This window comes from Eriocheir sinensis, chromosome 44 (genome assembly GCF_024679095.1).
Source record: "Eriocheir sinensis breed Jianghai 21 chromosome 44, ASM2467909v1, whole genome shotgun sequence".
Classification (NCBI taxonomy): domain Eukaryota; kingdom Metazoa; phylum Arthropoda; class Malacostraca; order Decapoda; family Varunidae; genus Eriocheir; species Eriocheir sinensis.
The window spans coordinates 7,334,365-7,621,985 of record NC_066552.1 but is presented as its reverse complement, the minus strand read 5'-3'; the positions used below and the strand labels follow the sequence as shown (position 1 = coordinate 7,621,985).

General features: G+C 41.3%; 10 protein-coding genes and 1 long non-coding RNA gene across 25 annotated transcripts in view; 7 read left to right on the top strand and 4 right to left on the bottom strand.

Annotated features, from left to right (window-relative positions):
- Nucleotides 1-11,981: 11,981 nt before the first annotated feature.
- Nucleotides 11,982-39,669, bottom strand: LOC126980386 (cationic amino acid transporter 2-like). 4 transcript variants are annotated; one of them, XM_050830260.1, is made up of 15 exons: nucleotides 39,371-39,669; nucleotides 26,862-27,120; nucleotides 26,245-26,373; nucleotides 25,649-25,822; nucleotides 25,032-25,136; nucleotides 24,425-24,613; nucleotides 24,144-24,268; nucleotides 23,487-23,590; nucleotides 22,841-22,980; nucleotides 22,289-22,391; nucleotides 21,271-21,327; nucleotides 20,764-20,936; nucleotides 19,928-20,094; nucleotides 19,379-19,487; nucleotides 11,982-14,644 (listed from the first exon to the last, which is right to left on the bottom strand). In XM_050830260.1, exons 2-15 carry the CDS (start codon nucleotides 27,079-27,081, stop codon nucleotides 14,481-14,483), a joined length of 1,959 nt encoding a protein of 652 aa, XP_050686217.1. In that variant the 5' UTR covers nucleotides 27,082-27,120; nucleotides 39,371-39,669; the 3' UTR covers nucleotides 11,982-14,480. The 4 variants fall into 4 exon arrangements, with proteins under 4 accessions (XP_050686217.1, XP_050686214.1, XP_050686215.1 ...); XM_050830257.1 differs by lacking the exon at nucleotides 11,982-14,644 and adding an exon at nucleotides 15,389-18,320; XM_050830258.1 differs by lacking the exons at nucleotides 11,982-14,644; nucleotides 39,371-39,669 and adding exons at nucleotides 15,389-18,320; nucleotides 29,449-29,520.
- Nucleotides 39,670-42,156: 2,487 nt separating this feature from the next.
- On the bottom strand, nucleotides 42,157-49,175 carry LOC126980385 (mitochondrial transcription rescue factor 1-like). Of its 4 annotated transcripts, none has more exons than XM_050830255.1 (5): nucleotides 49,006-49,175; nucleotides 44,548-44,969; nucleotides 44,157-44,299; nucleotides 43,837-43,909; nucleotides 42,157-42,600 (listed from the first exon to the last, which is right to left on the bottom strand). In XM_050830255.1, the coding sequence occupies exons 3-5, from the start codon at nucleotides 44,255-44,257 to the stop codon at nucleotides 42,403-42,405; spliced, it is 372 nt and encodes a 123-aa protein (XP_050686212.1). In that variant the 5' UTR covers nucleotides 44,258-44,299; nucleotides 44,548-44,969; nucleotides 49,006-49,175; the 3' UTR covers nucleotides 42,157-42,402. The 4 variants fall into 4 exon arrangements, with proteins under 4 accessions (XP_050686212.1, XP_050686209.1, XP_050686210.1 ...); XM_050830252.1 differs by having other exon boundaries at nucleotides 44,581-44,969; nucleotides 49,006-49,173; XM_050830253.1 differs by lacking the exon at nucleotides 49,006-49,175 and adding an exon at nucleotides 48,800-48,995 and having other exon boundaries at nucleotides 44,581-44,969.
- Nucleotides 49,176-54,525: 5,350 nt separating this feature from the next.
- On the bottom strand, nucleotides 54,526-89,663 carry LOC126980382 (lactosylceramide 4-alpha-galactosyltransferase-like). Of its 2 annotated transcripts, none has more exons than XM_050830245.1 (8): nucleotides 89,546-89,663; nucleotides 60,772-60,950; nucleotides 60,548-60,635; nucleotides 60,344-60,436; nucleotides 59,696-59,889; nucleotides 58,958-59,181; nucleotides 57,881-58,087; nucleotides 54,526-56,324 (listed from the first exon to the last, which is right to left on the bottom strand). In XM_050830245.1, the coding sequence occupies exons 2-8, from the start codon at nucleotides 60,929-60,931 to the stop codon at nucleotides 56,172-56,174; spliced, it is 1,119 nt and encodes a 372-aa protein (XP_050686202.1). In that variant the 5' UTR covers nucleotides 60,932-60,950; nucleotides 89,546-89,663; the 3' UTR covers nucleotides 54,526-56,171. The 2 variants fall into 2 exon arrangements, with proteins under 2 accessions (XP_050686202.1, XP_050686201.1); XM_050830244.1 differs by lacking the exon at nucleotides 89,546-89,663 and adding an exon at nucleotides 79,899-80,025.
- LOC126980383 (uncharacterized) lies at nucleotides 71,415-94,382 on the top strand. 2 transcript variants are annotated; one of them, XM_050830247.1, is made up of 9 exons: nucleotides 71,415-71,534; nucleotides 71,679-72,049; nucleotides 81,572-81,903; nucleotides 85,488-85,665; nucleotides 89,594-89,723; nucleotides 90,560-90,732; nucleotides 90,999-91,022; nucleotides 93,577-93,689; nucleotides 94,274-94,382. In XM_050830247.1, exons 2-8 carry the CDS (start codon nucleotides 71,977-71,979, stop codon nucleotides 93,660-93,662), a joined length of 996 nt encoding a protein of 331 aa, XP_050686204.1. In that variant the 5' UTR covers nucleotides 71,415-71,534; nucleotides 71,679-71,976; the 3' UTR covers nucleotides 93,663-93,689; nucleotides 94,274-94,382. The 2 variants fall into 2 exon arrangements, with proteins under 2 accessions (XP_050686204.1, XP_050686205.1); XM_050830248.1 differs by having other exon boundaries at nucleotides 71,418-71,555.
- Nucleotides 90,628-101,691, bottom strand: LOC126980384 (N-acylneuraminate cytidylyltransferase A-like). 3 transcript variants are annotated; one of them, XM_050830251.1, is made up of 8 exons: nucleotides 101,592-101,691; nucleotides 100,401-100,518; nucleotides 99,947-100,072; nucleotides 99,120-99,272; nucleotides 98,528-98,668; nucleotides 97,795-97,933; nucleotides 96,739-96,863; nucleotides 90,628-90,772 (listed from the first exon to the last, which is right to left on the bottom strand). In XM_050830251.1, the coding sequence occupies exons 2-7, from the start codon at nucleotides 100,429-100,431 to the stop codon at nucleotides 96,755-96,757; spliced, it is 699 nt and encodes a 232-aa protein (XP_050686208.1). In that variant the 5' UTR covers nucleotides 100,432-100,518; nucleotides 101,592-101,691; the 3' UTR covers nucleotides 90,628-90,772; nucleotides 96,739-96,754. The 3 variants fall into 3 exon arrangements, with proteins under 3 accessions (XP_050686208.1, XP_050686207.1, XP_050686206.1); XM_050830250.1 differs by lacking the exon at nucleotides 90,628-90,772 and adding an exon at nucleotides 96,356-96,546; XM_050830249.1 differs by lacking the exon at nucleotides 90,628-90,772 and having other exon boundaries at nucleotides 96,356-96,863.
- A 5,172-nt stretch (nucleotides 101,692-106,863) lies between these two features.
- Nucleotides 106,864-186,802, top strand: LOC126980381 (carbohydrate sulfotransferase 11-like). Its single transcript, XM_050830243.1, has 8 exons — nucleotides 106,864-107,022; nucleotides 110,076-110,433; nucleotides 126,586-126,738; nucleotides 180,393-180,506; nucleotides 183,231-183,355; nucleotides 183,886-184,093; nucleotides 184,576-184,710; nucleotides 186,582-186,802. Exons 2-8 carry the CDS (start codon nucleotides 110,104-110,106, stop codon nucleotides 186,771-186,773), a joined length of 1,257 nt encoding a protein of 418 aa, XP_050686200.1. The 5' UTR covers nucleotides 106,864-107,022; nucleotides 110,076-110,103; the 3' UTR covers nucleotides 186,774-186,802.
- An 8,289-nt stretch (nucleotides 186,803-195,091) lies between these two features.
- Nucleotides 195,092-208,699, top strand: LOC126980380 (long-chain specific acyl-CoA dehydrogenase, mitochondrial-like). The gene is made up of 9 exons (XM_050830242.1): nucleotides 195,092-195,259; nucleotides 200,251-200,406; nucleotides 202,157-202,294; nucleotides 202,779-202,943; nucleotides 203,062-203,293; nucleotides 204,094-204,195; nucleotides 205,366-205,479; nucleotides 205,859-205,986; nucleotides 206,266-208,699. The coding sequence occupies exons 1-9, from the start codon at nucleotides 195,153-195,155 to the stop codon at nucleotides 206,438-206,440; spliced, it is 1,317 nt and encodes a 438-aa protein (XP_050686199.1). The 5' UTR covers nucleotides 195,092-195,152; the 3' UTR covers nucleotides 206,441-208,699.
- A 1,382-nt stretch (nucleotides 208,700-210,081) lies between these two features.
- Nucleotides 210,082-285,400, top strand: LOC126980378 (KAT8 regulatory NSL complex subunit 1-like). Of its 5 annotated transcripts, XM_050830237.1 has the most exons (13): nucleotides 210,520-210,568; nucleotides 211,059-211,247; nucleotides 213,326-214,864; nucleotides 274,435-274,557; nucleotides 275,524-276,011; nucleotides 278,351-278,548; nucleotides 279,370-279,453; nucleotides 279,885-280,087; nucleotides 280,551-280,724; nucleotides 281,120-281,270; nucleotides 281,578-282,080; nucleotides 282,373-282,516; nucleotides 282,995-285,400. In XM_050830237.1, the coding sequence occupies exons 3-13, from the start codon at nucleotides 213,540-213,542 to the stop codon at nucleotides 283,139-283,141; spliced, it is 3,540 nt and encodes a 1,179-aa protein (XP_050686194.1). In that variant the 5' UTR covers nucleotides 210,520-210,568; nucleotides 211,059-211,247; nucleotides 213,326-213,539; the 3' UTR covers nucleotides 283,142-285,400. The 5 variants fall into 5 exon arrangements, with proteins under 5 accessions (XP_050686198.1, XP_050686193.1, XP_050686194.1 ...); XM_050830241.1 differs by lacking the exons at nucleotides 210,520-210,568; nucleotides 211,059-211,247 and adding an exon at nucleotides 210,082-210,360 and having other exon boundaries at nucleotides 279,924-280,087; XM_050830236.1 differs by lacking the exons at nucleotides 210,520-210,568; nucleotides 211,059-211,247 and adding an exon at nucleotides 210,083-210,360.
- LOC126980379 (uncharacterized) lies at nucleotides 240,083-240,869 on the top strand. Its single transcript, XR_007733142.1, has 2 exons — nucleotides 240,083-240,666; nucleotides 240,780-240,869. It is a non-coding gene; the product is annotated as an uncharacterized LOC126980379 (long non-coding RNA).
- Nucleotides 285,401-287,060: 1,660 nt separating the features above from the next.
- The window catches only part of LOC126980375 (uncharacterized), a 35,430-nt gene continuing 34,869 nt past the window's right edge, over nucleotides 287,061-287,621 (top strand). The window contains exon 1 of the mRNA XM_050830234.1: nucleotides 287,061-287,225. The gene's annotated coding sequence lies outside the window, so the exon portion shown is untranslated. The remainder of the gene's footprint in view (nucleotides 287,226-287,621) is intronic.
- LOC126980376 (uncharacterized) overlaps nucleotides 287,317-287,621 on the top strand; it is a 6,622-nt gene continuing 6,317 nt past the window's right edge. The window contains exon 1 of the mRNA XM_050830235.1: nucleotides 287,317-287,621. This exon is cut by the window's right edge and continues 4,213 nt beyond it. The gene's annotated coding sequence lies outside the window, so the exon portion shown is untranslated.

The following is a 287,621-nucleotide window of genomic DNA, read 5'->3' as shown; positions in this document are numbered from 1 at the left end:
GGGAGGGAAGGGAGAGGGAGGTGAGGAGGTAAGGGAGGGAAGTAGAAGGAAGGGGAGGGAACGAAAAGGGAAGGGAGGTAAGAATATGTCTAAGAAAAAATGGGGAAGAAAAATATGGAAGGAAGAGAGAGAGAGAGAGAGAGAGAGAGAGAGAGAGAGAGAGAGAGAGAGAGAGAGAGAGAGAGAGAGAGAGAGAGAGAGAGAAAGAAGAAGAAGAATGAAGGGAAGAAAGGAGGGAATTAACGAAGGGATAGGAAGGGTAGAATATGAGTAAGAAAAGGAAGAAAGGGAGAGAGAAATAGACAAAAAATAAGTAGACAGAAAACAAGGAAGGGGAGAAAGAGTAGAATGAAAGAAAAAAAGATAGAAAACGAAGGGATGGGGAGGGTTATAATATAGGTAAGGAAAGAAAAAAAGGGAGCATATATATAAGGAAGAGTTGAAAGAAGACAGGGCAAAGGAGAGAGATGGGGTAGAATGAAGGGAGGAGAAAGGGACGGGACAAGTATGGGTTAAGGAGGAGGAGGAGGAGGAGGGAGGACCGTGGGAATATAGGGAGACAATGGGTAGTGGTTTAGGGTCACCCCCACACGTCCCCACGAAACTGTAGACGTCTGGAGCTCCCCGCCCTGGGTTGGGGAAGGGTGGGAAGGGAGGAGAGGGGAGAGGAACTAATGCAAAAAGAAAGCATGGAAGGAAAATGGTAGGGAAAAGAAAGGGAAAGAAAAGGAAGGGAGGGTGAAAAAAATATGAGAAGATACGAAAGCTAAGTATGGAAGGGAAGACAAGGGAGAGGAGTTGATGGGGAGGAAAAGCAGGGAAGGGAGCGTAACAAAGAGAGAAGGGGAAAAAGGGAGGTAGGGTGAAAGGGGTATAAAAGGAAGGGAAAGAAAAGGAAGGGAGGGTGAAGAAAATAAGAAAAGATACGAAAGCTAAGTATGGAAGGGAAGACAAGGGAGAGGAGTTGATGGGGAGGGAAAGCAGGGAAGGGAGCGTAACAAAGAGACAGTGGAAAAAAAGGGAGGTAGGGTGAAAGGAATATGAAAGCTCCTACACTCTATATTGGGGAAGAAGGGGAGGGATGGGGAGGTGAGGAGCTGATGGGAACGAAAAACAGCGAGAAGGAAGGGAAGAAGGGAGAAGGTAGAATGGAGGAAATAGGAAAGCTTCTCGACTATGCATTGGGGAGGAAGAGGAGAGAAGGGAAGGGAAAAGGAAGGGCTGATGGGTAAGGGAAGCAAGGAAGGGAAGGTAGCGAAGAGTGAAGGGAAAAAAATGAAGGAATGCAAGATAAAAAAAAAAGGATGCTGTTAGATACTGTTCGGGGGTAGGAGCTGCAAAAAGGATATAAACGATGAAAAGAAGAAAGAGAAGGAAGAGAAGGAAAAAGAGGAGAAATAGTGGGAAGAGGAGGAAGAGGAGGAAAGTGTTAGGATAGTATAGAAGAGGGGAAGAAGGAGAAAGAGGAAAAGTCGGAGGAAGGGCTAGGACTGTATGAAAGAGAAGAAGGAGAAAGACGAGGAAAAGAAAGAGGGAGAAGAGGAGGAAGAGGAAGGGAAGGGCTATAGGACTGTATGGAGGAAAAGGAGAAGAGGAGAAAGAGAAGTAGGAGGAAGAAGACGAGGAGGAGGAGGAGGAGGAGGAGGAGGAGGAGGAGGAGGAGGAGGAGGAGGAAGAGCTAGGACTGTATGAGGAAAGAGAAGAAGGAGAAAGAGAAGGAAAAGAAAGAGGGAGAAGAGGAGGAAGAGGAAGGGGAGGGCTATAGGACTGTATGGAGGAAAAGGAGAGGAGGAGAAAGAGAAGTAGGAGGAGGAAGAAGAAGAGGAGGAGGAGGAGGAGGAGATTGTATGGAGGATCGTAAGGTTCAAATCATCATCATCATCATTAGCGTTACTATAAACATCATTAAGAAAGTGATAAACAAAGATAAACAAAGAAAAATGTGATAAAAACGTGAGAAAAGCAGCAAGAGAGAGAGAGAGAGAGAGAGAGAGAGAGAGAAAGGGTCTGGGTGTGAATGATTCCACCTCATGCGAAACAAGAACAAAAGGATGTTAAGTGCATTGGAGGGTCCGTGTGTGTGTGTGTGTGTGTGTGTGTGTGTGTGTGTGTGTGTGTGTGTGTGTGTGTGTGTGTGTGTGTGTGTGTGTGTGTGTGTGTGTGTGTGTGTGTGTGTGTGTGTGTGTGAGATAATGGAGGCTTGGGCAGGCACTGACCTCTCTCTTGTTTTTCATTCACACTATCTTGTCTCCTTGCTCCTCTTTCTCTCTCGTCTCTCTCTCTCTCTCTCTCTTGTTTTCATTCACACTATCTTGTCTCTCTCTCTCTCTCTCTCTCTCTCTCTCTCTCTCATGTTTTTCATTCACAATATTTCGTCTCCTCCTCCTCCTCCTCCTCCTCCTCCTTCTCCTCCTCCTTCTCCTCCTCCTCCTCCTTTTTAGTACCAGGTAAGGCCTCACCTGAGACGGTAATTATAGCCAGGTAAGCCGCTCACTCTGGCCCAAGCACGGATGATGAGAGAGACACAGAGAGAGAGAGAGAGAGAGAGAGAGAGAGAGAGAGAGAGAGAGAGAGAGAGAGAGAGAGAGAGAGAGAATAGCAGCAAAAGTAAACATGTCTACTCGTAACAATAATATTAAAAGTAATAATAATAATATTAATAATAATAATAATAATAATAATAATAATAATAATAATAGGCAAAAATTATAATAACTTCATTGTCGGGCCATTTAAATGCAAAAATATGCCATGAGAAAATTTATATGAGAAAATACCGTATGAGGAGGAGGAGGAGGAGGAGGAGGAGGAGAAGGAGGAGGAGGAGGACTGGGTAAAAATTCTTCCACATCTGTCCCTCCCTCCTGGCTCACTTTCCTCCACGTGGCACCTTATGAAGAATGGTTTCCTCCCTTCCGTCCCTCCCTTCCTCCTCTTCCTCTTTCTTCATTTCATCTCTTCTTTCCTTCTGTCTGTTTGTCCTTCGTTTCCTTCTGCCTCTCCTTTCCTTCCCTCTCTTCCTTTATCTTTTTTTCACTCTTTTTTCATATATTTAATTTTCTTTCTTCCTCTCTTATTCCCCTTCTCCCTTCCTTCTGTCTATCCTTTCCTTCCCTTTCTTCCTATTTTTTTCTCCACTTCCACCAGTCTTTCCCTTCTTTTCCTTTTTATCTACCATTCCTCCCTCCCTTTTTTCATTCATTCCCCTCATTCTTACTCACCATCCCTTCCTTCCTTCCTTCCTTTCTTCCTTGTTTTCTTCTTATCCTTCCTCCTTTCATCCATTCCTTCCTTTATACAAATCCTTCTTCCCTCCTTCATTCCCTCTTGTCATTGTTTTCATCATTTTTCTTTCCTTCCTTCCTTCCTTCCTTCCTTCCCAACCTCTTCCCTGTCTCCTAACCTTTCCTTTACTTCTTACCTTCTCTCTCTCCCTTCCTCCTTTCCTTCCCTCCCTTCCTCCTTCCCTCCTTGCTTCCGTCACCTGATATGAAGGAAAGGAGAAGGAGGGAAGGGAGAGAGCGAGGAATAGGAAGTGTTAAGATAATATTAGACTTTCATCACAAGTTTTTAGTTTTTATCATATTTACGGTGTGAGTGTGTGTGTGTGTGTGTGTGTGTGTGTGTCAGTTACCTGTGCACCCGCCTCACCTGTGTGGCTCATTACCTCGTTAAGGGATAATGGAGACACCTGAGCACTGAAGGTAAACTAGCCTAGCCTCCTCCTCCTCCTCCTACTCCTCCTCCTCCTCCTCCTCCTCCTCCTCCTCCTCTTACTGTTGCTCCTCGTCTTCCTCCTCCACTTGCTCCTACTCCTTCACGTCCTCTCTCTCTTACTCATCTTTCTTCTCCTCCTCCTCCTCCTCCTCCTCTTTCTCCTCCTTCTCCTCTTCGTCTTCTTACTCATTCTCTGCCGCTTCTCCTTTTCCTAAATTATAATCTTCTCCTGGCCCTTCATGATGTGTGTGTGTGTGTGTGTGTGTGTGTGTGTGTGTGTGTGTGTGTGTGTTGATATATAGCTCACAGTTCAATGGCCTTTCAAAGTACTAAGAAAAAGTCACACACAGATGCTCCTCCTGCTATGGCAACAGACGGGAATAGAAAAACAAAGAATATCAATTTTGCCCGCACGGTGACGGTGGTAGAAGACGGACGGACAGACAGAGACGAAAAAAAAAAGACTCCCACGTTATTTTCCCACATTATCACTTTATAAGCACATTCTTTATACATCAAGATCTTTCTCCTGACTTTCTTTCTCTCTCTCTTTCCTGCCACATCTTTATCTCTCCCTTTCTTCACCTCCCTTCCTAGAAAAGACATGTTCTCTTCCCATATTATCGATTTATATATACATGTCTAATTCATCACAACCTTTTCCTTTACTTAACTTCTTTCTCTTATTCTTCCTACATCTCTATTTCTCCCTCTTCTTATTCTCCTTTCTAAAAAAATAATGACTCAGTCCCAAGTTCTCTTTCCATGTCAATTAATATATACCTTCATTCTTAGTACAAAAACTTTTCCTAATTTTCTTTCTTTCTCTTATTTCTCCTACATCCCTATTTCGCCCCCTTCTAATTCTCCTTTCTAAGATAAATAATGACTCAAGTTCTCCTTCCATGTCACTTTATTCTCTCATTCTTAAAACACCATAACCTTTTCCTTATTTTCCTTCTTTCTCTTATTCTCCTACATCCCTGTTTCTCCCTCTTCTAATTCTCCTTTCTAAAATAAATAATGACTCCCAAGTTCTCCCTCCATATCACTTTATACTCTCATTTTTAATACATCACACCCTTTTCCTTTCCTTTCCTTCTCCCTCTCTCCCTCCTCCGACATCTTTCCTCCTCCCTTTCCTTACCCTTCTTCCCTTCTTCCAAATAAATATGGCTCCCAACTTCTCAAGCACTCCTCTCCTATTATCAATTTATGCACGTGTTCCTTATCCATCAAAACGGCTTCCTTATTTTCCTTCCTCCTCTTTTTCTCCCACACCCTTATTTCTTTCGCTCCTTTCACTCTTCCTTAAAAACAGTATCTTCTCATATTATCAGTTTATACACACTTCCCTTATACATCAAGGCCTTTACCTTACTTTCCATCCTTCTCTTTTTCCTTCCTCATATCCATTTATCCCTCGCTTTATCTACCTTTCTGAAAACCGTCCCATTTTTTTCTTACTAATCTATACTCATATTCCTTATAGCTTACTTCAAAACCTCTTATTTACTTACTTCTCTCTTTTTCTTCCTACATTTTTATTTCTCCCTTCCTTACCCTTCTTCCTAAAAAAGAATAACAAAAAAACAAGTTCCCTTACCCATATTACGAATCTATACACACTTTTTTTAACATATCAAAACCTCTTCCTTTTTTTCTTACCTTCTCCTTTTTTTACAATCACACTTTATTCTCCTACTTCTACTCTATTTCTCCTCATCGTTCTCTCTTTCTATTTCTTTTCTTCTATTCTCTTTACTTTCTTCATAAAAAAAGACCCATGTTATCTTCCCATATTATCAGTTTATACACACATCCCTAAAACATCACAGGCTCTTCCTTTATTACAACCCTTACCTATAGTCTCAAACACCTCTCCCTTTCTCTCTCCCTCCGTCCCTATCCCACTCTCCCCTACGCCCTCCCTCCCTCTCCCTCTCTCCCTTAATAACAAGCTAACCCGCCAGCCGCCGTCAGGCAAATGATACAAAACAATAAGACGCACCTGCCCTGGACACACCTTCGCCTCATCCTCACCCGCCGCCAGGTAACGAATGTGATGAGAGTGAGTGATGATGACTCGCCCTCCTCACGTGATCATGGCAGGAGGAGGAGGAGAAGGAGGAAGAGGAGGAGGAGCAGGAGGGACAAAAACAAGAACGCGAGGAAAAAGGAAAATAGAAGAACAAGAAAGAGAAGGAGGAGGTGGAAGAAAAGGGAACAAGAGTTGGAGGTGGAAGAAGAAGGAATAAGAAGAGGAAAAGGAAGAAAAGATAAATAAAGAAAAATGGAAAACAGAAGAACAAGGAAGAGAAGAAAAAGAGGAAGAAGAAGAAGAAGAAAAAGTAGAAGAAAAAAAGATGAAGAAAAAGAAGATGAAGAAGGAGAAGGAGAATAAGAAAAAAAGAACTCATAAGAAAAAATGAAAGAGATAAGGAAAAGAAAAACAAAATGACGAGGAACAAGAAAGATGATAATGATGATGAGGAGGAGGAGGATTAGAACGATAATTTAAATGAAAAAAAAAAAGAATAAATGTAACTATTCCCCATTATCTCCTCCACCTCTTATCTCACCCCTCCTCTTCCACCTCCTCCTCCTCCTCCTCCTCCTCCTCCTCCTCAATTTCCAGTGGCTCCGTTGCTCTTACAAAAACGATCCGCCAGAATAAATTGGTCGTTGTCGAAACTGTTAGAGAGAGAGAGAGAGAGAGAGAGAGAGAGAGAGAGAGAGAGCGGACTGTAGATGTGATGGTTATTGTCAGTCATGTCACACGCCGTCATGTTAGAAGAGATTAACTGGAATGAATCAAACGGGACATGAAACGGAACGAATGAAAGGAGACAAGAAACAGAGAATGAGAAGAGGAGGAACGGAACAAGAGGTGAAAGAACGGAAGAACGGCACGGGAGGGAACGGAACGGAGGAAGAAGAGGAACAAAACGGAGCAACGGAACTTCATTACAACAGAAAGGAAATGAACGGAGAGAGAGGAGAGGCCAAATGGAACTCGAAGAAGAAAAGCAACAAAACTATATATATACGCAAAATGGAACGAGATTACAACACAAAAAGTCATGAGAGTGAAAACAGGCAATAGAACTCAACGTAACCAAAGTGTCGAGGGAAATTAACTTGAGAAACTGAAGAAACGGAATGGAACAAAAATGGTACAATAGACTAAAGAAGAAATGACGAAACAGACAGAACAGACATTAAAACACAACCATAATATCCACAATCTCCACATACTTAATCCTCTCCATTACCTCCTCCTCCTCTTCCCGTTTTTTTTTTTTTTCACAGACACCATGACCACGAACAAGAAGGAACAAAATGATGAAACAGACAAAACAAGATGAGAAAAGCACACCAGACCACAATATCCACTCCACACATCTTTAATCCTCCCCTTCATTACCTCCTCCTCCTCCTCCTTCCCGTTCTTCTTCTCTAGACACCGCGACCCAGACCGAGACTTACCAGACATACCACCCCCACCACGACCCCATGTGACCCCCTATGACCACCCCCACGTGACCCCCCAATAAAGCAGCATTAGCCTCCGCGACCCACTCATCAGCCGTCATTACAGGAGCGGTAACGTCGCCTAATAACACCCGCCGGACCCTCCACCAAGCCGCCGCCAAGACTCCGCGTCCTCCTCTTCGGTGGCCGCGGGGACCATTAACATAATATCCACGTCCCTGCCCGCTCCCCGCTGCCTACGACGCCGCGGGCTCCTGGGGACTAAACAAGCGTCTGGGGGATGGTTAAAGGCACAAGGGGGCGGGCTGTGGGCATTACGTGGGCATTATCTCCGCCGTTTCGTGTAAAAGTTGAGTCGATATTGCGTGAAGAGGCGGGAGAGGCGGGTGGCTGCCCTGCTATCCCGTGTGCCGCCGACCCCGCCTCCGCCGCCGCCGCCACACCTCACGCCGCGACAGACCGACAGGCGAGGAAATGCTAAAGATGGACGAGAGAGAGAGAGAGAGAGAGAGAGAGAGAGAGAATGCATCATGGTTTACGAATGCAGGCTCGGTACTTTCCTTCTGTTGTATCTCTCTTGCCTACGACTTAAGTTTTTTTTGTTTTTTTTTTTTCAGGGAGTGCCAAGACGCGTCATATCTCGGTATTGTCAGACGTTAACACCCTTCACATCAGCTATTTGCAATGGCCGAAAAGGAAATCAGTAGGGTTCTAATGCGTGTCTTTTTACGTTCGTGATACAAAAGAAGGGTCAAACTACCGGAAGAGACATAAAACTACCCCTGGAAATGCCCGAAAATCCTACGAAAGCTTTGCCAAAATGTGTATCCTACTTGGGCAAAGAAATGTTTAAGAATATGCCCCACAGAATCGAATCATCTTTTTTTGGACTTTCATCTTCGATTGTACCCTTCGCTAGCACATCATAACACAGTGCAACTCGTACTATAAAAAAAATACATACCTTACAGCCTCTTGGTCCCTTGGCGGCGTCACTAATAAGCCCCAGATGATCACCAGGTAGACTCCGTAGGTAGACAAGGCTTCATCAAGGTAATATACACGCGCGTGACCGGATAGCGTAATTAATTTGGTCGCTTCACTGTTTTTCCTCGAAGCTAACAGTGTCTTAAGTTTTTAGATGTTCGCTCGAGAGGGACACTTCGCTATTCGCATGTTGTTCTTTTATTCCGTCTGTTCTTTCGTCTCGTTTTAAAAGTTTCAACACCTACTTTTCGTTCGGCAGTCTTTTGTCATTGCTACACTTTTTAATAGGCTACATAAATAGTTACATGATTTATTATTCACCTTACTTTCCTTCAGTCCCACAAATCACATCATCATTCACTTATTTGATGTTACTTTCTCTTTAGTCACTCCAGTCACATCACACATCAGTAGTTACGTCAGTCGCTTATCCAATGTTACTTTTCTGCAGTCTCACAAATCACATCACTATATATTTACGTCGATCACTTATTCAATGTTACTTTTTATTTCGTCACTTGCAAATCACATAATAGTTACGTCATTCACTTATTCATGGTTACCTACTTTTCTTTAATCCCACGAGTCACATCAGTGGTTAATTATACTCTTATCTAATGTTACTTTCCTTCCATCATTCTCGTCAGATCAACAGTTACGTCATTCACTCATTATTATTCGAGTGACATCAACAGTTACTCCACTCACACAATGTTCCTCTAATCACTCGAGTCACAGCCAATACTGATCCACCCTCAAGTCGCCACGGAGACACTCTCTAGGATGGCAAGCATGATCACTCACACCTCTTTTGTTTCACCCGCGTCACGAACCCTCACAGGCACGTCCCAAGAGTCAGTGTCTTTCTCAACCCGTAACGTTCTCCTATCCACACTTCCCTATTTCCTTCATCCATTCATCCTCCCCCTGTACCTACGCTATGAACTACGGATATCATTATAATCACCCTGCGTTCGTGGGTGTATGGGGATGTATATTGCGTGTATTTAGCTGAACGACGTGATACAGGAGTTGGATCAGTGTTTCGAGCAGGCCACTAGCTCCTTTCTTCCCTCGCTCCACCTAATGACGTCAGACACTGCTACCAACCTATCAAATCCACATCATAGAACTTACTTTGATCATTCCATTTAGGCCAAGTTGTTCACTCTGATATCCCACGGTTTTCTTTATAGGTATGTTGGGTTCATATCGTTGTTGTTTTTTCAGCTCAAATGTAAAAAAAACAGAAGCAAAGAAAAGCCTCCGATGGTATAAGTAGATTAGATGAGTGATGTCCAGTCAGTCTCCTCTACCGTAGCTTTTTTTTTTTTTTTACGGCAAGGGAGGCAGCTCAAGGGCAAAAAACAAGAACAACAACATAAAAGAAAGAAAGAAAAAGAACGAGAGGCTAGAAGAAAGGTATGAAAAGGATGTAACAGTAATTCTCAGTTTCCTCTACCGTAGCTTTTTTTTTTTTTTTACGGCAAGGGAGGCAGCTCAAGGGCAAAAAACAAGAACATAAAAGAAAGAAAGAAAAAGAACGAGAGGCTGGAAGAAAGGTATGAAAAGGATGTAACAGTAATTCTAAGCTTCCATAACTAACGAATATCACATATCATAAATTACTCCGCACAATAGAGGCCTGAAATCACTAACCTAACCCTTACCCGAAGATCACAAAGGCAAACGGACACGAAGCAGAGTATTTAATTATGTGTTGAGTGGAATTACTTCTCTATGGTCACCTTCTAAACGAGCAATTCGATATACGTCTGCGAGAACATTTTTCCTTTAGTGTTGTCTGGTCATTGAATATTTTGCTCTTCTTTTTCTCCGTATATCAAGTCGAATAATGGAGCATCTCGTGTGTTCGCTCCCTTGTTTATTTACCGCTCATTCGTTTTGTTTTGTTTCTGTAAATCACACATGCATGGAGTTTAGAGACAAGCTGACTTTTTTTCACAGCAAAGGAGACAGCACAAGGGCACAAAAAAAGCAAACAATAATAATAAAAAAAGCCCGCTACTCGCTGCTCATGTAAAGAACCCGAAGAGGTGGCCGAAAAAGGGGTCAAAAGCGAGAGGGTTATAAACGAGAAATGGCATTGAATATAAGCACAAGCACAAGGCGGCAAAGACTACTACTGCCTTAAATCCTCCTTGATAATAAGTGTTGAATTTACATACAACCAAGATATACGGGCATTCATTTAGTTTTTCAAGGAGGAATGACGGAGTACAATAATACCCAAGCACAGAATGGACCACTAATTAAGGGTCTATTACACTGGGCAAATATTCCGTGGGTCTTCAGTCAAACCACGATTTCCGCTGGCGAGGTTTTCATTTCCGTGGTTTTCTGACGTGTCCACGATCTTCCAAAGCTACGGTAGATTTCACCAAAGGACGACGGTATTACTCACCGTCATCAGCAGCAGCAATAACAAGAAACAAATGAGAACCACGCTAGCGGAAATCGTGGTTTGACTTATGATCCACGGAAAATTTGCCCAGTGTAATAACCCCTTTTAACCCGGCCACTTTCTTCTTACTGCACCCTTGATTATAAAAAGTGAGGCAAAGGGTACATTACTTTTAACCCTCCTCGGAGATTGTTAAGTCCACAAAGAACATTACAGGGTATACGGGCATTCCTCAGTTCGTAAGCTTCCCTATCAAGGAGGAATGAATAGAATATCGAAGCATAAGGCGGTGTTAGATTGTCGTACTCACTCTTATATTTGCCGATTTCCAACCCCAAGACTGCCTCCTCCACCCCAGTAAGTAGATTAATTTATAGGTCTCATTGAAATGGTTAATTATTTATGTCTTTTTGCATATATTTAAGGGTCAAAGAACGGAATATACAATGTGGTGAATACGATAATCTGGTACCGCTGCTTCAAACCTACTAGATTGTTAACTGCATATAACACAAGATTTACGGGCATTTACGCACTTCATAAGCTTCCCTATCAAGGAGGAATGACTGAATAAAAGGATATACAAGCACACAACGGCAAAGACTAGTATCAAATCTACATCGAAGAGTAACACGCAGTCGCTCGCGTTAAAAACTATCCATAAAAAAATACACGAAAACAACGCCAGTGACGCTCCTTCCAGCAACCCATCACACAAACAAACCTGAAAGAACACACATAGATACTCACGCCATGCAAATGTATTCCCCACTAAATAATAAAAACTAATGCATACTAAAATACGACCTCATAAATCTCTGTACACTGCCGGCAATTTCTTCGCTCGGTCCTGAAACCTCGCCCCGTCCACTTACTTTTACGCGGCCGACGCTCATCCGCGAACCTTTTGTGCGTCTGGTGATGCGGAAGAGCTCGTTTACCTGGCGGGCTTAATTTGACCCGGGCCAGGTTTAATTAGGCGGGAGATCGACGCCGACCCTTAAAAGGAGAGGCATTATGAAATTAACACCGTTCCTCAGAATCACGGGAGAATAAAGTGTATCAGCTAGTTCGCAGAAAGATTTCAACATTTTTTTAAAATCATTAACGTGTAATTCACTAACGGCTAGCCACTGAAAGAGTAAAAGAATGCGGAAATAGTGGGAGACGGATGGGAAGAGACAGATACAGGGAAAGAAATTACACAGGGAAGTCCCTTAACCGATAAGAGACAGGAGCCCGAGGCCGGAGAGCCCCTACGTCCTTAAGGGCCAGAGTCGGGCGCCAACCCCTCGTCCCGAACTCCCTTTAAAAGATGACAAGTCTAGAAAATTGTGGATAGAAAGAGATAACTCACTCACGCACAAAATAATAATTATTAATGATGTGGTAATTCATCATACATATAAAGAGATATTTCCATTACATAGTAAAAGGCAGTCGATCTAATATAAAAATAGCTTTAATTTTTTGAAAATAGCTATGCCTTTCTGCAATGACATTCTGCTGTAATGTCGCTATGAATGATAAAAGGAACACAAAATGATAGACATGATTATAAAATATAAATATATATACCATTATTAAACAATTCATTACAATAATTCAACTAATATTCTCAAGACAAATTTGTGCTTCATACATAACAGAGCCTGAGGCAGCACAGCCCAGCACTGTCCTGTGATTAGAGGAAAGGTTTGTGCATGTGGAATGTGTTGAGTTACAAAGCCGAGTGTTTTGGAACAAGACATGAGGCGTGGAGGAATCTATAAGAGGTGCCACTAAACTTTTTGTGTGGCTCACCTAGGTAAATACTGTGGCTGCAGATTCCTAATCCTGACAGCTGCAGCTTTCATCCCTCCTACTGCTCATCCTGCAGACAAATCCTACTGCTCCCTTCACCCTCCTAGTCATATATCCATCCTGAGAAATTTTTCAGCGATTAAGACAGGTGTATGTACTTCAGATTACCGAAATGTGGTTCTTTGCTCTATGGCCAAATATAAAACTAATGAAGGACTAAAAATACTATGACAGTGGAATGTATAAGTAACATAATTAATGTAAAGCTGTAATGTCTTCATAAAAGTAAAAAGTATAACACCACCAGAAAGATATATGTTTGAATTATTACCAACAAATACATTAAACTACTCACACGAGGCAACAAATTGAGTATAACACAAGGAAGAGTCAATTAAACTCCATAATAAAAAAAAATTATCAATATCCTTTTTCTAATGCAACTACCATCTAGTCATTCCCAGCAACACCTACACATCATTACTCACAGCCCGTGAACATCACCCAGCACACCGGCTGCCAACCTTCTCTCATGAACACCACAGAAGCACCAGGGAGACCTCTGTGTGGAAGCAGGTCCCCCTCTCTTCACTACCTTCCCAGGATTTATGGCAGCACAGGTGATACAAGTGTCATTAACAGGTAAACAGGTAACTCATTATAGAACAAGAATGTAATAAGAACTTATGAATTCAACAAACATGTACAATATATTTCTCTATAAAAATAGGAATATATAAATCATATCATTACCAAATTAGTTAACAAAATCCTTAACAACTCATAAATAAGAATTCTTGAGACTTAAATTGACCCATGTAGTTACATAAATCACTCCTGAACATACAGAGACTGACTGTGACTACGCAAGCATCCACAGCACCCCACACAACACAGACAGCCTTGCACTAAGTATATAAAGCAATCAGTTCCCTGCCTCTCCAATTAAGAACTGCATGAAACACTAGAACAGGATGATGGTGGTATTTTGCCCACTTCATAACCCTACAACACTTACCATGTAGAGATTTGATGTAAAAATCTTTCATTCAAAATTCTAAATGACCATTTTAGTAATGAAAAATTATATGAGTATTTTTTTGTGGACCCCTCCCCCTGCCATGTTTGTTTGTCATGAGGCTCCTCTAAGCCTATTCCCATTAGACACAGTGAGGCCTCAACACAGACAAACTGCAAGTAACATCAACTTTATCTTTTAGGACAATCACTTCATCTTACTTTCTGCAATGATAAGGACATGGCTTCACCTACGTATATTGTCACAGACACTTATCACGGCATTAAATATTTTGGTATCTTTGAGCCAAACTCTTCATTGCATGCTGTCCTGAATTCAGGCAGTATGAGAGTATGCCTCTACTCTGTTAATGTCATGTGTAAACAGCTTGTAGGTTTTCTTTGACTAAACTGCTTTTTCTCTTCTTCCTGCTGCACCCAAGCTTCTTCACTGCACCCTTGATCTTTTCTTAACCCTTTTTGACTCTTAAGATATTACAAACTGTACTCCTCTGGTAGTAAAGGAGCTGTTTCTGTCTCCACAGTCTTATTGGCCTAATATTATCTTATTGTTTTTCCTTGACTGCAAGTTCTCCAACAGTACAAAAGAATGAAGATAATGTATAAAGAAGCCACACAAGTATTAGTAAATAATGGATGTTTATACAAAAGAGAACATGGAGTAGCAGACATCAAGGGAAGGTGATGAAAGAATCACCCAAGCTAGGTGGCTGAGACCATGTAGTTCTGCTTGGGTTACAAAAGCACTACTTTTCTCTCAAAGAAGCTGCCAGGACTGAACTTGAAAGCTTCCAGTCATGAGCTGAGCACCATACCCATGGAGCCACCTGGCCCCCAGTAAAGGAAGGACACACCAACTGCAACATGAGGTAGCACATGACACTAGTGGGCAAGTAGTGGCCTGGCATGTTGTTGGTTTGGTGGTTGTTGCATTGCTGCTTTTAATTGAACTTGGTTTGTTCCATGTTATTAGCGCTAAGAAGGCTTACCTATTTCGTTGCTAATACGTGTGTAACTAATCTGAATTAAGTTGAGAGTATAATATTTCCTCCTCTGAGTCAGAGTCAAAGATGGTCCCAATGTTCTCCACCAGGGGGTTGGAGGCTGGGGGCTTCTTGCCCTGCATTTGGTACTCAATGGAGCTATTGCCGACACCATATCCAAAATACATAACAAATCCTGGAAAAAGAGAATATGTTCACTAACGTATTTCCTGCCGACTAATCTATACCTATTACACAATACAGTTATCCAATTATCAAATACAAAATTCAAATTATAAACTTCTCAGTATTATCAACAAATGCAATGACAGGCTTACCATTTGTGTTTCTCCCCAAGCCCCAAGGAGTGAGCAAGGAGTGAGCAAAGTGAGTGTAGCAGAGGAAGCTGTGAGGTAAGGGGACAGGCAACATGCTTAACATAAGGGCATGCATGAGGGCTTCCTCAAGTGGCCAACAGGTGTACCTTAACTAGCCTTCAGGTAACAATGATTTCCAAAATAAGCACTAGTATAAAAGGGACACAAAAGGAGCAGTTTTGGTACATATTGGATTAAAGGAATTTTAAATGACCTCAAAACATATATTAATACGGTCATTCCCCAACATTCACACACTCACAAATTAATGAGGTACCTCAAGAATATTATTAGCATGCAATGTGAGAGTTTATGGGATACAGTACAGTGTTCTAAACTTACATAATGACTAGCATTTTATGCTGTGTGGTTTCAGTCACTGGAAATGAGTTTTAGGGCTTTTCTGGGGTAAGTTATGATTATAGTTTCACTAAAGAGGGAACACACTGATTAACTGCAGCTTTCAAGGGGATTTCTACTCTTAAACCCCAGCAAGTGTCAGATGACTGTATTATTTTGGTGTTTTGTGATGAAGCAAGAAAATAAGGCTGAAATAGCAAGAGCATGGTTTTCTTTTATTTTCCGAAATGGTTGTTAGAGTCCACGGTGCACACAACTGGTGCCGCCAACATTTCCCAGTCACTCCAACACTTGTGACGCGTTTCATGCAGCATACAGTGCAGTATACCCTCACTTGAAAATTAAGCCTATTTATACCTGAGGCTATTTCACAAAATTTATAAATATTCTATACAAATATTATGTATACATAATATTACAATGAATAAAATATGTAGACATTGCACATAAAAACAATCTTTAATAATTACTAGTAATTAAAACATATATACACAAGTTTTGCAAATCACAATGGCAATTACTTTCTGGACATTTGACACTTTATCCATCTAATCCTCAAGAGCAGACTCAAAAATCTTCATGTCAATAACCAGACAGAAGATCAAGATTAGGAATACATCGTGCAATACATTGTGACATGGTTTCTTGACTTGACAAGTGTCTGCGTGCCTCGTCCTGGACAAGGAAAACCGTGATACAATGATATGAACATTTCCCATTCCCTGTCTTTGTTAGGTGTATAAAGGCACCAAAATTCATTATAGTGTGAAAATTTAATGAACACTGAAATTAAATGATCCGTTTGTTATGTAATTTTCTAAAATATCACAACTCAATATTTGATCTTAAATCTCATTCTTTGCACAAAAAAACACAAATCAGCTGCCCAGTGCTGCCCTTACCACCAAATACTTCCAAACCACACTTTTGTGGCTGCAGAGAGAACAAAACATTAGGTTTCAAGCAAAAATCAAAAATCGTGGAAATATCATGATTTCTTCCAGAATCAAAGCACAGCCATCTTAACTTTTATTTTTGGCATGTAGTATAAATGTATGGAGTTACCTTGAATATGTTTATACAGTACTAAATGTATGTGGGAGAAATTTTGCTCAATATTACAAACTGAAATAAAATATGGATAATGGAAACATAAGAAATTTACCTGTGTGTGAGATGATCAATGAACACACACAAACCAAATTATAACTGGTTTTAAAAATATCACAAGTGAAGAAAACTATCCTATTCAAGCTAAAAATATGGGTGTGTGTGGTGAATAAAAAGCAAGGGCAGTGAGTAAGGTTTTCTGGGCCACCAGATACTGGGCTGCCTGGGACCTCCTCATGCACCTCTAACTTAGTCTGAGATATCTGCATTCCCTATATCTTGCTCACTCTTAGCCTACATCTGGAACCCAGCTGGGTAGCTGACATGAACTGGAATATGAAATGATAAGATTGTGTCCTTATTATTTGCCACTACCAACCACGTCACTCCAGTTCTGTATTATACTTAATGGAAGCTTCTCTCTGGATGCCCTCTGTTGAGGCAGAGGTATGACCCTTAATGCACAAGCAGCTTTCTTGAGCTGCAGTGAGGAGCTCATCAACGGAAAATTTGCCCTCTTCTTCCATATTGGTTATTTGTTTCCTTCTTTGTTTTGAGTGTCTGTCTTTGGTGAGTGTATGTCAGATACATCTGATTTAGTGGCTTCTTCTGGTGACGGGTTAATTTCTGTCTTGTCTATGTCATTTGCATATATCTTACTCTCACCACGTTCCCTGATAGGGTCCAACTCCCTTCTGGGAGACAGGAACTCAACATCATCACCTGGTTCAGGGGAAAGGCTGTCGAGAGAGTCAACACTCCCAACTGTGAACAATATCTTGTCCTCATCCCTCTTGTATTTGTTAAGCACATCCACAGCCTTAGACAGGTTTTCCTGGGAGAGGGTCGACTCCTTAGTGGAGGGTGAGGCTGGGATGCTGCTTGCAGTAGAATCCATTCCTGGCTCCTTGACAGGAATGACCACAAAACTGGCTACACGCTTGGCAAAGGGACTGTCAGGAGAGGAAGGAGGAATGTCATCAAAGCTGGACATGCGGCGGAGCACCTTCACCGGATGTCTTCTTCCTACTGGGGTTGTGGGGACACTGCGAATGTGGGTGTTTTCTGACACTGAGCGGGCAAGGGTGGGAGGGGGATGTGATGAGGAGGCAGGAGAAGAGGGTGGTGGAGAGGGTGGTGGGGACTGAGGTGGTGAAAATTCTGGTGATGAGTAGAAAGCTCGAGGTATACCTGAAGATTCCTCATTACTATTTTGAGGGTTGGCAGAGGAGAGATCCAGGGGTGGAGGCTTGACATGTTTATCTTTCCCGTTGGTGTCTTTGTCTTTGATGCTGTCTTCCTTTTCTTTATCTTCAGTTTTACTGTCTGGTTTCTCATCATCTAATTTTTCAACATCCATTTTTTTATCCTCTTCTTTGGTGTTTTCCTCAGTCTTCCCAGAGTCAGTTGAGTCAAATGGGGCAGATGTTTCAGCTGGCAGTTGTGGGCTGCCTATAATGATGGGCTGCAGGGCTTTATCAGCACCATCCTGTGACACTTCATTAACAACACTCAACTCAGGACTACCACTTCCTCTCATCTTTTCCTCCTCCTTCTCCATATTACCTGAGTTCCCTTCATCTTTCTTTTTAATTTTGTCATCGCCATCTTCGCTGTCTGTATCCTTCCCTTTGTCTGTATCATCCTCAGTATTCTTCTCTTTGTCATCTTCACCCGTCATGAGCGATGCAACGATAGCTGCAGCACTCACAGGATAGATGGGGCCATCAAGATCATTTCCACTTGTCTTGCTACTCTGAGAGCCAACACTGCTGTCCCCTTGTGTCTCTGCTGCAGCAAGTGGGGAGGGGGGCGGAGGGGTCTTCTGTTTCTTGGGTTTAACGACTGGCGTGTTGGGTTCAGAACTGAGAGGTGTGGCAGGCTGGATCTCAATGGTAGGGATGACCAGCTGCTGCTTGTTGAGGTTGTCACTAAGGTAGCCAAGGTTTTCATGGCCTTGATTGGCATTCCCTCCCTTATTCAAAGAGCTGTTCATCAAGCCATAGGCAAAATAGTCAAGGAAGCCTACAAACAAGGGGAAGGAAATTAAGGTTAGTGACAAGAAGCTGCAATGGATACCTAAAAGAGATGTTAGTACAGGCATTAGCAGGGATGGTATAACAGGTGAGTGGTCAGGCTACACATCACTAATTGATATCAGGTTATTGTGCTGGGTGACTGTTACACTGCAACACAGTGCTCAGAGACAACTATCTGCAGGTGAGACAATATGGGCAACACAAGCTTAACCCGGTAGCAGCGGGGATCATGTTTCTCAATGGTCCCTCCAACCAAGAAAAATGAGAAAAATCACCCTTCACACAAACCATTTTATAATATACATCAAAGCATTTGCGATCAGATTATGTATCATCTATTTTTGGGGGTAAATATTATGGCACAAATTTGGCCCGTTGCTGCTACACAGTGAAGCCACAAATTTGGCCCGTCGCTGCTACCAGGTTAATAATGTTTGTGCCTTGCAACTCTCACATTTAGAATTTTTTTTTTTTCTTTTTTTTTTTTCAGATTCAACATGTGCTCAAAAACAACACTGTCCTTTCCATACAAATTTTGACTGACTCTAGTCTTTGTCAAAATTGGTTGAATGGTTCACATACATGCAGGTGCAAAAATGTGCATGCAAACAAATACAACTCTTCACATGCAGAGGCCTCAGCCTGACACACACATGCAAACATTCTGCCACTGATGTCATTGATTAATTTGTTAGAAGTCACTAAGTTAGTATCTACAATAATCATTTGAAAGAATTATAGCGTTCAACAACCCAACTTTTTGCCTTTGATTCAGTGCAGATTGGGCTCACGTATATGAAAATTGCAGTAAAACAATAATTAAATTCATTAACAAACACACATGTAAAAAAAGAATTTATATTTTTCATGGTCATTTTTATGTGCCTGCTTGCAAGCTAGTACACGTATATATTTCTGAACATGGCTCCACGATTTTTCCTCAAGGAAAGTTGTCGAACGCTCTAATTACTATACAAGTGTGTGAGTATTTGAATGAGTGGAATAAAGTGAAAACAAAAAACATGAGCTTCCAGGAACACTCACCAATGGCCATCCACACTGCAAAACGTATCCAGGTGTCCACCTTCAGGTTGCACATCAGGTACAGGTTGATGAAGGTGCTGAAGGCCGGCAACCATGGCACCAGCGGAACCTGTCAAGGGCACCAGTGTTAGCTTCTAGTGATGGTGGTGGTTGTTTATAAATGCCCTGGTTTCTTATGGTGGCTTAACCACTTGACTGCGTATTTCCTACAAGAAGACATTACCAAGCAACAGGAATGGAACAAAAAGTGGCTGCTACAATTCAATGAAGAAAATTGTAATCATGCACCTTGGAAGGGGATATCCAGCATACCAATACCACATGGAAAACACTTCACAATCCACCACAGAGGCAGAGAAAGACCTAGGAGTATATGTTACCAGGCTACCAGTGAAAGCCAAATCCGTACCAATCGCATCAGCCGGGTTAATGACAAGATGCCACCAGGAGAACAAGTCTTACGCATGCAAGTATGTTTAACACCTTTCAGAACGAGTAGATATACCTAGACAAATATACAAGCCCTACACACAAGAAAAATTATTCTACCTTGAATGAGAGCTGTTTTTGAGACTGAGGCTGTAGGGCAATGATTAAGACATTGAGTATGTTCAGGGCACCAACGATGACAATGGCAGCAATGGCCCAACCATTCCCTTCAGCCAGTTTGCTCCCCAGGGTCACCAGCAGCACGTCAAACACCAGCATCAGCGCACCTGACCAAGAGCACAGGGAAGGTATTGTTAGTAAATGATGGATAGAGAAATACTAGGATACAACTTTATGCCTTTTTTTTTAATAATCATATTACTTTCATTGTATTTTACTTTTGTATATGTGTTACGTTTAAATACATGATTATCTACAACGTCAACAGGCTCTAACACAATACATTTCAAAAGTAACTAAATAAACACTGTGACATCATACCACAATTACAGTGACGAAACATGTCAACCTCTCAAAATCTCCGACAATGGTACCTCCCTTTTAATCTTCTTTTCTTTTTTTTTACTGGTACTTTACTGGTCATTGCTCTTCTACATTTACTACCTGCATCCCCCCACCCCCCTCAAAGCCTCTCTGCACCAGACCTACTCTGGCTCATGCTCTCCAGTTATTTAATACAAAAGTGAGCCAGTTTTCACTCTCACATCTCACTGGTAAACACTAGAACAGCCTTTCTTCTACTGTATTTCCTCCTTCGTGTCAAAATACCTAAAAATAAGTTCCATAATCTCTTTTTGGAAATTTTTCTATTCTCTTTCCATGAGTAATATGTTTGTGATAATTTTAAGTAAAATATTTGAGTTTTAGCCTGCCTCCTTACCCAAGAAGAAACAATTAATCAACAAACAAAACAATCCATCTCGCTCATGACTCACAGAAGCTGAGGATGGCATAGGTGACGAGTGAAGCAGTGAGGTCGGTGGGTTTGCTGAGTCTCTTGGTGTTGAAGAACTGGTTAACATACTCTGAGGCACTGTGGGAGGATTCACCTGTCAAAGTAGACATTATCTTGCCTCCTGCCTCCTCCTCGTCGTCATCCACTCTGTACCTGATGGGGTGAAGGGACAACATGAGGGAGGGCTGAAGAAGATTTACAGAAGGTTGGAAGTATGTAAAAAATAACTACAATAGGGGAAGATGGAAGTGGAGAAGGAAAAACAGGAAAAGCAGAAAAAGGAAAGGAAGGAGAAAGAGACAGAGAAGAACATGAAGGAAGATGAGAAAGAGGAAAAGGAATAGAAGAAGTAGGAGGAGGAGGGAATAAAGATTGATTCAGGACTACATTTTATTACTTGCAGAACTTCAAACATTAGTCTCATCTACTTCACTTATCACACAAACATTTACCCTCCACAACCCAAAGGGACTGACAAGGTACTCACGAGGAAGACAGCAGCGTGTACTCCGACTTGTCATCATTAAACTCATTGTCTGTGTACCTGAAAAAAGCAACACGACATATGCTGAAGCCCACATGGATGAATTACGGGACAATACAACCACACGGGCAAACTTGGATACAAAATGATAGACTTGTACACCCACAGACTCATAGTATACACAGAGCCAAAGAATAGCAGAGTTTGGCCACCTTCATCGCAGGTGCTACATTGTTACCAAAGGAGACGCTTAACCCAGTAGCAGCGACGGGCCAAAGTTGTGGCTTAACCGTGTAGCAGCGACAGGCCAAATTTGTGCCATGATTTAAACCCCAAAAAATAGATGATACATAATCTGATCACAAATGCTTTGATATTTATTATGAAATGGTTTGTGTGAGGGATGATTTTTTCTCATTTTTCTCGCTTGGGGGGCCATTAAGAAACATGATCCCCGCTGCTACCGGGTTAAAATTCAAACTGATGCCGATACAATACTGTTTTTTGTGCTCTAGGTTTGTCAAGATCTTAACCCGGTAGCAGCGGGGATCATGTTTCTTAATGGTCCCTCCAAGCGAAAAAAATGAGAAAAAATCACCCCCCACACAAACCATATAATATATATCAAAGCATTTGTGATCAGATTATGTATCATCTATTTTTTGGGGGTTATATTATGGCACAAATTTGGCCCGTCGCTGCTACATGGTAAAGCCACAAATTTGGCCCGTCGCTGCTACCGGGTTAAGGATGCAGGAAGAACATAAACACTATTCCACAAGCATCAATATCGCCCAGCTCTTTTGATGACAACATAGCACCTGCAATGAAGTTGACCAAACTCTCCTAAATTTATGGCTTTGAGTATAAACAGATATGCACTTAACCAACAAACACAGGTATGAACTTAACCCATATTCATAGGATCCCGAGAACAACAGCAGCACTCACAAAGATGTACTCAACTACCCCCACAGATCCACACTCACACCCACTCATGACCCCACCCACACCTACTCACCTGAGGAGCATGACACACACTGCCACAATGGTGTATGCCATCAGCGTTCCAATACTCATCATGTTCACCAAGGCATCCAGGTTGAAGAGCATTGCCATTAAACCTGAAGGAGAAACCATGGAAGGTCAAAAAGAAAATACTGATCATGGTGCAAGCAAACCGATGTGTCTAGAAGTAGGAAGTTGAAAGTTGGGATTGAGTCTTAATTCACTACACCAAATTGTTTTCATTGGAAGTTTTCAAAACCCTGAGTGACAGCAATTAAATACGAGAACAAAATTCCTGCACTGAATCTACACTCTATGATTTATGTAAATGGCAACAGTTTGTAGAAATAATATTTTTTTACGGCAAAAAGAGACAGTTTAAGGGCAAAAAATAGATAGAAAATGCCACAAATCACTGCTCTTCACACTGAGGACAAAAAGTCTCAAACTCAGGGTGGTATACAAAACTAAATCAGAAAGAATACAAATATCCAAGTCTCTTTCTTGTCTGGAGGGAAGATAATCACAACAAAAAGAAAACCAGTCACATGCTGTTGACACTCACCAGCAAACAAGCCAGAGAGTGCGGTGGCCAGGGTGGGCGTCTGGAACTTCTTGCTGATGCTGGACAGAGAGCGGAACACCAGACCATCACTGGCCATTGCATAAATAACCCGAGGCAGAGGGAACATGGCCCCAAAGAGACTGTAAGGTGGAAAAAAGATATCATGAGTATCCAGTCATAACGTGTTGTTTCCCTTGTTCTTGATAGTTTTCTTATAAGCCCATTTTGTTCCTAGTTCATTAGTCAGTGGCATGATGATTCCTTTATATCTTTCCCAGGTGAACCCTAAGAATGTGATTAATAAAGCTGTTTTTAGTAATTTAACAACAGAATGATGAGTTTATAAAAGACTTCTGATGTCAAGAGGACAGTAAATAATAGTAACAGTTATTTATGGCCAGCCATATCTCAGATACTTGCAAGACCCTCACTTTAATATTATTACCCACCATGCAAACTGAAGACATAAAAACATAAGCAGGATGATGTTTAGGATAAAGAGAAACTCTTGTAAAAGCTCACCATTCACTAATTCAAATGTAATCAGTGTTATTTTGGAATTCACATAACTTGCAGCATTCTAACTCATCCAAGAAATCTATTTAGGAATTCAGTTAAGAATTGTGGCACAAAAGGGAATACTTACCTTGCAGAGAATCCAAACAGAGCACCAATACTAACAAACCACTTGGCAGCTGGCCAACCAATGTTCTCTTCATCAAAAAGAACAACCAAGGGAGCATCTTTATCCTGCAGGAGAGAAGCACATCTGTTAGAACAATGCACAAAAGCTGACAAACAAGCTGATAATGAGAGAAGATGCAAACGGTACAGACTCTGACTGTTGAATCAATTATCTAGGCTTTTAGTAAGTACCCATGAATTATTGGGCATACAACTACCATACAGAATTATATGCAGTCTTAATCCTGTAAGTATATTTTGATCCCCACTCATTTCATAAATTATCATTATGGTACTTTGGATATATTTTGCCAGACAGGCAGGATACATGATCTAAACTTTTACCTGTACTTGTTCTCTAACAAGTGAACAGAACTACATCATGAATGGTGCCACCCCTGACAAAACAGTTTTTCTCTGGCCAGATAATTGAACCCCAGACCTCCCAACCATGATTTGAGCATGATTATTAATAAAATACGATGCCACATAAACTGGAAATCATAATCAAATGCATCAAATGGCCTCAGATGTGATTATGATCATATCCGAGAGAACATTCACGGTAATGAGGTATGTCAAAATCCAGGAGCAGCAGCACTGGTGGCCACAGCCTCACCTGCAGGCAGTACGGGACAGCAAGTGTGATGACTGCCGATACACCAAAGTACGACAGGAAAATGATGAAGAGGGAGAGGCCGATGGAGATGGGTATGGTGCGGGATGGGTTCAGGGCTTCCTCACCTACAAGGGAACAACAAATCAACCATATCATTAAATAAAGCAGAGGCAAGGTCCTGTTATATATGCTCTTAAATAGGAGCAGGATGTGAAAGCCAAGGATGAATATAAGGGACTTGATGCCAAAGAGAGAGGAGATAAGGCTGACCCTTGACTCACCTGTAGTGGCTATAACATCAAAGCCGACAAAGCCAAAGAAGCAGGTGGCAGCGCCCTCCATAACTCCTTCAAAGCCAAAGGGCACAAAGCCTCCTGTTCCCCAGTCCTCATTTGCACCAGGGTCAGATGCAGTGACGTTGCACACTTCCTCAACCTCATCCTCGGGGATGCTCCAGTAGTAAGTGTTGGCTGAGATGCAAGGAAATGTCTAGATAATACAGGTTAATACATTCAACCGAGTATTTTTTTTTTTACATGCATGATGACATTCTCAGTGTGACAAATCACCAAATCGATCTGACTTCAATTTCTCTGTTCCCTGCTGCAAAAATTTTATCCAACACACCATCAATTAACCAATAGTCATATATTCAGTTATATATTCAGTAACAGTAACAAAATTAGACAAAATGACAATCTATCTGCAACAACTTTCAGCCAATATAAATGAAACTGATTTTATTATAATTATGTATTTCTGCTAATAGAACTCAAGCTACAAAATGATAAAACAAATCAAATTCATAACAAGCTGATGAGTCACCATATTCAAACAAGTTTTGGCAGCAACAAGTCATCCTGGAATGGTGACATTCAAGTGACTGACCTTGTGTTCCGGCAGCGATGATGACGAAGAGGATCACGATGATGTTGATGCCGGTGAATATGTTGTTCATGGTGGAAGACTCCTTCACCCCCAGCGCCAATGTCACTGCACGGGCACAGAGGGAGGAACTCAGACTCACCAGGATACCAAAACAGGTTAGCATTTTCATCATACACATCATAATTCCTTTCCTAAACAAAGCACAATCTAAGTAAATAAAATGGTTATAATTGAAGAATGATCTGATGATGCAAGTTTCAATAGCAGCTTTTGAATCAATGAAAGGAGCACAACTCTGACTGCGTCTACATTATATTTCCTCAACTTCAATGGGTAAATATAACCCCTCTTAATCAAACACCATATGTTTTAAGAATTTTTTGTAAGTTTCACTCTTTGTGTATTTTAACTTGTTCCATAATCCTTCATATGAGTTAAATGAATGGCTAAATGAATAACTAAGCAATTTCAGCAATTTTTTTTGTCCCCTATAAAGTTTTAAGGAGAATATTGAGCCTTAGTACCTAGGATGATAAGGATAACTCATGCCATTATTAAGTGAAACATTGAAATGTTCACTCTTGCTTCTGTACTCAAAAAGATATTCTGAGACACACCTGATAACACAAGTGCCAGACCAAATGACAAGAAGTCTGGATATGGGGAGAGAAAGCTGTCATAGTATTTATCCTCAGACACCAGCGGCATCGCATTGTAGAATGCATTTTCTATTGAGTCATTGGCCAGAGCATCAACATACTGACTGAAGCCTCTCGCCACACTCGCTGTCCCTATAGGGTGTGGTGGGAGGAGAAAAACAAATGTCACAACCTCATATGTAGAAAAGTTAGTTATCAAAATATCTATACATCATCCAACATGCATGTACATACATAATTCTGATTACATGAACAGATCAACAAGTATGACTTTATGGTTACAATCCATATGAAGTGTTATTGTTCTTGTTACACAAGGTTCCATTATCATTCAATCCCCATATATATTATCATTGGCCAACATAATAGATCACAGACTTCCTTCATCTCCTTCACTGACTGAAGGTGAATATGGTAACAACACTTAACTCTGAAATTCAATAAAATACATAGTGCTACAACCATAGTACAGTTTTTGTTGTTATTAAAGCAAAGAGGCAGCTTAAAAAAAAAAAAAAGCCTCATGGCACCCACCCCCTCACTCAATCACTCACCAATAACATACTCCAGGATCAAGTTCCATCCAACGATGAATGCCACAAACTCGCCGATGCAGACATATGTGTAGATGTATGCTGACCCAGCCTTTGGAACCCTTGCCCCAAATTCAGCATAACACAGTCCTGCCCAGAACACTCATTGTTAGTGGCCACACTGAACACACCACAACCATGCTATGCATGCAGTTGTTTAACATAAATATATGTACAACACTGTATGTATATATATATGTATGTATATATATATATATATATATATATATATATATATATATATATATATATATATATATATATAAATATATATAGATATATATATATATATATATATATATATGTATTTATATATATATATATATATATATATATATATATATATATATATATATATATATATATATATATATATATATATATATATATATATATATATATATATATATATATATATATATATATATATATATATATATATATATATATATATATATATATATTTATATATATATATATATATATATATATATATATATATATATATATTGATTTTATTTTAAGTTAACATGTATGACAACCCCTCCTAAACATTGTGTTAAAAGAACAATCATTACCAGCAAACAGGGAGGCAATGGCAGCAATGAGGAAAGATATGGTGACAGCCGGTCCACTGGTGCTGCGAGACACCTCACCCGCCAACACGTAGATGCCAACCCCAATGGTGGAGCCCACACCCAGCATGGTGAGGTCCAGGATGCCCAGTACTCGCCGTAGTTCAGAGTGGCCAAAATCCACCACTTTCCGCCGCGTGAGCTTCTCCACAATACCTGCCATCTTGCTGTTGTTGTAATAAAGCCTATTCTAAGGTGTAACCTGGAAAAAAATTATGATTGATTTAGATCTTTACTGTGGCATACTGTATTCTAAAATCTAATAGCAACCATATAGGAAATTCGTTAAAACATATTTATTCTGAACACAATATGAAAAAATGTGAACTTGTGAAGGCAGTGGCCGAGTGGTCAGTGCATGGATGTAGTGATCCCAAGGACCCAGGTTCAAGTTCTATCACGAGCCACTGTCAATTTTCACCGATTGCCGAGTGGTGGGTGATTACCTAAATCCTGCCAGATCTTCAATCAACCCTAACTTTAGCAAATTCCTTCAAGAGAAGCACTGGGAGACAGCATGGGCCAGGCAAATCATACATCACAGTAACCATTCAAAATTTTATTTTCTTATGCCACTAATGAGCTGGGGCCATCCACCAGGACTCTCAAGATACCCCACCAGCAGTATGGACACCACAAAAAGAAAAAAGAAAAAGAAAAGTAAAATAATTGTCAAAAGAATATAATATAGAAATTAAGTATTTTGTGACATAATAACTTAAGGGGGGCGACTACAGGGTATTTTTTGACAAATATATTTAAAATCGGACGAGTACATGTTTTTCACTCAGCGTGGCCGGGAAACCCTAAATTGCCATGTGGTGAGGTTTGTTTTCGTAAAATTAAAACCCCTCTCCCCTGGGGGGGCTTTTGTGTCATAGCCGGACATGCGCATCATAGGACGCGCATGTCAACATATGCGGAATCATTCGTATATACGTAAATCATTAGAATATTTTATTTCTCCGTAAATTTTGTCATCTGTCATCCTCTCTTCTTCGCGTGGAGAGGCAGGGGAGGAAGAGAGGCGCCAACGCGCCAGTGCCAAGCGAGACACAGACAGGAAGAGCACGTCGTACTTTTCTCTCCTCTCCGGCCAAAAAAAACGTCCTTACAAATGATGTACAAGCACAAGGCAACCAGAAAAAGAGTCACCAACATCAAGAGGGCTTATGGAGCAGCCAAGCCTCAGAAAACAAGCAAAAGAGTAGCGTAGAAGCAAGGCACTCCTGCGAATCCGAGGGACCAGATGCCTTATCATTTTCCAGTTAGTCAACAAGATATACACAATAATATGTGAAAATTTCATGCCAATTAAATAAATACAAATGGCAAGACAGGAATGAAATGGAAAGAAAATCTTTAGGAGCCAATACCTCGAAAATTAGTTTTTTAAACTTCAAATAATTTCACAAAATCGGTAAAAAGTCTGATCAACTTTTGTTAGGTATCAGTTAAAATTACAACTAGAGGGCAATTTTGGGGGGGAAAAGATTTTCAATAATGTCAAAAGAAAATGGGACGCAGAGTGGAGAAAATAATAAGTGACAAACTATTGTAATTTTTTTCTTTGAAGACAAAACAAAAAATCAAAAAGTTACTTCCAACAAAATGTAGATAGGTAAACAAAGTTTCTATTGTATTTTTTTTAAATCGATTAACTGAAAAATAAAGTCTGTGAAACAAAAAAAAAATAATACACTTTGTTTGAGTCTCTCCTAAACTTCACCCAAATTTAACAAAATTCACAGAATATCATACCTTTACAGTAACAAACAACATACTAAGATGTCAAAGCTATTGGACGTACCATATGCGCAGAAGGACTCCCCATAGTCACCCCCCTTAATGATACTATGTAACTGTAAGAGGTGCGTTCTTTTTTCTGCAGCATTATCAGCAGAAAACTCACAAAATCACTGGCTTCCTTTATCAGAGCACTTTAAAGATGCCTTCAGTCTGAGTACATTCCCTCACAGGTGATCTGTATGAACTTATACCTTTCTTGGAGATGTCTTCAAAGCCAGTGTTACAATGCATTTATCAAGGATGCTGTATCATCATTTCTGATGATGCAACAGTTACCTTCCATGACAATAAAATAAATTATATTAACAAAATATTTATAAATGCTTCATTATAGATAATGGTTTCAACTCCCCAAGCCATCAGTAATACAGTGTAGCAAATATGTATGTTGCTGTAACACGAAAAAAAAATAATAATAACAAACTCTGACATAACTTCAACTTTTTATCAATAAAAGTGAAGAATCATAACCATTGAATAGCAACACCACATAAATGCTACCTGTGTCTGGCTACGAGATTACCTACAAGGGATTACTTATACCGGACAGTCCACAGCACACAACAAGCCTTCAAAGAGATAAGCAGATGAAGTCCAAATCCTTGAATGCTCACATGTTCATCCCACAACTCTTTCCCTTCTAAACACAGCCGAGACTGTGACAAGATTGCACCATGCAGAGAATAAAGGTAAATAGAACTTGACAAGAGCACAGACACACCTTCCTTCCCTGGATGACCTGACAAGATAACTACAGAATACAAACAAAATTTTATAAAAATCATCAACACTTCTTAATCTCTGAACGGGGAAATATGATTAGACTCTTATCAAACCACTTCATACCTTCGGGCACCCCCAAGATTTTGATAAGGCACTGACCAACTGATTAGCATAAGAAGGTCAACACTACTATCATATAGGTACCACTAATAAATACACAGACCTGGACTCCTCCTCTACTCTGCTAAACCCACCTCTTGTTATGTTGCTTTGTAGTGAAAAGAAACTAAATCATCCTAAAGATCAGCAAAAAGAGACCACACAGCTGAATAGGTTACAAGATAGTTCTCTCCTCTCATCATCATCATCATCATCATCATCATCCCCCCTCTCTCTCTCTCTCTCTCTCTCTCTCTCTCTCTCTCTCTCTCTCTCTCTCTCCTTTCAAGAAAGGAGACAAAAAAGTACCAGGTAATTACAGGCCCATTAGTCTAACTTCGGTTGTAGGTAAGCTACTTGAGGGCATAATTAGAGACAAAATTGTGAGTTACCTTGAAAGCCACTCATTAATTGGGGACTCACAACATGGCTTCCGAAACAAAAGATCCTGCCTATCAAACCTATTAACCTTTTATAACGACCTCTTCACTGTTTATGACGTAACCAAATCACTGGACGTAGTCTATCTTGATTTCCAGAAAGCGTTTGATAAAGTCCCGCATCATAAATTACTTTACAAATTAAAGCAAATAGGTATTGACGGTCAAGTAAACCAATGGATCGCGAATTGGTTGAGCAACAGACAACAAAGAGTAGTGATTGACGGATTTAACTCAGAGTGGGCGCCTGTCACTAGTGGCGTCCCTCAGGGCTCGGTCCTTGGCCCAGTGCTCTTCATTATTTACATCAACGACGTGGATGTTGGACTCAATAACCGCATTAGTAAATTTGCAGACGACACAAAGATTGGTAACTCAGTTCTCACTGACGAAGACAGGCAAAGCCTCCAAGAGGATTTGCACAAAATTTCAGCTTGGTCGGATAGATGGGAGATGCCCTTTAACGTAGACAAGTGCCAGGTCCTTCAAGTTGGAACGAGGAATAAGAAGTTCGAATACGAAATGCGGCGTTAAACTCAAAAGCGTTCAATGCGTCAAAGACTTGGGGGTCAAAATCGCGTCAAACCTCAAATTCTCACAGCAATGCATCGATGCAGCAAATAAAGCGAACAGAATGTTGGGCTTCATTAAAAGAAACTTTGTATTCAAGAATAAAGATGTAATACTCCCGCTCTACAACAGTTTAGTCAGACCCCACTTGGAATATGCGGTACAGTTTTGGTCTCCCCACCATGCAAAGGACATTGCTAAATTAGAAGGTGTTCAGCGTCGGGCAACGAAAATGATCCCTTCCTTGCGCAATAAATCCTACGAAGAAAGGCTTTCTACCCTTAACATGTTCTCTCTTGAGAAACGTCGCCTCCGAGGAAAACTGATCGAATGTTTTAAAATACTTAATGGTTTCACGAATGTAGACAGATCAACATTGTTTATGATCGATGACACTTTTTGACGAGGAACAATGGCGTAAAACTCAGATGTAGACAAGTAAATTCAGACTGCACCAAATTTTTCTTCACCAACGCTAGAAAAGTGCGAGAATGGAATAAGCTTCCACCATCAGTGGTCCAGTGTAACACGATTGACTCCTTCAAAAATAAGCTCGACCGTCACTTCCTTCAGCTTAATATCAACTAGAGTAGAAATGCAACGTTTTGGAGTCTTCTGATTAATGTAAAATCACTTAGGTTTAAGGACAGACCACCAAGTCTGGACCATGGGGTCGGTGTGGTCTGATTTTCTATGTATATCTATGTATATCTATGTATATCTCTCTCTCTCTCTCTCTCTCTGCTCGCATCCTGACAGACATGAGCAAATTGTTCTGCCACGAAGTCACCCAAACCCAAGTCAATTAACTGGCTCTTTTCACGCCCTGCTTCTCACAGTACTATGTGTTTCTCAGTTTATCGTAACTTTATCTTTCAAGTCAGTCTATAAACTTTTCCCTCTTTATTGGACCGCATTGGCTATCCGGCGGCAACTTGGAGAAAGTACTGTTTTGACTTAACTCGGTTCCTCTTTTCTATTTCGGGAAAAATTAATACTGGCTGTCGTTTGGACCCAAATGTCCAAACGTGGTACCTGCTGGTAGAAAAAAAAATTGTATTTACCCTTTGCTGGTGGGGTTTTAAGGTTTGCGTCTGTGTGTGGTGTGTGTGACCACTGAGGGGCGAATGTGCCACGGGCCGCAGTCTCCTGAGCGGCCCAAACAGGCAAAACACAGCTTGGAAGGTTTTGTATTTTTTGGCCCAGGGCTTTATTTTGCTCTCTAGCAGCTTAAGAATGATTTAACTTGCTGTTAGATAATTGTTAGTTTAAGTACCTGTAGCTATTTTGACTTCTGGTCTTAAGATTAGTGATTTACAGATGCCCTCTCCAGCAAGAGGACATTTGTAAATCACTTATCTTAAGCCCAGAAGTCAAAATAGCTATATATATATATATATATATATATATATATATATATATATATATATATATATATATATATATATATATATATATATATATATATATATATATATATATATATATATATATATATATACAGTCACCGGTCTCACCCATCGCGGTTTCGCGTATTCGCGGTCAACTAATTAGTTTCGCGTATACGCGGATGCATTGACGCTAAATAGGAAGGCAGAGAGGAGGGAGGAGGCAGAGAGGAGGGGAAGGAGAGAGGAGGAAGGCAGAGAGGAGGGAGGAGGAGGCAGAGAGGAGGGGAAGGAGAGAGGAGGAGGCGGGGCAATGGCCGTTAAGGCGGTGTCACACTAGCACTTTTTCCGTCGATTAATGCCATTTCCGTCGATTTTTCATCGTTCCGCATGAACTTATCGCATGAATTTGTCAGACGATCAGGATCGTGTCCGCCTGCAAATTTCCGCCTTTGTTTACATTTCCAAGACCAAGACCGAGACTTTCCGCGTGGCTTCAACCTGTCTCAAACGCTCTCCTGCAGTGACAGCCTTCCTCATCCTGGTGTCACTTCTGGCAATGAGAGGTGTCACTAACTCCAGAAGTCTGTGGTACTGGCTCTTGTCCAACCTGATCCAATTCTTCAGAGTCTCATGATCCTCTAAACTCAGCTCTTTTAACAGCCTGTGGTACACTTTCTCTTTCCCGACGAGCCAACCATGAGCGCATCCATGCACGCTTTTTGGCTTGTTTAGCTCGTCTATGTCTCACAATACACAGTATTAGGTTAAGAGCAGCGTATCTTTGCTGCAGCGTGGACTCCATGTTTGTTTACATTCCCATGGTCTGTGCCGACGGAAAGTTTCAGACGAAACACCGTTTGTGTGACAGGCCACAGCCAAGATATCGACGATTTTCAGAAAACGACGGAAAAAGTTGACGGAAAAAGTGCTAGTGTGACACCGCCTTTAGGTTGCTCCTGAGTGACGTCACGGTTAGACTGTGACGTCAGCTCACTCAGGGACGACTGCTATTGGTCGAGATTTTCTCATAGCAACATTATCCTAAAAAAAAATCACGCGCCACACTGCAGTGTTGCCAGATTGGGCTACTTATCGCAAATTGGGCTACTTTTGGGAACGAAAAACATGTTTTATATGACGTGTCAGAGGTGACTTCAAATGCATATTTTCCCATAGGGTTATAGTCCCATATATATATATATATATATATATATATATATATATATATATATATATATATATATATATATATATATATATATATATATATATATATATATATATATATATATATATATATATATATATATATATATATATATATATATATATATATATATATATATATATATATATATATATATATATATATATATATATATATATATATATATATATATATATATATATATATATATATATATATATATATATATATATATCTTATTTAACAGCAACTTAAATCATTATTAACCCTTTCCATCTGTGACGCAGACATCGGCGTCACAGTATGGAAAGGGTCAAGAGGAAATGGAAAAGGATTAATCCTCTTCTAAACCTCTCAGTCCTCCTCTAAATTCCTCTTAATCCTCTTCCATTTTCTCTTAAGAGGTTTAGAAGAGGATTAAGAGGAAAAGGAAGAGGATTAAGAGGTTTAGAAGAGGACTAACCCTTTCCATATGGTGATGCCGTCAGACGCCGACGTCGCCGTCGCCGGAGTGAATGGGTAAAGCTGCTGGAGAGCAAAATAAAGTCTTGGGTGAAAAAATAACTTATTTAGCAAGTCCCATAATTCTCCATATAGGCTTCAACTTTCTACTGCCTCCACACCTCTCCACCTTATCTGTCCCCTAGTATTAAATTCCATGAACCCTTTTCCCTTGCCCTTATAGCACCTCTTCAAAGCAATTTTCTTTTACTACATTTCAGTCCCTCCTTTCTTTCCATATACTTTATATATATATATATATATATATATATATATATATATATATATATATATATATATATATATATATATATATATATATATATATATATATATATATATATATATATATATATATATATATATATATATATATATATATATATATATATATATATATATATATATATATATATATATATATATATATATATATATATATATATATATATATATATATATATATATATATATATATATATATATATATATATATATATATATATATATATATATATATACTATATACTATATATATGCTATATACTATATATATATATATGGTGAATAGTGTTCAATTCAACTGATGCAAATTTATCATCCAGTGAAGCAATTACTTGCATCAGTCATTTCTCAAAGTAACAAGTCATTTCACTTCACTTATCACTTCAGTGGATACAATGCCAACCTCAAAGAACCACAGATTTATCTCCTGATTAAACAATACTATCACACACACACCCCTCCTGATTTCATAATAAAACCACATACCTATCAAAATCTCTAATGTCTAAATAAGCCATACACATCAGCAGTGCATGTTTAAAGTCATGCTGTTAGACTAGATAAAACTATAAAGCATAATATGTTACATCATTCTCTTATCTTTGCTATGATAATGAAGAGAAAAAAAAAAGAGATATATGTGTATGTTTTTTAGCTTTGTGGCCTTCGGAGTGAGTCCTCCCTCTATCAGCCTATTTGCGCCTCATCCTCCCTGTCTAACTTGTGTTGACATTAACAGATCATTTAAATTTCATACCTTGAAACAATACTCTTTCTATATTAAAATTAATGGTGGTTTCAACTGGATCAGATACAGAGTAATAAGTGGTAGTACATAATTGAGTATTAGAAACAGTAATTGATGAGTATTTTTTTAGAGTACAGTAATATAAATATATACTGGATAACACTTATGATATTTGTCTACTGTAACAGTTGTAGAAAAAAGTTATAGATACCTACATCATAACATATTTTGCATCATCATCATCATCATCTCTCTCTCTCTCTCTCTCTCTCTCTCTCTCTCTCTCTCTCTCTCTCTCTCTCTCTCTCTCTCTCTCTCTCTCTCTCTCTCTCTCTCCAAACACTTGTATAAATATAACATGTGTGCCTCACAGCTCCCTTGGATCATGAAAATCATAGTTTTTTTTCTCTCTTTATTTTCTTCGGTCATTATGGTCTGTTCTTACATAATTTTTCTATAAAATTCTGCAATTTCAACTTATTTTTCATGGGATCACTCCTGCTTATTCATATATGAACACTGAATGCCTTGCCTCTTTCTATTGTATTATTTTATGTTTTCAATATGTAAAAACTCTATAATCTGTATTCATTAGGTAATTAACACATCTACCTTGCTCCTGAATGATATTTTCTTTTCATTTCTCTCTAATTTCTCTGTAGCAGTGGGCAGCCTTTACTACTCCAGAATACAATTATTTTTGATATTTCTAACTAAGTACCTTTACTGTTCAACCACCCAATACTTCTCAACTCAACCTGACAGCTATGTGAGTAAAGTCCTGACCAGATATCGTGTTGGGCAAGAAGCAGATATACCTCTAACTGTTATGTAACGGTGTAACCAATGTTTCCATATTTTCATTTTAGAACACTAAAACATTCTGACTAAAAGTGTTGGTTCACAGCAATAACAAAATTACAATTACAATATTACAAAATAATTACACTGGCCTACAAATTTTTACTTTTTTTCTGCCAACCCAAGTTTGAGACCTGTTCTAGAGAGGTAATCATATATGTTGATATTTATTTTGTCTATGTATTTAGACATTTATTTATCTATCTGGACATACGTAGATATATGAATATATTGTATCTGTTAAAAGCGATGGGTGCTCTACAGTATGATCCTCATGAATGGAGATTGAGTTCAAAGAAGAGTCTAAAATGTGCATTACTCCATACTGGAAACCTGTTAAATGCAATTCCTACTGGTCACTCTGTGCATTTAAGAGAGAATCATGAACACATTAAAACAAGTACAATGAACACAAATGGGTCATATGTGTGCATCTGAAAATGATTAACTTTTTACTTGGCCAACAAGGAGGGTATACAAAATATCCGTGTTTCCTGTGTTTATGGGACAGCCGAGCGAAAGACAAACATTGGGAACAAAAACTTTGGCCAGTTAAAAAAAGTTTGACTGTTGGGGAGGAGAATATCATGCACCAACCCCTTGCTGGGAGAGAGAAAATCATCTTTCCACCCCTTCATATCAAACTAAGACTAATGAAGCAGTTTGTCAAAGCTCTTAATGTGGAGAGTGACCGTTTCAAATTCATATGTACAACATATCCTGGCCTAAGTTATGATAAAATAAAGGCTGATGTTTTGGGGGGACAAAAATCAGAAAGTTAATGAAATGACAAAACTTCTTGAGCTCGATGACTGACATAGAAAAAAGACCATGGGATTTATTTGTGGCTGGTGAAAAGATTTTTGGGGAGCAAAAAGGCAGCAAACTACAAGGATTTGGTGGAGACATTGCTTGACAGCTATCATCTTTTAGGCTGCAACATGAGCATCAAGGCTCATTTCCTCAAGAGCCATCTCGAGGTAAATGTGACTCCTAGCTTAAACACTACAGGAATGCCTCTGATGGGAGAATGGGGGTAAACATGACCACTACAGACACTTGGCGGTGTAATTTTGACCTACAGGCAACAATCTAGTAGAACAAAGTAAACATAGCAAATGGTATTTTCCTTCAATTATAAATTTTTAGCAAAATATATGGTAATTCTCTATTCATATTCCTTGTACTTACATACTACAACACTTAATGGTATACATCCAGAGAGTTTTTAAAGACAAACTGATCCCTCTGGTTCATAACTGGCTGCTCAACCTTGTTAATTATGGATGGTTTGTCAACAAAACTAATGTCTGTGTGATTAGCAGTAAATTTGCGATTACCACTCCCAGCTATTACCCGATTACATTATTTTATAAAAAAAAAATTATAATTTTATAATTTCTGATACTCTCGCCCACGCAACCCTTTTATATATTTGCCTGGCATGCTTTAGGCAGTATGCTAACACTCACAGATCATGCAAATCTCATTCAGATCTCTTGAAATGGATATAAAACAAGCATTAAAGCCTATATTTGAACATTTTAACATGCAGGTATATTTTTAGAACATTTTTTCAAGGTGATCAACTTGACCCATGGTTTTGGACAACTTTTTCCCCGAACTTTGGATCCCTGCTGTACATTAATCATGAAAGATACATCATTTTAAGTGCCAAAAATGGAAATTTTGGCATTTTTTACACAATGGAAAGTCTTTAAGAATGGATTTTATCAAATACAATTTTCTGAAGTGGCATGATATAAAATTTTTATTTTTTTGTCAGTTTTTTAATGCACTTTTACTCATTATATATATTTGAGCCTCATGTGTAAAATTTGAACTCTGAACCTTTGGCATATTTTTTTCTCATTTTTCAATGTATTTTGAAAATGTTTTGCTTTATACTTAACACTTCAATTTTTCAAAATAACATTGTAAATAATTATTAAAAGCTCCCACCAACAACAACAAAAGTTTTGGTCAACTTTACACCACCAGTCAAATTAACCCCAGATGACAGTATATTTGAGAATTAACCAGATGTATTTAATTTAAGGTGATGTTATCTTATATTCCATTTATCATTTCAGATTCTGTTGACATTATATATAACTTATGGTTTTCAGATATAAGACTTGGTAAACTATCCTGACCAAGTAAATTATTCATACAGTACATCAAAAAATAGGGATGTACTATAGAATGAAAACCTGATGTGTTAGCCAAAAATGGATGCCAGAGTTGAAATCAGCACCTCAGAATTAGCTACAAACAACCACAAAATCTAAGTCAGCAAAAAGTGTGTTGACCAGTGTTATCATACCTATCATCTAGTACTCTAATGTGTTCAAGAAAGGGGCAGTCATGGTTTGGCACTTGGTCACTGAACTATCAATCAGTGTGGGGCCATTAGGGAGGACCATCATGGTAAGGGTATGGCCATTATGGTGTGGGGCCATCTTGACCTGACACCCCCTCATCGCCCAGTGTGCGAAAGGTGTACTTATGAAATTTTACCCTAGCATGGAGTGGTGCTCCCTAAGATTACCCAATCAAATCAATCACAAATTAAATGCTTACTAATCAGTATCACCATAACAGTAAAAACAGTTACTACCCCTTGCCACTTATTAATTTTTCATGTCAGTAATTTTTTACTTGTAGATTACCCATCATTTTGAGTTATAGTTGGTTATGTATATATAGTCTGTAGCAACCCTCCTTATTTCTGGACAAAATATGATACTTTTGGACACTTTACGGTTTCACCCAACCAATAATTTCCTCATGTGGTTCATGTTTTTCTGGTGATAAATGTAGTGAATTGCACGATTTTGTACCTCATTTCTGTCGCAAATGTCTACTTTTCGAGTTATGCCTCTTTTCAAGTTATGCCTATCCCCTGCAGATTTCTGGCAGCCCACATCGCATGCAGAATACATTAAAATTAACTTAACCAGACATTGCCCCCCTTGCCCCCCTTCTATTTTCCATGTCATTCATTACTGCACTGTATTCAGGGACCAAAAAATATTCCATAATGTAAGTATTAACTTTGCAAGAAGTGGCTACCCTTTCTTCAACATTAGTCCCCACTGGAGTGATTTGGGTGTTATTCTGTAAAAACGCCAAAATGTTACCGTTACCGTTGATGAGGTTTCAGGCCCTGTTCCACCGCTGATGCAGCGCTCTACGAGGGCCGTCAACAATTTCAACGTTAACCTCAATAATAGTCTTCGATGCACTTATTCTCAAACATCATAGAGAGTGAGTGAGTGTCATAATTTCTTTCACGAATAATATCACACATAACAATTAGTTCAGTGTTCATGTCTGCTGTTTTCATTATAGTATCACAATTAAATATTCAACAATTACTTCCAGCACACTGAACCTTCATCACACACAATTTATCTTTGAGTACTGACACTGATTAATAGCCGTGATCAGTTATGTTACAAATTCTCTCAATTTCAGTCTGGAGAACTACACAACACTGGCCATTCGCCGAGTGGTTGATTTCAGGCTCCTTGTATCTCACACAATGCCTGACCCTATGCCAAGCCTTACCCTTCCTTCACACTTGTTTTGGTGATGTTTTTACCTCTGCAATCTTGCCAATGGTTCTAGAGGTTCGAAGGTTAATAAAAAAAACTTATGACACCAGAGGACAGAAACAGCTGGTTAATTAAGAAGCAAGCAAGGCATGACCACAGTAATAAACCCAACCTTACAGTGAGCCATGGCGCCCTTACCTTCCAGAGGGTGCAGGGGCGCCTCACACGGCCCTGGAGACACCACACTATGCTCCCCTCATGGCCGGACAGTGGCTGCAACAGGTGGTCATGGCCGTGCTGGTTGCCCCCTCACACGTGCTCCTCCATGACACTATAACCACGTACAAATCACCCCGGTCCGTGCACTTACATATTATTCCCCTCTTCTCTTCCTCACCCCGCCACGTACGCGTCCTGTCACGTACTCACACCAGCACGCACTCGCTCATACCTCACACCTCCTCCCGGCTCCCGTCTGTCATGTTGCCGCGGGGTGTGGGGGGAGGGGAGGTGAGGAGCGGTGCGGGGCGGGGGAAGGGCGGGGGGTGATGAGGAGCGGAGCGGAGGGGGGGGGGTGATGAGGAGCGGAGTAGGGTGAGGGGGAGAGGGTTGGGGTGCTTCGGGTGGGGGAGGAGGAGGGTTGGGGTGCTTGGGGTGAGGAGGAGGTTTGGGGTGCTTGGGGTGAGGGGAGAGGGTTGGGGTGCTTGGGGTGAGGGGGAGAGGGTTGGGGTGTTTGGGGTGGGGTGAGGGGGAGAGGGATGGGGTGCTTGGGGTGGGTGAGGGGGAGGGTTGGGATGCTTGGGGTGGGGGGAGAGGGAAAGGGATGGGGTGCTTGGGGTGGAATGAGGGGAAGAGGGATGTGGTGCTTGGGGTGGGGTGAGGTGAGGGGGAGGGACGGGGTGAAGGGGTGGGGAGAGTAGACAGGACAGAGGTGGGGGGTCAGTGGGAGAGGCCAGGATGGGGTATTAATGGGGTTGGGGCTGAGTGGGGTTTAATGGGTGGGTTGGAGATACAAAGGGTATCAGTGGGGGGCAGGGCAGGGTGCCAGTGGGGGTGGGGTATGGCAGGCTGGGGTGACATGGGTAGGGGATAGTAAGTTAAGATGACAAGCAATAACAACCATGTATTGATAATATCAATCAATCAGTGGGGGCATACGCCAGGGGGCACGTCGCCTCGCCCACCCTACAACGCCAAGCCCAGGGGTCCCTCCAGGCGAGTCTCCATTCAGCCCCCTTCCCAACCCGAGCACCTCCCAGCAGAATCTATTGACTTGCTAAAGCCACGAACTCCATGGGTATCCCCTTGCCCTCCTACACTTGGGATTGTCTCTTACAGAGACAACCCGATGAGCAGGATCAGCTTCAGGGTAATGTACCACGTGCCCGTATAGCCGGAGTTGGCACTGACGGACAATGGAGTAGTCACCGGTTTGACAGTCATTCCATTGATATCCCATGATTCTGCATAGACATTTATTACCAAAGGCATCAATCCGCCTCTCGAAGTCCCCATTTAGTGTCCATGTCTCACAACCATAGAGTTAGACAGGGAGCACAAGGGACTTGAAGATCTAGATCTTTGTCCTTCTGCACAGGTATCGATAACGCCATATACTTCTTGACCTGACATGAAGCTTGAGTGTTGCAACAACAAGCCCATGGTCAGTTGCAAAGAACTCAGCACTCCGGTAAACCCTGCAGTTCTGAAGGATCTTCCAACGAGTCCTTACGAGGATGTGGTCAGTCTCCTTAGCTACCCCTCCAGCATCGCTATACCAAGTCCAGCAGTGCAGCTCTGGTCACTGGTACCAGGAACCCGCAATTCTCAACCTTCTGGATTTTGCAAAATTCAGGAGGAGAGAGCTGTTGATGTTCCTGGTACCAAAACCAAGTGGACCAACACATAGCGAGGTAGCCAACCCAGGCAGGAGATATTAGCAAAACTCTGAATAAAGTGCAAAACAGAAGAGGCAGAAGAGGAAAAAATATACAGTAGTTACAAAAAAAACATGAAAAGGCAACACACACGCACACAGAGACACAAGAACAGATTAGAGATTACATATAGGATGCTGAGGGCAATGGTTGGGGTGTTAGAGGAGAGGAAATTCGAAAAAGGGCAGGGAAGGAGGTACAGGAAGAGGTGACAGAGGGGAGGGATACAGGGTGGTTAAGTACAGGGAGGGATGTTCGAGGGGGGAGAGGAAGGCAGCAGGTATCACGGGCGCTGGGGGAGCCAAGGGGGTGACCACTTACAAGGATAAAACAAGTGTGGAATAGCTCACATGTGGTATAAATGTTGATTATTACTGATTTCCAATAGATGTGACCTTCAATTGAAATCCATCAGTCATGATGGCAGTATTTTTGGGGAATCTCACTGTGCAATATTTTTTTCTGTACTTCTTACATAAATTTTCATACAAAAGTCTTATCAGCCTGGGTTATTTTATTATTTTATTTTATTTATTTATTTACTTATTTATTTATTTATTTATTTATTTATTTTTTTTTTTTTTTTTTTTGCATACATACATTTGTTTAGGTGGTGGTTGACATGGCAGCATCAACCTCTTCTCTTACTTGCTGTAATATTATATTGAAACAAATAAATACAACACAACACCTTTTTTGGGTCAGCAGAGCCAAGTAATGAAACTGACCTGACACACCACTGCTGAAGGTCATCCACATGTTATCCATTAATTTTAACCGGGGATGTTCTAAATAAAGCAAAAAACTATTAATGAAAATTATGGAGTGAGCAAAGTGCATTCCTGCTTCCACTACAAGTTTTGAAAGTTCAGAGCTTGCATCAACACATGTGATTGGCAATGTATGGGGGAAGGGGAGTAGGGTAGAGATGCTTAGCTCTCAAGAAAGAAATTTGACCTCTTGTTTATATTGTAATTTATACTTTTTTTAGTCCTTGAATCTCAAATTGTGATCATAAAAGGACAAGCTATACATAAAAAGCTAAGGTTTTAAAATCTTGCACACATTTTATTGAAAAATAAACTTATTTACACTTAGTCAGCTTCCTAGCTCCTAACATGTTTAGTAGATGTTGAAGTGTAATAGTGAGTTTGGAAGCCAAATTCATTTTTTTTATGATATTCTTGATTTTCACAACATTTTCAACAGTCTGTTCTATGTTGGTTTTCTGCCTAATTATACCATAATTTACATGAGCAAGACAGCATAGAAAAAGAAAATCTTCCTTAGCAATCACTCTTCTTCCGGTGGCGTGTAGCCCTCATAGCATTCAATGAGGAGGTGTGGGTAGCGCCGCAGCTTGACAGTCACCTTGTCGTCGTCTTCGTCCACGTCCCCCAGAGTCATAATCACCACCCGGGAAATGTGCAGATTGTTCGGGTTCTGGCGCGACACTCCCTTGATTATGTCAATTTCATCTCCCTCATGGCACTGGATAGGGAAGATGTAGGTGGTGTTTTTTGAATGATAATTGATAATGATGCAAAATCTTCTATTCTACCATTACTACCTGCCCCTGATGTACTCCTATTGCAACTACTGTTGATGCTATTTCTATTGCTTTGTTACTTTTTTTTTACAGTAATGTAAGCAGCTCAAGGGCAACAAAACAGAAAACTGAAAAGGCCCATTCAGCTGTTTAAAAAAAAAGAGTACAGAAAGAGTGAGCAGAAGAGAGGGTCAATTTCAGTTGGAGAGGTGTCTTGATACTCCCCTCTTGAAAGAGTTCAAGTCATTGGTAGGAAGAAATACAGATGAAGGAAGGCCGTTCCAAAATTTACCAGCAAGAGGGAGGAAAGAATGAGGATGCTGGTTAACTCTTGCATAAGGGTCTGTAAACCTTTTGAAAATTCAGGCCAGAGAGGACAAAGAACATAGAAATCTCCTAAGGTGGAGAATTCAATAAAGGGAAAGTCAAGATGTGCTCTACTTTTAAAATTCAGATAGTCAAAGATTCTCCATAGTTGGCAGAGTTAGGTGAGAGATAAACGGCACAGACACATTTAGTAATAGAATGACAATTCGTCTTAGCCAAATGATGGAAAATTCTGAAGAACCAAGGTTATGAGCAAGTGATATCATAGCTACTACTATACTATATGTTCTACTATGAATGCAACTGCTACTGTACTACTATTACTACGTACTGCTGGGCTTCAGGAATTGGTCAGCAAGCTGTAGCTCTAGAGTCACATGTGACTTTCAGCACACTCTTGTGGCTCATAAGTCTTCATAAATCATTATTTACCTTTTCAAAATGAGGGAATCAAATACTGTAACACTATTCAATGCAACTTTAGAGTGTTAAATTTAACTTTGGACTGCATCCTGAGGGTGCCATGGGATAAATCCATATATGTATTTTGATCCATTATTTAAAAGTACTCTCATATTTGAGATAGATTTATGTTTATTGAGAGTCAAACATTTACATTGTGGCAAACCGAGAATAAAAAAAAATTCATGAAAGAAAAATGGATCCTCTTGTCTTATGGGTTGCCAACCCCTGGCCTAAGGGAAGCAAATCAAGCCCTCAAAAGTCATATTATTGTGGTGAGCATCTTTTAACTCCTAAAGGAACTGCTATCTAATTAGTACCATTAAACTTCTTAATGTCAAATATTTTTCTATATATTGTCTAATGAACTAAGTGTAGGTGTTCAGTACCTGGTGACTCTTCTTCAGGAATTTTTCTCCATTTATTCGGATCTTGCTGGCATAGAAGGCTGCCTCCACCTTGCTGTAGTAAGATACACATATTCAGCAGATTTAACCAAATGCTATGACACACACACACACACACACACACAAACACAATATGTATCATCCTTATCTTATAAAAACTATGACATCTACAAATATTTAGTCTCTATTAGACTCTTTGTTATAAGAAAAATGCAGCTAACTTATAAAAAATAAGGAGTGGGTAAAAGAAGAGAACATTAAGGACAGAGATGACAGTGGTCCACTCTGCCTGAGGGCCTCACTTTCTTGACATGTTCAGCCCCGCCTTCAGGAGAGCATCCATGCGCAGGGAGGGCACCCTAACTTTGATGTCCTTGAAATCAGCTCCAGACTTCAGTTCCATTTCTTCCTCATTCTCATCACTGTCACTGTCATCTTCTTCTTTCTAAAGATAGTGAACAATAATTAATGCACATTCAAGAAGCAAATAAAAAGGTATAGTAGTTACAAAATATTTGCCATCATGTACAAGATGTATAAGCAGTTTACTTAACAATCTTCTCATAAGTTTGCATTGTGCTTGGTATATTCTCCCAAAGACTGAGTAAAACTGTTTGTTACATTTGTAGACATTAACTATAAATAAATAAATGAATAAATAAGGCTATAAACATGTGTACTGCAACTGCTTACCTATCAAAGCATCTTGATATCTGAGGTACCCACCTGCTGCTGGTAACTCTTCTTCCTTCCTGATTTTTTAGATTTTCCCCGGCTAACACAGACATTAGAGCCCTTGAGGATGAGAATACCTGAAGCCACCAAGGGGCTTCTCGTATGGCTGGCACTCACTATTGGCATGTATGAACATTGAAATGGTGCAGAAGATCTGTTGCATGCAACTAAAGATCTTATGGCCACTGTTGTTGTGTTTGCTGAAGGGTTGAATGGGCAAACACAAGTTCTTGTCAAAATACTGGTTGAAGGTCCCCATGACCCTACAGCCCTAAAGAAAAGCTGGAGTTGGCAGGCATTCATTATCCTGGATCTTCCCGTCTTCAAGGCAAACACAGAATTTGTATGTGCTTATTTGCCCTTCCTTTTGCTGCTCAACACTGAAACATGAAATGCAATATTAAGATAACTATCAAACCAAACAAGTAATGAGTTTTAGATAAATTACTTGGCATCCTATAAGGGAAATAGTGGTGATAACGATCGTAATAATAATAATAATAATAATAATAATAATAATAATAATAATAGAAATAATAATAATAATAATAATAATAATAATAATAATAATAATAATAATAATAATAATAATAATAATAATAATAATTGAATATTTATATCTCTCTCGGGCAATTTGTTTGTGACACTGACTTTTTTTCCTCAGGGTAAATACTTGGTTGTTTTCAAATGAAGTTATGTTTTTTGCAAGGACAAAAATCATCCATTACAGCACCAGCACAAATTTTAACACAATGAAAACTGTGCTCTTTTAAGTGAAATTCTAATTATTGGGACTGAGGGTCAGCTGATGTCGTTCATTACTAATGGTGGCATCTTAGAGGGATTTTTAAAAAAATTGATATTACCCATAGCTGGGCGTTATCGCGATACTTTATCGCTGATAACAAAATCGGGTTATTGGCCATCCGCTACTTATTTAAATATATATCGGTATCTTCGTTACTTTTGTAACCAAACTAGCGATAATTGCTACTTTTTCCGCCTCTCAGAAAAAAAAAAACGTCTCCTCCCTACTGTGCAAGCATGGCCCGGGTGCCCGGTGTAGTTTGAAAAAACTTTGGGGTATGAAATATCTTCAGTGAAGAGATTTCATACTTAGATCATCAACATTTAAACACTAAGTTATTTTCTTATGTTAGACTCAAAAATCAATATATCAAAGAGAAAAATCATTTAACTTTGCCCCCCAAATTATTATTCACTGCCTCAAATTTGATATTCCATATTCGTTTGTGAGCATGCCATGGTATTGAAGGCACACGGTGTTGTGTTATTTGGTGTCCCATTGTCAAAAGCTGGCGCTTTTGTTTACAAACAATGGTCTCTAGTGAACTGCGCATGTTCAAACCAGTAAGCGTAGCCCTGTACAGTCTAACAAAGCTTTTTAACAGAGTTGCTGGAAGGCTGAATCAGACATACAGTACCACCATCCTCACTGTTTCTAGAACGACACTCTGTACATATAAATACAACTCGTACAGCGTGTCGTTCTAGAAACAGCAGGGATGGTGGTAGTGGTACTGTAGGTCTGATTCAGCCTTCCAGCATCTCTTAATTACAGTTAAAAAGCTTTGTGAGACTGTACAGGTCTACGCTTGCTGGTCTGAGCATGCACAGTTCACGAGAGACCAGTGTTTGTAAACAAAAGCGTCAGCTTTTGACGGTGGGGACGACAAATAACACAACACCGGTTCAGGCATTTCTAGTATTACTGTCCATAGGTATGTGTCAACATATGGTTTTCAGGTTTTGTAAGTTTTATAAAATACAGATGATAAAAATTTGAATTCATCTTTGTTTTTGATTTGAAATATCAATATACATAGTATCGTTTTTGCCTATCGGACTTATCGCTAGCTAGTATCGGAATTGTGGATTTATATCGGGTATCGGTTATCGGTTATCACCTATATTTGTGTCTCCAGTTAACGAATATCGGTTATCACCATTAAGGTTTCCCATTATCAGTTATCGGTTATCGGGAATAAGGTTTTCTGTTATCGTGCCCAGCTATGATATTACCCCACAGTACCAAATAGAATAACTTCACTTCAGCTCGACAGCATCAAAGCAATGTGTGCTTTTACACCATGAATAGTTGGTCTTCCCAGCCCTCCCCACCACCAGGTGTTTCAAGTTTGTATCAGTGGAAAGGAACAATATATATATTTTATATTTCAAAACATCACTTGTAGACACATTATGTATGGCACGCCAGTAAAACTAGAAAAGTAAAGTAACATATAAGAGCTTAGTGAGGGAGTTATTCTCATGGAGGTAATGATGAAGATGTAATGAGATGTTGGTGGTAGTGAGTGTCCTAAGCGCTAATTGGTTCGTGGATAGAGAAAGGCAATATCCGTCAGGGTTTAGAACACTCACTACCGCCAACAATTGGTAACCCTGGAGTGACATATAAATGTTGGTGTGTGTAATAAACAATGTGTAGAAGGAATGTATAGCAGGACGAGGATAGACAGCAGAAGATAAACAAGTAACAAGAGGAGTTAACATTGATGATGCAACACAGACAACAGGGAAATGAGACAGTGACAATGAAAATACATAGACGGCAGAGGAGACAAAACGAGGGGAGACGAAAACATAGCACACGAATACACTTAATGAGTCTGTGCTGCAGCGCCACATTTTCTTGGGTCACCAGGGAAGCAGAGCACACGGCTTTCAGCGGTGGCTGCTTCAGAGATTCTTCATAATTATCAAATATTTTTATATTTTAAGAGTTTAATGGCTTGGCAACCCCCCCAAAAAATGCTTAGCAACTCCACTGATGATTACAACCCCAGGGTTAGGGGATTACTGCCCTAGTGAGTAAGGTTATGGTGATGCTACTGAACATGGAATATTTTGTTAGTTGACATACTGGATCTATGACCAGTTTGAGTTGATGAGTGTCTGGAAAGGACTTGTCTCACTCCCTCAGTTTATATTAGGGTATTATTCTAGTGTTTGCCCATACTCACCCCTCGCAACCAAAATTGGCTAGGGGGCCATTGAGACTTCGGGGAATGCGGTGGTAAACATGAAATGCGTCGCAAATGCATAGTTTTTGAGTTATGAGGGGTTGAAAAATACCCTAGATGTAGGGAAATTCCATACAATTACTTAGATGTAGGGAAATTCCATACAATTACTTAGATGTAGGGAAATTTCATACATTCCGGGTTTCATACATTCCGGTTGGAGTAGTTTAAATATGCTCCCCCACCCAAATACCCCGAGTTCACGCAGGTCCCCCAAGATCGTTGGGGGAAGGGGATTAATTTGGCTTCTTTACTTTTAAGTACTTTGGTTTTTTTTAACTATGATATATGGAGGCGTATTATCGTATTCTGGAGGCGCGGAGTCAATATCCACAATCACCTTGTATACTGGGAATATGAGCCCATGAAGCAGATTCAAAATCCGGTCAGTAAGGATTCACATGTTCGAACAGCTCAGGCAGGAGGTTCGAGAGCCTGCACTTCCTGCACAAGCCGCAGTACTGTTTAAGGCGCGGCATTGGATGGATCCCGGCTAGCCGGTGGCTTTACTCGTGTGTGATAAACAATGAAGATACACTGTGTTTGGTGCCACGGACTCTACTTGGAGGACAGAAACCTTGCGATGAGGTGACAACCTACTAGAGAGGGCATGAGTGTGGTGTAGGCGGTTTATGTGAGCACAGATGGCCTCCGGTGCCACGCCAGATGGTGAGGTGAGCATCGTTTGGTGGGTTCACTACCCTTCTCTCCCAAAACAAGCTTGGGGATCCACTGAGTGTGTGGTTTCTGTATGGGAAACACTAAATTCGTTGCAAACGCTTATTTTAGTGGTGGTGGGAGGAAAAATTCCCTAAATTTTGGAAATTTCCCTAGATCTAGGGAGTTTTTATCCCCCCCCACACACACACACACTAAAAAAAATACGCGAATGCAACGGTTTTCGTGTCCCCCACCTGAAACCCCGCATTCCCACCAAGTCCCCAGGCTTGTATTGAGGGGAGGGAGGAGTATGGGCAAACACTAGAATTTTACCTATATTAGTGCAACCCGATGACATTATCTAAACTAACCTATTAAAACATGATTATGTGGAAATATTCCAATTTAGTATGGAAACATTCCTTCCCAGGGGGGCAGGTGCTTATTCAAAATACGTAATACTTTCAGCCACTGGCTTTAAGTACCTCGGCACATTGCACCTTGACTGTAGTTGTCTCTGCAGTTCACTAGTTACTATTAGGACACACTCGTTAATGTTGCATATCCATTTCGTTACTTGCTGCACAAACTTGTCTCGCTCAGTCTTAAAATACACAGCCACCCCACACTCGGCTCCAATTTTGTCTGCGTGTGGGATGCCTGTGTATTTTTTTACTGTGGTCCCGCCTACCTTCACGTGAGAGCCGCGCCGCCCTGCACTTCCCCCCGCTGGTGTCCCGCCAGGCCGTGTTAACTATAAACTATATTTATTTCCCTATATTTAATTATATTTATTTCCCTCGCGGACACACGCCGGCGTTTGTTTACATCCCGCAGCGGCTGCGGTGGTTGACACACGCGGCCGGTGACGTCATGGCCGGCGACGCGGGAACCTTCAAACTATCAAGCCTCACAGACTCAACAGTAACAGTGTCAAAAAAAAGAAATGCAAAATGAAAAGTCCAGAGTAAGCTAGGGTGAAGAAAACAAAAGAAAAGAAAATAGAAAAGCAAAGTCAGTGGAAGCAAAGTGTACAGAAAAAAAAACAGCCCAGTGCAGGGTGAAGTATATATATATATATATATATATATATATATATATATATATATATATATATATATATATATATATATATATATATATATATATATACGTGTGCACAGTGAAGTAATAAGTAAAAAAAATGTGCGTAGGGAAGTATCTAAGTGTAAAGAAGTACCAAGGAGATGCTAAGAAGTGATACAACGCGGAACAGCTCAAAAGAAAAAGAAAAAGAATGAAGATGTCTGAGTGGTCTATTTCAACTACTTTGTGTCATGAACAAAAACGTGGTGAAAGCCGTCACTCGCGAGAATGGAACAGAAGAAAGATCCGGAAGGACGGGGGTGACCCAAAGACTTATAATAAGGAAACCACGGGCACATTAATGGGTACAGAATTGTATGATTAGAGGATAAAGCTTTGACAACAGCTTTCCCTTGTAACGGTCCGAATGTGAGTGAACGAGAATGTGAGTAAGTCAGTAACAGTGAGTAAGTGTAAGCGAGTGCGTGAATGAACGAGAGAATGTAAGTAAGTCGGTGAGTGACAGAGTGAGTAAGTGTGAGCGAGTGGGAGCGTGGATGAGTGAATGAGTGAAAGAGTGAATGGGTGGCTAAGGAATGTAAGTGCGTAAAAGGTTATGAGAAGATAACTCGGCGAGCGAATGAGCGAATATATGAACGAGTTACTGAAATCCCTCATCTCAAAGCCTCGAACCCCCCAAGAAATCAATAACTAGTTAGGTAGGTAGGGTTTGATTGTAATGCCGAGAGGGAGTCACGTGAAGAAGGGGGAGGAGCTTAGCGAGGAGCAGAGGCGAGAAGGCGAGGGCAAGGAGATCCATGGGCCAGTGAGGAGACAAGCACCACTGCAGCAAGAGACAAGCTTGAGAGAAGTGAGGAGACAAGCACCACTACAGCAAGGCACAAGCTTGAGAGACGCAAGGAGACCCACGGGTCAGTGAGGAGACAAGCACCACTGCAGCAGGAGACAAGCTTGAGAGACGCGAGGAGACGAACACCCCAACAGCAAGGAAAGGCAGCGAGAGAACACCGAGAAGCGGGGTGGCCAGAGAGGTGTCCATCTCTCCACTCAGCCCCCCCCGAAAAACCACCCACGGCCTGCGGTGTGAGACGCACTACAGGATGGGAACTTGTATGGCGGGGTAACCTGCCCCTCGACTGCCCTGGGGGCCGAAATACCACTGCCCAAGCTGCTCCCTACATCAAAGGGCGCCCGCCTCTTCACACCACCCGAGCCGCTCCATCTCCACATCAAGCGGCGCCCGTCTGTCCATCACCAGGACCGCCTATTCCCATCGTGGACGTCCCCTGCCGAGCCCGACACTCACGCCAGCTCCTGCTTCTCCGCCTCCAGCAACTAGAGCTAAGCATTCTGAGTATTCCCCAAATCTCCCTTGTGCCGGTAGCTAGATAGATTAGAGGCATACAGCCTGTCAGTCATTCATTTCTTCTTTAGTACTCCGCTAACCTTTGAAAAAGGAAGCCAAATGCATATTTATATACAACCTTACTGTGAGTGTTATCATTTGGAGCCTGTTTTGCTGCTCATTTGAGATTACTGAACCCTTACACGCATCCCCCCCCCCCCACCCACCCCCATAGTACATTATCACCATCCAGTTTCTTAATGCTGTCTCACAAGTGGTTCACGCTGAGGCCTTACCATCCGGGACCAGCGCTCGACGACCACCACGCTACCACATACCATCACAACCATAGTGGTCGTTAAAAAGGGATGTAGCTTTAATTTTTTTTTTCCACGCTACACCCTTTTCTACACGGTGGCGGCTAACAAGGAAGAAAAACTTCACTCAAGCTCTCTTAGTGGTTGCAAACTCATTCGACAATTACACGTATTACAGACAATTTAAGGCATCATCACGCCCATAAAGTTGTTTGGGACGGTGAAGAAAGAAGTCAAGCTTTATACTGTAAAGATTAATAATGATAAAAGGAATAAAACTGCATGTGCCTTTAAAAATGATATGTCCGAACAACCTTTAATCAAATCATATGCAACACAGTGGAAATACGAATTCAAAAAGACCAATCTCTGGGTACTGCTGGGACCCCATACCACACACCCCAGCCCCCATGCTGAGGGGGAAGTAATCACTCATTGTGCACATTGTGTGTGTGTGTGTGTGTGTGTGTGTGTGTGTGTGTGTGTGTGTGTGTGTGTGTGCGTGCACATGTGTGTGTGTGTGTGTTACCTAGTTGTATTTACCTGTAGTTGTAATTTTACAGGGCCTGAGTTACGCTCGTGTGGTCCCGTTTCCATATCTGTACTTGTCCAGTTTTTCCTTAAGCTGTGCACACTCTTCGCCGATACTACATCATATGACACCAAGTCATATTTTTGCCCATTAGGTCGGTGTCTCAAACATCCACTGCCAAAATAACATCCTTGTCCGACGCTTTGTTAAAGTTTCATTTGCGAAAAACAGGGGAACACGGCCTCTGAAATCTTTAGTAGTCTGTTCCAAACCTCTGTTTCTTTGAGGGAAGCTATATTTTTTGTCTCGAGCATCTTCCTTTTCTCTTTTTTTTTTTACTGTGTCCTCGTGTGTTGCTGGTGTTTCTTACTCCTCTTAGTAGCAACTCCACGTTATTTACTTGTTAGGTCTCCCCTTTCTCTTTGTTCCATTGTTGGCAGGTTCATTTCCTCTAACCTTTCTTCATGACAATCCCTCCAGTTCTGGAACCATCTTCGTTGCCATCTTTTGTATTCTTTCTAGTTTTCTCACGTGTTTCTTCTTATGGGGAGACCACACAGTTTCCACATATTCCATCTGTGGTCTAATCATAGTGGTAATCATCTTTTTCATCATATCTTTATCCATGTAGTGGAATGCTATTCCTATATTTCTTACCATTCTATACGTATCTCCGAATATCCTATTTACATGACTCTGACTGTTGATCATCATTCATTATCACTCCCAGATCTTGCTCTTCTTGAACTTTTAATATTTCTCCATCTCCCATTCGATATGTCCATTTTGGTCTCCCTTCACTTTTCCCATTTCCATTACATGACATTTCTTCACTAAACTTCATCTCCCATTTCTTACTCCAGTCCCAAATCTTATTTAGGTCCTCTTGCAGAATTTCTTATGTCTCAGCAATTTCGCATCGTCTACAAACAAGCTCCTGTAACTATTTACTTTCTCCGGCGTGTCATTTATATATACTAGGAAAAGCACTGGTGCCAGTACCGATCCTTGAGGCACCCCACTATTTACATTTCTCCATTCCGATTTCATGTCTTTTACCACTGTTCTCATTTCTCTTCCCTTTAAGTAACTTTCCATCTGGTTTTTCATTTTCCCTTTCAATCCCCCTCTATTTTCCAGCTTTCATGAGTCTTGTATGTGGAACTTTGTCGAAAGTTCCACATACAAGACTGTTATGGAAGCTGGAAAACAGAAGTGTGTGTGTGTGTGTAAACGTAAAATGAACCTAGCCACATGGAATGTGCGTACCCTGATGGACCAAACTAATAATGACACAAGACCAGCACGAAGAACTGCGATTGTTGCACATGAACTGCGCAGATATGACACCGATTTTGCCGCACTGAAGAAGGTTACACCTTCTACTGGAAAGGACTGAACAAGGAAGAGCCTAGGTTTGCTGTTAAAACGAAGCTTCTTGCTAACCTACCAGAGGGTCCAACAGCTATTAACGAGAGGCTAATGACCTGGAGAATACCCCTTGTTAAAGGTCGTTATATCACACTTATCAGCGCGTATGTTCCAACGCTAGACTCTGAAGATACAAAAGACACATTTTACAGCTCCCTAGACATCGCGCTTCATAACATCAATAGGAGTGACAAAATTGTGCTGATGGGAGATTTTAACGCACGCGTGGGAAGGAACAGGGACTTATGGGGCGGCACAATCGGGCAGCATGGCACAGGCAACATGAATTCAAACGGGTTGAGATTACTGACACTTTGTGCTGAGCACAAACTTGTTATAACGAACACCATCCAACAACAACAAGACAAATATAAAAACACCTAGTCAAATCTAAATTGAGAATCAAAGTTAGACCCCCTGTACGCAGACAGGCTCCTGCTAAGAAACTTAACTGTGCTGCCCTTAAGAGCTCCGAAACAAGAAATCTATTACAAGGGAAAATTGGCGAGAAACTTGCTACAACAGCCAACGTGTATGAAAATGTAGATGACCCAGATGTAGAATGAGAAAGGTTCTGTTCTATCATAAAGGAAGCTTCAGTAGAAATTTTAGGCTTTAAGAAGAGATCGCATGCAGATTGGTTCGACCAAAATTCAACGTATATCCATGAGCTACTCCAGAGAAAACGGAGAGCACATGATGCCTGCCTGGCCAACCCTCAATCAGACACCCTTGCCAAACGGTGTAAAGACCTAAGGGCTGAAGCGCAACAACAGCTTAGACTTGTGGAAAATCGTTGGTGGGTTGAGCGAGCTCAGGGAATACAAGTCTTTGCGGAAACTAATAACATGCAAGGTTTCTATAATGCCCTTAAAATAGTGTATGGACCCAGAAGAAATCGGCTTGCTCCAGTTCGGTCTGCAGATGGTATAACTATTCACAAAGAACGTAGCAAAGTTTTAGACCGCTGGGCTGAATATTTTCATATTTTACTCAATCACCACAATGACGTGGATGAATCCATCCTAGATTTGCTACCAGACTTGCCTCTCATTGAAAACCTGGACATGATCCCTGAATTTCATAAAGTCCGTAGTGCCATTAAATATCTAAAAGAGAGAAAAGCATGTGGACCAGACGGTGTCCCTGGAGAGGTGCTTAAACACGGAGGGTACTTACTGAAACTAGAGCTACACAAATTCATAGGTGCACTGTGGAGGGGCGAGAAAATGCCCAAACTGTGGGTAGACCCTAACATCATCCCTATTTATAAAAAAAAACTAAGGAGAGAGAGATGAATGCAACAACAGTAGAGGTATCTTCCTCCTCTTGGTTGCAGGTAAAATCCTGGCTCGGGTTATGCTCTCCCGTCTTGTGACACACATATCAGAAGCAGTTTTACCAGACTCACAATGTGGCTTCAGAAAGAACAGAAGCACCGTAGACATGATATTTACTCTAAAACAAATACAAGAGAAATGTGTGGAACAAAACAAAGACCTTTATATCGTATTTATTGACCTCAAAAAGGCTTTCGACACAGTGCCCAGGGATCTCTTATGGAAAATTCTCACCAAATATGGAGTTCCTCCCAAGTTTTTAAACATGCTACAACAATTTCATACTAACATGCAAGCGAAAGTATATGCATTGGCGGCCTGGAATCTCCATCCTTCCCAGCTGAAGTGAGGGTCAAACAGGGTGACGTTCTCGCCCCTGTATTGTTTAACATCTTTATTTCTACTGTAATGACATTGGCACAAAACTCCTTAAATGCTGAAGATGGGATACAACTTGAGTACAGGCTTGATGGCAGTCTCTTTAACATCCGCAGACTACAAGCCCACACAAAGACAACCATACGCCAGATTATAGAACTACAATATGCTGACGACGCTGCCCTTATTTCTCACACTCCCCAGTCAATGCAACACATCCTTGTTGTCTTTTCTAATATATACAGAGCACTTGGGCTGCAGATAAATGCCAGAAAGACTGAAATAATGTTTTATAACGCTGGTCCCAATCAAGAGGCACCGATATTTTCTTTAGATGGTACTCACTTGCAAATTGTCACAAATTTTAAGTACCTAGGCAGCGTCGTGACTCCTTCTGGCAGAATAGACGAGGACGTTCTCGACAACTTCAACAAAGCTGCGCGGTCATTTGGCAGATTAAGGGATCGAGGATTTCAAAATAAACAACTGAAACTAGAAACTAAAATCAAAGTTTATGAAGCAGTATGTATCTCCACTCTTCTGTATGGTGCAGAGACTTGGACATACTATCAATGCCACCTGAAGCAACTACAACGCTTTCATGTCTCGTGCTTACAGAAGATACTGGGTCTCACCTGGAGAGACCGCATTCCACACACGGAGATCCATGACCGGACAAATACTACAAGCACTGAGGCCATGTTGGCACGGAGGCAGTTGAGGTGGCTTGGCCACGTCATAAGAATGCCAGAAGACCGGCTTCCTAAACATGCACTGTATAGCCAGCTACAAAATTGCCCAAGGAGACCAGGAGGTCCTAAGAAAAGGTACAAGGACCAAGTAAAAAACACACTGAAGAGTTGTAACATAAACCCTGGGACACTCGAAGCCTTAGCCACTAAGCCACTGATCGGTCACAATGGAGAACAAAAACAAAAAACGGAGTTGACGTACTGGAGGAGGCCTGGAGAACGCACCGCACCTGGAAGAGACAGCAGCGTCACGCCAGGCAAGATGCTGCTGCAGCTCCAGACCCTGAATTAACATGTGAAACGTGTGGCAAGGTGTGCAAATCACGCATAGGCTTTCTGAGCCACACAAATGCGCACCGAAGACGACAAATTCAGCATCAACCCTGAAGATACAAGTTCTCGTTAAATCATCATCACTCATTCATGAAATCATTCGAGATCACACTGGGGGACATCGAATGTCGTCATCGGCCACGATGACTGCACTAAGCAAGTAAGTGTGTGTGTGTGTGTGTGTGTGTGTGTGTGTGTGTGTGTGTGTGTGTGTGTGTGTGTGTGTGTGTGTTGGCTTCATGTGATAGGAATGGAGAAATGAAACACTTTTATGCTTGAGCAAATACACACTTGTGATGGAGACATGTAATAAATTAATTAATAAATTAAAGATGAAAAAAGATCAGAAAACATCTGACTCTGCTGTAGCGATCTGGAAGGTGAGGGGACAGACTTTTCTGGCCGCCACTTCGTATATGCTGCTGGAGTTAACTTTCATCTCTGTGCCCTTGCTCATTTTGTTCCACAGGTGCAAGGTGAAGGTCTCATTGAACATCTAGAAGGAAGGAGAAATGTGTCATGAACAAAAAAAGTATGAGGGTCAAGTTATTCCAATCAGAGGTTTGTTACTTTTTTTTTTTTTACTACAAAGGAAGCAGCTCAAGGGCAACAAAAATAAAGTATCCTAAAAAAAAGCCCGATAATCAGTGCTCCCATAAAAGATGAAGTAAAAAGTGGACAAAAGAGAGGTCAGTTTCGGGTGTAGAGGTGTCTTGATACACCCCTCTTGAAAGAGGTCAAGTCATAGGCAGAAGGAAATACAGACGAAGGAAGGCTGCTCCAGAGTTTACCAGTGTAAGGGATGAAAGAGTGAAGATGCTGGTTAACTCTCGCATAAGGGGTTTGGACAGTATAGGGATGCGCTAGAGTAGAAAGTCGAGTGCAGCGGGGACGCGGGAGGGGGGGGGGGGGGGGGCATGCAGTTGGCAAGTTCAGAAGAGCAGTCAGCGTAAAAATATCGATAGAAGATAGAAAGAGAGGCAACATGGCGGCGGAATTTCAGAGATAGAAGACTGTCAGTATGAGGAGGGGAGTTGGTGAGACGAAGAGCCATTGACTCTACTCTGTCCAAAAGATCTGTGTGAATGGAGCCCCCCCGCACGTGAGATGCATACACCATACGAGGACGGACAAGGCTCCTGTATATCGACAGCATTTGGGAGGGGGGAAAAGAACTGGAGAAAACAGAACGCCCAACCTCGAGGAAGCTAAATGGCATGATTGCGGGCAGAAATGTAAAGATCATTGTTAGCAGAAGTACTAAGGCTCTGGTACCTTTTTATATGGTTATATATCATTCTTTTACAACGAAAGTTCATGAACGTGTTATCCTAATATGCTAAAGCTGTTATCTATTGACATTCTGTATGCACATCTTAAAAGAAGAGTTCAACAATGATCAGCTCATAAGCAGGAATTTTAGTGGCTACATAAAGAATGATTCAGCTGGGTAGCTCTACGTGGATTGTTAACATGACATCATCAACATTTGCCAGACTATGTATGTGATGTCACTGATATGACTCATCAGCATATGACTAATTCAAAACTTCAGCAGTCATGCAGGCACTCAAGGTGAACCATGCATAGAGGTGTTGGAAAATACATACAGAGACACAGCATGCCAACCTTTAAACTCCACTAGGAAAGCAGAAAACTGGCAACTAAGAAAGATGTTAGGCATGGTGACACAAAAATACCAAAACTATTCAAAGGTTGCTTTCAAGAATCATTAGAGAAATCAGAGTGGGATGATATAGGAATGAAGGCACACTGAATACATTAACAACTCAAGATTTGCAGATGAGTCTTACTCATACAGAGAATGCCTGAAGATCTCCACACTCTGTGGAAGTAGGTCTGGCAATAGATATGAAGAAAACGAGAGAAATATTCAACAATTAGTTGGCAAGAAAACAAACAACGATTGAGAATAAAACACAAGAGTAAAGCAATACATATCAAGGACAGAAAACAGCTGAAGAGACAGGAAACGGACTCAATCAACAGTCCTGGCACACCACACCAATAGAAACCTTCCTACGGCCTGACCTTGTCGAAGTCCTTGCCTCCTCCGGGGTTAAAGAACTTTCCATAAGCGGGGTATGGAATTGGATAGAAGGAGCGCCTCGGGAAGAGCATGAGATTTCCTGGGCACTTCGTTGGGGCTTTTTCTGATAATTCTTTTAGGTTCTTCTTACAGGTCTGCTCCACTACTCGGCTGATGGCAAGAGGCCCAATGCTTCCCCACTGCCTGGGCTGCAAGAAGAAGGATATGTAAGAGGTAGGGTACAGTGGTGACTTGTTCCTAAGTTACTATGTGCACGTTTACATACATCCTGCTTTAATCTGTGTGATTGCAATGTCAGCATGAAGACAATAAATTTTGCCATTCTTTGAGATTAACCACTACAGGTAGGTACTACAGTAAGAAGCAAGGGAAGGTGTTCTGAAGAGAACCAGAACTTTTGATGAAGTTCCTGTTTTTGTCAATCTTGTGCCATTATAGATAAGATAGGGAAGACTAGCAATAGAGTATACGAAACAGAGTATGAGGGACGTAAGTGCACTTTGTAACTAGGGAAGCCGGAAGTAAGGATGAGGCAGGGGAGGCAGAGTTTTGGGATGGCAGTGAACAAGTTTGAATTGTCTGTTGTGTCTGGGGATGAGAGGAAAATAGGGGACTAGCATTGCATAATTTACATGATGAACTATGTGAAGAGAGGAGTGGAACAGGAGTGAGGCGGAGGGCCAGAAGAATTTGCAGTATTTTAGACAGTTTCCTTCTTTTAAAAATTGTCTTTCTATGGCAGGAAATGCTATCAGAGATCTAAATATTCTTTACATTTATAACTCGTGCCTTCCTCGCTTGTGCTGCGGCAGAATTCTGAGCCAGGTTCCCAATGCGTTGAATGTCCTTCAACGACTCAAGGATAGCCACCATTGTTTTCACCCTCTTTCAACTAAGACTGTGTAGAAATAACTGAATCTCAAAAATCTCATGCTACAAAAGTCATTTTGACTCATCTCTTTTGTGGTAGTTGAAGTTTCATTTTGATCTTTTATAAACCAGTCAGTCATTAACTGCTCTCCTTCATTTAAATGAAAAATAAAGACAAGAAAAATTACATCAAAGTTTTCCTGCATGTCTTCCATCAGGTCCAGGAGCATTGGGTTTTGGGCGTGGAAGCTGTAGAAGGCGCTGCCGATCTGATGGGGATTCTCGAAGCCCAGGGCGTTGAAAGGCAGCGTGAAGGGCCGAATACTGAGCACGTCTGTGTCGCTGTACACGCCGCCCCACCGCCACAGCACCAGCACCCGCAGCATGTCACTCAGCAGCTCCACGGGCCAGGCTGCGACGACAACCACGGCACACAACCGTTACCACCAGTTCAGGGATGCACGAGAATACAATGAGAGTCCAAGGCCAGATGACGCAACATGGCACCGCCTGAGAATGAGATATTTACCATCTCCCCTCTCCATCCATGAATCTACCCAATCTCCTTTTAAAACTTTGAATCACGATTTCAGAAACTACCTATCTCCCTACTTGGTCCCACTCATCCACTACTATTCTCTATACTCTATTCTATAGTATACTCGTGAGCCTGCTGCGTGTCCTAACCTCTTGTATCACTCTAGGCATGTTATCCAAACCGCCCTACATTAATCTCTTTAACCTAAATCACCTTGCATATCCCACGTTGTTCAGGTGATCTCATTAACCTCCAGCTACGTGTTCAAAGTTATGAAGTGCTGCTTTGATTGTTGCCATCTCTTGTTCCTTCTGCCCTTCCTTCCACCCTCCTTACCCTCGCGACCCCCTCCCCCCCTCTCTCTCCACAACCCACCACCATCACTCACTGTCCTCACGACTCCACTTGCGGGAGTTGAAGAGCGGCACGAGGGGGCTGCCTCTGAACAGCTCCTCAAGGTCGACGTCCACCACGTGAAGGTTCGGGTACCGGTGCAGGAGAATATGAGGCAGCTCCGCCTCCGCCATGCCGCCAGCGGTGAACAGGAACCACACCTGCCGGTTCGGGTGCTGCTTCGCCCAGCTGCCGGAGTCATGAGTCATGTTAAGAGGAGAATGGATATGATGGTGGAGAGAACAGGTAGGGAAGAGACATGGTCGCTCTGACCCTCTTATTGTGACTTACAACTCTCTCCTTCCTAGTGCTGTATAATCTTTCCTTACATCTCAGAGTTCTTTTCCTTTAATCCTACCTCATCAGAGTGCCGTATAACCTGTCTGGCACATAATGCCCCGCATTCTCCATTTCGTGGCCTGCACACCCACATTTGATAAGGCTTCGGCAGAGGTTGTGTTAGTATTTCCATGGGCAGTTTTATCTATCTATAGTGATAGTCTGACATGGCTTCAGCACCAAGAATGTGAAGAAAAAAACTCATGAGTATCCGGCTGGTGTCCTTTGTGGCCTTTGAAAATAGTTGATGTGAGAACCGAAAGCATCTGAAAACACGGGCGCATGTTTTCCCTAACTCACTCGCCTCTCAACGGAGCACCACACGCGGTACTTGGGATTGGAGTTGCAAGCCGTGTCCATCAGGAAAATGTTCTTGTCCTTCTCTGGCGTCACATCCCTGCAGGAAAAGGACAGAACAAGGTGTTTGAATAGGCATAATGTAGGTGTATACAGGACAAAATAATAGATAGATAGATAGATAGATAGAGAGACAGACAGACAAATTCACCTGAACAGTTTCTTCAGAGGCGTCCCCGGCTCCTCCTCCCAGTGTCCGGCTCTCTTGCACACAACCTCCCGCCACCACGGGTCATTTTCTGTAGGCGTCGCCGAAGTAGTAGCAGTAGTAGTAGTAGTAGTAGTAGTTGAAGTAGTAGTAGTAGTAGTAGCAGCAGCAGCAGCAATAACAGTCGGATATTACAATATCTACAGTACAGCACCAATACAACTCACCCACGCGGAAGAAGGGCCGGGGGCGGGGGAGGCGGTAGACGGGGGAGAAGCGGTCGTAGCTGATGTAGTAGATGAGGATCAGTAGCCCCGCCAGCACCAGCCACAGCAGGGCAGCTTGGGCCGCGCCGGGCTTCGTGCTGGGAAACTTGGCTGCTGTCATGCTTCACACCCACACTGGCCTAGACATGGGGCGGTCTTTAGCGTCATACTATGGTCCATATTCTTAAACGTATCAGGCCCCCATCACGACTATTTTCCAAAGCCACAGAGAAGATTAACAAGGTTTTCAGAGGTGATTTATCCTGTTCGTGGTGCAGAGGCCGTGCAAACTATAACTCAAAACAGTCCGTGAATATCCCAGGAACTTCTGCGAGCGACGTTTCACACAGCGGACTGAGGCGCCGATACGTCTAGGTTTAGAGTGGGATAAATAAATTTTGCTAAAACGGGGCAGTCTAGCGAAGGAAGAAGACTTAAGATGGTATGACTGTTGAGGATAAAGATTCATTTACTCAAAAGTAAATGGAAAGTTTGTGATAAAGCAGAACTCTTCTAGTGAACGAATAATTTACTGGGAAGGAAAAGGTGGGTAAAAAAAGTGCCAATCTTGGGAAACATGAGAGTTGACTAAGAAAGGAAAGGAAAATGTATGAGAAAACGGGGCAGTCTTGCTGGGAAATCATTCACACACTCAGAGAGAAAAGGGAAGGTCAAATTTATGATCGAGAGGAAAAAAAATATCTACTTAATTTATGAGTAAGACGGCCGCGACAAGTTCGACAATCAAGGGTCTGAAGGGCGACCAAATCTTCCGGTAACATCCCGAAGTTTTAAAAAATCACATTAGTTTAAATAGTGTGGGTAAGATTACGCTCTCTCTCTCTCTCTCTCTCTCTCTCTCTCTCTCTCTCTCTCTCTCTGGCCTAGTTCCTGTGTCCTGAACGGGTCACTTCCGCCCCAACCAGTCCGCTTCCGTTCACTTTGTTATTTACCAGGAGAGAAGGGAGGGGGGAGAGGAGAGATGGGGAGAGAGATAAGCGAAAGGGAGAAGGGGTGAGGAGGGAGGATGGTGGGAAGGGGATCTCTCTCTCTCTCTCTCTCTCTCTCTCTCTCTCTCTCTCTCTCTCTCTCTCTCTCTCTCTCACACACACACACACACACACACACACACACACACACACTAAGAGAGGAACCTTCCAGCAGGAATACTAGAGGACATAGTAAAGAGTTGAGGAAGGGAAGATGCTCAAGAGACATAAAGAAATATAGTTTCCTACAAAGAAATATAGAGGTTTGGAACAGATTAAGTGAAGAAATAGTATCGGAGAAGTGTGTGCAAAGTTTCAAGGAAAAGTTGGATAATTATAGATACGGAGACGGGACCACACGAGCGTAAGTCCAGGCCCTGTAAAATTACAACTAGGTAAATACAACTAGGTAAAATACACACTCACACACTGGTTAAAGGTCTGCGCTGCCAGGCCGTGAAATTCCGCTACAAAGGAGTGATTACTGTCAAACCCATTTCACATTTTTACGTGAATAATCTTCCTTCTCTTCCTCCTCCTCCTCTTCTTCTTCCTTCTCTTCCCCCTCCTCCTCTTCTTCTTCCTTCTCCTCCTCTTCTTCTTCCTTCTCTTCCTCCTCCTCCTCCTCTTCTTTTTCCTTCTCCTCTTCTTCTTCTTCCTTCTCTTCCTCCTCCTCCTCTTCTTCTTCCTCCTCCTCCTCTTCTTCTTCCTTCTCTTCCTCCTTATTATTAAAAGAGCTTAAACAACAAATACTTCAACCACTCACTACCATATTCAACCGGTCAGTTCAACTAAATAAGGTCCCGGAAGACTGGAAGATGGCGAACGTAACACCGATTTTCAAAAAGGAGACAAAAGCATTGCATTAAACTACAGGCCCATAAGTTTGACATCAGTGGCAGGAAAAATACTCGAAAAGATTATTAGAGATAAACTTGTTAAGTTTCTAGAAAACAATAATATAATCTCCGACACCCAGCATGGCTTCAGAAACAAGCGCTCCTGCCTAACGAATTTATTAGACTTCTTCCAAGGTATATATAAGAACTGGGATGCCCACATCCCCAGTGATGTTATATACCTGGACTTTCAGAAAGCCTTCGACAAGGTACCGCACGAGCGACTCCTTAAGAAACTGCACTCGGCGGGCATCGGAGCCAATCTGATCGCGTGGATAAGAGATTGGCTCACCGACAGAAAACAACGAGTACTACTCAACGGACAGCCTTCCGATTGGCTTCCAGTCACTAGTGGAGTGCCTCAAGGGTCAGTGCTGGGACCCATCCTCTTTATCATATATATCAATGACCTAGAATCAGGACTGAAATCCACAATATCGAAATTTGCAGATGACACCAAGGTGGGTGGAGATGCCCTCACAAAGACCGACTGCGAAATCATTCAGAAAGACCTCAATCACATTATCGAATGGTCGGAAAAATGGCAAATGTCTTTTAATGTTGACAAATGCAAAGTCATGCACATTGGGTCCCAAAATAGTAACCACACATACATCATGAATGGGAGACCTCTGCAAGCGATGCAGGAGGAAAAGGATCTTGAGTCACTATCAGCAGTGACCTGAAACACGCGAATCACTGTAAAAAGCATACAACAAGGCCAACATTATGCTCGGGTTCATAGCGAGGAACTTCGAGTGTAAAACACCAGACGTGATGCTATCCTTGTATAATTCCATGGTAAGACCGCACCTCGAGTATGCAGTGCAGTTCTGGTCTCCCAATTACAGAAAGGACATTGCTTTACTGGAAAGGATTCAACGACGCGCCACGAAGATGATTCCAACCTTCAGGGCTCAACCGTACGAGGAACGACTCAAGCGACTCAATCTCTTTACATTGGAGAAAAGACGCCTACGAGGGGATATGATTCAAGTCTTCAAGTATCTAAAAAAGTTCAATAACGTCGATTACTCCAAATTCTTTGAACTGCAAACCAACTCAAGAACTATAAATAACGGTTTACCCATTCAGTCGAGTCGATGTAACACAGACATTGGAAGGAGTTTCTTTTCAAACCGAGTCATCCGCCACTGGAACAATCTTCCCTCAGAAGTAGTAAATGCGAATACCATCAACTCCTTCAAATATAGAATCGACCGTCATTTCGCTGCGTCAGGAGTAAACTGAATAACGAGGGGCTTCCAACTGCTCCTCAATATCGAGGTGCTTTCATCTGCTCACCAAGCCCCAAGTGGCGGTCGAGCAGATTAAGCCAATAGGCTTTCTGTTGCCTGCATTTCCATGTTTCCATGTTTCCTCTTCTTTTTCCTTCTCCTCCTCTTCTTCTTCCTTCTCTTCCTCCTCCTCCTCCTCTTCTTCTTCCTCCTCCTCCTCCTCTTCTTCTTCCTTCTCCTCCTCCTCTTCTTCTTCCTTCTCCTCCTCCTCTTCTTCTTCCTTCTCTTTCTCCTCCTCCTCTTCTTCTTCCTTCTCTTCCTCCTCCTCCTCTTCTTCTTCCTTCTCTTCCTCCTCCTCTTCTTCTTCCTTCTCTTCCTCCTCCTCCTCTTCTTCTTCCTTCTCTTCCTCCTCCTCCTCCTCTTCTTTTTCCTTCTCCTCCTCTTCTTCTTCCTTCTCTTCCTCCTCCTCCTCTTCTTCTTCCGTCTCTTCCTCCTCCTCCTCTTCTTCTTCCTTCTCTTCCTCCTCCTCCTCTTCTTCTTCCTCCTCCTCCTCACAATGCAACAAGAAAAGCGTCTATCAGCTTTACATCAATGCCAAGTAGCAAGAAAGATATATAAACTTTTTTGGGAAGGACTCAAGTGTAACAGAATTAGCCCCACACTCACTCAGTAACTCTCTCTCTCTCTCTCTCTCTCTCTCTCTCTCTCTCTCTCTCTCTCTCTCTCTCTCTCTCTCTCTCTCTCTCTCTCTCTCTCTATCATCATCATCATCATCATTTCCCCAATTTAACATAATGGGGTAATACGATTTCTTGTTGCATTGTGAGGAAGAGGAGGAGGAAGAGAAGGAAGAAGAAGAGGAGGAGGAGGAAGAGATGGAAGAAGAAGAGGAGGAGGAAGAGAAGGAAAAGGGGGAGGAGATTCTTTTTTCTTTAACCGACTCGTAAATAAAAATACTTGTGCCTACAGATTACATTCTCATCTATGTGTCCTGGCTTTCCGTCATTATCACCTCCACATTTATAAACATTTCACCTCTCCTCCCAAAACTGACCTATCTTTCGGCCACCTCTTTGGATTCTTTTTAGGAGCAGCGAGTAGCGGGCTTTTTTTTTATTAATGTTTACTTTTTTGTGCCCTTGAGCTGTCTCCTTTGCTGTAAAAAAAAAAGAAAAAAAAGTGAGTTAAGTTGCGTTTTCAACCGACCCCAGTACATTTTTTTTTGCAACAAAGGAGACAGCTCAAGGGCACAAAAAAAGGGAACAATAAGAAGGAAAAAAAGCCCGCTACTCGCTGCTCCCAAAAAGAATCCAAGGAGGTGGCCGAAAGAGAGGTCAATTTCCTGATACATGTAACTTGCTGATTACATTTTCATCTATACGTGTCTTGGCTTGATATTCTTAAACGCTTCCGCCTCTTTCATCAACTACGAGTATTTCCTGAGGCCAAAAAGATCAGTCGGGTTTTCATGGCAGTTTTTTTTTATAGGTTAATTAATTCATGGTACAAGAGAAGTCATAGTTACAACCACGGTCATTAAAGTAGTACCCGCGGAAATGCCCAAAACTCCTACGAAAGCCTTATTAAAATGTGCGTGTATGGGAGCCGAAATGTTTAACCCGGTAGCTGCGGGGATCATGTTTCTTGAAGGCAAACCATTTCATAATATATATCAACGCATTTGTGATCAGTTTATGCATCATCTATTTAGGGGGGTTTATATCACTGACAAATTTGGCCCATCGTTGGTACACGGTAAAGCCACAAATTTGGCCCATCGTTGGTACACGGTAAAGCCACAAATTTGGCCCATCGTTGGTACACGGTAAAGCCACAAATTTGGCCCGTCGTTGGTACACGGTAAAGCCACAAATTTGGCCCATCGTTGGTACACGGTAAAGCCACAAATTTGGCCCGTCGTTGGTACACGGTAAAGCCACAAATTTGGCCCGTCGTTGGTACACGGTAAAGCCACAAATTTGGCCCGTCGTTGGTACACGGTAAAGCCACAAATTTGGCCCGTCGTTGGTACACGGTAAAGCCACAAATTTGGCCCATCGTTGGTACATGGTAAAGCCACAAATTTGGCCCATCGTTGGTACACGGTAAAGCCACAAATTTGGCCCGTCGTTGGTACACGGTAAAGCCACAAATTTGGCCCATCGTTGGTACACGGTAAAGCCACAAATTTGGCCCGTCGTTGGTACACGGTAAAGCCACAAATTTGGCCCGTCGCTGCTACAAGGTTAATTAAAAATATCGGTCCTGCCTTTTCATCAACAACTACGTCTTTTATCATCTCCTCATTTATAAACGATCGTAAAAGAGACGGATGTAGCTACACTTCTAGGCTTGACGAAACGGTAGCCGCTGAGATGTAGCCTATCCTTCCCATCCACCTCACTCCGTTCACTGATAACACGAGGGGAGATAACAGGGTAGGGCCGCAAGGGTAGGCAGGAATATTTGCTTTGAAACGGGTGACTATGACAGAACGAGGCCTCTACCTGAAAATATATGGGGCAGGTGAGATAGAGGAGGAGGAGAATGTGGAGGAGGAGAATGTGGAGGATTAGCAGAGTTGGATAGTGTAAGGGGTAAGAGGAGGAGGAGGAGGAGGAGGAGGAGGAGGAGGAAGAAGAAAAAAATCTACTCCCCCTTTTCCTTCTCTTCCTCCTCCTCTTCTTCTTCCTTCTCTTCCTTGATGATGATAATGAGAGAGAGAGAGAGAGAGAGAGAGAGAGAGAGAGTGTGACTGAGTGAGTGTGGGGCTAATTCTGCTGCAACGTGTGTGTGTGTGTGTGTGTGTGTGTGTGTGTGTGTGTGTGTGTGTGTGAGTGGGTGGATGCCAAACTCCCCTCTCCTTTACCCTTCCCATCACCTCTCCCCTCTCTCCCCCTTCCCCTTACCTCACACCCTTCCCCTCTTCACCCTCTTCCCTTTCCTTCTCCCCTCTCCCCTCCCCTCTTCACTCTCTCCCCTTTCCTTCTCCCCTCTCCCCTATTTTTGATCCCTATCCCTCCTCTCTCTCTCTCTCTCTCTCTCTCTCTCTCTCTCTCTCTCTCTCTCTCTCTCTCTCTCTCTCTCTCTCTCTCTCTCTCTCTCTCTCTTTTCCTCCATTTCTCATTCTTAACTCCCTCACACTCCCTCTCTGCTCTCTCACTTTTTCATCTCCCTCATCTCTTTTTTCCTCTTCCTCCTCCTCCTCCTCCTCCTCCTCTCCTCCTCTTCCTCTTTTTCCTTCAACATGGCCTCTCTTCATCACACTGTCTCATACTATTTCCTTCCTCCATCTTCTTTCCCTCCTCTTCCTCTTCTTGTCTCTTTCTCCTCTTGTTCTTCTTCCTCCTCATCTTCATCACTCTCTCTATTTGCATTATATAATCTCTTTCTCATCTTTCTCCATTTCTTTCACCTCCTCCTGTTTTCCCCTCTGTTTATGTGCTATCTCTTTCTCGCTCTCTACTTTTTCATCTTCTCTTCTTTCTCTTGTTCTTCTCTTCACTGTATCTTCTTTGTATTTTTTTTTCCTCCCTAGTTCTTTTTTTCTGTTATCTCTATCTCGTCCTCTCATCATTTATCTCCTCTTCCAGCTGTTCTTTCCCTCGTCTCTTTCGTGTCGTCTTTGGCATCTCCTTAATTCGTCTTCCTTTGGGTCGTATAACAAAACATTTCATCGCCCAAGAACACATATTTGACAAGGCTTTCATAGGAGTTGTGGGCATTTCCAGGAGTAGTTTTATGACCCTGGTTGTAGTTTGACCCTTCCTCTGTAACATGAACCTGAAGAAACACTCATTAGAACCCGACTGACCCCCTCTTTGACCTTTAGAAATAGCTGATGTGTGAGAAGCGAAAGTGTCTTATATGTCTTATGTTGTCTATCTCGTGCTCTCCTCCATCTACTCTTTCTACTCTCTTTCTACTCTTTAATTCGTTTCTTTCGTGTCTTCCTTCTTGTCTCCGGTTCTTCTTTTTTATTATCTCTATCCCGTCCGCTCCTCTATCTCCTCTTCCTCCTGCTCTCTCCTCCGTTCTGCGCCTTCTTTCTCATCTCCTCCTTCGTTCTCTTGAGTTCTTTCTTTTTATGAGTTCTCTCTATCTCATTCTCCTTTTCTTTCCTTCTGTGTCTTCCTTCTCATCTCCTTCGTCTTCCTCCTTCGCCCTCCTTCTTTTTTATGTTATGTCTCGCCCTTTCCTTCTTCATCTCCTCCTCCTCCTCCTCTCTCTCCTTCGTTCCTTCTCATCTCCTCCTTCATCTTCCTCCTTCACCCTCCTTCTATTTATGTTATCTGTCTCGCCCTTTCCTCCTTCATCTCCTCCTCCTCCTCTCTCTCCTTCGTTCCTGCTCATCTCCTCCTTCATCTTCCTACTTCACCCTCCTTCTATTTATGTTATCTGTCTCGCCCTTTCCTCCTTCATCTCCTCCTCCTCCTCTCTCTCCTTCGTTCCTTCTCATCTCCTCCTTCATCTTCCTACTTCGCCCCCTGAGTTATGTTTTACCCCCACGAATCCAATCTTATTTTTGCGTGTCTGACTCTCGCTTCCTTTTTGTTCATCTTATTCACCGAAGACTGACTCGTATGGCTTCCCGGGAAATCAGCCGCGACTCGAGACATTCTAAAATAAGACGTGCACAAGGGGAGTAAACTGCAGCTGGTGTTGAGAGAGTCGTTTTATAAAGGGATCGGTAAAAGGATTCAATCGTTTACTTAAGAATGGTGTTGAGGGAATCGTTTTATAAAGGGATCGGTAAAAGGATTCAATCGTTTACTTAAGAATGGTGTTGAGGGAATCGTTTTATAAAGGGATCGGTAAAAGGATTCAATCGTTTACTTAAAAATGGTGTTGAGGGAATCGTTTTATAAAGGGATCGGTAAAAGGATTCAATCGTTTACTTAAAAATGGTGTTGAGGGAATCGTTTTATAAAGGGATCGGTAAAAGGATTCAATCGTTTACTTAAAAATGGTGTTGAGGGAATCGTTTAATAAAGGGATCGGTAAAAGGATTCAATCGTTTACTTAAGAATGGTGTTGTAGGGAGTCGGTTTTAATTGTTTCTTCCGAAGGCGATCTATTTAGTTTGTTAGTTGAGATGCATAAGAAATGTGTTGATGCCTCAGTAAAGGGACCATCAAGTTGCATAAGGGATGTGTTGATGTCAAAAGGGTTCCGCAGAAGGGTTTGAATCGATTACGAGTATAAAAATGATGTCTCAGATGTTGATTGATTGATTGATTGATAGTTTATTGTTTGTTTATTACAACACAACAGAAAAAGGGAGGAACAGAATCCCCCCCCCCCAGCAGGACAGAGTGTGTTTGTCATTTTGTTTTTCTTTACGCCTAAAAGACAACTTGCATTAGTGGTGTGATGATACCTTCTAAGGAGATTCGGGAGTGGAATTATAAAGGGAATCTTCTAAAGGGTTTCAATTCCCTAATGCTCATCTGTTATCTCTGAAGGGATCTAAAACTCTATATATGCGTGTAAGCTTAAGGAAGGTGACTGTCTGATGCTCATTTGGTATTCATATTTCCTTTGAATCTTTTTTTTTTTTAACTCTGGGCAAGACGTCGCGTGGGTGGTATGCTAGTTAGGGAGGGGAGGGAGAAAAAAAATGTGTTCAAAATAAATAAGAGAGAAAAAAGAACCAAGAAGAGAAGGTGGCCCAGCAAAATGCGAGAAGGTGAAGAAGAAGAAGAACAAGAAAAAGAATAAAAAAGAAGAAGAAGAAGAAGAAGAAGAAGAAGAAGAAGAAGAAGGAGAAGAAGAACAACAAGAACAAAAACAAGAAGAAAAAGAAAGAAAATGAAAAAGAAGAAGAAAATGAAGAAGATTTAATAAGCAAAAACCGAAGAAGAAAATGTTGAAGAAAAAAATGGAGGTAGTAGTAATAGTAGTAGTAGTAGTAGTAGTAGTAGGTTTAACTGATTATAAGCGTCTCAAAGGTCTCATGTTCTCCTTCCTTGACCTTCATAATGCAAATCTTAATTATGGCAGCGACTGAAAAAAAAACCGTAACACAGGTGACTGATTAGATTTTTGTCGTCTCTCTCTCTCTCTCTCTCTCTCTCTCTCTCTCTCTCTCTCTCTCTCTCTCTCTCTCTCTCTCTCTCTGGGTGGCGGGTAAAACAGCATAAAATTCATAGATAAACACCTCAGGCTGATTTTTTAAACGTCGTATTACTATTTATCAAGTTACGTTGTTAGTTTGGCTTTTTTTTATTTCATTTTGAGGACGGAGATAGTCATGAGTGTCGGATTTTCACATGTAACTCACCATTACAAACTCAGTCGGAAAAAGTGATATAAAACAAATCAACAAGACCAACTACCCTCGCCTTGAGAAACGGATCGAAAAAGCACAAGTTAACCACACGATTATTACTGAAGACTGATAGGACGTTGCAAAATCAGGTGAAAGACGGGAATGACAGCCTCTGATACGCCGACGGCAAGCTTGAACACGCGCCGGGCTTCTTTTTATACACCCACACGCATAGGACGAAGAGCTGTTTGATGTGATTTGGTTCGTGGTAAAGCCGGCCAAGTCATGTTCTTTCCCCCGGTGTGAATGAGGTGTATTTTGGGGGAGGAAACGATGCAGTGAGGAATGGTTAGGTGGATGTAGAATGAGAATGGTGATGATGATGATAAGGAGGAGGAGGAGGAAGATAACTAGGAAGAGGATGATAATGATGGCAGTGGAAACAAGTAAAAAGTGATGATCGTGATGATGATAATGATGATGATGATGAGGAGGAGGAAGGGAACTAGGAAGAGGATGATAATGATGGCAGTGAAAACAAGTAAAGAGTGATGATCGTGATGATGATGATGATGATGAGGAGGAGGAGGAGGAGGAGGAAGGGAAATAGGAAGAGGATGATAATGATGGCAATGAAAACAAGTAAAAAGTGATGATCGTGATGATGATGATGATGATGATGATGATGAAGATGATGATGAAAAATGACCTAAAGTGAAAAATAATAAAAACGCCAAAATTAAAAGTGATACTGATTATGATGAGCTAGTGATGATGATAATGATGATGATAAAGGGAAAGAAGAGGAATAAGGGGAGAGAGGATAAGAATGATGATAATGATGACAATGAAGACAAAATAACACGAGTATGAAACTGAACACACACACACACACACACACACACACACACACACACACACACACACACACACACACACACACACTTTGTTACTATTATTTTTTTTTTTCGCGCAGAATAATTGAATGCGAAGCTGACAATAGCAACATCAACATCCCTCAACAACAACAACAACAACAACAACAAGAGTAACAATAATGAGAAAATGACCACTTAGCCCCTCCCCCCCCCCCCTCTCTCTCTCTCTCTCTCTCTCTCTCTCTCTCTCTGACACCTAGCCAACAAATCTGAGGCCCGGCACCGTTTCCCCTTTCCGCCCTTTGCACCTCCACCCCCACCACCATCACCACCTCCACCCCCACCACCCCCACCACCACCACCATCACCACCACCATCACCACCACACCTGACAGCCAACGCAAGGCAGTATGGGTAGTGAGGTGCTGGGGAGCGCTACTACTGACGAAGTTGGTGGTGCTGGCGGTGTTGTTAGTGTTGGTGGTGTTGGTGTTGGTGGTGTTGCTTGTGGTGTGGCCTAACTCTTTTTCCACATCTATATCTCTTCACTGTTTCTTAACTTTAATATTTTTCTCTTATTTATTTCCGTATAGTGACGTGAAGTGAAAGGAAAAGAGAGAACGAGTAGGAAAGAGGAAAACAAACCTTCGTGAAGAAATACAAAAAGAGGGAAAAAAGAGAAAACATAAATCTTTTCAAATTCAAATAGACGGATCATTAAATTTTATAAAGTGCGACAAGTGAGAAAAAAAGCGTCTGAGGGGGAAAGGAAAGGGGCAAGAAGGAGGCGACTGAAGGAGTGTAAAGGGAGGGAGTGAGGGGAGTGAAGGGACAAGAGTGAAGGGAGAAGGTGAGGGGAAAGTGAGACAAGAGAGCAAGAGATAAGTCAAGATGATGGGAAGACGTCTCGGAGGCTGGAAGACACACCTGTTCCTCTTCGCCACCTGTGTGTTGCTAATTACAGGTGAGTACAGGTGCCCCAAGAAGTACCGGCCGACACATGAACGATAAAATACATGGCGAGCGAAGACTAGAGAGAATGAACGCTGCTGAGTGTATGTATCGTGTGATTTTAGTGCATTCTCATATTGTTTCATGTTCTGAGGTGGAATATACTTTTTTGAGTGACTGCACATTCTTACGACACCCACCTTTGATTGTTTACTTATTCATTCATTCGAGTATTGATTTATTTACTGAGGAACATAATTATATGGTGTTTTCATCCTTCTATTGTCTTTGTTTTTAAATAGGATGCGAAAATGAAGAAAATTAGGAATCCGACTTAAAATGGTAGCTGACAAGGACACACACACACACACACACACACACACACACACACACACACACACACACACACACTCGGTACTTTATGACGATGGTAACAAGAACGACAAATATTTAGTGGAAAAAAAATAAGCGGATTGCATTTGACTCGCACGATTAAAAAACACGGAAATGAGAACCTTCAGAATAGACGTCATAAAAGAAGAAGTAGTAGTAGTAGTAGTAGTAGTAGTAGTAGTAGTAGTAGTAGTAGTAGTAGTAGTAGTAGTAGTAGTAGTAATTATGAAAAAAACACTTAATGACGTTTTATATGGGCTTTGGATACTTTCAAGATTAATAAATGTTGTTACGGTGAAGGAAAGGGAAGGGGAAGGGAGGAAAAAATAAGGTGCATGTGATAACCGAACGAAAATAGACGAGAAGAGATGCCAAGATTTTTTGAGAGAGAGAGAGAGAGAGAGAGAGAGAGAGAGAGAGAGAGAGAGAGAGAGAGAGAGAGAGAGAGAGAGAGAGAGAGAGAGAGAGAGCGTAATGGTGAGTGCAGGAAACAGAGATACAATGATGACGGAAGGAAATGTTTATGAGGTACAGGAAGTTCCGAATTTTGGCTCTGTGATGCTGTGCCGCCCCGCCCTCCCCGCCCTCCCCCTCAGCGTTACCATATTATCGTACTCAAAACATCGCATTCATCAGTTCCAGGGCCCAAAACTTTCGTAGCCACACTGATAACGCGATTCTAGGTGAGGTTATCGTTAAAAGCGTTACTTGTTGGTGTTTGTCTCCGATAGCTGTGAGTCAAAAACCGAAAAATACGATGTGCTGAGTGCCTGAGTACGATAATTTGGAACGCTACTCCCCTCCCTCCCCCCCCCCCCACCCGTCACCCCTACACACCCCAGCCCCACCCACTGCTATCTCTTCCTCAACCAGACTCCTCCAACCCCTTTTTTTTATATTTATTTTCCACATCTGTCTATTCTCGTGTCATCCCCTTCCACTTTTTTTTCCCTCTCCCACTTGTTACTCAGCCATCCCTATACATGTCACTTCTATTACATGCCCCTCCATACCCACCCATCCCCACACCCCCACGCTTGCCCACTACAATATTCCCCCCCACACTAACCTACCCAACTAAGTACTTTTCCACCCCTATCCACCCCATCCTCATACTAGTTCTATTCACCCACCCCACTTCGATTCCCACTACACCCCAACTCCCCTCTTCCATTCATACTTACTCCCCATACTATATACATACCACTACATACTACATACTTCTCCACATTTCCTCTCCATTCCATCCACTCCTAAATTCCTACCTAATCTTTAACCATTACAACACAACTCCCCCTTCCACTCATACCTCCTCCACATACTACATACTTCTCCTCCACCTACCTAATCTTCCACCACTAACCCCTACTCTCCCATTCCTCGAACCTTTACTTCCTCCCCAGATACCTTCCACCCCCTGCCTTGCTTCCACCCTCCCACCCACACAGCACCAAGCGTACCCCACCACATGCTTCCTTCACATACAAACACACGCACTCACTCACACACACCAGCCAACGCCTCTCTATCCACCCCCTCCTCCTCTACTACCTCTCTCTCTTCATACCATCATCCTTAGCTACACTGACTCCATCATCACCCTTTCCCTTCTACATCCATATGACTCCTCTATCATGCCCCGTACCACACTGTCGACCATTCCCCCCCCCCCCCCCCCCCCCTCTCTCTCTCTCTCAGCTTCCCTACTCACACTTATACACACGACAGTCTCACCATGCAATAATAATATGTGTATGATGATTTCACTGCCAACTTCACCACCACTATCGCCACCACCACCATCACCACTATCACCACCACGACTATATCACCCCCCTCCTCCTCCTCCTCCTCCTGCCCTCCCTACCCATTTCACCAACGCCACCATATCTTCTTCTTCTTCTTCTTCTTCTCTTTCCCTCTTTTTTTTTTCAGCCCCAGTATACAACAGACCAAATTAATCCTAGCTTACCCCCTGCTCTCTCTCTCTCTCTCTCTCTCTCTCTCTCTCTCTCTCTCTCTCTCTCTCTCTCTCTCTCTCTCTCTCTCTCTCTCTCTCTCTCTCTCTCTCTCACACACACACACACACACACACACACACACACACACACACACGAGGAGGAAGTGAAAATGATGAAAGAGTTAAAAATAAAAAGGTGTAAAGTGTAAAGGAAGAAAAAGGAGAGAAAATGAAGGGAAACAGGAAGAGGAAGAGGAGACAGAGGAGGAGGTAGAAGAGGAGGAATTAATAATAGTAATAATAATAATAATAGTAATAATAATAATAATAATAATAATAATAATAATAATAATAATAATAATAATAATAACTAATTAGCTAACACTCATTAGACACAACAACGACAACAGCAGCAACAACAACAACAACAACAATAACAACAACAAAATTATACAGGAAACGATTGGCACGTAACAACAACTATAAAAAAAAAGATAAAGGAGAGAGAGAGAGAGAGAGAGAGAGAGAGAGAGAGAGAGAGAGAGAGAGAGAGAGCATCACTATCTTTGCATGTTACACAAGGGATCGAATGTTTAAAGCCCTAACACGTCAACCTCAGGACACCCCCCATTTTATTTTTTCGTCTATCACTATATTGACCCTTACCGCATAACGTTCGTTTGGACATAGGGCCCTTACTATTACTACTACTACTACTACTACTACTATTCCTCCTCTTCCTCCTCCTGCTCTTTCTCCTTTTCCTCTTCTTCCTGTTTGCTTTCTTTTTCTTTCCTTGTCTTTATTTCCTTTACACTTTTTATTTCTATTCCCGAGTCTTTCATGATTTTAACTTCCTCCACAAACTACTACTACGCCGTGTGTGTGTGTGTGTGTGTGTGTGTGTGTGTGTGTGTGTGTGTGTGTGTGTGTGTGTGTGTGTGTGTGTGTGTGTTTTTAGTGTTTTTTTTTAGTGTGTGTGTGTGTGTGTGTGTGTGTGTGTGTGTGTGTGTGTGTGTGTGTGTGTGTGTGTGTGTGTGTGTGTGTGTGTGTGTGTGTGTAAGGCTGATACACGAGAACAAAAGAACTACACGGTGCTAATCGGTCCACACGTGATACCATGTTGCCAGTTTTTTTTTTTTTTTTTTTAAAGTTAACCAATACATGCACATTTACTTTTTTTTTCCCTGATGCTTTATTTTCTTCCTGGCAAAATATGTTACTCTTTTTCGTTACTTTGTTTTCTGCTTTCCTTGTTGTCACTTATCACTTTTTTTCAGTAAATCTATAAAAGCGTACATGATTTTTTTTATTTCTTGGTATTTTTTTTTCTTCCGTAGCAAACTGAAAAACTTTCTTTCCGTTACTTTGCTTTTCCTGTTTGTTTTTCTATTACCATCTGTCCTTCCCTGTTCCTCTTTTTTTCAGTAAATCGAGACGAGCACATATCTTTTTTCTGATACTTTTTCTTCTTTCTAGCAAAATATGTTACTTTTTCCGTTACTTTGTTTTTCTGTCATCAAATAGTCGCTAACCACTGTCTATCGTATTCAGCCTTTTGGAAATTAATACAAAAATCTGTCTTACAAATTTCATGACAATTATTTCTAAAATAAACTACTATCCTTTTGAAAACAGTCAATACTATTTAATGAAAATAAGCTTAACAAATAAATAAATAAAAATTGAATATTACCTTGTAAAAGTGGTAAAAAAAGAAAAAAAAGTTCTTCATTGGTAGGCCAGGTATGGTGGTAGAGAGTCCTGGCTTGCCCCACGTGGAGTCGATACGTCCCCAAACTGCGCCCCCCACCAGGCCTTATGGACCACGGGTTGGTGTGAACCAGGCTGACAAAGACTGGGCATGTTTCAGAAACGAAAGAAAGTAATAAAAAATCTTGAACCTCCTCTGGCTCGTCGCTGCTTGGTGGGTAGGGCAAGTAAATGATAACTATGACGTCATCTCTTTGCTGGGGCACTGTAATGACTAGATTGGGGGTTTTCTACAGTGGAGGGGCCAGATTTGGGGCAACAGGCGGTGGAGATGGGGTTGGTGAAATGCTGTAGTGTATTTTTCCTGGTGTGGAGGTTATGGCTGGGTTGAAACCTTCCTCACCCTCAGTGTCACCGTCAGTCACTCCTTCATTCTTTTCTTCTTCACTTTCACTTCTTCCTGTACATTCACTTTCTTCACTACTTGTGGACAAAATACCTGGCTGGTTCATGTACTCCTAAATCAGCCTTCATAAATCGAATCGACCGCCATTTCGTTGCATCAGGAGTAAATTGAATACCGAAGTGCTTTCGTCTGCTATGCCGGCACGAAGAGGCTGTCTGGCATATTAAATCAGCAAAGTGGGCAATCTCCTAATGAGCCAATAGGTTTTATGTTGCCTGCATTTCCATGTTTCCATGTAGTGTTCAGCCTCCTCCTCCCCCTGCTCCTCACGATCGAAGGCGTCATAATGTACTCCTATTTCACTGTCCCTGTATACGGTAATCATTTTCGGGGCAAAATATTTTTTATGCATGGGAGCGAAAGAATCACTCACCACATGTTTTTTTTGTTTTGTTTTTTACAGCAGAGGAGACAGTTCAAGGGCGTAAAAAAAGAATAATAATAATGAAAAAAAGCCCGCATACTCATGTAGATCACACTACAGAAAGAGGACTTGTGGGTGGTGAAGGTTGGTCTGTACTGCCCAGGTTCTCCTGCACGGGCGACAGGTCTGCCGCTTGTGACGATAATCACGATGGACAGTGACCGCGGGCTAATCACAGTGCAGTACATATAACTGAGTGTAAATACTATAAGTTACAAGGTCTATAACTCCAACACACTTAATTAAGACACAGATAATTGAGGATAAATGGATATAAAGTAGATGGATAATTACCACAGATAACGTCAGGAAAACTGAGATGATCAAAGAACAAAAAATAGTTTGAGTAAATAAAGTAATGATAATAAAGTAATAAAGATAGTCAAGTAATGCAGGCAGGGGATTTATGCAGCTGCATATACTCCAGCGCTACTGTAAAAATGAATTCTCTATCAGCTTATCAGTGGAAGTGTTTTAACGGCTTCACTTTTGTTATTCTCCACTCCTAGATATGTTTCAGTGCAGTCTTTAACTTTCTAATGAGTGCAAATTAACCCGTTTTAAGCTTTCTCTGTGTGGTAGCTTTCCTGGGCTATGGGTAACTTTCGTCATCTCTCTCGACACATGTTAACCCGTTTTAAGGTTTCTGTGTGGTACCTTTCTTTGAGCATGGGTAACTTTCGTCATCTCTCTCGACACATGTTAACCCATTTTAAGCTTTCTGTGTGGTACCTTTCTTTGAGCATGGGTAACTTTCGTCATTTCTCTCGACACATATTAACCCGTTTTAAGGTTTCTGTGTGGTAGCTTTCTTGGGCTATGGGTAACTTTCGTAATCTCTCTCGACACATATTAACCCGTTTTAAGGTTTCTGTGTGGTAGCTTTCTTGGGCTATGGGTAACTTTCGTAATCTCTCTCGACACATATTAACCCGTTTTAAGGTTTCTGTGTGGTAGCTTTCTTGGGCTATGGGTAACTTTCGTCATTTCTGTCGACACATATTAACCCGTTTTAAGGTTTCTCTGTGTGGTAGTTTTCTCGAGCTATGGATACTTTTTGTCATTTCTCTCGACACATATTAACCCGTTTTAAGGTTTCTGTGTGGTAGGTCTCTAGGGAAGTTAATATTTTTTCGTCATCTCTCTTGACATCGATTCTAAACACTCCGTTCAGGGCAGAAGGGATCAGAAATGAACGGCATACCTAAGCCAGTGCCAAATCGAGAATAACTTCAATATTTGTGTTACTAACCTTGGGAATAAATCTTTAGGCTTCTTCAGCGCCGTGTCTGGTGTTAATACAGACCGATGTTTGTGGCGGGAATCAGATCTCACTAGTATAGATACACCGGAGATTCGTTTGCCGTTGAAATTCCCCTAGATAGGACTACACTGAGGTGATGTGTAGTACTTATTGAAGGGATTATTATTATACCTCTTCCTCCTCTTGCTCCTTTTCCTGTTTCCCTTCATTTCCTTTCCTTTCTTCCATTACACTTTTTGCATCAATTTCACTTCCTCCAATTTTTTTTTCTCTCTCTCCAATCTTCACTGCGCTGCATTTGTCGACGTAATCAAACTTCATCGTCAGTTTGTCGGATCACTAATAAATCCACGCACTAATAAATCCGTGACGTTCTCCCTGCAACCTACTGGCATCCCCTGGCACACACTGGCATCCCCTGGCACACACTGGCATCCCCTATAACATACTGGCATCCCCTGGCACACACTGGCATCCCCTATAACATACTGGCATCCCCTGGCACACACTGGCATCCCCTATAACATACTGGCATCCCCTGGCACACACTGACATCCCATATAACATACTGGCATCCCCTGGCACACACTGGCATCCCCTGGCACATACTGGCATCCCCTATAACATACTGGCATCCCCTGGCACACACTGGCATCCCCTATAACATACTGGCATCCCCTGGCACACACTGGCATCCCCTATAACATACTGGCATCCCCTGGCACACACTGGCATCCCCTGGCACACACTGGCATCCCCTATAACATACTGGCATCCCCTGGCACACACTGGCATCCCCTATAACATACTGGCATCCCCTGGCACACACTGGCATCCCCTATAACATACTGGCATCCCCTGGCACACACTGGCATCCCCTATAACATACTGGCATCCCCTGGCACACACTGGCATTCCCTATAACATACTGGCATCCCCTGGCACACACTGACATTCCCTATAACATACTGGCATCCCCTGGCACACACTGACATCCCCTATAACATACTGGCATCCCCTGGCACACACTGGCATCCCCTATAACATATTGGCATCCCCTGGCACACACTGGCATTCCCTATAACATACTGGCATCCCCTGGCACACACTGGCATCCCCTGCAACATACCCCCGTCATGACATGCTCTAATTCGTTTTCCTATCTCAGTGTCATCGGGGAACCCACTACTGTCACTGGTTACACCCAATCAAGGCCTGTGATGGCGACGATTTTTAATAATAGATTTAGAACCGACCGTTGAGGGACACCACTGCGCCTTTTCTTGATCCATCTCCTATACACTCCGTTCCACTGGCTTGTTTACTCACAGCCTCGTATACCAGCCAGGGCACACCGAGGTAGAGCCATGGCCCACAGGTGTAAGGACAGGAAGCAGAAGTAGAAGTCGGTATCATCAGACTCTCCCGCCTCTCACATCAACATTACCCAAAGGCCGAAAAGATTAACCAGGTTCTTGTGAGTTTTTTTTTTTTTTTCATGTTCATGGTACCGAAGTTCGTCATACTACCACCAGGGCTATCAAACAACTCATGGAGAGACCCACAACTCTTACGAAGGCCGTGTCGAATGTGTGTGCTTGGGAACCGTTATGTTTAAGAATATGACCACAGAGACACGTACCTGCTGATGAGGAACCGCACAGAGAACTAAAACCTAACACCTGACAGCCGTACGACGAACCAAAGATAAGATAAAAAGTGAGTGGGAAGGAGGGAGGGAGAGATGCTTAGTAGAGCGGTTATCCTCTCACAGACTTCCTCACTTTCCTCAGCCAGCACGAGTCACACGCTGAAATGAACACATGGGAGGGAAACCACTTGTAATGTCCTAAATGGATGCCGAAACACCTGATAAAAACTGAGGGTAGAGGGATAGAGGTAGAGTATCCTCCCCCTTCCCTCCTCCTCTTCTATTTTCAGGCATGCACTGTTTTCCTTTTTATTCATTTTTATTTTCCTTGCTGAAGTCTAGTAATGAATGTGAATCAGGATGAGAAAATACAGTATTCGCAAAAATATATCATGAAAATTGCCATTGCACTCTCCCTGCCTCTTCTATTTTCAGGAATGCACTGTTTTCATTTTTATTTATTTTTATTTTCCTTGCTAAAGTCTAGTAATGAATGTGTATCTTAAATCAGGATGAGAAAATACAGTATCCGCAAAAATATATCATGAAAATTGCCATTGCACGGGGGACTGAGGAGAAATAAGAGTATACACACACACACACACACACACACACACACACACACACACACACACACACACACACACACACACACACATTATCTTATGCCTTATTGGAGTATCGGCCACGCCACATAGATTCCCGTCGGTCTGAGTGCATGGAAAACCCTCGCCTGTTGACCAAGGTTTATATATTAGCCCGTTTTCTTATTAACACCATCACTACGTTCTAGATTAATATAACCATTTCTCGGTATTTCTCTTCGCTCCCCTCCCCTCCCTTCCCTTCCCTTCCCTCCGCTCCCCTCCCTTCCCTTCCCATACCTGTCATTACCTAAGCTTAATAACGTATCGGCGCCTAAGTTCCCCCTTTGATAAGCCTCTCGTGTAAGTTGTTAGGATCTCCATGGACTGTTCTGCGACCCTGGTGATACTTTTACACCGCCTCTGCATCTTCAACGAGAAAATCGCCCATGAAAATCCGGTTAAGCTTCTCTGTGGTCTTGGGGAAGAGTCGTAATAGGAATAGTCGTAATGGGAATAGTCGTAATGGTCATAATAGTCGTAATAGTCGTAATGGGAATAGTCGTATTGGGAATAGTCGTAATAGTCGTAATGGGAATAGTCGTAATAGTCATAAGTCGTAATAGTCGTATTGGGAATAGTCGTAATGGGAATAGTCGTAATGGTTCTCTGTGGCCTTGGGGAAGAGTCGTAATAGGAGCCCGATACGTTTAAGAGAAAGGACCAATTTTGCTTCTCCCCGGAGGATTGCTATTTAAGCGAGGACACCAGTTTTAGGACCCACGAAATTCAGTGAAGGGTTGACGGTTGACGGTTTGCTCTTGATTCGCCAATGCGTTTCCTTTTTTTTCTTTTCTTTTCTTTCGTTTTTATTTATTTATTTATTTTTCGTTCTGCACCTCTTAGTCGGAGATGAAATTCGCCTCCAAACGTATAGGAGAGCCTTTGTAACGTCGAGGTGTGTGTGTGTGTGTGTGTGTGTGTGTGTGTGTGTGTGTGTGTGTGTGTGTTCGAGCGCACGAGAGAGCATTTCCCAACCATAAATAACACCAATACAATAACAATCTTTTTCCTGGGCAGATGTGGCACGAGGGAGCGAGCCAGATGACGTGATGGCGGTGGAGGGCAGCAGTGACGGTGAAACAGGAGGCGGCAGCGGAGGAGGCGAGGAGGAGGCACTAAGGGCGGCAGTGGAGGCAGAACCAAGAGGAGGAGGAGGCGGAGGAGGAGAGACAACGAGAAGAGGAGACGAGGGCGGGGTGGTGGTGGTGGAGAACGGCACTGTGGAGGCTGTGGTGCTGGATTGTCCATTCCACCTGGAGGATAAGGATATGGAGGGCATCCACATCAACTGGTTCCACAGCAGCGACCATAAACCCATCTATTTGTGGATACCCGAGAAGGAGCCAAAGGTAAGCATTCTCTTTTTCTTCTTCTATACTGTTCTTTATATCTTCCCTTCCTTTCATGGTTCACTTCTATACCGGAGAGGCAGCCAATGGTAAGCTTGTTCTATCCCTCAATTTATTCCTCTTCCCGTTCTTCATATCTTCACTTCCTTTCATGGTTCACTTCTATACCGGAGAGGCAGCCAATGGTAAGCTTGTTCTATCCCTCAATTTATTCCTCTTCCCGTTCTTCATATCTTCACTTCCTTTCATGGTTCAGTTTTATACCGGAGAGGCAGCCAATGGTAAGCTTGTTCTATCCCTCCTTTCATTCCTCTTCCTGTTCTTAATATCTTCACTTCCTTCCACGATTCAATTCTATACCGGAGAGGCAGCCAATGGTATAAGCTTGCTCTATTTCTTCTTTTATTCCTCTTCCTGTTCTTCATATCTTCACTTCCTTTCATGGTTCACTTCTATACCGGAGAGGCAGCCAATGGTAAGCTTGTTCTATCCCTCCTTTCATTCCTCTTCCTGTTCTTCATATCTTCACTTCCTTTCATGGTTCAGTTTTATACCGGAGAGGCAGCCAATGGCAAGCTTGTTCTATCCCTCCTTTCATTCCTCTTCCTGTCCTTAATGTCTTCACTTCCTTCCATGGTTCACTTCTATGCCGGAGAAGCAGCAAATGGTAAGGTTGTTCTATTTCTTCCTTTATTCCTCTTCCTGTTCTTCATATCTTCACTTCCTTCCACGGTTCACTTCTACACCAGAGAGGCAGCTGTTGGTAAGGCCGCTCTACTGCTTTCATTTCTCTACCTGGGCGCATATTCTCAAACGTTTCGTCACCTCAGTACATCGATCATCAAAAGCTCTCGAAATACTTGCACGGATTCCCATGGGTAGCTTTCAAGACCCTGGTATACATACACTTCGATCCCCAAGCACACGCGTTTGACAAGGATTTCGAACCTCCTTTTCGGCCTTGGTTAACGTGAGATGTGGCAGCGTCTGAGAATACCGATGGTGACCCTGCGGAGTGAGATTTAAGGGGACCGTGTCGGCTTTCTTCAGAGGAACTGTGACTTTCTTTATCTTGACAGCCTTTACGCACGTTCACGGGGAGTCTTTGTTTTAGGGGTCCTGGATTGGGGGGGATTAAGCTCAGGTGTTCTTGATATCGTGCAGGTAAGCCTAACCCTGGCTCCTCACTTTCACGCCTTGACGCCAGCGCGGTTTTATATAGGGCCATATTATTAAAAAGCACACCTATTTGACAAGGCTTTCGTTGGAAGTTCATGCATTTCCAGGGCTAGTTTTACGACCCTGATGGTAGTTTGATCTTTCCTTAGTGCCATGAACCCATATAAGCACTCATTAGAACGCGATTGATCTCCTTTTCGGCCTTTGGAAATAGTTGATGTGAGAAGTGGAAGCGTTTGACAACACCGCCCTATGTTTTCACAGCCTATCCGATCCGAGGGGGGGAAAATCTGGCCTCCCCTCAAGCACTTCGATCAAAACAATACTTATTTTTTTACCTTCCACTAACTTCTTTTCATTCATTCTTCACCATTGTTTTACACTATTGATTCGGTACCAGTACTTAGTGTTCATGAGCGTTATCGTTGTTCAGATAAATGAGTACGATGCTGTGTTACGAGCGCGAAAATTTGAAAACGTCGGAGCTTAAAGGGTTCATGTACTGTACCACCTCTTTATGTACGCACGTAAGGATAATGAGTCTCTTGAAATATCGAAAAGCTGTCAACTTGTAATAATCAAATAGGCTACTCATGTTTTGTTGTTGTTTACTTGCTTGTTTAATTAAGGTTTGAGGCCCATACGCATGCTTATGATATCCCCAATCTCGCTACGGGTGTGTGGTCTCTGGGTCAAGACACTCGGCTGTTGCTTCGAAACTTACCACGGGGTGTTATGGAAAATACTCTCATTGTGATTCCCACCCAAAATTACAATAACTGATATTACTTAAATCTGACCTATTCTAACCCAACCTGCACTGTTCAAGAATGGAAGCAACATACCTGCACAGAGAAGGGAAATACGAGGCAGGTGCTCGAATCTTCTGCAGGAAAACACAATTATCAAAGTCATGTTAGGCTCGTTTACCCGCGCTTCACTTCCTTACCCTGAGGCGCAAGGATACACAAGGATGTTATATTAGTTTCTTCGTTCACTCCTCATTGCATTTCCTTTCCTTCCTTCTTTTTCTCTTACTTCCATCAGTAGGCTACCTAACTCTTTCTTCTTCTCCCCCTCCTTCCCTTACCTCAATAATTCCCTTATTCCTCACCTCATTTACCTTCCTTTCCTTCTTCCTTTCTCCCTTGCTACCCCCCACCCCCCCCCCTTCTCAAACACCTCTCTACACCTGTTAATTTCAAGTCGCCTTGGTGACGTAGGACCAATCAGCTTGCATAAAGTAGCTCTAATCGAAGAAATAATCACACTTTGTTTGCCCCGCACGTAACTCTTACTTCATCATTATATAGCTTTTATGATGTTTGCCTTGACGACACATCTTAATTTAGTCCATTCATCCACCTAGCTTAGTCTGTTTATTTTCCTTACTGAGCCGGAATCCTCATCCACTCGAACAAAATTTTCATATCGATTTTTCTGCTTTTTCCTCTACCTTATCTACGTAAAGAACGACGCTAAGTAGGTTTCTTTTTTTGTTTACGTGTTTCGTCCTAAGCCAGTCTCTTATGGTGTAGAAATATAGCCTATGCAGCGGTTCTGGCATAATTTTCGCCATGTACTTTATCAACATCCCTTTCCCAGTCACCTTACGCATTTATATACAGTAATTTGAACACCGAGAAGTCTATGCCGTCCCAAGGAATACAAATTAAGCTTCCTCCTTATTTCTTTGCATGGTAAAATTTCAAGTCCTTTGAGCACTTTTCTTTAATTATTTAGGAGACTTTCGACATCTTTCTAATTATGATTCCTCTAGTTTTGTTTTTCTCATTCATAGCGCCTCTGTTGTCCTGCTTATTCTTCTTTAACTGTTTACTTCCAACACACCACTCTCTTACGTTTCTTCCCGAGGCTCTTCGGTTCGTGCGTGACCAAGTGGATATCAACAAAGCCTTCATTCTCTCCTCTAATACATTTTCCTTGACGTCCTTCCTCCCTAACCACCTAATTTCCCCTTACAACATGTCTTCTTTCTCCTCGAGGCTCTTGGGTTGCGTCGGTCTCTGGTTCATGAGTGACCAAGTGGATATCAACAAAGCCTTCATTCTCTCCTCAAATACATTTTCCTTGACGTCCTTCCTCCCTAACCACCTAATTTCCCCTTACATGTCTTCTTTCTCCTCGAGGCTCTTGGGTTGCGTCGGTCTCTGGTTCATGAGTGAATAGTGGACATCAACAAAGCCTTCATTCTCTCCTCAAATACATTTTCCTTGACGTCCTTCCTCCATAACCACCTAATTTCCCCTTACAACATGTCTTCTTTCTCCTCGACGCTCTTGGGTTCTGTTGGTCTTCTGTTGGACTTCATTCTTTACTACACTTCCCCTTACGTCCTTCTATCTGACCACTTTCTCTTACAACATGTCTTCTTCCTCCCTCAGCTCTATGGATTCTTGGAGGGCCGTGTGGACCTCTCCTACGAAGCCTCCCCGGAAGCCTTACACCGCCACCGCGCTCTCCGCATCCTCGAGCCCACCACGGACGTCGACGGCCGCTACGTATGCCGCGTCTCAACCTTCACCAAGGAGCTCAAATACAAACAGGAGCTGATCGTCTTCAGTGGGTGTCTTGTGTTGTTGTTTTGGTCTTGAGTGTGAGGTGTTGCTGTCTTGAGTGTTCTTGGTTTTCTATTTACAAGAGTTCCCCGTCTTCCGTATGTCTTGTTATTTTCTTTTTCTTTTATCTCTCTGTGTTTCTTCTGTCTCCATTCTTACTCGTCTTCAGTGTGTGTCTTGTATTGTTGTTTCATGTTGTTTTGGTCTTGAATGTGAGATGTGTTGTTGTTTTGAGGGTCTTTGTTTGCATGATGTTGGTTTCTCTGTTCTTCGTTTTCTATAATAGTCGCATGAGTTCCCCGTTTTCTGTATGCCTATCGTCGTCCATTTATTCTCTTTCTTTACCATTTTATTTATTTATTTCTATTTTTATCTTATCTTACTTCTCTTTTGTGTGTGTTCGTTTCTTTCTTCTGTCTCCTCTCTTCCTGTTATCAAATCTACAGTATCACATTATTTTTTCGTCGTTAGTGAATGTCAAGAGTGCGAGTATCTTGTTGAAGTGTGACCATCAATGTAAATGTAGCTTTCTTTACTTTGGCGGCTATCTTGTTTGGGTGTGGCTACGTGTCTTGCTTAAGGGTGACTATCTTGTTTGGGAGTGGCTACGTGTCTTGCTTAAGTGTGAATATCTTATTTGGGAGTGGCTACGTGTCTTGCTTAAGTGTGACTATCTTGTTTGGGTGTGGCTACGTGTCTTGCTTAAGTGTGACTATCTTGTTTCAGTGTGGCTACGTGTCTTGTTTAAGTGTGACTATCTTGTTTGGGAGTGGCTACGTGTCTTGCTTAAGTGTGACTATCTTGTTTGGGAGTGGCTACGTGTCTTGCTTAAGTGTGACTATCTTGTTTGGGTGTGGCTACGTGTCTTGCTTAAGTGTGACTATCTTGTTTGGGTGTGGCTACGTGTCTTGCTTAAGTGTGACTATCTTGTTTGGGTGTGGCTACGTGTCTTGCTTAAGTGTGACTATCTTGTTTGGGAGTGGCTACGTGTCTTGCTTAAGTGTGACTATCTTGTTTGGGAGTGGCTACGTGTCTTGCTTAAGTGTGACTATCTTGTTTGGGAGTGGCTACGTGTCTTGCTTAAGTGTGACTATCTTGTTTGGGAGTGGCTACGTGTCTTGCTTAAGTGTGACTATCTTGTTTGGGTGTGGCTACGTGTCTTGCTTAAGTGTGACTATCTTGTTTGGGAGTGGCTACGTGTCTTGCTTAAGTGTGACTATCTTGTTTGGGAGTGGCTACGTGTCTTGCTTAAGTGTGACTATCTTGTTTGGGAGTGGCTACGTGTCTTGCTTAAATGTGACTATCTTGTTTGGGTGTGGCTACGTGTCTTGCTTAAGTGTGACTATCTTGTTTGGGAGTGGCTACGTGTCTTGCTTAAGTGTGACTATCTTGTTTGGGAGTGGCTACGTGTCTTGCTTAAGTGTGACTATCTTGTTTGGGAGTGGCTACGTGTCTTGCTTAAGTGTGACTATCTTGTTTGGGTGTGGCTACGTGTCTTGCTTAAGTGTGACTATCTTGTTTGGGAGTGGCTACGTGTCTTGCTTAAGTGTGACTATCTTGTTTGGGTGTGGCTACGTGTCTTGCTTAAGTGTGACTATCTTGTTTGAGTGTTGGCTACGTATCTTGCTTTCAACGCTTCTACACTGCGCCTGTTTACTGTTGCATCAAGCCAAGTGTATGTATCGATGAAAGTACCGCGTTGAGAAAGATAAATGCGACCGCTGTATAAATTTAAGCTGTAATTGTTCTCCTCTTGGTGTTTCCTTCAACGTATATCAACAAATGCATGAAAAGAAAAAAAATAGATAAATGAGTGAACGAAAAAAAATAGACGTAACTTAACACTTTGAAATGAACACTGCATAAATCTAAACGATAGTAATTGTTCCACCTTTAACCTGTTTTCTTCACCGCAAAAATATGAACCAATCAATGAAAAAGTATATGGAAATAAATGAAAGAAAAAAATACATGTTAAATAAATGAAAGAGAAAATACATGTAAATAAATGAATGAAAAAATACATGTAAATAAATGCATGAAAAATACATGTAAATAAATGAATGAAAAAATACATGTAAATAAATGAATGAAAAAATACATGTAAACAAATGAATGAAAAATACATGTAAATAAATGCATGAAAAATACATGTAAATAAATGCATGGAAAGATACATGTAAATAAATGCATGAAAAGATACATATAAATAAATGCATGAAAAGATACATGTAAATAAATGCATGAAAAGATACATGTAAATAAATGCATGAAAAGATACACGTAAATAAATGCATGAAAAGATACATGTAAATAAATGCATGAAAAGATACATGTAAATAAATGCATGAAACAAGTGTTAATAGCACCAATACTGTGCTAGACCGGCGTCGCATGACCCTCAACCCCCCAAAAATTTATATTATGCAACTAGGGGTCTAAAACAGAAAATGCTGAAAAGTAAAGATGGCGCCACTATAAATACTTGCCTGCGCCACAACGGCCTGGGGCCGACCATCAGGCCCTACAATGAAGGTCTACCGGCGCCACAGGCCAAGACGAAAAAAAAAAAAAAAAAAAAAAAAAAACTTTGTTTATAATGTTTATAATGTTGTAGGGTTCATCAGGGCTAACAAACGTTTTTATACAATGACATGTCTACAATACATGAATGAAAAATAACTTGTAAATAACAACAATGAAAAATACATGTAAATAAATTAATGAAAAAAATACATGAAAATAAATGAATGAAAAAATGCATGTAAATAAATGCAAGAAAAAATACATGTAAATAAATGAATTAAAAAATACATGTAAATAAATTAATAGAAAAATGCATGTAAGTAAATTAATGAAAAAATACACATAACTAAATCCCTTCAACTGCATACTGAATAAATCTTAAACTATAATTATTCTAACCTTGGTCCAAGTGATTCACCGTATAATGCAAACAAATAAATAAGGAAACAGATATATAGAAATGCATAAAAAATATATATATAACAAAATACATTCAACTCTAAGCTTAAGAAGAACCACCCAGTCCACTTATCTGTAGGTTTCGTTATTGGAATGAAATGATGAATGGAATGAGAAATGGACATATATAATAGGAATGAATGGAATGGAATGTGAAATAGACATGAATAATAGGAATGAATGGAATGATAAATAGACATAAATAATAGGAATGAATGGAATGGAATGAGAAATAGACATGAATAAGAGGAATAAATGGAATGGAATGAGAAATAGACATATATAATAGGATTGAATGGAATGAGAAATATACATAAATAATAGACATAAATACAACAAATAATACATTCCTCCCTTTTCCTTCGTTGTATACCTGCAACAGTAACCTATCAATCAAACAATAATACAGAAATAAACGAACGAAATAAACAGACATAACTAAATACCTTCAGTTCTAAAGCTAAAGGTCTATTTTATTAAACTCTTCGGAACCTTAGAACATCTATTAAAAAAGGCTTTCGCGGTTTAAATGTATGGAAAATGTTATAAAAAAAAACACTAAAATGAGTCCACTTAACCTACAGGGGGGTGGAAAAACGAAAGGATATATTTTGGCGAGCTGATCCGAGTTCCCTCTAAAAAGTCATAAAAATTATTTCACATATATTTCCGAACTGTAGGAATAGATGTGAAATGCTTTTATTTTCCACCATCAGAGGTTTTAACTGTTCGGCCACTCCTGGTGTTTATATTGGCGGTAGTTCTGCAAGGCTTCCGCGCTATAAACGGAAATAAACACTCATGCCAACCCAACGTAGTTCATCACTGGCCTTCAAAATAGCAACAAGAACCCGAAACGTTTGATAATACCAGTTTTCGGAACCATCATATGCACTTACCTGGACACTCTGGTTAATGAAGGTGTGTAACAGATGCCATGCCCCCAGGTGGCCCCCGTGACGTGGAGGTGATGGCGGAGGAGCGGGAGGAGGGGCAGGTGGCGGTGATCTGCAGGGTGGACGAGATCTATCCCCAACCTGTGCTTTACCTGTACAAGAAGTCCCACGTGAAAGACAGGTGGGTGGCGTGAAAAAGGTGTTCCAAGTTTATGAGTTTTGCAGGTGTGCATTAAAAACTGTTTAAAGAGTATGTTTTTGATATTTTTTTATAGCGTTCAGATGGTGTGTGTGTGTGTGTGTGTGTGTGTGTGTGTGTGTGTGTGTGTGATAATCTATTTGATGAAGACCTTTCACACGTAGTAGTAGTAGTAGTAGTAGTAGTAGTAGTAGTAGTAGTAGTAGTAGTAGTAGTAGTAGTAGTAGAAGAAGAAGAAGAAGAAAAAGAACAACAACAACAACAACAATAACAACAACAACGTGAGCAAGAACAAGAACAAGAAGAAGAAGTAGTGGTAGTAGTAGTAGTAATAGTAGTAGTAGTAGTAGTAGTAGAAGACGATGAATAAGAGGAAGAGGAAGTGGAAGAAGATGAAGAAGGCAGTGGCCGTGAGCTCTCATTCGGGTATCCGCCATATTGATGACGAGTGAAATGACAGCTCGTCGACTTCACCTCACTCCATAGGATTAGCGACCCATGCCGAGTCTACAGTAGTATTTGTAGTAGTAGTAGCAGACAGAATCTCTCTCTCTCTCTCATCGTGTGGATAGCAGCATCAAGGCAGCACAGGATAATATGACCCGTATCCTTCATGTTCAGATGAGCGAAGACAGTCTGTCGGCCCGTGCTGCCGACCTAAGGGGAGAAAGGAAATTGTGATGAGGTAGTGGTGAAGGTTGAAGTGCGAGTGATACTATTTATATACAATGTTCAGGCTTCAGCTTATGGTGCCGATAGATAGATATTGATAGATAAATAGATGAATGGCCATTTATACCTTGCCTTGCCTTCCGCAGCGAGGTCCTGAGCGGAGGGACGCCCATCATCTCCTCCTCCCACGGCACCTACAACATGGAGGTGGAGAAGGTGCTGCAGGAGGCCACCCTCGATGGACCCACCGACTTCGAGTGCCACGCGACCATCCCCAACACCACGATCCGGGTCGTGGCCTCCACCAAGTACCAGCCCAGTGAGTGTGTGAGGCGATGGAGCACTGAACTGAACTGAAACTGTTTATATCCGTCTAGACTTTAGTTTGTGTATGGGTGCAATGCCAGCTGGAGACTTTGAACTGAACTAAGCGTTAAGAGCATGCCACAAGACTTTCGATAATGCAGTCACAAATTTGATAAACGGATAACTTTATTCATCTATTTTTTTATATAACATCAAAATCTTGAGTGCAATAAAGATTATATTATCTGCTCTCTAAGATAATTATATTTCTTTCCACAGGGATTTCGGTGACAACAGGTGCAGGTATGTGAAGAGATTTACATAGATTTTACATAGAAAAGCAGACCACACAGACCCCATGGTCCAGACTAGGGGGTTTGTCCTTAAACCTAAGTGATTCTACATTAATCAGATAGCCCCAAAACTTTGCATTTCTACTTTAGTTAATATTAAATCGAAGGAAGTGTCGGTCAAGCTTGCTTTTAAAGGAGCCAATCGTGTTACACTGGACCACTATCGTGTTACACTGGACCACTGAAGCAGGGAGCTTATTCAGTTATCGCACTACAACGTTGGTAAAGAAAAATTTGCTGCAGTTTGAATGTACTTGTTTACATTTTTGTGCCATTATTCCTCGTTTGCAAAGTGTCATCAATCATAAACAATTTTGTTCTGTCTACATTCATGAAACCATTAAGTATTTTAAAACATTCGATCAGTTTTCCTCGGAGCTGACGTTTCTCAAGAGAGAACATGTTAAGGGTTTAGAGCCTCTCGTCGTAGGGCTTGTTGCGCAAGGAAGGGATCATTTTTGTTGCCCGACGTTGAACACCTTCTAATTTAGCAATGTCCTTTGCATGGTGGGGAGACCAAAACTGTATTGCATATTCCAAGTGAGGTCTTACTAAACTAATGTAAAACAGAAGTATTACTTCATTTTTTAATAAAAGTTTCTTTTAATGAAGCCCAGCATTCTGCTCGCTTTATTTGCTGCATTGATGCATTTTTGTGAGAATTTGAGGTTTGACACCCAGGTCCTACACACATTGAATGCTTTTGAGTTTAACTCCACTCATTTCATAATCGAAGCTTTTGTTTCTTGTTCCAACTTGAAGAATCTGGCACTTATCTACATTAAAGGGCATCTCCCATCTATCAGACCAAGCTGAAATTGTATGCAAATCCTCTTGGAGGCTTTGTCAGTCTTTGTCAGTAAGAACTGAGTTACCAACCTTTGTGTCGTCTGCAAATTTACTAATGAGATTTTTTATTCCAACGTCCACATCGTTGATGTAAATAATGAAGAGCACTGGGCCAAGAACCAAGCCCTGAGGGACGCCACTAGTGACAGACTCCCACTCTGAGTTAAATCCGTTGATCACCATTCTTTGTTGCCTGTTGCTCGACCAAATCGTGTTCCACTGGTGTGCTTGACCGTCTAGACCTAGTTGCTTTAATTTATACAGTAATTTATGATGTGGAACCTTATCAAATGCTTTTTGGAAATCAAGATTGACTACGTCTGATGATTTGGTTACGTCATAAACTGAGAAGAGGTTGTTATAAAGGGTCAGTAGGTTTGATAGGTAGGATCTCTTGTTACAGAGGCCTTGTTGTGAATTTTTAATTAATGAGTGGCTTTCAAGGTAACTCACAATTTTGTTTCTAATTATGGCTTACCCACACTGAAGTTAGACTAATGGGCCTGTAATTACCTGGTATTTTTTATCTCCTTTTTTTTTTAAATCACCTTTTTCCAATCCAAAGGGACGATGCCAATAACATATTGAATATGGTTGTGAGAGAGGAGAGTATTTCGCTCTGTTTCTTTAAGTAGAATAGGGTATACTTTGTCAAGTCCGGGGCTTTTATTTGTTTCAATGAATCGGAGAGCATTTAGGACTTCATCGGTAGTTATTATAAAGTTAGGCAATGCATGAGTGACTTACGTTAGTACTATTGTCATCGCTGGTGTTGGTGGTAGAAGTGGGAAGACTACTAGTATTAAATACCAAGGAAAAGTAATTGTTTAGAGAGAGAGAGAGAGAGAGAGAGAGAGAGAGAGAGAGAGAGAGAGAGAGAGAGAGAGAGAGAGTACTTATATTTAATGGTTTTGATAGATATATTAATCTCTACAATGACAGGCCTTGCTATTTTGTTTACTTTAGCAAAAAATCTTTCCTTTTCCTTTACCTTTGTCAATTGAAAGATTGAATCACTAAATCTTTGCTTTTTGCTATATTTACACAATTAAATTCCAAGAACTTTTTTCTAATATATTCACTCAACTAGAAAAACAGATGACAATGTCTTTTCAGTTTTCCTTTGCGTCAATAAAAGACTAAATCACAATATCTTTCCATTTTTATCGTATTTATTCAACAGGAAGATTAAATCACAATAGTTTTCTAGTTACCTTTGCCTTTTTTCTTACTTGAACTAAACTAGGAAGCTAAATTATGAGCATTTTTTTCCATTTTTACTCAAACTCAGTTTTCTAAAGAGCAAATTCATAAGGTCTTTTCTTCTTTGTTTTCTTCACATTTACTCAACCCAAAAAAAGTAAATCACAGGGGCTTTCTATTTTTATGTTATGCTGGCTAATTCACTTTCATTACAATGTAATTTCCACTGAATATGCTGTCTACTGCTGGCAAACCAAAAATCTTGCTAAATCAAAGGCCAAGACTATCCTTCCCCACCCAAAGTAAACGATCCTGCTAAAAGATTATGACAATCCTCCCACCCAGACACAGCAGTCTTGCTGAATCAAAGATTTAGGTTTTCCTCCCCCTAGCCAAACACACAACCTAGAGTAAGGCCCAGCACAAGTAACAGAATTCTTCCTCCACCATAGTGATTGCAGGTACCAGCACTCAGCAGGCCTCAGCAGTGCTCCTGGCTGTGCTGTCCCTGCTGTCACTCTCTCTACTGTGTGTCTGAGAGGATCCCATTGCCACAAAGTCAAGGGTGAGTCCTGAATTTTTCATCACAGTTTTTGAATGGTAAGAGGCAAGCCAAGGATCAGAGGAAATGAGAAAGTACCCACAACCTGATCCTCCTACAAGGAAAACAGGACTCAGCTCCCCAAAAATAAATTGTATACCAACCATGTGTATTCTTTGGCATTTCATATTCTCTGGCTAAACCTAGGAACCATCTCTGAGCTGCTATGTGCGATGAAGTTACGTGCAAACTCACCATTATAATTTGTGAAGAAAGCCTTTTTCAATTTTCTCAAAGATGATAGAGGACAGTGGTAGGAGTTTCAGCTGAAGATCTGATGTCAGAAGTTATATAGTGTAATTTGTGTGTTGTGAAAGACTAATGCACATTGTAAGTATGAGTCTCCCTGGTTACTGAAGAACCACTAAGGCAGAAACTCTTACCACTTCATGTTCTGAGATTTCAAATAACTGTTTCTCTATTGATTGATACTCTTTTCAAACCTGAACCTCCTTAGTTCTCAGTACAGTAATGATGACCATGAAGATATTTTTTTTTTTATTGACATTGACTATAATGAAATTAATTCTTTATCTTTTTCTGAACAGAGAATGAAGAGTCTGAGCTACTGGGAGTACCTCAAGAGGATTGCTGTTGCGCAAAGTTATTCTTTTATACACTCTTCACGTATACCTTATAAACACTTCCTTCAACATTTTTGATGCTTTTTTTTATAAACTAGGCCATTACACCTAAGTCCACTTCACACAGTGGATATTGAGAACCTCTAATTACAACTTATACAAGATTTATTTACATTTATACAATAGGAAGGACACTAATCTCCAAACACTGTGGAAAATATATTTATCATTACACCAGTTCTTATCTCAATACAACACAGAGCACAGTAAGGCTGAGTGATAGTTTGGCTCACTTATTCAGACAGCCAGGCAATAGGACAATATTATGTACACTATTTATGAGTTTTTTAGAATATTTAGTTTTCCCAAGTGATGCCCAAAGGCTCAGCATTGTATAACATTGTACAGGGAATTAAGTGTGGTTTATTCTCTTATTGTTACTGCCTCAAGTGTCTTTTTGTACGGTCTAGTCACGTGGTTGTTCCCTTGTGCCATCCATTTCATGTCAGCCAAATAGTGAAGCCCTCCCCAGACTGACTTGTGACTGTATAGATATTTTCTTAAAGCATTTTTGTCTTTCTCCACTTTCTCCTTACCTCTTCATAACTGCCCTACGACTGTGAATATTACAAAACAATTTCCCTTTTTTTCTTCTCTTTCCTTTTTCTCATATCTCCATAACTCCTTTGTGGTTGTATACAATAGAACGTTTTCTATCTCACCTCCTTTCTTCTCCTTTACTTTATCCTCATTTCTCCCCATCTCCTCCTCCTTCACCTTCTTCATTCCCCTTAACTGAGAAAACTGTACATTATAAAAGCTCTTTCTCCCTTTCTTCCATATTATCCTTCACCTTGTTTTCACTGCTCACCATCTCCTCTACCTTCACCTTCTTCCCCCTTACTGAGAGGTCTGGCAACATTTATACGTTATCACTACGTTGAGCATTTTAGAAAGGTGTGTGCACTTAATGATTAGAATTTGTTATTTGTGTAAAGCAAATATGAATGTGACTTATGAGGGTAATGTAAATGATATATTTGCCAATTCATATGCATCTTTCCAAATATTGCTCATGCCTGGACTAAGCTATTCAGGAAAAATTAACTGAGGTATGAAAATAAGCCACTGCTGTCAAAATGGAGAGTGGTTAACACTCTTCATCTTAACATATTTCACTTACAGACCACAAATTAGTTTTCCACAGTAAGTAGTTTTCCTCCTGATATGAGCGCCAAATGGAAGGGTGTGTATGAAATGGAGGGTGACATGTGAGGAAAATGTAACTGATAAAGCTGGAAGGTTGTGTCAGGAGGTGAGTCTTCCCACCCCTCGCCCAGTGTCTTGGAGCCCTAAGACACACCAGCCACATGAGGGTTGGGGTTAGTCCTCCAAAGTGAGATGGTGCAAGATTAGTGTGAAAAGATTATATCTTAAGCCTCTCCCCCCTCCATCTTTTAAGCTATTAAATTTGTGATAGTAATTCCTAAATGAAACTATGCGAATAATATAATGTTACTTAGTGTAGGACTGCCATAACTGCATCATAAAACAACCATGGAAAGTTTAACAAATGATATATATATATATATATATATATATATATATATATATATATATATATATATATATATATATATATATATATATATATATATATATATATATATATATATATATATATATATATATATATCATAGTATAACATATTTACTTAAAGCATTATCATCCAAGCCAATAAAAGTACTGACCAACCAACATGCAGACGAGTGGCAGATTTCAGTGACATAGGTATTTTACAAGTAGTTAATAAAGGGTTATTCTGTTTTTTTGGCGTTATGTAATCCTCGGCCAGACATAGGCACCTTATACTTACAATATACGGAATGTGCATTTTGCCCTGAAGAATATCTAAAAGTAGTTGTGTAACATTATGAAAGGTGAGGGATGGAAATATTAAAAGATAAGTTAATACAGCATTATGAAAAAAGTTGTGGTTTGTGCACTGATGAGGTTCTAAGAAAAAGCATGAAGTTGATAATGGGAAACTGATTGATTTTCAGTGTGGAGAAAATAAGGAATAAAGAACCTTTCATCCTACTAAAATGAAAGATGGAAGACAAAAGGTTTTAATATGGAAGCAACCTGGCGTGAGTGAAGAACAAATACTACTAGAAAGTGAGTGAAGATGATACAATGTGACGAGCCTAAAAACTTGGAATCATCCTTCAACAAACTTAAGTATTGAGTGTTGAGCAATGGGACAGACATGTAAAAGGAAGAGAATAAAATAACATTAGTACGACAATAGAAACATTAAAAACTTCTGAAAATAACACCATTATAAACAGAACACTTTTTCCGAGGTACTGAAACTCGACAAATACAGACAATGCTGGTATACAGACACTACACATGCTGTACTCACCTAAGGGCAACGAGTGTCATACGGAGCCTTCCTGACAGTAGTTGATCCACGCCTGCGCAACAACAGCATCAAAGGGAGAGTCGATTTCCAGACTGTCTTCCTGCGGCACCTCAACATACCCGCACCTGAGGGCAGCACACACACACACACACACACACACACACACACACACACACACACACACACACACATATCGCAATCAGTGCAATGCTATGTAAAATGCAATCAGGGGAGAATAGAATGATTTGACGGGATAACTATGATGTGAGTATTTTTTTCAATATTGCTCACACTCACTATTATACTTAGGTAAGTCAAACCCACACACTCACAGTTTTCAAGTTAGGGTTAAATATCAAATGCCAAAAAGTAGTATGAGTATGGTTGACAAGAAATTCAAGAGGGAACAGAATGATTTCATGAAACAACTATGATTAAGTTTTTTTTCAATGCTGCTTAATTACACTCAGTAATATAATTAGTCTAAGTCAAACACACACTCAAAATGCCTAAGTTATGGTTAAACAATAAAAACAAAAGAGTACTATTATGATGAAACAGAAAACTATGAGCTCCAATTTCCTATACAACATGCAAACATTTTTATTATTAATTTGGATACACAAAAAAATCAAAGCTTATAGATGTCATAAATTCAAAGGGGAATAGAATGATTTGATGAAACAACTATGCTTTGATTATTTTTTTGCAATGTTGCTCACACTCATTAGTCAAACACACTCAGAATGCCTAAGTTATGGTTAAAAAATAAAAGCATAAGAGTACTATACAATGAAATGGAAAAAATATGAGTCCCAATTTCCTATTCAACATGAAAAGATTTTAACTATCAATTTGGATACACACAGAAAAATCAAAGCTTATATGTCATAATAAAAATAATAATAACAATATCTTTAAACTGAACCACAATGACTCTCTTTTATCCATATAGCTTACATTTGATACTCCATATAAAGAAGTCAAGGCATACACTCAATACCCAAAAGTAATGGTAAAAAAATCAATGGAGGCAGCCCCCCAAACCCTCCTCACCTGTTGCCCTGCAGTAAGCCACTCTTGACAAGCTCCACCTTGGCGGCGTAAAACATGCCATTCTCGGACAGTTCACCCGGCCAGTCTTGACGGCGAGGGCGGTGTTTCGGACTGAAGTTTTGAGCGACAGTAAACTCACCTGACACAAAGAAAATGACGCACTCTAGTATGTTTTCACTGCATCATCATATTTTTTATGGTAAATAGCTCAAGGGAAATAAACAAAGAAAAAGTGAATATGCCCACTAATCGTTGCTCCTGCAAAGGCAAACAGGAGTCGCCAGAAGAGAGGTCAATTTTGGATAGAGAGGTGCCTTGAAATAATGAGAATGGTGTACTTATAAAAAACAAACTGGAGAAAACATCCATTAGTTCATAGGCTAAATTGGTGTACTGTAGTTTATTTTCACGGCATTATTTTTTAATATTAAAGGAAGCAGCTCTGGGCAAATATAAATAAATCAAAATACCCTGCATACTGAATAACAAGAATAATGAATAACAATAAAATAATTTCACTGATAAAAAAGGAATCTGGAGGAAAAGCATCCATCAAATCAGAGGTTAATTTGGTGCCCTATAGTATATTGTCATTGCATTATCCTAGTATAATAAACATGAGAATGAGGTTCCTTATGAGAAAGCAATCTTGGAGAAAACATCCATCGTTTCTGAGATTAACTTAATGAGCAGCCTCTGACATCACCAGAGTGGGCTGAACAACCTCCCTCACCTTCAGACCATCTCAATAAGTGCCTCCTCGTCACTGAAAACACAGAGTCGTACCCTTGCCCCATCTTCTCTAGTCCACTCTGTAGGTACTCTGCCTTCAGGAATGGGGAAGTACACTGGACCAGGCACACTATGGTGATCTCTGTGGAATGTAAAATGGTGGAGAGGTGTGAGTGTTTGTGTGTTCATATCTTAATGGGACTTTTTAACAGTGTATGTGTGTGAGGCAAGTGTCTGTGTGTGGGTGGGTGGGTGGGTGCAGGTGTGGATAGGTGTGCATTGACAAACAAGCATAAAAATAACCATACAGAAAAAAGCAATCTGATAAAAAAAAAAAGAGATCCATTAAATCAGTAAAAAGTTAAATTGGTAAAATATAAAACAATGACAGGACAGTATAATCATAATCTCACCCTTAGTACACTACAATTATCACCCAAAGCACTTAATTATGTACATTACAATTAGGTAACAAAACTAGGTAATTACACAAACAATCCAAACACAAATCTGGGTGCTAATAAATTTCACCTCACTCATCATGAAAGTAAGTAAATAAAACAAGATAAAACACAAATAACTAAGACACAAACCTGGGTGGTGCTTAAGGAACTCCTGCACAGCGCACACAGAGGATGCATCATCGGTAGCTGTGTAGGGTGCCCGCCAGTGGACCTGAGCCTCACCCTCCCTTGCACACTCTGCTATCAAGTCACTATCGGTGCTCACCCACACACTCTTGAAGCCTGTGCGGAGGGTGAGGGAGGAGGATACATTGATGCACTCTGTTTCAAAGGAGGAGCAATGTAGCTGATGGAAACCTGCTGTGGAGAAGTGTTCTGGAGGAGATTCAAGATCCTATAATGATTGGAAAAATTATGAAACTGCAGGAAAGTAGTATGGAGTATATATATATATATATATATATATATATATATATATATATATATATATATATATATATATATATATATATATATATATATATATATATATATAATATGGGATGTGCTCCATAGTTTTCAGAAAAGGGTAGCTTTGTCAATTAGTACACACGATTCCAATTAGTATGTAGTACTCATAGCATGAAATAACTACACAAAAAAACTACAGCTTTGGTATAAAACTGTTACAGCTACTGCTGAAAATTAGTATACTAAGTTTATTTCTCAATGTATACACTGCATTATTCATTTCCTAAACCATAGCTCAATATTCCATAGCAATTTTTTTCTGGAATGATGCAAAAATAAAGCTTTGGTATAAAAGTGACCATAAAAAAGTTAAAGTTATTTCTCAATGTTTGCTCTGCATTAATTTTTTTTTCTGCATTATTTTTCATTAATTTTCATACTTTAGTTCAATATCCCATAGCTGACAGGAATACTCTAACTATACCAAGACAACAAAATATCCTTACACTTGGCCTTGTGCATGACCTCCAGTGTCCTCCTCAGTAAAGGCTTCCGGTCCAGCTGGAGGAGGTTCTTGCTCTTGACGCCTTTGCTGCCACCCCTCGCCAGCACCAGGCCCGCCACCCACTCCCCTGCAGCACACACACACTCTGACAACACTGCATGATTCTCACTCATAAAGCCTCACATAAGGGATTAAAAAAATGATAACTGATTGATCCTCCTCTTTTTGTTTCAGTAAAGCCAAATATAACCAGAATAGCTTTTTTATCAATGCATTATATTTTTATTAAAGGAAAACAAGGCAAACCAAGGAGTACAAATATCAAAATAGCTAAAAAATAAAAATGATGTCAAAATTCTCATATTGACAGTAATCAAAAATTGTGAATATAAAAAGTATCTACTGTGACAGTAATTTATAATAACTGAGACTAATAGTGACAATGGGATAATTACCTTCAATCAGAGATGGGGGAGTATGAGCCATTTCTTCCCCTCTTCTTTTTTTTAACAATAAGTTGAACAAAAGTCACATGATGGGTGGGGTGCAGGAGAGCTGATTCTTAAGACATCCCTGAAAATTAACACCCTTTAAGTTACTGTTTAGAAGAATTGGCTACTATTAATATTTTCCTGCCCATTCAATATCTTGAGGATATCTGGAGAGTCACCCTGTGTATTACGTTCTTCAAAAAGGGGAGTCTGTCTCTTATTAAGACCACTGCACACCTTTTTTTCTCTTTTCTTGTACTCTTGAGCTGCCTCTCTCTCTGTAAAAATAAAATCAGTTCAGGCATATGGAGGGCTGTTATAAGGTCAAGCATAATTTATGTAAGGCTTATTTGTTTTATCTTTTCTTGTACTCCTGAGCTGCCTCTCTCTCTGTAAAAATTAAATCAGTCCAAACACATGTAGGGCTGTTAACCTGGTAGCTGCAGGGATCATGTTTCTTAAAGGCCCCTCTAAGCAAGAAAAATGAGAAAAAATCATCACTCACGCAAATCATTTCATAATATATATCAACGCATTTGTGATCAGTTTATGCATCATCTATTTTGGGGGGTTTATATCATGGCAAAAATGTGGCCCGTCGCTGGTACACGGTAAAGCCATAAATTTGGCCCGTCGCTGCTACCGGGTTAAAGGGCCAGGCACATGTAAGGCTTATTTGCTTGAGCTGCCTCTCTCTCTGTAAAAGTGAAATCACTCCAAACACATGAAGGGCTGTTAAAGGGCCAGGCACATGGAAGGATTATTTGCTTTATCTTTTCTTGCACCCCTCTGTACAACAACTCAGTCCAGATAAAGGAAAGAGGAAAACCAAGAGGTAGAAATAGTAGGAAACTAAAAAATACTGCCAACATGCTCCTAAAAGAGTAACTCAGTATATATATTGAGAACGTGAGGTAACTGAAGACTGAAGAGGACAGGGAATATAAAAAAGTATTTGACAGGATCAGGGGCTCAGGTGTGGCGGGAATGCGTGAGGCAGGTGTGTGGGGCATGAGAGCCCAAGAGCATTATCGATTGTGGCCTGAGGTGCCCGTCGCCGCTCTTTTCTATGGTTGTCCGGGGCGTTTAAAGGTTAGCAGAACACATATACGACGACAGAAGAGGAGTTGATTAAGCAGGACACGAGATATATACCTCACTTCTTGAGAGTTTTATGGGGCTAGTTAGGCTGAGGGGCCACAGCCTTCAGAGCCCCTCACTCCCCTTTCCGCCCGGGCGTTTGTTTACAAGTTTGATCTTGATCTTGATGTCACAAGTAGCTTGAGATTTCTCCCAGCCAGTTTCAGCTACTCGGGGCAAGATGATTGATTGATTGATTGATAGTTTATTGTTGCAGGTAAACAACAAGGGAGAAGGGAGGAACATTGCCTACATATTGCACGCCACATGGTCTCCAAGAACTCTTTCATCGCCTCAATCACTCGTCCACTCTTCTCTCCACTCAGCCCCAGCAGCAGCACCATCCACTCCCTTACAGCCCTCCCATTCACTCCACATCCCATCACACTCAGAAACACCTGCATCATCTCGTTCTCTCTGTCATACTTCTTACATTCCGCAGCAATACATGCTGTACAGTCCATTTCTGTTTGTTACTCTCCCTTCAAACACATTCTACCTATCTTGAAAGGGTCGGTACACCCAAAGTTTTTGGGTACACCCACCTACTTGGCGCAACATTCCTGTCTATCATTCGCCCACATTTATTCGCCCATTTGCCATCTCTTATATTCCACAGGTATACTTTTCGTGCTAATCTTGCATCCTCCATTTGTTCCAGTTTCACTTTATATCTCATAAGGTTGCCTTTACTAGTCTTTCCCTAAACGTGCTCCATCCCATGTCACTCCTAAGAGCCTCTACTGCTGCAAACCTTGGAGCATTCAGTGCCATTTTTGCTACCCTATTCTGCCCCACTTCCAGTTTCTCTATCTCACTGTCGTTCCATGTCATCACATCCATTCCATACAGCCACACCATTTATTTATGGTGTTGGTCTTGGGTCTGAGGCACAGAGTTATATACATATATAACTCTGTGGTCTGAGGCTGTCACTTCGTTCTGCCGTGACTGCAGTCTTTTTAACGGCTCGCTAATTTTAGGTCTAGTGGTCAGCGTGCCTGGCTTCTACTCCGCGGGCCCGGGTTCGAATCCCGCCCCGGGCAGTCGGCGTGCAGCTCACCCAGCTGTTCATCCTCCCTCTCGGGCTGGTCGATAAATGAGTACCTGGAGAAACCTGGGGAAGGTAAACTGTGGAAACCCGGATGTCACTCTGGCCCTGTGTCCCGGGGTAATGGGCTCCCTCCCACCACAGGCTCAAGGGCCAATGCTATGGAGATGAGCACCGAGGCCACGCGCTGCTACAGCGTATGCCCCCAAGTTTACCTAACCTTTTAATTTTAGATCAGACCAGACATAAATAATGTAATATGTGCTACTGATGATGCTGGTCGTGATTTAAAGGTTGAACTTGACTGTACAGGTGAGCCACTGAGAGTCAAGCGTTTACATAAGCAGCTCCTGAAATGATAGCAAGGAAAACAAGCCATACCCAGCATACAAAATTATTCTTTACACTCGCACGTCATATTACCTTCAAAAAGTCTACCAGTTCAATGCACTCCTTCCTAAACCCTCGCCCAATGGCTCTGTTTGGTGGGTCACAACTTTCTAAACATACTGGTCGAAAAATTCTGAAACAAGTCAAGCCTACGGTGGCGCTACTGCTCGTTTCATAAGGCTGCGCTCAGTGTGTGTGTGTGTGTGTGTGTGTGTGTGTGTGTGTGTGTGTAGCCTTCGTCTTGCAATTACATGAACATTTTAGTTTTTTATTTTCATTATCATTATTTTTTATTATCATTATTACAATTACTTCTATCATTATCCTTACTGCGATTATTATCATCATTATTACTCTCCCACACACAGAAGTAAAAAAATCAACCATAAAATATAGCAAAACTAAACATGCTCATCCTATCAGTCTCATACTACTATACCATTCAACCCCCATCCCCACCACCACCAACAACAACAATAACAACAACAACACTACCACCACCACCACCACCACCAGCACCTCGCCGTGAATAGATACCCTCTTGGCCCTGAACCCTTGGCAAGGCATACACACCTGACGCATGGTGGTGATGACGTCAGAGTGTACGTTGGTGGTGTTGAAATATACAAGAATAGATCAAAAGGTAAATAGATAGATAGGTACATTCTTATCATTATTCCACCCATCTCACCCTTTTACAGCACTCTAATGATTTTTCTACTGTAAGTATTTCTTGTACATAGACAGAGAAGAGAAGGAAAAGAGAGGTGAGGGAAGGAAGAGAAGGAGAGATGGAGGTGTTATGTATGGGAGTGATAGAGTAAAAAAAGTATATAAGTAATAGTTTCCGATCGTAGTCTAAACTCTTCATGAATTTCCTCCGTCAGTAGTAATATGGTGCAAGGAAGCCATGAAGTTAGTGAATGTGTGGTATGTGGGATTCAACGAAGGCTTTAACAGCTTAGAAGTTGTTTTTGGCTCGAGTTGGCAATGACTGACATCTTTATTATTGTATAGCTCAGAATATGATCGAGAATGAATACCTCTAATTCTTTTCTTTCATCTCTTCTATATTATTTTCCTCCACTTCCCCTTCTCTGCCTTCCCTCATCTACTTCTTCCTTTTCTCTTAATCTCTATCATTCTTTTCCTCCATCTCTCCTATATTTTTTTTCTCTTTATCTCCTTTTCCCTACCTTCTCTCATCTACTTCTTCCCTCTCTCTTAATCTCTATCATTCTTTTCCTCCATCTCTCCTATATTTTTTTTTCTCTTTATCTCCTTTTCCCTTCCTTCTCTCATCTACTTCTTCCCTCTCTCTTAATCTCTATCATTCTTTTCTTCCATCTCCCTTATAGTATTCCTTCCATCTCCCCTACTCTTCCCTCCCTTATCTCCCTCTTCCTTCTCTTCCCTCTACCTTCCCTATTGACTTGAACTAATGAAAAAGAGAAAACAAGTAACCCTATAAGACTAACATCAGTATTTCTCAAACACTTCCTCCTCTCACATCAACTCATTCACAAAGCCAAAAAGGAGATAGTCGGGTCCTCATGAGACTTATTCACGTTCACTAGCACCGTGGCATGCAGGTAGCCTATTCATGGAAAGGCATAAAAGAACCAATGAAAAAGCCCACAACCTTAACAAAAGCCTCAGCAAATATGTGTGAGAATGTGAGTTAGCCCTGAAATGTTTAAGAATAAGAAGAACCACTTACCACTTACCACAACTCCTAGGAAAGCCTTATCAAATGTGTGTGCAAGACCATAGATATCAAAGAATACGACCCTTACTCACTGACTTACACAAAAAAACATGAGGAATCTACATTATCAAACTACAACCAGGGGTATGAAAGTACCAATGAAAAGGCCCACGACCTCTACAAAAGCCTTATCAAATGTGTGTGCAAGACCATAGATATTTAAGAATACGACCCTAACTCATTGGCTTACACAAAAAAAACATTAGGAATCTGCATTATCAAACTACAACCAGGGGTATGAAAGAACCTATGGAAAAGCCCACGACCACTACAAAAGCCTTATGTAATGTGTGTCAGAGTGTGAGTTTGCCCCGAAATGCTTAAGAGTAAGAAGAATCACCAAATAATACAGGAATATGAAGAATCTGCTTTATCAAATTACAACCAGGGGCGTGAAAGAACCAATGAAAAGGCCCACAACCTTAACAAAAGCCTTATCAAATGCGTGTGAGAATGTGAGTATCCTCGAAATGTTTAAGAATAGAAGAATCACTTACTAATAAAAGAATATGAGAAATCTGCTTTATTAAACTACAAAAAGGGGCATAAAATAACAGATGAAAAGGCCAACAACCTCTACAAAAGCCTTATCAAATATGTGTCAGAGTGTAAGTCCCGGGCATGTTTAAGAATAAGAAGAATCACTAAATAATACAGGAATGTGAAGAATCTGCTTTATCGAACTACCAAAAGGGGCATAAAAGTACCAATCGACAAGCTCACCACCTAAAGCCTTATGAAATGTGTGTCAGAGTGTGAGTACTAAGCCCCGAAATGTTTATGGATGTATGGCTCCAGATTACACGAACACACGAACATAAGGAATCTGCTAGCGGCCAGGTGAACACATAGCAACACCTGAGAGCCGATTACTCACCCTCTACCGTGGCCGTCCATAAATCAGTTCCACCTTCATTTAAAACTATTAATCGGGGGTTGGATTACAGGGCAGCCTCGTGCAGGAGTGTTATTATTGATGGGTTGGCAGTGTCGTGAGAGAGAGAGAGAGAGAGAGAGAGAGAGAGAGAGAGAGAGAGAGAGAGAGAGAGAGAAGAGGAAACAGTGAGAAAGGATCAGAGAAGGAAAAAATATGCACGGGGAGAGAAAGAAGAAAAGGGAAAACAGAAAAAATAAGGAAGAGGAGGGATAGAGAAAACAAAACAAGAAAGAGGGGAAGGAGAAACAAGAGAATAAAAGAAATACAATAAAAAAGAGAAGATAAAACAGTGAAAAAGGGTCAGAGAAGAAAAAAAATCCACAGGAAGAGAAAGAGGGAAAAAGGAAAACAAAAAAAAGGAAAAGAGAGAGACAGACAGACAGGTAGAGATGCTGTATTCAATTTAGAGTTACAGGGAGTCTCTTTTTCAGCCCCTCACTGCATAATGGACCTAATCAGCAGTGCCAGAGTAATAGGAACTTAATTACGGCTGTTGTGTGTAGGTGTGGCTCAGTTAGATAGCCTCTCTGAATGCAAATGACGCAAGGGATGATAAAACGCAACATAAAGAGGGTACCGTGTTCTCTCTCTCTCTCTCTCTCTCTCTCTCTCTCTCTCTCTCTCTCTCTCTCTCTCTCTCTCTCCTTTTACCCCTCCTCCTGTTTCTTCCTTTCCTTCGCTCTACCTTTTTATCTCTCCCTATCTCTTCTCTCCCTCTTTATTTTCCGTTTTTTTCCTCTCCCTCTTCTTCTACCCCATCTTTTTTGTTCTCTGATCCTTTATCCCTTCTTCTCTCTTTTGTTTATTTTCTCTGTCTCTACATCTTCGCTAAAGCAGAAAAAGTAGGTCTTGATGGCCACTTATTTGTCCTTTTTAAGAGTTAAGGACCTATATAAGTCTGAACCATAGAGACTGTGTAGTCTGAACATCTATGTAAATCTATGTAAATCACGGTAGGGCCATTGTTATAGGTATGTACATTCATGTGGGTGGGATTCAGTTCCGTGTTTTAGGTAACAAGTCTTTTCGCTGTCTCTCGCCGTCCAAGTTATGGGGAGCGTAAATCTTGGCGGAGCAAGGGAGGAGCGAAGGAGTGGGCGGGGCGAGGTTGAAAGCTCTTACGCGCCTCCTAGATCCTTCCCACCTCTTCTCTCTCTCTCTCTCTCTCGGGGCGGTTCCTTCTTATCGAGGGTCAGTTTCTTTCTCTTCCCATTTCAGTGTTGCTCAAGCCGTGAAAGGGGTAGGATATCGCCTCTCCCGCCTCTCCTCATTTATGAATTGACGGTGATCTTGCATTCAGGTATTTGTTGTGGCCCGTCTGTTATGTCCATGTGTTGTCTTCTGGTGTGTGGGTTGTGAATAAAGCGTGTGTAGCCTCGTATTGTGGGGGAAACGTAAGTACGAGTGACCGAGTTTTGGTGAATCTGCCTCCATCTGTCAGTCCTATAGGCCTCCGGTAAGAATTTTAAGTACACGGCTATCACAACACACGTTTCTCCACTTTTAGCCGCATCTGCATGTTTCTTGTAGTGTGAAAATTTGTTGTAACCTTCACTGTAACTACTTTTTCAACTAAAGATTTCTGTTGGTCTTTTGTGGTGTGAATCATAACTACACGGCCATCACAACACGTTTCTTAAATTTTTAGCCACTTCTAAATGTTAACTGTGCTTATAATCTTCCTTTCACACTACTACACACACTTATCTACTCTTAGCCACTTCTGTCAACCTTTATGTGGTGAGAAATGCAGCTACACACTTCTTCACAGTTTTCTTCGGTTTTGGCCACTTCTGTATGTTTCCTGTGGTTAGACTCTTCGCTATAACCTTCACAATGACCACTACACAACGTTTAGCCACTTCTAAATGTTAACTGTGCTTATAATCTTCCTTTCACTACACACTTCATAACACTTCTTCACTCTTAGCCACTTCTAAATGTTAACTGTCACACTTATCTACTCTTAGCCACTTCTGTTCACTCTTAGCCACTCCTGTATGGTTCCTGTGGTTAGAATCTTCGTTAAACCCATCACACCACATTCTTCTTCATTATAAGCCACTCCTGTCAGCCTCCTACAGTGAAAGCCTACACACTTCACAACACACATTCACTGTTAGCCACTATGTCAGCTCTCAGGCTCAGCACTCGGCAGTATTTAGTTGGCACAGAGGCTAGAAGGGTTGCTCGCTCGATGAGTGCTGACGTTCCACCGGATTAACAACTACTTGCATGCATATCAGGGAACCAATAGGAAATAGAACTGCTTAAAAAAAATCTTTAAAATATGGAGTTCTAAAAGGTGTTAATCTTCTTTGCATCGTTGTGTAGTGTTTTTATATATTGTGTCCCGAAGTGTTGCTATTTTTTCATAGTGATAATTCTTGGCAGGAAAGGGAAGAAAACGAAAAAAAATTATCTTGCAAATAAATGATAGAGTAGCCGACAGGCAAAATCGTTTGGTAGGCTATATTGTGTTATATTGTGCTTCTATATAATAAAAAAAAAGTGGTATTTGACTATTTATGTTGTTGTACGGTAAGGGTCAGTGATGTGTTTTCAGCGGTGTTGTGCAGTGTGTTCCAGAGTTAAGTGTGTTGCATGCTAAGATAAGTATCCTTGTTGCAGTGTTCTTTTTGTGTTTGTACTGTAGCGATGTTTAGTTTTAAGTATTTGTGTGTAGTATTTGTTTCGCATTTGTGTGTTTAGTATTTGCAGTAAGTAGGCTATATGAGTGTATTATCTGTGCTAAGTATGTTTCAGTTAGTGTTGTGAGATGCCCTGGTTTGGGAAATCCATGTTTCTATTTAGTTATGTATGTATATATAATGTGTTGAATTAAATATTAAATCATATCAATTAACATTCAATATAAAACAGATTACGATCACACAAAAGTACTAAGAAAAGTAATGATAATTAATAAGTATATAGGCTGATATATTGCATTCTTCATGGCGTAAGAATTTGATATAATCTATTCTTCATGGCGTAGGAATTTGATAAGAACAGTGACAATAAATAAATGTTGAGGATAATATATAAAGCTCAAGTGTTAGTGTTTCTGGTTGTTAATAGTTTACAGGCTATTCATGAATCTATCTGCTTGTTTGTTCTAGTTATCAGGCTATTCATGAATCTATCTGCTTGTGTGTTTCTAGTTATCAGGCTATTCATGAATCTATCTGTTTGTGTGTTTCTAGTTATCAGGCTATTCATGAATCTATCTGTTTGTGTGTTTCTAGTTTTCAGGCTATTCATGAATCTATCTGTTTGTGTGTTTCTAGTTATCAGGCTATTCATGAATCTATCTGTTTGTGTGTTTCTAGTTTTCAGGCTATTCATGAATCTATCTGCTTGTGTGTTTCTAGTTTTCAGGCTATTCATGAATCTATCTGCTTGTGTTTCTAGTTATCAGGCTATTCATGAATCTATCTGCTTGTGTGTTTCTAGTTATCAGGCTATTCATGAATCTATCTGCTTGTGTGTTTCTAGTTATCAGGCTATTCATGAATCTATCTGCTTGTGTGTTTCTAGTTATCAGGCTATTCATGAATCTATCTGCTTGTGTGTTTCTAGTTATCAGGCTATTCAGGAATCTATCTGCTTGTGTGTTTCTAGATATCAGGCTATTCATGCGTCTGTCCTATCGTGTTTCTATATAGTTATTAGGCTCAGGTTCAGGCATTTCTAGTATTTTGCTGGTTGTATTGTAGTAGTCATAGTGAAAGACTCAGATTATGGTGTTTGTAGTGTGTTCCAGTGAGTGTTACACGGAACATACTTAGGCCCACATTCTCAAACATTTCCGGGCTTACATTCCTACACATTTGTTAAGGCTTTCGTAGAGGTTGTAGGTATTTCCTTGAGTAGTTTTATCAGCATAGTGACAATTTGACGAGGTTTCCGTACTTTGAACGTGAAAAAAATAGTGATAAGAACCAGACTAAGTTCCTTTGTGGGCTGTGAAAATATTTATTGTGAGCCGAAAGCATTTGAGAATAGGGGCATTTGAGTTTCATTGAGAATCTCAGTTTAGTGTTTCTAGCAAGACAGTATTCCTTCATCGGTATTTCAACCTTCCTACGACCGTTTTATAATAATCATTTGGTATTCTCTTACACTTTTCTTTTTTGGGGAGCTGCAGTTTCGCAGTCATGAATACTTTTTTTTTCCTTAAGCGTAACAAACTATTCTAACTCTCCTCCTGTCTTGTGTTCCCAGCGGGCGTCACTGTTTTTGCATTCGTAGTTTGCAACATTAATCGTTTAAGTTATGGTGAGAAGCTCAATATAGTGCTTCTAACAACATACTAAATCCTTCTAACCCTTCTCGTATCTGTGTCCGCAGCGGGAGTCACGGCAGAGGTCCCACCAAGATGAGGTGCGCCGCGGACAAGGTAACCCGCGTCTGTGTCACCTTGCTGCTGCTTGTGTTCATGGTGTACCTGGGCAGCCACGGGACACAGGAGCCGCACACGCTCGTCTTGCCGTTCACCATGCCCATACAGAACGTCAGTACTGGCAGCCCCGCCCCGTCAGCCACGTCAGCCAAGCCCCCGCGCAGCATGAGGCCCTTCAAGGTGGTCAAGAACAAAGTGATTTATCTGGATCCCTCCGCCGCTAATGACCCCTCAAAAGTTACGACTCCTCAGCTCTCAAAAGCCTTCGATCTGAATGAAATTGATTACTCCAAATATAACGCTGAGGTAAGGCTTGTTTACTCTTTACACACAAACAAACAGACATACAAACAACAACGACAACAAAAGTAATGACCTAACTTAACCTAACAAACCTAAACCAACAACAACACAACCAATCTATAAATATCAACAACGTAAAACACACACACACACCTGAGGAATACCTGTTATGTGTGTATGTATGTGTGTATGTATGGGTGTCTGTGTGTGTGTGGTAGGTTGTTAAGGGTTTATTATCATACATTATCATAAATTACGACGGGGAGGCATGTCATCAGGCCGCTGGGTGTATCACTGCGACGACCCGGGTGTGTGTGTAGCAGATTGTAGGGTGTAAGTGTAGCCCAGGCCTATGTAAACAGGTCTCCCACCCGGCTCTGGTCTTGGGCTTACATTTCATCTCAAATTTATGATAGTGGAGGCTAGAATTATGACAAAGTGCAGACGCCTATAAATATTTCAAGGGAACGAGGCAGTAATAATCAACAACAATCATTAATCAATAACACATACAATAGAGAATAAACAAGAGAGTATCAAGACACCTCTCCTTCCGAAATTGACCTCTCTTTTGACCTCTTCTTTTTTTTCCCCCTTTGCAGCAGCGTCTAGCGGGCTTTTTTTTCCCTTTCTTTAGTTTCCGTTTTTTTCTTCCTTTGAGCTGATTCCCTTGTTGTAAAAATAATCTAATAATCAACACTTTCTAGGCCTACTCATAATTCTCTGCAGCAATACTTCTTTTTAATTTACTTGCTATATTAATTAACACACTATAAAAAGAACTGTCGTGCGATGCCGTCATTCAGGACCAAGATCTAAGCTAACTGGAGGAAGTGTGTACGAATGTTTTGGGTGTAGCTCTCTGTCTTGGTGTGGGTGTAGGCTATTGTTAGGGTGTGGGTGCAGGATATTGTCTAGCGCATGGGTGTAGGATATTGTTTATAGGGTGAATGTAGTATTATAGTGTTTTCAAGTGGGTGTAGCCGTCTGTCTATAAATCCGTGGGTGTAACATTCAAGGGTGGGTGTAGTATATTGTTTCGGTGAGGTTGTAGGATATTGTTTAGTGCGGGTGTAGTGTGTTGTTTTGTTGTGAGTGTAGTATGTTGTATGTGAGTGTAGTATGTCGGCTCTGTGGGTGTAGGATGCTGTCAGGACTTGGGTGTAGTATGTTGGCTCTGTGGGTGTTGTATATTGTCTTGGTGTGTCTAAGGTGGTGATGTAGGTGGTAATCTTCTTCCTTTTATCTTGCTGTTTTCTCTTCTCGAGTACGTAGCATGTTCATTTCCCTCGTCCTCCTCATTTTCCCCTCTCTCTTTTCTCCTTCTTTCTTCTTATTTAATTTCTTAACTTTTTTTTTCCTTATTTTTCGTTCATTTTCCAGTCGCTTATTTTACTTTCTATTTCTCTCTTCCCTCTTTCTTTCCTCTTTTCTTTTTCTTTCCTCTTTTCTCTTGTTTATTTCCATCGTCTTTTCCTCTCTTGCTTCATATTCTTTCGTCTTCCTTTCATGCTTAATATTCCTTTCCTCTTTCTTTCCTCACCTTTCTTTTGCCTCCTCTTTCGTCATCGTTCTTCTCTTCATACCCCTACTCTTAGAATAATATCGACACGACCTTCAAATTCAATACAGTGTACCTACGAGATGAAACGGTAAAGCGAAGGTAACCCGATACAAACAGTGAATTAGAATCAATGCCAGCAACTTTACTTCATCAACTTTTTTCTAACTATTGATTTTTTTTCTTATCGATTAAACCACATAAGCAACAATTTCGAGGGTGTTACGCGCACGGCTAAACCAACTGAACACTTAATCCTTTTTGTTACTCTCCTTCGTCCTTACATATCATGATTTCTTTCGTTCTCTCCTCTTTCCTCGTCTTCCTCTCCTTCGTCGTTCCTCTTCTTCGTTCAAACAGATAATTTTTTCCTTTCTTTCCTTTGTTTCCGATGTTTCTTTTTTCTTTCTTTTTTCCTGTCTTTCCTCTTTCCTCGTCTTCCTTTGTTTCGTCTTTCCTTTTTTCCTTCATGGATAGTTTATTATTTCTTTCTTTCTTTCTTTCTTTCTTTCTTCTTCCATCGTTTTTCTTCCTTTCTTCCTTCCTTCTTTCCTCTCTCTCTCTCTCTCTCTCTCTCTCTCTCTCTCTCTCTCTCTCTCTCTCTCTCTCTCTCTCTCTCTCTCTCTCTCTCTCTCTCGTTCTCTTTTATCCAGGTGTATCCGCTCCCCAAATACGTTCATAACCCGCACCCTATCACACTAATCAGCCACACCTTCACCTGGTCGGGAGTAATTTATGCAAACAGGTACACGCAATCATTAGCCCGCCAGGTAGTACATTAACAGGTGCCCCTTTAATTAATTCATAGGTAGACAATTAGTAGGTGTTATTAATTTATCGTGTTATCATTACCGGGCTTGTGAGTTTTGTGAGCAGTGTGAAAAATGTGACTGAAATTGACGGAAAATTGAAGAAAACTGAACTGGGGTGAAGAAAAAAGAGAGAATGAAGAAAAAATTAAGGAAAGTGAAAAAAAAAAAGAAAAAAAAGTTGCTGGTAATGTTTTTCTTGCGGTCATAACGTGGAAATAAGAAACATGAACTGTATTCGAAAGCCGCAAAAGGAACCGCATATCCTGTTTTCTCCTACCTGCATGTTCTCTCCTCTCCTCTCCTCTCTTCTACTCTACTATACTGTTTGTTCTCTACTGTTAATGTTCTCTTCTCTACTGCAAAACCATCTATAAAGCTTTCTTCCTTCCTTCATTTTCTCTGCTTTTTTTTCGTTATTCTTCAGTTATTTCACTTTCTCCCTTTTCCTTGTCATTCCTTATTTTCCAGCAGACATTATTTTATTTTTCTTTATTCCTTCTTTCTTTCTTTTCTCTTTCTTCGTCTCCCATTCCTTGGTCGTTCCTCTTTTTTTACCATTTCTATTTTTTTTATCTCCTCTTTCCTCGTCTTTCTTTTCCTAGACGTTCTTCTACTTCTTCGTCCATGCATATCACCATTTATTTATTTACTTCACTCGTCTTTTCTCGCCTTCCTCTCCTAAGCCGTTCTTCTCCTCCACCATTTCTTTCTGTCTCTCCTCTTTCCTGATTTTCTTTCCCTTCGTTCCTCTGCTCTTTCGCCCATTTCTCTCATTGTTTCTTTCCTGTTTCCTCGTCCTCCTTTCCTTCCGTCTTTCTTTCCTTCTTTCTCATTCATTCTTTTTTTCTTTCTCCCCTCTTCTTTCCATCGCCCTCCTTACCTTCACCGTCCCTCTCCTCTTTCCCATACATGCATGCAGACCACCATTATAGGTACGTGGCCCCAATTCTCATGACAGACAACACGAACCGCAAAGCAACATGAGAAGGCACGCAGGCGGCCAGGGGGAAAATTGCTTGTCAGAAGATACGTACAATCATGCACACAATAACACAATGGGCGGGGTGGATCGGAAGGTGGAGGGAGGGGGAGGAGGAGGAGGAATGAATGGAGTGAAGGCATGGAAGGGAAGAGAGTACGAAAGAGAAAGAGGAGGAGGTCAGAGACAGGTGGATCGGAGTGTGGAATGAGGAAGATAAGAGAGCGGAATAAAGTGAAGGGAAGGGATAGCGAAAGAAGAGGAAAAGAAGAGAATCAAAGAGAGGGAAGGAAGAAGATGCAAAGAGTGGAAGGTAAAAGAAGGAGTAAATGGAATAAAATGAAGTAAGGAAAGAGAAAGAATGAATGAGGATGAAAAAGGAAGGAATCGAAAAGAAGGAAGGGAGGGAGGAAAGTAAAAAGTAGTGTTTGCATTGAAGGGAAGTAAAGGAAAGGAAAGAACACAGGGAAAAATAGAAAAAAAGGGAGAGACTGAAAGAAGGGAGGGAATAAAGAAGAGAAGGAAGAGATGGGAGGGGAGAGTATTAGGCAGATAGAGAGAGAGAGAGAATATAATGGAAGGGAGGAGGAAAGAAAAGAGAGGGAGAAGAACAAGGAATGGAGGAAGAAGAGGTCGTGCTTGCTGTGGTGGAAAGAAGGAGGAGAGAGAGAGAGAGAGAGAGAGAGAGAGAGAGAGAGAGAGAGAGAGATCATGCTTGCTGTACTGGAAATAAGGAGAGGGAGAAAAGGAGGAGGGAAGGTAAGGAGAGGGAGAGAGGGAGGTATGGAAGGGAAGGGAAGGGAAGGGAGAGAAGGAGGGGGTGCTTGCATTGTGAGAAGGGCAGGTCAGTGCCTCAGGGGGGGGTGGGGGGTAGGAATTAAGGAAGTAAGTGCGGGGTTGCGTTCCACTGTGGTGTATTGTTATGACTTTTTCTTCCTGCTCTCTCTCTCTCTCTCTCTCTCTCTCTCTCTCTCTCTCTCTCTCTCTCTCTCTCTCTCTCTCTCTCTCTCTCTCTCTATCTCTCTCTCTCTCTCTCTCTCTCTCCCTCCTTCTCTCTCTATCTCTTTCTTTCTCCCTCCTCTCTCTCTATCTCTTTCTCCCTCTTTCTCTCTCTCCATCTCTTTCTTTTTCCCTCCTCTCTCTCTATCTCTTTCTTTCTCCCTCCTTCTCTCTCTCTCTCTTTCTATTTCTTTCTCCCTCCTTCTCTCTCTCTCTCTTTCTATTTCTTTCCCCCTCCTTCTTTCTCTCTTTCTTTCTTTCTCCCTCCTTCTCTCTCTATCTCTTTCTTTCTCCCTCCTTTTCTCTCTATCTCTTTCTTTCTCCCTCCTTTTCTCTCTATCTCTTTCTTTCTCCCTCCTTTTCTCTCTCTATCTCTTTCTTTCTCCCTCCTTTTCTCTCTCTATCTCTTTCTTTCTCCTTCCTTCTCTCTCTCTATCTCTTTCTTTTTCCCTCCTTCTTTCTCTCTTTCTTTCTCCCTCCTTCTCTCTCTCTTTCTTTCTCCCTCCTTTTCTCTCTCTATCTCTTTCTTTCTCCCTCCTTTTCTCTCTCTATCTCTTTCCCTCCTTCTTTCTCTCTTTCTCCCTCCTTCTCTCTCTCTCTTTCTTTCTCCCTCCTTCTCTCTTTCTTTCTTTCTTTCTCCTTCCTTCTCTCACTCTATCTCTTTCTTTCTCCCTCCTTCTCACTCTTTTTTTCTCTCTATCTTTTTATATTCATTTCTTTTTTAATTTTCTTGGTGTCATTTTTTGCACTCGTTCTCTAATGCTTTTTCTTTCTTTCTTTTTCTCTTACTGCTTAATTATTTTTGCTATCCAAATATCTCTTTTATTTTCCTTTGTGTCACTTATAACGAGATCCAGTAAGCTATTCTATCCACCACTCAATTGCTTCTCTCTCCCCTTCTTTTTTTCTCCCCTCTCTTCCTTCTGCCCTTCCTTCTCTTTCATCTCGTTTTTCTCCCTTCCCGCGTCCCTCCCTTCCTCCTTCCTTTAGCCTATTCATTCCCCTTCTCTAATTTTCTCCTCACCCTCAAACTGACCTTCCCTTCTCCCTCCCCTCTTCCCTATCCCCGTGCTGCATCCCTTCCTGAGTCCTTTCACCTTTGTCTAACCCCCCCTCCTCCCTTCCTCCCTCACACCACCCTCCCCGTGCATGGCCTGGCAGAGTCATGCACCCTCAAACACAAAGACTTCAACCCGTCCTAAGTCTTGCGCCGGTGACCTAAGCGCTGCGGTGCCTCCACTTGCCGCTTCTCTCTTCCTTCTCCCCCGCAGCCAACCGGTCAGTCCAGTGGTTGAGGATGAGGAAAAATCTGGTTGTTTTTTCCTGGAGGTCAAGGGGGGATGCTTTCCAGTTCGCGTGGCCTCGGTGTTCATCTCCGTTGCGTTGACCTTTGAGCGTGTAGCGCGTAAGAGATAATATAAGGAAGAGGAGAAAAGGGAGGGAATTGGGTAGAGAAGGAATGGGAGGGAGAGAAAGAGTTGCTTGCTACCTTGTGTTTGAGGAGAGAGAAAGATAGATGAAGAGAGAGAGGGGAGAAAGAATATGAGAGGGAGGAAAGAGAAAGGAGAGAGAAGAGCGTGGAAGGCAGGAAGAAGAGGGCGTGTTTGCCAATAAAACCGGGAGATAAAGCAGGTGTTACATCCGGAGGGAAAGAATATGGAAGGGAGGAAAGAGAAGAGGGAGAAGAGAAGGGGGGGAGAAGAGCGTGGGAGGAAGAAGAGGGCGTGCTTGCCAATACCGGGAGATAGGGCAGGTGTTACTTCCAGGGAGAAAGAATATGGGAGGGAGGCAAGAGAAGAGGGAGAAGAGAAGGGAGAGAGAAGAGAGTGGGAGGAAGAAGGGAATTGGGAAGAGAGGGAGAGGAAGAGATGCTTGCTACCTTGTGTTTGAGGAGAGAGAAAGAGGGAATATGGAAAGAATACGGAAGGGAGGAAAGAGAAGAGGGAGAAGAGAAGGGGGAGAGAAGAGCATGTTAGGAAGAAGAGGGCGAGCTTGCCAATAATACAGGGAGATAAGGAAGGTGTTACATCCGAAGAGAAGGAATATGGAAGGGAGGAAAGAGAAGAGGGAGAAGAGAAGGGGGAGATAAGAGAGTGGGAGGAAGAAGAGGGCGAGCTTGCCAATAATACAGAGAGATAAGGAAGGTGTTACATCCGAAGAGAAGGAATATGGAAGGGAGGAAAGAGAAGAGGGAGAAGAGAAGGGGGAGAGAAGAGTGAGGAGGAAGAAGAGGGCGAGCTTGCCAATAATACAGAGAGATAAGGCAGGTGTTACATCCGAAGAGAAGGAATATGGAAGGGAGGAAAGAGAAGAGGGAGAAGAGAAGGGGGAGATAAGAGAGTGGGAGGAAGAAGAGGCGAGCACAATAATACAGGGAGATAAGGCAGGTGTTACATCCGAAGAGAAGGAATATGGATGGGAGGAAAGAAAAGAAGGAGAAGAGAAGGGGGAGAGAAGAGAGTCGGAGGAAGAAGAGGGCGAGCTTGCCAATAATACAGGGAGATAAGGAAGGTGTTACATCCGAAGAGAAGGAATATGGAAGGGAGGAAAGAGAAGAGGGAGAAGAGAAGGGGGAGAGAAGAGCATTTTAGGAAGAAGAGGGCGAGCTTGCCAATAATACAGGGAGATAAGGCAGGTGTTACATCCGAAGAGAAGGAATATGGAAGGGAGGAAAGAGAAGAAGGAAAAGAGAAGGGGGAGAGAAGAGAGTGGGAGGAAGAAGAGGGCGAGCTTGCCAATAATACAGGGAGATAAGGCAGGTGTTACATCCGAAGAGAAGGAATATGGAAGGGAGGAAAGAGAAGAGGGAGAAGAGAAGGGGGAGAGAAGAGAGTGGGAGGAAGAAGAGGGCGAGCTTGCCAATACCGGGAGATAAGGCCTGGTATTACTTCCGGGTTGGCGCAGTCCCCATCCCCAGGTTTTCCCAGGTTCCCATATGCCATTCCGAAGGGGAGGATGAGTAGCTGGGAGAAGGAAGAGTTGCCAAATTGTCGTACACTGAACATTCCATTTATCATTTTTATTCTCGAAGACTGCCGCAACCACACAAACAACGATAGAACAGTAAAGTTAGCGTTAAAACTGTTATTTATTGATGCTTTTTGTGTTTTTTGCTATAGTTATCGGTCAGAAACTACGGCAATGCAATGCGATGAGTACGATAATTTGGAATGGAGTGATGGATGGAATAGCTTACCATCTGTTTATTATCTCGTTACTGGAAAATATGGAGGATGAGTCGTTGAAGAAAGTTACGCTTTTTTATATAAACTAAAGATATATGTTTATTTATTCGGCATCCGGTACGTGTTTTTTTTTTTTTTCCTTAATGTTTTCTATGACTTGTTTTTTTTTTCCTTTTTTGTTTTTTTCATAATCAAGACCAGTAAGATATTCCACCCTTCCTTCTCTCTCCTTCCCCTCCCTTCTCTCTCCTTCCCCTCCCTTCTCTCTCCTTCCCTTCCCTTTTCTCTCCTTCCCCTCCCTTCTCTCTCCTTCCCCTCCCTTCTCTCTCCTTCCCCTCCCTTTTCTCTCCTTCCCCTCCCTTCTTTCTTTGCTCCTCCTTTTTTCCCCTCCTTTCTTTCTTCCCTCTCCTTTCCTTCCAGGCTAGTTAATTTTTTTCCATCGTTGACGGATACAGAAATCAACACCAGCGCAAGTATCATAAAAAAAAAGCTGTACAAGAAAAAAGATTCAGCAACCGGTCCGCGATTTTACACTAATGTATTTTTTTAATCTTTCCTTCTGTACTTGTTTAATCAATCATATTTTTTTCATCGTTCTGGGATATGTAAATCAATGCCAGCTCGTACGCATGATAAAAAGCTGTAGACTCATTAACTCGGCATCCGGTTCGCGTTTTTACATTAATGATCTCTTATATTTGATTTCTTGCTTCTGCAGTTATTTATTTCATCATTGGGTACACAATATAAACACCAGCACGTAACGCATTATAGAGAAGATTCGGTGTAGTTTTATGAAGATTTATTTATGTGCGAGCCGGAGCGAGCTTTCTCTTTAATGTTTTCGTATATATGCTTTCTTGTTTCTTTCATCAATATTTTTTTCCTCTCCGTTGAATGCACATGATCAAGAATTACCCGTGCGTATCTTGGGCAAAAATTCTTAAGCCTCCCTCGACGATGAATGCTGAGAATGACCTCTTGACTCTCTCTCCCTTGATTGTAGGCTTTCTTGCTTAATTTATCATAGTTTTTTTTGCAACTTTGGATACACTAATTAACCCGTCCGCTGCGATTGGAATGAATTTGACTTTCACTGGTAGCCTGATATCATATACTCCCAGGTCTTTCTCTGCCTCTGTGGTGGATAGTGGAGTGTTTCCCATGTGGTATTGGTGTGCTGGACATCCCCTCCCAAGGTGCATGACTACATTTTTCTTCATTGAATTGTAACAGCCTCTATTTGATTCATTCCTGTTGCTTGGTGAGGTCTTCTTGTAGGAAATTCGCAGTCAACGCGTTAATACAAACACTTGCGTATGATCATTAAAACCACCGGAGCGTGTCTTGTGCTAAAACTACTGATTCCTCCGACAATGAATGCTCAGACAAACCTCCTGATCGTGTCTCTTAATATGGTATACTTTCTTGATTGGTTGCTCAGTTAATTTTTTTGTTTGTTTGTTTTTTGCTTGCTATTAACGGGTACACAAATAAACACAAACTCGTAAGCATGATAAAAAACTGCCGGTGACTGTTTTGCTAAATTAGACGATGGATGCAAAGAAACTCCTAGCCTCGTCTTACTTCTTTTAATCATAGTCTTTTTCACTGTTAGATACACAAGTAAACACTAATGCACCTACGTATGATAAAGATAAATTACTGGTGCGTATCTTGTGCTAAAATTCTTGATTCCTGAGACGATGGGTGCTGAGGAAAGTATATTCATCATAGTTTATTTTTTTCATTGTTAACGTCTACACAAATAAACACTTACACGTATACGAACGATCAAATAAACTACCGGTGCGTGCCTTGCTTAAAAAAAAATCATGACTCCTCTCCCAAACAAACAAATAAACAAAATTAAAAACACTAGCACGTATACGTATGATAAAAGAAGAGAAACTATCGGTGCGTCTCTCATGCTAAAACTCAAGACTCCTCCGACGCTGGGTGCTGAGAAGGGCCTCCTCAACCTCTCCCTTAGTGATAGGCTTTCTTATTTATGTTTTTTTTCATCGCTACATAAATAAACACTACCACGAAAGCATGATCAAAGAAACTAGCCGTGCGTGTCTTGTGTTAAAACTCCTGACTCCTGAGACGAAGGGTGCTGAGAAAGGCCTCCTAAGCCTCTGCCTTGGTAGTTCCGGTTCTGCATTCATGAGGAAGTCCCTTGGCAGACACGCGTACCAACCTTCCCGAGAGACTGAGCTGTGCCAAGTTATCAAGCTTACCGAGGCATAACTAGCTATTGTTCTATGTCTATACTACTACTGCTCGTAAAAAGTCAAGGTTCATTTTGTTTATCTTCCCACTCGTTCTTTTTTTTAATTTCGTTTCTTTTCTTTTTTTTCAATGTTTCTTTCTTGTTTTTCACTTCTTGTTGTTTGCTTTTCGAATTTTTACATTTTTATTACTATTTTTACTCTTCCTCTTCCTACTATTTTTTTTCAATGTCTTTTCTCACTTTTCACTTCTTGTTGATTTTTCCTCTTTTTACCCTTCTACTATTCTTACCCTTCCTCTTCCTCCTCGTCCTTTTCTAACGTTCCTATAATGTTTTCCTCACCTTTTCATTTGTTGTTTCGTCTTATTTTCACATTTCTATATATTTGTTTTAGTCTTCTTTATTCATACTCTTTCATATCTTCCTTTCTTTCATTATATCTTTTCTCACATTTTCACTTCTTACTGTTCTTTACTTATTTTCACCCTTTTTCATTATTTGTGTTGGTCTTCCTCCTTCTTCTTTTTCTTCTTTTTTATTATTCTTTTTCTTCTTCTTCCTTCTTTCTCCATCTTCTTCCTCCTTCATCTTCTTCCTCTTTCTTTTTCCTTCCTCTTCTCTCTCCTTCTTTTATGTAAACTTTCTCCCTTCCCTTCTCCTTCAGCGCTCCTCCTGCAAGAGCAAACTGAGTTGAGCTGCCAAAAGAGAGGTCAGTTTCGGGTGGCTGCGCGTGGTATTGGTGCTCATCTCCGTAGCACTGACCTTTGAGCTTGTAGGGCGTAAGAATTCATTATGTTAGTTTTGCTTTGCTTATTTATTTATTTGCGTCTTTATTTCCTTATAGATTTACTTATGCACTCATTCATTTTTTTTCTGTATCTATTTCTTTATCATTTGCCTATTTCTTTATTCATAAATTTACTTATTCATTCAATCATTCACACATTTATCTGTCTATCTATCCTTGTACATTTCTTTCTTTCTTTCTTTCTTGCTTTCTTTCTCTTTCTCCTTTCTTCTTTATTTCCTTTCGTTGTCGTTTTCTTTCTTTCTTTCTTTTTTCTTTCTTTCTTTCTTTCTCCTTTCTTCTTTATTTCCTTTCGTTTTCGTTTTCTTTCTTTCATTCTTTCGTTTTTTCTTCCTTTTTTTTCTTTCTCTTGGTGTTTATTTCTCTTTATCTCCCCATCGCCGTTCTCATCCCTCTGTGCAGTTCTCATTACCACACCGAACACGTCTGCCTCACAAGTGTTCCGTCACGGCCACAACACATCTTCACGGTCAAAGATTCACTCATCACGACATTCTAGGCTTTCCGGATATCCAAGTCAGAAGAGAATCCAAAACCTTACTGTAGTAGACTCCTCTCCACCCGAAATTGACCTCTCTTCTGGACTTTCCTTCTTTTCCCTTTTGTCGGAGCAGCATATATCGTTTTGTTGTTGTTGTTGCTGTTTGTGTTTTTTGCCCTTGAGCTGCCTTCCTTGCTGTAAAAAGAATAGTGTGTGATATCTATTTAATCATTCATTCATTCATCTGCTTATCTATCCCTTTACTGATTATTTACTTTTTTTTGTGTATTTATTTACTTCTATATAGTTAATTATCTATTTAAACACTCATTCATTAATTTTTATCTGTCTATCGATCTGTTTATTCATCTTTCGTTCTCTCTCTGTCTTTCGCTTCAACCCGTCCTCATTGCCACACATATTACGTTAACCCGACAAGTGTTTCGTCACGGCCCCAACACACCTATTAAGACATTCTAGACAAAGTAAACAACAGAGTCACAGACATTTCTCGCCCCCGCCAAAGAGTCAGCGGGATTAGTCAACGCATTAGTAACCTGCTCGCGGCCCTACACACCTGCCTGACTCACCTGGAATACCGAGGCGTACAGTGGCATGCATTACGCAACACCTTTACCACGTGACTGCCTGGTGACTGCTTCCTCTTCTCTCCTCCTCCCTTACCATTCGCACTGTAGGAAAAATGGGAAGCTTTTGTATTCATGTTTCTTTATGGTATATATTTCCATAATAACGAAACTTAAGTAAATATAAGGGAAATAGTGTGATTTATCCCGCAGTTGTCTCTCCTTTCCCACGTTTCCTTTTGCTCTGTTGTGGTAGTTTATAATCGCTTCTGTATTTGTTTCTTTTTGGTATACATTTCTTTAATAACGAAACGAAGCATGAGGGAAATAGCATTCTTTTTCTCTCACTTCTAATTCCTTTCGTACTCTTCAATTTGCTCAGGTGGGAAATTCTAGGGACGCTACTGTTTTTGCGTTTCTTTTTAGTAGATATTTCCATGATTTTGTAACTGAATATAAAGGAAATAGCATTCGTTTCGTTATCACACTTCTTCTGCTTCTTCTTCTTCTTCTTCTTCTTCTTCTTCTTCTTCTTCTTCTTCACTTTCTTCTTCTTCTTCTTCCTCCTTCTTTCTCCATCTTCTTCCTCCTTCATCTTATTCCTCTTTCTTTTTCCTCCTTTCCTACTCTACATTTTGTTCTGGGAGATTCTTGGGACGCTTCTGTATATACCCGTTTTTGTCTGTTTTTGTTTGCATTTCCACAATTTCCACAACTTAAACATTAGGGGAATAGTGATCATTACCGTGCAGTATCTATTTTTAGCTGTTTTCCTTCTCTTAAAGTCTTGGAAAATCCTTCATAGTTTAGGAAATACTGATCATTACCGCACGATACCTATTTGTATATTGTATATTGTATGTATATTGTATCTGTATAGTCTTGGAAAACACTTTACTGTTAAGGACATGCAACAATCCATTTATACCTGTTTTCCTTCATTAAAATCTTGGAGAGTTTTTCTTAGTTTATTACCAAGTTGTTAGCAGAAACAGATTTTTTTTTGTGTGTATGTGTGTGTTTACGACGAAAGAGGAAAAAATATTGAAGTTTTTTACTGGTCAAGAGAAATGCCAATGCCTTCTCAATCAGGAAGTGGAAAATATCCGTTATATTAAGATACGGTTATACGTCTTTTTTTTTCCTTGTAACTGCCATTTGACTTGATGGGGAAAATAGAAAACTGGGACATCCACGTGCATTAATATGAGAGCAAGTGAAAAAAGAGAAGAGTCGTGGGTTAGTGACTTCTTTTGGTCATGAGATCTAACACGCTAAGAATTCGGATTGTCATGTAACTCCATATTTCCGTTACACACACACACACACACACACACACGCACAAAAAAAAAAAAAAGTTTCCGCCGCAGTTCCTCCTTTATTCTCCTCCTCCTCTTCATTTTCGACTTCCTCCTGTTCCCCCTCCTTCCTCCTCTTCTTCCTGTTTCTCCTGTTCCTCCTTTATTACCTTCTCCTATTCTTCCTCCTTTTCATTTTCGACCTCCTTCAGTTTCTCCTCCTTCCTCCTCTTCCTTCTCTTCTTCCTGTTTCTCCTGTTCCTCCTTCATTACCTTCTATTCTTCCTCCTCTTCCTTCTCTTCCTCCTCTTCTTCCTGTTACTTCTGTTCCTCCTTCATTACCTTCTATTCTTCCTCCTCCTTCTCTTCCTTCTGTTCCTCTCTTCCTCCTGTATTTTCGACTACTCTTCCTCCTTCTCCTCCTCCTTCTCCTCCACCTCAGTAAATACAGTTTTCTTTCACATGTATTCCAAAGCTAGCCAACTAAAAAAACGATAACATGAGATACCAAGAACAATGAAAATTCTCAACAAACAAAATAATTACCAAAAGCCTGAAAACAAACATAAAAAGCGCTCTTTAGAGACCATTAGGCTATGTGGTGGTCGTCTTGGCGTTAGAAAAAAATAAAGAAAAACTATTAGGCTATGTTTAAGTGGTCGTCTTGGCGTTAGAAAAAATAAGGAAAGGAGAAAGACAGCAAAATAGACACACCAGCCCTATATTATCTATTACCTCCTGTTTCTCCTCCTCCTCCTCCTCCTCCTCTTCCTTCTTCCTGCCAGCCTACCGCTCTCCCTTCACCAATCATGTCCCTTTCTCGAGATCGTCTGTCATTTCTTAGCCAATCACAGTGTTTATCTGATATAGCGTTCCAAGACGTTGACAGAATAAGCAAATAAGCAAATGAATAATAAAAGTAATATGATAACAATGGTGGTGATGATGATGATTAGGAGGAGGAGGAGGAGGGGAAGAAAGGAATAGAGGTTGATAATATAGGAGTAGAATATTTTTTTGCTTGCTTACATGTTTTTTGTCTATTCCTTTATCTCCTTTTTATTCACACTTTTATCTCTCTCTTTATCTTTGTCTTTTTATCTGTTTCCTTCTCTCCTATTTTCTGTTTTTTTTCTTCTATTTAAAGGATAGTAGGTAGATAATGATGGCGATAGCAATAAGAATGAAGAAATGAAAAAGAAATAAAGAAGAGGAGGAAGAAGAAAAATAGGCCTTCACCGTTGATAGATTATGTAGGCTACACTCTCTCTCTCTCTCTCTCTCTCTCTCTCTCTCTCTCTCTCTCTCTCTCTCTCTCTCTCTCTCTCTCTCTCTCATGCACATTTATATCTGTCTTGTATAATCTCGAACAGACTCTCGCTTGACACTCCATGGTTCTTACTAGTGTTTAGGATCTCGCTTGACTTGCTGCTTTCTTCTTCTTCTTTTTCATCATCTTCTTTTTCTTCTTCTTCTTCTTCTTCTTCTTCTTCTTCCTTTTCTTCTTCTTCTTCTTCTTCTTCTTCTTCTTCTTCTTCTTCTGCTTCTCTTTCTTTCTTTCTTCTTCTTCTTCTTCTTCTTCTTCTTCTTCTTCTTCTTCTTCTCCTTCTTCTTACCTTATCGCTTTGTATTGCACCATTTAGATTTGTTTCTTGAGTAACGGCTTTATTTTAATTCTCTCTCTCTCTCTCTCTCTCTCTCTCTCTCTCTCTCTCTCTCTCTCTCTCTCTCTCTCTCTCTCTCTCTCTCTCCTTGCACTGTGTAATAGAAAAAAACGTTTACCTTTTTATTTTGTTACTTGCTTCTTCATCTCGTTTTCTTTCTTAAGTAATGGTTTTGTTTTCCTACTGCAACATTGATTTTCTGTCCTTTTTTTCTCTACACTGTATAATAGAAAAACAGTTGACCCTTTTTTTTGCACTTGCTGCCTCATCTTGTTTTCTTTCTGGAGTAACGGTGTTGTTTTCCGACTGCAGTATTTTTTTAATCTTTTTCCATTGCACTGGAAAATAGAAAAACAGTTGACCCATTTTTTTACCTGCTGCCTTACCGTTTTTTTTTTTTTCTGAAGTAACCGTTTTGCTTTTCTGCTGCAGTTTCCTTTCTCTCTCTCTCTCTCTCTCTCTCTCTCTCTCTCTCTCTCTCTCTCTCTCTCTCTCTCTCTCTCTCTCTCTCTCTCTCTCTCTCTCTCTCTCTCTCTCTCTCTAAACTGTATAATAGAAAAACAATTGACCCATTTTTTGATCTGCTGCTCCATGGATTTTTTTCTAAGGTAACTGCTTTCCTGCAGCAGTATTATTTTTCTGTTTTTCCCCTTGCATTATAAATAGAAAGAAAGTTAATCTTCTACCAAAAAATCGGTGTGCATGCAAACCTGATAATTTCTCTCAGCATCAGGAAAACATGTTGATGGTGCTGTGAGACAAGCTTCGTTTATATACTTATTGATTTACTCTGCGATTTTGTTTTTGTGTTTAGTGAAAGGAGAAACTCTGTAGCAACCATGCGAAAGTTGGTTACCATTAAGAATTATCAAAGACTAGAATATTTAAGAATAATTCGATTAGATTTAGCATCACTCTTTACGCCTTTCTGATGATCGCACGTGTAACCTAGATTGCGAGACGACGCGATTCTACGTTATCATTTAAAAGATATAAAAACTGCTTGATACCTTAAGGTGGTCATATCTATATTAAAATTGACTTTTTTTGCGATAGGGCTATTTCACACGAATTCTTTTGTCTGACCTCATTTGGTAGTTTTTTTTATAAGTACTAGTATCTTTGGGTGTGTAGAATGACCCAGTTAAAAGGAAAGGAAAGAGTCTCCATGACCTCAATATGCTTACACAGGCAGGAAAATGCAAATAGATGCCAGAAAATCTGTGCTTGAGAGGCTGCCATTAGTGTTTGTGTCTGTGAGAGTAGGTAAGGGCTTAGGAGGCTATCTCGACGTGTAAATCATAATATAGAGAAAGATGATTAGGCAACACTTCATACATAGGCTACATACATATTCTCATCTCTAATAATTATTGATATTCTTTTTGTTTATGTACATGGCTGCCACTGAACGCAGACTCGGTGAAGGATGCAAGTTCTGTAAAAGGATGAGCACGCCATTCGTCTGAGCTCATGTACCCCATATTCTTGTCTCCCGCGGTAGCTTTCCATAGGCATCCTGACACCATCTTCTTTTACCTTCAGGAGCGTCAGTACCTGGAGAGCCGCGTGCCCGTCATGCTGGAGAGGGCGCGGCAGGCGGGGCAGGCGTGCAAGGAGGCGCCCCCCTCCGGCACCCACTTCCCACACCTCGTGTTTGACCAGGTGCACGATGTGGTCTTCTGCCCCAACTTCAAGGTAAGCCACAGTTGATTACAGGTATTGTATTGTGCAGGGGTTGATTAGGTTTTGTTTTCCTCGTATTCATCATCTTTTATATTGTTGTTGTTGTTGTTTTGTTTCGTTTTCTACTTTTCTTCGGCTTCGGCAACAGTAAATTACAGGTACCGTGGAGGGATTCTGATTTCCTTTTTTTTTTTTTTTTCAATTGTTTGCTTTTGTCTTATTTTATATTGTTTTGTTTTGTTTTCTACTACTTTTCTTAGTCTTTTATTTCCGCAGCTATAAGCAACAGTTAATTACAGGAATTATGGAGGGATTTTTAATTGATTTTTCTTTTTCTTTTTTATTTTGTCTTCATCGTACTCATCATATTTTGTATAGTTTTGTCTTACCCTTTTCGGCTTTTTCCCCCAATTATAAACAATCGTTGATTACAGGTACTATTGTGGAAGGATTTATTTGATTTTGTGGTCTTCGAATTTCTATTACTTTGTTTTTCGGCTTCTCTTCGGCTCTTTCTTCGCAACTATAAGCAACAATTAACAACAGGTATTAGGGAGGGATTTACTTGATTTCACCTTCGTATACATCATCTTTTATATCGTGTTTTCATTTTATTTTCTTCGTCTTTTTCCCACGTCTCTCCCTGTGTAGCCTACTTGATATGCAAAACGAAGGCGAACTTAAATATTGCCAGAAATGTTAGGTTCAAGCAATTTGATGTTAGTGGTCGTAAAGTGGAGGAGAAACTGCCCACTATAGTAAAAAGATAAAGGTATACAATGATAGCCTCGCCAAGAATCTCCGTCGAAAAAAAAGTGGAAATAAATATTTTTCTTTATATGTTTTCTATTTTATTCATTTTCTCCCAGCAAAGAGAAGAAAGAGAGGGAGGGAGAAGAGGAAAAACAGATAGAAAAGGAGGAGCAAAGAGGATAAAAAGCAAAGAAAGGAAAAAAATAAGCAGAAAGGAGGAGGAGGAGAAGCAGTGGCAATAGGAGAATGAGTAGAGTGAAAATGATGGGATTTACATTATTTTCACTGGGCATCTTGTTACTGAATACCAATATGCTCTTCAAGGAAAAAAAAAAGATAGAGAAAGGGAAGACAAGTAAATAAAAGTTGAAGAAATAGAAAAATGAGAAAAGGAATGCGAGGAAAAGAGGTTAACGGCCGCGGTTCTCTTATTCGGAAATCACGGGTGACTCATGTTTTGCTGCATTCCTTCTTAGCTATGCGCGCTATATAACGGAGAGAGTTCAATAGTCACCCAAGACGATAGCGGAAAGCGGAAAATATGAATAAGCAATTTAACGATATTTAGTCCCTCGTTTCTTAGGCTAGTATTCTCCGACCCTTTAGGCGCTTCCTGATTTTGTTCTTGTTCTTTTTGTTCTAGTTCTTGTTCTTCGTCTTCTGCTTCTTGTTCATATTTTTGTTTTTCCTGTTCTTTATTCCTGTTTTGGTTCTAGTTTTTCTTTTACTTCATCTTCTTTTTATTATTATTATTCTTTCATGCTAGGTCTCTGTTCCTACTATGCCGTTTCAATTTACTTCTATCATTCACGTCCCGTTTCTCCAATCCCTTCGCTGTCAAGTCTTATTTCATACAATCTGTTCATCTCATTGGCCTTCCACTTTTACTCCTTCCTGCAGCCCCCATCTCCAATCCTCTTCTGCCCACGTAGTCCTCGACTCCTCGATTCTCCTTCCCACGCCCTCACACCTGCAGTCTCTTATGAAGCTTTCTTGACGCTCTTCTGGAACTCTCTCAACGCTTTCGACTCTCGCACCCATTCTTCCCTAACCCCACAGAAGAGCTGTCATGTGGATTTTCAGCAATGTTAGTGATAAGTTTTTGTTTTATTGGATAGTTTGAGTTGATATTATAAGCATCTGTGAATTTGGGATAGTAGTTTTGGGTTTGGTTTAGCCTAAAGTGATGAAATTCAGGCCCGTATTCTGGGATGCTCCCGACTCTTAAAACAAATACCTAAGGCCACAAAGGAAAAGGGAAAAGCGACAAAGAAAAAAGAAGACAAAAGAAATAGAAAAAAAAATGAAGAAATAGAAAATTGGGAAAAGGAAGGATCATTTCTCTGACTCGGAAATCACGGTTTACTACTACATTCTTTATTACATTCTTAGCTATACGCTCTATATAACGGAAAGAATGTTATTGTCACCCAAGACACTCGCGTCGGAGAATGGGAAATAAGTAGGCTATTGATATTTGGCCTTTCGTTGCTTAGGCTAGTATTTTCAGACGTCGGGCTCTCATGAGTGCTTTTTCATATTCATTTTTTTTTTTTTTTACAACAAAGGAGACAACAAAGGCTTACTACTACATCTTTACTACATTCTTTGCCATGCACTCTATATAACGGAAATAATGTTATTGTCACCCAAGACACTCGCGTCGGAAAATGGGAAATAAGTAGGCTATTGATATTTGGCCATTCGTTTTTTAGGCTAGTATTTTCAGACGTCGGGTTCTCATGAGTGGTTTTTTCATATTCATGGTACAAAAGCCTTGACAAAGTATCACAAGTCGCATAAAACTACCCATGGAAATATACACCCACAACTTCTAGGATTTTCTCGGACGCTTTCGATTCTCACAAGAAATATCTCCTAAGGTCACAAAGGAAATTAGTCTGGTTCTCCAGGTTGGGTTTTTTCACATTCTTTCACTTTTTTCTGGCCGTTCAATTCTGATTTATTTTTTTGTGGAGCAGTGCTTAGAGGTTTTTTTTTTTACCGATAAACTGAATAAGAGCAAAGAAGAACAGGAAAAACAAAAACAAATGAAAGAGTCCATTGGGTTACATGAATAAGAGGAAGAAACAAGAGGAATGAAAAGAACAGGAAGAAAAAGAGTCCATTGGGTTACATGAATAAGAGGAAAGAGGAAAGAAAAGAACAAGAAGGAAGAAAAAAGTCCATTGGGTTACGTGAATAAGAGGAAGAAAGAAGAGGAAAGAAAATAACAAGCTGTAAAAAAGTCCATTGGGTCACATGAATAAGAGGAAGAAAGAAGAGGAAATAAAGAAGAGAACAGGAGGGAAAAGGAGACCACTGCGTTACAAGCGGATAATATGACATTGACTGATCGTAAAATCCAAGACAAACAATCAATCATTCACACCTTGCCTACACAGCCTCCCGGGAACAGGTTTAGCGGGGCATACCTGTAAAGTTACCTTGTTTTCCTATCTTAGCCTCTTTAGCCCAATTGACCAGTGGCAGGAACACGTTTAAGGCTATAAGGTAAACAAGGAAGAGAGTAGCCGATGCATCATGTTCAAAATTATGTGTAGGCATGTTGAGTTGCTGTTGTTGTTTTCGTTTTTGTTTTTTTTTGTTGTTGTTTTATGAGTCGTCACGTGATGGTGTGTTAACTTTTCTTTCGTTCTTTCTTCCTTTCTTTCTCTATTTATTTATTTATTTATTTATTTATTCATATGCTTATTTGCGTGTGTTTTAGTAGATGAAGTGAAGTTTTTAAGCCACACGTCGATATTATATTTGTCTATTTTTACTATTCTCTCTCTCTCTCTCTCTCTCTCTCTCTCTCTCTCTCTCTCTCTCTCTCTCTCTCTCTCTCTCTCTCTCTCTCTCTCTCTCTCTCTCTCTTCCAAAACCGCTATTTCACCAAACCCGTTCACCTCACGATGCTAAGAGAGAGAGAGAGGGGGACAAAACACGAAAAAAAAGTTGCAAGATTCGCTCCGTTGCTGATGTTCGACCCCCCAACAGTAATCAGGAGGAGGAGGAGGAGGAGGAGGGGGAGGGGGAGAAAGCTAGGCAGAGAAAAACCGGACCCAAAGTAGAACAGAACTGAAGGAGAGAAAATATGAAGAGGAAGAAGAGGAGGGGCAGAAGGAGAGAGCAAGAGGAAAAGTAGAAATAAAAGAAGTAAGAGGAGGAGGAAAAGAAAGAAACAGGAAGAGAAAGAGTAGTAATATGAGACGGAGGAGGAAAACGAAAGAATAAAAGAACCAAAGGAGAAAGAAGAAGAGGAAAAGGAGGGAAAATATCCAGAAAAAGGGAGTGAAATATGAGGAGGAAAGAAATGAGGAAGAGGAACTATCAACGAAGAAGAGAGAGAGAGCATGAAGTAGATGAGGAAGAGGAATCAGAAAGGAAAAAAAAGGAAAAGGAAGAGAAGGAGGAGGAGATACGAGATTAGGGAAACGGGGTAAAATGTGTGGGAGGAGCAGGTTGAAGAGGAGGTTTCGAAAGAGGGGATTACAGGAAAGAAAAGGGGGGCAAAAGGTAAAGGAGGGGGAGGAGGAGGAGGAGGAGAAGGTGCCAGGTTACACACAAACTGGTTTCCTTCCTCTTTCTTCTTGTCTTCCCACCATCTTCCTATGAAAAATACGAAATATTCTCTCTCTCTCTCTCTCTCTCTCTCTCTCTCTCTCTCTCTCTCTCTCTCTCTCTCTCTCTCTCTCTCTCTCTCTCTCTCTCTCTCTCTCTCTCTCTCTCTTCTTCTTCTTCTTCTTCTTCTTCTCTTTTTCTTCCTTTTCCTTCTCCTCTTCCTCCTTTTCCTCCTCCTCTTCCTTCTTTTTCCTTCTCCTCTTCCTCCTTTTCCTCCTCCTCTTCCTCCTTTTCCTCCTCCTCTTCCTCGTTTCCCTCCTCTTCCTCCTTTTCCTCCTCCTCTTCCTCCGTTTCCTCACCCATCTGTCATACGTTGTTTTTTTTTCGTTTTAGCCAAGTTTAAGGTCAAGAGGTTGTGGTGGTGGTTGCGGCGGCGGCGGTGGTGGTGGGAAGATTTTTTTGCGACCTTTTTTACTCTCATCAGCGTCATTTTCTCCAACGATTTGTCTGTGTATCTGTCCGTTCGCCTATGGTTATTATGCCCACAACCCATTATGTCTCTCCTCGGGTGTCTGTCTGTCCGTCTGCCTATCTGTCCGTGTGTATCTATGTATGTACGTATGTATGTATGTCCCACTCTTTCTGTATATGATCGTGACGAGAGAGAGAGAGAGAGAGAGAGAGATCCTCCTCCCACACACACTCACACACCTGTTCCTGGCTGACCACAACACACACACACTCACACACGTTCCTCACCTTTCTTGTTGCCTGACTCATTTCCTTCATACGAATCTATTAAGTATTGCTCCTGCGTTAACTGTGTTCTCTTTTTTTTCTTTACTACTCTCTCTCTCTCTCTCTCTCTCTCTCTCTCTCTCTCTCTCTCTCTCTCTCTCTCTCTCTCTCTCTCTCTCTCTCTCTCTCTCTCTCTCTCTCTCTCTCTCATTTTTGGTGGGACAAGACCGGTTTTTCGTTAATAGTATATACCTTATTTTATTTATTTATTTTTTATTATGACGCCTCTCCCACAACTGCCTTTCCTGCTTATCCGGCTCCTTTGTGCCCTATTATCTCTCTCTCTCTCTCTCTCTCTCTCTCTCTCTCTCTCTCTCTCTCTCTCTCTCTCTCTCTCTCTCTCTCTCTCTCTCTCTCTCTCTCTCTCTCTCTCTCTCTCTCTCTCTCTCTCCTTTAGCCTCCTCACCCGTTTTCGTATTTCTTTTACAGTTTTCTTTTACAGTTTTCTTTTAACCTGTTTGTCTCTTCTTTTTTTCTTTTTGGGGGGTCCGGTTCAGCACCTTTCTTTCTTGCTTTCCTCCACTTCATTTTGTTCCTCACGCTTTTGACCTACGTCCTCCTCTTCCTCCTTCTCTTCTTCTTCTTCCTTCTCCTCCTTACCTGGACTTTGGCACACCTTGATTCGTGGTGTATTTAACGTAACCTGATTGGCAACTTTTTCCTCTCGCTCCGATTCCTCTCTCTCTCTCTCTCTCTCTCTCTCTCTCTCTCTCTCTCTCTCTCTCTCTCTCTCTCTCTCTCTCTCTCTCTCTCTCTCTCTCTCTCTCTCTCTCTCTCTCTCTCTCACCTTTCTTTATCTTTCCATCTGCGACACTGATTAATCGGAATGTCAGACTAAGGGAAAGATAAGTCTGTTTCTCCAGCGCGCAACCTCAATGTCTTTTTTCTTTTTTTCTTTTATCTTTTGCAGTGGACTTTAAATCGTAGGCGGTGAGTTGCAGGAAAAGAACAATGGAGAGTAGTTCTAGAAGTGACAGTGATTGCTGCGTTGCCATGAAAAGAAGGGCACTCAATTTGCAACGCTTATATTAGTGTAGACGAGCAACCAGAGGGAGCTTTGAGTACCTTTACCTTTAATCCTGATGGTTCGGTCTCGTGATTCTCTCTGATGGAGGCGAAGGGTCCGTTGAATGTTGAAGCGTGTTGAACGTATATAACTCATGAGGTGGTCTGATCAGTTTATATTGAAAGTGTAATGAATTGTTGAACGTTACTGTCAGTGGTTCTAATAGTTTACGTCGATAGTTTAGTGCTTATTGAACGTAAATCGGTGCTCTGATAAGTTAATGTTGATAGTTTTAATGTATGTTGAACGTAACTCTTGAGGTGGTTTGATCTGTTTGTATTGAGAGTGTAATGAATTGTTCAACGCTACTGTCGGTGGTTATAATAGTTTACGTCGATAGTTTAGTGTTTATTGAACGTAAATCGGTGCTCTGATAAGTTAATGTTGATAGTTTTAATGTATGTTGAACGTAACTCTTGAGGTGGTTTGATCTGTTTGTATTGAGAGTGTAATGAATTGTTCAACGCTACTGTCGGTGGTTATAATAGTTTACGTCGATAGTTTAGTGCTTATTGAACGTAAATAGGTCATGTGATCAAGTTACGGTGATAGTTTAATGTATGATGAACGTAACTCTTGAGGTGGTCTGATTGTTATGTGGTTGATAATTTAATAATGTACAGTAGATCTCATTTTTACTGCGTTTTAAACTAAAGCTGCCTAAAAAAATATGGAAGAAAGTGATGGAAAAAATCTTTGGTCTTATCAGTTTACATTGGTAGTTTCATGGATGTTGAACGTCACTCCTCGTGTGGTCTTGCCAGTTCGCGGTTGCTTATTTAATAATGTTCAGTATAGTTTCTTCTTACTGCTTTTTAATCAAAGTTGCCGTAAAATAATTAGGGAAAAATTATGGAAAAATCGGTGGTCTGTTCAGTTTACGGTGATTTGATAATGTACAGCAGACGTCCTTCTTACAACATTCTCAGTTACCGTAAAAGAATAATGGAAAAAAATTATCTAAAATCTAACGAAACTTACTCAGCCATTGCTCAAAGCTTGTAAGGAGACAGAGCGAAAGAATATATTTGTCTTCTGCACCCATTGGAAGCGCGCCGCCTCCTCGCCAAGATATACTAGGCAGCAGAAGATATAATATTCAAATTTATGTAAAGACACCATGTTAAAAGTCACTGCGCCTTGAATAATCAATAAAGAATGAGAGAATCTTTGTATTACTTTCTTTAAAAATGTACCAACTACTCGCAAAGATATAGGAAGCAGAAGAAAGAATATTGAGTTGATGGAAAGAGAAATGTTGAATAGTAAATAATAAGTTTACAAAGGCTCACTGTACATCGAGAACCAAGAAAATAAATACTGAGTGAACATTTGTCTTACTCTCTTTAAAAACACATCACCAATAAAATATATGATTCAGAAGGTGCAAGGAAAGACAGATGTGAATACTATATCGAGTTTAAGAAGACTCGCCGTGCATCGAGCCAAGAAAGAAAATAAATACTGAAAGAACACATGCGTCATACTCTCTTTAGAAATGCATCACAGCTTTACTAAACAACAAAAGGGAGAAGGTGTAACACTGAATCGATGGAAAGAGAGATGCTGAATACTATATCGAGTTTAAAAATATTCGCTGTGTTTTGTTTACTCTCTCGTTCTTTTTTTACGGGGAAATTGTTGACACTTAAGTAATATCTGATGACCGGGTGAAGACTACGTTAAACTAATTAGAATACAGTAAAGATTGGATCACTATACCAACAGCGCTCACTTCTTAATCACTAGTCCCCTTTAGCAGAAGAACAACAAGACGAAAGAGACGGAGGAACCAGCTCCCATCACCCCTTCCTCTTATACTCCCGCCACGAGGTCCTCCCCTCCTTAACCGTCCCAGGAAGCTTAAACATCCTCACGATAGCCTGGCATCCCGTCAACGCACATATCAACGCCACCACTACCTCCTCAAACCCCCTAACCAGAGTCGAGAGTGAGGTTACGCCATTTGAAGACTCCACTACAGGATTTGAAGCTTCCTCTGGCGCTAAAGCAAAGACAAAAACACACACGCAAAAATACCGCAATACGCTACTCTGAATAAATGAAAAATATAGAACAAAAACTCTTTAAAAAAAAAAAATCAGTCTAAATGAGGTACAGATACGTCATTTTTTTTTACATTGCGCCGGTGCGCTTCTTCCGGTGGATCCTGATGGTCGTCAAAAGGCTTCGCTTCTTCCGGTTGGTCCTGATGGCCCCCAGCGTCTGGCGCAGGCGAGTGTTTATAGTGGCGCCATCTTGCATTGGCTCATGCTGCCCTCCCAGAGCTCATCTTACTTGCTTTAGGATGTGGGATGAAGAAGAAAAAAAAAGTCCCCCAACCCTAAAAACGAGATCAGACAGACAGACTTTCCAAAACGTCCAAGGCCCCGTTAGTTCAGGTGTCCGGGTGTGCTTTAAGGATTCCCGAACGTTCAGAAAGTCCAGTTTTTTGGCAGTCCGGCGTTACGTAACAAACTTGCCTGAGGATGACAGCAACATGTGCCCCTCTTAGCGCGGGAAAGCACGCGTTTGAGGCGGTGGGGTGGCATTCCTGGTGTGTAAGACTTGCTTGTGTTGCTCATCCCCCCTGACGTGTGAAGACAAGAGACAGAGATAGAGAAAGAGATAGAGAGAGAGGAGTTGTAATATGTTTCTCATATCTTACTTTTTTTTTCTTGTTTTTTTTTATTTATCTACTTACATATTGACTAACTTTCTTTCTCTTTTATTTCTTTTTTTCATTCTGTTTTCCTTTCTTTCCCTATTTCTTTTTTTTCTCATTCATTCTTTTTTTCATTCATTTTCTTTTATTTATTTATTCCATCCTCTCACTTTTTTTTTCTCGTGTGTCTTTCATTCTCCTTTTTTTATGTATCTACTTACATATTAACTTTCTTTCCCTTTTATTTCTATTTTTCATTCTTTCTTCCTTTCTTTATTGTTTCTTTCTTTCCCTATTTCTTTCTCTCTTTTCCTCTTTCTTTCTTTTTCTTTTCTCATTCATTCTTTACTTCTTTCTTCCATCCTCTCATTCCTTCTTTCTCTCTCTCTATCTTTGCTCCTTTCTTTCTTTCTTTCTTTCTTTCTTTCTTTATCGTTATTGCAAGGTCTCACATTTATCTACTTTAATCTGCTTTCATTCATTATTATTCAGTATCCTCTGGGCTCATTTTATACATGAAGTCGATTCACGTATCTACCTATAGGAGACAGTTATGTATTCGTACCCAGCGTGTGTGGTGGTGGTGGTCGGGGGGGGGGGGGGGGGGTGAAGTGCAGGTGGTTTGGGTGGGGGAGTAAGGGAGGGTATGGGTGAGTAGGTGAGTTTTTTTAGAAGCAGTCCACTTACCGAATATTTCTCCTCCATTTACTTCCTCTCTCTCTCTCTCTCTCTCTCTCTCTCTCTCTCTCTCTCTCTCTCTCTCTCTCTCTCTCTCTCTCTCTCTCTCTCTCTCTCTCTCTCTCTCTCTCTCTCTCTCTCTCTCTCTCTCTCTCTCTCTCTCTCTCTCTCTCTCTCTCTCTCTCTCTCTCTCTCTCTCTCTCTTCTTCTTCTTCTTCTTCTTCTTCTTCTGCTTCTGCTTCTTAACTCCCTAATTCTTACTCTCTGGTTTTCGCTACGTAAGAAAGCTACGCGATAGAAACCAGAAGTCATTAGTCCACTATGAGAGGATCCAGTTTTTGCTGCAGTCCTCCGAAAATGTAGCAAAGACTCTCTCTTCCTGACTTCAACCGGCGGCGAAAAAAAGTATAAACGCGTCAACTGGCTTATGTAACTGGAGTGCAAGGAATCTAGTCCCTCTCGCGCTCTCCCTTACAGCCCCCATCTTCCTTCCTCTTCATGGGTTTCAATGTGGGTCACGTCCAGTAGAGGACTTATTGTTGTTGTTATTATGATTATTATTATGATTATTATTATTATTATGATTACTATTATTATTATCATTATTATTATCGTGATTATTATGATTATTATTATTATCTTTACTATGATTATTGCTATTATTGTTATTTCTATTTTCCTTTTTATTTTCAATCATACTACTTTGTTCATTTGTCTCATTCATTTCATTTCATCTTCCATTGATGTATATTTTCAGCTCTAGGGCTGCCTGGTACTTCATGAAATAAACCGTTTATTATTATTATTATTATATCAAGACAAACTGATACGGATTCGTCTTTGTGTGTTCAGCAATTGGAGCCATGTCTATAGTGGGGTAAAGGGGATAAAGATGATAAATATGGGAGCTAGAAATAACGATAAAGAAGGAAAGAAAGAAAGAAAGAAAGAAAGGATGGAAGAAATAAATAAAGAATGAATGAGAAAAGAAAAGGAAAAAAAGAGGGAAAGAAACAAATAAATAGGGTGTGTGTAAGGGGAAAGGATCGCAAAATGGTTATAAAAGTAGACGTAATATAAATTTTATTCGCCTATAGAAGTCTGAATTAAATATCTTGAGGAACATAAACAGAAAAGTCGTACGAATATGAGTTTCTATTATGAAAAACATGACAAAACAAGGACAAAATAGGTCAATATTAAAGGAGAATTTCGATTCCTACTCATTCATGAAATGGTAACGTAAATAAAATCTTCGAGAACTTTCAAGTATTCACGGTTTTCTCAACAGTAGAAAGATACACCCTCCCGAGAACTTGTAAACAGAATACCAATGAACCAAAATGACCACCAACCATTAGACACATCATCAAAAACCACCCGATCAGGACACCTCTCCTCCCGAAATTGACCTATCTTTCGGCCACTCCTTTAACTCTTTTTAGGAGCAGTAAGTAGCGGGCTTTTTTTTTACATTTTTACCTTTTTTTATGCCCTTGAACTGACTCCTCTGCTGTAAAAAAAAAAAAAAAAAGATCTATGGAATTAAAATGCATCCCGTGTCGTGTCTTGAAGCCTAGCCGCTAATGAGGTATCGTCGTTCCATTTTTTACCTGTAGTCAGGATATCCGATTGCCAGTCCAATTATGAGTAGTGTCCCACGAGGAATTTTATGATGAGTGATATTTCAGCCTTATGCCTTATTCTGCCTTATTTTTTTTCTTTTAGGAGCAGCGAGTAGCGGGCTTTTTTTATTATTGTTTCCTTTTATTTTGTGCCCTTGAGCTGTCTCCTTTGTTGTAAAAAAAAAAAAATGCAGCCCCTTCCCTTCACATCCCGTTGATCCACTGCCCAGAGACGCTTTGAAGTTACGGTTCGTGGATATCATGTCAGCTATCTCCGCCCTCTTGACTACGCTGGGAAGTATTCACCCATCGGCGATGTTATTGGACCCTGAACCCTCCGTCCGCCTCCTCCTCGATTGCTGACCCCTTTCCGTAGAGAGCCAGGGGGGTTTATAAGCTTAATGCGCTTCTTCCCGTTCGAGTGACGGTGTTTTGAGTCTGTATACCAAGAGTTCTTAGCCTTTACTGAATGACGGGTTGCTCTTGAAGTCGTGAAAGCTACAGACCCAACCCAAGTGACTTCCATCGATGTTTTGTTCCATTTAGAAGAAGAAGAAGAAGAAAAGAGAGAGAGAGAGAGAGAGGGGAGTTGTAAAATGTTTCTCATAATCTTACTTTTTTTTTCTTTCTTGTGTTTCTTTCATTCTCCTTTTTTTTATTTATCTAATTACATATTGACTTACTTTATTTCCCTTTTATTTCTATTTTTCATTCTTCTCTTCCTTTCTTTGGTATATTGTAGTATGTCACTTTATTACACACATTTCTTATATTCAGTAAACTATCACTTTATTACACATTTTTGCCAATTTATCACCAGTATAATATATGGTTCAGAAGATATAATATTAAATTTCTCATCTTTCTATTACGATCAACATTCATTACACTCATTTCTTATCTTCAGTAAACTATAAATGCGGTACAAACCTCCATTCACATTCTACAGTAGGAAGCTGGTGGAAATATTTATGTTTTGACCCAGACTCACGAACTCCCTGAGACCCATCCGTTAATTACTTCGAGGTCCGTGGAACAGGTTATGAAACGCTGCTGCAGGTCCCTGACGCGTACCATAACTTTTAAAACAGGTTGTAGTACGTTCATAAATATTACTATAATTCGTAAACAAGTATACGTAGATATATTTCGACCTGTAACAAATTTTTTACCTGTCGCCGTTTATCACACCCGCCCTGAGAAAGCAAAACTAGTAAAGCAACTTCTGAAACAAAGAGAAATATTGCAAGTCACTCCAGTAGGGAGGTAGGAAGTGCAAGGTGGGTGGTGGAAGCGTCACACCCAGCACCACCACCACCACCACCACTACAACCATTATCACCACCACCGTCATTACTCTCCCACCATCACCACTATCTCTTTCCACCACTTGTCAACACCACCATTACCACCACAGTCAACTCCACTACCATCACCACTAACACCATCATCATCACTCTTCAACCATTAATCACCACCACCGCCGTCACCAATTCCACCACCAATAACGCTTTCCACCACCACCACAACTTGTCAAAACCACCACTACCACCACAATCAACTCCAGTACCATCACCACTAACACCACTACCATCACTCTTCAACCAACTTCCTTGACCGTCACCACCACCACCACCACCACCACAACTTGCCAAAACCTCAACTACCTAAGGGAAGGGAGGTGATATAGCGGGCGTGGTGCACTGTCCGGGAACCCACAAATAGAACAGTTGAGCATCGTAGTGTTGACATACCGCAGTGTGAGATTCCGTGTGGGAGTCTTCGTCATCTGCACCAGTTTCGACAACCCTTAGGCGATAAACGGAAGGTAGAGGATGGGACAGGTGAGAGAGAGAGAGAGAGAGAGAGAGAGAGAGAGAGAATTATTATTACCTGAGGGACATGTAAAACAGGTGAAAAAAAGTTCATTAGGGGAGAAAGAAAAATCGGTTAAAACACTAATTGGATGAGCCTTTCTCTCTCTCTCTCTCTCTCTCTCTCTCTCTCTCTCTCTCTCTCTCTCTCTCTCTCTCTCTCTCTCTCTCTCTCTCTCTCTCTCTCTCTCTCTCTCTCTCTCTCTCTCTCTCTCTCTCTCTCTCTCTCTCTCTCTCTCTCTCTCTCTCTCTCACACACACACACACACACACACACACACACACACACACACACTTAATCGTAATGAGAACTTTTTTATTCCTCTACAAGTGCATCTCACGGTTTCCTTTCTCTTCTCATATAACGGCTTACCTGCTTCCTGTATTTCCGCCTCCTCCTCCTCCTCCTCACTATCATTAACACTATCAGCTTTTTCCATCTGTTTCCTCCACATTCCCGTTACCATAATTACTAAAATGTCACTCATCTCCTTCTATTCTACTTAGCTCTCCCTAAGCTTCACCTCCTCCTCCTCCTCCTCCTCCTCCTCTTCCTCCTTCTCCTTCTCCTTCTCCTCTTCCTCCTCCTCCTCCTCCTCCTACTACTACTACTACTACTACTACTACTACTACTACTACTACTACTACTACTTCTACTACTCCGCCTTGTCCTCTTCCTCCTTCGCTTCTTCTTTCTCATCCGCCTTGTTGTTGTTGTTGTTGTTGTTGTTGTTGTTGTTGTTTTCGATTTTTTTCTTCGTCTTCGTCTTCGTCTTCGTCTCTGTCGTCGTCGTCGTCTCCCTTTTCATCTTCCTCCTCCTCCTCCTCCTCCTCCTCCTCCTCCTCCTCCTCCTCCTCCTCCTCCAACCCTGCTCATCCATCTCCTCTCCCTCCTAGACCTTCTCATTTTGCCCCTCTCTCCATCTTACTCCTCCTCCTCCTCCTCCTCCTTCAACACTACCAAATGTAAAGTAATGCATATCGGATCCAGAAACAGCAACCACATATACCACATGGGTGGCGAACCACTACATGTTGTGCAAGAGGAAACAAACAAAACACTGCAAGTCCGCCTGTAAGAAAGCCAATACAATGCTTGGGTTCATATCGAGGAACTTCGAATACAAGACGCCGGAATACGCCGTGCAATTCTGGTCTCCTAATTACAGGAAAGACATTGAATTACTTGAGAGAGTACAGCGCCGCGCCACGAAGATGATACCATCACTGAGGACGAAACCCTATGAAGAACGACTCGAGCGACTCAACCTCTTCACGTTGGAAAAGAAGACATGATACAAGTCTTTAAGTACCTGAACAAGCTCAGCAACGTTGATCGAATAGAGTTGTTCGCCACTGGAAACGCATTGATCGCCACTTTGTTGCAACAGGAGTGAACTGAACGTAAACGGATTGATTAAATCACTGAACGCAGGCAGCCTAGTAATGAGCCAACAGGCTTTCTGCTGCCTGCTAGTCCATGTTTCCATGTTTCCTCCTCCTCCTCCTCCTCCTCCTTTTCTCCAACAATCCCAAACTAATGAGGTCGTTATGGCGATAAGCTCCCACCATTGTTGACACGCTCCTTTTATTCTGCCCCGTCACGCTGAGAGGAGGCCAGGTGCATTCTTAAACAGGGCGCAGGTAGGCATTGCAGGGCTACCAATGGCGTGGGTTGTGCGTGTAATTAGACTACGTATGATGAGGCTACGCGGGAGTGATTTGCAAGTAGCGGGTTCTGGGTTTTATGTAACGGGTGTAGTTGAAAAGGAGTGTGTTTAAGAAGTTCGACATGTTTCTTTTTTTGGGGGGAGGGATGTTTCATTTTATATATTAGTTTATTTATCTATTTATTTATCTCTTTGGGTTTTGGGGGCGGTTTTCAAGGGCTGTTTTTCATGTAGGGTAAATCTGGGCTATTTTCAAGGCTATTTCTTCCTGGTTTGGTACTGAGGACTATTTGGGGGTCTATTTTCGGCTCTGTTTTCCGTGTTGGACTATTTTGGGCCATTATGAATGTCTATTTTAGGGGCTATTTTCCATGTCGGTGTAGCCTACTTAATGCTATTTTATTTTTTTCATGTTGGGCTACTTTAAGCTATTTCTAGGGCCACTTTCGGGTATTTCTTTCATAATTGGATTCTTTGGGCTAATGTGTGCTTCTTCGTTGGCTATTTCTTATGTTGGGCTACTTTGGGCTAATTTTAAATTTTCTATTGAGTATTTCCTATGTTGAGCTATTTTGGGCGTTCTCTGTTGACTAATTCTTATGTTGGGCTAATTTTGGCCCTCGCTGTTGGCTATTTTCCGTGTTGGGCTACTGTGGGCTTTTCTGTTGGCTCTTTGCTATGTTGGGCTACTTTGGGCTAAGTTTGGCTTCTCTGTTGGCTGTTTTCAATGTTGGGCTACTTTGGGCTACTTCCTGAGAGTAGAGGTCAGCACGCCTTCTCAACAATGACTTAGCAAACCTAAAGGCAGCGAGGCGTGGATGGTCGCCGGCAGGTGTGTGGCAGGTATATGGAGGCTTCCCGAGGCTTGCTGGCAGGTGTGGGGGGGCGGCCTAGGAAGGGGAGGAGGTTGAGTATTAGGGTCATGTACCTATGGGGGAAAGGGGGGGTTGTGTGCAAGAATGAGGGGCGGTTGTATGTGTGTGTGTATGTGTGCTGGGATTGTATGTGTGTTTGGGTGGGCCAGGGTTGGTGTGTGTGTGTTTGTGTGTGTGTGTGTGTTCGGTGGCCTGTGAAAGGAAAAAAATAATCAGTATATAATCTTATGTAGCACGGTAATAAATATAAAAAAATAAAGTTAAACAATAAGAAGAATGAAATAAAGAAATAAATACACAAACACATGAATGAATAGATAAATAAATAAGCAAATGAATGAGTGAATAAGAATAAATAACCAAACTTAAATAATTATATATGTAAACAAAAAAATAAATACTGAACCTAAGCCTCCTTGTTCCATTAACGATAACATGAACACGCTCCCTTGAGACTAATTGGACCCATGACAAAGGACACACCAGACGCTCCCTCGTCCTAATAATTATAATCTAACCTTCTCCTCTTATCCCTCAACGTCAAAACAACAATGACTATGATCCAGCACACTCATTTTATTCCTCACCGCCAAGTCCGCTCTCCTGTTTTATACGCCCTTGTACTCAGCCCACCTATGATTCACCTGAAAGTAACGGTAATTAGCTACATCATCGTAAGGTAGAAGCAGGTTGTCGAAGGAAGATGTTATTTGTTGTTATTTATCCCCCTTTTTTGCGGTTCATGTTTAAATCTGAGTGATGTTTTATTTATTTATTTATTTATTTATTTATTTTTTTCACTATGAAAATTCAGGCGTCGTAAAGATTTTTTTATTATTATTTTTTATTGTCATCTATCATCCATTTTTGCTCTTCATGTTTAAATCTGAGCGTAATGTTGCTGGATTTTTTTTTTTTTCATCACTAGGGTATAATCAATTGTTCTAAAGATGATGTTATTTTATTGTTATTATTTATCATCATATTTTGTGGTTCGTGTTTAGATCTGAGAGTGAAGGTGGTTATTTTTTTTTCTTCGTTAGAGTAAGCTGCTTCCTTTACTGCAAAAGCAAAACCAAGTGTTCTTTAATATGCTGCATTTTTTTTATTCATAGTCTCAATTGATGTGTATGTTATTATCCATCATCTTCTTGTGCGATTCACGTTCAAATCTGAGAGTAATGATGATTAGTTTTATTTTCTTTACGGCAAATTCAGATGTTCTATGTCATTTTTTTTTTTTATTTTTTTTTTTTTTTGTCGTAGCCTTTATTGTCGGTCAGTTTTAGATCTCTTAGCGTGTTCTAAAGATGATGTGTTTATTATCATCTATCATCTTCTTGCGCGGTTCCTGTGTAAACCTGAGAGTTCTGATTAGTTTTATTTTCATTAAACCAAATTTAGGTGTTCTATCTCAGTTTTTGATCGTACAGCCTTTAATATCAGTCAGTTGTAACTCACTTAGCTTCCAATACCTTTCCTGTATATACAACAATGAGATGAAGACGTTCCATTATAAACTTTTCCTCTCCTATCCTATATTACCTTTTCCTCTCCTCGCATTCAACTCGTCCCAGGTAACTTAATGGATAAAACAAACACACTGCATCATAATTTTTTCGCTCGTCTGATTAAGTTGCTTCTTTAAACGGGTGCCAAAGTTGGTGGGTAATTCTAGAGCAAATCGTGTACACATCTAACCGCTCAACTCTTTTCTCGGCGAATCAAAGGAGAAATCAAACCCACTCCATCACACTTTTTACTCTCCTCCAAGATTACCCTCCCACTCTTTAGGAATTACAAGTCTGGAGGCAATTTTAAAGCAATCTCCTTCGGCGGCAAAAAGTGGAGCTCATCACCATTCTTAGCAACGTCGAAAACCTCAACTTCTTCCGCTTTTTTGGGGCTTTTTTTACGTGCCCCGAGAGACAGACAGGTTACTTCGAGGCCACAAAAACTCTCCCTCGTGAATTAAAGAGTCGCGGTGGGCAAGGAGAGTCGCTTATTACAGACTTACTTAGATGAACCCATAAAGCAGTCACGCCCACATACAAAAACGCACACACATACACACTCCTACATACTCGTACATGCACAGACCCTCATAGGTGGTTAGTTTATTGGCCATATAGAAAGCACAGTACATTTTCAACTCTCCCTTCCTCCCCCCCTCACACGCACACTCAACTTATAGCGGAAGAGGGCAAAAAATAGTGATAAAAACAGGCCAGTAATCCACGGGCAGCCTTAGTACTCAACGATGCAGAACGAGGAGAGATGGAGGAGGGAAGATAGAGGAGAGACGGAGGAGGGAAGAAGCAAATTTAGTACTGAGCGAGGTAGCAATTTTAAATCTCTCCCGGACGATATTTCAAGCAAGCAAGCGAGCAAGCAACCACGCGTAGCACACACACACACACACACACACACACACACACACACACACACACACACACACACACACACACACACACACACACACACACACACACACACACACTACACTTCTCATAAATATTCATCTCCTTCAATAAACTACAGAACCAGCGCATACACCTATCAAGAGCTCCTTAGTCCAGTGCTTAGGTCGTTCGCCTCACAATCAAGTGTTCCCAGGTTCGATTCCCGGATGGAGAGGAGACGGCTGGGCAGCTTCTATTAGTACCCCCCCCCCCTCCTTTCTGTCTACCGAGCAATGAATGGGTACCGGTTGTCACTCCGTTAGATCCTAGTCAACAGGGGCACCTCAGCAGGTAACCTCATAGCCAGGTACAGGTAACACAGATATGGGCGAGGTCATGCTTGTGTAACGGTACCCATCTTTTTTTTTTTTCTCCTTTATACCCTAAATTAGTGAGGTGACCAAACCGGACCGGACCGAATTTGCAATATGGGCTGGGCGAAAGGTACGGAGATTATTAGAACCACCACCATCACCACCACCATTACCACCGCCACCATCGCCATCACCACCATCAGTACCATATACTCTACAGGTTTTCGAAGATGGGTGGACAGGCTTCCCCAATATTTGAGACTTGAACAGGGCAGAGAGGTGTATAGTTAGCCTCGGAACGTTAAGTAATATGGTAACGGTTTAAAGGATTTGCCATTTTCAGCTTCAATCCAAGGCGGTTTTTTTGTGTGTGTTTTTGTTTTGTTTAGTTTTTGCTTGTTTTTGGCGGTAACACGGTTGGGAAAGGAATATAGTCAGCCAAGAAAGTTAACCCCTTGACTGTGGATTTCCTTCCAGAAGACATCACCAAGCTACAGGAATGGAACAAAAAGTGGCTGCTACAATTAAATGAAGAAAAATGTTAAGTCCTGCACCTTGGGAGGGGATATCCAGCACAACAATACCACATGGGAAACACTCCACTATCCACCATGCACAGGGGCAAAGAAAGACCTGGGGGTGTATGTGATCAGGCTACCAGTGAAGGACAAACCCGTGCCAATCGCAGCGGACGGGTTAATCCTACCTCAGAAAATCAATTAATATGATAATGGTTCAAAACATTCCCCTATTATCAGCTTCCATCCTCTCTAGTATTTTTATTAGGGCGGCAACAGGGCAGGAGAGGTATATAAACTAAGTATTTAAATCCTACCTGGAAAACATGAAAAAAAATATGAAAACGGTTTAAGACATTCACCTATTTCAGCGTCTATCCTCTCTAGTATTTTTATTAGGGCGGCAACAGGGCAGGAGAGGTATATAAACTAAGTATTTAAATCCTACCTGGAAAACATGAAAAAAAATATGAAAACGGTTAAGACATTCTCCTATTTCAGCGTCTATCCTCTACTTTACGCTCACTTTACTATAGCGTTCAAATTTCTACCGATTCTTCTCTACGCTCACTCTCTACTGTAGCGTTGAAATTTCCACCGATACATTTGAAGCCGACTGCATACCTTCCTCCCTCCAGCACCTTTACGCATTTCACAGCCTTTTCTCTAGACATTTCGCGCGTCGCCAAATTTCTACTCTACCTGCCACCGTAAAAGGGAGAACGGGCTGCTCTTTCGGCCACTCCTCTTGACTTTCTAGGAGCAGAGAGTAGCGGGCTTTTTCTTTCATTATTGTTTTCTTCTTCTTTGCCCTTGAACTGCTTCCTCTACCGGAAAAAAAAGAGAGATTCAACGCTAACCGCCATCAAAAAGTTCCTACACCACCAAAGTATTTACGTCACCAAACAGTTTCTGCACCACCAAACAGCTTATACACTTGGGTCCATCGAGGAAGGGAGAACGAGTTTAATAGTTTCCACGCTCCCCGCCACCAAAGAGTTCCTACCCCACCATACAGTCCCTACCCTACCCGATGCCAAGGAAAGGAGAACAGGCTTAACAGTTCCACGCCACCCAGCACCAGACCGTTTCTATGCCACTAAACAGTCCCTACCCTACCCGATGCCAAGGAAGGGAGAACAGGCTTAACAGTTCCACGCCACCCAGCACCAGACAGTTTCTATGCCACTATACAGTCCCTACCCGTCGCCAAGGAAGGGAGAACTAGGGAGAACAGTTCCACCCCGCCCAGCACCAGACAGTTTCTATGCCACTATACAGTCCCTACCCGCCGCCAAGGAAGGGAGGGCGAACTTATCGGAGCATTCAGACGTAGAGGGGACGCGGGGAGCTTCATCACATGGGTCATCACCACGCCCTGATCAGCACGCTTCACCTGTCTTACCTTTCCTCACGTCGAAGGTGGAGGCGAGGAGAGAGTCAACACGGCAGACTTTACCTGATTCCTATCGCCTCACCTGTCGCCTACCTGAAGACCAGAAGCAAGGAAGAGGCAGTGAACTTTATACCTTGAGTTCATTTCCATACCTGTCGTTATCTGGGGACAAGACGCAACATAGTGACCCAAAAGGAGTGATCAACATACCTGACTTTAATTAACTCACCTGTTTTCCAGTTATATAAACCAGTAACAAGGTTGAGATAAAGGCATTAAACTATCTACCTGAATTTTATCTCAATGCAAATCACCTTCTGAAGACTAGCTACAAAGATGGGAATGTATACCTGTACTTAATCTGTCCACCTGTATTTTCTTTATATAAACAAGAATCAAGGTAGAGATGAGGACGATGAACTCTGTACCTGAATCTAGTCTCCATATAATTCACCTTCTGAAGACTCGTAGTAAAGATGAAGTGAGGAGGAGTTAATTATATACCTGGCCTTCACCTTATTTACCTGTGCTTTCTTTATAGATTGATGGGTAGGTAGAGGTAAAGAGGCAATGAATTATACGTCCGGAGTCGATTCATATATTCATCGCTTCCTAGAATTTGGAAATGAGGAGATGTACCGTACCTTCCTGTTCTTACCTGTCTCCTATATAAAAAAGAGAATGCCATCACCTCACCTTTCTTCTCTACATAAACAATTAACGAGAGTAAGACGAAAAGGGGAATTTGGAAACGAGTAAACGTACCGTACCTTCTCTTCCTTATCTGTCTAAAAAAAAGAGAAAGTCACCACCTCACCTGTTTTTTCTATATAAATAATTAACAAAGGTAAGACGAAAAGGAGAATTTGGAAACAAGACCATACCCTCTCTTCCTTATCTCCCCTCTCTCTCTAAAGAAAAAAAAATAGTGATAATAAAAGAGAGAAAACCTGTACCACACCTGTCTTGCCCATGATAACAATTAACGAGAGGGAGAGACGGAGAGGAGATCAGTTAAACCCTCCCTCAATTTGCTTACACGTCTACCCTCTGTACACAAAATGGAATAGAGAAAAAAAGGAGAGAAGGCTGATTATACCTGCCTGTCTTCTCTTTGGGGGGAAAGAAACACGAGGGAAAGGGAATGAGCGCGAGATACCTGCCTGACCGTTAATTACCCACTTGTCATCCCTCAAATGTACGTGTAACAAAAAAGATATAAAAAAAACTGAAAAAAGAACACGACACAGACTAAATTATTCCTGGCCGTCATCGCTAAACAAACAAGCCAGACAGTTCAGATGTAGAGCGAAATAGCACGCGAGATATGCCCTTTATTTTCCAACCTGTTTTTCTTCTATCAACAAGTAGAAAAAAAGAAAAGTGGACGTTGCGTGGACTCAGGACGTGGAGAGAAAGAGCTACGGAGGTCTGCCTTAATTACTAACCTGTCTCTGCTTTATAAAAAGAAAATAGAAGAATATAAAACAATAGGACGTGATGTGGACTCAAGGCGTAGAGAGAAATGGCACTAAAGATCCGCATTTTAATTACCCGCCTGTCTTGGCTTCTTAAACAGGTAGAATAATAGAAAAAATAGGACGCTGCGTGGGCTGAGAAAGTAGAAAAAACAGCACGGTAGATCTGCCTCCTAATTACTTTTTTTTTTTTTTTTTTTTTTTTTTTACATGTAGCCTATAGCGCCGGTAGGCTACTTCATATGGGCCTGATGGTCGGCCCGAGCCCGTCATGGCGCAGGCAATTGTTTATAGTGGCGCCATTATCATTGGCTCATGCTGCCCCCCGGAGCTCATTCTTGGTTTCACTTGCGCTGTACAGCTTCTTCTAGAGTCCAGTCACCTCTTCTCTATTTCACGCCAGTCTTTCTTTAATCAACAAACAACCAAGTAAACAAAAAGAAATTCGGCCAGTCACCTCTTTTCTAGTACACGCAATTCTTCCTTTAATCAACAAACAACCAAGTAAACAAAAAGAAATTCGGCCAGTCACCTCTTTTCTAGTACACGCCAGTCTTTCTTTAATCAACAAACAACCAAGTAAACAAAAAGAAATTCGGCCAGTCACCTCTTTTCTATTACACGCAATTCTTCCTTTAATCAACAAACAACCAAGTAAACAAAAAGAAATTCGGACAGTCACCTCTTTTCTATTACACGCAATTCTTCCTTTAATCAACAAACAACCAAGTAAACAAAAAGAAATTCGGCCAGTCACCTCTTTTCTAGTACACGCAATTCTTCCTTTAATCAACAGACAACCAAGTAAACAAAAAGAAATTCGGCCAGTCACCTCTTTTCTATTACACGCAATTCTTCCTTTAATTAACAGACAACCAAGTAAACAAAAAGAAATTCGGACAGTCACCTCTTTTCTATTACACGCAATTCTTCCTTTAATTAACAGACAACCAAGTAAACAAAAAGAAATTCGGCCAGTCACCTCTTTTCTATTACACGCAATTCTTCCTTTAATTAACAGACAACCAAGTAAACAAAAAGAAATTCGGACAGTCACCTCTTTTCTATTACACGCAATTCTTCCTTTAATTAACAGACAACCAAGTAAACAAAAAGAAATTCGGACAGTCACCTCTTTTCTATTACACGCAATTCTTCCTTTAATTAACAGACAACCAAGTAAACAAAAAGAAATTCGGCCAGTCACCTCTTTTCTAGTACACGCAATTCTTCCTTTAATTAACAGACAACCAAGTAAACAAAAAGAAAATCGGCCAGTCACCTCTTTTCTAGTACACGCAATTCTTCCTTTAATTAACAGACAACCAAGTAAACAAAAAGAAAATCGGCTAGTCACGTCTTCTCTATTACACGCCTTTTCCTCCTTCCACGGACACGAGCCAAGGTAGAGAAACAGAAAACAGACCCTCACCTTTATCTGTCTTTGCCGTCCTTACCTGCCGCTCTGCCACAAACACGTATCAAAGAAAAGAAAAAAAGGTCTTAACGGAATGGATAGGTCTCAGCATCTTCGTCATCGTCATTCTATCACAGTAAAAAAAATTGGCTTGGAGCTGAAAAAAAATGAAGAAGTTTAATTACCTGGAAGTGACAGAGAGAGAGAGAGACCATCCTTCCTTCCCTTTATCTAAGTGCAATCTAAGAAGGCAAGGGGTAGGCATCGTTCTACGCGTAGGCCTAAAGACTTATGACGCAGAAAAACGAGCCTCGCTGCTCTTAACATTTTTTCAAGTCATTGCGTCTGATAAGCACTGATTAGAATATTTTATCGTCACTGCCTAAACAACATCGTATATTTTTCTCTACTTCTTTTTAATTATTCTTTTAGCTGAGACGGAGATGAACACCGGGGCCAGGCGCAGCGATAGGATATGCTCCCTACTTTACTTACATTACTTTTACTCGCCTCACCTTTTACTTACTTTACCTTTTTTTTTTCTCTACGTCGTTTTAATTATTCTTTTAGCTGATACGGAGATGAGCACCGAAGCCATGTGCATCTATAGGAAATGCTCCCAACTATATTTACATTACCTTTTACTAACATTACTTTTTACTTATATTACTTTTTATTTATTTTACCACGTCGTTTTCCTTATTTTATTAAGGGCAACGGAGATGAGCACTCAGGCCATGCGCAGCTATAGCGTATACTAATCAACATTACTTACATCAATATTTACTTACCTTACTTTTTTTCTCATTTCTCTAAGTCGTTTTACTCTTTTCTCTCACTTTACTTCCCTTACTTTCTTATTTTTTACTTACATTACTTTTTTTCTCATTTCTCTAAGTCGTTTTACTCTTTTCTCTCACTTTACTTCCTTTACTTTCTTACTTTTTACTTACTTTATTTTTCTCACATTTCTCTAAGTCGTTTTACTCTTTTCTCTCACTTTACTTCCTTTACTTTCTTTTACCTCTAAGCGTCACTCCTCTACGCCGTTCCTTTATTGCTGGTGTTTCGCTTAGTTCTTTTTCCATTACCGACTATTTCTTTACTGCAATTTTGCTGACGTTCTTTTTCCTTTAACGGCTATTTCTTTACTGCTATTTCGCGAACGTTCCCTTACTATTAAGGGCTATTTTTTTCCTGCCATTTCGCTAACGTTCTTTTACCATTAACGGCTATTTCTTTCCTGCTATTTCGCTAACGTTCTTTTACCATTAACGGCTATTTCTTTACTGCTATTTCGCTTACGTTCTTTTATCATTAACGGCTATTTCTTTCATGCTATTTCGCTGACGTTCTTCTTCCATTAACGGCTATTTCTTTCCTGCTATTTCGCTGACGTTCTTTTACCGTTAACGGCTATTTCTTTACTGCTATCTCGCGAACGTTCTTTTATCATTAACGGCTATTTATTCACTGCTATTTCGCGAACGTTCTGTTATCATTAACGGCTATTTCTTTACTGCTATCTCGCGAACGTTCTTTTATCATTAACGGCTATTTCTTTCCTGCTATTTTGCTAACGTTCTTTTACCATTAACCGCTATTTCTTTCCTGCTATTTCGCTGACGTTCTTTTTCCATTAACGGCTATTTCTTTCCTGCTATTTCGCGAACGTTCTTTTACCATTTAGGGCTATTTCGTTCCTGCTATTTCGCTGACGTTCTTTTTCCATTAACGGCTATTTTTTTACTGCTATTTCGCTGACGTTCTTTTTCCATTAACGGCTATTTCTTTCCTGCTATTTCGCTGACGTTCTTTTACCGTTAGCGGCTATTTCTTTCCTGCTATTTCGCTGACGTTCTTTTACCGTTAACGGTTATTTCTTTCCTGCTATTTTGCTAACGTTCTTTTACCATTAACCGCTATTTCTTTCCTGCTATTTCGCTGACGTTCTTTTTCCATTAACGGCTATTTCTTTCCTGGTATTTCGCGAACGTTCTTTTACCATTTAGGGCTATTTCGTTCCTGCAATTTTCCTGACGTTCTTTTTCCATTAACGGCTATTTCTTTACTGCTATTTCGCTAACGTTCTTTTTCCATTAACGGCTATTTCTTTACCGTTATTTCGCGAACGTTCCCTTACCATTAACGGCTATTTCTTTCCTGCTTTTTCGCTAACGTTCTTTTTCCATTAACGGGTATTTCTTTACTGCTATTTTGCGAACGTTCTTTTACCATTAACGGCTATTTCTTTACCGTTATTTCGCGAACGTTCCCTTACCGTTAACAGCGAGTCATTCTCTTTAATCAACACTCCTTAACTCTCATTCCTCACGTAGCAAATTGTCATTCCATAACTGTACTCTTTCTTTTTTCTCCCCTGTAGAACTTACGTAACATATCCCCCCCCTTCACCCTCTCCCTCTCCCACCCCTTCTCCCTCCCTCCTCCTCTTCCCCCACGTCAGTTCAAGTTCAGGTAGGGAGGTGAAGGGAGGAAGGGAGGGAGGGGAGGAGAAACGGGGCGAGAAGTAGGGAAGAGAAGCAAAAAAGAGTTAACCAGCACCATCACCTCCACGGATCGGTCAGTCCACCCTCTCTCTCTCTCTCTCCCTCTCTCCGTCTCTTCCTCCTCCAGCTCTCTCTTCCCTTCTCTCTCCCTCCTTCCCCCTCTCTTTAAACCTCATTTAATGCACCACTGACCTCCTTCCGCCTTCCTGTTTTATCTCCTCCTCTTCCTTAAGGCTTGTTTATCATGTTTCGTCTCCTCTTCCTCTTTCTTCCTCTGTTCAGTTTCCATTCCTCTCCGTCCTTCTTCGTTCTCACTTACTAAGACATGGTCATTCGTTCTCTGTCGTTCGTCCGTTCTTTAATCGCGCCATACATCTCTATTGTGTTCTTATAATCTTGTGGTTTTTTCTTAGTTATTATCCTCTATTCAGTTTTCATTTCCTCCCGTCATTCCTCTTTCTCTGTTACCACGACAAGATTATTCGCTTCTATCGTTCGCCCGTTCTTTAATCGCTCTTTACATCTCTTTTGTGTTCTTATGATTCTGTTTGTTTTTTCCTAGTTTTCATCTTCTTTTCAGTTTTCATTTCTTTCCGTCATTCCTCTTTCTCATTTACTACGACAAGATTATTCGCTTCTATCATTCACCCGTTTTTTAATCGCTCTTTACATCTCTTTCGTGTTTTTATAATCTTGTTTTGTTTTTTCTTAATCCTTATCCTCTATTCAGTTTTCATTCCTTTCCGTCATTCCTCTTTCTCTGTTACTACGACAAGATTATTCGCTTCTGTCGTTCGTCCGTTCTTAAATCGCTCCATATATCTCTTTTTTTCGTTCCTATAATCTTCGTTTTTTCCTGTTTCCTATCATGGTCCGAATCTTTACTTTCCTCTAATCCAGTCTCGGCAATCCTTTATCTATATTCATCTTTCTTTTATTATGGCACTATCTTCTCTTTATTGCTCTATCGTTCACTTTTTGACTCTCACAATCTTTATTTTTCCAGGTTTTCTCTTGACACAAATTCTTCTTCTTTTCGTGTGTTTTTATATATCCTTTTTTTTGTCTTTAGTCTTTTTCCGCATCGCCGCTTTCTTTATGCTCGTGTTGTTTTGACTTTATCGTAATATTTTGGTGTGTAATCGCTCGCCTTATCAACCTTTATTTAAGTGCTTAGGACCTTTTTCTCATGTTACTTTTTATTGCTTCACTCCTCACATAACGGACTGCTATTCCTTAACTGTTCTATTTCTCTTCATTTTCGTTCCTCTAGTCTAGAAATTGCGTAACTCATCCCTCCCTTCAATTTTCCTCCCTTCATCATCCTTTTTTATGATCTTCATTTTCCTTTTTATCATCTCACTCCGCACGTAAAGTCTATTCCTTCATGCCTCTACAGTTTTATTTATAGTTCTTATCAACCCATATTTCAGTGCTCGTAACCTTCTCCTTATGTTCCTCTAACCTAAGTTTTAAAATGTTTTTCTTATAACCTCACTTTGTATCGTTCGCTCCTTCATTTCGTGCAGTTCCTAGCATTTTCGATCTAGTTATGCAATCGTTCTTTTTATCAACCAATATTTAAGTGCTTCTAACCTTCTTATTATGCTCTTTCAATCCAAGTCTAAGATGATTTTGCGTAACCTCACTTTCTACCGTTCGTTCCTCCGTTTTCGTGCGGGTCTAACAATTGCGATCATCCTAAGTAAACATTCTTTTTTATCAACCTGTCTTTAAGTACTTGTAACCGCATTATGTTCTTTCAATCCAAGTCTTAAGATGATTCTGCGTAACCTTTCTTTCTATCGTTTGTTTCTTCGTTCTGTGTAGGTCTAACAATTGCGATCATCCTAAGTAAACATTCTTTTTTTATCAACCTGTCTTTAAGTGCTTCTAACCTTCTCATTATGTTCTTTCAATCCAAGTCTTAAGATGATTTTGCGTAACCTCACTTTATACCGTTTGTTTCTTCGTTCTGTGTAGGTCTCAGAATTGCGATCATCCTAAGTAAACATTTTTTTTATCAACCTGTCTTTAAGTACTTGTAACCTTCTCATTATGTTCTTTCAATCCAAGTCTTAAGATGATTTTGCGTAACCTCACTTTATACCGTTTGTTTCTTCGTTCTGTGTAGGTCTAAGAATTGCGATCATCCTAAGTAAACATTCTTTTTATCAGCCTGTCTTTAAGTACTTGTAACCTTCTCATTATGTTCTTTCAATCCAAGTCTTAAGATGATTTTGCGTAACCTCTTTACCGTTCGTTTCTCCGTTCTCGTGCAGCTCTTGCGTTTGCGATATCTCTATGTAATCGTTCCTCTCATCAACCTATCTGTATATGTTTGTAACCTTTTCATGCTGTTCCTTTAAACCCAAGTTCTAAGATGTTTTTGTATAGCTACTTTGTATCATTCTTTTCTTCATTGTCGTTTCTCATTTCTCCATTTAGTTAGTCAGTCTTTAGTCTAGCGTTGGTAATCCTGGTAGGCAATCGTTCTTATGTACTTGTCTTTTAATTTTTGCAACCTTCTCATTATGTACCTTTAACCCAAGTCTTAAGTGGCTTTATAAACACCTACATCGTCCGTACCTTCACGTTTCTGTACTTTTAGCTTTCCTCATCTCACGCTATATAATCTTCCTTCTATTGCTTGACTTTGAGGTGATTTTAACTTTCTCTTCTTGTTCCTTTATTTCACACTTTTTAACTTATTCTTATTTACTGCAGTTATCCGTTTACTGCTCTTTAGGTTTCCTCATGTCACGCTAAATTATTACCTTACCTCGCGTTTTTTTTTCTTCTTTTTTTTACGTCTTGGCCTATTGCACCGGTAGGCTTCTTCCCGGTGGATCCTGATGGTCGGTCCAAGGCTTCTTCCCGGTGGGGCCTGATGGTCGGCCCAGCCCGTTCTGGCGCAGGCGAGTGTTTATAGTGGCGCCATCTTGCATTGGGTTATGCTTCCCTCCCGGAGCTCATCTTTAATCCTAGAATCTAGAGTCCGGGTTGATTGGTGGTCTTCTGGACAGCATGTGGGTAGTTTTAAGCCACTCGGCGGCGGCTGAAAAATCCCAGCTTGGTGGCACCGGTCGGGAATTCAACTCGCGTCCTCCTGAACGCGGGGCCGTCTCGCTATCCGTTCAGCCACCGCCTTGACTTTCTCTTTTCGTTCGTCTGTTTCATGCTTTTTTAACTTATTCATTTGCCGCAGCCATCCGTTTATTTCTCTTTAGCTTTCCTCATTTCACACTAACTTATCTTTCTTTCATTACCTTACCTCGAAGTGCTTTTAAACTTTCTCTTTCTGTTTCTCTGTTCCACGCTTTTAACTCGTTTTTTATTTGCCTTTCTTACCTGTTTATTCCTCTTTCGTCTTCCTCATTTCACGTTCAGTAATCTTTTTTTTCTATTGCTTTATTCCTCTTCCTGTGACCATAAAACCTTCGTCCTTCCCCCAGACTCACTATCACCTGTATTTTTTTCTTTAACCATAGTTTTCCGTTTATTGCTCTTTTTTGTGGCCATAAAAATTTAGTGTTTTCTCAGACTCTCGCGCGTGTTCAGTTCCTCAATTAGCTTTTCTATAGTTTTTTTCTACCCACGAACACTTCCGCTGTTCGTGTCATTCTTGAACCTCGTTGGAACTAATCATTTTTACAAGCGGACAAAATACACTAAAAAAAGGCAGTTCGCTCATCATATAGAAATGGCTCGGACAAAGAAGCGAAAGACAGTGTGATTCATTTAGTTAGAGATGCAATGATGTTCTCTGCTCTTGCATCGACCCATCCTCTGTCATCTCGCATTTTTTTTCATTCGTATACATATCAACATCAAATCCCTTTCTTACTCCCTTGCTACATCCTCAGTTTCTACCTTTCAACCTACCTTACCTTACCTGTCACTAACCTTTTCTTCTCTCGCATTCGTTCATACTTTGTCATCTTCCACAGTTTTCCATTCGTAGATATCAACACTAAATCTCTCTCATACTTTCTATGTACATCTTCAGTCTACCTTTTAACCTACCTTACCTTACCTGTCACTAACCTTTTCTTCTCTCGCATTCGTTCATACTTTGTCATCTTCCACAGTTGTCCATTCGTAGATATCAACACTAAATCTCTCTCATACTTTCTATGTACATCTTGAGTCTACCTTTTAACCTACCTTACCTTACCTGTCACTAACCTTTTCTTCTCTCGCATTCATTCATATTTTGTCATCTCTGAGTTCTCCATTCGCCCACATCAACACCAAAACCCTTTCCAACTTCCTATCTACATCCTGAGTATCTATTTTTAACCCTTCGCGCCAGGATCACCTTTCTTTTCTTCGTTTTCTTCCTCCTCATCCCACTCAGAGAACCTCGCTCTTTCTCTCCCTTCCACCCATACCTCGTTATCTCCCTGAATAGTTATGCATACCAAAGTCAACATTCTTCCGGGCTATATTTCTCGTTGACTCTATCTCTGTCCGCCATCCATACCAATAGCACAGTTTGTATTTTTCTCTTTCCCATTATGTTATCTATCCTTAATAACTCTTCTACAGGTTTATCAGTTTTGTTCTTCTTCCTGTTTACCTTCTCTTATTATTTATCTCTATCTTCAGTCCATACTTATATTCTTAACATTTTTTCCTTCTCATTTATTCCTTCTTTGTTTGTTTATCTTTATCCTCTACGTACAGTTTTATTATTTTTCCTTCTTAGGTTCTTTTTATCTTTGTTTATATCCTCCACCCATTTCAATATCTATAACTTCATTTCATTCTTTTATTTTGTTATCTTTCCTAAGTCATTATTCTACAGTTTTATTCTTCTTACTACATTCCTTTTTTTTTGTCTCTATCCTCCTTCAATGCCGATATCTATAACTTCATTTCTTTCTTATATATTGTTATCTTTCCTAAATCATTATTCTACAGTTTTCTTCTTCTTCCTACAAAATTCCTTTTTTTGTGTGTGTCAATCCTCCTTCAATGCCAATATCTTTAATTCTTTTCTTCCTTATACGTTTATTCTCTTATCTTTTCTTAACTACTCATTTACAGGTTTATTTTTCTTCTTCCTCGCGTTCCCTTAATCTTATCTTTATCTTCCAACCATAGCAATGTAACCTGTTCTTTTCTCCCTTTTTTATACCTTCTCAGCAAAGTGCGTTAATCCATAAGTTTTTTTTCTATTTCCTACCCTTCAGATTTTGAGCTTTTTTTTTATCACAATTTCCAACCTTCAAAAAATCAGACTGTTTTCTATTTTGTTGTCGTTGTTGTTGTTGTTTTTCTTGTCATTCTGCTACTCGTGTCCTCTCTATCCCTTTTTAACATCTCCTTTCCATCTGTTTTTCTTCAATCTCGTTTTCTTCCTCTTAATTTCCTTCTACTAAATTTTTCGCCTCATTCATATCTTATTTACTCCATTTTAATTATCATATTCCTTTTCCTGTTTTCTTTAGAGCAGTTTTACTTATTCTCAGCTTCATCTTTGGTTCCCTAATCTCTTTTCTTCTTCTTTGTCTTTTTTTTTGTCCTTTCCCTTCATCGACATCTTTTCATTCATTACTTCATTCATTATTTACAATCATTACATCTTCTTCCTTATCCTCTTTGCTACCGTTTTCTTTTTTTCTCCTCTTCCTAGTTCCATTATCTTTTATTCTTATTTCTTTCATTTTCGTCCCTACATCCACATCTCTTCTGTAATCCCTTGTATTCATTATATCTTTCTCTATTCTCTCGGCTACTGTTTTGCTTTTTTTTCTCCTCTTCATCCATATTTCCCTAATCCCCTTTTCTCCGTCCTTGCTCTTTGATCCCTCTTTTCTTCTTCTCTCTTCACCCACGTAATCCCTTCCTCGCTCCGGCTACTACATCTTTATTCCCAATCTCTCTGCTACATTTTTTTCTTTTTTCTCCTCTTCAACCATATTTCCCTAATCCCCTTTTCTTCGTCCTTGCTCCTTGATCCCTCTTTTCTTCTTCTCTCTTCACCCACATAATCCCTTCCTCGCTCCGGCTGCTACATCTTCATTCTCAATCTCTCTGCTACATTGACTCCTTTCTTCTCTCCGTTGGAAGGTCTGTAATCTCTTTTTTTTCCCTCCTTTTCACTTACTTCAGCTTTTGGCTTCATCAACATTCCGTTTTTTCTTTAATATCATAACCATGGCTATTTTTTTTTCTCGTACTCATTCTCCTTCACTTTATCTTTTCTCCTCTTCAATGGAACTCCTTTTCACTTACTTATACTAGTCTTTTCGCTTCATCAATATTTCGTTTTTTTCTTTAATATCATAACCATGGCTATTTTTTTTTATCGCACTCATTCTCCTTCACTTCATCTTTTCTCCTCTTCAATGGACTTCTGTAATTTCCTTTTCTCCCTCCTTTTCATTTATTTATACTAGTCTTTTCGCTTCATCAATATTTCGTTTTTTTCCTTAATATCATAATCATGGCTGTATTTTTTTTTATCGTACTCATTCTACATCACTTTATCTTTTCTCTTCTTCAATGGAACTTCTGTAATCTCCTTTTCTCCCTCCTTTTCACTTATTTATACTAGTCTTTTCGCTTCATCAATATTTCGTTTTTTTCCTTAATATCATAATCATGGCTATATTTTTTTTATCGTACTCATTCTCCTTCACTTTATCTTTTCTCCTCTTCAATGGAACTCCTTTTCACTTATTTATACTAGTCTTTTCGCTTCATCAATATTTCGTTTTTTTCCTTAATATCATAATCATGGCTATATTTTTTTTATCGTACTCATTCTCCTTCACTTTATCTTTTCTCCTCTTCAATGGAACTTCTGTAATCTCCTTTTCTCCGTCTTTTTCACTTGCTAATAATAGTCTTTTCGCTCTATCTACATTTCGCTCTTTTCAATATCATAATCATGGCTTTATCTTTTCTCTCCTACTCACTCTGCTAGTTTATTTTTTTCTCTCCTTCATCCCTACCTTTGTAATCTCCTTTTCTCCCATTTCGTCTTTCTGACCTCCCTGTTATTGCCATTTCCACGTCATCTCCATCTCTTTAATCTATTTTGCCGATACTTCCCATCCATTGCGTTATCATTGAATAGGTCCTTTTTTTCTATTATTACCGTTCAGAGCTGCTTAGGGAGGTGCGGATAGCTGGAAGGTCGAAGGAAGGTGAAATATGAGGAAGTGTAAAGGATTAATAGAGGAGGAGGAGGAGGAGGAGGCGGAGGAGGAGGAGGAGGTTAAGGAGACAGGAATGGATGAAGACGAAGACGAGTTTTGTAGGACTTGGAGCTATAGGAGATGAATATATATTTCTCTCTCTCTCTCTCTCTCTCTCTCTCTCTCTCTCTCTCTCTCTCTCTCTCTCTCTCTCTCTCTCTCTCTCTCTCTCTCTCTCTCTCTCTCTCTCTCTCTCTCTCTCTCTCTCATCCCCCTAACCCTACACACAGCACATTACTAACACACTAACCATATTCCCAGGTTTGAAGGGGATACAGGCTCATCCGATCATGCCACAGATACGCTCGTTACCCCTTGATGTTTTGTTTGTTTTTTATCGCCTCCCCCGCGGCTTAAGGGAGTCTGAAGTTGGGCTTAAGGTGAGGTCTACTACGAGAGGCAAAAGACATGGGTGTTAAGATTATATAAGGATAATTTAAAAAGGTATGTGTTTAGGCTGTTTGTCGGCTCCCCATTCATTCCGGTAGAGCGATTTACATAGATTTACATAGATAATCAGACCACACAGATCCTATGAACCTAAGTGAAATTACATAAGATAAGCTGCCATCATGACTTAGCATTTCTACTTTGAGTGAATATTAAAATGAAGGAAGTGGTGGTCGAGCTTGTTTTTAAATGAGAGAGAGAGAGAGAGAGAGAGAGAGAGAGAGAGAGAGAGAGAGAGAGAGAGAGAGAGAGAGAGAGAGAGAAACGAATCAATTATACGACTAAAACTTCTCATGTTCTCATTTAATATTTGTGAAGATCACCTCCGGCATTATCTTTTTGTGCTATCTGTCTGTCTATCTGTCTGTCCGCCTTTCACCGCACAGCTTCTGGAGACCGAGATAAGAGCCAGTTCAGTGACATGTGAACCAAAAAAACAGTAACAAAAACAGACAGCGCCATCTAAGGAGGAAAAATAAAACCAGATGTTGTCCAGGGCTTCTCATAAACTCTCATTTGACTCCTGTTCACAACCTCGTCTCTCCGCAGTGCTGTCTCCCTGTCTCCTGTTGCCTCTAGCGCTTTTGTCTCGTTCTGAATGATGATCGCTTTTAGAATATTCAAACGAAGAGTGCAAACAACGAGGAAGAAGGATTAGGTTGTGTGTGTCGGGGCTGACTGTTGTTGAGGCTCATTAAATTTTTATCTTAATATATTCCTGGTATTGTAATGCTTGGCGAAGAAAGCAGGAAAGACGACAGAGGCATTAGATTATAAAAAGAAAATGTATGTGTGTGTCTGGGCTATCTATTGCTGATGCTCATTTGATCCTAATACATGAAGATATATTTTACTCTTTAGTTTTAATTTGTTAAGTATTGTAATATATAAGTGAAGAAAGCGAGCATAAAGAAACAGGGATTAGATTATACTTGTGTCGGGGTTGCCTTGTTGATGCTCATTTGATCCTTACACATGAAGATATATGTTCTACTGTTCTACTCTTAGTTTGAATTTGTTAGGTATTTTAATATTTAAGTGAAGAAAGCGAGCAAAAAGCAACAGGGATTAGATTATACTTGTGTCGGGGTTGCCTGGCTCATGCTCATTTGATCCTTACACATGGATATACATATTCTACTCTTAGTAACGTGTGCTTGCTGTTGTAATATTTGGTGAAGAAAACAAGTAAAAAGGAAGAGGGATTGGATTATATGCGTGTTGGGAATGTCTCTTGTTGATGGGAGTGAGGGTGGGAGTAAGGAAGTGAGTAAGGTGTGACAGAAGGAGTGAGGGAATGTGTAAGGGAGTGTTCGAGGAAGAGAGGAAAGGAATGAGCGAGGATGAGGGAGAGGGGAGTAAGGAAGAGAGTGAGCAAGGGTGTGACAGAAGGAGTGAGGGAATGTGTAAGGGAGTGTTCGAGGAAGAGAGGAAAGGTATGAGCAAGAATGAGAGTGAGGGGAGTAAGAAAGAGAGTGAGCAGGGGTGTGATGGAAGGAGTGAGGGAGTGTGTAAGGGAGTGCTCGAGGAAGAGAGGAAATATGAGCAAAAATGACGTAAGAGGTGAATGAAAAAAAAAAGATGTAGTAAAGCACATCGTTCTTAAAAGTGATAATCTAAAGGATGAAACAAATGTTCGTGTTCAGACGCATATCTCGTGTTTTTGACACGCTTCCTCTCATTGCTCAAGAAGTGTTGGTTTTTGTGGTATCATTATCATACACATCAAGGAAATTTTTGCGGTCAGAAAATAAAAGGTTTCGAAAGTGTTTTGTTTGGCTGCGGCAAGATCTCGTTTTACTCCCTCACCGGTTTTTCCTTCTGTTTTTGTCTGTCTCGTGATCCCTGCGGCTTCTTGCGCTTGTGCCATGAATTAGAAGAATATAGAGAGTAACCTTCAACGCTAATAAATAAAAGTAAAACTGAACTTAAGACAAAAAGTGGATTGCGGAGGAGATACAAGATTACACATCCTTCCTTCCTTCCTTTCTTCATCCTATTCTTTCTTTCTACCTCTCCTTCTTACCTTCCTTCCTTCCATCCTTCCTTCCCTTCTTCATCCTATTCTTTCTTTTTACCTCTCCTTCTTACCTTCCTTCCTTCCATCCTTCCTTCCCTTCTTCATCCTATTTTTTCTTTCTACCTCTCCTTACCTTCCTTCCTTCCATCCTTCCTTCCTTTCTTCATCCTATTCTTTCTTTCTATCTCTCCTTACCTTCCTTCCTTCCATCCTTCCTTCCTTTCTTCATTCTATTCTTTCTTCCTACCTCTCCTTCTTACCTTCCTTCCTTCCATCCTTCCTTCCTTTCTTCATCCTGTTCTTTCTTTCTACCTCTCCTTACCTTCCTTCCTTCCATCCTTCCTTCCTTTCTTCATCCTGTTATAATTGAGACAAAAAAACAATAAGTAGATAAAAGCAAAATATAAAAGAAAGCCCACAGTGCAACATGCTTGAATCTAACGCCTAAATGAAAGTGAGAAAGTAGCTGAACGGAGGGTTGGAAAAAAGTAAAAACATGAATTCAATAGACAGTGCTTTCCTGGAGTGATGCATGATTCCATTTTGACGCATGAAAGAAAGAAAGAAAGAAAGAGAGAAAGAAACTGCAGGGTGAGTTGATACAAGAAAGAAAAAAAGAAAGAAAGAAAGAAACTGCAGCGTGAGTTGATACCAGAAAGAAAGAAAGAAAGAAAGAAAGAAAGAAAGAAAGAAAGAAAGAGAAAAACTGCAGTGTAAGTTGATTAAAAAAAGATAACATAGATTAAAGAAACGGTATTTTCGTTCCGACGTGTGAATGAAAAAATATATAATACACTGCACCGTGGATTAAAAATATATAACAAAAAAAAAAAAAAACTAACACACTCCAAAAAGATGTTACAAGTTCAGATTATATAACACGTAAACGAAAAAAATATAAATATGAAGAATAAACTGCATCATGGATTAAGAGAGAGAGAGAGAGAGAGAGAGAGAGAGAGAGAGAGAGAGAGAAAACACGTGAAGCGAAAAAAGGTACACTCCAGAGAGGTAGTATAAGCTCAGGTCAATCATCACACGCGAACCGAAATAAAACAAGACCAACAAATAGGATGAACACAGAAAAAAAAAATGCAAAAGAAAAAAAACGCAAAAGGAAACAATTTAAAAGAAAAAAAAGAAAACCAATGAATTATAAAAAAAATACACTTCAAAAAGGTAAAAGTTCACATTATCACACATCAACGAAAGCAGAAGAAAAAGCAACGAGCAGGGCGCGAACATATCATAAAAGGCCGCCAAGGGAAGGGAAGGGAAGGGAAGGAGAGGTGAGGGAGAAGGAAGGGAAGGGACGGGAAGGGAAGGGAGGGGATGGGAAGGGAAGGAGAGGTGAGTGAGGCAAGGAAGGGAAGGGAGAAGGAATGGAATGGAAGGGAAGGGAGGGGAAGGAGAGGTGAGTGAGGCAAGGAAGGGAAGGAGGGAAGGGAGAAGGAATGGAAGGAAGGAAGGAGGGAAGGAGAGGTGAGTGAGGCAAGGAAGGGAAGGGAGGGAAGGGAGAAGGAATGGAAGGGAAGGGAAGGGAGGGGAAGGAGAGGTGAGTGAGGCAAGGAAGGGAAGGGAGGGAAGAGAGAAGGAATGGAAGGGAAGGGAAGGGAGGGGAAGGAGAGGTGAGTGAGGCAAGGAAGGGAAGGGAGGGAAGGGAGAAGGAATGGAAGGGAAGGGAAGGGAGGGGAAGGGAGCAAGGGAATAAGAATAAGAGAATGACCACCACCACCACCACCACCGCCATCACAAGTCTTCATATGATCTTCCAGCACCAGAAAGATAGAAAAAAACATATTAAAAAGAAATGATATACTCCAAAAGGTAATACAAGCTGGAAACATTACACGTGAATGGAAATAATAAAAAGACCAACAGGATACGAACATGTCATAAAAATCCAGCAACAAACAGCACAGGGTTTCAGATGATCTCCCTCCTGCACCAAAAAATAAATAAATAAATAAATAAATAAATGATTACAAAAAATACAAGTGCAAATCATAACGCGTAAACAAAATAAAAAGAGAAAAAATGAATTCCACCGTCGATTGAAAATAAAATGAAAACCAATAACATAAGAAAGCAATACACTCCAAAAAGATAATAACAAGTTGAAATTAATAATAACTTACATGACCGGTAATGAAAAAAGAATTACCAATAAAGAGAAAACGAAGCATATTATCAAAGTCCACCAACACCACCACCACCGGCGCAGGTTTTCATATGATCTCCCTCCACCAGCCACTCAAAAAGGAAAGAAAACGAAGACACATGAATGGAAAAGAAATAATACACCCCAAAGGTAATATAAGCTCAGTTTATAACACGTAGACGAAACAAAAATAAAGAGCAAACAACACCGCGTATTATAAAGCAAAAAAGAAACAAAAAAAAGGAAACAAATTTAAAACGTTCACTCCGAAGTAATACAAGCTCAAATAAAAACACGTGAACGGAAATAATAAAAAGACAGACCAATAAAGTGCATCAGAAAAGTCAACCATCACCACCAACAACAACAGCACAGGTTTTCATATGACCGCCTTCCCCCCTGGCACCTCCTCCTTTTCCGCCTCCTCTGCCCCTTCTCGCGGTTGTCAGAGTACAGGTTGGCGCCGCGGTTTATAATAATAGGGAGGCACTCCGCACCCTGGGGGAATGAAACACGCTAAAGAAAAGACAGGCTGGGAAATGGAGCAGGGCGTGTCCGGCGCTAAATTTATGTAGTAAAAGGCCAATAAATATACAAATGGAGGCCTGCAAGTGATTTTTATTTACGAGTTACGGCAGAGATATGAATAAACATCGGCAAATTATACGGTGGAATAATGTAAACTGAGCGAGCGGTAATAGTACAGAGAGAGAGAGAGAGAGAGAGAGAGAGAGAGAGAGAGAGAGACGTGGAGGAAGTTAAGGTCGTGGGAAGAGTTACAATTTTCATGATTTACGGAAAGAAAATGGGAGCTTCAAATTCATAGAGGAATGACACGCGCACCTCGCCGCCAGAGAGAGAGAGAGAGAGAGAGGGGGGGGGGGACGAAAGGAATAGAAAACGAAACTCTGAGATGAAAACGAAACTATATGAAGAAAATTACCTCCTGATATTCATAATGCTAATATACATACACAAACAAAACATAAAGCGGCAGAAGAAAGAGTAGGGAACGAAACGAAAAGAAAACATTGATAAGTGACGAAAACTAAAAGAAACACTTGTAAATTATGAAGTATCCATAGACAAACAAAACGTGGAGCAGTAGGAGACAGAGAAAATGGAACGAAACAAAAAGAAAACATTACTAATTGAGACAAACTAAAGCAAATACTAATAACAACGATCAATATACATAAACAAATAACACGATACCTCTCTATACAGCCTGACCGAAATAAAGTGGTAAGCAGAGAGAGACGAAATTAATAGAAAACGAAACTATTAACAGAGGAATGATAGGCATAATAATGATCAAAATAACAGTATGTGATCCCCCCCTTCTTCCCCCAACCCCCTCCTTCCCCCGTTTCCCTGGTTCCTAGGTATCAGATGTTGTTGAGATCTGCACCTGTTATTACCTGGCTACCGAGATGCAGGTGTGTGTGTGTGTGTGTGTGTGTGTGTGTGTGTGTGTGTGTGTGTGTGTGTGTGCTACTGCTTGTTTCCGGGTTGAGGAAGAAGAGCATGGCCTATATTGAGACAGAGAGAGAGAGAGAGAGAGAGAGAGAGAGAGAGAGAGAACAGGATCTCGCTGCCATTAACGCACAACATGCAATAAATATGTTAGCCTCTCTCTCTCTCTCTCTCTCTCTCTCTCTCTCTCTCTCTCTCTCTCTCTCTCGCGTGCGCACAATAACAGCCACAAAAAACAAACGAACAAAACACGTATAAAAATCAAGACCCGTACCTCACCTCTCCCTTCAAAGGCATAATGAGGCAGGTAAGTTTTAAGCCTCCAAGTGACAGGTAACGTGCGTCCCATCCTCCCTCATTTCAGGCGAGGCGGTTCACATCACCTTAGTAGCGACAGAAGATAGTTAGCGAGACAGATGGTGGATGGTGTGGAGAAGGGAGGGAGGTGGAGTGATGCAGGGGAGGTGGATGAGACGGGAAAAGGAGGTACAGGATGTGATAATGGAGAGACTGGAGAGGTGTTTAGCATTCTCAGGTGGGTAAACTGGTCTGCGTATCAAAGTGTGAAGCTGGAGAGGTGGAAGAAGTGGAGTATAGGTGAAGAGGAAGCGGATACGATAATGAAGGGAATGGGAAATGATTTATAGCTTCCTCAGGTTCATTTAGGTAAGGAAAAGCGGAGTGACAGAAACGTGAAAAAGAAGTAAAAGAGAAGTTAAGTGAAGTAGAACGAAGATGAGGAACAGGATCTATTTACAAGTCAGTGTACAGGTATTTTTAACTAGTCCAGGTGCATTCAGGTAAGGAAAACAGGGGCGACAGAGGTGTGAGAAAAAGTGGAGGAGAGAATCAGTGAAGTAGAGCGAAGGAGAGGTAAAAGATATAAAAAGGAGGCGAGTATAGAGGTGTTATTAGCTTGTCCAGGTGTCTTCAGGTAAGGGAACAGGGGCGACAAAGAGGTGTGAAATAGGAGAAGTGGATGAGAATTGCAGTGGTGTAGAATAAAGAAGAGGTACAGGATATAAAACCTAATCAGAGTAGAGGCCTTTTTAAATTCTCCAGGTGCATGCAGGTTCCATCAGTTAAGAAAGACAGGTGTGACGAGGGGTGATAAAAGAGAGATATAAGAGAGGTACAGAGGAGTGAAGAAGAAGCACAGGATATAAAAATTAAACAAGTATAGACGTATTTCAAACTTGCCCAGGTGCATTCAGGTAAGATGAGGTAAGGGAAATAGGTGTGACAAGGTGTGAAAAGAGAGAAGTAAAAGAGAGGTACAGTGGAGTGAAGAAGAAGCACAGGTTATAAAAACGAAGCGAGTGTGCAGGTATTATTAGCTTGCCCAGGTGCGTTCAGGTTCGATCAGTTAAGAAAGCCAGGTGTGACAAGGTGTGAAAAAAAGAGAAATATAAGAGAGATACAGTGGAGTGAAGAAGAAGCACAGGTTATAAAAACGAAGCGAGTGTAGATGTATTTTTAGCTTGCCCAGGTGCGTTCAGGTTCGATCAGGTAAGGGAAACAGGTGTGACAAGGTGTGAAAAAAAAAGAGAAATATAAGAGAGGTACAGTGGAGTGAAGAAGAAGCACAGGTTATAAAAACGAAGTGAGTGTTGAGGAACTTTTAGCTTGTCCCGGCGTCTTCAGGTTCCATCAGGCTAGAAAGACAGGTTTGACAAGGTGCGAAAAGGAGGAGGTGGAGAGGAGAGAGAAAAGAGATGCAATGAAGATGGAGAAGGTTGAAGGAGGTATTCGAAGTTATCATGAAGGGAATAAATAGCTGGTTTCGGCGGGCTTCGGTACATTCCGGGTACATTCAAGTTAGAGACAGGTATGACAGAGGTGTGGGAAGGGAAGTGGAGAAGAGCTAAATGTGAGGTAAAGAAGAGAAAAGCAGAAAATAGTAATGAAGTGAGTGTAAACCTATTTTTAGCATCCTGGCAAGAGAGACAAATAGGAAAAAAGGTTTGGAAGTGGAGAAGAGCTTGAGGTGACATAGAGAAGAGATAAGGAATGCAGGAAATGGTAATGAAGTGATTGTACACCTATTTTTAACATCCTGGTAGGAGAGACAAATAGGAAAAACAGATTTGGAAGTGGAGAAGAGCTTGAGGTGACATAGAGAACAGAAAAGGAATGCAGGAAATGGTAATGAACATAAGAACATAAGAACGTAAGGAGTCTGCAAGAGGCAAGTGAGTGTACAACTGTTTTTAGCGTCCTGGTAAGAGAGATAAACAGGACAAAAGTTTGGAAGTGAAGTGGAGAAGAGCTTGAAGTGACATAGAGAAAAGGAATGCAAATGATAATAAACCGAGTGTATACCTGTTTTGTTTTGTTTTCTTTTTGCATTTTCAGGTGTGCTCCAGGTAACATTAACTAGATAAAGGAGACCTATGATAAAGGTGTCGAGGTAAAGAGAAGAGAAGAAGAGCTTGAGGCGAGGTTGAGCAGAGAGAAGGAATGCAGGAAATGATAATGGAGTGAGTGTAGAACCATTTTTAGGCAAGTATGTCAAAGGAGTGGACGTGAGGAGATAGAGGCGACAGAGAAGAGAAAAGAACGCAGGAAATTATATGGAAATGAGTGCAGATCTGTTCTTAGCATTATCAGGGGCGTGTCAGATTCATTCAGGCAAAGGAAGACACGTGAATCAAAGGTAAAAAGAGGAAGAGAAGCAAAGAAGAGATACAGGTGAGGAAGAGAGGAGGGAAGGAATGTAGATGATGATGAAGCGATTGTAGTCATATTCTTAACATTTTTAGTTGCGTTTCAAAATCATTCAGGCAAAGGAAGACAAGTGAATCAAAGGTGTAGAGACGAACAAAAGTGAAGAAAAGGTGAGGTAGAGAAAAGAGAAGGAATAAGATGATGATGAAGCGATTGTAGACATATTCTTGGCATTTTTAGTTGCGTTTCAAAATCATTTAAGTAAAGGAAGACAAGTAAATCAAAGGTGTAGAGAGGAAGAGAAGTAAAGAAAAGGTGAGATAGAGAAGAGAGAAGGAATGCAGACGATGAATCGATTGTAGACCTGTTCTTTGCATTTTCAGGTGCGTTTTATGAGCACTCACGTAATGGAAAACAAATGAATCAAAGCTGTAGAGAGGAAGAGAAATGAAGAAGAGGTGAGATAGAGAAGAGAGAAGGAATGCAGATGATGATGAAGCGATTGTGGACCTGTTCTTAGGATTTTCAGGTGCGTTTTATGAGCACTCACGTAAAGGAGGGCAGGTGAATCAAAGGTGTGCAAGGTGAGAGGTGGAGGATGGAGCAGAATAAGTAGTACAAGAGATAAAAATAAATCAGGCACAAAGTTGTTATTTGCATACATCTCTAGAAAAAGTTAGGTCATTCCTTTGGGGGTAACTTCTTCAATCTTACTGTCTTTTTGGGGTAATTTCTTCAATCTTACTGTCTTTTTGGGGTAATTTCTTCAATCTTACTGTCTTTTGGGGGTAATTTCTTCAATCTTACTGTCTTTTGGGGGTAACTTCTTCAATCTTACTGTCTTTTGGGGGTAACTTCTTCAATCTTACCGTCTTTTGGGGGTAATTTCTTCAATCTTACTGTCTTTTGGGGGTAATTTCTTCAATCTTACTGTCTTTTTGGGGTAATTCCTTCAATCTTACTGTCTTTTGGGGTAACTTCTTCAATCTTACTGTCTTTTGGGGTAATTTCTTCAATCTTACTGTCTTTTTGGGGTAATTTCTTCAATCTTACTGTCTTTTGGGGTAATTTCTTCAATCTTACTGTCTTTTGGGGTAATTTCTTCAATCTTACTGTCTTTTTGGGGTAATTTCTTCAATCTTACTGTCTTTTGGGGGTAATTTCTTCAATCTTACTGTCTTTTGGGGGTAATTTCTTCAATCTTACTGTCTTTTGGGGTAATTTCTTCAATCTTACTGTCTTTTTGGGGTAATTTCTTCAATCTTACTGTCTTATGGGGTAATTCCTTCAATCTTACTGTCTTTTTGGGGTAATTCCTTCAATCTTACTGTCTTTTGGGGTAATTCCTTCAATCTTACTGTCTTTTTGGGGTAATTTCTTGAATCCTACTGTCTTTTGGGGTAATTTCTTCAATCTTACTGTCTTTTGGGGGTAACTTCTTCAATCTTACTGTCTTTTGGGGTAATTTCTTCAATCTTACTGTCTTTTTGGGGTAATTTCTTCAATTTTACTGTCTTTTTGGGGTAATTTCTTCAATCCTACTGTCTTTTGGGGTAATTTCTTCAATCCTACTGTCTTTTGGGGTAATTTCTTCAATCTTACTGTCTTTTGGGGTAATTTCTTCAATCTTACTCTGGAGGGGCGTTTTTTTTATATATATGTATTAATTTGGTCTTTGTCCCCTTAACGGTATAAAACAAAGAATTAATGAGGTTAGTTTCAGATTCCACGTATAGGTAAGTTGAGGAATTTGGGACGATGAGTTTGGTGGTTTTATGGAGCTGCCGGCGGGTTCAGGGTTCAGGGACAGCTATGGGGGTGTGGAGGGGGCTGAGAGGGGTGAGGAGGGTGAACAGGTAGTGCGGTTAATATCCCGTTACCTCCATCAAACGGGGACCTGCGTGTCTCTTGTCTTTGTTCAACCCATCGGTTTTACGTGAATGGTGCCCCGACTTGTGTGGAAGGGAGGGAATGTGGGGGGGGGGGGAGGGGAAGGGGGAAAGGGAGGGGTTGTGTGTGCAGGGGAAGGGGAAGGGGGAAAGGAAGGGGCTGTGTGTGCAAGGGGAGGGGAAGTAGTGTGTGTGTGTGTGTGTGTGTGTGTGTGTGTGTGTGTGTGTGTGTGTGTGTGTGTGTTGGTTTGTGCATGGTCATTGCCCCAAAGCGATGATGGTCGGTTAGCCTAGACCATGGCCTAGACCTTGGCTCACTTCCTTGTGTGTGTGTATGTGCGGTTAACCATGGCTTTCCCTGACCTAACCGTCTTCTTGGATGAAAAATGATGCTTGGCTGACTGAGTGGATGATAACTGGATGACTGGTTGCTTGACTGAATTGCCGAACGACTATGTAGGCTACTGACTGGCTATATGTTCCTTTCCTGATGGGGCCTTCGTGGTGCAGTGGTTAGCACACTCGGCTCACAACCCGGGTTCGATTCCCGGGCGGAGTGGAAAAATTTGGGCGGCTTTTCTGATACCCTACGCCCCTGTCCACCCAGCAGTGAATGGGTACCAGGTATTAATCGGGGTTTGTGTCCCGTCTCCTGGGATTTGTTCCCTTCTCCTATAATTCCTTCCCCTTCTGTCTCTCTCCGGCATATGACCACAGATGTTGCGCCGACTAAACGAAACTCTAACTTTTTTCCTTTCCTGATTGCATGCGGTGATCATAGGTTCATAGGTCGGTGTTCTCAGACTCTTCCGCCTCTCATCAACTATTTCCAAATGCCAAATAGAAGATCAATCGGATTCTCATGTGTGTTTCCTTTGGTCCATGGTACAGAAGAAGGGTCAAACTACCATGGTCTTAAAATTACACAGAAAAATGCCCACAGCTCCTACGCAAACCTCGTCAAATGTGTGTGCTTGGGAGTCGAAATGTTTAAGAATATAAGAACATAAGAACATAAGAACGTAAGGAGTCTGCAAGAGGCCGGTTGGCCTATACAAGGCAGCTCCTGTACACTCAACCCCACCTTACCTCACCATTCATGGCTTTATCTAACCTCTTCTTGAATGTATCTATGGTATTGGCACCCACAACATGGCTCCCAAGCCTGTTCCATTCGTCCACCACTCTATTAGTGAACCAATTCTTGCCTATGTCTTTGCTGAATCTGAATTTGTCTAACTTAAAACCATTGCCACGCGTCCTACCTGGCTCTTTCACTCTCAAAATTTTATTGACATCCCCTTTATTAAATCCCTTCATCCATTTATAAACTTCGATCAAGTCTCCTCGCACCCTTCGCCTTTCTAGAGAGTGTAGATTTAACTGCTTTAGCCTGTCTTCATAAGGCAAGTTCCTCACCCCCTGAATCATCTTCGTCATCCTCCTCTGTACTGATTCTAACATCTTGATATCCATTCTATAATAGGGGGACCAGAACTGAACTGCATAATCGAGATGAGGTCGAACTAGTGCTAAGTAAAGTAAAGCCTTAGACTGTTTTATGGAGAGACTGACTGACTGGAGTGATACAGTGACTGCCAAACTGCACCACTCACGATGGATATTCTATACGTGCAGAACGGGAAATGGGCTCACACACACACACACACACACACACACACACACACACCTATCACAATCTAAACGGAGAGCAGTCAACTTGGAGTCCACTTTTACCTTCCTCCCATGCATTTCCTGGAACCTCACGCCTCAAGCAACCCACCTGGAATCACGCAACAGGTACGGACGGAGGGAACACTGACCCTCAATACGGTGCTCTAGGGGCTCAGGTATGCGTATCAAGCAGCGTAACACCTGAAGCCAGTACTCAAGGTGTCAAGACGTGGCGTTACCTTTGTCGTGTTATACTGTAATTTCACTCGTCTAGGTTTTCATTCCGCCCTTCTTTCCTACCTGTATTGTTACGCCACGCAAGGCAGGAGCGATGGAGGTGAAGGTGTGCGGGGTCTTCGGGGCTTACTCTCACGTTCACACACCCCGTTTGGATAAGTCGTAGAGGTTGTGTTAGTATTTCCAGGGATAGTTTTCTGAGCCAGGTATAGTTTGTCAAGTCTTCTGCACCATGAACACGAAACGCACTCACGAGAACCAGGCGTATCGTTGTGGCCTATGAAAATATTTGTTATGAAAACCAAAAGCGTCTGGGAATGCAAGTTGGTGGTGGACGGGCTGGTGTTGGTAATGGTCGGGGTCGAGGTGGTGATGATGGAGGTGATGGAGTACAAAGAGAAGAAGAGCTGGTGATGGACTGGGTGGTGGCGGTGATGATGGTGATGGTAGTGATGTAGGAAATGTGCGTGATGGACGGGGTTGTGTTGATAATGGTCGTGGTGGTGATGATGGTGATGGTAGTGATGTAGGAAATGTGCGTGATGGACGGGGTTGTGTTGATAATGGTCGTGGTTGTGATGATGGTGATGGTAGTGATGTAGGAAATGTGCGTGATGGACGGGGTTGTGTTGATAATGGTCGTGGTTGTGATGATGGTGATGATGCTGGTGGTGGTGCCTGTGACAATGGGGGTGATGATCGTGGTATGCGTGTATACTCTCAGGAAAGAAAAAGAAAAATGGAAGAGAGAATAAAAGAAAATATCTGACACTGTATCACAGGTAACTTTTTTTTTTTTTGCAAGAGGAAGGAAGCAAATTATTACTATCTCTTGCATTATCAGAAAAGAAAGAAAAAGAGGAAGAGAAAGATATATATATATTTTTTTTTTGTTACTGTATCACGTGTAACATTTTCTTCTTTATATATATTTTTTTTCTGCACGAGGAGGAAAGCAAATTATTACTAGCTTTTTGCATTGTCAGGAAAAAGAAAACGAGGAAGAGAGAAAGATTTTTTTATTTTATTATTTTTTTTGTTACTATATCGCGTATAACATTTTTTTTTTCTGCACGAAGAAGAAAGCAAATCACAGGTATCGTTTAACCAGCTTCCGTCATCTGCACTACGTCTGTTTCATCTCCCTTTCCGGTTTTATTCTTGTTTTTTTTAAGTGGTTGCTTCAGTTTTAATATTTTCTTTTTGGTTTTAAGTTGCTGTAGGTTAGCGATCTCTCTTAGGCTAACGTTACTTGCCTGCCACTACGTCTGTATCATCTCCCTTTCCGGTTTTATTCTTGTTTTTTTTTTCCTGAGTGGTTGCTTCAGTTTTTATCTTTTCTTTTTTTGTTTTAAGTTGCAGTAGGTTAGCGATCTCTCTTAGGCTAACGTTACTTGCCTGCCACTACGTTTGTTTCATCTCCCTTTCCGGTTTTATTCTTGTTTTTTTTAAGTGGTTGCTTCAGTTTTTATATTTTCTTTTTGGTTTTAAGTTGCTGTAGGTTAACGATTCTTAGACCAACGTTACCTGCCTGCCACTCTCGTCTTCCTCGTTATTCTTATTCTTCACCTGCTCCTCCTCCTCCTCCTCCTCTTCCTCTTCTCCTCTTTTACAGGGCACTTACAGACATGAAGGCCCCTACCCGCCCTCACCCCCACGGCAATTACCTTCCGCCTTTCTCTTGCACCTTGCAGAGTCATGTAATTGGAACGGGTTTTTTTTTTCTTTATGTTCTACTCTTCACCATAACTCTTCGCTCACAGACGCGCACGTAGATTGATAGATAAGAAGGTAGATAGATAGATAGGTAGATAGATAAATAGATAGGTAGGTAGATAGACTTATTATCCACACTCTTCGTTCACAGACGCACACGTAGACTGATAGATAAGAAGGTAGATAGATAGATAGGTAGATAGATAAATAGATGTGTAGGTAGATAGACTTATGAACCACATTTCAAGTACGCAGATAGATAGATAGATAGATTAATAGATAGATAGAGAACAAAATAGATTAGCTTATTACCACTCACACACACACACACACACACACACACACACACACACACACACACACACACACACACACACACACACCTCACCGCATCCTATCACATCCTTCAGAACATGTACTCTCATTAAAGTGTTGGAAGCACCTCCTCAAAAAAGCTACACTCGCGAAATTCATCTTCACTCTATTCTAACTTAACTCTTCGGCTCAAAAGTCCATATTCTCGACCTCCTCAAAAAAGCTACACTCGCGAAATTCATCTTCACTCTATTCTAACTTAACTCTGCGGCTCAAAAGTCCATAATCTCTAACATATCGCGGCTTACACACCCACATTTGCTAAGCCTTTCGTATAGAGGTTGTGTTGATATTTCCATGGTTAGTTTCATGAGCCTAGTGATAGTCTGACAAGGCTTCACCGTGAATGCGAAAAACACAAATGAGAAATCGACTTATGTAATTTGTGGACCTGGGAAACAGTTATGTGAGGCGAAAGCGTCTGTGAATGAGCGCTTACAAACTCATAGCTGTAGTGACTGTAACTACTGAGGTGATACGATTTATGCTCCCCTGTGTTCTCCGTCAGTCCTAATCTTCGTATTCTAATGCACACACTAAATTAATTCTCCTCATTGTGCGTGTCAAGGAATTACTGCGCTCCAATGTTGATAAATAGCTTGTTCATAATCACTTTCCTTAATCATTCATCTTGGTTCCGGGTAGTCGCCAATAAGTGTTAGCATTTTTATTATGTAATTGGCTCTGTTCGACCTGTTTGTGACGTGTTTGTTAATTGATGAAGGTTTTGTCATTCTTGCGTCACTCTTGATTCCGGTATTTTGAGTCTCAGGGCATTGTGGGTTTGTTTAGAGAGAAAATGTAGCTTTTTTGATATCTTTAGGCGCTGTTCAATTGTTTAGAAAGAGTGTGGCAAATAGTGTGTGTGTGTGTGTGTGTGTGTGTGTGTGTTAATAAGGTTATATATCTATCAAGTTTGCCATCTATCTATGAATTTGCCCATCTATCCATATGTGTGTCCTTGAAATGTTTGGTTCATAAGCCTATCAGTCTATCTATTTATCTGTCTATCCAGTTACCTATCTCTCCATCTACTTATCTATCTGTCTATTTTTTCAACTTCAGTCGTCGCGTTTGTTAATAAGGAATGCGTCATCACCGCTGTACGCCACTGCTTCTTTTAACATCCCCTGTACGTTGATATTACATTTTTAGATCACAAGTATAACATGTATCAATTATGAACAGTTTGCGAATAGAGATAATTTTTTTTTGTTCTTTGTCATTATTCTCATCTTCCTCCTCGTCTCTCTCCTCTTCTCATTTCTCAACTTTTCATGTCAGTTCTCCTCAAGCAGTTGGCCCACCTCTCCTCTTTCTCATTCTTCTCTCATCTCATCTCACTTTCTATTCGACTCATCTTTTTCTTCTCCTCATTTCTCCTCTTCCATATTAAAATTTCTCCTCTTTGCTTGTCATTTCTCCCGCTTCTCTTCCTTCTTATTCTTCTCTCCTCTCATCGCCTCACTTTCTATTCGGCTCATCTTTTTCTTCTCATTTCTCCTCTTCCTTATTAAAATTTCTCCTCTTTGCTTGTCATTTCTCCCGCTTCTCTTCCTTCTTATTCTTCTCTCCTCTCATCGCCTCACTTTCTATTCGACTCATCTTTTTCTTCTCCTCATTTCTCCTCTTCCTTATTAAAATTTCTCCTCTTTGCTTGTCATTTCTCCCGCTTCTCTTCCTTCTTATTCTTCTCTCCTCTCATCGCCTCACTTTCTATTCGACTCATCTTTTTCTTCTCCTCATTTCTCCTCTTCCTTATTAAAATTTCTCCTCTTTGCTTGTCATTTCTCCCGCTTCTCCTCTTCCTTCTTATTCTTCTCTCCTCTCATCGCCTCACTTTCTATTCGGCTCATCTTTTTTTCTTCTCATTTATCTTCTTTATTAAATTTTCTCCTCTTTGCTTGTCATTTCTCCCGCTTCTCCTCTTCCTTCTTATTCTCCTTTCATCCCATCTCCTCACCTTCTATTTGGCTCATCTTTCCTATTCTCTCTTCTTCATTTCTCCTCTTTCCACGTCAATTCTCCTTTAACACTTTACTAGCCTCTCCTTTCTCTCCTCGCATCCCGTCTCCTCATTTTTTTTTTTCACTTCATCTTTCCTCATCCTCATTTCTGCTTCCTCATCCTCCTTTCATCCCATTTCCTCACCTTCTATTTGGCTCATCTTTCCTATTCTCTCTTCTTAATTTCTCCTCTTTCCACGTAAATTCTCCTCTAACAATTCACTAGCCTCTCCTCATTTTTTTTTTCACTTCATCTTTCCTCATCCTCATTTCTGCTTCCTCATCCTCCTCTCATGCCATCTCCCCTGCTCTTCTCACCTCTCAGCTTAGCATCAGGGGACAGCGCCTCTATAAATAATCTGGTATGCATAAATAGCTTACCTACAGTCTTACCACCTGTTTTCATCACTCCACCTTCCCCCTTGGCAACACATTAGGTTCGAGTCCCATAAACATTGGATTGTAGCAGGATTGTAAACTCTATAATGACGGTATTGTAAAGTTATAATGAAAAGTGTGTGTGTGTGTGTGTGTGTCTGTGTGTGTGTGTGTGGTGGTGTTGTTGCGTGCGTCGGTATAGTTGCCAAGTACTGCGTTTTTTCATGTTCCTTGTGACCTCTCTCTCTCTCTCTCTCTCTCTCTCTCTCTCTCTCTCTCTCTCTCTCTCTCTCTCTCTCTCTCTCTCTCTTATTCCAGGCACGACTCAAGTACAGATTTTTTTTTTCTTTTCTTCTTACGTTTTTAACTGACCTTTCCTCCTCCTCCTCCTCATCATCATCATCATCTTTTCTTCTTATCTCCTTTCCTCGTATCCTCATTAAGTTTTTCCTTATTTTCCTCTCCATTTATTGTTATTTTTTCATTACCTTACATTATTTCTCTTTTTTTAGCCTCTTTCATCTTATCATCTCTTTTTCTTATTATTTTTCTATCATATTTTCATCCTCCTTTGCTATGTCTCTTTCTCACAATGTCTCCTCTTCTCATGCTGTTTATTCTCCTTCCTTTGTGTACTTACCATTGTTTATTTGGCTTATCTTCCCCTCTTTATCTCTTCTCTCCTTTCTCCACTTCTTTTCTCCTCTTCTTAATCCGTTTCACCTCGAACATTTTACTCGCCTCTTCTTTTTGCTTTATTTTCCATCCTCTGTTCACCTTCTTTATATATATTTCATCGTATCTTCATTCTATTCTCTTCATCCTTCTCTTTTATGATTAATTTCAACTCGTTTTTTTCTCGTACTTTCTCTTTATTTTCATTGTTTTTTTCCTCCACCCCTTACAGTTCTTTTATAGTTTTTTTTCATCATTCATTTCTACTCACAAATTTCATCCTCCTTCTTCTCCTCCTCCCGTTTTTCACTCCTTGTTCTGACCTTTCCTCATTTCCCCTCTTTCCTGTCTTTACTTATACTACTCTTTCTCTTCCTTCTCTTCATTATCTCCTCTATTCTTCTTTTATTTCTTCCTCGTTTTTCCTCGTTTTCAGTCCGTGCTCTACTCTTTCTTCCTCCTCCTCCTCCTCCTCCTCCTCAGCCTCCGTTCTACTTTCGTCTTCTTCTTCTTCTTCTTCTTTCTCCTCTTCACCTCTCTCCACACCTATTCCACTTCCTCTTCGTATACCGTTGCTGCATTTGTTACTATCGTTCCTTCTTGCTTCTTTTCCTCGTTCGTTCACCCCCCCTCCGCCAAACGACCAACCGACCCCTCGCTCTCTCTCTCTCTCTCTCTCTCTCTCTCTCTCTCTCTCTCTCTCTCTCTCTCTCTCTCTCTCTCTCTCTCTCATCTCACCACTCCTCCTCCTCCTCCTCCTCCTACTACTACTACTACTACTACTACTTCTTCTGCCTCCCGTTTTCTCATCTCCGTGATTGCTAATGCTTCTGTCATCTCTGTGTTATTACTTTCAACAATCATAATTATCCTCATCTGCTTTGATCTTCTCACTTCCTTTCCCATTCCTCTTCCAGTATGCTTCCAGTCTGGTTTTATGGATCACAAGTACTGTTTCTAGTTTTTCGCTTTACTTCCTCCTCCTCCTCCTCCTCTTCCTCCTCCTCCTCCTCCTCTTGCTCCTCCTCCTCCTCCTCCTTTTCCTCCTGCTCAGCCTCTTCGTCCTCTTTCTCAAATATTCCTCAGTTTGTACACCAGTTCCTGTTCCTATTGTTATCATTTTTCCTCCTCCTCCTCCTCCTTCAACAACAATAACAATAACATCAAAAGCAACGACAATAAACCCTCAAAACATAAACAAACAAAACAACACCGCAAGCAAACTAAAAAAGGCAGCAACGTAAAGCACACACACACACACACACACACACGCACATGATCATTAAGCAAACGGTACAAGCTTCTCACATTATATTGAATTCTGTCTATCAGCGTCATCTTCCTTGCTTACCAACTCACGTACCTTCTTCACCGTCCTCCTCCCCCTCCTCCTCCTCCTCTTCCTCTTCCTTTTTATTTATGTATCTCCTTCCCTGCTTCCGTTCCTTATAATTATGTTCTCCCTCCCTCCTTCCCCTTCTTCCTTCCTTTCTCTCCTTTCTCCTTCCTTTTCTTCCCACCTTTCCTTTCTGTTATGTCTCTCTCTCCTTTCCCTCCCTCCCTCCTTTCCTTCCTTCTTAACGTTTCTCTTTTCCTCCTTCCCTCCCTTCCTCCCTTCTATATGTTTCTCCTTCCCTACTTCTTCTATTTATCTATTTATATGTGTCTACCTTACTCTCCTTTCCCTCCTTTCCTTCTTTCTATATGTCTCTCCTTCCTCTCCTTCCCTCATTCTATCTTTCTCATTTCTTTCCTTCTTCCTCTTTTTTCCCCCTTATTGATATTTCTCCTTCCTCTCCTTCCCCTTCCTTCCCCTCCTTCCCTTCATTCCTTCGTCATGCTCCTCCTCTCCTCCCCCTCCTTCCTCCCTCCTTCCGTTGTTCCTGAGATGACTGCTAATGATAACAAGTGTGTGTGTGTGTGTGTGTGTGTGTGTGTGTGTGTGTGTGTGTGTGTGTGTTTACGTGGATTCTTGGTATATTTAAGAGAGAGAGAGAGAGAGAGAGAGAGAGAGAGAGAGAGAGAGAGAGAGAGAGAGAGGGAGGAATATGTGACGTTCTTCTACAAATGATACTTCCCGCTGTGATAAAAAGAAAGTTAAGAAGAGAGAGAGGAGGAAAAGGAGAAGCAGCTGAGGAGGAGGAGGAGAAGGCGGAGGAGGTGGACGACCCGTTAGTATTGAGCAACCTTGGTGGGGTTTTTTTCTCTTCTTATGGGTATGTTTGTGATCCTGATAACCTTTCTCTCTCTCTCTCTCTCTCTCTCTCTCTCTCTCTCTCTCTTTTCACCTGTTTGACTTACCTGTGACTCGTTATGCTACTTTTTATACCAATTGTTGCATTAGTTAAATACAATTACGAAAGAGTTATTTTCCAATTTTAAGATAATACAGTTAACCTTTTATGTCACACGTGTATGCGGATCACGACTCTTAATGAAATATGTTGTATGAAGCCTGAATGTATGTTAGCTGTCGTGTCTAAATATATGGGTATGTGTGTAGAGGGGGTGTGTATAGGGGGTGTAGGTATGTGTGTAGATGTGTATAGCTACGTGTGGACATAGGTGTGTGTGTGTGTGTGTGTGTGTGTGTGTGTGTGTGTGTGTGTGTGTGTGTGTGTGTGTGTGTGTGTGTGTGTGTGTGTGGTATTTTTTTACAGCAATGGCAGCAGCTCAAGGGTAACAAAAACATTAAACAAAAAACACCGCTAAGCATACGTAGGTGTGTGTGTGTGTGTGTGTGTGTGTGTGTGTGTGTGTGTAAGTTTGTATACGCATATGAAATAGGCGTGTATATTGGTGGGTGGGTGAATGTGTTCATCAATTTGTGTTGGTATGCATATGAAGTTGTTTTCTTTCCTTCCTTCCTTCGTTATGTCCCTCCTTCCCTTATCTCTTTCCATATGTCTCTCCTTCCTTCCTTCTATATGTTCTCCTTCCATATAGCTACAGAACAGGAGGCAGCTTGAGGGTAAAACAGATAAATTGATAAATACATAAATAAAGCAATAAACAGATTAAGTGATGAGTGTAGGTGACTATATGGGTGTTTGTGTTCCTGGCAGGTTGCGTCTACCACGTGGATGATCAACTTCCTCAAGCTGGCCCACTTCAACGACGACAACCCCGCCATCCCCGCCGACCTGCCGCCCGAGAGGAGGAACCAACTCAAGTACTCGGTGAGGCAGCCTTCCCTCCCCCTCCTCAGCCTCTTCCTCCTCCTCCTCTTGCTGTTCAAACTTCACCTCCTCCTCCTCCTCCTCCTCGTGCTGCTGCTCCTCAGGCTTCACCTCCTTATTAGCCTTCACCACTTTGTCAGCCTTCAGTTTCCTTCTTCACCAGTTCAGAGGTCGGGTTTTTTTATGTATCTTTTCTCCTCAACTGCAGGCTCTTTCTTTTCTTCATTTTTCTCTTAGTTTCTTGTTTTATTGTTTTCATATTTTATTCTCACCCTTTTCTTCATTTTTCTCTTAGTTTCTTGTTTTATTGTTTTCATATTTTATTCTCACCCTTTTCTTCATTTTTCTCTTAGTTTCTTGTTTTATTGTTTTCATATTTTATTCTCACCCTTTTCTTCATTTTTCTCTTGTTTTATTTTTATTACATTTTACCCTTACCTTTTTCTTTCTCCTCCTTCACCTTTTGTATCAACCTTCAGTCTCTCCTCTTCAATTCACACTTCATTTTTTTTTTTTTTTTTTATTGTCGTATCTTCTCCTTTCAACTGCAGCCTCTTTTGTCTTTTTCTCTTTATTCCTCTTTTCTCCTTGCCTTTCGTTTCCTTTGTTTCTGCAACGTATACTTTCATTCCTCTTCCTCTTCCTGCTCCTCATATACTTCTACGTCTTCTTCTCTTTCTTCTCCGTTTCCACCTCCTTCAGACCCTCAGCCTTCACAGCGATTTCTCCTCTCCTCAAACCACAGTTCATTTTTTTCTCCTTTCCTGCAGTATCCTTCTTTATTTTCTTCTCTCCACTCCTTTTTCTCCTAGTTCTTTTTTCCTGTATTTTTTTTACATTTTTTTTCTTCCTCCTCCTCCTCCTCCTCCTCCTCCACCTTCTTATCAGCTTCCTCTCTCCTTTCCCGCAGTATCTTCCGTCCTTTTCTCTCCTAGGCCTCCCCTCTTTTTTTCGGTTTCTTTTATATTTTTTTTCTTTCTCTTCCTTTTCTTCCTATATGTTATTTATGCATTTCCTTATTTCCTCTTCCTTCTCCTTTTTCTCTTTCATTTTAATCTCCTCCTCCTCCTCCTCCTCCTCCTCCTCCTCCTCTTAATTCTTCTCCAAATTCGGTAGAGCATCATTGGAATCCCTTATGCTATATGTTACCCGCTCAGCATGTCTTCTCTTCCTCCTCCTCCTCCTCCTCCTCCTCTTCCTTTTCTCCAATCCTTTCCCTCCAAACTGGGTAGCATCATTGGAATTCTGTAGGCTCGGTGTCAGCTACTCGGCCTATGTCTTCTCTCTCCCTCCTCCTCCTCCTCCTCCTCCTCCTCCTCCAATTCATCCTCCTCCCTATTATCCTCTTCCCTCTTTTCACACCAACACGGCTCTCTCCTGCAATACTCTTATCTGTCAACTCGTAAAACCAGTCTTTCTCTTCCCTCCTCCTCCTCCTCCTCCTCCTCCTCCTCTTTACGCAAAAACTAGTCTCACCTCAAACCAACGTCCATAGATGCATATCGTTGAATAGGATGACTTAGAGAGAGAGAGAGAGAGAGAGAGAGAGAGAGAGAGAGAGAGAGAGAGAGAGAGAGAGAGAGAGAGAGAGAGAGAGAGAGAGAGAGAGAGAGAGAGAGAGAGAGAAACAAACAAACAAACAAACAAACAAACAAAGGAAAAAGAAAGAAGGAAAGAAAGAAAGAAAGAATGAATGAAAGAAAGAAAGAAAGAAAGAAAGAGAGAATGGTCCTTCTGTCTTATCTCTGTCTATACTTTTTTTCCAACTTTCTTATGCATGTTTATTTTTTTCCTCCTTTCTTACTGTCTATAATTCATCCATTTCTTCTGTTTGTCTATATTTTTTTCCATCCCTTTCCACTGTATCCCTTTTTGCCCTCTTTTTTTTTTCCTTTTTTTATGTGAGTGTCTATATTTGACCTAGTTTCTTCAGTGTGTATATATTGTTTCATCCTTTTGTATTGAGTGTAATATATATTTCTCCTATTTCTAGTCTCAGTGGTTATTAACAATTAAACCTTAACATCCACGAGAGGGGAAGGGGAAGACAGAGGAAGGAAAAAAGCAGACAGGGAATGAGGGAGCATAAAAAGAGTCATGGGTGGAGAGACGTGATGGTTAGATAGGAGAGACCGATTGAGGGAGAGAGAGAGACACACACACCCATCCTAATTTCTTAACTATATCTACATTTCTCGCATCCTCTTCTACTGAGAGTATGTATTTCTTTCACTTCTATTCTGGGTGATTATTAACAGTCAAACCTTAACATCCACGGGGGCTAGGTAACAGACACAGCCGCAGATGTTGAAGACCCACAGTTAATTATAATCAATTCCGCCTAAGGTTAGATAATAAAGGAAGAGAGAAAGAGTGAGGGGAATGAACGAGACAGAAAAGGAGAGGGAGTAAGAACGGCTAGGAGTGATATGATATGAGTAGTGTGAGGCGGAGTGAGAAGAGAAGAGAGTGAAAATGTGAAGAGAAGAGGAGTGAGAAGAAAGAGTGAGGAGAGGAAGAGTCAGAAATATAGCTCCTTCCCATAAGTGACAGGAAGGGCATAGCTGTTTTGGTGCTGGTAATAGACTGACAGTTCATGTGATGGGGGATGGGCAAAATCTGGCTTCAGGTAGTCAGGTGGGAGGGTAGCGGGCGAGGCTCCTTCTCTGATGCATTCTCACCTGAGGCAGAATAGACTATAATGACTCTTTCCCTCTCCCACAGGTAAAGTACGGCGCCAAGCAGTACGAGGTGTTCAACATGTACCCGACGCCCTCGACCATGGAGGAGAAGATGAAGGTGGTGCGGGAGAGTGCCAGGGTCATCATCGTCAGGCACCCCTTCACCAGGTAGAGGAAGCTAGATGGGCAGGGATAGTTGGGGGAAGAGTGATGGAGGAAGGGAGGGAGGGAAAGAGGGAAGGTGTGAGTGAGGGAGTGAGGGAGCTAGTTAGTTAGATAATGAGTGAGTAAGTGTGTGAGGGAGGAAGGGAAAGAGTTAGAAAGTAAGGGAGGGAGAGAGTGACCTAGTGGATGTATTAGTTAGTTAGCTAGTTAGTTATTGAGTGAGTAAGTGTGTGAGGGAGGAAGGGAAAGAGTTAGGGAGTGAGGGAGTGAGAGAGTGAGTTATAGTGGATGAGTTAGTTGGTTAGTGAGTGAGTGGGCCAGAGGATGGGTTAGTTAGATTGCGTATGTGAGTGTGTGAGTGAGTAAGAGAGAGCTATAAAAAACAGAGAATGACACAGTGAGTGAGCGAGTGAGCAAGAGAGTGAGTGAGTGAGTGGATTAGTTCAAAGTTATTAAATTAAGAAGTCAGTCAGTATAAGTATTAACCATATCATTCTACGTCTCAGTGGCTTATCAAATCCTTACTTTTTTAGAATCTTGTCAGCTTACCGGGACAAGATGATGAAGCTGCTACCCAAGCCGCCCAAGTTCAAATTCAGGGAGCTGCAGAAAAGCATCATCAAGAAATACAGACCCGCAGACTCCACCGACAAGTCCCCCTTCCCAAGCTTTTCCGAGTTCGTTCAGCACGTCATTGATTTCACGGCGTCCTTCACTAGGGGCCTGGACTGGCGCATGAATGTAAGTGATTGTGATGGGGATGATAGGGGGTAAAAGTGATGATGAGGGTGTGGGTGTGAGGAGGAGGGGTTGTGGGGGTGTAGGAAAGGGATGGGAGGAGATTGTGAGAGGGTGGGGGAAATGGTGGTGGCAATGTTGGTAGGTGTTGTGGTAGCGATAGTGGTGGTAATGGTGTTCTTGATTTGGTGGTGATAGTTGTGGTGTGAAGAGGGGCGATTGTGGAGGTGAGGGGTGATGGGGGGAGGTGGAACGGAGTAGCTATATAGTGGTGGTGTGATTGTGGAGGTGGTGTTATTGATGTGGCTGTGGTGGTGGTGGTTATGTTACTGTTGTTGTTGTAGTTATGGTAATGGTGGTGATGATGATTGTTGTGGTGGTGGTGGTTGTGTGTGTGTGTGTGTGTGTGTGTGTGTGTGGGTGGGTAGTCAAGAATGTGTGCACCTTCCTAACCAATGCGGGTGTTTGTTCGTGTGTGCGTGCAGGTGAAGTGCTGGGTTCCGTTCTGGGCGCAGTGTGACGTGTGCTCGATAGGCTACAACGTCATCATGAAGCTGGAGACGATGCCGGAGGACGAGCGCTTCCTCATCACACTCACAGGCATGGAGGAGCTCAAGAAGGTACGATACTCCCTTCCTCTCTCTCTCTCTCTCTCTCTCTCTCTCTCTCTCTCTCTCTCTCTCTCTCTCTCTCTCTCTCTCTCTCTCTCTCTCTTTTCTCTCTTCCTCTCCTTTCTCTTCGCTTCCTCAATTTCCTTTTCTTTCCATCCCTATCTTCATATTATTCTCTCTCTCTCCTATCTAACCATCACGTCACTCCGCCCATTACTCTTTTCATACTCCCTCATTCCCTGTCTGCTTCTTACCTCCCTCTTATCTGTCCTCCCCTCCCTCCTCTGTCTCTTTGTCACCCAGTCTTTCTCTCCTTCTCTCCTTCTCTCTCCTTTCCTACCTAACATCACGTCTCTCAACCCATCCCTCCTTTTTTTATCCTCCCTTACTCCCTGTTTGCTTTTTCCTCCTCACGCTTACTTCTCACTCCTCTTCACTTTTTCACTCTCTTCACTTCTCACTCATCACACTATTCATATCACTCCTGTTCTTACTCCCTCTCCTTCTCTGTCTTTCCCTCCCTTCTCTGTGTCTCGTTCATTCCCCTCTCGCTCTTTCTCTCTTCCTTTATTAGCTAACTTCATGTCTCTCCACTCTTTTTATCCTCCCTTACTCCCTGTCTGCTTCTTTCTTCCTTTTATTCTCACTCCCTCTCCTTCTCTGTCTTCCCCTCCCTCCTGTCTCATTTGTCACCCACGCTTTCTCTCCCTCTCTCCTTTTCTCTCTCCCTCCATCACGTCTCTCTCTCCACCTCTCTCTCTCTCTCTCTCTCTCTCTCTCTCTCTCTCTCTCTCTCTCTCTCTCTCTCTCTCTCTCTCTCTCTCTCTCTCTCTCTCTCTTATTCTTTATCACTCTTACGTCACTCCGCCCACTCCCTGTCTCTCCATATCTCCTTCCCACCCTGTCTCTTCCTCTCCTTCCTTCCCTCCGTCTCCTCCTCTCTCATTCTTTCTTCACATTATTATTTCCCTCTCTCCAATTATTTTTTCTCCTTCCTTCCCTCCGTATCCTCTATCATACTTTGTTTTGATTTCTCCTGTCTCTCCCTTATTCTCTTTCATCTGTTTCCTCTTTCTCCTTCTCTCTACTTGCCTCTCCCACTTTTTTCTTCTCCTTTATCCCCCACCGCCTTCTCTCTCCTTTGCCCATGCTGCACTTTCTCTTCTTTCTTCCCTCTCCTCCTCACCTATTTTTTTTTTTATCTAACTTTTTATTTCGAGATGCTTGCTACAAAAGGGTCATCGTCAGCTCTTGCACGGTGCGTTCTCCTCGTGTGGGTGTGGGTCGTCTTATCCCTGCATCGTGTAAAAAAAAAAGACGAGCTTTCCCTTCACTCTTCGTCCGCTTGACACATCGCCTCCCGCCATTCATCCACCATCCGCCGCAAATGTTAATATCACGCTGGCTTTACTGCATGCCGCTATTTAATTTTTGTGTGTGGCTGCTGCTCATCCTAACCTTCTTACAACTCCGCTGCCTGCCTGCCTGCCTGCCTCCTGTCTCCCCACTGCTGTTCCTTTCCCACCACTAGTTGATATCCCTTTTGGCTTATGGTTCGGGTTATTTCCGTAAAAAACAATAAGGTATACGAGCATCTATTTCTCTTAACATACGGGTGATTTTTGTCAAAGTTTCAGTCTGTCTCTGATTTTCCATTAACGGTTACAAGTGGCTTTTTTGTTCCCTGCAACTCATATTTTCATATATTACGAAATGAAACAGAACCTCTTTTCTTGTTGCCTTGTTTACGGTCCCAAGGGTTGACTTTAGTATCTGTCAAAAATAAAAGAGGGCCACGTGCTCGGGGCTTCAGCTAACCTTTATGAAGAGTGTCTGGTCGTGAGGGGCTGCCCGTGAACCCCGCGTTACTGTCCCCACAGAGTGAAGGGGAGTGGCGCCACCTCAGAAACGTGTCTTCCTCTACGGCGGCGGCAGACTTCTACCGGCAGCTCACGACCCGTCAGATGCTGGACCTCCACCAGCGGTACAAGCTTGACTTCGACCTCTACGGCTACACCCTCGACGACTACCTCCCGCTGGCCACGGACGCCCCATCACGCACACACCCTTAACTCGCCCGTCTAATATATATATATATATATATATATATATATATATATATATATATATATATATATATATATATATATATCTAGATATATATATATATATACATATATGTCGGTGATGGGACTATATGAAGGTACAAAATCGAGAATGAAAACAGTGGTGGGAACATCAGATGAGTTCGAAATTGGAGTTGGGGTTCACCAGGGATCTGCCCTTAACCCGCTTTTGTTTATAACAGTAATGGAGGAGGCAACAAATGAAGCAAGAGGAGAGGCACCAGGCAGGTGCTGTATGCAGATGACTTGGTAGTAAATGCAGAGACAGCAGAAGAAGTGAAAAAAAAAAGTTTAATAAATGGAAGGAAGGAATGGAGAAGAGGTTTGAAAATTAATATGGAAAAAAAAAAAAAAGTACATGGTGACTGGAAAAGAAGCAAGAGAAAAGATTAAATCAGGAAAATATCCATGTGGATGCTGTGGGAAGGGAGTAGGTGTAAATTCAGTCTTGTGCACATGTTGCAGGCAGTGGTGCCACCTTAGATGCTCAGGCCTCAGCAATGTAAGAGAAGTGCAGAATTTTACATGCCCAGCTTGTGTAAGGAGACAGCAAGGACAAGAAACTGAGAGGGATGAAGTAGAGGTGAATGGAGGAAAGCTGGATGAGGTAGAACGTTTCTGTTATTTGGGAGATGTTCTGGACTGTGAGGCGGGAGTGGAGAGGACAGTGAGAGCGAGAATGGCGGCAGCATGGTTAAAGTGGAGGAAGGTGGCTTGTTAACTTGTGAATCGTAGCATCCCTCTAAAGAGCAGGGCAGGGGTGTACCAAGCGTGTATTAGATCAGTGATGCTGTATGGAGCCGAAACGTGGGCTCTAACTAGAAAATTGATGGAGGTATTGAGAGCAAGTGATCGCAGAATGCTGAGGTATATGGCGGGGATCAGGTGGCAAGACAGGGTGTCCAGTGCAGATGTACTAACATGTGGAGTAGAGAACCTGGAAACAGTGCTCAGAAGGGAAAGACTCCGATGGTTTGGACATGTAAAGAGAGCAGGGGAAGATACAGCGCTGGAAGTTTTGGAGATTGGAGGTAGAAGGAAGGAGACCAGTTGGTAGACCTAGGAAAACGTGCAGGTGTATACAGGAAGACTTGGCATTGATGGGATTGGATGAACATCGGACAGAAGATAGAGTAGAATGGAGGAGAGCCATAAAGCATCCATCCGCTCAGGAAGAGTGAAAACGGACGTTAAACGAAATGATGATGATGATGATGATATATATATATATATATATATATATATATATATATATATATATATATATATATATATATATATATATATATATATATATATATATATATATATATATATATATATATATATATATATATATATATATATATATATATATATATATATATATATATATATATATATATATATATATATATATATATATATATATATATATATATATATATATATATATATATATATATATATATACAACATCGGAAGCATCTTAAGGGCAAAATAATTGTATCCTGTATCAGGATAGGGTAAATTTTCTTGCATCAAGAATGTGCATGTAACTTATTACGACTAATGCGCTACTTTGTTTTATTGTATTGGGTACCGACGGTTGAGCCGTTCTTTGTGTCTGGAAAACAATAAAGCTATTTATTACATGTGTTTACGGGTTAATTAAAGGTCCCACCCGATCCTCAAGATAATGGTTCGCCGTAGGAGTCGTCCCCCCCCACCCCCCATCCCCCCTCCCGTCCTGGCCCGCGGCACGGTGCACCGCATCTGTCGTTGTCAGCCCCTTCACGAGGGCCCAGCAGGTGCCCAGCAGGATTGGCGGACGCGGGCCGTTACCCAGGCCAGGGGCGTGGGGTGGCGTGGCGTGTCTGAGCGGCAGTTATGCGGCGACTCCCGGCTGAGCAAGGCCACTGCATGCAACCTGTCGAGGCCTGCCACAGGCGTGCTGGCACAGGCACGCACGGGGAGGTGGCCAGACCCGAGACTTTAGTAGTCCTCCCAGTTAGGATGTAAATCAAGGTAAAACCAACAGCTGGGCAGAAAATTGGCATCCGCCTGATCCAGAGGCCGCCGGTCCCTGAGGCGCGGGCGGCTGGGGCGGGGACAGCTAGGCAGGGCAGAGCAGCTGGGGTGGCGGCCGGCGTGCTGGCGTTACGTGTTGACAGGTGGGCCTCGAGGCTTTAGAGATAAATTATGCAACACCCTTCCATACAAAACCTCATTACCTTTCCAAAACCACATCCCGCTCCCTCACGGAAGGTCCCCGCCCACTCACCCACTCATTCCTGCGCCTGCCTCTGGTAGGCGGCACCGGCCATGAAATTAGGTCGGCAGTGATGGAGGGGTGACGTTTTGCGCGCACCCGTGATGTACTGCGACTATTCTGTGAGGCGGGACTGGAATTGCCTCCCATCTGTGGCCTCGAGAATAGATGCTGTTGCTCATCATCATTTCCTTATAACCAACGCAGCGTAGGTTTAGCTGCGACCCTTTAAAGCAGGTCAGGAGGGTTTCGCACACCTCCGTTTATAGAGGGAAAGCCAGATTTTTATTGATTTTTAACCCTTTCAGTGCTATGAGCGTCTGTGAACGCTTCCCAGGTTCTCTGCTATGAGCGTCCGGGGACGTTTTTATATGTTGGTCACGATGGAGCGCGGTCACGCTCGGCCGCCAATTATTAGATTAGCACCCACTATACCTACCTACCCATCCACAACCCGGGGGAGGGACCTAAGGGGACACGGGGGGGGGGGGGGTGCTAAAGGGACACACACACACACACACCACGACCACCACCACCAGAGAGAGAGAGAGAGAGAGAGAGACTGAGACAGACAGAGACAGAGAGAGGCAGAGGGAGACAGAGATTGAAAGACAGACAGAGACAGACAGAGACAGACAGAAACAGAGAGAGACAGACAGAGACAGAGAGAGGCAGAGAGAGACAGAGACTGAGAGACAGACAGAGACAGATACAGAGAGAGACAGAGACAGACAGAGACAGAGATAGACAGAGACTGAGAGACAGACAGAGACAGAGAGAGACAGAGACTGAGAGAGAGACAGAGACAGAGAGAGGCAAAGAGAGACAGACAGAGACAGAAAGAGACAGAGAGAGACAGAGACAGAGAGAGGCAGAGACAGACAGAGACTGAGAGACAGACAGAGACAGAGAGAGAGAGACTGAGAGACAGACAGAGACAGAGAGAGGCAGAGACTGAGAGACAGAGACTGAGAGAGAGACAGACAGACAGAGACAGACAGAGAGAGGCAGAGACTGAGAGACAGAGACTGAGAGAGAGACAGAGACAGACAGAGACAGACAGAGACAGACAGAGACAGAGACAGAGAGAGACAGAGACTGAGAGAGAGACAGAGACAGACAGGGACAGAGACAGACAGAGACAGACAGAGACAGAGAGAGACAGAGACAGAGAGAGACAGAGACTGAGAGAGAGACAGAGACAGAGATGCAGAGACAGACAGAGACAGAGAGAGACAGAGACAAACAGAGACAGATACTGAGAGACAGACAGAGACAGAGAGAGACAGAGATTGAGAGAGAGACAGAGACAAAGAGAGACAGAGACTGAGACAGACAGACACAGAGAGAGAGAGAGAGAGAGAGAGAGAGAGAGAGAGAGAGAGAGCGATCCTTTCCATAATAATCTCCACTCCTCCTCTTCCTCCTCCTCCTCCTTCCCCATCTATCCCCATCCTCCTCTCCTCCCTCCCTCCTCAAAATATCCTGCGTATATGAAGAAGAATGAAAGAAAGAAAGAAAAAATAAAGAAAGTGAAAAAGACAAAGCAAGAAAGAAATAAGGAAATAAAGAAAGAGAGAAGAAGAATGAAAGAGAAAGAAAGGGGAGAGAGAAAAAGAGAAATCAAGAATGAAATAAAGAAATAATGAGAGAAAAAACAAACAAAGAGAGAAGGAAGGAGAAAAAGAAAAAGAATGAGAGAAGAAGAATGGGAGAAAGAAAGAAAGCAAGCAAAATAAAGAGAGAAAAAAAATACAGAAAGAAAAAATGAAAGAGAAATAAATAAATAAAGGAGAAATAGAGAAGAAAAAAGGGAAAGAAAGAAAGAAAGAAAGAAAGAGTAAAAATGAAAGAGAGAAAAGGTTGAAAAATAAAAGAAGAAGAATGAAAGGGTGAAAGAAAGAAGAAGAATGAAAGAAAGAGAAAAAGGAGAAAGAAAAACAAAGAAAGTAAACAGAAAGAAAAGTAGAGAAAGAAAAAAGAAAGAAGAAGAAAAGAGAAGGAGAAAGAAAGAAACAAGAATGAAGGAGAAAGAGAGAGGAAGAATGAAAGAGAAAGAAAGGAGAAAGAGAAAGCAAGTAAGAAAGGAAAGAAGAAAGAAAGAAAGAAAGAGAGGAAGACAGGAAGAGAGTAAGAAAGGAAGGAATAGAGAAAGAGGAAGATAATTATCTCTGCTAATCCTCCCCCAATGGGAACACACCTGCGTTTTCCCCCTCTTCATTCATTACTTCCTCCCTCCCTCCCAAATCACACCGCTACTTCTGAGATGCTAACGTGTGAATATTGTCTTCACTTCTCCCCGGCTCCCGCAGTACGAGGTTCTATCCATGCCCGGCCATAGCACTTCTCGCCGTTCCTGAGGCTTTGCAGGACGAGGGTTTAGACCAGGCCTGGGGTTTAGAGGCCTCCCGCCAGCCTACGACTCCTTCCCCCTCCCCCCCTCACTCCTTCTTCAGCCGTTCAGTTATCCCGCCCCCCTCTTTTCCATCGCCCCCCTCCTCCCCACCGCCCTCACATCAAAGCGGCGAGGGAGAAACCTGAGGCTGGAAGATGAGGGAAGATGGAGGATGAGGTTAGCACATACTATTGCTTAAATGACACTCTCATAAGTAGGTCTGGGTGCGAGAGGGATTTAGGGGTCTTAGTGAGCTCTGATCTCCGTCCAAGGGCACAATGCATTCAAGCTAGAAATCGAGCTAATAGGTACTAATAATAATAATAATAATAGTACTGGGATTTATTTCAAGGAGCGTAAGCAACAGAAGCCCCGAAGTCTTCCTCAAACTATATTTAGCATTAGTTAGACCTCATCTTGACTATGCGGTTCAGTTCTGGTCACCCTACTATAGAATGGATATCAAAATGTTAGAATCGGTGCAGAGGAGGATGACTAAGATGATTCAGGGGTTGAGAAACTTGCCATACGAGGAAAGACTCAAACAGTTAAACTTGCATTCTCTAGAAAGGCGAAGGGTGCGTGGAGACATGATCGAGGTTTATAAATGGATGAAGGGCTTTAATAAGGGAGACATTCATAAGGTTTTGTTGGTAAGAGAACCGGGTAGGACACGAAGTAACGGGTTTAAACTGGATAAATTCAGATTCAACAGGGACATAGGCAAAAATTGGTTTACTAATAGGGTGGTGGATGAGTGGAATAGGCTTAGCAGTCATGTGGTGAGTGCCAATACAATTGTCACATTCAAAAATAGACTAGATAAATTCATGGACAGCGATATTAGGTGGGGTTAGATACACGGGAGCTTAGGGTCAAAGGAGCTGCCTCGTACAGGCCTACCGGCCTCTTGCAGACTCCTGCGTTCTTATGTTCTTATGTACTTTCTTGCTGATATATGATCCTCCTCCTCCTCCTCCTCCTCCTCTTTCTTTTCATCACCCCCCCCCCCCCCCACACACACACACACGTGGTGGCCACAGATCAAGAAAGAAAAAAAGGGTAATTGCAAACGATGACATATAATTCTGCTCAAGACATATATCAAAAGAACGACGAAGAAGAAGAGGAGGAGGAGGAGGGGGAGGAGGAACACAATAGAACATAAAGGAAGAACAAACAACAGCAGACCTGATGGTCCTTACGAGGTTGTTTGTGACAAGCTACACTAACTATCTATTCAAAGATGGAAGCTGAAGGACAGCAAAGGCGAAGGAGAAGAAGAAGAAGAAGAAGAAGAAGAAGAAGAAAAAGAAAAAAAGAAGAAGAAGAAGAAGAAGAAAAGAAAAAGAAAAAGAAAAGAAGAGCAACAACAACAACAACAACAACAACAACAACAACAACAACAACAACAACAACAACAAGCTTATCCTAAAGGAGGATAACGATACTGCTGATGAAAATAAAAAATAAGAAAAAGAAAAAGGAAAATGCAAGAAAGCAACAACAAAAAACAAAACAATTACAATGAAATAACATCCCTCTACGGTAATATATCTTCTCATGTCCTCCTTCTTTCCCTTCCTGTCTATGGGAGAAGATGGAGGAGCTAGCAGGTGGGGGATGGGGTAAGAGGAGGAGGAGGGGGAGGAGGGGAGCGTAAGGGTCAACAGATAGGAGTAAGAGAGAAGGGAGGGAGGGAGGGAGAGCTGTAACTAGACATTAAATCCCATACATCATCTCTCTCTCTCTCTCTCTCTCTCTCTCTCTCTCTCTCTCTCTCTCTCTCTCTCTCTCATCCATCATCCCTTCACCCTCCTCCCGCCATCCCCCCTCCTCTTCCTCTCTCTCTCTCTCTCGCTTTCTCTCGCTAATGTATAGGGCGTATGAGAAGAGTAGCAAGACCGAGACACACGCAGATCCAGACCGTTATCCCATGCCCGATGAAGGACAACGATGAAGGACAAGTAAGTGAATCTATATCTATACTCAAATGCTGGCACAGACCCATTAACCCGTGCTGATGTCAGATAGTTCACTCTGTCTTGCTGGTGTTATATACAATATCGTGGCTGGCAACATACACCTCACACTCTAATCAGGTCCTACAGAGCCTCCACGGTGAGTGCCTGCAGTATCAGGTCATCAGCATTGCTCAGTGATATCATGCACTTATAATGTAAGTGGCTGGCAGTGCCTGTGTCACGGAGGACGGTACTGACGTCATCTGTGTTGATTCCTCCCTGGCGAACACCATTGGCTGACCTGAATGGCAGCAAAGTGGCCCGTCATTCTACTGTAAATATTTGGACAGTGTTAATCAGTACATTAAAATGAAAGAGGAATGACTAATTTGAAAAATTCACAGCTGCTGTAAAGTGTCTTTGATGAAACACACGTTTCGGTTGGATTGGAGGTAAAAAAAAAAAAATTGTGCGTGGCCTTGATGCTCATCTCCGTCACATTTGGCCTTGAGCCTGTGGCGGGTGATAGGTAGGCTGACCCATTACACCAGTGGTTCTCAACCTGGGTGCCATGGCCCACAAGGGGGCATCGACAAGAATGAAGGGGGGCCAGGGCAAACTGTTAGAAATTATACATTTCTTAATAATGTTGGGAATTTGCTGTGAGTCTAGTGTCCACTAGTCTTTTGTAGTCTAGTGATGTAAGTATATCACAAAAATCTATCAAAATATATGATAATTATGATTGTCAACTTTGTAATATAGCAAAGGTGTTCTCTTCATATAGCTACACTTTTTTTTTTTTTTTTTTTTTTTTGGTGTGGGGTTTAATGAAAGAATGGAGGGGAGCCACAAGGATGTTGAATATTCATGAAGGAGGGAATGGAGTGAAGAAGGTTGAGAATGAAAACCACTTGATTACACCATGACATGGGACCAGTGTGACATCCGGGCTAGTACCACAGTTTACCTCCCCAAAGTTTCTCCAGCTACTCATTTATCGATCAGCCCGAAAGGGAGGATGAACAGCTGGGTGGGCTGCGGATTCATAGCTGTTGTAGTCGTGCCAACCACTGCACCACGGAGGCACGGGATATGGGCCAATAAAAAGGGCGTCAATAAAAAGTGTGAATTCCTGGAGAGGGCATAGGCGATTTGAATGTGTGTGTGTGTGTGTGTGTGTGAGAGAGAGAGTGATTCACCCACGGACTGATCACGAGCTGGACTCGTCATCGACAGCGTGTACCCTCCCGATTAGAGCAAGGCTCATTAGCCGAGCTCTGGCTAATGCCACACACCACACACCCCAGCCCCCTTATATAAGGAGGAAGAGTAACCGCTCCTTGTCAGTGGAAAAATCCCGGCCTGGCTAGAACCAACCCCTGTCAAACTGCGAAGCCTGGCAGCGCAGCGCTTGATCTGACTGAGCTAACGGAGTGGTGTGTGTGTGTGTGTGTGTGTGTGTGTGAGAGAGAGAGAGAGAGAGAGAGAGATGAGGTTGAGGGGGCAATGGCAATGACCAAGGACACCATATACATGTCTCCTTAGTGAGAGATATCGTGCTTTTATTTACCCTTCCTTCTCAGGTGATATGGGAGAGCGAGACCTAAATAAACCCTGAATGGATAGTAGCTGTGACGAAAGATACAGCCAAGACCCAGACCAAGGACTACCATCGTCACCATCAGCCACATCATTCCCTGGCCGCCGTCGAAATGGTAGGAGTGTCCCGCCTCGCTGCTCCCCTGCGCCGCCTCGCCCTCGCCCCCGCAGCCTCCAGGGGCGCCGCGGGAGGTGTCAGGGCGCTGGGGACGTCACCGGTGTAAGTATGGCGCCGTTACAGGGGACATAAACCATGGCCCTCCAGAAACAAGTGGTCAGTGGACACCCGTATTAGAAAGTGGGTTATGTGTTTATTGAGGTAAAGATTGGTATTATTAGAGGAGTTGATCAAATAAGGGCACTTGTTTGTTTCTTTATGTTAATCCCTGCTTCTTCTGCCATAAAATAAAGGGGTAATGTGTTTGGGTGACCAGCAGGGTGGGCCGCTTAGGTAATGGGTATGGGTTATGTGTCTTGGGTAATGACTGGGATATTATTAAAGAGCAGTGGATCAAATAGGGACCTTTGTTTGTTTCTTTATGTTATTCCCCTGAGCTGCTTCCTCTGCCGTAAAGTAAAGGGGTAATGTGTTTGGGTGACCAGCAGGGTGGGCCGCTTAGGTAATGGGTATGGGTTATGTGTCTTGGGTAATGACTGAGATATTATTAAAGAGCAGTGGATCAAATAGGGGCTTCTGTTTGTTTCTTTATGTTAATCCCTGCTTCCTATGCCATAAAATAAAGGGGTAATGTGTTTGGGTGACCAGCAGGGTGGGCCGCTTAGGTAATGGGTATGGGTTATGTGTCTTGGGTAATAACCGGGGTATTATTAAAGAACAGTGGATCAAGTAGGGGCCTTTTAGGCTAAGGGCCGTATTACAAGTCAAACCCGAGAAGTTTTGGGTCCTTACAAAGGTCGGTTTAGGGGCCGTACTGCAAGTCCAATCTTAGAAGTTTCGGGTCCCTACAGAGTTCGGGATGAATAACTCTGCAGGGACCCGAAACTTCTCGAATTGGACTTGTAGTACGGCCCTTAAACCGACCTTTCTAGGGACCTGAAATTTCTTGGGTTTGACTTGTAAAATGGCCCTAATGCTGAAGAAGAGGTAGCCATCTCTTGCGGAATTAATACTTACTTTATGGATTATTTTTTGGTCCCTGAATGCAGGGCAGTATAAAATGACTACTGGGAAATAGAAGAGGGTTCGAGGGAGGCGAAGTCCCTCCGCTAGGGGGGTCAAGGGGGAAAAGACCCTCCCGTTAAGTGGTTAAGTGGGGTGAGTGGTTCAACCCCCACCCCCCCACCCATTAGATAGGTTATGTTGGGTCAAGTTAGTTTAGGTTAGTTTAAGTTTATATATCATGTGGTGTGGGCTGGTGTAAATATGCAGCGTGGGGTTGGACTAGGTGGTGGCGGGGGTGGTCCGCTACACTGGTTGGTGCTAATGGGTGGAAGCGGGGTGGCGGCGGGTGCACCTGAGGCATTGAAAAGTCAATCATTTAGTAATTTCTGGAAAATAAAGCTATCTATAATAAAAAGCATCCTTTGTCCAGAACTAAACATGTCTCTTCAATAATCCCCACCACCCCAATCGTAGTCGAGCAACTCTTGGGAAATGTCATATTTCATAATTACATATGGTACAATACTGATGGTTAACCCGTCCACTTCTTGTAAGTTGATGCTAGATAATTTTTACCGAGTAGTTTATGTTACAAAATAAAACAGATTTTGACAGCTGTCATCCAGATCGAACTAACGCTCCTGCTGGCACAGGTTTGGGGGTGGTCTGCTCTTCTATCTTAAATTGGGTGTAATTCTAGATATCTACCCATTACCTGTGCCAATAATCCATCCACATAACTACCCTACTCACCATACCCACTTACATAATTGTCACACTCACCTCACACCCATCCAAACTTGCCCTACCACATCTGTTATTGATAGTTTTTATTTTACGCGAAGGTTGCGATCCTGAAGAGGCCATGTCAAGATAATTTTGTGTTATCTACACTTGTCCTTCATGAGAGTGCATGGTGAGTCAAGTTGTTTGGTTCATGGTGATATTACCAAAATGTTATAGCAAGTGATGAAGTAGATTTTCATTTACATTGCATTCTTCCCTCCCCCAGAAACATTTTAATCTCTTGTAAAATGAGAGGTAGCTCTACCCAATGCACTGTCCACACTACCCTTTGGCCACACCCAGGGTACAGTAGGCGTGCTTTGGGAAGACCAGTGGGTGGGGCAAGGAGCTAGTGAAGAAATTGGGGGCAAAGATTAGTTGTGATAAGATATTGTGGTAAATCTTAAGAATCACCACTCCACCACCCCAGCCCCCCCTATCCCCCAAGACAAGCCTGGGGAACTGTGGGGAACCGGGGTATTGCGAGGGGGGAGCCCATATCACTTAAAAATGGCCTTCCAAAATGTCCCTAGAAAAATCCCTAAATCAGGAAAAATTACTTGGTCTCGAAAGTAAGGAAAATCCCTACCGTATACTCACATGCGTGGGCTAATCGCTAACCACCCCAAAACAGCCCTGAGCCATGACTCAAGGTCATCTGGGACTCGGGCTGAACAGGCCCGGGCTATACCCGGCCCTCAGCACGGCAGCCGTTGGGCTGCGTGTTCTAAAAAAAAAATAACCACGCGTGGTGGACCTGGTCTCACATGCGTGGGGTAGTCGCTAACCAAGCGTACCGTTGCTAACCAAGCGAACCATCGCTTACCAAACTTTTGATGGAAAAAAAAAAATATGAAGACCTAGTGATGCTTCATACGGTAGGTAATGAATGCTAGCTAACCAAGCGTACCATCGCTAACCAAAAGTTTGTAGAAAAAAAAAATATGAAGACCTAGTGATGCTTCATACGGTAGGTAATGAATGCTAGCTAACCAAGCGTACCATCGCTAACCAAAAGTTTGTAGAAAAAAAAAATATGAAGACCTAGTGATGCTTCATACGGTAGGTAATGAATGCAAGCTAACCAACGCTAACCAAGCGTACCATCGCTAACCAAAAGTTTGTAGAAAAAAAATATATGAAGACCTAGTGATGCTTCATACGGTAGGTAATGAATGCGAGCTAACCAAGCGTACCATCGCTAACCAAAAGTTTGTAGAAAAAAAAAAATATGAAGACATAGTGATGCTTCGGTAATGAATGCAAGCTAACCAACGCTAACCAAGCGTACCATCGCTAACCAAAAGTTTGTAGAAAAAAAATATATGAAGACCTAGTGATGCTTCATACGGTAGGTAATGAATGCGAGCTATTTTGCGGCGGCGGCGTTAGCTCATTTAATCCCTTTAAGGAGCTGTGGTTTTGGTGGTCGTTAGCTCGATTAATCCCTGTAGGGAACTGTGGTTTTGGTGGTGGACGGCCAAATCACTGAAAAATGGGCTTTCAAAATGTCCCTACAATAATCCCCAAAATCGGGAAAAATCCCTAGTCTCTAAAGAAAGGAAATTCCCTAACGTATACTCTTGTAATCTATTCCTATATAATGTAGCAGCCGCCGCAGCAGGTCTGTTGACGAGTGTAGGGCGTGTAATTGGATGGTCAGCGTAGTTGAACCCCCACCCCACCACCCCAATCGTAGACGAGCAACTCTTGGGAAATGTCATGTTTCATAATTACATATGGTACAATACTGACGGTTAACCCATCCACTTCTTGTAAGCTGATGCTAGATAATTTTTACCGAGTAGTTTAAGTTACAAAATAAAACAGATTTGTGACAGCTGTCATCCAGATCGAACTGACGCTCCTGCTGTTAACTATCGCGGGAGTGACCTACCGACTGCTACGTATGACCCTGGCCTCCATTTTACTCAAACTCCACTATAAGTGTCGCGCACTGAACAATATCCGTTTGTTTTCTGACACGTGCTTGTCACACCATGTGACACATGACACGCCCGTGTCTTTGTTGGACCCGGTACTGGGATAGTAATCAGTCCTTTTGTCAACCTACATGCACACCAATAAAGAGGTTAAATACTCAGTTAACACTTACCGAAAGGTAAAGTAGACGGATATTTTGAGGGAGTGAGTGTCGGGCCTTCCATCCATTATGGCGGCTTGAAAACAACTGACTTCAGGAACCCGCCGTTAGGTGCTGCCGCTGAAACCCTCGCGTAGTAACATTTTACGAATGTATTAGAAAATACAAATAACTGCGGCATTAGTTGCTTTAATATAGAGAAAAAAATAACATAAAACTCTTAAGACTTTTTTTTTTCCGAAATCGCTATAATCCATGCGTGTTTTGGATATTACTAACTTAAGAACTAGTTTGTAGGGTGCACTGCAAGGCAGGTATGAGACTCAGTCTGTGTATAGAGGCGCTTGTGAAACAATAACAATGGACTTAGAAAATCCAAGCCACCTAACTCTATAATTAAAGAGGCTTGCCCCCCTGGCCCCTCCCCAAGGTAAAACATATATGAAAATCCATTATAATAATAATTCTTTCACGTGCTAAATTACTACGAATATTGGTTTGGAGTGGTTATTCTTAAGTTTTGCCGATATTGTTATGCTATGTAGCACTTTCTTTGGTATGTACATAATATGAGAGTGAATTTTGATGATTGTGTTTCCTTTTGCTGAGTCATTCACTGCTGGCTCAAATTTAAGAATGTCTTAGTCTTCCCTATTCCTTTTGAAGATTTGCGACAGTCATAAAACTAAATGAATAGCTTTGAGAGGAACAAGTTTATTCCCAATGCAGTTGCATCTGATATTAATGTTTGGAGGCTCTTTATTCAGCATCAAATAAAACATGTCACTCATCTCATCAGGATAAAAAAGTTTTTATTGTTTGAAGTCATTTGCTTTAAGGGAAGGTAGAACTTTTAAATAGCCCATAAAGAAACACACAAAAGAAAAAAAACAGGAAAGAGACATCCTTGTTTAGGTTGATATCAGCAAAACTGTTTTATTATTTTTATAATGACATGACAAAAATACATTGAGGACAACACTTATCTGTTTACTGATATACTGATAACCTGAAATATTGTCCCTGAAGGATTATCATGCTGAAAATGAGAGTAATAAACATCAGAAATCATGTGGCAATAAAACAGTGAAAACAAGTTTTATTATTACATGACAACAAACTGTTACTGGACAGCAAGGAATACCTAAAGGTATCCAAGTACTTATGTCATCAATTAATGTCTTGTTGGGACTTCCAGGAGCAACAGTGAGGATGTCACCTACCGCCCCTCCACCGTCACCGCCCCAAACATGATGGACATTGGGGTTCGGTCAATCTTCGACGAGGACCACGACATCTTCCGTAAATCTGCACGCAAGTTCTTCACTGAGGAGGTGTTGCCATACCACAGACAGTGAGTGGATGCTGGCTTGGCTGGAGTGTACAGTCATTATGTACCCAGTCTTAGCTGTTACATACATCTCATACCTCAGTATGGAATATGAAACTATTCAGGATTAGGTATTGGGTACATATTTTGTCTCAAAGTGAAATGCAGCATCATAGTCTTCCCTAATATTAATATTTCTTCATTCATTCAATCATTTCATCGACATCTGCTCCTAGGAGCTCCCACCAGGGGATGGCGATGGCAGAAGAGCTTCCAACTTTCTCTATCCAGACACTCCCTCCTTGCCTGCTCAAAGTTTCTCAAAGATATTTCCCCCTCTCCCTAACGTACTCTTGCAACCTATCCCTCCATTTCACTGGAGGTCGTCCTCTAGCATTCCCTCCCTCTATCTCACTCACATACACCCTTCTGGTCAGCTTACTCTCCTCCATTCGCTCCATGTGGCCAAACCACTTTAAAGTCTGTCGCTTCACTTCTTCCCTTCACCCGTGTGACACATTCCAAAACACTCGTACACACTTTCATTACTCATTTCATCCATTCTACTCACACCACAAGCACTCCTCAAATAACTCATTTCTACTGCCTGCACTCTAGACCTCTGACTTTCATTCCAGGCCCACGTTTCACTTGCATATGTGAGGGTTGGTACTATTATTGTATTTCTCAAATCCTGCTTTACCTCCATGCTCACACTTCTGCCATTCATGATTCGTCCCAAAGACTCTACCACCCTTCCTTGCAATGCCCTTACTCTTATCTCTCCCTCCATATCACCATGCTTACACATAACTGATCCAAGGTACTTAAACTCATTGACCTCCTCCATTTCTTCACCATTCAAAATTATTTTGCATTCTTTTTCACATTCCATTCCCACTCTATATGGACGTACAAAATCTACAACCTCACTTCTACTTCACTCACAAACCATCACTTTACTTTTGTTGACATTTACTTTCAGCTTTCTCCTATTACAGACACTAAAAAAAACACTGACCAAATTTTGTAGGTCACTTTCATTAATATTTCTACTTATTCCATATAATATTCTGAAATACCCACACTGGTTCTTTGAGGCCCTAGAAATGAAAAATCAGTAATTCACATTTGTTAACGTAAGTGACAAAAGCACAACTATTCAGGGCAAAAGAAAAAGCATAAAAAGGGTGATCTGAAACTAGCAGTATATTTAAGCAGTTTGTCGGTGATGTTTATGCATATGTGTTTTTAGCCTGTCCACTTTGGCTAACTTGAAGCTGTGAGTGGCTGAGAAAGGGTTGAATATGTAATGAATATGAGGGCAGTAAAACAGCATGGGTGTGCATTAGCATACTCCTCTCATATCCATGCAGCCACTAATATTTTTTCACTCAAGAGTCATTTTTAACGGGTATTTTTGGTTACAAAATAAATCCATTTGTGACAGCTGACATTCAGCTCTGACACTCCTGCTGTTGACTGACCAGGGAGTGATCTAGCAATTGCCACCTGTCACCATGACCTCCAATTTACTCAAATTTATGGTTGCACACGTTGGACAATATTGTTCGCACTGACCCAGTGGAACTAAACACTTTTGGACAGAAATGGCCACACAGAAGCACACAGGTTAAAACAGTTAATGTGAATTAAAGATCCCTTTGCATTACTGAAACAGCTACCAATATAGTACATATATATTTTTCTAAGTTATTTGAGTTTCACTGCTTCAGTATGGAGGACCTTTTACTTACATCATGTGTCCCCTCAGGTGGGAGAAGGATGGCAACATCTCACGGGAGTGCTGGCTGAAGGCAGGGGAGCAGGGCCTGCTGGGCACCGACACACCGGCCGAGCATGGCGGCATCGGAGGAACCTTTAAGGACGCAGCCATCATCATGGAGGAGCAGTAAGTCTTGTGTCCATGGCTAGCCGAGCATGGTGACTATACTTGTGTTTAGCAAGCATGTTGTCATCTGTTCTGACCTTCAGGGCTGTAAGATGGAGCTTTGGAGGCACTGATTTGATGGTCAAGCATTTTTCAAGCCTTGGCCTGGACATCTGTTTGTGGAAAAAATAGTATTACCTAATAGCTGTGACTGGGCTGGTAGCCATAACAGTTGAGGCTGTTGGGACACCATTCAGAACCTCTTTGACTTCTATAAACTAGAAGCTTGTGGCATATGTTAAAAATGAGACACTGATTTTTGAAGGTAAATTTAAATTTGTATTTCAGAATGATAAATATAGTCAATAGTATACCTTTGCTTAATCGGAAATTTGGATTCATGTGTTATTTATTTATTTATGTTTTATTTATTATTTTTTATATATATATTTTTTTTATTGAGGTTGAAATAGAAATGATAATTACCCTTCATGTAACTCTTCAGGTCATATGTGAATTGCTCTGGACCAGGATTTCCACTGCATTCCCAGATTATCATGCCCTACATCACCCACTACGGCTCAGCAGAACAGATTGAAAAGTTCATCCCTGACATGACTGCTGGCAAGAAGATTGGTGCCATTGCCATGACAGAGCCTGATGCTGGCAGGTAAGTCTCCTGGCATGGGACTGAGGAAACCTAAGAAGGCTAATAGAGAAGTTTAGGTCACAGAATAATTACTGAAGATGCACCCTACATGACCTTACATGAGTTTACCTCCACACAGTGACCTGCAGGGCATCCGCACTAATGCTGTCAAGGATGGGGATGACTGGATCCTTAATGGCTCCAAGACTTACATCACTAACGGCTACATGAGCGACGTGGTGGTTGTGGTGGCCGTCACAGACCCCAGTGCCAAGAGCAAGGCCCACGGCATCTCCCTCTTTTTGGTGGAGGAGGGCATGCCAGGATTCAAGAAGGGACGCAAGCTGGAAAAGATGGGCATGAAGGCACAGGTGAGGCTCCCTGTAAAAGTCGTCATTTGTGTGTCTACTTTTATGGCACCATTGCCTGCATTCATGGTTTATTCAATGCTACCTATGTCTGCCATTAACCCTTTCCCTGCAAGTGTCCCAAATATGAGACACAGACTTTGGTGCTGTTGCCTGTGAGTGTCCCACATATGGGCCAGGATAATTTCAAAGTAGCATGCCAATTCTTTCATGTGGAAATTAAGTGTAAATCAGTATGTGGCATCTGCTGCAGTGTTTCCAAACATAAATCATATTTTGTTTGAATTGTAGTCAGTAACCCTTATAATGTCAAGTAAGGTTGCACAACACTTTCGTGTTAAGGCGCAGCATTTTTTTCTTTTTTTTCTTTTCCCCCCATAGAATTAAAGAAAATTCAGTATCAAGTCATTGAACATAAATACATGAACAGAAAACATTTTGTTAGTGAAAAGATAAGTGCGCTACCTATTATACCCAAAGCATCTGGCATATCTGTCATCAGCATCTTTTGTCAGGCAGTGCAGTATTGCAAAAAGCTTACTCTGCAAGATGCTGATTACTTAGGTAAGAAATGTTGTAGCATTGCACTATTTATATATTTGTGTTCAGGAAGCAAAGATTTATTTATTGAGGGACTTTTTTTATTTATTTATTTATTTATTTATTTTTTTTTTTTTTTTTACATATAATATATATATAATACTCCGCACTGAGGTGTTGATTAATTTTAAATTGGATTGCAGGAAAAGGGTTAAGGGTTTTTGCTGTGTTCATCTTCTAATTCTGGAGACATCTTTACACAGGACACTGCTGAGCTCTTCTTTGAGGACGTGCGTCTTCCAGCCTCAGCCCTACTCGGGAAACCAAACAATGGATTCTACTATCTGATGAAAGAACTGCCTCAGGTATGTCATAAACCTTTGTTTTTTGGTTGTTAATGTAATAAACACACACACACACAAAAAAAAAAAGACATTCCTCCCAACTGAGAGGTCCCGGATTCAATTCCTGGGCTTGATTCCGGAGCACAGTGGAGACGGATGGACAGCTTCCTTTAATCATTTCCTTACCGCATCTCCCCGCTGGTGTAAACAAAACATGGACCTGCAGAACCGCAGCTCCCATTCCCCCCGTGCCTCACGTAAGGCTATTTTACAAGAACACACCTCCAAACTTGCTGACAGTGTATCTGCACTGGTAACACTGTCTCTTAGTTTTACTGTCCTCCCCCTCTGCTTCAGGATCATAATTTGTCATACTCATCTGGGGAGTCTTCTAATAACTCCTCACAATCAATCTTATAGTTATCTATCAACTTCTGACCTATCTGATTGCCAGTTTAGGTTCCGCAATGGGCATTCTATTGATGATCATCTTGCTTTTCTAACTAACTCCTGGTCATCCTCTCTTAGCCATTTTTGGTGAAACTTTTACTGTTGCCTTAGACATCTCAAAAGATTTTGACAGGGCATCATATGTTCACGAGATGGGGTGAGAAGATGGCCAGCGAAGCGAACATACTCTGGTGGGAGAAATAAATTTTTTTTAAAAAGTGGGCATTTTGAGCCCAATACAGAAAAATTACATCTGGATCTGGATATATAATGTGCAGACACCTTTCAAGTGCTTAACATGCATAACATCCCTGCAAGTAGTGGTTACTATTACATCTTGAGCAAGGGGGATGGAGAGTGGAGGTCCCGGCAGTACCCAGAGATCGACTATAATGAGCTTGCTTTTGTCAGGAGGGTACTTGCTGATGATTGCAAGTCCTTCTCGTGATCAGGCCGTGGTGGCAAATTACACACACACACACACACACACACACACACACACACACACACACAGAGGTGTGAGCATGCACACCATTCACTTTCAACACAGCCTCTTGTTTTTACTCACCATTCATCAAAATATATTACATGCACTAAATATAGATGTGCTTGACACGATGGAAAAAAGTTAGGGCTGAGGACTATATTTTTATCAAGAGTTAAACTAAGTCTACATAAAAGGAAAGGAAACTTAAAATACTACGGACAAAAAAATGCTAATGCTGTTGTTCCTTTTGGCAGGAGCGCCTCTTGATTGGCGTCATGTCGTGTGCCAACTGTGAGTGGCAACTGGAAGAGACCAGGGAATACTTGCGCAACAGAAAGGCTTTTGGCAAGACCCTCTCCAGTCTGCAGGTATGGATTGCCATTTTTCTTCTTTTTTCTGCTATTTCCTACCCAAATCTTTTTATATAAGCAGTAGCATAGAAATCATACTAGAGATACAGAAGTGATTCTAAAGTATATAGGGTGGGCACATAGGAAGGTTTGCTAAGAAGTGGTAATGGAGAATTTGCTGCCTAGCTAACCCAGTAGACTGGTCATTGTGGTGATTGGGTTTTTGCTGATAATGTTGAATGATGTGATAATTTTTGTACAAGTTCCCACATTTTTTATGCACATATACATTATTTGAGCATAGAAACTCAACCTTGTTTAATGAGAAGTCATTCATTAATCACTAAGGTTAACAGAAATATTTCTTTATGAAAAGCAACTCTGTTCTGCTTTTCAGACGATTCGGCACAAGTTGGCAGAACTGAAGACTGAAATTTGTGTGAGCCGTGCTTTCACTGACCAGTGCATTGAGGAACACTCTAATAAGAGGCTGGGCGACGAGGGAGCCTCCATGTGCAAGTACTGGTGAGTCAGGCCCTGTCCTCTACCTCCTTTCAGTGCTATATTTAAGTTTTTATTCTTTTCTCTATTTTCCTTAGAAGCTCAATCACTCACCATAAATGAGGCATTGAGAATAGAAAGAGTGAATTCACCAAAAGTAAGTTTTGAGAAAACCCCATTTCTAAACATGCTGCCCTTCCACCAGGGAAGCCAGATATGACACTTTATTAATGTACCATACACAAAATAGGGTACAACATCCTCTCAATCTGACTAACCAACGAATCTTTTGGCCACACACAGGTTGTCCGACCTGCAGAACCGTGTGGCAGCGAATTGTGTGCAGCTGTTTGGCGGGTGTGGCTACATGTCCGAGTACCCCATCAGCCGGGCCTACGTGGACGCCAAGGTTCAGACCATCTACGGTGGCTCCAACGAGATCATGAAGGAACTAATTGCCCGCTGCATCTTCCGGTAGTATTCCTGCTGAGACCATGCCAGTGACGGTGTTCATGGTAAAGAGCAACAGACTTACTTTATTCAGAAACTTTGTATGCCCCCAACTTTACCTTTATCTACCTTTCCAATCTTGTCTCTTAGGATTATAAGTCCTTTATATGTATTCTCACCTGACTTACTCTAGTGCCTTGTATTGTCGGTCGTTTAAATTCCGTACTCCATTCTACAAATCTTGCTTTGTTGATGTTTTTAAACTCCTCATCCTCACTATGCTTCCATACCTTCTACACCTTTGTACTCATTGACTTCATGCAGTACCTTTGTATCTTTATGCCTCCTTTGTACTAAGCCTCTGACACTCAAAGCCTCTATACTCAGGCACATATACTCTATATGTGACTCTTTTATAAAAGGTCTATCACTCTATCTCACTATGTTTTATCTGACTCAATCTAGAACTCATCACTTAATTCCTGAGAATTCTCCATTTTTCCTACTTCTGCTCATTTTACTTTTTGCGCCATGTTTTTTACCTATATGAAGCCTTCTGGTGACTCTAATGACTGCACACAAAATAATTACCTGACTGAGATTTTACTCCAGGTATTATTCTCTCGGCAAGATCAGAAAGGTTATTCTGATGTGTGTTATGAAAACAATGCAACTAAACTAAGAAGTTTTTGGGAGATAAATATTTAGTTAATTTGTACAGAATTGTAAATACGAATGATTGAATGGTCATACGATTCCTGTTTCTGGATTCTCATAGGAAGAATTAGGGCACAGAAAAAGGAATCTTAGTTTGACAATGTTATAAAATAAATATACTTCTCTGAAATTATTTTTATAGCTATAGACCATAGACCATGAAATTGAGGCCTGTATTCTCAGACACTTGGCTCTCAAACATCTTTGCGAAGCCCACTAAAAAGGGGATCAAGCAAGTTCTCGTGATTGTTTTTCACATTCATGGTACAGAAACCGTGTCAGACTAACACACGGCTTATAAAACTATCTATGGCAGCACCCACTACCTCTATAAAAGCTTGATCAAATATAGGTGTACAAGCACTGAAGTGTCTGAGAATATAGGCCTAAGATGAGGTAAGAGAAGCACCATAGGCACCTATTTTGAAAGTGTGTGGAAATCTTTATACAAAATGATTATCAATAATTGTTGTTAAAAGTAGTGTATGTGAGTGTGTTTCAGAGCAACTTTTACACTAGAACAGGTAATACATGAAAGTTTGTGCTCTTTCCTAAAATATAACAGAATCCTCAGTTTGTACAAACACCCTACCTGAAGCAAGGTACTTAATCAAGACGTACCAATATAATACAAATAATAGAGTTGGGTGGTGGACTTACATTTTTTAACGAGCCTTTTTAGGACTACAAGGTGTTACTATAAACCACATGGCACCATAATAATGGGCTGAATACTTAGCCTATGCATGCCACAACTTTCTCACATGCACACACACTCTTCATACTGTTACTTTAAATTTAATTCATATGCTCTCTGAAATAGCATATTTATATATATATATATATATATATATATATATATATATATATATATATATATATATATATATATATATATATATATATATATATATTCACGCATCCTTGCACAGCCTGTCCAGTTACTGAAAATGGAAAAGCATTTAACAAGATATTGCAAGTTACAACATTCTTATTATTTTTTTCCCTTGGGGTATATCCCCAACGAAATACCAAAAAAAAAAAAAAATTATAGTGAGATTAAGTTATTCCCTATTATATCCAACATTTAGATTGCGTGATATATGATTATTTAAACGTATGATATAACTTTAAAGCCTCAAGTATCTACGTTATATCATGTCGGTATGTTCTTTTTCAACCCCGTTTTGGAGTGACCCGCAGAGATCAATCCACTGCAGTCACGTCAGTGCAATCATGTCATCCAGGGCAAACATGTCAGTTTGTCACACAGCTCATGGATAGCTCAGGTATTTCTGGCGGACACATAACCAGCCTGCATGCTTTTCAATCTTAATTGATAATGGGTAAGTAAGATGTGTGTGTTCTGTGCGCCATCCTTACACGCATTGCAGAAATTCTGGTGCAATACTGATTTATCGGGAAAACTGCTGTCCACTTAAAGTTTCCATTGCATCGTAAAACCTCGCCTGTCTTGTTGCTTCAGTGTGGAGGAATTCATGCCTCTTAATTGGTGCTATAGTTTGGCTTGTCAATTATGTTAGTAGCAATAAAAAATGTAATCTCTGAAGTGTTTGTTTTACTGACCACCCACTCGAAGTATTTTAACTGTGAGTAGGCGGGAAGTACAGAATAAGTGAATTAGGGTTGTTTTAGGTTTCTCTAACGACACTCCAAGGGAAAAACGGCGCACAGGAAGTGAAGATTATGTCTGCCGCGGCCGCTCCTGCAAACGTCAGAGGAACGATTACTGCAGCCGGCATGTATATTTGCTGCTGCTTCCTTTGTATAGCTCTGAAGGCCATATTGCGTCAAAAGTAATGAAAAGCATATTGCAGAACTTGATAATTAGTTTGATATGTACTTGTTAGCCATCATATCGTTGCCGGCAAGTATATGTGGCACACGGCGGGTCATAGCCCAGTGGTGTGCCCTTGTGGCTCGCAACGGCCCGGTGGATAGGCAATGAGGCTTTTCGGCTTTGTTTATTCTCTTAATGACTTCGTGGGCACATAATCAAAGTAAGAACAGTATTTATGTGATGTTCTTCAACTTGCAAACAATTTTCATACCATCCAGAATAAAATGATGAAATCAGCTTCTCACGTGATGATGCAGGACTGCCAACATTGAAGAATGCATATAATGATATAGAAGTAAAGAAGGTACCAGTGCCGTAAACTTCAATACTAAGTTTGTATATGTAACTTATTTATCACATTAATAATAGCAGTAAGTCGGAAATACTCACAAAACCTAACATATGCAAATGAAGTTAGTCATATATTACAGAATATTTGTGGTGCATTTACACATCACATGCTTTTAAAAGATATCCTAATGTATTATCAGCGTTTTTCAAAGGAATTACACTGATGCAGTGCACATCAATATGTTAAGGTCTAAATTGGTAGACCTGCAGGGAAGGCATCGTACCTCCCATGTAAATGGCCGCCGACTCCCCGAAATATTGATATAACGCCAGCCGATGCTCCCTGGCCCCTTGAGGCTTGTAATGTACCTGGCAGAGATGGATACATGGCCAAATATTGTTATTTTCGAAGGAATTATTTCTGTTTGCTTGGTTGATGCCATTACAGGAAGACGATCGTTATTCAAAACCCGCCAAATTTTGTATGTGAGCCAACTCAGAGCTTTTACCTCGGCCCGCCGCCCGCCCCGGGGAGGATACTGGCGTCCACTTACAAGACCCGAAAAAGACAACCCGTACGCTGCAACAGGTATATTTATCATCAAAACATAAGTGCATACACTTTTCCAGCATTAAATTAAAGCTAAAAGCTACGAACTACGGATAAAAGGAAAAATTATGTTGGCTGTGGAGGGTAGGCGCGGCGAAGGGAACAGCGTCCGCCCCTCACACAATGCGGTTTGCGCAGTGACGTCACGGGCCGCGCATCTGGCTCACTTCACAGTCTATCGTATGTCTGCTACAGGCTCAAAGCTCCACATTTCCAGAATAAAATCTAAAAAAAGCCTAAATACCACCGAGTGCGCTATCTAAACCCACTGGACTGATACTTGGCGGTAGAGAAACCCAGCGCCGGAATTTTAGGTGGCATAAAAAAACCCGGAGCGGAGGCGAGTCAGTAACTCCTCTGGTGTGCTCCAAGGTGCCGCGGGAGGAACTACACAGCAGGAATTTTGAGGGAAATATACAGAATTACGGTGTGCTTCGAGGGACTGGCAGCGGGATCCGTGGTGGTAAAGGTTGGTAACATCGCGGAGGTGTGTTTAAGGCCGAAAAAAGCCGGCGGAGAGTGCTGGAGGAGGCATAGTGAAGGTAATAAGTGCGGAGGTGGAGTGGCCGAGGCGGGGTGTCCATGGCGGCGGTGTCACGTGGTCCTCGAGGCTCAGTCTGGCTCAGGACGCCGTCACGTTAACATCTCTTGCTCCGTCCCTCCCTGCGCGGCGCCCCGTGAATGAATATCCGAAATTGACTCATGAATATATTCCTATCCTCATCCAGAGCTCTCAAACCCCTCCTGAATGATTCTACGGAGTTATTGCAAAGAGAAAACAAGTTGGTGATATCTCTTGCTGCGGCCCTCCGTGAATGAATACCTCAAACTGACTTTAGATTGTTACTATCCTTATCCTGAGCTCTCAATACCCTCCTAAAATGATTCCACGAAGTTATTGCAATGAGGAAGAGGAGTCAGGAAAATATCTTGCTTCGTCCCTCCCTGCGCGGCCCATCGTGATTGAATGATCCCGAGTCACGGTTGTGTTTGTCTCTAACCTGAGCTTCTAAAACCCTCCATGAATGTGTTTGCCAAGAGTTACTGCAATGAGGATTAACAATATTGGTGCGTTGCAATATTTCCGTGATCCGGTTCACAATGCGGGAAGATCAATGTTCAAATTCCCTTGATTATAATGGTATGTTATCTTTTTGGTGTTCTCAGTGATGGGAAATTATCGGGAAATAAGATATGAGAGTCCAGGTCTTTTATTCAGTGGCTGGAAGTTAAATTTGTGATTCTGAGTTATCGAAAATGTAAAAAATCGACGGACTAATTATCTTCAGTAACACCTGGTGGTGATATAACAACGGTGAGACGGAAATTCATCCTGTTGCCGCCACACAGGTGAAGGTAAGCCGAGGTGACGTAACCATGCGACCGGCTCCCCCGCCCCCCTCCCGTAAAAAAAAGTGTCACTCGGCAGCATCCGTCTTGTCGCGAAGGGAAGGGGAGATTACGAGATAAGAAACGTGTGTCGACGGCATATCTTAATGGAAACGGCTGAAAAACACACCAGCATCCGCCTCTTGTGAAAGGAAGGAGTGAAGAAACGTATGTTGTCTGAATGTAATAAATGAAAAGCCTCACATTTTCAGCGGCTCCTGGACGTGTGTTACATGTGTTTACGTGTGTACAGAAGTTTGTGTTTGTGCTGCATCACCTAATGGCATGGAAATATATAGAAATTTAAGAGATACCTACATGATGCTTTCAGGTTTTTCTAACCATACGGATAATTACTACCTAGGAAAAGGATGAATCTAAAGATATTCCAGTGAATAATGTAAACTGACGAGCTATAGTATACAATTCATTACTTCAGTCATCACCGTATCTCAATATAAACTACGTATACAACCTTTTATCGTCAATTCAGTGTGTTTAGAGAAGAGGTGAAGACAGGAGACGAGATTATTATCCTTTTATTGCGAGAGGTGGGAAAGGATGGGGGAGAAGAGGACACTGACCATCATCATCATCATCTCCTCCACCACAAGTTCCCGCATGTTCTGACCTTCGTTACAGCGTAGGCCAGTGGTGTATCGCGTGAAGGGAGAGGGGAAGCATTGCGTCACGTGTCTAACTTGGTCACGTGGTTCCATCGCGCCCACTGCCCCCCCCTCTCTCTCTCTCTCTCTCTCTCTCTCTGCATACGTTTTCCCACCCTCTCTCTCTCTTTTTCTCTTCCCTCCCATCCTCCTCATTCATCCTCTTCTCTATCCCATGCCCCTCCTTCTCTTCTCCCACTCTCCTCCCTCTCTTCTCCCACTCTCCTCCCTCTCTACTCTCACTCCCCTCCCTCTCTACTCCCACTCCCATCCTCCTCCCTCAACCCCCCAAACTTCCACGTTCTTTCCCGCCAAGTGTGAGCGCAGTTGTGTGTGAGATCAGTAGGAACGTTTCAAAGTGTTACGTTCACATCAACCAGTATTGAGTGGCCCATTCCCCTGATGTGTTTTTGTGTGTTAAGTGAACGAAGTATTACGGAATGTACTTTGCTGTGGTTGACGGTTTGGTTTAGTTTTGTTCATAGTCGAAGTCGAGGGTTAGGTTTGGATGTGTTTTCTGAGAAGCGTGATATTTTTTTCCTATCATGTTTATCTGGTGTGTTCCTTAAATGTTTCTGTGCCTCGTCTGTATGCCTCCCTTCTGCGTCCTTAGATTGGAATATTGTGCAGTGCCATCAGTCAAAAGTAAATAGTTCACGTGATATATTCTTGCTTTTGTTTTCATACCATGGGGGTTGTTATATTGAGGTCGAGTGTCACATGTTATCATCGCATCCTTATCCCCCACCCCCATTTCCTGTCTACCGTTTCTGTAGTATTTCGATTGGCGTCACGCTGATAACTATGAAAATGGTTTCCTTTGGTGTTACATTCTTTAATTAACGGGTGTGGAAGTAGTGTTTCTAGTCGCACTCATAGAGCCCATCCCACCGTGTTTCATACACAAATACGCAGTTAAAATTTTGTATCGCTAGTCATGAATTGTCTCCCATTATACCTTGAACCTTTAATTGCGAGCAGAAATGTCAGTTTATGCCTCACATCCGTGCTTATAAATATAAAGTGAAGGTTTTCATTGTTTAGGATGCCGTCCATATTTTATGAACGGTAATAAAATATCAGAGAGCTGCAGATTTTATTAACCGGTATTATAGATGGAGATTCGTGTGTGTGTGTGTGTGTGTGTTGAAGGGTGTAGGATGCACTGTCGAGGTGAGATAAATATATGGTGCAGAAACGAGGCCAAGGCGTACAGGTTAATGAAGGGGAGGCAGTATAATTTTCTTGTCCCGCGTCAGTGTGTCAACCGGCCCTCACGGATGTGGCTGTGTTGGAGCGCTGCGGTGTGCATGTGTGTTGTGCTTACTGGCAGTGTTGTGTTGGCTGGCGGTGCTAATGGTGGTGTTTGTGTCGTTGCAGTGCATGGTGGTGGAGTGCCAGGGTCCGGGGCGTGGTGAGCTGCGCCGGAGTGTGGCGGTGTGCAAGCAGTGTAGTGCAGTGTGTTGTCACCTTATTGCCCCTGGCTCCATCATGTGGCGGGCGGCGTGACTGGCGGGCGGCAGGTGTCGTGGGTGGTGCCATGGGCGGCAGTTAGCGGCGCGGCGCGGGAGTGTCGCTGGAGTGGGCGGTCGTTATGGCCCCCGCCCTCACTGAAGCGTCCGACCCGCAGACGTTCCACGTGGCTGCCCATCACCACCACCATCACCACTCCTCCTCGGGGCGCCCCGGCCAAAGCCCCGCGGGCCGCAGCAGCTCTCCGCCCGCCACGCACCTGCCGCTTCAGTATGGCGGGCTGAAGGAGCCCCACGACTGCACCGACGCCCACTTGGCCGCCGCCCTCGCCAACGGTTCACGCCGAGCCTCCCGCCCCCCAGGCGCGAGTGGGCTGGCGTGCGGGCGGGAGGGGTGCGACCCTCCCCCACGCCCCCACGCCGCCCACACTACCATGGACCCTCAGCCGGGCCTTCCGCCCCAGTGTGAAGCAGCTGTAGAAAGCAACATTACCGCTACAACCACCACCACTACTACAACCACTCCGCAGGAGAACATCAACAGCGAGGCGACCATCATGGGACAGGACATGGCGCCGGACGCCATGGCGCCCCACAGGTCCCCGCGGCCGCCACCCCACGACGGGGACATCCTCGCCCTCATAGGGAAAGACTTCCCCAACGTGAACGAGATCATCGACACCATCGCCCGCCTGGCCAACAACCCTGAGGTGCTGGCGGCGGTGGACACAGCCGGCCTGAATCTGCCCCCAGCCCCGCCCCTCTCGGAGGTGGCCATTCCCGAGCACCAGCCTGAGCACCACCAGCCCCACCTGGAGGAGCAACCTATTCAGCCTGAGGTGCTCAAGGAGGAGCGGGCTCGCCAACTGGTGGAAGAGCTCGGCCGCCGCCAGTGGCTGCTGGAGCGGCGCCAGGCACGCCTCCAGCGCCGCCTCCGTCGGGTCACTTCCAGGGGCCTCAGCGCCACCGTATCTGGCCAGCTGCGGGACCTGCTGGAGTATGGGCACGCGGCCCTCACCCAGCAGCGGGAGCAGCAGGCACCCACAGATGACGGGGCGGCGCCCCCTACGCCCCCGGAGGTGAATCTAGAGACATTGCGGGCGGAAGCCATGCGCACTATGTCCACCACGGCGTTGGTGAACTTGGTGCGGCGCGTGGAGGCGTCCCAGGGGCTGGGCAGGCTACGATCCTCCCACCGCCCCGCCGGCAGCAGTAAGCAGCAATCCCCCGCCTCCATCCCCGCTTCAACCCCCACCCCAGCGCCCACCCCTTCTCTTGCCCTGCCCGAGCACACCCGCGTGGAGGTGGCCGCCGTGGCCTCTGAGATGCAGGCCGCTGCTCACGCCCACACCTACCATGACTCTGACGCCACCGACACCTCTTCGGGCGGGGAGTCATGTGACGAGCTGGAGGGCTTCCCGGAGACCAACACCAACTTCAACCCTGTGTGAGTACCCGAGGCGTTCCCTGTTACATGCATCTTATCTACTTGTCTATCAACCTCAATCTACACCTATGCATCTATCTTCTCCCCTCTCTCCATCCATCTCGTATCCTACACCCGGGCTGCGACGCCGGGCACATGCATGAATCTTTACATCCGGTGGTTGTAGCAGGACTGGCAGCAAGACGCGGCATGGCAAAGCGCGGGTAATACACCTTGGCGTGCTAGCGTGTGTGTGTGTGTGTGTGTAAGAGAGAGAGAGAGAGAGAGAGAGAGAGAGAGATTGTTGCCATACATCAGAAGAATCCGCAGATAAACAAGTCGAGCGGACGAAACTTCAAACACCATCCTCATCATTGTCTCCTTTCACACCTTTGCGTCAGGTAGGGAAGACAATTCACAGGTATACACGTGTTTGGACGCATCGTGAGGGAGTGGACAGGAGTAGTAGTAGGAGGGGGAGTGGATTTGGTCATTTAAACCCGTGAACCTTCGCCCCCGCTCAAGGTCAGGTGTGCAGGGCTGCCAACCCTCGCGAGACCGCACGTTTGCCGGGAGATTACCGCTGCTCCTACTTCACTCCCTCTCTGCCTCTCCTCGCTCTTCATCTCTTCTCTCCGCTTTATCTCTTATGTCTCCTCTTTTTTCTTTTCTTTACTCCTCTCTCTGGTTCTCCTTTTCTCTTCCTTCTCCGTCATTTGTTTATCCTTATGCATCATTTCCTTGCCTTATCATACATTCTCTATTCTCTTCTCCTTTTTATTTTTTCCTCCTTCGTCTCCTCCTTCCTCTTCTCTTGCAATAGCACCATATCCTCCTCTTCTTACCCACTCCCTCCTCCTCCTCCTCAACTTAACTTGCATAATCTTTTTATGCAATTAGTGATTCTTGGTATTACTTTATTTGCTTGCTTGTTTAATTGAAGGAGTGTAGTATTTAGGTTTTAAACTTACGAAGAGAAGTTAATGAGTAGATTAGTTGCTTTTGTTGTTTATGTGCTTTTGTTTTAATTGAAGGTGACTTGCGATTTTGTAAAGGATTGTGAATGAAGCTGAGAGAGAGAGAGAGAGAGAGAGAGAGAGAGAGAGAGAGAGAGAGAGAGATGCTTGTGAAATGGGCAGAGCTGTTGGTATGCGGTATGTGGCGTGGGTATGTGTGTGTATGGGGTAGGTGGTGTTATGGTGGTTCGACATTCAAAAGTTAGTCATTACTCAGACGTGGCTCTAGTAGCACTTTTAGAAATGATGTGGTGGTGGTGGTATGTCTCATCGGTGTGGGTGGGTGCGGTGATAGTATGTTGTCATGTTAGTGGTATGTAGCTATGTGGTATAAATGTTGACGTTGATGGTATGTTGTGATGTTATGTGGTATAAATGTTAGTGTTAATGGTGTGTTGATGTCCATGTGGTGTGTGTTTATCGTAGGTGAAGGTATGTGACGAGTGAGTGAGTATGTGACATGACTGGCATATGTTTGTGATGGGTCTTGGTTGCAAATATGGCTCTGTTTTCTGGTGTGTGTGTGTGTGTGGTTACATCACTACCCACATAACCAGCGTAGCGCCCACCTGCCAGTCACTCATTCGCTCTACGTTCAGGTATAGAATCATTTGTAACAGACCAGATATACATTGTTCACCTGTTCATATACCTTGTGATTGAACCTCATCTGGTCATTGGAACTTTGCTGTATCCTCATCTGTCATTCAATACCTGTGGATAGCTCAGTTGTCTTACCAATCCTTAATTTATTTATATTTCTATCTTCTTAAATGACTTGCAGAATGCTCATCGTATGTTCGTTTATCTTTCTTCTTGATTCATAGACTAGATAAGGCTAAACGAACTAACGGGAATGAAGGTAACATAAAATAATGCTTGTTCTTTATTTAATTCACAGTTAGGTTGTCATGTATCTTATGGTTGTGTTATATTGCTTCTGGAGGTTGATGGTGTCTGTGGTCTGGCAACTGCATTCCATCCCTCATTGACATCAAACACTGAGAACAGGTTTTCTAATACACTTACTGGCTCCACTGGGTCTGGCAACACTGATACAAGACGTGTGTGTGTGTGTGTATGTGTGTGTGTGGCATAAATGGTCGTGGTCTTGGGCTCGCCTCTCCTTTGTCCTCACAGCTGGAGAATGATTAGGGGAACGTGATGAGTGTTGATTATTCAGTGTTGTATTCATTGAAGTAAGCAAGGGTTAAGGACAAGACTAAGCGGTCGTGCTAAGTTATCTTGTGTTTATTTACTGACATAGAGGGTTTATTACTAGCCTATTTCTCACTGTTATGTGTTCTCAGTTCAATAAGGTAAATGATAGATCGTGTTTAATTGGTTGCTTCTTTTGTTTAAGGACAAGAATAAGTGGTTGTGCTGAGTTATCTTCTATTTATTTACTGACATGGAGGGTTTATCATTAGCCTATTTCTCACTGTTACGTGTTCTCAGTTCAAAATGGTAAAATAATGAATCATGTTTAGCTAGTTGCCTTCATATATTTTCGTTCACTTTATCGTCTTTCACACGTGGCAGTCAATAATTATAGATTGCACTTTTTTCCTTCCACTAATTGCATCCCTGTCTCATGTTGCAACTCGCAGTTTGTGGGTGTCTTCAATTTCCTGAGGTTTATTTTCTTTCTAATGTTACGCAACTACAATGGAAGTTTGATATTTTCCCTCAATGCTATTCTGTCTTCTACCCCATGTTGCAAATATCTCATAGCTTCATTTTCTAGTTCCTCCAGCTTTGTATTCTCTCTAATGTGACGTAAGCTCTGTAACAAGGCGGCATTCATTATCTTGGTATTCATCTCTTTTACTCGATACCAGATGGCTAGGAAGGAACAAGGTTGCTAGCTAGTCTCCAATCTGTCTAGTTCCTCCTTCAAACACATAGGAAGTGATAGTGTTATGTTGTTATCGAGTAGTCGCCTCTACTCCAAGTATTATCGTACATTGGCACGCCGTCCTAGACTATTATCGTGCCTCGGCATCAAAACAAGCAGATAGTGCGGAGGGAAGGGGAGATTATACACACATGGCGATATTTTGTCTCGTAATTGACACACACACACACACACACACACACACAGCTAGACGACATGTATTAACCAAGAACAACAAAAATAAGGTAGATAGAGGAAAATAAGATAAAGATGGGATTAGAGAATTTAGGAAAGGAAGTAAGGGAGAAAAGACTCAATATTTCTTCATAGTGTTATATTATCACGAGAACACACACACACACACACACACACACACACACACACACACACACACAGCTTGACAACAACAGCGAAAGGAGTAGATATAGGAAAATAAGATAAAGAAGGAATTAGAATAGAGAATAATGGAGGTAAGAAAGAAAAAATGAAAATAGTTCTTCATAGTGTTGCATTATCACGAGAACGTAAGATAGATTAGAGTTAGCGAGGAAGAACAAAGAAAGTGTGTGGGTGAGAGTAGGAAAGTGAAGGAAGGAATGTAAGAAATTATGTAAGGGAAGAAGGAAGAAAAGGTTACATAGCTTCTTAGTGTATCCATGCTCTTTGAAGGAACACTGAAAGACAAACTATAGAAAAGAGGAACAAAATAAAATATAAATAAAACCATATGCAGGGTGAAAGAAAAGTCACGAGCCGTATAATCATTCTGCAGTGTTATTTTTTTCATGATAACACGAGCTAGATTATAGTTAGAAAGAAGGAAGAAAGTAATGTGTAAGGGGGGAAATAAAGGAGTCAGAAGGAAGGAAGTGATGATGGATAAAGGAGTATATGATGTAAGAAATGATGGATAAAGGAAGATGTTTAAGAAGTAAGGAAGATGGAAGAACTAATAAAGTGTGAGGGGGAAAGAAGAATGGAATAAAAAAAAAGTAAGGAAGAAATGATTATAAGAAATACGGAAGGAAAGAAAAAAAGACATAAGAAGAAAGGAAGACTAAAGAATGAAAGGCGTTAGGAAGGGTCAGGGAAAAAAAGAAAGAAATGAAGGAAGGATGAAATACAAAACTAGAGTAATGATAAAGTGATATAATTAAGGAAGAAAGAATAAAGACATATAAGAAGTAACGAAGGAAGATGGAACAAATAAAAGATGTTACGAGGGTCCAGAAAAAAGGAAGGATGAAATATAAAAAAAAACAAGAATTAAGAATGTGATATAATTAAGGAACGAAGAAAGTAATATATATGAGTAAAGAAGGAAGTCGGAAAAATAAAAGGTGTTACGAAGGACCAGAAAAAAATGAAATAAAAAAGAATGCTAAGGAAGAAAGTAATAAGAATTTTAGAGGAAAGGAAGAAGGCAAACTTGCACAACCTTCCTCCACGAAAACCCTTATGAGCGTGACCAGTCTTGCCAATTATAAGGAGGAAAAAGCGTGCTATAAAAAGAAATTAAAAAAAAAATATATCCCTGCCTCCTCTATCCATCCGGCAGTTCATGCACCAAATAGATTTACAGTTTTAAAGATAAGAAATTGGAGGAAAATGGTTTGTTTGACCTTCAAGACAACGATTCTTTTCCCTTCTTTCTCTTGTATCTCATCTCTTATCTTTTTCCATTTCTTCATCTTTCTTCTCTCCTTCATCTTCTTTTTCTTCCTATTATTATTGAATGGGTGTGTGCGGCAAGTTACGTATGCCTGTTAATTGTTGTTGTAGTAGTAGTTGTGTGTGTGTGTGTGTGTGTGTGTGTTTCCCCTTTAGTCTGCCTGGAACCTGCTGGAGATGTGCCAAAACTCCCGTGTGTGTGTGTGTGTGTGTGTGTGTGTGTGTGTGTGTGAAAGATGAAAGGGAAAGACTGACTGGATTATATGGAGCCGTGTAATAAAAGGAACGTGGGAATATATGAAAATGAAAGGAGAGAGAGAGAGAGAGAGAGAGAGAGAGAGAGAGAGAGTCCCAAACATCGATTCTTCTTCCACTACGACCACTTAGGTTAGAATAGGTTGAGTTGTATTGAGTGCCTTTCTCTCTCTCTCTCTCTCTCTCTCTCTCTCTCTCTCTCTCTCTCTCTCTCTCTCTCAGTCACTCTTACTAGTTTTTCGTCTCGTATTACCCTCATTGTGAATCACATTATGTTAATTCTCTCTCTCTCTCTCTCTCTCTCTCTCTCTCTCTCTCTCTCTCTCTCTCTCTCTCTCTCTCTCTCTCTCTCTCTCTCATCCCGGCACCTTTAAGTGAGCGTGGAGTGAATCTGCAACTTTCCTCTCTGTGATGTATGACGTCAGGAGCGAAAATTCCATCCCTCAACTCGCGTGTTTCAGAAAGTTGGCGATGAACCTTGAAAGAAAATTAGAGGCGAGTAAATAAGGATACATAACGTTCAGTATATAATGTGATTTTTTTTTTTTTTTTTTTTCGTATGTGTATGATATTGTGTCTTCTTAGGCGAAAATTCCATCTCTCTCCGCGTGTTTCAGAAAGTTGACGATGAACCTTTGAAAGAAATTTAGTAGTAAGTAAATATTAGGACACAACGTTCAATACTGCTGTTTTTTTTTTTTTTTTTTTTTTTTTTTTTTTTAGGCGAAAATTCCATCTCTCACTTCGCGTGTTTCAGAAAGTTGACGATGAACTTTGAAAGAAAATTAGAAGTAGGCAAATATAGACAAGGAACGTTCAATATATGCTGGGGGTTTTTCGTATGTGTTATTGTTATTGTTTTCTTTTAAGGCGAAAATTACATCTCGTCTCGTGTGTGTCAAAGTTTCTATTTTAAACCTTCAAAGAAAAATAAATAAGGAGACTAAATCATCAGTGGGACTTTTTTTTTTTTTCTTTTTTCTTTTTTTCTTCCGGTGTTGATATTTATCGTGTTTCAGAAAGTCTCTCAGCCATAAAAACTACAATGGACCTTTAAAAATAATATATGTGAGTTGTATTTTTTATTATTATCATTATTATTATTATTGTTATTTTTGTTACTTTGATATTACCTTTCTTAAGTCAACATTACATCTCACTGCAGTAAACCTTAATTAAAAAGATTAGCAAGAAAAAAAATAGTCACGTGTGTGAATTAAAGGGAATGTATAAGCTCACTTTGTTATGCATTGTGTATCATTTTAACATTTCTCTTTACAATTTTGATTAAACACAAAGTAAAAAAAAAAAACCACTCATAACAAGAGATCTAGTTCCATGTTCTCAAACGTTTCGCCCCATTAGCACACGTTTTCGAGGCTACGTTGCTGGTATTTCCGCAGGCGGCTGATTTCTTGACGTCAGAGGTAGTTTTTTGTATGATTCCTGCACCTCATGAACGGAAAACATTCACGAGAACTTGCATATCTTCTCTGTGACGTCTGAACATAAAAGTAACGAGAATATGTTTATCTCCTCATTATAATCTCCTCTTCTTTTTGCTCCTCTCTCTCATCTCTGCGTCTCCTGTATACGTTATTCATGCCATCTAGTACTATCTCTTCTTGCTCTTCTTCCTCTGCTCTTCACTTTTGCATGTCTTCTATCTCCTCATTGCAATCTCTTCTCTTGCTCTCATCTTCTCTTCACCTTTCCTTGCGTTTCATGTTCAGCGGTTATGGTGAATAGGAACGAATATAAACGAAATGAATGAACGAGAACTACACTCACAAGAACTTAACCAATCTTCTCTGTAGCGTCTGGACATAAAAGTAACTTGATATGTTGGATGAATTCGGTCCTTGCTAGTTCTTGTTATTAATGAAGCGGTTGTAATCGGGAAAGAAGTTAAAGCATGTGGTTGTTTCCTGTCTCGTGTGTGTGTGTGTGTGTGTGTGTGTGTGTGTAATGAAGCCGGTTATGGTGTTAAAACTGTAAGTAATGATGATGAAGATAAGGAAATTAAGAAAGTGTGATGAAGATAGAAAAAGATCGAATACGTCCATCCATCCGGAGAGAGAGAGAGAGAGAGAGAGAGAGAGAGAGAGAGAGAGAGAGAGAGAGAATAGCGTGGAGGGAGTTATCATATTCACCCCACATGAAAATCAAGTTAACTGGAGCATATTTTTCACGGTCTGACATTTTGTATATTTTTTCCACTCCCCTTTTTTACTACATATTTCTGTTATACAATCTGAAGGTTAACATTTGAAATTAATGTAAATGAAAAAAACAAATGGACGAGAGTGAATGTTCAGTAACCTACAACTACTACTACTACTACTACCACCACTAATAATAATAATAGTAAATGCAGAGAGGAACAGATTATATATGTATGTGAAGTGAATATTACTACCAACTGGAACATCATACAGGATTGTTAGTAAGGCTTCAGGGTTCGGTAAGGTTCCGGAGGGGGGGAGGAGGAGGGGGAGAAGGTGGAGGTATAGGAGGAAGAGGAGGAGAGGAACGATAATGTTAGTAGCGGTAAACTGATAAGATAATTTAAGGCGGAGGCTATGTGTGTGTGTGTGTGTGTGTGTGTGTGTGTGTGTGTGTGTGTGTGTGTGTGTTGGATAGCCTACTTTCAAATACCTCAGCCACCACCACCACCACTACTACCACTACAACTCCAATATGGTTACTATAGGTTGATAATTATGGGGTTTGAAAGGTCATTGTTTCTTCTTATCGTTATCTTAGTTCATTAGGGAAAGGAGAAAGGCCCATTAAGAGATAAAGAAAAGAAAGAAAAGAATAACATCAAGAGAAAATAACAAAACTAACCACGTGTGAGTAGACTACATGTGAAAAGAAATTATGTTAATACCACTTAGCTATACAGAAAAATAAAGTACCGTAAATATTATAACTACAGAGATGCTGAAAAGGTAGAGTAGGCATGTATTATTGTTAGTCTTAGAAATATAGCGAGATAAGAGAGATGGAGGAGAGGAGAAGGAAAAGAGGAAGAGGTGGATCAGGGTGGAGTGAGATGAAGGAGAAGTAGAGGAAAGGGAAGTAAGATAAAGAGGAGGAGAGAGAAGAAAGAAGAGGACAAGGAGGAAAGGAAAATGGAAGAAGATAAAAAGATGGAAGTGAGGAAAAGATAATACCACTTAGCTATATAACAAAACAAAAAATCACGGTAAATACAACTACTACAGAGATGCCGAAAAAAAAAATTATAGTTAGAGTCTAAGGTCGTGTACAGGAAAGGTTATAGTGGAAGAGGTAGATATTGTGATACTGTAATTCACTTTCTCTTCCTAAAAGGTGAGGGAGACGTGAAGTAAGAGGAGGGCGAAGGACGGGTAGAGAGAGAGAGAGAGAGAGAGAGAGATGCAAGGTTTGTCGGTTAGGTAGTGTGGGAGAGAGAGAGAGTGTGGGGAGGATAAGGGGATGAATGATGGAGCTGATGTGGGGGAGAGAGAGGGGAGAGGGTGCATAAATAATTGGGATGTGCAGGGGGGGTGATTCGTGATGAGGGTGAAGGGAGAGTAGGGAGAGGTTGAGGATGGGGAGGGAAGTATGATGGGTGAAGTGAATGACACGTTAGAGGAATGAAGAGAAGATCAAAGCATGGGGGAGAGATTGTAATAAGAACGTATGGAGTCTGCAAGAGGCCGGTTGAGGGAGAGATGAAGAGGAGCAAAGGGAAGAGGCTTTAATGAGGGGATGAGTGACGTGATTGAGGGTTGAAGAGGAAAACAAGAGGAAGAGATTTTAAACAGGAGATAAATGACATGTAAAGGAAGTGAAGAGAAGAGATTGTAATGAGGGATAGCTGAAGAGGAGCAAAGGGAAGAGGCTTTAATGAGGAGATGAGTGACGTGATTGAGGGTTGAAGAGAAGAGGAAAACAAGAGGGAAAGATTTTAAACAGGAGATAAATGACGTGAGGGAAGTGAAGAGAAGATCAGACCAAGAGAAGAGATCGTAATGGGAAGATGAATGACGTAAAAGAGTTGAGGAGAAGAGGAGTAAAGGGGAGAGACGTTAATGAGGAGATGAATGACGTGTTACAAGGATGAAGAGAAGACGAGAGAGAGAGAAAGTAGAAAGAGGTTGCAATTAGATGAAGGACGTTTAGGAGAGTTAAAGAGAAAGAGGAAGAAATGGTTATATATGTGTGAGACGAGTGACGTTTGAGGGAGGTGACCAGAAGATGAGAGGAAGAGAAGACATGTAAAGAGGTGAATAGAGAAGATACAGAAGAGGAAGGAGGAGAGATAGTAATAAATGACATGAATAAAGTGTAAGGGAGACGCAAGAGATGAGAGAAAGAAGATCGAGAAGAGGAAGAGATTGTAATAAGGAGATAGATGACATGCAAAGAAGGTGGAGAAATAAAGAAGAACAAAAAGAAGAGGAGGAGATTGTAACTGAGATGATGATAGAGACTACGAACAAGAACAAGGGGGAGAGGGATAGATATTGTAATGAGTAAGACGCCTGCATGTGAGATGAATAAATAATTACAGGTTGAATAAACTGTGAGTGACGAATTTATGAGTCTGGACATTTTAGTGAAGAGGAAGAAACATGAACTGAAAATATTTGAATAATGAAGAAATGTGTAGGAGGACTGTGAGAGAGAGAGAGAGATGGTTATTGATTGAAGTGGAGGTAAGGGACGGAGGAAGGAGAGAGGGAGGGAGGGAGAGGGAAAGAAGATGGGACAACAGGATAAAGACGTGGAGGTCTAAGTAGGAAAAAAAGTAAAGAAAATGGAGGAAGGAGGAAAAATGAGGAGAATGAGGGAGAGAGAGACTCGACAAGATGGTAATGGGATGCGAGTGAAATATAGCGAGATAAGAGAGATGAAGGAGAGAAGGAAGAAGAGAAGAAGGAAAAGAAGAAGAGGTGGATCAGGGTGGAGTGAAATGAGAGAGACAAGTAGAGGAAAGGGAAGTAAAATGAGGAGGAGGAGGAGAGGGAAGAAAAAAAAGAAAGGACAGTAAAAGAAAGAAGAAAAGGAAATGGAAAAAGATGAAAAGAGATGGAAGTGAGGAAAATAAAGGAGAAAGAAAAAGAGTAGAATTATAGGGAAGGAAAGGAGATAGAACAATATGAAAAAGGGAATGTGGAGGAGAAAACACAGAATATGGAAGCAGAATGAAGAAGAAGAGGAGGAAATGTAACAGAATGAAGAGAGGAGAAGAGTAGAGGAAAGGGGAAGAGGAGGAGGAGGAATAGAGAAAAGGAGAAGGGAAGGAGGAGGTAGAGATGGGACAGGATGATATCACGGTATGAGGTGTGGGCGGCATATACTAAGAGGAAGAGGAGCGGTTGGTTCGTAAATGCAAAGGACGGATGCGAGTGTGTGAGAGGAAGCAGTGAGATATGAGACCAGAAGCGAGTGTATGTAGTGTTGAAATGTGTGAAAAGGAGGCTTGGGAGGAGTGTTTACCGTGTGGATTGTGTAATGTTTCCCTGGTTTTGTTTTGCTTCTTTTAGTTAATAAGAAAAAAAAGTAAGGAGGAGGAGGAAGGAAAGTGATTATATGTTGTGTTGGAATGGTGTGAATAGAAGGCTTATGAGGAGTGTTTACCGGGTGTTTTGTGTAATGGTTCCCTGGTTTTGTTTTGCTTCCTCTAGTGGGTCTAGTTAATAAGAGAAAAAGTAAGGAAGAGGAGGAAGGAAAGAGTGAGTGCATGTTGTGTTGGAATGGTGTGAAGAGGAGGCTTATGAGGAGTGTTTACCGGGTGTTTTGTGTAATGGTTCCCTGGGTTTGTTGTGTCTTTGAGTTGCTTTCTTTACCGTAAAAAAAAAATAATAAAAGAGAAGAGGAAGGAAGCAGTGTGTGTATGTTTGTGTTGAAATGGTGTGACGAGGAGGTCTAAGAGAGTGTGCTTACCAAGTGTTTAGTGTAATTTTTTGTTTTCCTGTTTTCTTTTGTCTTGGAATTATCATAGTTTTTATTACGACTGAAGGGATGAGAAGCAGGAGAAATAGAATAAGTTATGGCAGAATGAGAGAATGAGAAACTGGAGGAAGTGAGTGTAATTGAGTATGACTATTTAAACGAAAGGCTGAAGAACAAGATAAACAGTCTACGTAATAGTGTTAGAAAATTCGTTACCTGAAATATTAATAAAACATAAATAGTGAATTGTTAAGGCAATATCTAATGTAAATAGGAGAGTATGTAGTAGATTAACATTAAGCTGGAGAAATGGAGGAACTTTAATGATATATTGTAAGGTATTTAAGTGTGGGAAATTTATATACGTAGTGAAAATAGATTAACTTTAACTTTTCTTTGCTTTCTCTAGTTTTCATTTTCCATCCATTCTCATTCTTCTTGTCTTCCACTCTTCCCTTCTCTTTATGTTCCTCCTTGCCCTTTCCTCCCACGCCTGTCCTTCCTTTTAGCTTATTTTGTACTATTACTATATTTTCTTTCAGTCTTTTATTTCAATTCTTTTTCCAGTCTTTTCTTCTTCTATTTTTCTTCGTATATCTCCCCTATCTCTTCTTTTATCAGCCATATCCTGCTTTATTATCCTTCTTAGTCGTGTATTGCTTTTATCTGAGAGTTCTTTCTCGTTCGACTTATTTTCTCTTTCTTTCTCTTGTCATTCTTTTTTCCCAGTATGGTTTCTCTTTTGTTTTGTCATCTTATTTTTGTTTTGGTCTGCGCGTCTTCTTTGTTGCTTCATATTCTATCTATTTTTATTATAACGTTCTCCTTTTTGATTTACTGTACCTATATATCCTTTCTTTTTTATCACTTTTCCTTTTATCATTATTCCTGTATCGATTTTTTTATATTCCATTCATTCGTTTTTTCTTTGCTTTATTTTTTCTTATTTTTTCTAGTCTTAGCACAAGGTATTTTTTTCTTTGATTTCTCTCTCATTCTTTTATATCTTTCACTCATATTTCATCTTGTATCCCTGTATATACTTCTTTCTTTATTCCCTTCAATTTTTCTTTTCTCTTTTTTTCTTTATTTTCGTATATTTATAGTTTTCATCTGAGTGATCTTACTTGCTTCCTTTTTTTTATCCTCTTCCCTCTTTCATCTTCCGTTCCTGCACCGTACATATTCTTCATTTTCTTCTGGTTCATCCTTCTTGCTTTATTCTCCCTTTCTCTTTTTACATCTTCCCGCGTGTTCCATTCTCGGGGTTATTCTTTTTATTTCCATTTATTCTCCTTCCTCCTCTTTCTTTGTCCTTTCTTCATCGCGTCGTCTTCCTCGTATCTATCAATTTTCTTATCGGCAGAAACTCGTGTTGCCTTCATCTTCGTCACTTCTGTAATACCTCACGTTGCTCTCTCGCCTTTAAGAGAGAGAGAGAGAGAGAGAGAGAGAGATAATAGTTTTGTGTTTTTTTAGTTTTGTGTTGAACTTTGTATTAAAAAAAAATACACGTAAGTTGTGAAATATTGTTATAATGCCTTCAGGTTTTATTATTCATTTCGTTATTAGTATTAGTATTAACGTTGTGTGTGTGTGTGTGTGTGTGTGTGTGTGTGTGTGTGTGTGTGTGTGTGTGTGTGTGTGTGTATCGCCTTTAGTTACACCGTTCTTTGGCATGTACGTTTTCTGATACTCGTGTGTGTGTGTGTGTGTGTGTTCGCCTTTCATCCAGTCCAGGTTGTAATCTTCACTAAATCATTCTCTGCATTAATATTTGCTCCTCCTTTCATTTCGTTTTCTTTTATTTTCCTTTCGTTCATTCTCTTTCTATTTAATTTATGGTTTCTCTTCCCCTTGCTAGCTGTTCTCCATTATTCCTCTCCCTCTATGTTCCTTCCTCTTTATTATCTTTACTTTTCGTGCATTCAGTCTCGCAGTTCTCTTTTCCTCCTTTTCTTATTTGTTTGTTAGTTTGTGTGTCTTCGTTAATTCAGTCGTCTTCATTCCGTCCTAATTTCATATACTATTCACCCTCATTTGATTCTTATTTGCACTCCATCCGATTCTCATTCTCTTAATTTCCCATCTTCTGTGTTTTAACGTTTATCTTTTACCCATTTTTACTTCTCAGCTTTTTCTCCATTCTCTACTTTTGTTTTCCTTCTTTTATTCACTTTATTCTTCTTTCTATTCACTTTCCCCTAATTTCCCATTCCCTGTTTTTATCGTTTCTCTTTCATCCATTTTTACTAAACTTCCTCCATTTCCTAATTTTTGTTTTCGTTTTTCATATTCACTTTATTCTCCTTTCCTTTCTCGCAATTTCCCATTCTCTGTTTAAGGTTTCTCTTTTACCCATTTTAACCGTAGCTTTTCCTTCATTATTTTTCTAGTTTTGTTTTTCGTCTTTTCCTTCTACACTTTATTCTCATTTCTTTCTCTTAATTTCCCCTTCTCTGTTCTCTCTCTTTACCGTTTCTCTTTTATCTTTTTTTAACTGCCTAGCTTTTCCAACATTCTCTAGTTTTATTTTAGTTTTTCATATTCACCTTTCTCGTAATTTCCAGTTTTCTCTTTTTAGCGTTTCTCTTTTATCCATTTTTCTCAACTTTTTCCCCATTCTCTGGTTTTGTTTTCGTCTTTTCCTTCTCCACTTTATTCTCCTTTTCTTTCGCCTAATTTCCCATTCTCTCTTTAGCGTTTCTCTTATCCATTTTAACTTCTCAGGTGTTTCTCCATTTTCTAGTTTTGCTCTAGTTTTTTTCCGGATTCACTTTATTCTCCTTTCTTTTCTCTCTCCTAATTTCCCATTCTTCCTTTTTACTCTGACTACTCAGCTGTTTCTTCATTTTCTATTTGTTGTTTTCGTTTTTCTATCTTCACTTTACTCTTCTTCTACATCTATTAATTTAAGCTATTCTGTGTTCATCATGCCGTTTCTTCCATTTATAGATTTATCCTGTTTCTTATTTTCCTGTTGTGTGTATCTTTTCCTTTCTTCTCTGCTTTAGTTCCTGTTTTGCTGTTTTCTTATTGTGTCCGTTTTTTCTATAAAAAAAAAACAATATCCTCTTTCCTGTATTGCTGTTCTTTGTCTGTCTGTATTTCCGTTTCCCCTGTTAATGATTCTGTTTCCTATATGTTGCTTTCATGTATGTTTTCATATGTTTATCCTGTTAGCAAGTTATTCTCTTTATCATAACCTTAACCCTTCTTTCATTCCATATCTATAATCTTCTATACTCGTCCTTTTTCTCCTTCTCTAATGTCTTTCTCGTCATCTCAGGTGTTCAGGGGTGTTGACAGGTAGCTTATATTGCCTTACAGAATCCGCACTCCTTCCGCTACCTGTTTCATCTCAAAAATAATGATAACAATAATAATAATGATAGTAATAATAATTCGTGTATGTCTTACCGTCTCTCCTGTTAAGTTACCCTGTTTGCTGTTTTCCTGTCCTGAACGTGCGTCTTTTTCACCGTTTTCCTGCAAATGTAAATGATGTTCCTCTTTACTCTCCCGTTGCTCCTGTCACATCATTCATACGGGTTAGTGGCTCATATTTCATCCTATTTTTTGTACCCTTGGTTTTTTTTTCTGCTCAATTATTCATTTTTCTGTAACTACGTGTGTGTGTGTGTGTGTGTGTGTGTGTGTGTTTGTAATTATGTTTGTTTTGTTGTCTTGTTTTCATCCTTTTATCATTCTTCCTCCTGTTATATTCATTCATCTCTTTTCATGCACTTATTTATACTGTTCTCCATATTTTGCTACATTGCTCCTCTGCTTTTCCTCCTCTTCCTCTGTTTCTTTCTTCTTTTTCTCATTTCTTCTTCTTCTTTTTCTTCTTCACAATATACTGCAATACTTTTTTCCTCCATTTCCAAATACAGTTCTTGATTAATTTTCTTCTTTTCCAGCTCCATTCTTTATGCTCTTCCATTTTTATTTTTATTTTCTCTTCATTCTCGCACTTTGATCTTATTTTCCTCTCCTTCCATTTTTATTTTTACAGTATATAATAATTTCGTTTTTTCATTGACCTCATTTCATTCCTCCCTTGTCCTTAAATCTTTTTTACTTATTTTATTATCTTGTTCATTCCATTCCCCGTTTATTATTATTTTTCTTTATTCTTACACTTTAATATTTTCCTCCTCCTCCTCTTCCTCCCTCCTCCTCTTGCTTCACCTGTTTTTACGTTCTCTTCCGTTCCGTTATGTTCCGTCTCGTTCCGTCTCTCCTGTTGCCTTCATTCAACCCGTTTCGTTATGTTGCTGTTTGTCTGTCATTGTATTCCATCGTGTTCTATTGCATTATCTCTCTCTCTCTCTCTCTCTCTCTCTCTCTCTCTCTCTCTCTCTCTCTCTCTCTCTCTCTCTCTCTCTCTCTCTCTCTCTCTCTCTCTCTCTCTCTCTCTCATTCATATATGTTATCTCCTTTCATTTCACTCCATTCTTATGTTTCTCCCTCCTTTCTCTTCTCCTCCTTTTCCTCTTCCTCCTCTTCCTCGTTTATGTTACTCTGATTACCCTTCATTCTCATTTATTTGAGATTGTTCCATTTTCTTTTCTTCATCCCCTCCTCACTCCTCTTTCTCCTCCTCTTTCCCATCATCCTCAGTCTCTTCTATCTCCTGTATTCGTGATTATCTTTTCTCATCGTGTCTGTATATTCCTCTTCGTTGTTTTTTTCCCTTCCTCCTCCTCCTCCTCCTCTTCCTCCTAATTGCTTTCTCTTACCCGCCCTTCTTCCTTCCTTCCCTCGTGCTATATCTTTTTATCTTCCTTACTAATGATGGCGGTACTTTCCATAATTATTAGTCTTTGTTTATCGTGTTGGGGTTTTTCTTCCTCTTCTAATTGCTTTCTCTTCACTTACCTTCCCTCTTATCTTTTCTCCCATAGATGTGATAATATTGTTTTTCCTCTTCGTCAATGTCTGTTCTTACGTAACCTTCCCTTGTGGTCTCCTTTCTTCATAATTTGTTCTGCTTTTTCTTCTTTATATAACGTCTTTTTCTCCTTTCATCTATTCGTAGCATCTACTTTTTCTTCTTTGACCTTTTTTCCTGCTATCTCTTCTTCGTAACTTGCCTATTTTCTCTTCCTTTTCTCTTGCTCTTCCTACTTTTCTTTAACCTATTGTTTTCCTGCTCTCCCTTCTTCGTAACTTGTCTATTTTCTCTCCTTTTCCCTTTCCTATCTTCCCTTTCTCTTGCTCTTCCTCTTCCACATCGTAAATATCCATCCTGCCTTTCCTTTTTATCTTGCTTGCTTAATCTTCCCTCCTGACCTCCTTTCTTTGTAAAATGACCCATTATTCTTTGCTTACCTAACCTACCGTCCTTCTCTGTCTCCATATCCTTAACATCCTTCCATCCTTTCCATTTTACTTTTCTTTATTAACATTTCCTTCTGTCCTTCTTTCCTTTTAATTGCCATATTCTTCTTTCCTTAACCTGACGTCCTTCTCTTTCTCCATATCTTTAACATCCTTCCATCCTTCCCATCTTACTTTTCTTTTTAGCTTATCTTTCTTCCCTCCTTTATAACGTCCTAGTCTTCCATACTTTTCCATCTCCATATCATTATCATCCTTTCCTCTCTGTCTTACCTTAACCTTTCTTTTTTTGTTCTCCATACCTTTCCTTATTCTTCCTTCCGTCAATAACCTCCTTTCCTCCTCTTACTCCTCCAACTTTTACCATCCTTCCTTCTTTTCTCTTAACCTTTTCTCCTCTTCTTTCTTGATCTTCCTCTCATAATTCTTCATTTTTGCTCTTTCTCCTAGCTTCAGCATCCTTCCTCCTCTTCCTTCTTTCTTATTCTTATTCTCTTAATCTTCCCTTTTCCTCTTCCTCCTTCATAGCTTCGGCATCCTTCCTCCTTCCTCCTCCTATTACCCTCCCTCCATCTTCCTGCTCTCCAACTCCTCCCCGTGTTCCATTTCTCCTTCCATTTTTTATCTTTCCTCCTCCTCCTGCTCTCCTTTCTCCAAACTGCCTCCTTCCTTCTCCTCCACCCCTATTCTTTACCTTGTTATGATCCTCCTCCCTCATCTTATTACCTTCCCTCCCTCCTTCCCTCCCCTGCCAGCTCTCTCTCTCTACCCTCCTCCATGTCTCCCTTCTTCAATACCTTTCCTTATGTTCTGCCTTCATGGATGTTGTACTGATTTACCTGAGAGTCAAGGTGATGTAATTAGTTCCGAATGTACCTGAGTTCACCTGTTTTTGTTCTTGTTGGTTTAAGTAGTAGTAGTATTTCGGCCTGTTTGTTATTGTTGTTTTTGGTGGTTGGGTTGAGTATAGATGCAATAAACGTTTCTTACTGCAAATGGTAACGTATTGAAGGGATAGAGAAGGGATATTCCACCATTAATAGTGTGTGTGTGTGTGTGTGTGTGAGTGTGTGTGTGTGAAGGAAGATGAAAGAGGAAGTGTCTATGTACAGAGTTAAGTAAGAAAGAGCAAGAAGTAACTCTCTCTCTCTCTCTCTCTCTCTCTCTCTCTCTCTCTCTCTCTCTCTCTCTCTCTCTCTCTCTCTCTCTCTCTCTTCCTTGCATTTCGTTCGTATATCTGGCAATGAAACTTCGACTTGGCCAACGTGCAGGTAGCTTGGCAACACACACACACACACACACACACAGAGAGAGCGAACACGTGGCAACAGCGCACGGTTTCCCGCCAATCGATGCGTGAGTCGGTTGTCTTGGCTCTGTTTCATAAAGTTTCGTTCTCACTGACCTCGCTCACACCCACTCCTCCCTCCCCCATCTCTCTCTCTCTCTCTCTCTCTCTCTCTCTCTCTCTCTCTCTCTCTCTCTCTCTCTCTCTCGTTTTCTTCATCTCTTCCTTTTCGTTGTTTAACTTAATAATGAACGGAATGAAACTTTATTTATTTATTATTTTTTTTATTTTTTTAGAATTCATCGTTCAAGGCGTAGTTTGAACGTTTCTTTTTGCATCCAACACTTCCTTGATTAAAAAAAAATATTTTATTTGTAACATCTTTAATTTATTCTGCAAACGATCGTTCGTAGTATTGGCAGATTTAGTAAGCGTGTGCGTGTGTGTGTGTGTGTGTGTGTGTGTGTGTGTATAGACGTCACTGACCTCCAGCCATGTGTGTGGGTTTGTGGGGAGCTGTGTGTGTGTGTGTGTGTGTGTGTGTGTGTGTGTGTGTGTGTTTTATTGAATTACTCTCCTCTTTTCCGCTTCTTTTTTTCTTTAGTTTTACATCTTATATATTGTAAATGTGTACATATATGTTGATGAGCGGCCAACGGCACGCCGCTGGGGGTTTTCCGCTTCGTATCCTCTCTCTCTCTCTCTCTCTCTCTCTCTCTCTCTCTCTCTCTCTCTCTCTCTCTCTCTCTCTCTCTCTCTCTCTCATCCCCAAACATATGGTCGCAATACTCAGACCTTTAATCTTTTTCTTCCTCTTCTTCTTTCTTCTTAGTTGTCTTGTATTCGTATATTAAAAGGGAAGTCTTGTCTTGATCTCTTTCTTTTTTTTCTTCTTTAATTCATGTAGATTAATAAGGTCTTCAGTTAAGCTTTTAATTATCTTTTCTATCTTCTCCATTTTATTATTTTCCCTTATCCACCTCGTTCATATTATACATGTTATCTTGTTTCCTTATTCTTCATTTTCATCCTTCACTAACTCATTCCCCTCCTCATTAGTCTCATTTCCTCATTATCACTTTTCTCGTTATTCCCTTTTTTTATTTCCAATTCCCACGTTTCTCATGTTCTCGCCCCTATCTCTTCTCCTCTTTCTCTCATTCCCCTATTCACCCCTATCTCCTCTCGTATGTCTCTTGTATTTCCTCTCTACCTCCTCTTTGTTGCCTTCTCTTCCTCTTTATCATACTATCTCATCTTGTTCCATCTTACTTTTCCTTTATTTTTTATCCCTTCTGCCTTGTCTTATAGTTTACTTTTCTCTCCCTTCTTGATTTCTTTCTCTTCTCTTCCTTGTCCTTCAGTTTCTTCCCTTCTTTATCATACTATCATTAATTCATTATCTTTGTTCCATCTTCTCTCCTTCGTCTTTATTTTCCTTCTCTACCTCGTCCTTCAGTTTTCTTCCCTTCCTCCACATACTGTCTCATTATCTTGTATTCTTATTTTTCTCTCCTTTTTCCTTCTCTCCTCTTCTCTATTTTTCTTTCCCTCCCTTTTTGTTCTTTCCTCTTCCCTATTTTCCTTTCCCTCCCTTTTTGTTCTTTCCTTTCCATATTCTCATCTCCCTTTTCTTCTTTCCTCTTCCTTGTTTTCATCTTCAATTCCATATTCATTTGATCTCCATCTCGCCATCATTATGCAAACAGCCTCCTCCTCCTCCTCCTCCTTCCCCTCCTCCTTCTCCTCCGCCTCATCCTCCAGTGTCCTGTCTCCATCATCCTATCATTTAGCCATCCCTCCCCCTCCTCCTCCTCCTCCTCCCGAAGACAGATTAGTGTTTTAATTGTTGAGCGTTTGCGTGTTTTTTCCCTTTTTTTTCGTTTTTTCGTTTTATTTTGAGAGAGAGAGAGAGAGAGAGAGAGAGAGAGAGAGAGAGAGAGAGATTATGCCAGTTTTTCTTCCCCTCCATTCCTCCATTACTCTCCCTCCCTTCTCTATCCAATTCTTTCTAGCTGTACTTATCCCTCTTTCCTTCCCTCCATATCCCCCTCATCCCTTTTCCATTTTCCCTCTGTAATCAATTCCTCTCCCCATTTTCCTCCCCTTTCTCTATTTTTCTCCCTTTCTCTTCCTACATATTTTCATTCCCTCTCTATTCCCCTCCTTTCTTACTCTCATTCCTTTTCCATTCCCCAGCCTTTCCCTTGTCCCTCCCTTTCTCCCCTTCTCTCCTTCATTTCCCATTCCATTCCTCATTCTCTTCCTCACTCCCCTTCCTTTATTATCTTCCCTTCCTTCCTCTTCTTTCTTTTCCTCCCCCTCTTCCCTTACATTCTCTTCCAGTTCCTTCCCTTTTCCCTCATCCTCCTCTCTTCCATTCTATCGTCCCTTCCTTCCTCTTCCTTCTTCTCCTCCCGCCCTTCCCTTACATTCTCTTCCAGTTCCTTCCCTTTTTCCTCCTCCCTTCCATTCTATCTTCCCTTCCTTCCTTCTTTTCCTCCCCCTTCCATGTCACATTCCTCCCTTCCCTTCCCCCTTACGCTATTCTACTCCCTCTCCCCTCCATTGTACTCCCTCCCCTCCTGCAACTTTAATTTCTTCCTCCCACATTCCTTCCCCTCCTTCCTACCCTCTTTCTTCCCTCCCTTCGCTTCCCCTGTTCCTCCCTTCGTCGTCTTCTCTCATTCCTTCCTTTCCCTTTCCCTACCATTTTCATCCCCTTGTTGCCTTTCCCGCCCTCGTTCCCTTTCTCACGTTCTTTACCTTCCCCTTCTCTCCTCCTCCCTTTCTTTCTCTCCCTCTCCTTCCCCGCTTCCCTTCTTCTCAGCCCCCCTTTCTCTTCCTCTATTCCACCATTTCTCCCATCCATCCCCCTCCCCTTTCCTTCCCTCTCCTTCCTTTTTTTCACCTCTCTCCCATCCTCCCTTTCCTTCCCTCTCCCTCCTTTCCTTCACCCCCTCCCCTTCTTTCCCCTCTTCCGTCCCTCTATGCCTCTATCCCTGGGCAATGTTCCCTGTTACTATCTTGGCCCGAATGCTGATAAGAACCATTCCTGGCAGCCTGCCCGCAGTAGTTCACCACCACGATAGTACTCGGCGGTGCAGTATTAGTAGTAGTAGTAGTAGTAGTAGGAAGAGGTGGAGGAGGAAAAGTTGTGACTGTAGTGGTATTGATGGAAGGGATGGGGATGGTAGTAGTAGTAGTAATAGTCACGTGAATTTTAGCAAGTTAACGGAATTGGTTCTCGAAAGAAAAGGCAATAGGTTTTAGTAGAATAGCATTAGAGGTAGGTAGGTAGTAGTAGTGGTAGTAGTAGTAGTGGTGGTGGTAGTAGTAGTAGTAGTAGTAGTAGTAGTAGTAGTAGTGGTGGTAGTAGTGGTAGTGGTAGTGGTGGTGGTGGTTGTAGTAGTAGTGGTGGTGGTAGTAGTGGTAGTAGTAGTAGTAGTAGTAGTAGTAGTAGTAGCGGCTTATTTTTGCCCTTGAGCCGCCTCCTTTACTGCAAAAAAAGTGTGCCAGCAGTGACTTTGATAACATTTAAACGCTGACGGAATGTTGCCACAGCGTCCCTCCCCCCCCCCCACACACACACCCCACCCTCTCACTCTCTCTCTCTCTCTCTCTCTCTCTCTCTCTCTCTCTCTCTCTCTCTCTCTCTCTCTCTCTCTCTCTCTCTCTCTCTCTCTCTCTCTCTCTCTCTCTCTCTCTCTCTCTCTCTCTCTCTCTCTCTCTCTCTCTCTCTCTCGTGCTTACCTGCGTCAGTTACCTTTAATTAGAAGCACTTATCAAGGTAACACGTGGGATGGGAACTCAGTACCACTTGCTTATAATTTAGGAAAGATAAATTGATAAATAAAATATAGATGAATAAATAGGAAAAAAATGAATACGATAAAAAGACGAGAACTTTAAATAAATAATAAAAAAATGATAGGAAAGATAAATAAATAGGATAAAAAAATGACTAACCAAATAAATCATGACCAGAGAGAGAGAGAGAGAGAGAGCATTGTTTAGGGAAAGGAAGAAGACTCACTTTTTACTGTTGGAAGAAGAAAGGGAGAAAGTTGGCCAGAAGGAAAAGATGAGAAGGAAGAGGAAGAGGAAAAAGAAGAGGAGGAGGAGATAATGTTGATAGTGACGCGAAAGAATAGAATAAAAAGATAAACAAAAGAGAGAGAGAGAGAGAGAGAGAGATGGACGACGGAATGACGATGTGGAATGAGGAAGAGGGTGCAAGCAGGGGAGGAGGAGAGGGGGGGGATAGAAAGATTACGAGATTGTCCCATGCTGGCGACGGGGCAGGAGAAGAAGAAGAAAAAGAGAAAGGAGAATGAGAAGGAGGTGGAGAATAGAGGAAAAGGAAGTTCTATTGACGTCAAGAATGAGGAAGAGGAGGAATTGAAGTGGAAAAAAAAAGAGGAGGAGGAGGAAAAAATAGAATAAGAATGAAGGATAAAACAGGATAATGGGAGAACGAATAATAGATAAGGAAATAAAAACAAAAAAAGATAAGGAACCAGAAAAAAGGATAAAAGAATAGACATGGAAAGAAGACTCAAGGAAGACATTAGAAAGAAAAAAAAGAAAAGGAAGAAATAAAAGCAAGGAAGTAAAGGAGGTAGAAGAGGAAGGGAAATGAGGACAGAGGAGCAGGAGAAGGAGGAGGAGGAGGAGGAGGGAGGATGATAGAAAGCGCCTCCATCATCATCTTTAAGCCTCTCATTCTAGCAGCGTTGACTCAGGCCACTCCTCCTCTTCCTCCTCCTCCTCCTACAGTAATACCTTCGGGCGGAGAGGCAGGAGGTCGACATGGAGGAGGAGGAGGAGGAATGGAGAGAAGATAATAGGTTGATGGAAACTAATCTTGTGTTTGTGATTATATTATTATTATTATTATTATTATTATTATTATTATTATTATTATTATTATTATTACTATTACTACTACTATTACTACTACTCAGACAGCGATAGGACACATTCAGAGACAAACAGACATAAAAAAAAGAGTAATATACATAGTCAGAAGAACCGAAATACTGAGACATAAATTAACAGACATAGACAGACGGAAGAGATACAGACACAAAAAAATTATAAAAACTTCAACATTAGGATAAGAAAAAAAAAGAAAAAAGCAACTTAAAACAAAGGTAACACAAAAAGAGAGAGAGAGAGACGTAGGCAAACCCGGAAATCGTTGCAGTTGCTGCATGTTGGGAAAAAAAACAAGAAAAGGAGAGACTTGAGAGAGTGAAGGAACTTGAAGAGGAGGATGAGATAAGAGGTACTGATGATGATGGGGGTGGGACTAGAGAGAGGGGGGGTATATGCATAGTGGTGATGATAATAGGTGTGTCTGGTAATGTAGGAGAAGAAGAGAGGGAAAGAAAAGGGCAGGAGTGGAGGAGGAAGGGACATTAATAGGAGAAGATAGAGGAGGAGGAGGTAGGAAGATAAAGAGAGAGGTAGAAGAGGAAAGGAAAGGGGAAGAAGCTAGGATGACGGAGAGAAGAAGGGAGAAACAGTGATGGGAAGAAAAGGTAGAGGAAGAGGAATGAAGATACAAGAAGAGAATGGAGGAAGGAAAGGAAAGGATAGGGAAGATGGCTCTAAACGAAGAAAATAATGACGGACAGAAGAAAGAAAAAGAGAAAGAAAAGAGGATGAAGAAGAGAGAGGATAAGGCAAAGAAAAATACGAACGAGGAAGAGAGAGAAAAGGAAGGAAGAATTATTTGAGTGAAGGAAAGTAAGAGGAAGATGGGGAGAGAGGCAAGGGAAGAGGAGGGCAAGGAGGGACAATATAGGAAAAGAGGAAGAGGAGGAGACAGGTTCGACAGTTGAGGGTCACGGTCAGGGTGGTCAGTTTCTCTCTCTCTCTCTCTCTCTCTCTCTCTCTCTCTCTCTCTCTCTCTCTCTCTCTCTCTCTCTCTTCATTGTCATTTTTTTCTTCCTCTAGTCTTTTATCGCAGTTTTCCCCTTTCCCACATCCCTTCCTCCTCTTCCTCCTCTTCTCACCCTTCTCCCCTCTAACCGTTCCTGTCCTTCTCCAATCAACTGACCCTTTATCCCTTCCTCTTCTTCCCTCCCCCTTTTCCCTCCTTCCCTCCCTCTCTTTCCCTTTCCCTTTCCCGCCCTCTCAACCCTTCCTTCCTCCCCTTTCTCTGCCTTCTTTCCTTTCCCTAGGCCTATGAAAGGGTATACGTGAAGGGAAGGAAGGGAGGGAGGGAGGGAAGGAAACTAAAGTCCAGCTTGAAGATATGCGAGAGGGAGAGAGAGAGAGAGAGAGGACCCCATGACCCACGCTGTGCCTTTTCCCCCTTCGTCTTCCCCCCCTCCTCCTCCTCCTCCTTCCCTCCCTCCCTCCCTAGTACTAGAGGTGGTTTGTTATTGATCTGCTCCTCCTCCTCCTCCTCCTCCTCGCTATTTCCGTGTTCTTTATTCCTTTCCACCCCCTCCCTCACACACACACACACACACACACACACACACACACACACACACACACACACACACACCTGTCCGGATGATGAGTAAGGGAGAAGGTGAAGGTTGCGATCACTTTAATGTTCTTGCCCAGGTGTTACGAAAGCCCTGTAGATGTTACTTACCTGTTTGATTAGTTGTCCTTATCACCTTCACCTCCTCCTCCTCCTCCTCCTCCTCTTCCTTTATCTCTGTCTGTGTGTCTCCCTTTCCCGCCGTTTTTGCCTCACGTGTTTGTCTCGCGTGTTTCTCTCCTTCTCAGTCTCTATTTTTATTTTTTTCTTCACTTTCTATTTTTTTTTTCAATCTATTTTTATTTTTCACTTTCTCTTCCTCACTTTTTTCTTCACTTTCTATTTTTTTCTTTATCTTTTTTCACATTCTCCATTTTTTTCTTAACTTTCTATCCCTTTTTCTCATTCTTTCTAGTTTTTTTTCACATTCTTCTCTACTTTTTTTTCTTTACTTTCAACCTTTTTTTCAGTCTTTTTTTCACATTCTCCGCTTTTTTCTTCACTAATTTTTTTTTTCAGTCTTTCTATATCCTATTTTTTCTTTATCCCCTCTTCCCTTTTTTTCTTTAAAGTCCCTTCCTCGTCTTCAGTATTTCCACCTTTATTATTTTTTTTTCTTGCTCCTGTCTTCGTTTTTCTTTATACGTCTGTCTCTTTTTCAGTCTTTCCATCTTTACTGTTTTTTTTTTATCCTCTCTTCCTTCTTCACGTTTCTTCCTCTTTTTCAGTCTTTCTATCTTTACTGTTTTTTTTTTCTTGTCCTCTCTTCCTTTTTCTTCACGTTTCTTCCTCTTTTTCAGTCTTTCTGCTTCTTTTATTTTATTTTTCTTATCTTCTCGTCTTCCTCCCTTTTTTTTCGCTTTTACCCCTTTTCAGTTTTTTCTTTATTATTTTTTTCTCACCCTTCTTCTCTTCCCATTTTTCTTTACGTCTCTTCTTTTTCTTCAGTCTTTATACATTTATTATTTTTTGCATCCTCTTCCCTTTCTCTTCACGACTCTTTGTTTCCTTCCCCTATTATTTTTTTCTTAGCTTCTATTCCTCCCTTTTTTCTTTACGTCTTCCTTTTCTTCAGTTTCTCAATCTTTATTTTTTTGTATTATTTTTCTTTCCCTCTCCTCCTCCCTTTTGCAGTGTTCAATTTTTAGTTATTTCACACACACACACACACACACACACACACACACACACACACACACAAGTGGTGGCTAAAGATAGAGCAAGTGCCCGCCAAGCACCTCTGTGGAGAGAGAGAGAGAGAGAGAGAGAGAGAGAGAGAGAGAGAGAGAGAGACGTATAACCCATTTCATTGAGAGAACTGCTCTTTTGTTTTCTCTTTTTCACTTTATCAATCAATGAAGAGAGAGAGAGAGAGAGAGAGAGAGAGTTTATATCACTGCGACATTTGCCCTCTTATAGTTTTTTTTCTCATTTTACTTAACAAATTCCAAACACAAAAGCATTATAGTCATTATTCATTGCCTATGCATAAACACATTAACTTATTTCAGTCTCCGGATTCTTTTATCAAATGCCACAATGCGTTAAAAGTCTGATTATCCCATAAATAAAAAATCAAGACAAACTAACGTAAAGTCACTAATAATTAATACATCCTTGTGCCTCGTAATTGGTGTGCGCTTACTTCCCATCATTAGACTCAGGTGTGTTCTGGTAGGGCACGGGCAGGTAAGGTTTGGTCAGTAAGGAGGAGGAATATCTTTAGGTTATTGATTCACTGGTTTAATATAGTTACTAGAGTTTGGAAGAGTTTGTTTAATTCATTGATTCTCTGTTGTGTTATAGTTGAGTTAGGAAGCAGTATACTATGTTTAGTTTATTGATTATCTGTTTTATCATGTGTAACCCAACGTCTCTAGTCGCTCTTTTTCTTATCACACACATTCAGGTAAGGTTAGTTGAGTTAGGAAGGAGTAAGTAATGTTAACGTTTTTGGTTGTCTGTTTTGTCATGTGTAACCCAACGTCTTTAGTCGCTCTTTTTCTTATCACACACATTCAGGTTAGGTTAGTTGAGTTAGGAAAAAGTAAGTAATGTTAACGTTTTTGGTTGTCTGTTTTGTCATGTGTAACCAAACGTCTCTAGTCTCTCTTTTTTTTATCACACACACACCAACATACAGTCAAGTAAGGTTAGTTGAGTTAGGAAGAAGTTTGTAATGTTAACGTTTTTGGTTGTCTGTTTTTCATGTGTAACCAAACGTATGTAGTCGCTTTTTTCATACCATACATGCATACATACATACAGACATACAAAGGAAAGTACCAAGACGCCTCTCCTTCCGAAACTGACCTCTTCTGACCTCTCTTTTTCTTCTTTTGCTGTTGGAGTTTCTAGTATTTTTTGTTGTTGCTTTTATATTTATTACCTATGAGCTGCTTCCTTTGCTGTAAAAAAAAGCTAACACACACACACACACACACACACACACACACACACACACACCACAACGTAATCTCGGTTACATAACACACTTAATAGTCCGTCCCCGTACGAACACACTTGCTAGACCGGGATGTTGAGTAAGGCGGCAAGTTCAGGTATGGCTCGGGCAGGTAGGGTACAGGCAGGTGAGGTAGTCCAGGGAGGATAGACGTTGAGGTAGATTAGTTTAGTTGAGTTTGTTAGTGGTAATGCGGTGATCTTACTTAACCTTCAGTCCACGTTGATGTAGATTAGATTAGTTGAGTTAGCGATGCGATGACCTTACTGACGTTGATGTAGATTAGTTTAGTTAAGTTAGTGATGCGGTGACCGTACTTACTTAACCAGTCCACATATGTATAGTTGTTTGGTTCATTTGCGGTGTTGAGTTACATCAGTCCACGTTGGTATAGAGTTAATATAGTTTAGTTTAGTTAGCGCGGCGGTGAGTTGGGTTAACCTTCAGTCTTGTCTAATAACACGTGTCGCTTTATTAATAGATTCCTAAGTTTGGCTGATGGTGATGGTGGTGAAGAGAAATATATGGATAGTTTTGTGACTACTTTTACTGGTTGTTAGTATACGTGTGTAAGTAGGTAGGTAGTAATTATTTGATTTATATTATTACTACTACTAATAATAATAATAATACTGCTACTACTGTTACTACTATTATATCCATTAACTCTACAGCAGTAAAACCTATAGAAAACACTACTACAAATATGAATACTTCTACTATGAATCCTATTATACAACTACTACGGCTTATTTTCTTCATATTTTCTTCTACTTCTTTTTCTTCTTCTACCGCTACCACCACCACCACTACTTCTACTACTACTACTGCTGCTACTACTACTACTACTACTACTACTACTACTACTACTACTACTACTACTACTATATAACTTCACCTTTAGACCGCGTCCCTCCAGGTGAGCGCAGGTATGGCAGGGCCTGTGACGTAAGGGAAGGGAAGGGGGATAGGTTATAAATAAATTGTACGTACCGACTGGGAGGCTTTCTTGGGGGACACGAGTGATTATTATTATTATTATTATTATTATTATTGGTGGTGGTGGTGTTTGTGGTTTATATTATTTGTTTATTTTATTTGATGCTGATTCTACACATGGGAAGGGGGGTGAATGTCGAGAGAGAGAGAGAGAGAGAGAGAGAGAGAGAGAGGCATCCACACTTCATCCTCCTTCACCTCCTCCTCCTCCTTTAGTCTTTCTCCCATGTGCCCTCTCTCTCTCTCTCTCTCTCTCTCTCTCTCTCTCTCTCTCTCTCTCTGTGTGTGTGTGTGTGTGTGTGTGTGTGTGTGTGTATGTAATACATTGGGGAAAATATGAACTGGGATTCTTTCTTCTCTTCTTCTTGCTTTGTTTATTTTTGCAGCTGGCAAGAATTTAGTTCACACACACACACACACACACACACACACACACACACACACGTACTCACTCGAAGACCTGCAGCATTTGTCACTTCCGCGTCTCTCTCTCTCTCTCTCTCTCTCTCTCTCTCTCTCTCTCTCTCTCTCTCTCTCTCTCTCTCTCTCTCTCTCTCTCTCTCTCTCTCTCTCGACCTTCATTTCCATATTGACTTACTTATTATGTCGTATTTCTTCTCCCCTTTTCCTTCCCTTCTTATTACTAATCATTGTTTTGTTCTTTTTTTAATATTCTTCCTTCCCTTTATTTTACTTTTATCTCATTCACTTCTTCCATTCATTCATTCGCTTTTTTTATATATTTTTTTCCTTTTCTTTTTTATTACGTTTGTCTTCCTCTCCTTCCCTTCTCTGATATCTTCGTTTTCCTCCTCTTGCTCCTCCTCCTCCTCTTCCTGTCTTGTTCTCTTCCCTTTCTTCTTCATTTATCTTCGTCATCCTACATTCTGTCCTCCTCCTCCTCCTCCTCCTCCTCCTCCTCCCCATGGTTCAGCGACCTTTCATGGACTTCGCACCTCTCCTCCTCCTCCTCCTCCTGTACTTCCTTTTGTCATCGCTATAAAAGGCATTGAAATTACACTTTTTTTTTTCTCATTCCTTTTTATCTTTTTATTTTTTATTTTATTTATTTTTTAATTTTTTTTAGGGGCGGTGTGTAGTAGTAGTAATAATAATAATAATAAACGGTTTATTTAGTAGCGGCAGCCGTCAGGCTGAAAATTTACATGTTATAAATACAATTTTTCTTCGCTAATGAAACAAGTACAAAAAGAAGAGGGACGGGGAATGGGGGTCTGATGTGTGTGGGGGGGTTGGGGCGACGGAGCTTGGGGTGGGGGAGGAGGGGCGGTGGGGAGAGTGCAGTGCGGTGGTGCCGAGAGGGGGGGAAGGTGCGGTCTCTTCAGATGACGGTGAGGTCAGGTCAGACGCTGGATTCAGGTGACAGACGATGGTGGTGGTGCAGGTGGGCAGTTTATGAGGGGGGAGGTCACTCAGGTATACCCAGGCTTAGTAAGGAGGTGCTAAGCTCCTGGGTTGTCGAGACACAGGTTCTGCCCGGCTGGTAGATGTAGTCGTGGGAACAAGTGCACAGCGTTGATATAGTTGCTGTACATCTTGCTCCAAACCTGAGTGACGAGGCTGCCACACTGCCTGCCACCTGAACTGACCTTCCCCTGCTGCTGGGTGACCTAGATGATGGTATCCTTCGGATCTTGAGGGTGTCGGCGGGGACGCGGTGGATGACGAGGCGTTGGCGACACACAGCTCAGTGCCCTTCCAGCACCACTAACACACTGCACTCACTGTATGTCTATACGTTACAACATTTCACAAAAAGTTCTTTGGAGTAATGAATCGCTAGAATGTGTGTGTGTGTGTGTGTGTGTGTGTGTGTGTGTGTGTGTGTTGCAGTGTTGTAATGTAAGATGAGAGTAGAGTGTGAAGGTGAAATGACAGGAAGAAGGAACGAAAGGAAAGAAAAGAAGAATTAGAGAATGAAACAAAGAGAGTGAGAAACGGGGTCAAAGGAAAGGTGAAAATAAATAAAAGTGAAAAAAAAAAAGATGAATTGGTGGGAGAGATAATAGGAAAGGCAAAGGAGGGGAGGGAGAGAATGGAGGTAATTGAGGGGTAAAGGCAAAGAGGAGGAAGAGGGAAATGGAACAGAACGTAAGAACCAGGAAGTAAAAACGGCAGAGGTGAAAAAAAAATAAGGAAGCAGATTTGGGAGGAGAGAAGTTAACGAAAAGAAGAATAGGAAGAAGAAATAAGAAGTAAAGATGAGCGATAAGAAAAAAAAGATAAAGAAATGTGATAAAGAGAAAGAAAAATGAAAGCCACGAGGGGAGAATATTAAAAGGAAAGAAGGAAGAGAAGAAAAAAAGGCCAATTGAAGTAGAGAGAAAAAAAAGGAGTAATAAAAGAGGGAAAGTAAGGAACCGTAAGAAAAGGGGGAAGTGGAGGAGGGAGATAAAAGGGAATGAAACAAAGACCGACAAGGAGAGATAAAAGAGATAAGAGATGAAGGGAGATAACGCGTCCTCTCTCTCTCTCTCTCTCTCTCTCTCTCTCTCTCTCTCTCTCTCTCTCTCTCTCTCTCTCAGGTGTTTCGAGGTGTCAATTAAGGACGAGTGTTACTATTTTGAGTACAGGTAAAGACGAGTTATAATCATGTGTGTGTGTGTGTGTGTGTCGCTATCTTCATTTCTCTCCTCTCCCCTTTTCTTCTCTTTACTCCTCTTCCTTCTCCCCTCTAATCCCTCTTCTTAACTTCTCCTCCTCCTCCTCCTCCATCTCTTCTCCCCTCCGGATATCCTCATTCTTCCCCTCTTTTCTCTCTCTCTCTCTCTCTCTCTCTCTCTCTCTCTCTCTCGAACACGGAAGTAGCACGCCATATATTCAGGAACGGTAGTCATATTAAACAGAGAGAGAGAAAAGAAGAAGGAACGAGAAAAAATTGAATAATTGTGTAGGAAAGATTAAAATGGTGAGACTTAACTTTTTATTGCTCTGTCTTTCCCAGCGTTTAGAGAGAGAGAGAGAGAGAGAGAGAGAGAGAGAGAGAGAGAGAGACTGGTTTTATTTCTCCTCCATTATTTTTATTGAACGTATAATTAATTTGTAATGAAAATGTTGCTCATGTTTCGTGTGTGTGTGTGTGTGTGTGTGTGTGTGTGTGTGTGTGTGTGTGTGTCTGTGTGTCGTATAAGTCGCAGCATTGATTTTCTTCTCTTCCTCGTGTGTGTGTGTGTGTGTGTGTGTGTGTGTGTGTGTGTCAAGTCTTGTTAACTCGTATATTTTTTCTTTTTTCCTGTTATTGTTTTTCTTACTCCTCTTTCCCTCATCACGTCCTCCTCCTTCCTTTTTCCATCGTTTTCTTTCCTCTTTTTCCTCATCTTCCTTCCACCTCCTCCTTTTCTTTTTCCTTCATTTCCTCCGTCTTTTTTCTCGCCTCCATTCTTGCTACATCCTTCAGACTTTTCTCTAATCCCTCTTTCTCTCTCCTCTCTTGTAGCCCACTTCTCGCCACTCGGTCTCTCTCTCTCTCTCTCTCTCTCTCTCTCTCTCTCTCTCTCTCTCTCTCTCTCTCTCTCTTCTTTACTCCATTCATATTTTTCCCAAGTTCTCTGTTCTTCACTTTTTCCTCTCTTTCTCTATTTCTTCTTTCTTATCCCTTTTCTCTCCCTCTTTTTTTTCTCCCCTTATTCTCTCTCTCTCTCTCTCTCTCTCTCTCTCTCTCTCTCTCTCTCTCTCTCTCTCTCTCTCTCTCTCTCTCTCTCTCTCTCTCTCTCTCTCTCTCTCTCTCTCTCTCTCTTCATTCATATTCTTCCCAAGTTCTCTGTTCTTCACTTTTTCCTCTCTTTCTCTATTTCTTCTTTCTTATCCCTTTTCTCTCCCTCTTTTTTTTCTCCCCTTATTTTGTTATTTATACTTATTTCTTATCTCTCCGTTATCAGCATTGCCTCTACACACGTGACGTTGTTATCTAGAAAGGGAGATGAGATAATGATAGGCTTTTCTCTCTCTCTCTCTCTCTCTCTCTCTCTCTCTCTCTCTCTCTCTCTCTCTCTCTCTCTCTCTCTCTCTCTCTCTCTCTCGTGTTTTCTTCCCATTTGTTTGCCCGAGAGAGAGAGAGTTTATACTGGACGAAACACAAACCCTATGATAAATGTGCGTGTGTGTCGACGCATGCTGGACCTGACATATGTTTGTGTACCCGAGAGAGAGAGAGAGAGAGAGAGAGAGAGAGAGAGGCTGGGGTGTGCTGCGGAAGAAGTGAGGAAAGAAAAAGCAGTAAAAATAAAGACAGTTAATGTGGAAAGTTTGGCTGTTTCCATGCATGAATATAGGGTGGAAGAGAGGGTACGGAGGAGGAGGAGGAAGTGGAGTAGAGGGAGGGAAGAAGTGTGTGCAAAAGGAAGACAGTAATAATAAGTAAAGAAGGGAGAGGTAGTGTAATGTGAAAAGTTGTGACATAAAAACAGAGATAGTACTTGTGTAGATGCCATTAACAAAGTAGTGGTAGTAGTAGTAGTGGTAGTAGTAGTAGTAGTAGTAGTAGTAGTAGTAGTAGTAGTGGTAGTAGTAGTAGTAGTAGTAGTAGTAGTAGTAGTAGTAGTAGTAGTAATTGACCTCTCTTCTGACCTCTCGTTTTTTTTTCTTTTGTTTGGAGCGGCATCCAGTTTTTTTTTTTTTATTGTTTTTTGCCTTTGAACTGCCTCTGTTGCTGTAAAAAAAAAAAAAAAGTAGTAGTAGTAGTAGATAAACGCTTTGGCAAAACTATACACAACTGAAGGCTATTTTTTTATTCTTGTTTGATCATGATTACTGTTATTACTACCCACCACCACCACCACCACCACTATCCCTACTACCACCACCACTACTATCCCTACTACTACTATTACTACTACTACGACAGTCCACGAAGTAATTCCGGTAAAAGACAAGAGAGTGGGATATCAGCGCTAACTGGAACGCCGCGACAATTCTGGAAAGTAGGAAACAGTTGCCCTGGAAGGAAGGAAGGAAGGTTGGCAAGAAACAAGACAATGATAATCACACACCAGAGAGAGAGAGAGAGAGAGAGAGAGAGAGAGAGAGAGAGATTTAACGGACGAGATACAAGGAAAATCTCTACACACTTAACGGGGAAATCCACATGCGCTCACACACACACACACACACACACACACACACACACACACACACACACACACACACACACACACACACACACACACACACACACACACACACACACACACACACACACACACACACACACACTAATGATGTTACCTAAGAAGAGGAAAGAGGAAGAAAAATACCTTAGTTACCGGTTCTTCCTAATGACTTAAGATAAGCTGCTCTGATAGGCTTGGAGGAGAGTAAAGAACGGGAAGAAGGTGGCTAATCAGTAACGCAGGTAGACACAGGCAGGCATAGGTAAGAAACTGATTAAGAGGGAAGGAAAGGATATAGAAGCCACATCTTTTTTATTCTTTTGCCTTGTTTTCTGTTTCTTTTATTTCCTACCATCAAAATCCTTCTGTACAACTTTTGAGGCAACGGAAATATCATTGGAAACAAATATTTTACAGTTTTTTTCCCTTTTTTTTGTATCGTGTCACTTGTTTTCTGTTTGTTTTTGTTTCCCACCATCGAAGGGCATCTGTGTCTATATATTAAGTCCATTACAATCACCACCACCATAACACTAGCCCGTTCACGTTAACTTGGCGAATAATCCCTTTCCCCTTTCCCCCATTAAGAATAGCATATCAAGGTAGGTTCGTGTATGAGACTGGTGATAAGGAAATGCGAAGGGAATGAAAAATATAAACCTGTGTATTGATTACCAGCATATGAAGGGAAGGGAAGGGGAAGAAAAAAAGCAACCTCCATATTTGATTGAATTTGACTGTCGTGTTCCGCATGGTTGCCTGATTGACTGAATATGACGCGTTCTGCACTGACTCGATTTGACTGATTGATGGCGAATAGTGACTAACAAGCTGAGTGGTATAACATTAGATCCTTTATTTTCTTACACTAAAAGACAAATATAAGTGAGAAAGAGCCCGGCAATTACTTATATTCATCGGAGGCAATGGTTAAATATGAACTGATGCTTGACAGAATAATTGACTGGCTCATGGAATAAATAGCGACTGAGAACCTGACTGATAGAAGGGTGAGTGACTGATAGGATGGAAGGACTGGATGTGTGATAGATTTGTTTGTGACTGACTGGCTGACGTGTTATTGTGCTGGTGTTTGGATATAGTTTTGGCCTTCACCGAGACTGGCCACATGTACTGCGTGTGTGTGTGTGTGTGTGTGTGTCAGTAGTGATAAGGAAATCGTTAGTAATTTGACGTCAAACTTATTTTCGTCACTCAACAACAGATCCTCCTCCTCCTCCTCCTCCTCTCCTTCTTCTTCTTCTTCTTCTTCTTCTTCTCGTCCTCCTCCTCCTCCTCATTTTCATTCTCTTTCTCCTCCGTTTACAAATACGTATTAAGTTACGAAAACCTTACACACACACACAAGAGAGAGAGAGAGAGAGAGATTCGTGGAACAACAAAAAGTTTAGCGTTTTAATTTAGAACTTGATCCCGAGAGATAAAAGAAAAGAAAAAAGAAAGAAATAACGAGTGTAAAAATGTTCCAATTATTCCTCTTACGCTTTTGTTATTATTATTATTATTATTATTATTATTATTATTATTATTATTATCATCATTATCATTACTACTACTACTACCTCTGTTGCTATTTCTATTATTATCATTGATTTGTTGTTTTTCCTGTCGCTTTGATGCGATGTGTGTGCTTGTTAGCTTTTCGTTTTCATTTGTTTGCGTAAAGGTAAAACAGAGGTTAGGAGGGGGTTGAGAGGGGGCGAAGGGGTAGTAAAAGGGGTTTAGGTAGGTATGAGTGTATGTATTAAAACTAATTAGTCTGGGCCACTGGGGGTGAGAACTGGGTCATTGTGTGTGTGTGTGTGTGTGTGTGTGTGTGTGTCGATCGATGACGTCATGCACACAGACCGTGGCGCCAACCTAGTTTCTTTCCTCCTCCTTCCCCCCTCCCCCCCTTTCTCTCTCTCTCTCTCTCTCTCTCTCTCTCTCTCTCTCTCTCTCTCTCTCTCTCTCTCTCTCTCTCTCTCTTAGGAGCAATCAATACAGTTTTCCTCTTCTTACATTTAATTATCTTTCTCTCTCTCCTCCTCCTCTTCCTCCTTTTTGCTCATAATTCTTACTTCCCTTTTCTTTCGTCTTTTTTTTATTATTCCAACTTTTCCTTTTATTTCTTATTGCTTTCTGATTTTCTATATTTTTCCCTTACAGTTCTCTTTCATTATTAGTATTTTCCTTCCTGGTCTCTATTTTCCTTGTTCTTCGTGTTTTCTATTTTCCTCGTTCTTCGTGTTCTCTATTTTTCTCGTTCTTCGTGTTCTCTATTTTCCTCGTTCTCTATTTTCCTCGTTCTTCGTGTTCTCTATTTTCCTCGTTCTCTATTTTTTCTCGTTCTTCGTGTTCTCTATTTTCCTCGTTCTTCGTGTTCTCTATTTTCCTCGTTCTTCGTGTTCTCTTTTCCTCGTTCTTCGTGTTCTCTATTTTCCTCGTTCTTCGTGTTCTATTTTCCTCGTTCTTCGTGTTCTCTTTTCCTCGTTCTTCGTGTTCTCTTTTCCTCGTTCTCTATTTTCCTCGTTCTTCGTGTTCTCTATTTTCCTCGTTCTTCGTGTTCTCTATTTTCCTCGTTCTTCGTGTTCTCTATTTTCCTCGTTCTTCGTGTTCTCTTTTCCTCGTTCTCTATTTTTCTCGTTTTTCGTGTTCTCTATTTTCCTCGTTCTTCGTGTTCTCTTTTCCTCGTTCTCTATTTTCCTCGTTCTTCGTGTTCTCTTTTCCTCGTTCTTCGTGTTCTCTATTTTCCTCGTTCTTCGTGTTCTCTTTTCCTCGTTCTCTATTTTCCTCGTTCTTCGTGTTCTCTATTTTCCTCGTTCTTCGTGTTCTCTTTTCCTCGTTCTTCGTGTTCTCTATTTTCCTCGTTCTTCTTGTTCTCTTTTCCTCGTTCTCTATTTTCCTCGTTCTTCGTGTTCTCTATTTTCCTCGTTCTTCGTGTTCTATTTTCCTCGTTCTTCGTGTTCTCTTTTCCTCGTTCTTCGTGTTCTCTTTTCCTCGTTCTCTATTTTCCTCGTTCTTCGTGTTCTCTATTTTCCTCGTTCTTCGTGTTCTCTTTTCCTCGTTCTCTACTTTCCATGCTCTTCGTGTTCTCTATTGTCCTCGTTCTTTATTTTCCCCGTTCTTCGTGTTCTCTATGTTCCTTGTTCTCTTTATCTTCCTTTCATTATTACCATTTTCCTTCGTGTTCTCTATTTTCCTCGTGTTCTTTTTCCCTCACTTATCATCACACATTCGCCTTTTTACTCTTCTTTTTTATGGGTCATTACTATTCCTTTAATATTTATCCTTTTATTTTCTCTATTAATTTCTGCCATAGGGAAACCTCGTTCAGTAAATATTTGTTAATTAAATCATATATATTAACACTATTGAGTATTATTTCGTGTGTGTGTGTGTGTGTGTGTGTGTGTGTGTGTGTGTGTGTGTGTGTGTGTGTGTGTGTGTGTGTGTGTGTGTGTTGCTTCATGGCCGTGTGAATGTGTGTTGTTTTTCATGCATTGTGGGCGTTACATAACCTGAGGCAAGGCTTTTCCTCTTCATGGACATCTTGGTCATTAAAGCGTTAAAAAGCAAGAGAAGCAGTAGTAGTAGTAGTAGTAGCGTTATTGCACTTCATATTACCCGTGTACCGTCAGTGTTGCTTAAGTGTGACCATTTTTCTTCCCATCCTCCCCCTCTCCTTCCTTCCCTCCTCCCTCTTCTCTAATCCTCTCTCTCCTCCTCCTCCTCTCATCCCATCTCCTATCCTCATCTATCTCTATCTCCACACCGTTCGCACCCAGCTCTCCTTCTTTCTCCTCCCTTTACTTCCTTTTCCCTCCTCCTCACACATTCTTATACTCCTACTCTGTTCTTCCTTCTCCTTCTCCTCCTCTTTTCCTCACCCTGTTCCTTCTTTCCCCTTCCTTTACTTCCTTTTCCCTCCTCCTCCTCACACATTCTTATACCCCTACTCTGTTCTTCCTCCTCCTCCTCCTCCTCCTCCTCCTCGTCCTCCCTCTCTTTTCTTCACCCTGTTCCTCCTCTCCACCCTCCCTCCTTATCTTGTATCCTTATCCGTGTTTACAATAATTTTTTTTCCTCTCGCTCTCCTCCTCCTCCTCCTCCTTATGTCCCTCTCTCTTATCTTCACATCCTTATCCCTCTTTTTAATCTTCACTCTCCCACTTCCCTCTCCTTTCTAATACTCTCTACCTCTTCTCCATCGTGTCTCCCTTCTCCTCCTCATCCTATCTTTCTAATCTTTCCTTTCCTCCTATCCTTTATCTCCCCTCTTCTCCTTTTTTTCTCTCCCTCATTCTTCTTCCCTTCCTTTTCTCCAGTTTCTTCCCTTCTCCTTTATCTCCCCTTTCCGTAAACTTCACACCCCATCTCCCTCTTTGGTCCCCCTTCCTCTTCCCTTCTCGTCTTCCTCTTCCCGTCTCCTCCTCCTCCCCTTCCTCTTCCTGTCTCGTCCTCCCACGCACGAAGGACGGAAGGCCGAGGTGTGGCTAGGCTGGCCCGCCTTCCTCACCTACCCGTGCCTAATTAGTGCAGAGATGTGGCACGGCAGGGATGGCTCGCGTAGGTAATACAGGTGAACTCATTTTCATTTTTAATCACTTATTTTCTTATTCTTTTTTTTTCTCATTTTCCATTTTTAGTCTTTATTTCCCTTATTTTCCATCACATTATTCATTCTTTTCTCTCTTATTTTTACATGTTATTCTTTTCTCTTTTCCGTCTCATTTTTTTATTATTTTCTCTTATTTTCCGTCTCACTTTCTTTTATTTACCTTCTCGTTTTTTTTTATTCTATTCTCTTTTATTCCTTCTTCCCTCTGTTACTTCTCCTCCTCCTATTCCACGTGACCTTCGTAAATTTGTTCAGTAGTAAGGAAGGAGTCGTAACTATATTTCTTTGGATTAATAATTTAGGATTTATTTGATTACCTTCATCACATGGTATCTGCTTTCAATAATCGCAGACTTGTGTTCAAATTAAAACCTTTATTATTGCTATTAGTTTTATCACACACACACACACACACACACACACACACACACACACACACACACACTTATGGCCCAGACCTGACCGAGGTCAGACGTGGGTCACGGCGCTCCGAAAGGAGCAACCAGGGGCCAGCCCGTTGGCCTCCCCCTCCATCCCCCTCTCCCTTTTCATCAAAACCCAACACTGTAAGATACTTTTGTGACATCATGGTGCGTTTGTGGTGCCGTGAAGACACTGAAGAGTAGAAATGGCCGGTGTGACGTCGACGCGGCCTTACCATCCAACCGACGCCCCAGGTACACCAGCCCGACCATCATGCTGCTGGGAGAATTCGGTTCAGGTGCAGTGCAGTGTTGAGGCCCGTCACTCAGGTGGACTCATGGTTGGGGCAATCAGCACGCCGCTCAACATACAAGGCAGTGCAGACGTTATATATGTTCCCATGCCTACTGCCGCGCGGTCCACCTCTTCCTGTCTTGTCACACCGGCTGGATAGAATAGCAGGTCATCGCTAAGCCCATAAGCTGAGTGACGGCCGACACCGCCTCTACCTGCACCCCTGACCCTTTTTGACCTGGGGTTGACCTTGGGCTTACACCTGACCCGTCATCCGAAAAACCACACCGCCTTCTACCGCACCAGCGCACTGTATTTCCCGCGCGCCACCAAAAGTGTATTTGTAACGTGTATATTTTCAGTTTTACAGCTGGTATCATTTAATAAACCGTTTATTATTATTATTATTATTATTATTATTATTACACACACACACACACACACACACACACACACACACACACACACACACACTGGGAATAAAATAATGAAAACGTGAAATTGAAAGAAAATGTGAAATCCAATACATAACGTTTACTTTCTTGCTCACTGAAGTCAGAAATCCCATGGAACTATATCATGCTCTCTCTCTCTCTCTCTCTCTCTCTCTCTCTCTCTCTCTCTCTCTCTCTCTCTCTCTCTCTCTCTCTCTCTCTCTCTCTCTCTCTCGTCTATTTATAGCTATTGATTTCTTTACGTATCTTTCTCTTATCTTGTTTGTCTGTCTTCACACACATCTGCCTTTATCTCATCCTTCCTTTACACATCTTTCTGTTACTATCTCACTTTCTATGCTTCTATATCAGTCTTTCTATACATCTTACTCTCTACATCTACCTCTGTCTGAAGCTATTGACATTTATTCCTTTTTTCTCTTCGCCTCTCAATAGACCTCCCCTAATTTGCATACATCTTAAAGTCTTTGTGTTATTGAGGTCTTTGTCCTTCCTCTCTTGTCTTTGTTAGAGGATGGACACCTGCCAGGAAGGATTGTGATTATGTTGATAGCAGTAGGCGTAATAGTAGTAGTAGTAGTAGTAATCTAAGGAGGATGTTGATAAAACTTTTGTCAGGAAGGACTTGTGATTGTTAGTAGCGGTGGTGGTAGTAGTAGTAGTAGTAGTAGTAGTAGTTGAAGAAGTGTAGTGATGAAAGTATTGCGAAAGGACAGAAATAGGAAGTGGAGGACGAGAAGGCAAATTAACTGTGTGTGTGTGTGTGTGTGTGTGTGTGTGTGTGTGTGTGTGTGTGTGTGTGTGTGTGTGTGTGGAGAGAGAGAAACCTTCAATAAAATCCCCACACACAGCAGGTCAATAGTACACGAGCAGGTGGGTGTAGTCAAGGTGTAGCAGCGGGGGGCAGGTGCTCGGAGGTGTGGGTGTTGCTAACCTGCCGCTCGGGGCCTCGCGTGACCTTTGCGGGTCTTCTTTTTACCTGGCGAGTGTTTGATCAAGGCAACACAGGTGGAGACAAGAAACCAGGTAGTTGAACGCTAAGGGAGGAAGGAATACTGGCAGACAATTAAGGAAACTAGTTGAACATGGAGGTAGTTCAGTAAAAAGTATGATAGGTAGGTAGGAAGTTCATTGTTGCAAAACGAAGACAGGTAGACAAGCAGGAAGTCACGTAATCAGGAGCTAGATAAGTATAGGATAATGAATCAGTTGACGGGTGATGGAAAGCTTGATTTGTAGATAGGTACGTAGAATAGAGAGTAGATAGGTGGATAAGAAGCCTAGTAGTTGGTCTTTCATGGAGGTTGAACGCTTAGGTGATCGGGCGTTTAAATAAAAAAAGGTAGGATAGTGAATCGGTGGACAGTTGATAGAAAGCCTGAATTGTAGATAGATACGTTGGATGACGAGTAGATAGGTGGATAAGAAGCCTAGTAGTCGGTCTAATTCATGTAGGTAGAACGCTTAGGTGATCGGGCGTTTAGATAAAAATGTAGGATGGTGAATCAGTTGACAGGTGATAGAAAGCCTGAATTGTAGATAGATACGTTGGGAGGCGAGTTAGATAGGAGGATAAGAAGCCTAGTAGTCGGTCTCTCATTTAGGTAGAACGGTAAATAAATTGATAGGTGATTCAATTATGTAAAGAGGCGAGTAAGAAGCTTATTGGCCAGCAGAAAGGTAGGTAGGTAGGTAAGGTGACAGGAATAACAGGTATGGGTGTTGAGTAGGATGTAGATATGTAAGTATGTATGTAGGGTGACAGGAATAAATATGTATGGGTGTTATGTAGGTATGTATGTTAGGTGACAGGAACAACAGGTATGGGTGTTATGTAGTATGTAGATATGTAAGTATGTATGTAGGGTGACAGGAATAAACATGTATGGGTGTTATGTAGGTATGTATGTAGGGTGACAGGAATAAACAGGTATGGGTGTTATGTAGTAGGCAGGTAAACGTTCTATTGACAGGTAAGGAGGTTAGTTTGAAGTGAGATAGGAAGCATATGGACAGACACGCATGTAGGGAGGGAGGCTGGCAAATCAATAGACAGGCAAGTGGTTAGGTTAGTAATCATTTTTATTAACAGGTAGGTAGGTTACTAGGCAGACAGGTAGGAAGTATATGGTCAGGCACGCAGGTAGGTAGGCTGGCGAATCAATATAGAGGCAGGTAAACACACATGACTAGGTAAGTGGGTAGTAGGGAAGAGAAACATGAGTAGGTGGACACGCTATCGGGTTACTGGGTTCCCTTTACCTGTACGCACCTTTGTAACAATCCTGTATCGGTATTCTCAGACGCTTCCACCTCTCACATCAACAATTTCCAAAGGTCAAAACGGAGATCAGTTGGGTTTTTATGAGTGCCTTTTCACACTCATAGCATTGAGGAAGAGTCATACTACCACTAGGGTCATTAAACTACCCCCCGGAAATGCCTAAAACTTCAAAGAAAAGCGTGTCAAATATGTGTGCTAGGGCTCCAGAAGGTTTGAGAATATGGCCCCTGAACCCTTGTCAACTGTTGGACCTTCGACATTGGCTTGGAGTGATTCTACGATGCCAAGAGAATAAAGGGCATTTTTAAACTCGACCCCAAACGCGCATTTTATTTTATTTTATTTTATTTTATTATTATTATTATTATTATTATTTTTTTTTTTTTTTTTTTTTTTTTTTTTACAACAACAAAGGAGACAGCTCAAGGGCACAGAAAAAGGAAACAATGATATATATAAAAAAAAGCCCACTACTCGCTGCTCCTAAAAAGAATCAAAAGAGGTGGCCGAAAGAGGGGTCAATTTCGGGAAGAGAGGTGTCCTGATCCTGGCTTTCGAAGGAGTTGTCGGTCTTTTCATGGTTTTCATGTATTTTGGTTTTATAGTTTTTGCGGCAGTGAAACCGAAAAGATCCGTTTTTGACTCCGGTGATAGTTTAATGAGGCTTCTGTAAATACTATGAACGTGAAGAAAAAGAACACTAATTAGAATGCTATGAGTCTCCTTTTCGGTCTTTGGAAACTGTTTTGAGAAGCTGAAATGTCTTAAGAATACCAACCCAACACTGCTAGTCATTCTCCACCTCCCCCCCACCCCCCACCTTTTTTTTTTTTTTTTCAGTAAAGGAAGCAGCTCAAGGGCAAACATAAATGGGGGAAGAAAGAAAAAAGCCCACGAATCACTGCTCCGTTAAAAGAAAGTATAGATGAGTCACCCCAACTGCCTCTCTGTACCATGGCTTTGCGTTTTCGTTATGTATATGTGAGTGAGTGTAACATTATTCTCCATCTCCCTGCTTGTATGTGTTTCTTTGGGTTGTCTATTCTATTCTATTATCTTCCTGTCTGTGTATTTCTCTTTGTTGTATCTGTTCTTCGTATGTCTTTTTCTGGTCTCCATTAGTTCCTGGTTTCATGTTTTAGCTTGCTTTCCTTCCCTCGTCAGAACCTGTTATCCCATTAGCCTATCCTCTCTCTCTCTCTCTCTCTCTCTCTCTCTGCGTGTGCGTGTAGGAAGTTCGTGTCATGTGTTTCTCCTCCTCCTCCTCCTCCTCCTCCTCCTCCTCCACCTTCACATGCTGAGTCGTGAGTAAAGTTAACATGAGCTTGTCGAGGTGTGCAAGAGAGAGAGAGAGAGAGAGAGAGAGAGAGAGAGAGAGTCCAAATTACTCTTGCTTTCTCTTAAAGGGCATAGACTTGCACTTTCAAGAATCTCTCTCTCTCTCTCTCTCTCTCTCTCTCTCTCTCTCTCTCTCTCTCTCTCTCTCTCTCTCTCTCTCATTGCCGTTTTCTTTATTAATTGGCTTGCAGTGTTGATGATATGTAGGTTATTTTTCAACTCCTCCTCCTCTTCCTCCGTTCTTTGTTTTTGTTGATTTCAGTTTGTGTGTGTGTGTGTGTGTGTGTGTGTGTGTGTGTGTGAGAGAGAGCGAGAGAGAGAGAGAGAGAGACCCCATCCTCAGCGGAAGTGTTCACCCCCCTACCTCCGTCCTCACTCCCTCTTTCCCTTCACCCCCTCCACTCCACTCGCCTGTAGTACCTCTCTCTCTCTCTCTCTCTCTCTCTCTCTCTCTCTCTCTCTCTCTCTCTCTCTCTCATTCATTCATAGTTTTCATCGTTTTCATTATCTATCCTGTTTTTCTTTTCCTTGTTTTCTCCCCTATTACCTCCCCTCTTTTCATGCCTTTCTTTTCCGTCCCTTTTCTTGTCCCCTTCCTCTTTACTTTCACAAGAACGTAAGAAGTCTGCAAGAGGCCATTAGGTCTATACAAGGCAGCTCCTGTGAACCTAACCCCACCTAACATCACCATTCATGAATATATATAATCTATTTTTTAATGTGTATCGTAGGTATTGGCACTCATAACGTGACTGCCAAGCGTGTTCAGTTCATCTGCCACTCTGTTCGTAAATCAATTTTTCTTACCTATGTCCTTGTTGAATCTGAATTTGTCCAGTTTAAACCCATTATAACTACGTGTCCCAACCGGTTCTCTCCTCCAGCTTTTATTTTTTATTTTTTATTTATTTATTTATTTTTTTTTTTTTTTCGTATTCCCTTTTCTCCTTGGTTCATCCCTGTTTTACTTTTTTACTTTTATTTTCCTCTTTCTTTCGTCATTCGTCTCATATTTTCCTATTATATCAACATCTTTTGCATGTCTTTCGTTTTCCCTTTTCTCCTTGGTTCATCCTTGCTTTACTCTTTTCCTCTTATTTTCCTTTCTTCAGTCATTCGTCTTATATTTTCCTTTTATATCTTATCATTTCTTTTGCATGTCTTTCGTCTTCTTTCATATTTTCCTATTATATCTTAGCATTTCCTTTGCATGTGTTTCGTTTTCCCTTTTTTCCCTGATTCATCCTTGCTTTACTCTTCTTCCTTCATTCGTCTTTCATCTTTTTCCTATATCTTTACTTCATCATGTCTTCCCTTCGTCGCCTTCCTCTCCCTTCATCCACCACACCATCATCACCTCCTTCCCTTCCTTTCGTTATTCATCATCCTTCTTTCATTATTATTCCTGTTATTTCTTTGCATTACTTTAGCTTGTGTTCCCTTCTCTCTCTCTCTCTCTCTCTCTCTCTCTCTCTCTCTCTCTCTCTCTCTCTCTCTCTCTCTCTCTCTCTCTCTCTCTCTCCCTTCGTCGTCCCTTCCTCTTCGTCTCCCTTCGTGCATCATCACCACCTCCGCATCACCACCGCCACCGTCATCATTACTCATCATTTATAGTAACACCGTCATCATCACCTTATCGTCCTCACCTCCTCCTCCTCCTCGTCATCTTCCACTATTCACCATTGCTTCACGAATCATCACTAATTTTCCCCTGTTCTTCTTTCCTTTATGTTCTTTTTTTATCTTCTTATACAATGCGTTTATTCAGTCATCGCGGGTTAGCACACACACACACACACACACACACACACACACACACACACACACACCACCTCGCGTTGCTATCTATTACTTTATATTTTTAGTAGTAGTAGTTGTAGTAGTAGTAGTAGTAGTAGTAGTTGTTGTTGTTGTTGTTGTTGACGTTTCTAGATCTTTTATATAAAACCTAACGTGCATTACCTAAGCTCCATCTCTCCTCCTCTTGGCACTGGTGAGAGAGGGGAGGGGGAGGGGTGTTTGCCACGTTTTGGTAGAGAGGTGGGAGGAGAGGGGAGAGAGGGGGGGGGGCTATACCTCCCTACCACCTGCCTACTTAAAATAAACGAGTAAAGAGGCGCCAATTTTTGCTATTATTATTATTATTACTATTATTATTGTTGTTGGTTTCTTCGTATTTTCGTACCCGTAATCTGAGAGTTTGATTGTATAATCGTGTTTATTTTGTAGTTGCTAAGAAGAGAGAGAGAGAGAGAGAGAGAGAGAGAGAGAGAGCGTGTACATAATATTCTGTCAAGGCTAGCTAGAATGTGTTTGTTTGTTTGTTTGTCTGCACGTGTTGATCATTTGGTTTTCATGAAGAGGGGGAGGAGGAGGAGGAAGATGGGTGGATAAAGATGAAAGTAAACAAGTTAGTAAGAGAGGAAGAGGGAAGGAAAAGAAAGGATAAGGAAGAGGAGGAGAAGGAGGAAGATGGGTGGATAAAGATGAATATAAACAAATCAGGAAGAGTGGAAGGAATAAGGAAGAGGAGAAGGATATAAGGATGAAAGAGAATGAGGGCAAGTATGAAAGAGAAGAAGATGAGAAGGAAAATGAGGACAAGCCGTAAAGAGATAAGAAGGTAGAGGAGTTAAGTGGTAAGGAGGAGGAGGATAAGGAGGAGAAGAGGAAGAAGAAAAATTTGGAGGACGTAATTTTAATAGAGACGAGGTCTGAATGAGAGGAAGAAAAGAAAAACAAGGAGGAAGAAGAGTAGGAAAGAACGAAGCATTGATAAAATTAAAGAGAAAGGAGGAGGAGGAGAAGGAGAAGGGAGGAGGGAGGGGTGTTGAGTAATTGGTGAGAGGAGGAGGAGGAGGAGGAGAGGAAGATAATTAGAACCAGAGAGAAGCGGATGAAGTGCTGAATAGTAAATAATAATAATAATAATAATAAATAATGTGTTGATGGGCCAGAAAAAAATATAGATGAAGAAATGGATGTTTTGAAAGAAGGAAAATGTGTTGATGATTAATGAATAGTAGAAAGATGATGATGATGATGAGGAGGAGAAGAAGAAGAAGATTGAGGACGAGGAGGAGGAGAAATTTTCCTTGTCTCATCCTTCTCTTCTTTTCCTGTTCTTTTTGTTTTCCTTTGCTATTTTTCTTTATATTTTCTTTATTATCCTTTCCTTCCTCTTCCATCGCTTTCCTTTGGCTTCCCTTTCCCTTGCATTCTCTTCCTTTCCCTTTCCTTCACTTTTTTCCTTTTCCTTCCATAATCTTTTTTCTCATCCCTTCTCTTCCATTTTTTTTCTCTTCCTTTCCCTTCCCTTTTTCTTTACAGTTTTCCTTCCCCTTTCTCTTCATCTTCCCTTTTCTTTTCCTTTCCCTTCCTTTTTCATCATTCCTTTTCCTTCCTTCTATTCCCTCTCTTACTCCTCTTTCCATTCTCCACTCTTCTTCATTCCCTTCCCATTCACAAACTTCCCTTCCCCCCATCTCCCCTTCCCTTCCCCCACTTCCTCTTCCCTCCCTCCCCCGTCCCCATCGTCAGTTCTAAGTGCAGAGGCAAACATTAACCAGGACATCACCCACAGCCCTCAGGGACACCCACACCTTATAATGCTTACCTGTGTGTGTGTGTGTGTGTGTGTGTGTGTGTGTGTGTGTGTGTGTGTGTGTGTGTAAGTTTTCCTCCTCCCTCTTGATTTCTTCTTTCTTTACGTCCGTTCTTATTTGCCTCTTTCTTTCATTCTTCTTTTCCTTCTTTGTTTCATTCTTTCCTTTATTTCTAACGCCCTTTCTTTTCTATCTTCTTTTTGTTGTTGTTGTTTTTCATTCTAATTTATTCCTTTTTTATTATTTTTACTTGGCCTCTATCGTCCTTCTTCCTCCTTGTTTTTTTTTTCTTTTCTTTCCGTATTTTCTACCTTCCATGCTTCGTTTATTATTTTTTTTCTAACTCCTATTCCTTCTTTCTTTCCTTCGTATTTTTCTTTCTTTTTTCCTTTCCTTTCCTCTTGTCTCGTTTTTCTTCTTCAGTTTTATTCTTTCCCCTTTCCTTTCTTATTCTCCCTCCATCTTGACCTTCCTTCTGTTCATTCTCATCTTCCATTCTTTTCCTCTTTGTTCCCAATCTTCCTTTTACTTTCTGCCTCCTACGTTCATGGCTTCCCTCCTCCGTCACTCACTTCGTTGTTGTTGTTTTTTCTCATGTACATAGCCTTTTCATTAATCTCTCTCTCTCTCTCTCTCTCTCTCTCTCTCTCTCTCTCTCTCTCTCTCTCTCTCAAACAAACACACACACACACAGCGACAGGAAACAGGTGGATGGATCTTCTCATGCTTCCTCTTCCTCCTCCTCCTCCTCCTCCTCCTCCTCCTCCTCCTCCTTCTGAGTAATGAAGTAACTAACTGTGGCTGCCCAACCGAAGGAAGAAAGTACTAGAGGTTTAAATCCCTTATTGAATGAAACACACACACACACACACACACACACACACACACACACACACACACACACACACACACTTACACACATTTAGAGGATGACGTTAACTTTACTGTGAGAGAGAGAGAGAGAGAGAGAGAGAGAGAGAGAGAGAGAGGGGGAGGGAGATTATGCGGGTGCCCTGGTTCATTCTTGCGTTGTATTGGTGACTGTGTTGTGTGGATACATTGGACCTATTGGCCTGTGTTGCTGAGAGAGAGAAAAGAGGAAAACATGTTCTCCACCTCCTGAACGTGACCTTTATCCGTCGCTTCCTTTGCCCTTTTCTCCTATTCTTCCTCTCTCCTATGTGTTTCTTTTTCTTTGTTTTACCCTTCCACTCTTAATCCTCCCCTTTGTCTCTCCTCATCTTCTTTGCCCTTCCTTTTCTCTTCCTCCTTTTACTCCTTCCTCCCTTCCTTTATCGTTCCCTTTACTCCATTCCTTCACCTCCCTCTTCCCTCCTTCCGTTCTCCCTCCATCGTGGTGTAAGGTCTTAAAAATAACCTAACACATACAACACTACTTGCCATCAACTTCATTACTTTTACTAACACTACTTACTGACACTTACCAACACTGCACCTAACACAACCAACCTCAACTAACTTACTGCCTCATTCATTACTCGTACTAACACTCCTTACTAACTTACACACTTTCACTGCTTACTTACACTTTCTAACTCACTAACACTACTTACTAATAATTACACTGCCTACTAATACACTACAAATATATTGACACTGCTTTCTAACACTTACAATGCTTACTAACTTTTAACACTACTAACTAACACTTACACTGCTCACTAACTAACAAACACAAACTGCTTACCAACAATTCCTAAACTACGCATTGCCACTGTACCAACATCCGCCTCCTCTCCAAAACACTTCATGGCCCTTCCCGTAACACCGCGCTCTTTGTAACGTAATATCCATGTCGACAACGTTTACCTGGCGTTGTCGTACCTTTATGGCGCACTAGAGGGGATGAGCACCTGGCTGGACACACCTGGGTAATTACACTGCTTTACCTGTCTCATAAAGGGCTTGGATTCGAACCCTAGTGCCGTGGTTTGTGAGGTTGATCGGCTTAGACCTTGCGCCATTGAAGGGGTTTGTAGTGTAGGATGTTTTAGTGGGGATAAAGGGAGAGGCGGTTATCTACACACACACACACACACACACACACACACACACACACACACACACAAGTTCAAGAATAGGCAAGATAAATATATATGAAAGCGTCAGACTCCCTTTGTGTGTGTGTGTGTGTGTGTGTGTGTGTGTGTGTGTGTGTGTGTGTGTGTGTGTGTGTTATATGCTGCAATTCTACTTCGTTTTTTGTTTGTGTTTTTCGTCTTTACCACATGGCCTGGTTGGTTTCTTCCTCTTCCTCTTCCTCCTCTTCTCTTCTTCTCTTATTCCAATTCATCTTTATTATTTCCTTACAGATAGTTCTCTCTCTCTCTCTCTCTCTCTCTCTCTCTCTCTCTCTCTCTCTCTCTCTCTCTCTCTCTCTCTCTCTCTCTCTCTCTCTCTCTCTCTCACACACACACACACACACACACACACACACACAGGATATAGCAGTGTACTGTCATGAGAGACCATCAGAGCCACAGTTCAACGTGCTCTCACCCCTCCCCCCCTCTCTCTCTCTCTCTCTCTCTCTCTCTCTCTCTCTCTCTCTCTCTCCAGACGTCCCCTTCTTCCCTCTCCTCTCTCCCTCCACTTGAGCTTGTTGCTGGGTTGAGAGAGAGAGAGAGAGAGAGAGAGAGAGAGAGAGAGAGAGAGAGAGAGAGAGTTGGCTCGTAAAAATCCAGTAATTCAAACTTTAATTATTCATTTGTTTAGCAAGTGGTCTATTTCATCTTGAACTCGATACCCCAATATTTGTAGGTCTTAAATATTTAGATAGTATGCATTAATAGAAGTAGCAATAGAAGTAGTTTCTGGGACTATGCGAGTATAAATAGTAGTAGTTCCCATTTTCCATGTGTTTATATGTTTTCCCTTTATTTTGTTTTCATTTATTCCAGGGAGTTGCATTAGATGGTATTTGAAAATCTTGGCTTAGTATTGTTCTTCTTTAAATGTTGCAAAAAACATCAAAATGAACCATAACTTGCTAGTGTTGTTATGGGGGGAGGGAAACAAACAGACAAACTGTGTTGTGTTCCAGAAATCATTTACAGACAATTTGCATCCTCTAATTATTTAATGGAGGCGAGAGAAAAGGCAGACAATTAAATGTTCGCATCTTAACGTAACATCATAAGCTTGTAGGTCACCAATTAGGTATTGTTGGAACTCGTGATGCCGCGAGCGCCCTTGCGTGTGATTGGAGGCTTTTAATTAGCATACGGAGTTCTCCACACTTTTTTTTTTTTCTGTGGTAAACAAAATATTATTATTCTAGATTGAAGTAAAGTGTGCAAATTTGAAAGTGTTGCCTCAGCAGAGAAGTGACGTTGATATGAGTGTTTGTGACTTTCCTGGACAGGTGAAAACATATCATTAGCAACCATATTTAGTCCACTGAATTTCAAAGCCCTTTCCCAACGTCCATCACCTCTGTCTGGCGTTTTTGCACCCCATCCTAGTCCGGGAAAGCTTCTGACTTCATCACTCTACCTGCTTCTCTGTCGGCCCTGACCTGATACCCACAACCTGCTATTACTCCAACCACTTGAGTAAATAAGAGTAATGAGTTGAAATAGGTATTTATAATCATGCGGGAAGAGAAAAGAACGAACGCAGTAGTAGTAATATATAAGAAGTATTAGGGAATAGAGATGTATGCAGGTATTACTTACTCACACGCCTGACATGAAAAAAAATAATTAAGTTGAAACAGGTATCCTTCGCCCAGGTATTTTGAATCAAGCGGGAAGAGAAAAGAACGAGCGCAGGAGTAGAAATATATAAGAAGTATTAGGGAATAGAGATGTATGCAGGTATTACTCACTGACACGCCTGACATGAAAAAAAAGTAATGAGTTGAAACAGGTATCCTTCGCCCAGGTATTTTGAATCAAGCGGAGGAAGAAGAAACAAAACACGAGTAGTAGTGTTTAAAAAGAGCTAGGGAATAGAGAATCAACCCAGCTGTTAACAGGTCAGACATTGCAAAAAAAAAAAAATAATAATAATAAATAAATAAAAAAGTGAAGAGTATAACATTTTCAACCAAAGGAAACCGACAACGAGTAGCAGTATTAAAGAAGGATGAGGGAATAGAGAATTGCCTCGGTATCCACACACGCGCACGCCATACATTAACCCCATAACTGCGTATTTCCCTCCAAGAAGACATCACCAAGCTTCAGGAATGGAACAAAAAGTGGCTGCTCCAATTCAGTGAAGAAAAATATTGGGCCGTATTACTAAACATTTTGTCGCTGAAGTTCACCTATTTGACAAGGCTTTCCTAGGACGATGGGCATTTCCAGGAGTAGTTTTTTTGACCTGATGGTAGTTTGTCCCTTCTTCAGTATCATGAACCTAAAGAAACACTCATTAGAACTCAATTCCCTCCCTCTTTGACCTTTAGAAATAGTTGATGTTAGAAGCGAAATGGTCTTATAATACCAACCATAAAGTCATGCAGCTTTGGAGGGGAAATTTAGCATACCAATAACACATGGGAAACACTCCACTATCCACCACAGCGGCAGAGAAAGACCTGGGACTATATGTTATCAGGCTACCAGTGAAGGCAAAATACGTGTCAATCCCAGCGGACGGGTAAAAAAATAAAAATATATAAAAAATTGAGAACAAAACATTTCAACCAACACATGCACCTTTAATTAACACACACACAGGTGACACGGCGTAAGAGGATGAACGCTCTAATGCTCCTTTAATGTTAATGTTTATAGGGGAAAAAAGTTAATAGCCGTTTATATATTTGTTAAAGTGAAGAAAAATGTTAATCGCCTGTTTTATATTTATGCTAAAAGTCGGGAATAAATGCTCTCTTATGGCGGGGCCAATTAATTACACGAGCCGAAGCTAATTGTGAGGGTGAAATGCACGCTTAATGACCTCAGCAGTGTTACCAGATTGATGTACTTCGAGCGTTTTTTTTTTTTTTTTTTTTTTTTCTGACCCGTAATGAAGAGAGATGAGAAAGGAAGAAGAAAGGAAATGAGAGAGGGAGAGGAAGAAAAGATGATGGAGGGAGAGGAAGAAAAGAGATTATAGAGGAAGAGAAAGAAAAGAAAATACAGAACGAAAAGAAGAAGAGAAATAAGCGAGGGAGAAGAAGAAAAGGGAAGAGAGAGGGAAAGGAAGAAAGGAGATGAGAGAGGGGGAAAGGAAGAAAAGAAATGAGAAAGGGACAGAATGAAAAGAGATGATAAAGTGAGAGGAAGAAAAGAAAAGCGAGAGGGAGGGAAAGAAAAGAGAAGAGAGATGATAGAGGGAGAGGAAGAAAAGAGATGAGAGAGGAAGAGGAAGAAGAGAAGAGAAAGGGATAGGAAGAAGAGAGATGATAAAGGGAGAGGAAGAAAAGAGAATAGAGTAGTAGAAGAAGAAAAGAGAAGAGAGATGGAAAGGAAGCGGAGAGATGATAGTCTTGGGTTAAAAATCGACAAATACAATAAGCAGAAAACGACAATCTGGCAACGTTGGTCTCCTCAGTGTTGCTCTTGTTCTTGTTAGTGTTACGGTGTTATCAATTACGACCAGAAACTAATTAGTAGGGTGATATAGAAGCTTAATGACCTCAATGTTACTGTTGTTCTTGTCAGTGTTGCGGTGTTAGGTTTATTTGAAGGTCCGCTGTTGTGTTCGTGGAGACATTTAAATGCACGTGACATGGTGGCTATTGTATTCTAATATGTCCGTTTTTATTAGGATTGTTTTAGGAAGACATTTATAAGGAAGAAAAAAAGGAGAGATGGAGACGAAGAAAAGAATCGAGAGGGAGAGGAAGAAAAGAGATTAGAGAGGGAGAGAGAGAAAGAAATGAGAAAGGGGGAGGGTAAGAAAAGAGAAGAGAGGGAAAGGAAGGAGAGCAGGGTAGTATAGCTATAGGTTCATGACAAGATGGAGGAAGGAAGAGAAAGGAAGGAGAAACGAAGATCTGAGCTGCAAGGGTAATAGGAAATAGAAATAGGAAGGACTTGGCAAAGGGAGTAACGGAGAGTTTAGGGTCCAAACAGAAGGAGGAGGAAGGAATACAGAGAAAGGAGAGACGGAGGAACTGAACTGCAAAGAGATGAAATAAGGGAGAAGAGGAAATAGGAAAACCGCGGGGGGGGAGAAGGAGGAGGAGGAGTTTATGTTCATTATAGAAGACGGAGGAAGGAAGAAAGGAGAGACGAAAGAACTGAACAACAAGGGAAAGAGGTGAAGGAAGGGGAAGAGAGGGAAAAAAGTGGAAATAAGACCAAATAGAAAAGGTGAAGAAAGAGTAAAGTGGAAAAGTCGGAACTTACACTCAAAGGGGAAGGATGGGATGGAAAGGGAAGGGAAGGAAATAGGGGAAACGGATGTATTTAGGGGAGGAAGGGAAAAGTGTGTGGGGGGGGGGTCCTAGGGGGAGGGGCGATTTGTTGTTGTTATTGTTTTTGTTGTTAGTCTGGAATAGTCTTTCGTCACGGACTAAATATGGGTTCGTTTACAGTTTCTTCTCACGGCATACTCTCTCTCTCTCTCTCTCTCTCTCTCTCTCTCTCTCTCTCTCTCTCTCTCTCTCTCTGTCTCTGTGACATGGGCCATTGTTATCGTGGTGTTGTGAGATAGTGTGAGTGAGACACCTCGTCTCTCTCTCTCTCTCTCTCTCTCTCTCTCTCTCTCTCTCTCTCTCTCTCTCATTATCTCCGTTAGTTTTTTTTTTTCCTTTCATCTTTTTCTTAGTAGTAGTAGTTGTAGTAAAAGTAATATACATCAAATTATGACTTCCATCTCATAATTTTCTCCAGTTTTCTCGTTTTTTTTTCTCTTCTTTATTCTCCTTCATATCCTTCGTTTCACCTAATATTTCATCACTTAACAAGCATTCCTTCCTCCTCCTCCTCCTCCTCCTCCTCCTCTCATCTATTTCACTCAATCCATCATTCACCCTCCCATACCTCTTCCCTCTTTCCCCGCTCCCTCTTTCCTCCATCCTCTTTCCTTCCCTTCATCTTTTACCGCCCATTCGTCTGCCTGTCTGTCATTTCCTCCTCCCTCCTCCTCCTCCTCCAATTTCTTATCAGCGTCTTGACTAGTTATACCGGTGAATCAGCATTGGTGTGTGTGTGTGTGTGTGTGTGTGTGTGTGTGTGTGTGTGTGTGTGTGTGGTTACGCTCTTTTTGTTACCTCGATTTTTATTTTTATTCTTTTACAACCAATTTGAGAGAGAGAGAGAGAGAGAGAGAGAGAGAGAGTTGGCGTCAGCGTGTTATATGGTCGGGCACACGGGGGGGAGGGGGGGAGGTGACAGGAAGGAAGAAGGGGGGAGGAGAAGGAGGAGGAGGAGGGAGGAGACGCACATGAGGAAATACACTCCATTGTACTCTCTCTCTCTCTCTCTCTCTCTCTCTCTCTCTCTCTCTCTCTCTCAAAAACTTATGTGAAGAACTTAAAAATCTAAAGGAAATAGTGTGTGTGTGTGTGTGTGTGTGTGTGTGTGTGTGTGTCGGGAAGGAGATATTTGAGAGGGAAGGGAGGGTGTACGGCTTCAGGGAGGGAGGGAGGCAAGGGAGGAAGAGGAGAAAGGAGGGAGGGGGGGAGGCGAGGAGGAGGAGGAGGAGGAGGGTAGACGCCGCATTGGCTGGTGAGGTATAGCTTGGTGCCTCCTCTTCCTCCTCCTCCATTTACCTTATCCTTTCTTGCTCACCAGTATCTCTTATCTTGTCCACCACGCCACCTTCACCACAGCTATCATCACCAATTATTCTTACCATTGCATATCTTTCCCCATTTTCTTCCTCCTTCCCTTCACCATCTTCCTCCACCTATCACCACCATCACCAATTATTCTTACCATTGCATTTCTGTCCCTCTTCATCTTCCCCTGCACTCCCTATCCTCCTCCTCCACCTTGTCTCTCCACCCACATTCACCAGCACCACCACACCACCTAGCCTTATCAATATGTCTTCCCCTCTTTGTTCCTTACTCTTGTTTACCCCACGTCACCACCTCCACCACCACCACCAGTAAAGCTTATCACTGCATGCCTTCCTCCCTTCGCCTTCCCCCCCGTCTCTACTCATACTAACCACAGACTAAGCTCAGAAAATCGCATACTACCATGTTGAAGAGACTTAAAGCGTTACTCCGTGTGTGTGTGTGTGTGTGTGTGTGTGTGTGTGTAGGGTGAGTCCCCACACGTATATCACCCTTACTCACATCTCCCAAGCGAGTAAGCGAGTAAATAAATGAAGAAAAGGCAAGACGAAGCGCGTGCCTTGAACCCTATGGCTGAAGATGACGCAGGAGAAGGCGGGGGAGGAGGAGGAGGAGGAGGAGGAAGAGGAAGGGGGGAGAAGAGGAGGAGGTCGAAGCCCGGATTGCGTAGAAGGCTGGGGCCCATTGGTGAAGGGAGGGGAGGATGGAAGGAATGGGGGATTGAAAGAAGGAGAGTAAAGATTAGGAGGAATGAGTAAGGATGGAAGGAATAAGGAAGGATAGAAGGCAAGAAGAGTATTAATGGAAGGAATGAGAAAGGAGAGAAGGCAAGGAAAGTAAGGATAGAAGGAATAAGAGTAAGGAAAGGAGAGTAAATATTAGAAGGAATGAGTAAAGATGGAAGAAATATGGAAGGATAGAAGGCAAGACGAGTATCAATGGAAGGAATGAGAAAGGAGAGAAGGCAAGGAAAGTAAGGAGAGAAGGAATAAGAGTAAAGAGAGTAAAGATTAGAAGGAATAAGAGTAAGGATGGAAGGAATAGGGAAGGAGAGAAGGCAAGAAGAGTATTAATGGAAGGAATGAGAAAGGAGATAAGGAAAGTAAGGATGTAAGGAATAAGAGTAAGGAAAGGAGAGTAAAGATTGGAAGGAATAAGAGTAAGGATGGAAGGAATAGGGAAGGATAGAGGACATGAAGAGTATTGATGAAAAGAAGGAGAAAGGAGAGAAGACAAGGAAAGTAAGGATGGAAGGAATAAGAGTAAAGATTGGAAGGAATAAGAGTAAGGATGGAAGGATAGAAGGCAAGGAGAGTTAAAGGAAGGAATGAGTAAGGAGAGAAGTGAAGGATAAGAGTAAGGAGAGTAACGTAAAGGAGGAATAAGACTGGAAACTCGGAATAGATTACAATATGAAGGTGGAACAGGAAGGAAAAATGGACAAAGAGGATTAGTAACAGAAAGGAAGGAAAACAGAGCAAGGAGGATAGATTATGGATATGACGAAGAGGAGACGGTAATGTTTAGGAAAATGAAAATAGAAAGAGAAGGTTGGAGGGGAAGGAAAAGCGTAGCGATGAGAAGAGAGAAAAGAATGGAAGTGAATGAAAAGAAGGTGGAAGAGTAGAAAGAGCAGGAAGGAAGGAAAAGAGGATAAGAATAAATTAAGTATGTGAGGAAAGAGAAACGGCAAATAGAAAATAGGAGAATGATGGAAGGGAAGAGAAAGTGTTGAGATGAGAAGATATGATAGCAAAGAGTATGTGAAAGGGAGAAAAATACAGAAGAATGAGAGAAGAAAGGGGAAAGAGGAGGATAAATTAAGGATATGATGAAGAGGAAACGGTAATAGATAAGAATAGGAAAATAGAAAGAAAAGTATGGAAGGAGATAGAAAGGGTAGAAAAGAAAGTAGATGAAAGAAGAAAAAAAAGAATGATGGAATAAAGTAGAAAGAAGAATGTCGTAAGGAAAGATAATTGAAGAAAGAGATACATGAGGGCATAAAGATACTCTGAACATGAATGAAAATGAATAATTAAAGAAAACGATTATACGAGACGGTTACCCAGAGAGAGAGAGAGAGAGAGAGAGAGAGAGAGAGACTAAAAGCGTTGAGTAGACGAAGCAAGAAAACAAAAGAAAATCGATAAAGCGACACATATGAATAACCAAGATACTATAAACAGCTTTTGTGGTAATGTGGACAAGGGTGGAGCAAGGGAGGGAAGGAGATAAGAGAGGAGGAGGAAGGAGAGGGAGGTGGATAGGAGGAGGAGATAGGAATAGGAGGGAGGGAAGGAGATAAGAGAGGAGGAGGAAGGAGAGGGAGGTGGATAGGAGGAGAGGAATAGGAGGGAGGGAAGAAGGAAAGAAAGAGCAAGGGAGGGAAGGAGATAAAGGAGAGGTGGATAGATGGAGGAGATAGGAATAGAAGGGGCAGATAGGAGGAAGGGGAGAAAGAAAGAGCAAGAGTGGGAAGGAGATAAGGAGAGGAGGAGAAAGGAAAGGAAGACGTGGATAGAAGAAGAATAGGAATGGAAAATGTCGATTGAAGGATGGAAAGAAAGGAAGAGAAGAATTTGAGAAGGAAGGAAAAAGATAGAAGGATAGTAGGAATGGAAAATGTCGATAGAAGGATGGAAAGAAAGAAAGAAAAATTTGAGAAGGAAGGAAGAAAAAAGGAAGCGTGAAGAGGAAGGGGAAAAGGGAGGAAAGGAAAGCTGTGAGAGGTTGAAAGGAAAAGGAAGTGGGGAGAGGAAGGGAGGAGGGAAAGGAAATGGTCGAGAATGGGACGGAAGAGAAAATGGGAAAAATGGAGAACGGAAAGAAGGAAAAGATGAAGTGGGGACTGAAGAATAAATACGAAGGGAATGAGAAGGAAGAAGAATATGGAAGGAGGAGAAAGAGGAGGAGGATGTAGGGGGTAAATAAAAGAGTAATGGGAGTAGGAAGAAAAATGGGAGACAACGCGGGGGAGAGAGAGAGAGAGAGATGGGTAGTATAGCCTTCTCGTAGTCAGTAATGAGAGAAGCGAAAAGGAAGGGAAAGGGAGAGAGTTGCTGTGCTTAAATGGCTGACAGAAGATAGGTTAGGTATGCAGGGGAGGAGGAGGAGGAGGAGGAAGGGGAGGAGAGAGAGAGTAGGAAAGGGTGGAGTAGCAATATGTACGGCGAGGCTATACCAGGAGGGCGGAGTGGAGAGGGGGGGAGTGGGAAGAAGAGAGACCACCACCACTATCACCACTACCACCCACCACCACCACTACCAACACTTATATTAGCCTCTCTTTGCACCCCATCTCCTCGTCCACGCGTTACAAAGGCAAGACAAGATTGTAGAAAAGACAGACGGCCCTTGAAGGCACACACACATGATCCCCTGGCAGAGAAATCAAGTAAAATAGAGGAAATTAGAAAGTCAGATGTGTGTTGTGTTGCTCCATAAACGAGAGAGAGAGAGAGAGAGAGAGAGAGAGAGAGAGAGAGAGAGAGAGAATTTATACAGGTGATTCAAAAGTTTAATCTCTTACCTGTGTTCCCTTCAGTCTTCAGTGGAAATGAGGAAGAGGAGGAGGAGGATAAAGAATAGAGACAAGAGCAATTGTTGGTGTAATTAAGGGAGGAAGAGAAGGAAGGAAGGGATAAAGAGGAGGAAAGGGAAGAAAAAGAAGTGAGAGATGGAATATGGAAGAAGTGATGGAGATGAAGGTAATAAAAGGGGGAGAAAGAAAAGGAAGAGGGAAGTGAGGAAGGAGTGATTAAGAGGAGAATATGAAAAAAGTGGGAAATGGAGTATAGAGGAAGAGATGGAAAGTGAGAAAGAAGGAAGAGAAAGAATTGATGAAGGAGGATGAAATGGAGGAATAATAAAGAGTGAGAAAATGAAGTACAGAGGAATGGACGAGAGAGAGAAAGAGCAGCAAAAGGGAAATGAGAAAGAAGGGAGGCATAGAAAGTGGAAGAAAAATAGAGAAAGATGGAGTAGGCATAGAAAGTGATGGAAATGGAGATACTAAAGAAGGAGGAAGAGATGATGAGGGGAGTGAGATAGAGGCATTGACTTAAGAAATGTAAGAAAATGATGAATAAGAGATGGAGTACATAGAGAAGGTGATGGAAAATGGAGATGCTAAAGGGAGAGAAAGAGAAGCCAGAGGGGAGTGAAATGGATGTGTTGAGTGTATTGGGGTAAGGAGTTTGAGCGCCACACCTGTGACTAACCCTAACACCTGTGCAAACTGTAGCCAGGCAAGAGTGAAAGGAGTAGAGGAAATGTTGCAGTGTGTGTGTGTGTGTGTGTGTGTGTGTGTGTGTGTGTGTGTGTAAATGTAGTGTAAAGAAATAACAGCTGTATAATGATGTGTGTGTCAGAGAGAGAGAGAGAGAGAGAGAGAGAGAGGCATGAATGTAAAGATAATGGACTTTCTGGGAAGTTCCATTAAACATTGCATAGTTTTAATCAGCAGAGCCTTGACTTCCCTTCCGTGTACATGCCTATAGAGTTACCAGTGGGTGCATATTGTCCTGGGCCTAGACAATGGAAATAATCTGCATACTCACACCTTATGTTGATGATGGGATTGATAAGCAACGAAAAATCTTAAGAAGGAGACCATTGACTATTACAAAGGGTTAGATTCAATTGATAAGGTACAGAAGCTCATAAAAGGGAGACCATTAACTATTACAAAGGGTTAGATAAGGTACAAAAATCATAAAAGGGAGACTTAGCTATTACAAAAGGTTAGATTCAATTGATAAGGTACAAAATATCATAAAAGGGAGACTCTTAGCTATTACAAAAGGTTAGATTCAATTGATAAGGTACAAAATATCATAAAAGGGAGACTCTTAGCTATTACAAAAGGTTAGATTCAATTGATAAGGTACAGCAACTCATAAAAGAGAGACTATTAGCTATTACAAAAGGTAAGGTTCAACTGGTAAGGTACAGAAAATCATAAAAGTAAGACTATTATCTATTACAAAGGGTTAGATTCACCCATTCATTTTTTACTAAAGGATTAAGAGATAGCCACCAGCCTATAGTTAAATCCAGGCAGCTATCCATCATTAGCTATATATTAGGTAGGATTAGGTTATGTAGGGTTAGATTCAGCCATTCATTTATCACTAAGGACAAAGAGTTAGTCACCAATCTGTACTTTAAGTCGAAGCAGCTATTATGTATGATTAGGTTCAACCATTTCCTTTTCCATTGCTCCCCCTCCTTTTGAACCTCCCTTTTTTTCCCCCCTACTACACAGCATTTCAGCCCTTTCCTCCCTTTCTCTTTCTTATCATTCATTTTTCGCTAAGGACAAAGAGTTAGCCACCAGTCTATTCCTAAGTCGAGGCAGCTATCCAGTCACCACCATCCAGGTAATCATAAGCTTCCACAGTTAGCCACATACTAATAAGGGAGGCTCTGCACTGTTTCCTGGGTATAATGGTAAGTTTAGGAGCAGGTAGTGGGAGACATAGAAGGTTAGGAATGCATAGGGAGTTACAGTTAGGAAAGTGAAGGTAATTTGTTAGGAATGCTGGTGAGGGTGGGGGCAGGGGTGATGGGGGTAGGGGGTGATGGGGGTTGGGGTTAATGGGGTGATGTTGATGAGAAAAGTTGTAACGTGACATACTTCTCCTTCCTCCCTTGCTTCCTGTTTAGTGGTGTTGCTTTTTTTTTTGCCATTTTTTTCCTCCTTTTTCCTTTTTTCTTGTTGTTATTGTTGTTCTTCCTCTTGGTCCTACATATGTTCCTGATCTGCTTGTCTGTCTTATTTCTTGTATAATTTTGCTGAGTGTTGCAAGTTTTTTCATCTTCTTCTTCTTCCTGGTGCTCCATATGTTCTTGATCTGCTTCTCTTTCTGTCCCTTGTATAATTTTGCTTAATGTTGCAGTTTTTTTTGTTTTTTTTCCTTCTTTTACATTCATATCTCATTTTCATATTACCAAGCTTATTTTAGGTTTCTTTATTTATTCCTCCCTCATAACATTTGTATTGATGTGTGTGTGTGTGTGTGTGTGTGTGTGTGTGTGTGTGTGTGTGTGTGTGTGTGTGTGTGTGCACCATTCTATTAACTTTTTTTTGTATTTTTCCCCCCTCTCCTCAGCCATAATCTTCACGTGTATATATCTGTATTCTGACACTTGTTTCTTTTCTTTCTGTATTTTGACATTTGCATTTCCTCTGTGCTTTGATGTGTGTGTTTCTTTTGTTTCAGTATCCTCACATTCATGTTTTCTGTATTGTTTTAATGTCTGTTTCTTTTTTGTTTCTGTATTTGTCGTTTGTGTTTTGTTTCTGTATTTTGACGTTCCTGTTTCTCTTGTTCCAGGCGAGAGAGGGCATTCGCAAGGTACTGCAGGGCGCGGGCGTGGGTGGCCTCCCGGTGGACGTGGCTGCAGGCTCAGATAGCAGACCTTGAGTACAGAATCCTCCAGCAACATAAAATATACTCGTGAGTCACCCAAATCCTTCTCTCTCTCTCTCTCCTTCCCTCCCTCCCTCCCTCCCTCCCTTTGTTCTGACGTCACTCCTTAATTCCCTCAACCGCAACACAGATCCTTCTCTGCATTAATTCTTCTTGCTCTACTTTTCTTGCATTTATATTCATCTTTTTGATAAGTCTTTTACTGCCTCCTCTTTCTCATCCTTCTCATGCGTCCTTTTTTTTTTTTATTATTATTATTATTATTTATTTATTTATTTATTTATTTGTCGCTTCCATTCTTGTTTTATTATTTTGTTTTCCTTTTTTCTTTCGTTCTTTTCCTGTTTCCATACCTCCCTTGTTTTTCTTTTCTTTTGTCTCTTCCTTTTGGACCTTGTTTTCCCTATTACAGCATTTCAGTTCTCTCTCTCTCTCTCTCTCTCTCTCTCTCTCTCTCTCTCTCTCTCTCTCTCTCTCTCTCTCTCTCTCTCTCTTTTTGCATAACATTACCCCATTACATGATACTGTGGCCATATTATGTGAGGTATGTTGTGGTATTCAGTCTCTTGGCTCACATATGTTTGCTGTGTGAAGGTGGGTGAGATCAGTGGGTAATGGAGAGGAAAGAGGTGAAGAGGGAGTCAAGTAGTATGGATAAATTTTTGGATTGATTATTGGGGCGTTGTTTCTTGGTGCCGGATAAATTTTTGGAGTGGAAGATGATTGTGAGAGAGGTCATATTCTCAAGCACTTTCAGGTCTCACAGTAAATATTTCCAAAGGTTACAATAGAGTTTAGTCAGGTTCTCATGAGTTTTTCACATTCATGGTTCAGAAACCTATAAAACTACCTCTAGGCTTCAAAACTAACTCTAGAAATACCCTCAACTATGAAAGACTTAGCAAATATGGATGTGTAAGCTCCAAAATGTTTGAGACTTTAAGCTACAGAGAGAGTGAGAGAGACCCTAACTAACACCGTTCCTCTTCACAGACACATACGGAACACCAAAGGGGCAGTACAAGTAGAAGAGACCAGCCGGTTGCGAGGCACAACACTACGCGACCCTGCCCACCTAGACCTCCAAGACCCTGCCCTGACCTGCCTTGCCTCACCCACCACCACCCGCACTGCCGTCAATGGCTACCACAGTCGGATGGAGGAAGGTGTGGGTGTGGGGATGGGCGGTGGCGGAGGGGACGGGACCTCAACAGCGCGGACGCAGGGGATACGGGCAGTAAAACGTCGGCGTCTGGTTAGGGCTGGAGCTGGTCTCTGTGCTGGACTCAGACGGGGGGGTGGGGGTGGCAGGATCCCGGCTGTTCAGTGTAAGTGTGTTCCGCCCCTTACCTGTGTTCTGTGTACCCGCCTGCAGGGTGTAACGCCACCCCCCGCACCCCCCGACCCCTACACCCAACCAGCCTGTGAGCGCCATGCCAGGGTTGACCCCACCTACCACCAGGTCCTCTCCCAGCCTGCCGGTAGGTTGAACTGTGATCCATGCATGTTGGGTGAGTCAGGAGTGAGTCGTGTGGAATGAGTCGGTAGTCAGCCAGGTGTGTTGTTAATGTCAAGTAGATTTTCTGTGAAAGTGAGTCTGCTTTGTCTTTGTGATTCAAATGTTCCTTATTTTTTTTAGTATATCTTGTACCTTATGAAGTGAGTAGCAAGTTAGATATGTTGTGTATGTTGAGTTAGGAGTAAGTCTGGTGTTTTGTTATTGTGTCAGATAGGTGTGTTGTCATTGAAAGCTATCGTGAATTGGGTGTGAGTAAATAATGAGACCATGTGGTGCTTAGCAAGTCAGATATGATGTGCTAGTCAGGTATGTTGTAGGGGGAGTGTGCTATGAGTCAGGGTCATATTAACTCTGACTCATTTTGGTGTGTGTGTGTGTGTGTGTGTGTGTGTGTGTGTGTGACATTCCATACAGGTGTAGCTGGTGGAACAGGAATTGTGGAGACTCAAATGTTTCATGATATCGGACTAGAGTGGGAACTTTGCGTCTCTTCCTTTCTCCTCCCTTTATTCTTTTATCTATCTGTCTATTCAGAATCCTTCTTTTTAGCATATTTAGGAGACAAAAAATTGTATCATAGGTAGTCAGTTATCCAGTCAGTCACATGGCTTACCTCATTAGTCTGGTTAAACATTTAATTTAGAATGAGTTATTTTATTTTTACTTTATTTTGTTTCTGTAATGCAATACTTTTAATTTATGAAAGAAATATGTAATATGGTTGAGGAATCTGCATCTTCATTGAAAGGGAATATTCAACTTATTTAATTAATTTGATGAATAGGCATTGGTTAGCTAGAGTTAGGAAGCCCTGCAAAGAGGAAAGATGAATTGAGTTTATTACTAGAGCAAGGAAAGAGTATTTGTGGCTGAATGCTATAGTGTAACCAGATTGGCGCGTCCGTTACAGCGTTGGCTCCAGCGGGTTCTTTCCTCCCCTCTTCTCAGCCACACAGTCCCAACTCCTATTTTTTCCTCTCATATGTTACCTATTGCTGACATATGAGAGGAAGGGATAGGTGTTGGGACTGTGTGGCAGAGCAGAGGGGAGGAAAGGACCCGTGGGAGCCAACACCACAACGGATATGCAATTTGTTTTCGCTCTACCCCTGATGTCACTTTACTCAACTTTTCATAGAGAGAAGGAAAGAGGAGCATATATGTCCAATTTTTAGCACAGTTTCTTTTTAGTCAAGTGAAACCTTATCATAGTTTTGCATAGCGTTGATTCGTAGCATCCACAGTTTGCCCATGATTAGCTACCCCTCATTCTACCTCTACCTAGAAATCAATAAATCATTAGCACTCCTCACCTTCGTCCTGACTTAACCACTCACTCTCACCACTTCCCATCTTGACATCACACCCTTGTAATAACATTCACACCTCACCCCTACCAAGTCACATCCTTCCCGCATCCCTAGTACTGTTTTCTTGATACTCCCCAATTCTAAACTATCATCATCATCATCATCATCCTTTCCTCCCAAAAAAAGGGTAGAAATTCATTGATCCAAATAATTATGATTCGGCCAGATCCCCAATAGTACTGTTTTTCTTTATGCATCACAGTTCACAAGGCCACTACATATCATCATCATCATCAATCACCACACGGCCACTACCACCTAACCAAGAATGGTAAAACGTCACACACTCAAGTAATTAATTCCTGTTCAGCCCTGCATGCCAGTCTAGACATACCAGACAGGCTCAGGGGTTTGGCTCAGACCGACTTCTTTTTGAGATGGAAGACAGAGGGGTCATTGTTCAGTGTCTGACCTTATAACTCCTGCTACTTGAGCCACATGTCCTGGAATAGCCTTCCTTGTACTGTGTTTTCTCTTCCTGTGACTTAAACCTCTCTTGAATGGAGTATGAAACATGTGGAACTTACTTTTATTATATTTTGCACCATTATTGTTTTAGGATGCAGGGATTTTATTTCCTTGGTCTCTCTTTACCAAACTAAAAACAAAGTCTCCCAATAGTAATCTTAAGAGCATTATATCATTGTCACACCAACATATTCTTCAAAGGCTCCCTGCTTACATAACCTGAACCCTTGCAGATGTGTCGCTTTCTGAGAAGTTTGATGTCATTTTGAAGACCTTTGAGTATATACCAAAGTTATAATCATTATGCTTCTTTACAGCACTAATGAAGAAGGCAAGAGATAATAGGCTAATCACTGTCTTGCTTCAGGGATTGTTGTCCAGTTCTTAAAAGAGATTTAATGAGGAAAACAGCCTTTTGAAATATTCTTAGAACTCCCTGCTTACATGACCTGGACCCTTGCAGATGTGTCGCTTTCTGAGAAGTTTGATGTCATTCTGAAGACCATGGACTGGCAGAGGCAGGTGTTAACGACGAAGACGCCGCAACTGCGAACGGTGAAGGAGGCGGTGCACGTGGAGAAGAAGAAGAAGAGTAAAGATAAGGAGCTCAAGAAGGATCATAAAAAACATAAGAAGGATGGGAAGGGAAGAATAACATTAAGTAAGTAAAACCATTCATATATTTTTATGTAACTTTTATTTCTTAAACCAAAATAAGTAGAATATTATTTTCTTTTAGCTTTTTGTCACTTTACTTAATCGATATGTCACAGCAAATTTTTTCCAACCCAGGACACCTCATTATGTTATGCTACTGCTCTGTCGTATCTCTTGCTTTTTGTCAGTGTATTATATCACAAAGTATAGCCTGGCTGTGTCATATTTCATCCATATCATAATCTCTTACCTGGGATGGAGTATTCATATTTGATATTTGGATGTATTCATATACATATTTGAATATTTATTGATAGAAATCAAAGTATTTTCATTTGTATTCAAATGCAAGAGAAAAGCATTCAGATTCTGCAAATAATCTGAAAAATATTTCAAAATATATAATCAAAATTATCAGCTGTTGTTCCTTACAACTCTAGCCTCATGGGTGGATGTGCAATGGTCGTGTATAGTACAGGTTCATGAGTTCATTTTACTGTTGCTGGATTTTAGAACAGCGCAAGACCCAGTTATGTCAAGAAGATATTTTTCAATGAAAAGTATTCATGAATACTTTCAAGAAGTATTCATATTTTTATTTGAATTCAAATCATTTCAGTGTATTTGAATTCGTATTTGTATTTGTTGGAATTTGAAGTATTAGTACTCGTATTCAAATACACAACTCTTGTATTCACTTCATCCCTGTCTCTTACCCTCCTCTCATTGGGACTGTATCTGCTTTGGTGTGCTTATCACTATGGTCTTTTGTGTGTCTCCTGTCTTTTCCATCCTCGTCTAAATTCCCCTTGTTCTTCATTGCAGAATTGAAGAAATCAGTATTTACTCCAGAAATATCAAAAGATGGAGAATTCAAAAGAAAAAAAGTGTCTTCTCAGGAACCAACATGTAAGTAGCTAAATTTCTTTGTGTAAACGGTTGGCGTTTTTTCCGTTGAAGAACTCTGAAACAGATTCTTCGTGTCAGGAAACTATTTTAAGAGAAATGCAGTTTCATCTTTTTATTTGTTTGAAGTTAAGCCTGGCTGCTGTTATATTTTAAGCTTGCCTTGTCTCAATTATTGTTTTGTATATGGATGACGAACTATTTAGTCCTTGACTATTATTTTGTTCCTAAGTACTACCTCAGTATTGCTTAGCACTGAATGAATCCATGAAAGTCACAAAGATATGAATGAGGCTCTGTAGGCACTTGTGTTCTGGCATGCAGCCTTACATGTTGTCGCTCACCACACGCTTGCAATGTTTACCATCATTCTAGTTTTTACAGAGAAGCCTGTGATAATATTTTTGTGATACTAGAGATCTTGCCTGCTTCAGGGACCCCGGTAGCACTCAGCAGCGGTGTTCTCTCCTCAGTACCGGCGAAAAAGGTTCGTCTTGAAGAGGATGACGACACCAGCTCAGTGTATGGAAGCAGCCTGCACTCCTCCCCATCTGCCAGTCCAGCTCCCATCGACCGTTCTTCTCTTAAAAGACACTCAACTTCCTCTTCCTCCAACTCCAACCAGAAAAATAAACAGGTGCTAATTTTGTCTATTCTTTCTCTTTTTATGTCTGCATACATCTGGGTTTTAAGCTGCATGTGACCAGGTGTTTCCTACATATAAAATACATATGTTATAGTACTCAAATATGAACTCAAATTATGTATGGGGTTTATCAGAACATTATAATTGACTTATCTTTATCGTAGAGAAGTCACATAGAGAAAATAAATTTTACTGACGAACAGAGTACAGTTGACCCCTAGTCTTTCTTTCTTGTTTACTGGGGATTGTACTCAACATGTAATTCTTGTAGGCTCATTTTAGTACTTCCTCATTCACACATCAATCTCTAAAGATAAATATAACAAATTTGATTTTCAGTGTAATTCTTTTGATTATTTGGCATTAATTGGGGGGTTCCAGTTTTAATTAAATATCAGGCATGCTAATTGATTGTGTTTGTTAGGATAGCTGTTAAACTATTTTTCTTTCGCAGGCTTTGACTTCAAAATCATACGACATCGATAACATCGTGATCCCGTACAGCATGGCAGCCACGACACGAGTGGAAAAATTGGAATACAAAGAAATCCCAACTCCCAAGTGGAGGATAGTCCCTCACCTCCCCAACAATGTTCATAGTTCAACATGCACTAGTCAGGATGATGATGTGAGTGGCTCCAGAACTCAACCTTGTTGACCCTTTGCACAAAAAATTAGAATTTTTGTTGTTGGGTATTGCCTCTTCACTGTAAAGGATTATAATGTTTTAGTTAACCAAAAAATATGATATTGAATATCTTAAACATAATTTTGAGGTCAATTTTCAGAACTCACGCACAAGTTTTGTGTATATGAGCCTTAGTCTTTCACCCATGCCTCATTGTTTTCAACACAGCATTTCAAAATATAAATATTTTTTATGAACCAATGGTTTATGTATCCAGTTCTTGCATATTAAGATTTCATAAATAATGCTGAGGAGAGTCTGAGCTATATTTGTATTACAGAATATGGTAAGAAATTATTTTTTGGTAACTTCTCATCAAATGGAACATCTTTCAGTTTGAAGATGTAAGTGAAGAGGCAGTGATTGCGCGACACAACCGAAGCGAAGAACTGGAACGAAAGAAGTTCCTCCAGTACCTCCACACGCAGGTGACATCCAGGTCTTCCCGCTCCAGACGAACGGACTCCTCAGGAACTAACACACCAGGTGAGGCAGCACCAGCAGCAAGGGCTGGCAGCAGTAGATAATTAGTGTGACACCTTAACCGTGCTTTGGCAAGGGAAGGAGGTAACAAGCAGCAGTCGTATAAGCTCATACTTTTTGCTCTTTGATCCATTTTGTAGACACCATCACTTACAAGGAGCAAGTAAAAATGTTAAAATTCCTATTAGTCATATAATGATAAATATTTATTTTTCTTCGTCAAAAAATGAAACTTTTATTGATAGTTTGCTCATCACTAGAAAGACGTCTAGACGAGAAATTAATATGAAATATGTTCTTTGCGTTGCAGACCACCCATTGTCCCCCCGCCCACCAGACCCAGCCAGCGACACCATCTCCCCGTTAGCCACCCCGCCCAACACACCACTCGCCCCCTCGGAGGACTCCAACCAGTCCTTGTCCCTCCCAGCAGTTGCCAGTATTCAGAATTCCAGTAGTAATACATCAGGGGCTACCAGCTCCACCTTCACCACCTTAGCTGCCCAGGTTGGGCTACCCAACACCACTTCCCACTTGTCACAACATCAACAACCTAGTCAGCTTCTCATACATAACTCTCAGATCTCCTCCGGCTCTATCCTAACACATCTCCCCACCTCGGCATCATTGCCTGCTGCCTCGTCGATATCCGCCTCACTATCCTCTACCATGTCATTGTCCACTCCCTCGTCGATACCCAGCTTCTCGTCGCTGCTGTCCGGGACGAGACGTAATCGCACCCTCAGCAGCAGCAGCACCACAAAGAGCAAGGTGTCTGCTGGCATGGAGGAGGCTGTCTCTGATAGGCTGGAGGTATGTACTTCAGTATTAATTGTTCTGAACATCATTTTATTATGCTCTTACACATCAGATACTTTATAACTATATTGATAATCTCTCTTTGGCTTCTTTTATAGTCTTTGTAGGAATAGCATCATTGTGGTCATTTTTCAAATTTTGGCCAGCCCTTGGACTGTCCTTTACTGTAAAAATGAAAATATATCTGTGATCAATATTAATCCTGAATATGGACATAGCTGCTTTGTTACTATAAGTCATCAATCGTGTATGCAAGAAATGGAGAAATTTTTTTTCTCCTTTCCAGGGCCCTACACCATATGAACACCGTGTCTTCCCATTAAATGATGCAGAATTGATGGTGATAACAAGGGAGACAGAAGACTGTGATATTGGCCCCCCCAGCCCACCCTTTGACACTTCAGCCAATGATGCCAATAATTATGAGGAGGTAGGCACCGCTTCATGTTGGCAAGCAGGACTTCAGAATATCTTTTTCTTTACCTTGTTTTTGATAGGAAGCCAGGAAGACATGTAGACACTGTTTGCAGCTTTTTCAGTTTTGTATTGTTTCGCCATTCCGTTGCAGTCTTCCTAGAGCTGTCAGGGGTGGGTTTTCAGGGCTTCAGCCTTGATCATTTTTGGAAAGGGCCTGGTCTTTCTGTATTACTCGTTAGGATAATAATGAAGATTAATTATTGCATTTTTGCAGTACAAAAGTGAATTTATGTGAATAGTTTTATCTCATAACCTGATCTGATTCTCTTCAACACCACTGAGAGGTAAAGGGGTGAGCATCAGTAAGTGTAGTGTACTATGAGAGTAAATGGGTTGAGAATCCCAGTCTGGGCGTCACTTTGCTTGTCAGAGATATGATGAAGTAGGGTTGGCTGTCATGAAAGAAATTAACAGTGATTCATCTTCTCCAGAGTGGCCGCAGCACCCCGATGAGTGAGGTGACAGACTCGGCCCCAGAGGAGGATGGGGAATTCGATGACTCAGCTGCCCCAAAGTGGACTATCTCAGGCCTGAAGGACGCCACCGGCCAGTGTGTGCTTCAGATCCACCGCAACTGACGGTGGCCCACCTCGGATAAAGTGGATTACAGAAATTAAACGTTAAAAGATGTACAAAAAAAAAAAGATGTTTGATTAATGTAGGACAAATTTTTATATTTTACTTTTTACCTATTTTATCGATCTCTACCACAGCCAAAGGAAAGGAAATGGGATCTTTACTACATCTAAAGGATTTATTCTTTGGTAATTGGCAATAGGGTCAACATTACTGATTTATGTGAAAATCTTTTTGTTTCATAAGTGGACAGACAACCAGTCAGGGAAAAGAAGGAAATTCCAATATTTGTGAGGATAAAGAATGTATACACAGTGCTCTTTACAGTGGAGGATCTCACTCCACTCTGCTAGTAACCCACCAAATGTTGCTTTGAAGCATCACCACGCTGCACTATTAGGAATCCTGGGCTGTGCTGCGCGGGATGAGTGTTGTGCGATCAGTAGTTGTGGAAAATACCTCTGATAATGAACTATAAGCTTTTGCCATTTTTAATCTTTGTCAGGCATAATCACATGTGCAGTTCAGCATGCAAACTAATATTGTCTGAAGGTGAATTTCTTGTATCTTAAAGGATGTAGAGGCTTCTCAGGAAGGTTCAGCACTCCCAGTAAGTAGAATTTACATTTTGTTTCCCTGTGTTATATATTTCTTTGTATCAGAAGTATACCAAAACACGTTGGTAGTTCAGGAGTAAAGTCCATGATACATAATCAGTAATGCTTGAATTTTCTACTTCAGTACATATAAATTTCCCCTGGCACCTTCAATTTTCTTCTTTAGTAATTACATTTTCAGTACTAATGGGAAGGGTAGGTATGTTGAAAGTAGATAGACTAGGCTGTGGTATACTTGGGTAGCCTCCCTATATAATGTGACTGAACTCTAGAAGTATGAAATAAAGTGGAAACTCAAGATTTGCATTGTATAGAAGAATAGATTACAAGTATGTTTAGCATGTATACCATCAGTCATGGCACTGACTGTAGGGAGGAAACCTTTCAGACTGAAAGACTTCCAACAAATGGTAAGTAATCAGTACCTATGTTTTAAGTTATTTACAGTGGAAGTAAATATGGTGGTGTATAGCAGTGTACTGATCTGGAATTCATAACTACCTGGTGTTTGGTTTGTCACCTTATGGATAATAGTATGCTGATAAGTAAGACGGAAGATGTGGGCAAGCAGAATGCAGTGAATGTTATGAATATTCGATTACATGTATTTAGTGCATACTATTTTGTTGATGTTGATTTTGATGCCAAAGTGTTCAAAGGGCATAGAATTATTTCATACTTACAGATATTCATCATCATTTGTACAAAGCATTTTATTTCACTCATGTAGGTTCTTTTGAGTTACTTTCATGGATGATAGAACATCTACTGCTTTGTGTGTTGAACTTTGAGGCTCGTTGATGTATGGTTTGACAGGTGTTGTTACAACAGGTGTGTTAGTGCTGTGTGCATCAAAACTACCTGAGTAAGTAATTTGGTAACATATTTGGATAGCCCAGTGCTTATATGGTGATAGGATTTGGTGTTGAGGGCTGGAAATATGGCTAGCCTAGCTGACCTTTATTTGAAATGTTTCAGTAATGAAACGGCAATTGTTTACATGGTACCTAGCAATTGCAATATTATACTTGTGCTCCTGAAGGAAAGAGGATCTGTTTCAGGAGAATAACAATGGCCTTTACAAAGACTAGATTGATCCTCTCTTTACCAGCTGCGCCTCCTGCCTCCAGTGGTGGTACAGCTCAATATACGCTTATGTAATATGTGTCATGGACTTGGAAATAGCCCATTGTACTGTTTGTTTTATGAAGACCATAGTATTCACAAAAGGATTCCCCATTTAAGTTATATTTTCAGGTATTTTATGTATGTATTAATTGCTCTGGTGGTGTAAGGGGAAGGTGTTTGCGTTGACACACTTGAAGAAGTCTCCTGTGTAAAAGGTTATGTCAAATATTATTAGTAGAAATGGAAATGTTTGTATTCTGTCAAACTTTACCCGTCACCTTTTTTCGGTGAAACATAGCATATCCTCTATAGGCCCAAGTGATCCTGTTTTCGTTTAGTTGTATATATATCATTCAAATTTTGATATAGGATGGGTACAATGGCATTTGTAAATAGTGTATAAATTCCAATTTGAACAAGTATTTATATTATTCAATGTTCCATTGAAGTTAATACTTGTTGGCTGATCAAGAAAAGCACTGTCCTAAGTCATTTCAAAGAAAAATATAAACCGGATATTGTCTTTTATCTTACCATCCCCACAATCATAGTTATTATAATCCACCAGTTTTTTCTGATATATATATATATATATATATATATATATATATATATATATATATATATATATATATATATATATATATATATATATATATATATATATATATATATATATACACAGGTAACTCGATTTACGCGAGTATTGTGTCCTTGAAGAGGTGGCGTAAATCTAAAACAATGTAAATCAAACAAGAGGTATGGTTGTACCTTTATTGCCTACTGTATCACTCTGACTCCTCTCCCTCTCGTGGTTCCTCCTCTGGCTGCCCTTCCCCTCGTGGTAGCACAGCAGCGAGGGGGGTGTTGTTGTTGAGTAGCGTGGGTATTGTTGTTCATGTGGCGCGCGGGAAGAACTGAGCTCAGCTGTGTGGCCGCGGCGCCGTGTAAGTCCAGTTGCGTGAGACATCCGGTGCCCACTCCATAAAATATCGCGTATAAGTGAAAAAAAACGTGTAAATTAAACATTTATTTGGATTTTGGACCCCGCGTTATTTTAAAAAACGCGTAAACCAAACTCGAGCAAATCGAGAGTTACCTATGTGTGTATATATATATAAATATATATATATATATATATATATATATATATATATATATATATATATATATATAAATTATTACTGAACGCAAGAAATGTAAATGACAATAGTAATTTTTAACTAATACCGGAATGTTCAGTCAGTGTCGCAAGTTGTGCCTTTAGGTTGATGACTGAACACATGGTTCTCAAAAATTACATTAAAGGGAGAAAAAGAAAAAAAACTAGTTACACCAAATGGGCGTGGGAGAAGCTGCGACCATGTCTGTTGCAGTCAGCAGCCTCGTGCTTCTGCAGAGGTCTGATCCACACGAAAAGACTTATTTTTACAGCAAAATGGGGTATCCTATAGGCCAAGGACTACCGGAACAAACAAAAGATGCTAAATAATCATTTAATTTAGTTCTCGATATATTAAGCCAAAAGATGGAAAACAACTGAGAGAATATTACGATATGTAGCCTACTTATTGGGCTTGACAGTACAGGAATGAGTTTCAAACGTAAATTTGATGCAACGAGGTGCTGGAAGAGTGGAGATGTAGATGCAGTTATCAAGGTTACAGGACCAGTAAGCATGGGAATGACAAAGATAAGGGAATCAACAATATTAGCAGAATGAGAGAGTGAAGAGTCGATTGATGAGGCGAATGGCCTTTGATACTTAATTCGGAGGAACTGTGAGCCAACAAGCCAATTAATGTTTGGGGATAAGAGGTACAGCTGAGTTCCCTGTGCTCCTTGTGATGCATGAATTTAGGGAAGTTATTTAGGTGTCTCATCATCGATAAGCTGAACTAAAGCCCCATGTATCAACCTCGTGAATCGGTGCGTTCAGCTTCAACCTGAGACCAAGACAACTCATCCTTAGTCCATTCGGTTTACCCACATACGAAATCCACAAATCTCCTTTATAGCACGAGAACGACTATTTATTATTCCTTATGAATCTGGACAGATGGAACTGAGAACCACTTAAAAGAGAAATCGATATAACAAATCCACGCTGTCCCTACACTACGCGAAAATAAAAACCTATAAAATCGATCCGAGTGGAGTAAGCAAGTGGCGCCTCGCGAGGGATGTTGCGGCGCGCGGCAACCCTCGCCCCTTGAGCCTTGCCTAGCTTGCCAGAGGACTGACTTTATCTATCTTTTTCCTCCCTACGTATGCGGTGCTTCATGTATCATCACACTGCCCTCAGATACAAGGCAGCATCTTTATATCAAGCTGTTAACCGGTTAGTGCTTATGTATTAGGGCCACAGTGGGATGCTGAGGGTGTACAACGTGTGGACCGCGGGGGGCAGGATGCGGGAGGTGGAGGTAACGCCACCGGAGGAGGTGGATCACATTTACTCGGTACAAAGAAAGGAGTGTTAGGGGAAGGCGGTCTGCTTTCAGTATTAACAGAGTGGCATCTTGTGCAGGGACCAGATGAGGAGAAAGAGCCACCAGAGACAACAGGGCTGGCAAATAGTGCGTGGTGGCTGTGTTGGGTGCAGTTGTTAGGAGTAAAGAAGTGAGAGCCGCGAGGAGAGTGACGAGGCGGCGGGCCTGTGGAACCCCGAGAAACTGGAACCTCGTTAGTGCAAACTTCCCTCCAAATACACCCATCTCGAAAATAAAAAGTGTGT

Coding starts and splice junctions, on each gene's coding strand:
- LOC126980386 (XM_050830257.1), bottom strand. CDS start 27,081: ATGGCAGGTATTGTGGAGAAGCTCACGCGGCGGAAAGTGGTGGATTTT. Junction 24,269..24,424: donor TGATGTTATAGCCACTACAG/GTGAGTCAAGGG, acceptor GTTCCCTTGTAG/GTGAGGAAGCCCTGAACCCA. Junction 21,328..22,288: donor GTGTGTGTCATGCTCCTCAG/GTGAGTAGGTGT, acceptor TGCTTTTTTCAG/GTACACAGACAATGAGTTTA.
- LOC126980385 (XM_050830252.1), bottom strand. CDS start 44,892: ATGAATGCCTGCCAACTCCAGCTTTTCTTTAGGGCTGTAGGGTCATGG. Junction 44,300..44,580: donor AGAAGAGTTACCAGCAGCAG/GTGGGTACCTCA, acceptor CACTATCTTTAG/AAAGAAGAAGATGACAGTGA. Junction 42,601..43,836: donor TCCTGAAGAAGAGTCACCAG/GTACTGAACACC, acceptor TTCCCTATCCAG/TGCCATGAGGGAGATGAAAT.
- LOC126980382 (XM_050830245.1), bottom strand. CDS start 60,931: ATGACAGCAGCCAAGTTTCCCAGCACGAAGCCCGGCGCGGCCCAAGCT. Junction 59,890..60,343: donor GTGTGGTGCTCCGTTGAGAG/GCGAGTGAGTTA, acceptor TGACTCCGGCAG/CTGGGCGAAGCAGCACCCGA. Junction 58,088..58,957: donor ACATGCAGGAAAACTTTGAT/GTAATTTTTCTT, acceptor TTCTTCTTGCAG/CCCAGGCAGTGGGGAAGCAT.
- LOC126980383 (XM_050830247.1), top strand. CDS start 71,977: ATGATGGGAAGACGTCTCGGAGGCTGGAAGACACACCTGTTCCTCTTC. Junction 89,724..90,559: donor AAGTCCCACGTGAAAGACAG/GTGGGTGGCGTG, acceptor TGCCTTCCGCAG/CGAGGTCCTGAGCGGAGGGA. Junction 90,733..90,998: donor CTCCACCAAGTACCAGCCCA/GTGAGTGTGTGA, acceptor TTCTTTCCACAG/GGATTTCGGTGACAACAGGT.
- LOC126980384 (XM_050830251.1), bottom strand. CDS start 100,431: ATGGCTCATACTCCCCCATCTCTGATTGAAG. Junction 100,073..100,400: donor TCCCCCATCTCTGATTGAAG/GTAATTATCCCA, acceptor TGTGTGCTGCAG/GGGAGTGGGTGGCGGGCCTG. Junction 98,669..99,119: donor GTTCCTTAAGCACCACCCAG/GTTTGTGTCTTA, acceptor TACATTCCACAG/AGATCACCATAGTGTGCCTG.
- LOC126980381 (XM_050830243.1), top strand. CDS start 110,104: ATGAGGTGCGCCGCGGACAAGGTAACCCGCGTCTGTGTCACCTTGCTG. Junction 180,507..183,230: donor GGAACCAACTCAAGTACTCG/GTGAGGCAGCCT, acceptor CCTCTCCCACAG/GTAAAGTACGGCGCCAAGCA. Junction 183,356..183,885: donor GTCAGGCACCCCTTCACCAG/GTAGAGGAAGCT, acceptor TTACTTTTTTAG/AATCTTGTCAGCTTACCGGG.
- LOC126980380 (XM_050830242.1), top strand. CDS start 195,153: ATGGTAGGAGTGTCCCGCCTCGCTGCTCCCCTGCGCCGCCTCGCCCTC. Junction 195,260..200,250: donor GCGCTGGGGACGTCACCGGT/GTAAGTATGGCG, acceptor TGGGACTTCCAG/GAGCAACAGTGAGGATGTCA. Junction 203,294..204,093: donor AGATGGGCATGAAGGCACAG/GTGAGGCTCCCT, acceptor ATCTTTACACAG/GACACTGCTGAGCTCTTCTT.
- LOC126980378 (XM_050830236.1), top strand. CDS start 213,540: ATGGCCCCCGCCCTCACTGAAGCGTCCGACCCGCAGACGTTCCACGTG. Junction 276,012..278,350: donor GGTCCTCTCCCAGCCTGCCG/GTAGGTTGAACT, acceptor GGACCCTTGCAG/ATGTGTCGCTTTCTGAGAAG. Junction 282,517..282,994: donor ATGCCAATAATTATGAGGAG/GTAGGCACCGCT, acceptor CATCTTCTCCAG/AGTGGCCGCAGCACCCCGAT.